The sequence below is a fragment of the Talpa occidentalis genome, unplaced genomic scaffold, assembly GCF_014898055.3.
Source record: "Talpa occidentalis isolate TD23 unplaced genomic scaffold, MPIMG_talOcc4v2.1 talOcc4.10, whole genome shotgun sequence".
NCBI classification, from domain to species: Eukaryota; Metazoa; Chordata; class Mammalia; order Eulipotyphla; family Talpidae; genus Talpa; species Talpa occidentalis.
In genome coordinates this window covers 9,129,504-9,367,138 of record NW_023600993.1, presented here as the reverse complement: position 1 = coordinate 9,367,138, position 237,635 = coordinate 9,129,504, and the positions used below count along the sequence as shown (strand labels likewise).

At 52.8% G+C, this 237,635-nt stretch overlaps 1 protein-coding gene across 1 annotated transcript; it reads left to right on the top strand.

Moving 5' to 3' along the window:
- Positions 1–8,414: 8,414 nt before the first annotated feature.
- EEFSEC (eukaryotic elongation factor, selenocysteine-tRNA specific) lies at positions 8,415–205,026 on the top strand. Its single transcript, XM_037524095.2, has 7 exons — positions 8,415–8,751; positions 84,915–85,122; positions 98,901–98,997; positions 100,778–100,942; positions 158,312–158,968; positions 170,003–170,159; positions 204,453–205,026. Exons 1-7 carry the CDS (start codon positions 8,442–8,444, stop codon positions 204,641–204,643), a joined length of 1,785 nt encoding a protein of 594 aa, XP_037379992.1. The 5' UTR covers positions 8,415–8,441; the 3' UTR covers positions 204,644–205,026.
- Positions 205,027–237,635: the final 32,609 nt, after the last annotated feature.

Below are 237,635 nucleotides of genomic sequence, written 5' to 3'. Positions count from 1 at the left end.
AGCTTCTCCTCTTCCTGCTCAGCTCCACCCTCCCTTGGGTGGGGCAGGGAACCTCCCCCTTTCCTGGGGACCACCCTGTTACATAACTACTAAATATCATGACTAGCAGAGACTCTTCTAAGGAACTTTCTGGAACCCCAACTGGTGGTGCCCATTGAGATGTCTCTGTACAGAACTGGGTGACATAGCCCCTCATTGCAAAGGAGGTTGGGAGTGTGAAAATGCCTTTACCTGAGCATAGCTTTCCCCATAATTAAATCAGATCTCTGTTAGAAAGGAAGAAGGAAGAGTGGTGAATGACACCACTAGGCAACTTGCAGAATCCACCGTGCTGGCTTCTGTGATTTTACCCACCCTGGTCCCATTTTTCTCCCTCTTTTTCACTGTCCTCTCCTGGGGCTCATGCTTTATGCATCAACATTCTCCAAGGCTCTGTCTTTAGCTCACTTCCCTTTCCATTCTAGGTCCCTTAACTGAGGTCATCCCACCAAACTCCTGCTTTTAGCTACTATCCCTGCATTATGAATCCCAAGTATATATCTTTAGCCTGGACCCAGTTCCTAAGCACAGAAACATTCATACATTCATCCAAAAGCATTTATTTACTCAGTACTTACTATGAGCTGGACATGCTTGAAAGTACAAACAACAACCCTTATGGAGATTGCATTCTAATGAAGGAGAAAGGCCATAATGATATAAGCAACAAATCAGATCATTCCAACTGGTGATTGGTGCAGGAGGTGCATGGGGGCGGGAGGCTACTTCCCATGGGATCACCTTTCTGAAGAGGTAATAAGGACTGTCAGTGCTAGCAAGGAGTGATCTTTTAATTCCCACCTAATGGTGCTCTATGCTTTGACAGAAATAAGACCAATTTACATCTTGGAACTGTATATTGAGTAAGGTAGAAACCTGAGTTAAGTGGTACCATATTGTCACTTGAATTAGGGGTGCTTTGGAACCCCATGGGCCAATGCCCCAGTGACTTTGCTGCTCTGTGCCCTGATCAGACTTCAGCCTTTCCCCTGGATTGATTATAACCCCCATCCTTTTCCGGATTCTCTCTAGGGGGCGCTCTTTCCTAGTTCCCTTATTTTTGCTTGCAACCTCCCCATTAATTAAACCAGCTATACCCATTCCCTACCCTGCCTCAGTTTCCCCATAGTATTCATGACCATGTGACATATATACTATATACATTTGTTGCTTGTTTATTTGTGGGTATGGTTGCACCATAATGGTGCCTCCACCAGGTCTGGGATACTTGTCGATTCTTCTTACTGCTGAATCAAGACCGAATCCAGTGTCCAGCCTGTACAATATGCTTGGTAAGTATCTATTCAATAAAGGAATGCTTGGTTTGCCTGGAGCCTCTGTCAGTCACCTCCGATCCTTCCTCCATCAGAGGGATCATCTCATTCACTCCCCTGCTTAGCAACTTTTGACAAGCCCACATTTCTTTCAAAATCAAGTGTAAATTCCTAAGCCTAGTATACTGAGGATGGCCTGGCCCTTCTATCCCTCCGGCTTCTTCTCTTATCACTCATTCCTTTAGCCTCTTACACTGCAGGCACATCACACCACTTGTAGATCCTTGAATATGTCTGTTCTTTTGTTTTCTTTTTGGGTTTCAGTTTTAGAAAATTGAGTCCATTGCTCCCTCCAGTTTCATTAGTCACATATATTTTGAGTAAGTATAAAGTCAGTGCTGGGCTCTCTTGATTTATTTTACTTTTTAAACATTTCCTCTCTCCATCCCTAATGCCCTCTCTAACTTCATTTCCCCATGTAGATGCCCACTGCGATATATTTGGCCCAGGTCCTGGATGACTTTTTTATTTTTTTTAATATTTTATTTTACTTTATATAATTCTTACATCATTTTTCATTTTTGCAAAGTGTATGCATTCTCATCTTGGTTATATTCCTCATACAATTCCCACCCCCCCTTATTTTGGCCCGATCCTTCCTCTTCTTCCACCCCCCCCCCATTAGTGTGTCTCTGGTTTATAGTTGCTTGTTGTTTTTGATTTTTCTGGATGGCTTTAGATCTTTGGTAAACAAATAGGATTCGTTTATATAGGCAAGGGCTTTTGCTGCAGCTCTCATTGTGCTCCTTACCTTCTCCACCCAACACTAAAGAGAGAGAGAGAGAGTGTGTGTGTGTGTGTGTGTGTTTGTTAAAGGTCTCTCCATTTCTCCTAAGTCCTTTCTAGATTGTTGATCTTACTGTTGCCCACCTCCTACCACAAGCACCCATTTCAGTCCTTCTTCTCATGCCAAATCCCTCTAGTACACTGCCACTGACTCTTGCAACAGAGCTGCCGTGAACAGTCTTGCCTTGTCCACACCTGGGCCTAGGACTGAATCTTACCCAAGATTGAAACTGCTGGCTGCTAGATTATTTGCATGTTGCCTGGGAATTATCCACCTTTCGGATTATCACCAGCCTAAAAAGCATGCTTGTTATTTTAGCTCTAAGTTGATTTCTGGAGGCAGAGATGATTTTGCTAGCACCTAAGAAGTGGTACAAAGACATAAAATTAAATAATTCGATAGCGGAGGCCCACCTACTGAGGACATTGTTGTCTTTTTAATTTTCTTTCAGTAAGTCTCAGCGTGGTAGAACAGTGACCTGAACTCCCAACACTTGCTAATCTCTGTTTTGATTAAGGACTCTGAAATGGAGGTATTTGTGGCCCCTGGGCATTTATGGCAAGAGATTATGTATATGAAAATGCCTTTCCTTAAGTCAAAAAGCAAATGGCTTTAAACTATTAGGCCCTAGTGAAACCTGGATAGTGTGTAAATCATCAGTGTTGTTTTTTATTGCCGAGGGTGAGGAAACATGAGCTAAAATGAGGATCTGCTGTAGGAAACAGAGGGGCCCTGGGCTCCCGGGTGCAGGGGAGCCCTGTCTCCTGCATTCAAATCCAGCTCCGCTTCCCTCCGCTATCGAAGAGCAGTAGCAACATCCACTGAGAGGATTGTTTAAGATCTTCTGCAAGGGGGTCTGACACGGGGCGGGGTGCTGAAAGTGCTCTCAGACCCTGGAGTATAGACTGGGCTCTCCTTCCCCTGGATATTTGTCTTCCTCGTGTGTGGCCTTCCCAGTGCAGTTAACTTTGTCAAGTTTCTGAAACTGAAACAGAACCCCAGGGCACTCACAGGAACTGCTTTGGAGCCTGGAGCAGGAAGTCAGGGTGGGGACAGTGGTCAGGTGAGCAAGGGCCGTCTCTGCCGGGGGAAAGGGCAGTGTTTCCACGTCAGCAGGCACGGCACACCGCCGTGCGGACACCCGGAAACATCCGCTCACTCCGACCTCAGCCTGACTCTTGCCTGACTCATCCCGTGGGCTCTGAGTGTCGTCCCACTGGTGTTCCATGGCAGAAGGTCAGAGGTCAGGGGAGCTTGGATGAAAGCAGCAGGTGCAGCCACAGGACAGGCATTGAGGTTGCTTCCGGTGGAGGTCTTAGTTGTTAGACTGTGATCCCGGGACCTGGGGCGGGGTAAGCCTTGTGAAGACCCTCCATACCTGTGATTGGGTGGGAGGGAATTAGACACCATTCATTCATTCAACAAATATGAAAAGAGACTTATACTCCAATTGAATGTTTGTATTCATTTCTTCTTGCTGCTGTAACAAATTTGCCACAACTTGGTGGCTTAAAACAACACTTTTACCTGTTTACAGTTCTGGAGGTCAGAGTCCAAAATGGATATTACTGGGCTAAAATCGGCAGGCTTTGTTCCTTTCTGGGAGCTGGAGGGGAGGCTCTGCCATCTTGCCTTTTCCAGTCTCTGCAGGCTGCCCACAGGCCTGGGCTCATGCCCTTCTTCCATCTTCAAGGCCAGGAGGCCCAGTAGAGTCTTTTTTGGGATGTCATTTCTGGTCCTCACCTTCGTCTCCCTCTTAGGAAGAACCTTGTGACAGCATCGCGTCCTCAAGCTAGTCCAGCATAATCTCCCCCTCTCAAGATCCTTGACTTTATCACACTTGCAAGGCCCTTCTTGCCATGTAAGAAACATAGTCACAGGCATCTTTGGGGAACCATTATTCTGGCATGGCCAGTCTCCTCTTCTAGGGCCCCGCATCACAGCCCAGGCTGCATTCCCCAGGCTTCCGTCCAGTGGCAAAGAGCATGCTTTGTATTGTTGCCCTGGAAAAAAAAAAAATTCCTGAGTTTGCTCTGACTGAGCTAATGTGGGTCGCAGGCTCATGGCCAAACCCATCACTGAGGCCTATGAGATGGACTCTACTGATTGATTGGACCAGGGTGTCAGGCTCTACCTGAAGCTAGAGGGGAGTCAGCTCCCTGAGAAACCTGAAAGAGGAGGTATGAGGCCTCCAAAGAGAATGGAAGGTCTCACAAAAGAGGGAGGAAGGGGGTGCTGACTTTAGTGGGCCATAATGACCTTGGGAAACGTTATGTCCATTTGCAGGCAGAAGGCGCGGTGAATCACACGGCCAGTATGAGGTAGGGCCATCACTTGAAACCTCATGGGGCCCTTTTGGCCAGGACCTCAACTTCCCCCTCCTGCGGCTAATGTGGCAACAACAGATCTGTTTAGTTCTGGGAATGCCATTGAGCTCTGCTGGTGGCCCGGGTGACAACCTCTGCCAAGGTTACTGTGGGACATACTGAGGAAGGTACACGGTTAACACAATCATGGGTGAGGTAGATTCCCTCAGAGAAAAGGGAAATTTCCATTTCACTCCTAAAAGAATCTTTCAAGCCAAAACTCAAATCAAAGAGCAAAGTATAATAACTTCCTCTGGGCAAATTTATAATTAATCCTGGATTAATTGGCCTTAATGAAGTTGAATTAATTACTAGCTGTTTGTAAAGAACTTTGAACTACCTCAGTACAAAATGGCATTAAAGAAACAGAAAGGAACCAGCTTCGCATTAACATTAAGAACAAATCCCAAATAATCGCAATTCTGCAGGCCGTTTCCTGCCAATCATTTTCCCAGGAAGCGTGCCCAGCCTGTGGAACTGCGTGGGCCCCAGGAGCCTGTTGCAGTGGAGAATGTCTCCCGGCCTAGAGGTTTGGGGTGAGTCCACCCAGGGGACAGTAACGGAGCCCTGCATGTGCCAGGCCCCAAGTAAGCCAAGATGTGTGAGGGATCCTCAGTCCAGGGGTTGGGGAAGAGCACCGAGCACCAGCCTGGTCTACAGCTCACTCAGCCAGGACAGAGACAGCGCACGTGTCCCGCTTTGCTGGCAACAGCTCTCCGGTTTCAATCGGAAGGTCCCACCACCTACTTCACTTCCAGCTCTTGGGCAAGTTTATGACCCTCACTTGGCTGGGCAGCCTTTTGTATTTCTCTGCTTGGTGCAGGGGAACCTGACTTCATCAGGGACAATGAGACTCCATGTTAGGAAGCCACAGGCCCACAGAGGCTGTCAGATTGCACACGCTGGCAGCCATCTTGTCACCACGAGAGCAGAGTGGGCCTGCGATGGAAGCAACCAGGAAGAACGAGGGATGGAGACAAAGTCAGTGCCTTCATGTCATCGTCTGAGCCGCTGGATGAGGCTACGGCAGAAGCAAGCTCTTCCTCTATATTTTTTAGTTTAGTCACTTAATTTATTAGGTTTAGTTGTTTAACTTAACAAACACTGATAGGTCTCTTACTACACTTCAAAGGGTCACGCAAATACCAATGCATTTAATTCTTACAAACTCGTGAGTTAGGAACTATGACGCCCTCCTACTTTATACATGAAAAAAAAAAAAAATGAGGCACAACAAGGTTTTGTAACTTGCTCAAGGCTTTGTACCAAAAGCAGTTATCACTCCCCTCCCACTCTTAAAGAAATGAAAGAATCTTAATCCTGCAGGTGACTTTGGAACATTAGTTTAAATTAAAAATAATTATTTATTGAGTAGATAATACTTTCACGTGATTGAACATTCCCAAAATGCCAATGTGTTTCAAATAAAATGTCTTCCTCTGTTCCTATCAGCCCACCAGCTCGCTGATGGAGCACTACCTGTAGGCACTATGTGTGCGATGCACACTAGTATCCCAAGTTCAAACACCCGAGAGGGAAAAAGATAGTAAATCATAAACATAAAAAGGGAATACATAGAATGTTAAAGGATGAGAGGTGCAAGAGAAAAACCTAAACAGATGAGGGAGATGATACGGTAAGTGTTTTAAATAAGCTGCTCAGGGCAGGTCTCATGGAGGAAGTGGCAGCTGAACTTGAAGGAGATGAGAGACGTCAGCCATGTAGAAGTTTGGGAGAAGAAAGTTCCAGGCCACACAGGTCCATGCTTCACGTGCCTGAGTAACAGCAAGGCACCAGAAGACAGTAGGTGAGTCCAGAGAGATAAAATGGGGTGGGGGCTGTAGGACCCTGGAGGCTACTATGGCCCAGACTGGGCTCTGCCTCTGAACAAGGTGGGGAGACACTGAAAGATTTTGAGAAGAGTGATGTGATCTGACTTATGGGTGAGACATACCACTCTGGCTTTGTACAGAGGTGAGGCAGTAGGAGAGCTGCAAGAAGATCTGTTAGAAAAGTGACTGCAGTGAGTCAAAATCACAATGAGCTACATTTATTAGAAAATAGAACCAGGGGCCTCGCTGGTGGCTCAAGGGGTTAAGCACAGCACTGTGAAGCTGTCCGCAGCCTCTGCAAGACATGTTCGATCTCAGGCCAGGGAGCTATCCACATGGTGCAGCAGACCTCTCCTGTCTCACCCACTGCTCCCCTCAGCAGTGTATTTCAGTAGATCTGCCTATTCTGCTTCCCACTCTGTTGCTGGTGAATCACCCCCTATGCCTCTGGTCTACACACCCAGCTCTTATATGCATTAAAAAGTAAATCTTAAAAAAAAAAATTTCCAAGGCCTCCCTGGTGGCACAAGGGGTTAAGCCCAGCGCTGTGAAGCTATCCGCAGCCACTGCAGCACGAGTTCGATCCCCGGCCAGGGAGCAACCCACATGGCACAGCAGACATCTCCTGTCTCTCCCGCTGCTCCCCTCAGCAGTGTATTTCAGTCAATCCATCTGTTCTGCTCCCCACTCTGTCTCTGGTGAATCCTCTCACCCCTCACAACTCTGGCCTGTACCCCAGTTCTTCTACACATAAATAAATAAATCTTTAAAAAAAAATTCCATCCTTGACTTTAAGTTTGAGCTGTTAGTCATAAAAGTTGTATATATGAGTCTGCTCTTAGGAGTGAGGTCTGGGTAGTGATATACATCCAGGAGTTGATGGTTCTTAAAGTCATGAGACAGATCACCAGGGAGTGATGCAGAGAGAAGATATAAGAAGGCTTAGTGCTGGGGCCTTCCCAGGCCCACTGCTATGTCTCTCTGTACCTGCCGCCCCGTCACTCAACCATGGTGCACTGCCTTGCTTTATTTTGTCCAAAGTGCTTCATCATTACTTGTTTCATCCACTGTTGCATCCCCAACAAGAACAGCGTCTGGCACAGAACAGGTGCTCTGTCACCATTGCTTGGCAAATTGAGGAAATGAAGGGATAAAGGCCTAAAACTGTTAAAGGGCAATCCGGATATTGAGCGGGTTGCCTGGCTGTGGGTCCTCACCCGCGCGCTTAAAAGGGACTTATGAATACTCCACTGCAGGCACACACAAAAGGTTAATAAAAGGTTTATTGACAAGGGAAAAGGAAATAAGGAAAATGGACAACTCAGGGAGAAAATAGGGAAATAAAGTCTTTAATGCGTCCTACCCGATCCGCCGACCTGGAAACCCAAAGGCACTCTCAGAGCTGGCAGGACGCTGCGAGCTGGTGGAGAGCCAAAATGGGGGACCCCCCCCAAAGCCCACGTGTCTGTCTTTATACTCACTTGGCTGCTTACCCCCACCCTCCGGTCCCAGCCACCTTCCCTTGGGTGGGGATGGGATGTGGAGTTCCCAGTGTCTTTGGCTTTGGCCTGGGGTGGGGGTGGAGTCCACAAAGCCTGTATGGGATTAGCTTTAGGACAGCCTTTTCCCCCTAACAGAACTAGAAACTTGGGGCCCCTCCTTCTCCCTCACGGCGTGTGCATGAGTACGGAGGCTTGCGGGTACTCTCTGAAGGGGTCAGCTTCAGCCATCAGCTCCCCTGCCTCCCGGCTGACCACCGTCATCACTGCATGTCAACAGAGCAGGCGTCCCCCGTCGTGAATGGGAGCGTCTAGGTACCGAATGAATGAACGGACGGAGGGATGGGCCCCCCTCCCCGGGCTCCTCAGGCCTCAGGGGGGCGTAGCCAGGTGGGGGAGCGGCGCCGCGGTCGGCGGTCTCGGGCAGGCCCGGCGCTTGGGCACCCCCCGGCGCGGAGCAGGCCGGGCCGCCGGGCGCAGGGAGGGCGGAAGCTTCGGGGCCGGAACGGGCGTGCCGGGCGCGTCGGTTGCGGGGGGGCCGCTTAACGGGCCGGACCGCGGTGGGGCCGCGGCGGGCGGGCGGCATGGCCGGGCGGCGGGTGAACGTGAACGTGGGCGTGCTGGGCCACATCGACAGCGGCAAGACGGCGCTGGCCCGGGCGCTGAGCACCACGGCCTCCACCGCCGCCTTCGACAAGCAGCCGCAGAGCCGCGAGCGCGGCATCACGCTCGACCTGGGCTTCTCGTGCTTCTCGGTGCCGCTGCCCGCGCGCCTGCGGTCGGCGCTGCCGGCTGCGCCCGCGGGGTCGGGGCCCGCGCCCGGCGAGCCGCGGCTGCAGGTCACGCTGGTCGACTGCCCCGGGCACGCCTCCCTCATCCGGACCATCATCGGCGGTGAGCGGGGCCGGGGCGGGAGCCGGGCTCGGGGACGCTGGGCGGAGCGGCCGGGGACGGGCGAGCACCCCGCTTCGCCGCGGGGCCTCCCCGAGGCCCCGAGCCGCGGGCGAGCCCCGCAGCGAGCGAGCGGAGGTGTCGGGACTCGAACTCGCGGCCGCTGACGTGGACCAAGCAAATACAAAGCGCAACCAAGCAAAAACAAAGTTGATTTTTACACTCTCCTCCGCCAACACCCCCTCCATGTGTTTGTTATACACGAACAAGTTATGAAAACGCCAAGACTGCAAAAACAAAGGTTTACGTGAAAAGTGTCCCCAAAAAGTCTTCACTCACCTGACATTGAGTTCCTGGTTTGCATCCCCAGAGCCGGACTCTATCCCCAGTTTCTCACGTTCTTGTGTGTCATTTCAGAAAACTCCATGTAAAGACAAGCATGTTCGTGCATATATCACCCCTTTCTCCTTTATTTTTTTTCATGTGGTAACACCATGGCCAGTATTTTACCCACTGTGTCTGGAGAGGTCTGAACATCCACCTGTAAAGCTACATCATTCCCTTTAAAGGTCACCTTAAAATTCCATTGTGCAGTCGTACCAACATTTTCTGAACTAGTCAGTTAAAGAAGGGATATTTTTGTTGTTTGAGTTTTTGCTACCCATGCTGCCGTGGATATTCTAGAACAGAAGCCTTGGGTGGGTGTGTAAGAACCTCTGTGGGACGAACTCCTACAGCCAGACTGACTGGGGCTGAGGACATGTGCATTTTCAGTCATGGTGGGCACAGCCAAAATGCCCTTCTGAGACACTGTGCCGGTTAAGTACTTTTTCACCACCTAGGGGATACATGAATACTTTCTATTTGTGAAGAAAGAGAACATTACAAATCAGGTACAAGTCCCCTAATGGCCCCTCCTGTCTCTCCAGAGGGAGACACTACTCTTTGTGAATTGCTTTCCCAGGCTTGTTTCACGTCACTTAAATCTACAGTCAGGGCCTTAAAAGTTGGTATTAGAGAAACGTGATAAAATAACACAAGCATGTGGCACAAGAGTATTTAGTTAAAAGGAGTCTCCTCACTGTTGACCACACACCTGATTTCCTCCCTGTTTTCCATTTCCTTGTTTCCTTCCAGTGATATTCCAGACCCCTACAAACACATCTGGGGGCTGTACTACCTCTGCCCCTCCCGGCAGAAGCATTCACAGAGAAGCAGATGATTTTATTGGGCTGCTGGTGGATGGCCCCCTTGGGCACTGGCTGTATGGGCCCCCTGCTATAGTGACGAGTTTGTTAAGTACTTTCATCTTGGTTAACTCCCAACTGTTCCATGTTGCAGGCAGTCTGAGGTCATTTCCCCATTTTACAGCAGGAAAGGGAGGCTCAGAGAGGGAAAGGGGCCTGCCCAAGGTCACCTGTCTGAAGTCTACTCCAGCCATGCTTCCATCACCAGGTGAACATTGCAGGGTATCCTTCCTCTACCCTTTCTTACTCTTCTGATAACTGAAGTGTTTGCTCACATTTCAGTACACTTTGGGACATTGCTCTGAGCTAATCTAGCTTGGAGGTGAAAGAGACAGGCTAAGAGAGAGAACGTGGATTTCTCTATAGTAAGCAAAGGACATTTTTGCAATCAGCCAGAAGTGGACTTGAAGCCTGACTTTCTCTCTTACTAGCTGTGTGACCTTTGGACCTAATTCTGGACCTTCACACACTGGCAGATCATGGTAGCTACACAGCAATTTATGCACAGCTTTTCATGCACATTTGCCACTTCTCAGGCAATCCCTGCTAGGAGCCGAGTGGTTTACCATCTAGTTGAGCAAAATGGAATGTAGGGAGACTGCTGTAAGTGAGGACTCCCGAGGTAGAGCTCTTCCTGCTTCCTCAGGTCACCTTATACTCCTCCAGCCTGTTCCAACAGGTACATCCACAGAGAAGCTCTTTATTGGACAAAAAGTCTTCAAGTGCCAGCCTGATCTTCTATAACCAAATCGTAACACCCCAGAGAATTTGGCAAGTCTTTGGTTTAGACTATAAAATTGTAGAAGGAAAGAAGAGGAATTTTTCCATTCTTGTACATTGTTGCTCTTACCTTTCCTCTGGCTTCCTCAGTGAGGAGACTTTTCTTAGTAACCATTGAAATGTGGCCTGGGCACAATGGAAAGATAAGACCAAGATTGCTGCTATTCTTCCTTAAATAGATCTGATTCCCACCTTCCTTGTAGGGAAAAGGAAAAAAAGTGGATTTTCTTCCTTGTGAGAGCAGACTGCCCACCTGTGTGCCCGCTCTGCCCTGTTAGGAGCTTGCATCTGTCCAACAACCTGTGTGGTGGGAGTGGCAGCCCTGTTTTTCACATGAAGGAACTAAAGCATGAAAAGTAGAATTCCCTGGGCTGGTGTTGCCATCTCAATGCTGCCCCTAGCCTGTTGCAGTTGATGCCTTTGGTAATAGACTCTCATGATCCATAATCCCTCAGCCCCCTTTGCCTTGAAATAACCATGGAGGTCAAGTCCTAGCTTATGGCAGCCAGACCCCTATGATTCTGGCTTGTTCTTCCTCTCCTGACCACTTACCTTTGCCTCTTCTCACTTATTCCCCTCCCAGCTGTAGTGGACTCCTTATACAGATGTACAGTAGATCATGTATGCCCTCAGCTCCGAGGCTTTCCAGTGGCTTCTCACTGTGCTTCGAGTAAAATCCATCCTCCTCTATGGCCCACAGGATCCAGGGTCTGGCCTCTGCCTCCCTCTGGCCCCACCTCTTGTCCCTGACTTTTAGTCAATGGCTTCGTTTCTGTTATTGAATGGGCCCACTTCGCACCTGCTGTACCCTCTGGTACACCTGGCCCCTCCTCATTTAAGTCTCAACTCGAATGTCACCTCTTGAGAGAGGCCTGTTCTGATCTGTTTTACTCACCAGTGTGTTCTAGCTGTCTGGGCCATGGCCTGATGTGGGCCTTCATTCAGGTCCAGATGATTGAAGCAGTGTCCCAGCTCCCAGGCTAGCTGGTTACAGTGAACTGAGAATTGTCTTCACAGGTTAGTGGACAGAAGCAGAGGGCCTGACTGGCAGCAGGTTCAGAGAGCTTGCATGCTGCTTCTTTCTCTCCTGCTAGGAGCTGTTGGCAGTGCTGGGTGAGGGCCACTGTCAGGTGGCAGAGTGACTCTTAGGGCTCTTTGCATATGGGACAAAGTAAGAAAAACTCACTTTGCTAGGGCCTTGGGAGTACCAGGCATGATGGGGAAAGGAGAGCTTTCCTGTAGCGGCACTGCCTGGGCAAGGCTCTGAGGCTTCAACCTGCCGTCAAGTCTGTTTCGAACCAGAGATAACCCAGCATGCAGTGAGGGGGCTTCAGCATGGTATGGAGGGAGCTGTGCTGTAGGGGGAGGAAGGGCGCTTGGCAGATCCTATAGAGTGTAAGTGTCCGGTGTAAGTTAGGCCCTTGGTGTAGATTTCTCCTAAGGTCCTCGGAGCGCCCAGGTTTGTAACCTGATTAGGCTGCACTTTAAAAGGATACATGCTGGCTGGGCAGGCAGTGCCCCTGGGATTACTAGGAGATTGAGCTCCTTTTAGGTCTCTGGCTCTCTGAGAAGGATTCACACCCCTGGCTGAATATGCTCACCTAGGAAGAGGAAATTACAATAGCTGCCTGAGTTCCACAAAAGTTCATTATATCTTAAAACTGACTCTTTAATTCCAGTGCTCCCACTCAGAATACTTCCACACACAAGGGTGGGGGGCGATTAATCGTACTTGGTGGCAATACACCTAGCGTCTATTAGCGCTGGCCTTCTGCTGGCTTTCTTGTGTTTCCCTGCTCCCCCCTGAATCCTCACAGAATCCTGTAAAGTAGGAGGAGATTATTCCCACTTCACAGGTGAAGCAGCAGAGGCTCGGAGAGGTCAAGGAGCGCAGTTCCTAGGTGTCAGGCTAGGCCTGAGCCCCCTGGACTACCAGCCGGCAAGCAGGCGTCCTCACAGGCACGAGACACGCTCTTCCCCTCCGCCCCGGAGTCGTGTTTCAGGGCGGCCTTTTTCCTCTAATCCATTTTAGAGGATAAATCTTTCAGGGTTAGAACTTCAAAAAGATTCAGTAATGTATGTTTTAAAGACTTGGGTGGGGGTGAGGGACTTGGACCCATCCTCAATCTAACTCTGGCAGGAAGGAGGAGAGCTGAAAAATGCTGGTGTCCCGGCTCAGCCATTTATAGTCCTCTGGTGGCTGTGAGGATTAACAGCGCATTGTCTCCCGGTCTTTTGTTCCAGTGGTTAATGAACAGCAGCTCTTCTGCAGCGACAAGTCGCCCTGATCTCTTGCCTCCCTGCCCATCTCCGCAGCAGGGCATCCTGCATGGCTCGCAACCTCTCCGGCCCTCCCTGCCCGCTGCCTGGCCTTCAGGGTGACTCAGGTTTACTCCTGTTCGAGGTGCAAACAACCAGAGAACAACCTTAGTAAAACTTGTTACTTCTGTGTTTCTGACATACGTGCTCTTGGTGCTGCTGCAGAGAAAGCCCCGGCCGCCCTGGGCGCTTTTATCTGGAGCGAGCCCTGTTGTCTGTCCGAGATGCTTGCTCCGGACCCAGGAAACAGGTGTTAGTGTGTGGATGATCGTGTTTCGGCCAGATTTTCTACCTTACCCTCTAGTGGGCATCCTCACGGAGAGCAGCATGGGCCAAGCAGAGAGGACAAACTGAGGCTGGGCTGCATGAGGAGTTGGGGGGCTATTCTAATGCAAAACCAACCAACCAACCCCAAATAGCCCACTTTTGGTTTTCTTTGCCTCTAGAATTTGTGAGAAATACATTATGGTATTCCTATATGTTTGTCCTAAAATAATGAGGCCGATTTAAAGGAGTTGGTGTAAGCGGGTCTGCTTCCTTCACCAGAGCTGCTTCAGCTGCTGGACTGCATCAGGCCTTGGTTCCCTGTCCCTCCCTGTGCACCCAGGGAGAGCTGTCTTTTATTTCTTCTTCCTGTTAAGGGGTGTGTGCTTCACCTGGAGGTGCTCCTCTCCTGCCTCCCCTACAGTGGCCTCTGCCGTCTCCTGCAGCTGAGGCCAGTGCTGCCATCTCTTGTGTTAACCTGCTTAAAGCCCCTTTATGTCCCGTTGGAAGTCAGCCTCAGTCAGGGCCAAGAGCGCCCCACTCAGATGGCAGTTACTGTGTTTTGCCTGCTGCCGGATCACTCTCTGACCCCACCTGCTCCTCCAAGTTGGAGCTCCTTTCGCTGGCTCCAGGAGACTCTCAAGTGGAGCTCTGTCTGCGGCTCTTTCTTCTGATGCTGGTCAGCGGGTGACTTTGCTTCGGTTGGGGTGACAGTGTGGGAGTAGCACATCAGAGATGCAGCCTTGAGTTTAAATTCATGCAGAATATTTGAGCAGGAACCAACAGGAAAGAAAAATGGAAGCAGGTAGTCATATTTCATTCTGTTGGGGTACATTTTTCTTCTCATGGGGCTTGCCCTTGAGAACAAAACATATCAAATGTTAAATCAAAGAATATTTTTGTAGTCATGCTAGGAATAGAAAATAACGCAAAGACTTTGCCTTCTTGAGGCAAATATTTTGCTGGAAGGTTATAATCAAAGTCAGAAGGGAATCGTGGCCACAGCTTTTGGTAAAGCTGTAATCATTTAAAATTAATTGCTTTTAAACTTTTCACTTAGCATCTCCTTTGTTTTCTATCAGCATGTCTCTTGGGTTTTTCTTCAAAATCGCTCCATCCAGGTTGGAATACGATTTGGGCAGGCATCCCAGGAAACAAGCCGTCAATTAAGCCCTGATACATGTTCCCTGCTCTGTCATTTTTTTGTTGGCTGGAGCCTCGGCCAGGTGGGGAGAGGCGCCCTTGCCTTGGTGCTCAAGGCCGTCCCCTTGGGTCAGCAGGGCTCGGTGACCATGCTCAGATGCTGACATTGTGGCGCTGGTGCTCTGGGTAACCCGGGAGGTAGGGTCTGGCATTTCTGCAGGGGCCTCAGGGATGACAGGGAACGGGAATGAGCCCTCCGAGGGTCCAGGCTTCACTGTACCTCCTGCTTCCACTGCCCTGCAGTGCCAGCTGCCTTCCGCCTGTTGGTTCCCTTAGAGGCTTCACAGGAACAGAGAAAAGATCTCAGGCATCTCTGCAGCTCTAGGACCAGTCCAGCACCTTGCACCTCGGAGGTGTTTAGTAATTCTTAAAAGCATTTTTATTGGGATATACTTAATACACCTTAAAATTCACCCATTTCAAGTGTACATTCAGTGATTTTCGGTGTGTATGCAGCATGTGTAGTCATCGCCATAATCTAAGTCAAGAATATTTTCTTCACTGCAGAAAGCAAGCCCATACCTATTAGCAGTCATTCTCCAGTCTCCCCTCCCCTCGGCCAGGGCATCCATTAATCTACTTCATGTCTTTATAGATTTGCTTTTCCTGGACATTTTATATGAATGGAATCATACAATATGTGCCCTTGGTCTGGCTTCTTTCACTTAGTATAAGCTTTCAAGTTTCATCCATGTTGTAGCATGAACAATGTACACTTCATTCTTTAAAAAAAAAATCTATTTTTAATTGTGGTGAAGTACATATTAAAGTTTATCGTCTTACGCATTTTTAAGTTTATGGTTCAGTGTAATTATTTTCATCTTATAAAATGGAAATTCTATGCATTGAACAATAATTCCTCATTCTCCCTCCCCAGCAGTACTTTTATGACTGAGTAGTATTCCATTGCATGCATATATTGCTTTCCTGTTTTTTATCCATTCATCAGTTGAAGGACTTCTGGATTGCTTCCACTTTTTTTTTTTTTTTTTTTTGGTTGTTAGAAATTATCTTGCAATGAACATCTTTGTGTGGATAGGTTTTCATTGTCTTGGATATCTACCTTGGGTTGGGATTGCTGGATCATTTGGTAATTCTGTGTCTATCTTTTGAGGGGTGGCCAGGCTGCTTTCTACAGCAGCTGTACCATTTTACTTTCCCCACCAGCAGTGTGTGAGGGTTCCAATTTCTTACCAACATTTGTCTGTCATTTTGAATTATAACCATCTTGGTGTGAGGTGGTATCTCATTGTGGCTTTAATTTACATTTCCCTGATGACTAGTGATGTCGAACATCCTTTCCTGTGCTTGCTGGCCATTTTTATATCTTCCTTGGAGAACTCTATTCAGATCCTCCATCCATTTTTTAAGTTGAGTGATCTGGCTTTTTGTTATTGAGTTATAAGTGCTCTTTATGTGTTTTGAATACCATTCCCTTGTTAGATATATGATATGCAAATATTTTCTCCCATCCTGTGGGTGATCTTTCCTCAATGGTATTTGAACTGTATGCAAATAAACGAATAAACATATGTTGAGAGGATTAAATGCACCCAGCCTACTACCCTGACTGTGGCAGATGTGGAATAAGTACCATTTGCTTGTTTCTGGAAGGCCTGTTAGGGTCCGTTCTGCCCCTTCCCTGCATCTGCCTGATCTTGTGCTTAGTGCCTAGCAGAAGCTGGGTCATCCCACCTGTTCATCCTCTACTAGATTCTTACCCCCATTAGGGTCATGTTCAGGGTCTGGCCTGTAGGTATGTTTTGATGGCTGTATAATCTTTAAAACTTAAAAAAAAAAAGTCATTGCCAGCATTGAAAAGTTGGGAGGTCTCACAGAACAACCTAGAGTCCTGGCTTCTCCAGGAAAACAGCAGATTTCCACGTCCTGTGAGCTGGGCTTCGGCACAGCAGCACTGCCTGAAGCAGAGCCGCGCGTGAAGCTGAGTCCTGTTGCTTCTTCCTCTGTTAGCTGCCTGGATCCTGCAAACTCTGGGCCTGTGGCCCCCATCTTGAGCGCATTTGGCCACCTGCCTGATAGGGAGGATAGATGGCACTATCACTGGTGTTTTCATCCATTTATTCAGCGATCACAAACATAGTGTGTGCTGTGTTTTGGATGTGAGGGCAGAGGCATGGGGGAGCCTGCCTTCCAGAGTGCACAGTCCTGGGGACAGTGGATGGGGGAGAAAGCAGTGGGCAGCCCCCGCAGCCTGCTCAGGTGCAGAGTTGTCAGGGTTTCCATGAGGAGCATGGGATGTGAATGGCTCCCTCTGTCTGGAACAGGCAGGAAGGGTGTCCCACAACAGGGGGACCCTGGGCTGGGCCTGGAGGGATGATTTAGAGGTTTCCAGATAGAGAAAAAGGAAGGGCTGAGCAGTTTGAGGGAAGAGTGAGAGGCATGAGGGAGGTGTGAGGCCTGGGAGTCTTCTGGGAGGAGGCACTGACTTACGGGAACTCTGGAGGATGGTTGAGATTTTCCTGTGGGGCAGATGGCAGGAACCCTCACAGAGGACTGGGTGTGGGCAGGGACAGCCACAAGGAAAGGCTGGAGTGTGGAGTCCCCAGAGGAGCCAGCAGTGCAAGGCTGAGCTGCAGAGACCTGTGGGGCCCAGGGCTCAGGGCCCTGGAGAGCCTCTGGGATGGGGTTTGGGGGAGGGTCGTTTGGGCCAAGAGACCCTGCTGATGCCTGGGAGAGAGTCTAAGGAAAGGGCCTATGGTGTGGGGCCAAGTCTGCCTCTCCCCGGTGATGGCAGCTTTCTGATCCTGCTGGAAGCGTGAACGTGAGGGCCACACCCCTGGCAGGATGAGCACTGTCAGGAAGGACAGTGTGGCTCTGGGGTGCAGATGTGCAAGTGCTTCAAAGAGGCAAGCGGTCTTCCTTTCAGAACAAAGGGGGGAATGGGCATTTGGGGAACTCCTGTCTGCTGGGCCAGTCCTAGACCTTTGGTTGTCTCCCCCACCCCCCATCACAGCCAGGCCCCGTATAGGTGCTTCTCTCTACACTGTAATTCCACTAAAACCCCTCCAGACTCCAGAGGTGAGTAGCTGGCTCCTGCTGGCGGCTTAGGGAGCACTGGTGGGGGCGGGGGTTAACCCAGTCTGACAGCCACACCTGCTTTGGAAGAAACTGTGGCTCCAGAGGGTGGCTTTATGTATAAGTCACTTTGTTAAAAAGAGAGCTTTCTGCTTCCATTCTCCCTGGATTATTTGAGTTCTGTTTTCTGCTAATTGGGCCTTTTATTTTCTTGTGCTGTGCAATAGGTTCCTGCCGCTTTGAAGTGGCGGAGGTGGGCTGGGAGGAGGGGAGGACTTAGCGTGGCGATCCTCTCTTGGCAGGAGAAGAAACAGGTTTTGCTGTTAAGAGAGAAGTTGACTTTCCCTCCTTCCCTATCTCTTGTGTTGTGATGATGCCTCTCTTGTCTTGGGGCCTTCAGGAAGGCTAAAATAATTTCCTTTGTCTCTAACCTACTTCCTGAGGATATTTATTTGGTGGCATGCACAGGTGCTACCTAAAGATAAACTTGACTTTTTTCTTTTAAAATTAGCACTTGGAATCTGCTGGCATTGACCTGTTTGGCCTCAGGAGACTTCCCTGTCAGGCCTTGGGGCTCCTCACTTCACCACAATTTTGGGGGGTGCTTAAAGTTCCATGAGGGTCAGTGGCTTGTCCTTTGTCATCTGACATTGAGGCCAGAACTCAGCCTGCCCAGTTAGGTTGTAGGGTGGCTCTGCGTGGGGCCATTTCTAGGCATTGTGCCATAAACACCAAAGACCCTCGCGTGCGTGTGTGTGTGTGTGTGTGTGTGTGTGTGTTTGTGTATACACTCAGTATTCCCTATTCTTCAGAACGATGATCCAGGACATGTGCAGAAACAGTCTTCAGAACTTATGCTGTAGAGAAGAAGACTTCCCTTGAGAAGGGCTGCATTTCCTGAGCAGTTGCCTTCTGACCTCGCAGGCAGGTGTGCTGGAACGCCTGGGAAGGGAGCGGTGCTCACCCAGGCTTCAGCGGGGCTGCGAGGAGGCCGATGCTCCCTTTGCTGCAACAACAGTGGTTGAAACATCTTCTGCGTGGGCTTGGTCAACACTGTCCAACAAGATATTCTGTAACGATGGGCCTGAGCTAGAGCTGCTTTGTCCAGCAGGGCAGCCGTGAGTCAGGTGTGGCTGTTGGGATTGCACTGTGGCTAATGCATCTGAGAAACTGAAGTTTTAATTTTATTTAATTAAATTTCAGCAGTTAGTTCTAAACCTGCATATCCAATTCCTGAGCACCACAGGCCCTCAGCCTCCACCTGCAAGACCACCCTCTGCTGCCCACCTTCCGGGGAGTGATACCACCGTCCTCCCTGGCAGGACCTCTGGGGTGATCCTCGGCATGCCCCTTCTTCCACTTTCACATGAATCGGCACCAAGTTGTGCCCTTCCTGCATGTTCTCTGACACATTGGGTTCTCCCTACCGGTCCAGCTGCTCCCTTGGACAGGCCTCCATCCGCTCCACACTGGACGAACTCCTTCACACGGTCTCCTGGTCCCAAGCCCTCTCTTGAAGCTCTCCTCCCCTCAGAAGCCAAGAATGCTTTTTAAATTGCTAATGTCATGATTTTACTTTCCTGTTTAGAAGTCTTCATTTGCTCTCCATTGGTACAAGAGCCAGACTTCTCAGCATGGCTAACAAAACCCCTGCTCGTAGGTCTGTGTCTCTCAGAACTGCAGGCTGAAGGAACTGCGTGCAGGTTTTTGGGCAGACAGACCTGCTCTCGTGGTGCATCTTCTGGCCACATGCTGTTTTCTGGGACACTTCACTAGTGGCCCTCCCCAGGCTGGAGTCGGTGACCCTCGTTTGAGGACTTCTGACATCCCGTGGGCCTGCCCTAGCTCTCATTTCCTCCTTACCCGTTGTCACTTTCTGTTTACTGGATTATGTTTTCTATTGGACTTGATGCCTTTGAGGGGGTGCCCTGTGATGATTCAGCTCTTTCCCAGGTCACAGGATAAGGCCTGGCAGAGAGTAAATACCTAATGCATGCATACACGAATGAATGAATGAATGAATGAATGAATGAGTGAATGAAGAGGTCATTTCCTACTGCCTGCAACAATTACCCACCCTCCTGTGGTGCCTTAAACCACTGGCCAAGCAGAGTTCACAGTGGAGGAAACCCGCCTGGAAGGTTAGACAAGTTAATCTTTCAATGGAAATTCAATCCTCATATTTCATTTTCAGGCCACTTTGCGTAGCAAAGTAGTTTAACTCGGAGCAGATTTCTGCCGTGCTGATGGTTAATTTCATGGCCCACAGAGGGTCAGCACACTAATGCCGGGAACACGGCGACCTCAGTGCAGCTCACCGCACACGGTGAGGGTGGCAGCCCTGTTGTTTTAGAGAAGCAGTTTTCAAACATCCTTCAACGGGCTGATTTTGAGTTAACAGGGGTGACCTTTTCAAGAACATTTTTAAAAGCTATAACATAGATCCCTCCCCAACCGTATATTTTCCTTTCTCCACGCAGTTCAAAGGGGCTGAGTTGTCTCCTAGGTTCTTGCCGGCAATCTTCAGCTTGACCCTGGTTGTTTAAATCTGCTGGAGGAAATTTGAACAAACTTGTACTTTGGTAATTCTTCTGCCTCTGTGAACCTTTAACCTTAAGGTTTCTTGCAGAGCCGGGGGCTGCATTGTCACCAGTCGTCCCTGCTGGGGCTTTCAAAGGGCATTGTCTAGTGCGTCTGTTTTCACTTTGCTACTGGAGTTCTTTTGAGGAAGGGTATTAATTCAGACCTGATTCTGAGACAGGACGAGGACTTTTAAACTTGCCCCAGAGCTTGGGGATGGGGAAATGAGCATAATGCAAGCCTGTGGCCAGTGCCAGTGATTGTTCTGCAAATACTCTGTGAAGGAGAAGGCAGAGGAGGCCCTCAGAGGTCGACTGGGCACATCAGCTGTGCAGTGGCGGACCCCAGCTCTACCTAGGTTTCAAATGTACTTGTTTGACTGACAAAAGAGGTCTCTGTCTCCAACGGTCAGGTGATGGGCCACAGCCCCTCCCGAATGTGCTTCCTACAATGCCTACCTCTTAGGAAACTGGGAGCCAGACATGAACTTGGAATCCACGTATGTTACAAAAATGCTTGCGTGATATGACGCTTCCTGGGGAGAGGCGCAGGCTCGTAGAGGTGAGGGGTAGGGATTTGATGCTGCTCCTGTCCTGTCCTGAATTCTGAGTCACTGCTGTCAGCTAGCTGGCTTCATTCAGTCCTTTATGTGTTTTCTCAAAGGAAAGTCCAAAGAAGCAAGAAAAGGTGTGACATCTTGGTCAGAGGCTCCCTTCGGGGCTGGTTTCTTGGGTGAGGCAGTGTTGAGACTTGACTCTGCCTGCCCCTCCCCAGCCAGCTCCTTGCTTCCCTGTCACCTACTCTTTGCAATAGGTTGGAGGCTGAGCACCTGGCTGGGTTCTTGGGCTTTACTACATTTCTTTTTCCAGATTTCTTAGTGTCCTGAAGATTTGGCTAGGTGACTTCGTCCTTTAAGATTAAACACTGCAGACGGAAAAGTGTGTCGTGACTAATTATTTCATCCTTCAAAAGGCAAGCAGTTGACTGCAACTAGGCATCAGGCCCCACTGGCAAGCATGCAGGTGGCTCCTGCTTCCATGTAGCTCAGGGCCTAGTGAGAGAAACAGACAGAAATGTGTAGAATCCTGTATTTTGATAGTGCTCTAAGGGGCAGTACAGCATGCCTGGGGGACTGATGGAAGCAGGGAGCCTAGTTTGGAGGCTGGGGAAGGCCTTTCTGAGGAAATGAAGTTTAAGGTGAAATCAGAAGGTTGACCAGGAGTGGCCACTGGGAGGAAGTGGCACATGGGAGGCTGTGAGGCCTCAGCTCCATGCTGAGGAGGTCAGTCTGTTGGACCGTGTCAGTTGGTTTCCACAAAAGACGTGGTATCAGGTGAGGACCGTTGAACCCAGGAACCTCAGACTACAGGGCAGTCTCAGTTTTGCTGGAGGGCAAAGTGGTGGCATCTTTTGTCATTCTGACGTGAGACAGAGAGAGAGGGAAGGAGGCAACTGTCCTCGGGAGTGTCTGGTCTCGGCATGGCTGCCTCATTGGCTTTTATCCATCCGTACTCCGGTCTCTCTCTAGTCCTGAGCCTTCATTTTCTTCCTGTGGTAGAGAGATGGGCTGAAGTGGAAACCAGCTGGGAGGTAGTCCTGGCCTGAGGTGTTCACTGCTCCGTGACTGAATTTGGCCTTAACATTGGCCTGCTGACCACTTGGGATTTGCAGGCCAGGTGAAGGTGCGCGAAACATTCCTGAGCTGTGCACCACACTTTGGGCATTGGAGATGGTAATGTGAGAGCTGAAGCCGAGCACCCAACCCACCTTCTGACTCCTGGTCACCGTCCCCAGAGCAGACACCCCTAGGTCCTCCACCCCCTCTCTGGGGTTCCCGCTGGGTTGAAGGTAAGCCTTGGAGGCAAACTTTGCCTGTTCTTTCTTCCCTAGAAGTGAGTTTGGCATGATTGGCCGGTCCTGGATTGTACCCAGCAGGGTGGAGGGTGGATGCAACATTTGGATGACTCGTGGTTTAGAACCGGGACTGGAGACTCACAGAAGATAGGCCTTGGCCTGGAGGTTCCTGCCAAGCAGGGCTGGCCTGGCCTGAGACTTGAGTGGATATAATCTGCCTTTGATTTTCTCAAATTCTTTAATAAAGGAACAGTAGTTTACATCCTTTAAGGCTCTCTTGAGATGCCAATTTGGCCTTTTGGGAACAGAGCTCTGGTGTCCAATTGTAGGAAGGAACATTTGCAGGCAGCCCCATGAGGTCGGGGCTCTTCAGAAAGAAGAGAAACATATGACTGAGCTTTTGGGGGTTCCTCTGAGAGAGACCAACCCAGCTACCTTTTTTTTCCCTTCTCTAGTAGCTAATGAAATTTCTTTCCTAGCAGATAATTCCTAGGTATAAAGAGTACTGCATACTCCTTATACTCATTTCTAAAAGTCTTTAAATAATCAGAGAACGTGCTATGGCAAACAGGAAAGATTTCCTGTTGAGGCATGACTCTTCTAGGAACCACGGACAGGTCTGTGGTACTTGGTTTCCTTCTTCAGCTGAATCTCCCCTCCTCCCCTTATCTGGAAATCCGCCCTCGGGAGGCGATCAGGGGCCATTTCAGCCGTCGCCCTGCTCACAGACCGCGTCCCCCTTCTGTGGACACATCTCCAGGCCCAGGTGATGCTGCCAGGCTGGCGAACCCAGCTGTCCGCAGGGCGCCTGCTTCGGGACTGCTCAGTGCACCAGAGGGCAGTGTTCGCTTACAGTCCCCGATGGAGACAGCAATGTGGGGGTTAACGGGGCAGCGCAGTTAGAATGACCTCGGACTTTTTCAAGACAAAATAAACCGTAGGCCCCAGCCGTGATGGCTTCACATCCATGCCTCTAAGTGCCTGGATGTGCTGCTTGCTATCTTTTTTTTTTTCCTTAAAAAGAAAAATATTGTTTCTTTCAGCGTTTATGTTTTATTATTTTTAATCAATGAAAATATGGTTTGCTGCCGGTACCTACAGTGGCAGAGGGTAAAAAGTGTTGTGAAAGCAAAGCAACTACTTCCTAATTAAAAACCATATGGAAAGACTTTTGTTTGAAGCTAGGGGTCACATGTATCTTCTCCCTCTTTCACATCAGAGCAAAGATGATCTGACTAACTCGACGTGGGCTTTAGGCATCAATCCTTCTACACTGTTTTCCTTTCCTGCAAGTTCATGATATTAACCAAAGCAAGGAATTTCCAGGGGACAGACAGATGACCTCCCTGCTCCCGGAGCCACACCGTTGCATCTGAAGTAGGCCATGTCTGTGTTGGGCAAGGATCTGCCTATTTTCTGCTCTCCCGTCCTGTTTTACTTTTCTTTAAAAAAAAAAGATTTATTTATATATGCATACAAGAACTGGGGTATAGACCAGATGTACGGAGGGTGAGAGACAGAGCGGGGAGCAGAACAGGCAGACGGACTGAAATACACTGCTGAGGGGAGCAGCAGGAGACGGGAGAGGTCTGCTGCACCATATGGGTAGCTCCCTGGCTGGCCCGGGGATCGAATTTGTGCTGCAGAGGCTGCAGATTGCTTCATAATGCGGTGCTTAACCCTTGCGCCACCAGGGAGGCCCTCCTGTCCTGTTTTTCCATAGCAACTTTCAAGCCAGAAAAACCCACTTTGACGTTCGGCTCTGTCCCAACAGGTAGCAGCCTATGCCAGGATTGGGGTCTCACGTCTTTTTTTGTTTCCTCCCACCAGCACTTCTAACTTCAGGTGCTTCTGGGACATTAACACCCAGAGGAGCGTAATGTGCAACAGCAGCAGTGGCAGGCCCCACGCCCTGAGGAATGGTATCAAGGAGGGAGGTAGGGAGGGACAGAAGGTGGAAGGAGCCAGTGCCCAGGAGTAGCCCGCACCTGGCCCTGGACATCCTGGTGGCAATGCCACTGCACCTCCGTGAGCCTGTTTGTACACCCGAAATGAGATGCTCATCTTCTGCAGAGCGGCCGTGGCACATAGTGGAGAGGCACAATTGTGAGGTGTGTCCCTCTGGCCCTGCCCAGTTATAAGCATCTGGGGTGTGCGTTGTCAGACAGGAGGCTGGAGACATGCACGACCTGGTTGGTTTATTTGATTCACTAAGTGTGTCTGTCGCTCGGCCCCTCTGAGTACCTGCAGCAAAGCAAAATGAAATCTCGGTGGGGCTGCCACGCTGCTGGCCCCTCCTCTGATAGCCATCGAGGAGGAAAGCTGGGCTCCCAGACTTAGCCCTGTATGAAATCAGATGTCTTCTTCTCATCTCTTCTAATCGCAACATAAATCTTCCCAAGTGAGCGTGTCTGTGAGCTAGAGGCTGCCTACGCCGTGGAATATATTGGTATGTGTGACATCCTCACGGTCCCTAATTGATCAGTGGCGTTTAATCCAAAATCTGAACTTGACAGCGCTGAGAGAGCGAACCCTGGGTGGCCTTCTCATTTGCTTCCCCATGAAGCTCCTGTCCTGGCTTTTATTAGAAGGGTCTGTGTAGGAAAGGAAGGGTTGGAGCTGCAGGCTTTCAGAAGAGACTCACGCCATGTTTTTCCAGGAACATAATTTCTGAAAAATGCCGGAACCCTCAATTTCCAGAGGAGCCTAGTTTGTGCGCGGAATGAAAAGTTGTTTCTGCGTGTGGATTCTGGGTTGTTTTCCATCTTCACTCCCTCAGGCAGCGTTGGCAGGCGGGGAGCGGGACAGATGTTCCTTGCTAGTCATTTCCAGGCAGATTCTTGAATGCCTTGTATACGCTGGGTCACCGTCAGCTCATAATGGAGCAAAATTGAGTGAGAATTCCTGCAATGAAAGACGTGAACGGCACACCGGAGAGATATGATGGTGGAGATAGAGTGCATTCTGTGAGAAAATATTTCCAGTGCTATCTGTAAAATTCAGATTGAATAACCATTCTGAAGTGTTCCCTTTTAAAAGAGTTTCCTTCCACAAGCATTGCAGGCTGAGTAAATACCAATAATTTTTATTTCCCTTCTCCTTATCGGTCCTCCTACTGAAATGTTCCTACTGCACAGCCTATCTGGTCTTTTCAAGTGAACATCAAATGATTAGTGTCAGCTTCCAATTTGAATTATGATCCGCGTTTCAAAACACAAACTTCTTCGTTGCGTTTGCATTTGCAGGTAATTATCAATATTTACCAATCCTGGGGGAAGTTGGAAATGGAGGCAGAGCCGCTGAAAATGGTGTCCCCTGTCGAATAGAGCGGGGAGGGGTGTGTGCCCATGTGCTGTAATGGCAGAGGGCCTCTGGGCCTGGCTGGCCCCTGGATAGCCCGGGGCTGTGGCTCCAGCCTCACCTGCAGTCTCTCGAAGATGGATGGAGGGGACTGTGGACCCAGCTGCGCAGCTCTTTTGGGGATGGCCCCTCCCAAGAGGTTGGCAGGGCTGTGGCTGCCGCCTGTAGGAAGTTGCTCCCTTCTCTGCTGTCAGTCTGCTTTGAGAGGCCCTGTGCTGCTTCCTGGCGTCACCCCTGGTCGAGTGGGAGTGTCCTTTTGGTGAGGAGAGAAACTGAGGGCTGCTTTTAAGTCTCTGGTGGGCCTGAGGCCCCACCCCACAGGCTCGGAGAACAGACAGAAAGAAATTGCTGTTGCTGCGCGTGGAGACAGTTAGATGCTTAGATCCCGGGTGAACCCCAGGTGTCCAGGTGGCCTGTCTTCTGGCAGATTAGTAGGCACTGAACTCATCTTTGAATGATTCCGGTTTTCTTTCTGTGTTTGGGAGCCAGTAAAAAATGTTAAGTCTGCAAACACTTGGGTACTTGCTTGTCGTGCCGAAGCAATGGCTGCCTGCGGGAAGTCAGAGGAGGCTTCAGGCTTTGCCTCGCAGGGTTTCCTGGAGAGCTGGGGTGCTGTAGTGCGTGGGCCTGGGCTCTGCAGTGAGCATTATTTCAATGGGAATTCTGGCTCTTCTACGAACGGGTAGTGTGACTGTGGACTTTTCACTTTTCTGTTCCTTCGTTTTTTTCACCTGCTTAAAAACAGAATAAGACCTCCCTCCAGTAATACCCACCTCCAGGGCTGGATATTGGGACCAGCAACTGTGACGGTGCTGTTAGCAGCGCTCTGGGTGTCTCCTGGGTGTGAGGTGAGGTCCGGTGTAGGGAGCTGCACCCTGCGCCGTGGTCCCTGGGGGTCCCTACCAACCAGCACTTTGAGGCCCGGCAAAGGCGCCGACCACCTCTGAGGTCCCCCAGGAGAGTCAGACGCCCTCTTCCCTTGGCGCTGCAGACAGCAGGAAGGAGCATTGAAATTATGCAAGAACTATGTTTCAAAGGAGGACATGAAATTCTTGAATTTTTTAAGGCAGAGAAGAGGAGGGAAAAAAATAGATTCATTGTTTTACTTGGCTGTTCAACAGGATGCAGGACAAAGCTGGCCCCTCTCCTGTCTAATGTCATCATTGGCATTCTTTCTTTTTCTTTTTCTTCTTTTTCTTTTCCTCCTCCTCCTCCCTCTCCCCCTCCCCCCTCCCCTTGCTTTCTCCTCCCCCTCCCCTTCCTACTTGTACTGCAACAAAAACCCCTTTTCTCCAGGTCTTTCCCAAGTTCTGAGTCTGGGATTAACCCTCGTGGTCTGGAGGTCCTAGTGCAAGGGGGATTCCTCTTTGTTGGTCTTTGGTCCCTTCGATGTTTCCAGTTGCTTGTGAAGGGACGTGCCAGGTGCTAGCCGTATGGCTAGTTTGGGGGCTTTTGAAAAGCTCTTGGGGGTGGGCTCTTGTAGTTATTGTTGTGCAGCCAGGCAGCGGGGTGGCCACATTGTGGATGGCTATGGAAGGAAAATTGCGGACTGACTTCTAGGTAAAGCTGGCCTGGGGTCTCAGGGCAGGTGGAAGCTGGCCGACGCCGGGGGACGTTCCCCGGGAGGGCTCATGGAATTCAGCACCACCTCACCTTTGGATGAGTTTCAGAACACGGCTCTGCCAGTCCAGTGCAGAGCAGATTTTGGAAAGCCACACAGAAAAAGACATGGTCACTGCTTCTGGGGTACAGCGCTGGGAGAAGCCTGCAGCTTCTCCTGGAGAATGAGAGTTCAGTTGCCAGCCCCGTTCTTAGGCTCCCCTTACTCTTTGGGCACCTGTGATGTGCTCTCAGCCCCACAGGTGCCCTATTCTTTCTTCCCTAACAGTGGCTTGTGACACCTGTTGCTGTGCTTATTCAGGAGGAGCAGAGGGAGGTGCTAGGCTCAGCATGCCAGCTGTACCTCAGCTCTGCAGTGAGCTTGTGAGGAGGTGCTGCTCTGCTCCTCAGTTTTCTCACCTTTAAAGTGGGGAGAATCATCTTACAGATTTTTTTTTTTTTTTTTTTTTTTGGTGAGAATCCAGTGACATAAGGCATGGATAGAGCTTACCTCAATGACTGAGTGTATAAAGTATTCAATCAATGGCACTAGTTGTCGTGAGCATAACCTAGTATGATTTGCTTTTTTAATTTTTAAAAGACTGTTCTGATCAAAATAAATTGTCAGAGTCTCATGTCAGAAGTCTCATTTATGCTTGGTTGGGAAGGCAGGCTGGATGGACAGTATGCTATCGTTTGTAAAAAGAGGACTTTCATATTTGATCTTAAGTTGGTAAAGTCGTTGGGGAGAGAAGCTAAGTGAATGTACTGGAAGTGACCAGAGCATCAGCACTTAATTATGTTGATCTGGCTGTAAGACCCTGAGCGGGGCTGGAGTTGAGGGAAGGAAGGCCCACGATGGGGCGAGACAGGACGTAAACCAGAAGAGAAATGTGCTGGCTTCTTAGAAAGCGGCGTGCTGGGTCGTCTGTCAGGAAAGATCAGTGCAGGAAAGCTCGGCTTGCTTTGCGTGTGGAAGCTGATAGGTGCCGGTCACTGCTGGACGCAGATACCTAAAAATACATGATAAAAGGAGCTTGGCTTGTCTTGCACTAGTTTATCCAACAGCATTAATGAAAAACCAGACAAAACAAAGCAAGAAAACAACCAGCCATAAATGCGTAAAATGACGCAGCCATAAATGCAAGCCTGGTAGAATTTTGAAAGCTGGAGGTTTAGAGTCCGAGACACTGAATTTGAACCCTGGCTTCAGCATTCGTGAACTATATAATCTTGGGCAGATAACTTGACTTCTCTGGACCTCGATTTCTTGATCTGCAAAGTTGTCAGAACAATTTTAAGAATTAGAAGAACTAGCTCGGGTACATGATAAACTTTTCGCAGACACGCTTATTATCGCCATTAGTAGCAATGCACCCGGCTGTCGTGCTGCTACAGTGTCAGCTCTGAGGGGGGTTCCCAAAGTCTACAGGGTAAGTGTGGCTGTTCCTGGACTCAGGTGGTGAGGAGGTTCTAAAAGGCTATAAGTGAATTGTATGACAGTTTTGGAAAACTCCTTTCTGTTAGCTTGTTTTAAAACCAGGACCAAAAAGCTAAACCTGTAATAAATTATTTTTAGAGTGTACTCCTGGGGAAAAATTCAGAAGACTTGTTTTCCTAAATACGGGTCAGGGGTGTCCTTCTTTCAAGCGGGGAACCAGTTTTTCCCCCTGAACTTAACTTTATTTTGGGGGCATGCACAGTTCCAAATTTATCAATTATAAATGATATTTTTTAAAGTTTTTAAACTAACAATAAAACAGGGATTTTACAAAGGTCTTGGTGACTTTCAGTTTCCCCCAGATTTGCACAACTGAAATTTCTGGAAGCTTCCCATTCTAACTGAGCCAGAAAACACCTCTGTTTCGGGATGGTAAAGAACTCCAAATCAAGCCAAATCTTATTACATCAAAGTCTGCAGGACCTCCCACATTCTTTTCATTTTGCTGTTACACAGATTGCTTAAACTAAGTGGGAAATTGGCTGTGAATCTTTTACAAAATAGAAATACTTATTTTTGTCACATTTGTCTTAGAAGAACAGACTCAAATTTGTTTTTACATGTGAAAGAATATACTTGCAAAGAGATGGGTGATGAGCAGTAGTCAGGAGATGACTTATGGCAAATTTAGAATTTTATTGGAGAAATCACAGCCATGAAAAATGGGTTGACATTCTTTATGTAAATGGATAGGCCAGCTGGTTCTCGAAAAAACCCTCTTTGACACAACCACTGGCCTTCAAGGTGAATTTCAGGCTATTGGATTAGTATATATGTAGAAATTCATGGAAAATGGTGCACCGTAATAAAGGCATGGACAGCAAAGAAAACAGTCCCGACTCATAAGTTGTGATGTAAAAATGAGTGGACAGACTAAGCAGTTTTCAGTGAAGGTTTTATTATTTGAAAGTAGCCTGTCTCACAGGAATGTCTCTTTTGGGCAAATTTGAAATAATGAAGCCATCTTATTTTCCTATAAGCAAGACCCCCCACCCCTACCCCCAGGAGAATTTCCAGCATATAAAATGAAACTGGAAGTAGTTGTGATAAGTAACTTGTATTTTGGGAGCTGAGAAGCACTTAGCTTCCAGAGATCATTCTCTGAGAAGTCAGCAGCAGCCAGACAAATTATCACGTGAACATTTTCTAAGCCATAACCAAATTTTGCTGCCGTTGTATTTAGACTCAAACTAAGTGTAAAAGTGAAATTTCTAAATGAAACTTTTGAAAGGTAGGTTCATTTGGGGGGAGGTGAATCGGTGGATTGTAGTACATACAATCCAAGGACAAAATAGCCCTGTTTTTTCCTGTTAAATTTGTTTACTATTTGACGTTTCAGAATTCCTATCGAATCTTTACAATGGAACATTTGTGATACCAGAAGCCCAGAACCCTAAATGAATTCAGATGGACTCACTGTTCTTTTCCTGTACCGTCTAGCAGAACCTTGTTCGCTTTCCCGCAGACCAAAAACTGCTTCTCTCGGTGCTATCTACCTTATTTGTGAAATCTCCAAATCCCCGTTATTGTTATTTTATTGTTGTTACTGTATTCAACAAGCTTTGCTTGTTTGGTTTGAAAAGATTCGGGGGGGGGGCATTCTGATCACGGCGGTCAGTGGGAGTGTGAGCTGAGCAGTGACCACTGCAGGGACTTCAGACGTGTCCTCGGGCGTTTCACTGTGATACGGGAGGAAGGTTTTTGCTTTTATAAGTTTGAAAAGTTGCTGTGAATTCTAACGCTCGAAGGTCACAACTTTAATTCTGACTTGTTCCAGTAAAACAAAAACTAACCCTCGATCCTGCTTTAATCTCTGGAATGAATGGGACCTATTTCTGATTCCGATTTTACTGAAGCGAGTCTCTCCCAGTACCACTTCCCAAGGTGGACAAAACATGCTCTGTGCGCCAGAAACGTGAGCTGCAGGCTGCGTGGGGGAGGAGGGGGAGAGGAAGCTGTTTGCAAAACTACTTAAAATAAATTTGAGGGGTCAAACATGGAACACAGTTGCAAAAGAGAAAGAAAAAAAACTGCCTTAGGTCAGTTCAGCTGCAATAGCGTAGGCATTCACATTGGCCAGCGGGTCGTGTATTTCTTGCTAATCAGATACAATCAGTGCAGATAATATTTGAGTATCTGAGTCTCGATCTCATTGCCTCTATATCAGGGAAATTAACCTAAAGGGGCATGTTTTAAAGGGTTGTTTTGGGGGAGCAGATACCACTTGGAAGAGACGCTAGCTGTGCTTACCTCGCTGGTTGGGCCCCAGCGAGGCTCTTGAGCTCGCAGCCTGTCTGTCAGAGGCACGGCCTGGCTTGGGCCACGGCAGACAGGCTTGCGTTAGCACTTCATTTAAAAGCGATCGGTACTTTTAAATTAAACATGCAAAGTTATCTTGGTGAAGCATTGAATGGGAGGTTGCTGGATTATTGAATTTGGCCCACAATTTAGCCAGTTCAGCAGGGATTTTGGGGTCTGAAGCAATTAATATGCAAGTACATTTGAGTCAGCAAGGTAGGAGATTACTGTCTTATCAGGGCAAGAAAAATTTCTTTCCCCAAGATCCATACTTTTTAGGAGGTAGATAAAACCTATTGTTTGAGGTTCATGTTTGAGAGTGACCACCTCCAATTGCCAGATTTTAACCACTAAAATACACAAGGAATAATTGCACTAGGAAAAAAACCCCTGATCTATTACTTCGCATTTTTGCTTAGTGTAGAGGAGACCCTGTGTTCCTTCTTCCCATTTGTTTTTTTTCTATCTTTTTTGCTCATGTAGCTTGGGGGAAAACTCAGTTTTCTTTATTGAAAAAAGATCACTCATTGAACTGATCAAAGCACATGAGGTTGTTTTGGTCCTGTCAAGTTAAGTACTTAGACAAAACTGAAAAGGATTTCAGTATGGGACTAAATGCTCGCGCATCCTATGTCCAGACATGCTCTGTCCACATGACAGTGAGGTTTCCTGACCACGGTTACCTCGCTGGGGTGACAGCTGTTTCTCTGATAGCCCCTGGCCTCTCCTGCCCAGCCAGGCCCTCACACCTGCTTTTGTCTACTGGCAGGCACCCTTTGGGCCGAGTGTGTATTTCGACTGCATGACCGTCAGCTTTGCATGTGGTGACTGTGCAGTCTTGGAGTGTGGCGGGCTGGAGTGCTTAATAAATACTACTTCCTTGGCTTGAAAATGGGGAAAGTGAGACCTGAGAGGGTTGTAAGGATTGTGTGAAATGATGTGTGAAGAGCTGATGCAGTGAGGAGAGGCATGCAGCGCCAGCTCTGGAGACCCTCTTCCTCGCCCCCTAAACTTCATGGCAGACCCTCAGCCCTGCACTAAGGGGACCTAGCAGACTTGGTAGAAGCAGACTTGGTACAAGCAAGCACACTGGGAGCTCTCGGGTAATTGATGCTTGGAAATGGCTTTATTCTGGAAGACAGGGGCGCCAAGGTTTACCAGGAAAGTTTATGTTTTGAAAGAATCTCGTGAATTAAAAATAGAAAACCAAACTGTGGCTCGCGGAGTGGCAGGACCTTTATTTCTGTGTCTTTTCTGGAACCTGTTCCTTCTGGAAGCTTTGATTTGACTGTATAATTTTAGGCGTTTGGGCACCTCAATAACTTGGGAGAAGACCGTTCCTGGGCAGCAGGCTGCCCTGTTGCCAGGGCGTGCGCTCCCCTTGAGATCCAGCAGCCAGGGCTGCTTGCAGGCGCTTCGGGATGCAGCCCCGGCAGGTGTGAGCAACGGCCCTTTGGGCGGGTGACATGGGGACCGGCCTGCGTGTGAGTGGGTGTGTGACCTGCTCCTTGCTAAAGGCCCGGGGTTTTCTCTGGGGCCTTGCCTTTTCCATCCAGTGTAACTGTCTTTCTACTTCAGATGAAGGATAAAATATTTTGGAGACTGACTCTCATTGTTCCCATCTCCAGATCCTTTCTGTATGTGGTGAGCATGCCGAGTTTGTCTGTTTGCTCACTGTCCCCCCATCATGACCCGTAGCCCGTGCCGACATTCCTTGGGGCAGGTCACGTGAGCTTGGCAAGCGGGTGGGCCCTTTGAGCACTGTTCTGTGTTTGCAGCCATGGTCTTCTGTCCTGATTCCAGATCTAGAGAGAAAAAATAAAAGATGCAAAACAAAACAAGAAAGAAGCCTTGCTATAAAATGGGGAAGAACTTGGCAGTGACTAGTGAAGTTGTGATAAGGAGTTTTGAAGAATATCCCCTTTGAATGTCTTTGTTGGTGGAGAAGCCCTTCTCTCCCGGCTGACCCCCCCGGATCCCCCCCTGGGCCAAGAGGGCTGGGCTCCACGTCATTCTAAGGCTGGGTTTCTTGAACTTCAGAAATGTCCTGAGGAATAAGAAATCAGACATGGGTAATGCAGGGTTCATGCTATTAAATCATTTTTTTTTCTTGATAGGTAGAGGGCTCGGATTAATATTTTGGACAGCAGTAATAGAAATAGGCTCTGGCGTCGAGTACCTGTTACTCTCCACGATCTCACTTAGCGCCCCCCAAGTATTCTAGGAGAAAATTTTTTGTTTGCTTTTACATGAATGAAGAAAAGTTGAAGTAACTACCCAGCATTATAGAGTAGGAAAAGTGACTGATGCAGAATTAAAAAAAAAAAAAAGTACTTTGTTTTTCATTAGGTGATACATGTGCCTGGGAAAAAAACCAAATACTTAAAGATAGACAGTGAAAAGTGCTTCCTCCCACCTCTGTGCCCGGCCTCATGCTTGTCTTCCTGCGCAGCATTTTGTTTTCACTGACAAATATATTTTGGAGATGGATCCACAGCAAGTGTGCTGGCTCTGCCTCACTCACTTGAGTGGCAGCAGCCTGCCCCGCCCCTCAGCCCCACCTGGGCTGTTGGGCTCCTGGGTGCTGCCTTCGGCCTTTTTTGTGCCTGGAGTATAAGATGGTTCCGGGGACACCCTGCCTGACACCCAGGGCTCCCGGCTCCCCGGCCTGCGCGGATGCCCTTGAGGGCTCTCTTCTCCCCAGGGCCTGTGTCCTGGGCCAGACTGGCCGGGGCGCCCACCAGCCTGCAGGAACCCAGTTCCAGCTTCTGCTTTGGGCTCTTGGCTGGCCGCCAACCAGCCAGTGAGGGGGCAGTGGTCTCTGGCAGGAGGGGTTGCTGGAGAGAAGGAACGGTTTTATGCTCTGTAATCTTATCCCTCTTTGGAATCCCACTGGCCCAGGCTTGAGTTTTAGCTGTTCTGTTTGACCGGCTGGGTGACCTTACACGACTTATTTAACCTTTCTGAACTTAGGATAATCATAAGTGAAAATGGTGCACTAGCTACCTACTATGAGATCTGTTGTGAGAAGATGCAGTGAATGCTCCCCCTGCTACTACCTGTAGTTCACATTATTGAGCTTTGACGGTGTCAGGCGCTGTTGTAAATCCTTTAACCTTGTTATCTCATCTAATCCTGATAACCCCCAAAGAGATAGAAACAGTTCCTGTCCTTCTCTTGGAAGTGACATTAGTTCGTGTCCATGCTGAGGGCAGTTCAGCTAATGGTGGAGGAGACATTTGATGCCAAGTTGCCCCAAAGTCTATGATCTTAACCACTTGGCTATGCGGGCCTCCCATACACGTGGCTGGAGATGAGTGTGCATGCAATATGATCCTCCACTCGTTGAATTCTGCTGCTCGTTAAACTCAAGCTCATTTCTTACACTTTTCTGCCAGAGATGCTGATTTCTTACCAAGGAAAGCTCTTGGACTTTTGTTTCTTACCATGTTTATTAGGAACTTGATCTGAAACAAATTACTCATTTCTTTGCTCCTCAGTTTCCCTGTCTGTAAAATGGGGGTAGCAGAGCTTTTCTTCGGTCCTTGTGAGGATTGATGTCTGCAGAGTGCCTTGCCCAGTGCCGGGCCTAGAGGTGGCCCACAGCTAAAATGTACATAACATAAAATTTACTTTTTAAACCATTTTTAGAGTTTGGTTCTATGGCACTAAGTACATTCTCATAGTGAGCAGCCATCGGCACCCTCTGTCTCAGGAATGTGGACAACTAAAACCATGTCCCCCAAATCCCTCACTCCCCTCCACCCTCTGGCCACCACCAGTCTGTCTTTCTCTAGGACTTTGACTGCTCTAGACACCGCATCTCAGTACCATATCATATCTGTCCTTGTGTGACTGACCTTTCACTGAGGGTGATGTCTTCAATGCTCACGTAGCAGATGTCAGAATTTCCTTTCGGAGCTAAATAATAAATATTCCAACATATGTATGTATATTCTTCCAGGTTTTAAAAGTGTAGGTTAAATACATAAACACACAAATATACTTGCCAGTGTGTTTATATAGCCATCTCTATAGTTTTGTGTTTCGTTTTGACTTAAAACATCTTCCATGTTATTACTTGATCTTTGTGAATATTATTCTTAGTAATGACATACTGTTTTGATCTGTTCAAAATGAAGGACATGTATTTCTTTTCTTTATCTCTTATAGAATTAGCTATATTGAACTCTGAATATTTCTAAAACATTTCTCAGGGGACACTGAGAAGTTTGGACTCTGTGCTCTCATTTTTCTTTTGAGATTCCCAGTAACTGTAAAACCTTTGGGATGGATTAGCAGCAGTGACTGGATTTTGCACCTTACCTAGACACGGTATGATAAACAGATTTATCATATCTTATACATAATTCCCAATTCAAAAACTGGGAGTATTTTTTTTTTTAGTTTGGATGCAAACCTGGGTTAAATTGAGGCTATTTATAGCTTTTGTTTTTCCCATTTATGTGAATATTTAAATATTTAATTACAGGGAATGACCCCATCCCTGCTAGGATATTATATGGTCTCACATGTACTAATTTGCCATTTTTAGGGGTGATATATTTAAGTTTATTCATAATTTTGTATTTTAATATTATAAAGTAATTATACATAGCTTTTTTCATTTAATGATAAAATATGAACATCTTTCTCTCATGTTAACTTGTAATAGAACATTCACATTTTTACAGTAACCAAATTATATTAAAAAGCATTTTTCTTTATTAGCTTTATTGAGATGTAATTCACATATCATACAAGTCAGCCTTTGAAAGTATCAATTCAGTGGCTTTTAGTATTCACAGAGTTGTATAACCATCAGCACAATTTCAGAAAATTTTCATCACCCCCAAAAGAAACCCCATACTCCTGCGAGTGACCCCAGTCACACCCCATGTACCCCTTCACTCTAATTAGGAAGCCACTAGTCTACTTAATGAATCCATAGATTTCCCTATTCTGAACATTTTGTATAAATGGAGTCATATATAACATGTGACATTTTATATTTCACTTTCACATCTCATGTTCTTAAAGATCTCTGATGTTGCAGGGGCTATACTTCATTTCCTTTTATAGTTGAATAATATTCTATTGTATTTTGTTTATTCATCAACTGACAGATTTGGGTTGTTTTCATTTTTCCCCATTATGAATAATGCCGCCATGAACATTCGTGCACAAGTCTCTGTGGACATATGTTTCCAGTTCTGTGGGGTACATACCTGGGAGTGAATTGCCAGGTTACTTTCTGGGCAACTGCCAAGTTGTTTTCAGCAGCAGCTGCACCAATTTACCTTCCCACCAGCAATATTCTGGCGTTCTAATTTCTCCACAGTCTCACCAGCACTTGTTATTGTCTGTCTTTTTTTAACTATACCTGCTAGGGTGTGTGATACAATGTTGCATTACAGTGGTACATTGTGGCTTTGACTTGCAACTCCCTGCCTGCTGCTGACAAGGAGCAATCTTTTCTATGGTGGTTTATAATCTTCTTTGGAGAAATGTCTTTGGTTCTTTGCTGATTTTTAAATTGGGTTGTCTCTTTATCATTGAGTTGTCCTAGTTTTTAATGTATTCTAGGTAATCCTTTATCGGATATGCTTTACAAATATTAGCTTACATTTTGGGGGCTGTCTTTTAATTTTCTTGATAGTGTCCTTTGAAGCACAGAGGTTTTCATTTTGATGAAGTCAACTTTATTTATTTTTTCTTTTGTTGCTTATACTAAGAAATCATAAGGTCCCAAAGACATATGTTTTCTTCTAAGAAAACAGTATAAAAGTTAGGTCTTCAATCTCTTTGAAGTTAATTTTTATGTATGGTGTGAGGTGGAGATCCAGACGAACTCTTTTGCATGAGGCTGTTCAGTTGTCTCAGTACCATTTGTTGAAAAGATTATTCTTGTTGAAAATCAGTTGACTGTAAATGTGAGACTCTGTTTCTGGACTCTCAATTTTATTCCATTGGTCTATATGTCTATCCTTATTCAAAATTTCTTTCTTAAAACTTCTGAAACACATTGCCCTGAGAGTTCTAGAAACTAGATAATAATAATAGATTGCTATTGACCTGTGGGGAGAACATTTTTCTCCCTGTCCATTCCATCCCCCATCTTATCATGTGACCTCCATGGCCCACCTTTGGAAAGTCCGTGCACAGAGGTGACATCACAGGTTTTCTGACATCCGTGCCATCACTGTATTTCAGTATAATGGTGCCATTACTTTTACAATCCGAACTTTGAACATAAACAAGAGTCATAGGCACCAACTGGAAAGTTGACCACTCTCAACACATCCCCTATCTCTGAACACCTGCTATGGAGGGATAGCCACTCAGGGACCACATGTGAGCTGACCACTCCCAGCCTCATCCATATTCAATTGGCCCAGGGATAGGCACCTGGCCCATGAGGAAATAAAAAGATGTTCTCCCCTGGGAATTTGAAATGTGGGAAGAGGAGGTAGAGAAACTTGGAGGCCTGGAATTGGGCATTTTGATGGAATTGGTGGGCTAGACCAGTGAGCAAAGCTACTGAGATCCCCAGAGTTGCTATGAGACACCTAGGATTCTTCTTGTAAATCTACCTGCGGAAAAAAAATTCTTCCTTGGCACCTTATTGAATGGGCCCATGCAGTGAAGGGTGAATATGCTTTTTCTTTCTTTTTCAGCCTTTAAAACAGTTGTGAATTTAACACCTTGCAAGTAGAGGGCGTTCTAGGTACTTAGGCACCAAGAGTACCCTTGCAGAAAAATGTGGCCCTGCCTTGTAGTTGCTGAGTATGGGGTAGTTGTGCCACAGTCGAGGACCAAGAAAAGTGCTATAGGATTTCAGAAGTAGGAGAGTCAGAGAAGGCTTCCCTGTGGAGGTGACATTGTGTGGGGTCCCGATGGGTGAGTTGGAGTCTGCCTGGTGGCAAGTGAGAGATTTTGAGTTCCAGGAAAAGGGCGCTGTCTGCAGTGGCTCAGGAATGTGCAGCGTTTGGTGGATTTGGATATTTGTGTGATAAAGACACAGGTGGGAGTACCCAGTGGTGACCTGCTGACAGGTGGGAAGCAGATTCTGAAGGACCAAGGCATATAGACTTTGTTCTGAAACAGCAGGCACTTGTGGGGTTTTACTAAGCAGAGAAGTGAAGGTCTATGGTTTAAAAGCTTACCCTGGCATCGGTGGGGTAGAGGGGAGAGAGGCCAAGAGCCTTTTTTGGAGGGGGCTGTGGCTCGGGATGGGAGGACAGAGAGGGACAGGAAGGGAGGAGGAAGCCCTAGCCAGGAAGCTGACTGGCCAGAGCTGGGGTCACTGCTGGTTGCAGGGATGGTGCAGCTTAGAGGAGCGGGAAGGAGAGAGGGTGCTGAGGACAGAACGGGTGTGAGGTGAGGTGTGGGTATGGGGAGAGGGGTGAGAACTCCTCTCAAGATCAAGATGAGGCCTGGCAGCAGGCGGGGCTCCAGGCAGCGGGCAGCCTCAGGGCCCCTCTTTGGTGGGGTAGATGAAAGGGGCTCCATTCCATTTTGTTTTATGCCAATCAGGTGCAGCTTTTGGATTCCTGGCTAGCTGCCATGTTGCCCCCAGGCAAAAGTTTGGCGGCCTTGGTATTGTTGACCCTTTGTACTGGATGGTGAAAGTATCTGCCTCGCAGACCAGGCCCTGGAATCAGGTATTTGGAATGCATAGCTAATGCGTTCCACTCCGGACCTTTGGTATTATTATTCCACAGTATCACATCTAATTGACTATTTCCAAACGTCCTTGTACATTTTGACTGTACAAGCAAGATAGTTGCCAGCGGCCCCTCCTTGCTCAGGCTGTGTCAGCACCCTTCCCTCCATTCCCAGACTCCTGGTTCCTCTGTGCCCAGGAGCCCTGACCTGTCACCCAGCCTCACCCACCTGTGGTGCTTCTGATCTCCTCACCTGATTAGTTGAGAGGCTGTTAGGTTTAAAGAGTAGCCACAGCCCTAGGACTGTACCGGTCCCCATGTGTGGGTCTGTGGGGAGCTGGATGGGTGCGGTGAGACTCGCAGGCACTGAGGACCCCATGCCTGTGCCTTGGCATGGGGGTGTAGGGTAGCCCTGCTCCAATGGACAGGCTACTGTGTGAGGGGCTGTCCTAGTCAGGTGACACTGAATCACCTGGCGGGCTCTTCCTGCCCTGTCAGTCCTCTTAACCAGCCCTCTGGCCGTGTCTAGGCGGGAGGCCCATAGTGCTGGCTCACTGGCCACTGCTGACCTCCTTCCCTGACAGGAGTCAAAGCCTCACAGAAGGCAAAAGCACAGCCGTGTGCTTTAATGATTACTATTCTTTAATGGTTGGTTGCTTCTAATTGTGCCTTGCCATTGTTCCCATTTATGGCGGCCCTATTGTTTCCTTTTCGGGCTTAGTTTTTATTTGCTAAAATATACAGAGCATAAAGTTTACCATTTGAACCATTTTTAAGTGTATAAGTGCCATTGAGCATATCACCTCAAGTGGAAACTGTACAGTTAGGCAGTAAGCCCCCATTCCCTGGCCCTCAACCCCCAGCAACCACCCTTCCCCCTTCTGTCTCTATGACTTTGCCTATTCTAGGTGCTTCATAGGAGTGGAATCATACAGTAGTTTTGTTCCTGGCTTAGATCACTTAGCATAAAGTTTCCAAGGTTTACATGGTAGCATGTACCAAGTAGCAAGAATTTGCTTCCTTTTAAAGGCTACATAATATTCCACTGCATGGAATTTATCAATTGGTAGACTCTTGGGTTGTTTCTGCCTTCTGTGTGTGGTGAGTACTGCTGCTGTGAACATTAGCATGCATGTATCTGAGTTTCTACTTCTAATTTCGTTGGGTTTATTCCTAAGAGTGAAATTGTTGGGTAAGGTGATAAAATGTTCCTTTAGGGGAAAATAACAGGTTAAAAAAAAAAGCCAAATTAGTTCTCTAAAGAAAAATGTTAACTAGTAGGTGGATGTTAACTAGTAGGTGGATGGCCTATGATCTAGCTTTCGGACACGCCGGAGCTGGCCCTGGAGTGGTGCTGTGTCTGACCGCCTGGGCAGGATGCATCTGTGTAGCCCGGGGCCATTTCTTCAGCTCCCAGCCTCAGTCTGTCCTGTGAGATGGGATGACTCCTCATTTACTCCAGGTCTCTCTGATGCAGACCCATGTGTGTGTGAGAAGCCTGGAGCTTTGTATTTGTCTGGGGCCAGCACCTGAGATTCAGAAGCTGTCCTCCCCCAGTACCCTTCATCTGCTTGGAGGGGGCTGTTGAGAGCTTAGATCACAGAGGTCGTGTATCTCGGGCCCTGACGGACATATCTCTTTCTTCTAGAGTCTGTCCCTCTCACACCCAAGCCCTGGGCAGGGGTGCTAACTTGTTGTACTGGAAGAGCTATATGGGGTAGTGGAAAAGAAGAGGGTCTTCAAAGGTGAGGTTGGGGTTTTGGCAGTGCCTGTCAACTGCTCCCCAATCTCACAGGGGCCTGGGGTGCAGTCCCCCTCCAAGGGCGGAGGTGCAGGTCGCACCCTGGCTCACAGCTTCTTCTTCTTTGTGCCTCTGTGTCACTGAAGTTACCCTCTCAGAACTTGGGGGGGATTATTGGATGCTGTAATGCCAGTCACCCTCTGCCCCCAGGTGCTCTTTAGTGGACAGGCAGCTGCTGGAAAGTGCTCTCCAGAGCTGCCTCTGAAAGAAGCAGGAGCTTCCAGGGATGTGGTTACCTTTCTAGCAGGGCCCATCTGATGGGGTGATGGTCTCCCACAGACTTGAGGGGGAGTGCTGGGACTGTGGCAGAGCCAGCCGGCTGCACCTGTGAGAGGGGCTCTCTCTCCACCCAGTAGCCTGGGTTTGGCATTTCTTTCTTTCTTCAGTTATTTTTTTCCCTCTCATAACTATTTGCCTGGTGATTTGGGTGGTACACTACTGAATTTAAACCTTTGAAAAATATTACTAAAAAATGGAGGAACTTCTTTGCTTTGTCCCAGCCACCAAACTTCGGTGTTCACACGTCACCTTATATGACCCTCCCAGCAAGGAGCAGTCACTCACCTGAGGTCACTGGAATCGGCAGGCCGGGATTCCAGCGTAGCTTGTCCGGCCCCAGAGGAAGTAGAGATCCACTGTCAGCAGACAGGCTTTCCTCTGGAGCGGGAGGGCCGAGGGGAGGGACACGGCACATTCGCCCGATGCAACGAGCCCGCGCGGCATCTCTCCAGTGCTCCGTGCACGTGTGGCTGCCCTTTGAGGGGGCGCCGAGGGCCTTTGATTCCTGCAGGGGCTACACGTGAAACCAGGCCCCCAAAGGCCCCACTCACCCCGTCTTCCTGGGGCTGCAGCTCATGTTTCGCGTCCCCCCTTTTCTCTCTCTTCCTTCTTGGGACATGAAATCCTTCCAGTTCACAAAACACACAGGCACCCGTGTAGGTGTGCGACACGGAAACAGCAAGGCCGGAGGTCGTCCGGGCCTGCTCCTGTCTGGTCAGCTCTGTCCTGTCCTGTGGCCCCGTCCCTTTCCTGGCGAGGACAGGAAAGGCCTTCTGAGGAGGCATGTGTGGTTCAGGTGCCTCTGGGCCGGCAGGGGCCAGCAGTGTGGGCAGCAATGTGATGTCGGTTTACCAGCGAGGTACTAGAAAGCTTTGACTTGGCCCAGCGTTTCTGGGGACTAATGGTAGAAAATCTGTCTAGAGCCTTAAATAAATTCTACTTTGTGATTTTGTACTTCATCTTCTAGGAAATAACCCACGTTGAGCCAGGGCTTCATGCACAAAGATACTCTTCACAGCATCACTTACAGCAGCGAAAAGTTGGACGCCTCCCAAATGAAGCAAATTAAGGCACTTTGTGCCGCCCTTCCTTGAAATGATATTTATGAAGAAATTTAAAAACCGTGAAAAGTCACATGAAATATAATGTTAAGTGAGAAATCAGGGCAAGGAAATCTGTTTCAGCAGAATTCAGTAATGTGCAGAAGGCACTGGCGCAGGGAGAAACCTGGACAGAAAGACCCCTGGGGTGAACCGTGGCTTTCTGGAGGGGAGGGCAGCACTGGCCACTTCCACTTTCCTTTTATGATGAAGGTTTTTTTTTTTCCCAAGATTTTTTCCTTAACCAATGTTATTTTCCAAAATGTCTGTAATGAATATTATTAGCACCCCCTCCACTCCCACAGTTACACACAAACCAAGACACAGCCCTGCCTGGGGGGCTGGGGGGTTCGCTCCGCTCTTTCGGGCGCTGCAGCTCCTGTGGCCAGCCCGGTGCTCGCCCACGCCGGTGAGCAAGGGCAGGGGTTGGCCGCCAGGAGCAGCCTTATGAGGGTATTTCACCCAATCTTTGCCTTAAGTCAGTTGGCAGTTTGGAATTCTTCCTTTAATCTGGACTAATTTTCAAGTTTAGGGGCCTGGCTGTTCTGTGGCATTTGGAGTTGAGGAAGCATGAAAGAAATCTGCCCTCCTTCTATTTGTTTAAATATTAAAGCATCTAAAATATTTTTTCCCTTCAGATCACTGAGACACAGCTGACTCTGCATCGCTGTGCCGTTGCTGGAGCAGCTCCCAGGGAGGACGTTTGGCTCCATGGTGCTGGAGAGGGCAGATTTTAAAGAAATAAGAAAATAACTCTTAGGAAGTTGTTGTTCCTTTTTTGAGTGTGCATGTGAGTGAAATTGTTGTTCCTTTGTCCTGTAATAGAAAACCAAGTCTGCATCTTGTTGCTGAGCACAGCGTTTGGTGACCAGGCCAAAAAAGGACATTTCAAAATCAAACTGAGCTCTGCTGTTACCTTAGTAGTCTCTCTGTGGGGGGTCCCGGCTGGGTGACCTTCTCCTGAGCCTCAGTCTCCTCATCTCCATGATGGGCATGCAAGTACCTCCCGTTCACGTGCAGCTTCGCGGGGATGGGGGTGGGGGTGTCTCCTCTGTCAGGTTCTGGAGATGACTAAAATCCTTCTATCCGTGGGAGCCGGGTTGGGGATTGGGCTGGAGTCCAGGTAGCAAAGCCAAGGAATTTGCCATGAAAACTTGCTGTGAAGTCTGAGCCTGGCATGTCTAGATTAGTGGTTGGGGAGCCCTGGAGAGACGGAGAAGTCTCTGACCCTTCTTTCCAGCAGAATGTGCGTCACTGTTTCAGGAGGTGTTTGGAGCCCAAGTCAAGAACTTCTCTTCAGGAAGCAACTGTGACTTGGCTGGGCTGGGGAGGTGGGCTGCCCTGTGCCGGGATTGCCCTGCTTTCCTTTTTGGGGGGGGCCTGGAACAGGGGGCCCGGTGTTCACACAGGGAGGTCTGTGCTGTCGCCGGGAGGCCTGCCTGTGCCTTTCTGCTTTGTGTGAGTCTGTATCCAAAGAGAAAAATAAAAAGCAAAGTAAACTCATTTATAGTAATGGTTTTTTTTGACGTAGAGCACCAAATGACTTGTAAAGATAAAATTCTAAGCAAAATGATGAACGGAATGATGGACTTGAGCGCAGGGTTTTCCTTTGCTCAGGTCTCAACATGTAGATTTTCTGATTCTACTACATAAGTAGCATTTTTATGTAAAACAAAAGTGAGTTGATATCCCTATGGGTGGGATGTGTTTTGTGATACAAGAACATGATGTCCAAAAAAGAGAACAAAGTCTTATTTTTTCTGATTATAAAACTAATTCAGACCTATTTTGGAAAATTTAGATAATAGGCAAAACTATAAGCAAGAGAATAATCATCTGCTTTACATGGGGGAGATGTACAATTTTATGTAACTGAAAATTTTATCATTCTATCTTTAAACATTTTTCTTACACCATTAATCATTTTCTGTAAACATCATTTTTTCATGCCTGCAGAAGTTCCATTGTATGAATATGCAATTTCTTTAAGCACATAGACTTTGACTGAGAGAAAGCCCACCATCAGAACCTGTGTGTGTCATTTCCTGGCTCTGGGTGACCCTGGAGCCTCGGTTTCCCTAGCTGTATAAGGAGACAGGACAGGTTCCCTAGGGGGGTTGCTGGGGGCCCACAGTGAGCGTGTATGCAGGATCTGGGTCATGCGGCGCCTGGTGCCCGGTGCTTATGCAGGTTCGACTCTGCAGGTAGCTGCTCCTGCGGGTGGATGGGGAGGTGGTGCCGAGGTGATCTGATGGGCCCCCCTAGAAGATTGTGTGTGCTAATAAGCCACCCAGTTCTGGCCTCCTTTTTTAAACAAGCTCTTTTTCCATGGCTCTGATTCTTTCCCTAGCATTTCCCCCTTTTGTGCCGTGTATTTTTGTAAGCTGCTTTACATCCTTTTTGCAGTAGGGCAGATATAAATAAATAAACACTTAACTTTTCCCTCTAGTGTTGGATGTTTAGGTTGTTTCCAACTTCTTGCTATTGTAAATAATGCTGCACAGAATATCTTTGTGCATCAAGGTCTGTCCCAGGTTGGATGGATTCCCGGGGCTAGAATCCTAGAAGTGGAATTATGGGGCCAGAGGGCATGTACACTTTTACACCTCTGATCCAAACTGCCCTGTTGCTTCTCAGAGGTTGTACCCCTCAGCACTCGCAAGAGAGCCCATGGAAGAGTAGACCCGTGTCACCTTGAAGTCCACGTAAGTGATACCTTTCTTTTCAGGTCCCTTCCCCCACAGCCAGGGCGGCAGGAGCTGATGCTCACCTGGCTGCTGTGCTCTGTGTCATCATCAGTGAATGGAGCTCTGGGCTGAGGTCTCCTCCAGCCTCCCCCGCCCCCCTTTTGGTAAATCTTATTTCTGATGGGAAGGCAGTCCTGTCGCCAGCCAGTCCTGCCTGCATAGACTGCCCCCTCTGCTAAACAATGAGCACATTCAGACCCAACTCGTGTTTTCAGTTATTAAAAAACGGAGCCGTCTGTCTCTGCCTGTGACTTTAATCTTTAAGCCTTTATTCCCTCTACCCCATCCCCCTTCCCCTAACCTTTTGTTTGTGCAGTTCCGAGCTCCGGGATATGTGGGTCCGAGGGTTTCTGAATGTATTGTGCCTTCCCCTGGCAGCTACAGATGGTTGTAGCCCAGAGCGATGTTATTTCAGGGTAGGCAAGGGGGGGTAGAAGCCTGCGGATGAGAGGGAAGGAGAAATCGAGAGGCCGGCCCTCCTCGCCTCCAGTGGTCACTTGGACTTTGTGAAAACGATTTATTTTTATGTAGCATTGTTGTTCTCCCAACTCCATTCTCCCGCTTCCAAATTCGGTAAAGATAGTTCTGTCTCCGAGTTGCTTGGTTTTAAAATTTGCGTCTTAGCATTTCCTCTTGGGAAATGTGCATGGGATTGAAATATATGTATATTTATATTTAAATAAAAGCAAATATCCCAAGGCAGGATCTTCGGTAGTAACCCCCGGTCCCCTAAAATGGCCAGACAGCGCAGAGCAGACATGGCCACATTCCGGAAACGTGCTCTCCTGGCAGCAGCGCAGCGTGCCCTGGCCCAGGGCGGCCCGAGGGTGCATGGGAGTCCAGTCTGGCCGTTGGACACGGTGTCTCTCTTTTGCGGGTGCTGGGGTAGGCTGGGCCGCGAGCAGTTCCTGTTGGAAGCCCCCGTCCTGCAAATGCAGTGCTCTTCATTCTCCGAGAGCTGTGTGCCTCCTCCCTCGAGGGGCTGCCCGAGGTGAGTGTGCAGGGGGGCTGCAGCCAGACCCAAAGGAAGGAGAAAGTTTTGCAAAGAATTAAAAAAAAAAAAGTGTATCTTTTTACACTCAAACTCACCTTTGTTTTTGAACTCCTTTTCTGAGTGCAAAGTTTCTGTAACATTCCAGAATTTTGTAAGTGCTTTCAGACCTAGTAAGAGCCCCCACGCCCGGTCATGGTGTTTGCAGATGGGCCGCAGTCTTACAGATAGATATTGATGTAGTTTGTGTTGCCATTTTTCATTTTATTTTAAAACTTGCCACGGGGCTGCCCCACCTGCTCTTTGCTTCCCCCCCACTTCCAGTGTCTTGGAGAGCTTCCCACCCACATTAAGGTATTTCAGATTCACTGTGCTATAGCGACTGCTGATGTCCCCAGGGGCCATGTGCCATGCAGCCACTCTTTAGTCGTGGTCTGTTAGGGCGTCATGTCTTTTGTAGGTGAACATAGCTTTCTGCACCTTTTGTGGGAGTGTTTCTGAGAAGTGGGAATTGCTGAGGCAGTTTCATTTTATTTTATTTTTTAAGGATTTATTTATACAAGAACTGGGGTACAGGTCAGAGGCGCTGAAGGGTGAGAGAATTCACCAGAGACAGAGTGGGGAGCAGAAGAGGCAGATGGACCAAAGGCGTATCTCCCTGGCCGGCTGGGAATCGAACCCGCGCTGCAGAGGCTGCAGACAGCCTCACAGCACTGCGCTCAACCCACTGCGCCACCTGGGAGACCCTGAGGCATTTACATTTTAATAAATATTGCCAAATTCCTTTTCTGTCCCTACAGGCCATACTCTCTGTTTGTCTTATAAAAACAATACCTTAAGTATGTTACCAACAGAGAAAATGAAGGCTTTGTCTAAAATCTCAGGACTATATATTTTTTTTTTATAAATTTTTTTTAATTTTTTTTTAAGATTTATTTATTTATACAAGCACTGGGTACAGTCAGAAGTGCCGGAGGGTGAGAGAATTCACCAGAGCCAGAGCGGGGAGCAGAGCAGGCAGAAGGACCGAAGTACACTGCTGAGGGGAGCAGCGGGCGGCAGGAGAGGTCTGCGCACCATGTGGGACCCTCCTCCAGTGGCCGGGGAGCAGCCGGGGATTGAACCGGCGCTGCAGAGTGTGCAGGCAGCTTCGCAACCCAGCGCTCAACCGCTGCGCCACCAGGGAGGCCCAGGACTATATTTATTTTGACTTTCTGTGTGCCCTACAACACCATTATAAACACTGGGGCTTGCAAACTTGGATTTGAAAATCCCAGCCTCAAAGATTAGTCATTGTCCCTTAGTCACCCCGTATTTATTATGTGCCCACCTGTGCCTGACTCCCCATCTGTGGTGAGAGACAGAAGAAGACACTCTCTCTGGGCTCCAGTATGAATCTTTGTGGTCACATTTCTGCAGCTTGCTAGACATCTAGACATGTCTTGTGCAGATAGGGAAAGACTTGCTTGAAGCCATAGGGACAATTAAGTCTGGCAGCATGAAATTGTGCAAAAATGAATATGATGCAGGTTTTGTGCATAACAACCACCACGAAACTATTGAGGAACAAACCTTTGTTCTGTGTGGTCAAAGTTTTGGTCTTTGTCCTACCAGCGCTGTTCCATCAGGATGTCTGTGGCACTTGGGTGAACTTGGTGCCCTGGGGCGCTATGAAAGGGCTTAGTGGTGAAAGATGTTTCGGGTTTCTCACAGCCCTGGGATGGGGCAGTTTGCTGGAGATTATTTTGTTAGCTGCTGGGGGCTTGTGGTGCTGGTGAGCCCAAACCTGGGTGGTTACAATCCACCCTTGTCATTATTGTCTTAGACACATCCCACCTTCACTATTATTATTATTTATTATTATTATTTTTACTTTAAATTGACTCATTTCTTTAACCTTCTTCTAAGTGATACTTACAAGTTTTAAGTGGGTTAGAGCATTGGCTTGGGACTTCATGTAAGTGGAATCATCGGACTGTAGGCTTTGGGGGAAGGCAGAAGATTCAGCCACATTGTCACACGTCATTGGCTCCTCTTTGATGCCAGTCTGTTTCGTGACTGACCCGTGCCTTGCTGCCCCTCCTACTGTTGGTGAACACCTGGACCGAGTCCCACTTTGTGCTGTTGTGGATAGAGCTGCTGTGAATGTTCTTGCACATGTCTTTTTGTAGACATGTGTTTTCATTTCTCCTGGGTAAATTCCTGGGAGTGGAATTGTTGCATCACAAGGTGGGTCTATGTTCAATTTTAAAATAAAGTGCCAGAGTTTTCCCCCAAAGAGTACCATTTTACCTGCTTCTCAGGAGTGTGTTCCTGTTGCTCTGTGTCCTCTGTAGTATGTGGGGTTCTAGTTTTCTGATTTTAAGTTCTGGTGGGTATGAGGTGGTATTTCATTGTGCTTTTATTTTAATTTTTTTTTACTATGCACTTGCATCGTCTTTTTAAATTAATATTTTATTTTATATAGTTCTTACATCATTTTTCATTTTTGCACAATGTATGCATTATCATTTTGGTTATATTCCCCATCCAGTTGCACACCCCCCCCCTTATTTTGACCCTAGTCGTTCCTCTCCCCTTCCTCATTGTGCTTTTAATTTGTGTTTCCTGGATGACTAGTAATTTGAGTACTTTTTAGTGAGTTTATTGGCTACCTGTATAGCTTTTAATGAAGGATCTTTCAAGTCTTTTGCCCATTCCTCATTGGTTTAAAATAATTTTTTTTTAATTATCGAGTGATACAAGTGCTTTATGTAACCTGTATACTACTCCTTTGTTAGGTATGTTTTGTAAGTATTCTCTTACAATCTCTGAGTTGTCTGTTCGTTTTCTCAATGATGTCTTTTTGTAAGCAAAAATTTTGAATTTTGATGCAGACTAATTGATACTTTTTCCTTTTATGGCTACTGCATTTTGTGTGCTAAGAATTCTTTGTCTACTGCTAAGACATGAAGGTATTCTACACTGTTTCCGTCTAAAAGTTTTGACGTTAGCTGTATATGATGCATCCGAAATTAATATTTGTGTATGATGTGAGATGGGGGTCCAAGTTGATCTTTTTACCTGATGGCTACCCATTCTTCCAGCTCATTATTTGTTGAAAATCATTCGTTTCTTTGGATTGTTTCAATCAAATTGATTTTGATTTTTACATGTTGAAAATCATGTAACCATTCACTTCTGGATCTGTGTGCTGATCTGTTTTTCTTTACTCCAGTGCCACATTGTTTCTACTAAGTAGCTCCATGAAGTTTGTTTTAAAGTCAAGTCCTCCAACTTTATTGTTCTTTTTTAAGAGTGCTTTGAATATACTAGGTCTTTTTCATTTCCATGTAAATTTCAGAAGCACCCTTTCACATAGAAAAAAGTTGGGAGTTTACCATTGAGATTACACTGAATCTGTAGTTTAATGTGGGGAGATTTGACACCTTATTAAATTTGCCAACCTATCATCTTGGCATTTCTCTTTATTTGTTTAGGTCTTTTTTAAGATGCTTTGTAGTTTTTAGTATAGAGGTCTTATACACGTTTTGTTAAATTTATTGTGAAGTACTTTGTTGTTGATGCTATTATAAATGATATTTTTAATTTGTTGTTAATATCTCAACATAAAGAAGGGAAGTTGATCTTGTGTCTTGAAATGTAACTAATGTTGCTCAGTAGAAACAATGTTACACTGGAGTAAGGATAAACAAACAGATCAATAAACAGACCCACCCCTGAATGGTTATGTGAATTTCTACAAGGGCAACTCCAGCAATTAGTTGAAGTGGTTACTTTGTAGAGGATTATCTACATAAATAATCATATCATTTGGGCCTCCCCGGTGGCGCAGCGGTTGAGTGCTGGGTTGCGAAGCTGCCCGCGGCCTCTGCAGTGCCGGTTCGATCCCCGGCTGCTCCCCGGCCACTGGAGGAGGGTCCCGCATGGCGCGCAGACCTCTCCTGCCGCCCGCTGCTCCCCTCAGCAGTGTACTTCGGTCCTTCTGCCTGCTCTGCTCCCCGCTCTGGCTCTGGTGAATTCTCTCACCCTCCCGCACTTCTGACTGTACCCAGTGCATGTATAAACAAACAAAAAAAAACAAAAACAAACAAATAAATAAATAAGCATGCCTCAAAAAAAAAATAATCATATCATTCACCTGTGAATGAAGATAGTTTACTTCTATTTTTTTTTTTTTAAAGATTTGTTTATTTATTTATACAAGCACTGGGTACAGTCAGAAGCGCGGGAGGGTGAGAGAATTCACCAGAGCCAGAGCGGGGAGCAGAGCAGGCAGAAGGACCGAAGTACACTGCTGAGGGGAGCAGCGGGCGGCATGAGAGGGCTGCGCGCCATGTGGGACCCTCGCCCGGCGGCCAGGGATTGGACTGGCGCTGCAGAGGCTGCGGGTAGCTTTGCAACCCAGCGCTCCACCGCTGCGCCACCGGGGAGGCCCTACTTCTATTATTTATACATTTTAGTAGTTTTTCTGGCCTTATTACACTGGCTAGAACTTATGGAAACGTGGACTGAAACTTGTAAGCGTAGACAGCCTTGCCTCATTCTGATCATGCAGGAAAAGTACGATTTTAGGTGTAGATTTTTCCTTGATGTCCTACTTTTCTTAGTTTGCTGAACAATGTTATCATGAGTGGTTGTTGAATTCTATCAGGTGCTCTTTTTTTTTTTTTTTTTTTTTTTAAAGATTTATTTATTTATTTATACAAGATTGATTGATTGATTTATACAAGCACTGGGTACAGTCAGAAGCGCGGGAGGGTGAGAGAATTCACCAGAGCCAGAGCGGGGAGCAGAGCAGGCAGAAGGACCGAAGTACACTGCTGAGGGGAGCAGCGGGCGGCAGGAGAGGTCTGCGCGCCATGCGGGACCCTCCTCCGGTGGCCGGGGATCAGCCAGGGATCGAACCGGCACTGCAGAGGCAGCGGGCAGCTTCGCAACCCAGCGCTCAACCACTGCGCCACCAGGGAGGCCCTATCAGGTGCTCTTTCTGCATCGTTTTGAAATGATCATAGCATTTGCTTATTCTGTTAATATAGATATTGGACATAAAACTGATTTTTGGGGGATATTGAATACATAAAAAGTTACACATTTTCCTTGAAGCATTGTTTTTTTAAACATGGCTTTAGTAGATTAATGTAGATTTTTATTCTTTAGGAGTGGATTATTTTGCTCACGTATTATAAGCCATTAGGTGGAAAACAGATTGTAGATGGTATGAATGGATGGTTATGCCCCAAAGGTAGAAATTTGAAATGGGGAAATAATGGGAGTGGACAGGCCTTCATTTTACCTCTGACATTCTAATGGAATTTGTTGGAAATATGACTTGATTTTTAGCCCCTTAGTCATGCCTGTCTTATAAAGAAGGCCTGCCATCCACGTTTCTCCAGGTATGCCCTGGCTCTCGATAGCTCATTTACTTAGGGTGATGTCATTGTTTCCACTTGGCTGTTGGCAGATGGCATAGAAGGAGGTGGACACAAGTCCCAGGACAAAGGGAAGCGAGTGCCAGCCTGTGTTATCACCGCCGCTTTCATGCACCAGGCATGACTAGATGCCCCGTGTGTGTGACCTCACTTAATTCTCTCAACAGCCCATGAGTCAGGCACTGCGGAGGAACCATAGACCCGTGCGAATTGTCTGTCGCAGGTAACATAGTGACAGAAGTGGGTCTGGAGCCCAGGATTGCTGCCCTGTGAAGCTGTTGGTCTTTTCCCAGGTAGTACCTGCCTTTTTGTACAGTGAAATACGAGAATAGCTGGGTTTTTAGTGAATCTTTGAACTTTACAGATAAAGTGGTAACAGAAGTTTCCAGGCTGACCTATTGTTGATGGCACTTAGTTTAGCAATGCAATCATTGAGCCTGTTGCATGGCAAGCTTGGTGCTCCATGAGATAGGAAAATCTAGCTTTTAGAAAATATGAGAAATCCCATATTCCTTAGCATGAAACATGGTTGCCAAATGTAAATGAACCCCCAGAACTATATTTGTGGGGATGTTGCATTAGAGATACGGTTCTCCCAGCAGCCTTCAAAGCTTGTCTGTGCCGTGAGTCATGTGTTTTCAGTGACTTCTGTGTTATAAATCCGGTGAAGTCTCCCTAGAAGCAAGTCCTTCAGATTGTGGGTGACTGATAGGAAGGAGTGGACTGGAACAGGAGTCTTAAGAATGTGCCCCGCTGCCTGCCTCTGAACCCTGGCTCCCGCCTTGCTTGCTCTGTCCTCTTGGCCTGGCGACTTACCTGCTTTGTACCTTACTTTTTCCATCTATAAAATTGGGATAATGACAGTGTACCTACTTTCAATGGTCATTGTGAGTGTTGATGAATTAAGATGGAAAATTTTTAAAAGAAAGCCTGGTGCATGGTCCACGCTTAGTAAGTATTACCGCTATTGTTCCGCTCGCTACTATTAGTGCACTTGCTTCTTAGTCTGGGGTAGTACTTCCTGGCCTGCCTTAGCTTGTGCAGCTAATCAAACATTGCCTCAGCTTGGGTCTTCCCTTGTTTTCCTTGCACGAGGCAGGAGGACTCTGAGTTTTTCCAGTTTGTAGCAGCGCCTAGCAGAGCTGAGCCTCGTGGCCTCCCTGCAGTTGCTCCGGAGAATCAGTATCTGTTGTTAAAAAATAAATTGCTCCCCATCACCCCTCCCCTGTAAGCGTCTACATAGTGGTGCACACAGGGGTTGCCCAGCTCCCTGACCGCCTGAGGGCTAGTGGCTGCCCCCACCCCAAATGCTCTTAAGCTCGCTGAGCAGTCTGTGCTCCTACTGAGACCCTCCAGGCTCAGTGAGAAGCGCCCCCACCCCAGCCAGGTTTGCCTGATCAGGTTACTGATCCCAACTTAATGTAAAGATAAAATAGATAGTTATTTATACAGCAGTGAAAAAGGAGCCCCTTGAGGTTCTGTGTTTGCTTCATCATACACTTTCCCTGACAGATTGTTTCAGCTTGGAGCTGTAGGTTGCCAGGCAGACTGGGTTCGTTGCTTACCAATTCTGTATTACTTGATATAAATTCGGTGCTCAAGCATTGTTAGTTGAAGGGATGAGTTAAATTTAATTAAAATGAGGAGTTGGGAACCTTTTCTCCCTTCATCTCTCCTTCGGTTTAGTAATTTATTGATTTGCACATACATCTGTCCACACAGAATTTATTGGGCCCCTCCCCTGGGCCAGGCAGGCCAGGATGTTCCTGGCGAGACCCCCGCCCCATGGCTGCAGTCCAGTGGGCAGCAGACCCCAGCACCCGGCTCAGGCCGCGTTTGTCCATAAGGACGCTTGGCCCGTAAATATTTTATTAGACTGTTGCGTTGCCTTTAGTCTCTCCCACATCCACTAATGCCTAAGAAGGTCGCACATACGCATCCATTTTACGAAACTCTTGCTTTTCCAGAGGCTTATTCTTTGACCTAATTTACTCTGAATCCTCATCCCACAGATTTGGCTTCATTTGTGTGACTGGAATAACTGTCTGCAAGGGAGGGTTTTCCTGGAGCTGGGAGATGAGCTAGATAAGTCCAGGAGGCCCCTGCCTGCTGAGGAATTCTGTGGTGCATTCCAATTATATGCCTTTTAAAAACTGTTCTTCTTGCAACAATTTACTGACAGCGCAACCTCTGGAGGGTGGTCCCAGGTCTCCCAGTCCTTTGGGAACAGGTTTTGGGCCTCTGAACAATTTATAAGGCGATAGAGCGTTGCTTCCAGAACCCCTGTGGAAGATGTGGGGCTCCGTGGAGACCATCAGTCATTCCGGCACTTTGTTCCGTGTCCTGTGTTCTCATGAGGAGAACGGAGCAGTGAGTGGCAGGGAGGACGGTGCCAGGTGTCTGCATCCCTCTCTAGGAGGGGCTCCCTGCAGAGCGTAGGTTCCTGGGGTGCAGGCCAGCACCTTGCTGGCCCCGGGGTGTGTGGTAAATCCTGTATTGAGTTCTCCTAGGTCTCCAGGAGGAAGCAGAAGTTCCTCAGGGTGGTTGGCTTGTTTGGAGGCATCTGACCAGCCACTGACCTCCAGAAATTACCTTGTCTTTATCAGACTTGGAGGTAAGGGTGGTGGGAACTGCTTGGTCTCTGCTGTGGGGATGAACTTGGCCTGGAGTGCTGTCGTCACTTCTGTCTGCACACACACAAAAGCGAAGCCGTTGTGGAAACTGGACCTGCCTGATAAAAAGCTGATGAGGTGTGACATATACACAGTTGTATAAATTGGGCTTCTCGTGGGTAGCTTCTCTTAGTGGAGAGAAGAGAACCTCTAAGGTGAGGGACAAAGGTAGAAACAGTTGGTTGGTCAGCTTGTATCATTTCTGATCTTCAAAGTAACCCATAAGGTATTGTCTCTGCAGCAGATGAGGAAACTGAGGCATAGATTGTGTAGAGCTGGGAGCTGGGAGCAGGGAAGCCACATTCCTTCCTGCTCTATCTGTCACGGCTGGTCAGGAGATGGTGATCTAGAGAGGGCTGTTTCTTGCGCCCTCACAGGCCTACCCATGGGAGGCAGCAGTGGGGTGGTAGGAAGAATGGGGTGTGGGCAGCCAAGGAACCTGGACCCAACACAGGCTTGGGGTCTACACTTGGAGTGCCCCACATTTGAAACCCCCCCCCCCAGAGATCTAGTTCAAGAAGACTGTCTTTGAACATCAGAATGAGAAATTCAGGACTTCTTGTGTAACTTAAAAACAGCAAACTTTGGGCCTCCCTGGTGGTGCAGCGGTTGAGCGCTGGGTTGCGAAGCTGCCCGCAGCCTCTGCAGCACCGGTTCGATCCCCGGCTGCTCCCTGGCCACCGGAGGAGGGTCCCACATGGCGCGCAGACCTCTCCTGCAGCACCCGCTGCTCCCCTTAGCAGTGTATTTCATCAGTCTGCCTGTTCTGTTCCCTGCTGTGGCTCTGGTGAATTCTCTCACCCTCCTGCGCTTCTGACTATACCCAGTGCTTGTACAAATAAATAAATAAATAATAAAAATAAATCTTAAAAAACAACAACAACAACAACAACAAAAACCAGCAAACTTTGTTCAACTTGCAGAAAGCCTTAAAAACAGTATGTAAAAGTGGGGGGGGGGCTCTTTTCTTCCTTCCTTCCCTTTATCTTTCTCCTTCCATCTCTCCCGCAAACATCCCTCCCCTCCCCCCAAGTTTAAGCAAAATAAGGAGGAGGCAAATTTGGCTTTTCTTTGACCTCGTGTACCCTGGGATGTTGGCATTTGCAGTTAGCACGCAGGGCGCTACTGGAGGACTTTTTCTTTGTTGTTAAAAATTAATATTGGGCATTTTCTCAGTCAGAACTGATAGTGGATGGACAGCTTGGTAAAATTCTAGTAACATTGAGAAGCTATCTGTACATAATCATTAACCCCCCCACCTGCCACCGAGTATTTCTGAATGATGCAAAAGAGAGTTTCTGTGTTGATCTGGCTGCCAAATAGACTTATGGTCTCGTTGGGGGGCTTATTACTCCTGGCACCCCCAGACTTTGGTTCCGACAAGGATGCCAGGCTGGTGGGAGCATCAGGTCACCTGGAATGTTTGTCCATCTGTCTCTCTCTTTTGGTAAATCATAGATTTCCTAATCTCACTCTTAGGAGTTTTCTGTCTCACAAGCCTTAATTAGAACCTCTGGGGAAACTGGGGCCAGTGGGTTCTGGCTCAGCAGAAGGAAGTTGTTGCCAACAGGGCAGCTCAGGCCAGTGGGGTGGCCTTGCTGGTTCCCCCATTACCCAGGTGTTCCAGCCTAGTCTCACCTCACCTCTTTGAGGCTTGACTGTGGGGGCTAAGGAGGGGTGTGGGTAGCCATCGTGGTCCCTTCAGCACCTGAAGAGTCCATTCTTGCATATTTACTGGAACGCTCCACGCTGCTCACCCTTTCCACTCCCCTCCCTCTGCCCAGCTTCCGTGTGCTGGATGTCACTACCAGCCAGGTACAGGAAGGGCGTCTAAGATGCTCCTGCTTTCAAGGGACTGCCACTCCAGGGGGAGAGAGATTTGCAGAAAGATAAGCTGTCTCTCCTGCGCTTGTCAGGGAGTCACACCTTCAGCTGAAGTGTGTCAGCGCTAGTGTCGGCCCAGGCCGCTGTCGTCACAGGTACCTGTGAAAACCCCTTAGGAAGGAGCCCCTTGAAGGTGAATGTCTTAGCTCAGTTCAGCGTGGGGTCAGCTCTCCCCCCAGCACTGGGATGGACTGCTGTGTCTCTAAGCACAGACGAAGTAGTTGGCTGATGTTTAGGAGCCACGTTGTGTGAAGAATATCTTTTAAATGTTGGAACCACAGCTCTGGTAGGGGGTTATCTGGAAAAGGCCTATGAGAACGGAAACTAGTCAGGGCCTCTTCAGGCATCAGCTTGTTAAGTGGGGTTGCGGGCAAGAGTACCTGTGCTGTTTAACTGATTTTTCTCCCCTAGTTCCTCTGAATGCTCACAGTGGAATTTCTGTTCGTTAAATACTTGTAAAGCTAAAGACTTTAAAAGGCACTAGCGGAGAAGAGGTCAGAGAAAGCTGGTTCTACGTTAGAAGGCCCCTAAGAAGTGATTCCCAGAGAAATGGTGTTTGAGTAAGTACTTGAAGCATGAGTCAGGAGTGGAATTTGGTTGGATGGGGGAGGTGGGGAGAGACATTCTAGGCCCTTGTTTCCCTTAGTGCACAGTGTGGGACACTCCCTCCAGGGCCTGGTGATGTTTGCCATAGGAAAAGGATCACTTTGTTTGGACATGCTGGTTAAACAGAGGTCAGCAGGCTCCTGGCCACTGCATGGCTTCTCAGAGCTTCCTCTTTAGCACACTGTGGTGTGTTCTGGAGCTTAAAGAGCAGGATATAGTATTTGGCATTCCTCAGACTGATCTCGGCGATGAGGCTTATGCCGGGTGGACAGCACGTGCAGTCGCAAAGGTTTGAAAGGCATGGCTGACTCAGGAAGTCGTGCGTTTGTGTGTCTGAGCAGAGGAAGTGAGTGTTTGCAAGGAGACAGGGAAGAAATCTGCAGAACTTGGCGAGAAGGGGCCAGTTTGTGAGAGAACTTCTTGTGATACTGGGTCAGGCCAGGAGGCCAGTCTCCTGCAAATGATGGTCCTCTTAGAACCGTGTCTACTGTCTCCCTCAGGGGCTCAATGCTTTGCAGGTTTTGATTTAATATTTTTCTTTGAATCAATTAATTTTAAATAACCATGTGGAAGGTTTGTATCACTGCGGGAAGCAGAAACCAGAATCTTTCCCTATAGCTAGAATAAACATACCTGTGGGTGCACATGCGCATAGAGAAAACCAGAGTCGTTAAATTCTAGCCAGTTGCAGCCTATGAAGTTGAGCCATGATTTGCTTTTGTGAAAAAGGGCATTATAGAGAGGCTGTAAGTAGATTATACCCCTAATTGAGGCTCGCTCCTGTTCAATCAGAGATCAAAAGAGGACCAGAAAGTCGGTTTTCTGCAACAGAATGCCAGTTCATTGTGTCACCCAAAACATCTCCCACCTTGGGAGACACTGATCTGGCCAGTGGGCAACTCCTGAAAATTTGTGAATGTGGCTGGCGTGGGTCAGAGAGGAGGCAGGAAGGCTGTCATTAAAGCAAGAAAGAAGCCAGAAGAGAAAGCCGGGGTCTGAGCTTTGTGGCTCTGACCATAACAGGGGAGGAAGGCCCCTTTCATGCGGCAGCAGAGAGGACAAACAGCTCAGGAAAAGCGGTGGTCCGGGGTTGATGCGTCCTGGGCTCCTGAGTAGGCCACAGCAGCCAGACTGAGGCTGGGGAGTACTGGAGAGTCAGGTTTGTGGGGGCAAAGGGGCCGGGTGATTTTGAGGCTTCTGCAGGAAGTCTGTGGAGAAGTCCAGTGAAACCCACCTATGGTCCTGCACACAGCTCGAGGCCTCTGGTGGTAGTCAGAAGAGCAGACTTCAGAGCTGGATAAATATGGATTTGATGTGGGTCTTTACTCCTCACCTCCTGGGACCTTGTTTTCCTCTTGGGACAGTGAAAATGCAGCCCCAACTCTAAGGTCTACCGGAGGGTCACGGTGGGGCCAGTGCCTGGGATAGCCTGTGGCGCAGAGCAGAGGGCCTGGAATAATGGTGACTATTTCGGGTTCCCTCTAGCCTCACAATCACATCTCTGAGGTTTTGGGAGGAAGTTAGCTTTAAAACCAGCAGGTTGCTGCATATTTCCCCTGGAGCGAAAGCAGCATTGCTGCCACCTGTGCTGCGGCGCTGGCGTCCTTGCGTTTGGTGGGTGTCTCCGTGTGGCAGGAGCTGATTGCTGATCTTCATCTTGTGGGGAGGAGCCCATTGCTGCTGCTGAGGTCCAGAGGTTCCAGCATCAGGCCCGCTGGGCAGCTCTGGCATTCTTTTCATTTCTGTCAGCTTTTTATATTCGCAGAATGAAGGGCCTTGCCAGTCTGCTTGGCTGACTTCACCAGCTGCCCATGGCTGAGAAAGAGCATTCAGACTGCCTCTGTCACATCAGGGCTGTGTGAGCCCAGGCACTACCTCAAGTCTCTGTTTTCATTGGCAAAACAGGATTAGTAACACACATTTAGTAACACACACTTTGCAGAGTGATTGGAAGAATTAGAGAGAACATAGGTGGGGAGGTGGCTTAGCCCTGCTACAAGTGTATAGTTTGTACTTAAAATAGGGTATCAGTGTTCTTGGGGGTCTGCAGCTGGGAGGCAAGGAAAGTGCCTGGATGCAGCTGGTGTGGTGGACAGTGCCTTGCAGGTTAGCCGATCTGGGTAGGTCTTGCAATCTCTGTGACCTCATCTGTACACAGACAATGTGACACTTGGAGTGGACGTCTGGCCCAGTGCCTTTCAGGACCTGGCAGAAGTCATGGGTGGGGAGGGCTTGACTTGTGCTGAGGAGAGTGGAGCGCTGGCCCCACACAGGTGCTCCTTGCTCTCAATACACTGAACCTGTGGAGGAGGGGGCCAGGCTGGATGGAGGGACCTTCTCGGGGTGACTTCAGGGAGTTCTGTCTGATAAGCACTTCAGCTCTAATGTAACTGTCTGAGAGAGGGTCATTGAGCCTGCTGCCTTGAATGCTGCCCGTCCCCAAGTCACAAGGTCCACATGTAACTTCTTCACTGCACTGGTCACCCTCCGAAATGTTCTTGTAATTAATTATGTGTTACTGTTGATCTTTCCTTTTGTCAGCATGTAAGCTCCATAAGCACTCAGTCCTTAGGGAAGATAACTAGACCAGGAAGTACTCAGGGGACAGAGCAGAGTTCGTGACTGTGGCGGCAGAAGGACTCATATTTGCTATAGGACTTTCTTTCAAGTCCCTTTGAAGTCCTTGCTGGCTTTTCATTTCTGGAACGTGTCTTTAATATTATATTAGAATTTGATAAGAAAGTACCTTGACCTAAGAAGAATGATTCAGCCACGCATCCCTAATGTAATATTGGTTGGCTAGAAAATAGGATGTGAGATTTAAAAAATTCCCTTTTCTTGGTTTCATTAAAATGGGATGGCTAAATTAAAAACATTGTCTCAATCAGTCGGATGGAGTTCATTCAGTAGCTATTTGCAGCCACCTGTTAAGATACTCAGTAGAAAATGACCCACAGACCCAGAGGCACCAGCATATAGGTCAGTTGATGTCAGAACATAGGTGTCAGCTGTGACGTAGGATTATAGAATTCCCTGAGGTCTCTACTTCCAGGGGGGACTGGAAATCATCAGATTGTGTGTCACTGAAAGTTATAATTAAGAAGTGCATTTGAAGAAGGTGATGGGCAGCTGTTAATGGCTGTGTTCCATATTACTCTTATTGATTTGAGGGAAAGTTTTGGCAGCCTGGGGAGGTAGGTAAAAACAATCATTTAATGGAGGTAACATCAGTGGAAGATGGGTATGGAGGAGTTGAGGTGCCTGGTGAAGAACTGAATCGAAGATGCAGTGTTTCATTCTTGAGGTTGTAGTGCTGGTGAGATTCTGTACCATTATCCAACCTGAAATGTCATTGCTCTGCCACCTGACCTTCCTGCCAGGTGAATGGTACCCATACCACACTCTTGGACTCTGAATTTTATTATGGCTTTTAACTTCTCTACTAGGCTTCTGGACTTCTGTCTGGTTTCCAAGCTCTTGGATGTCAGGGGGAAAGGCATGCTCTCCTTTGGGGTGTCTCCTGCATTTAGGGTGAGATTGCACACACACACAGGGCCTTCCCTGGGAAGGAACTGGTTTTTGGATTCAGAAGGACTGGTCTGGATCCGTACGCCAATACCTAATGTCTTTGTGGCTGATAACAGAAGTTAATTGTCTGGGAGGTAAGGGCAACCATAGGGCACACTGTACAGTATTGCTGGGTTGTGGGATAATGTGTGTAAGTAGTTCAGTGGTGTAGAAAATGCCATTTATTAAATTTATTGAAGTCGTATCAAGTTGAATCAAGTTGTTCAAGCATGGGCTGATGCATTGCATGGGGGTGGGGTGAGAGGATTCACTGTGTTTGTCTGTTATCTTTGGTTGTAAATGTTAAACATTCAAACCAAACCGATTATTGAAAACCAGCAGGGCTGTGGTGGGGAGGACCTGATGCATACGTGGATCCAGGACTTCAGATGATGTGCCCCAGACCCTCTTCTGTCTCCCGATACAGGTCGGGTCACTTCTCAGACTGCTGGCTCCCATCACATGGCAGAGCTGCCCAGGACTCTTCCATTCGACTTTCTTTCTGCCAAGTTAGACTTGCCAGCAGAGGAGAGATCTCTTTCCCAGGAGTTCTGTCTGGGTGTCATGCCTATGCCTGGAACTGGGACTATAGTTCCTGCCACCCACATAGTAGGGAATGAGGAGGGGGAAGAAGTGGTCCCCAAAGAGTCCCTGGGTGCTGCGTCTGCATCCATCAGGAGATGTGTGGTTCTGCATGGGCTTCTGGCCCTCTTGTCGTAGGAGCTTTCCTCATGTGTTGTACCATCTAGCAAATGCACCAGCCTGTATTACGCACCAAACATTTTGCTGTTATTGCTCTGGAACTTGTTGATAAAAACTGTCCTGTTGAGTTGAAAACATTGCAAAAGTTATACAGGAAATATAAACAAGCCTGAGGTCCCATCCATTGTGGAGCGGAGGAACATTAAAGATTGGCCAATCACCAGCCTCAGCTTGCGCTGGGGAATTGTTAGGGGAATTCATGTCCCCTAACAGGTCAGCAGACCTGGGTGCATGCTTTAGGATTGACTGGCTGTGGGAAGCAGGAATTAACCCACAGTGGTTCTAGAAAGGGGACTGCTCGGGAGAGGCAGAGCCGGGCTTCATCTGGGCATGCTCAGCCCCGGTTGGACAGTTGGTCCATATCCATGACATGTCCCTGTTTGTCCTTCCACCTGCCCATCCACTCACCTGCCTCTCTGCCCCTCAGCTGTCCACTCAGGCCTGCATCTGACCTCTGATGGCTGCCTATACGTGGGATGTACCTCTCACCCCTCACCTCAGTGCCAGCTCACTGCTCTTCTCCCAGTGAATTACTAGCTGGATCCTAGGGGTCAGAGGGGAGGGGCAAGCCTTGCTCACAGAAGTTACGGGTCACTGACTAGTTTCTAACTAGGTCAGGGCCCAAGGTGACCCCATTTGTTGAGACTGATTTAGGGCCATGGGGACCACAGGTAGGTTAGAATCCTTTGGCATGGTGGGGGCAATCTTTGCCCCACTGGCTTTGGCAGTGGTCCTAACGGTAGTAGCTGGAGACTTCTGGACCACGGCATGGTCTCATGTCACATTCAAACCCAAGCATTTTCACTCTAGCATTTTAATAGGTAATCATTTTTATTATCAAATATTTATATTTATTGTGAAGTAAAATATCTCTTCCCAATTTTGGAAAATAGCATTGGAAGAAGAAAATAAAAATCACCCATAATCCTGGCTCCGTGGACATTAGTAATGATAACAGCTAACACTTTTTTAATTTTTGCCTGTGTCAGCCACCGTGCTTAAAATGCTACAGCAACAATCTGAGGTAAGCTGGAGATGTAATTACCCTACACTATCCTAGTTCTGGAACAGAGTCAGGTCTGTGGTGGGGTGGTGGTGACAAGAACACCTGGATTCAGAAGGACTGGTCTGGATCCGTATGCCAATACCTAATGTCTTTGTGGCTGATAACAGAAGTTAATTGTCTGGGAGGTAAGGGTACAGGGTGCTGATGCGAGTGCTACCCGGAGGATGAATGAGTGCTAACTGGATATTTGTGTAGGTGTCATCCCAGGTGGAGTAGGGTTGGGTTAGAAGTGGTGGCTGTCTCGGCACAACCAAAGAGGCTAAGGTTCACTTGCTGGAGACGATTAGACATATGCTTGGCCCTTCAGATGGGCTCTTAAGCCCCTGTGTGTGCTAGACCCTCTGAGCCTCTCACCTGCCCCCAGGACCTGCCTGGGTGTCTTTGAATTGAGCAGATGCCCGAGTGTCTGGAAGAGAGTGGCCCAGAGCCAGCCCCCTCTCCCGCCTCGTGTGTGTAACTTGTGTCAGCTGTGGTCTCCTTTTCTGCTCCCTTGTGATGATTGTCCTAGGGACAGGCCTCGGGAAACCTTAGCGTCTTAGGGAGGGGGTCGTGTGAGTGATGAGAAGGGCTCAAATATTTGTTATCACCTGTTTATGGAACACCTTCTATCTTTCAGCAGAAGCACTTCTGCTTTGCCTCACCTCCCCCCCACCTCAGGTTTCATAGATGAGAAAACTGGGGCAGGGGCAGGGGCAGGGGGCGGTGGTCACTGATGGCCGCACAGCGGAGTGGATAGGTGGAGAGCTGGCTTGGGAATCCAGATCCAAGGAAGAGGGCAGAGGCTAAGAGTCAAGACCACGGTGCACACGTGCTCTTGTAATTCCAGTCCATTCTAAGGGGCTTTCCCAAATAGCAGTGAGAACCCAGGCAGCGGCTCTCCGAGGGCTTGTATTTTGTGTGAGCCTTGGAACTGACGTGCAGGAAGGAAAAATGAAAGACATAAGAAGACCAGTCCCACAGGCTTCACGCATAGGCCTCTGCCGCTGTCTCCGGCTCGACACAGACGTGGCTTGTGAGGGCCGCTCAGGAAACAGCTGGTAACAGGACACCCTACTTTCAGCCTTTCTTTTTTCGTTTTTGCCAGAAAAAAAATAATCAGCTCTATATCTTAAGTGCTTGATAAAGTGGCTCAGACACCAGCTGTAACTTAAAACAATTTTTGTTTTAGTTGCTTTTAACAAACAGATGCGTCTGGCTTTCTGGGCCAAGCTCTGTGTCCGTTGTTAGAGTGGCCTCCTTGAGCCTCTTGATTTGTGTGTGAGTCTTTCTTTAGATGTATTCATTCAGTCATTCCTTTGGTATGTTTCCAGAGACTTGGTTTGGGGTTTAAAAGAGTGATTCTGGACTAGATATTCATCGTCACAGCCTTTACTGAATGTGCCCTGTGGGGGGGGGGGGGGCACTGGGCTGGTGCCATGGATGGCGCATGGGGCTCAGCCTCCCAGAGCTTACAGTCTGGTGGAGAAGGCAGATACGCAAGAATGAGCCTCTCCCCTTTCCAAGCAGCCAGTTTCAGCTCTTCCCATTGATTATTCTGGTATAACCTTTAGAGCATGTTCATTCAGACATTATGTTTCAATTTCAGACATTATGTGTAGGCGTCCTCCTAAGGAAGACAAGAGTTCTTCCTCTCCACATCTGTCCTTGGTAGTTGTGGACAGGTATTCCTTCACACCTTCAGAAGACCAGAGGGCCCTGCTCTGGGCGGACTAGCAGCTGAATAGAGCCCGTGCTCACTGTCAGGGGCGCACGGCCCGTGGGGAGACGCCCTGGGAACAACCAGTGAGAGGAGAGGCAAGGCCCGGGCCACCATGCACTTCTGTGTTAGGGCCGAGGAGGGCGTGGGGCTGAATTCCCTGTGGCGTTCCGTGGCCACTTCCCTTGGGCCGGGCGCCCTAGCCAGAGCAGCGCTGTGCCCCCCAGCATGTCCAGCCCCTCGTCCTCTCCTGTGCTGGCAGCTTCGCCACTCGCCTCCCTCTGGCTCCTTTTGCCTTCAGTCACCCTTTGTCCACATGGGGACCACAGCAAACTTTAAAAAGCTTATCACTTTCCTACTTTCAAAGCTGCCTCTGATCTTCTGTTACGAATAAAATAAAGCCCAAATTCTGACAGTAGCTGTCTGGGTTGTGCGTGGCCCAGCCCTTTGCCTGGTCACCTCCCCTGGACTGCTTGTGTCCAGCCACTTGGATTTATTCTCTCACTAGCACCTTCAATTGAGGACACTCCCTTCCGAGAGAACCTTTTGGGCTGCTCTTTTTGGAGATCACCCAACTGAACCCCACCCCTATGTACCATAATCCTGTTTAGCTTCTATTTCTGTATAAACGTCTGTGTCTCTCTAGAGTGTAAACTCCATGAGGACAGGGACTGTTTGTTTTGTTAGACATCTGCCTCCCCTGAGAGCAGAGCTGGGCAAATAGCAGACTATAAGCAAAATGTGCCGATTAAGAAATGGATCTTGAAGTCATGCTCTTCTAGTGTGCCCCTGGGACCTCGCTTCCAGCTGCTGTCTGAGGTCATCAGTGAAAACATCGCCTGGTTGTACCTACAATTGCGTCGGGGTGTACAGACTTGTTGCTGAGTAGCAGGTATGAACAGAAGAAATGAGTTGGAACAGTGGCGAAGTCTTGCCATGTGCTGGGCTTAGTTCTGAGCACTTCGTTATAGCAACAGTAGTGTTGTGTGTTGGGGTGTATTTCTCACTCCACCCCCTTGGGTAAGTACCATTACCATCCCCATCTTGCATGAAAAAACTGAGGACAGAAAATAACTTTACAAAGCCATGAGCTTTATGAGCAGGTGGAGCTGAGATTTGAACCCAGACATTTCGGCTCCAGAGTCTGCTCTTATCCAAAGGTGTCCTAGTTCCCTGCAGGGAGTGTCTTTGGAGTTGGTGGATTAGACACATTCCATCCCTGGTGGTGGAACTGGCGTTGTAGTCACTATTCCCCTTGCTGAATCCTCCTTATGGTGTTTTTCGTGGTGGTTGAAGTATGCACAGTGATGTCACTGGTACAAAAGTGCTGCAGACATTGGGGACACAAATGTCTCAGTGTCAGACGATAGGAGTGTTTCCAGAGACGATTGTAGGAAGCAGGAGGCAGCATGTCACGCTCTCATTTAGAGGTGGGCCTGGCTGGGCTCTCCCAAGTTCCCACAGGGATCTAGGCTGGCTGCTACTATAACTACCCAGAGTGAGGGTTCATGCAAGTGCCAAAAATGCCCTTTGCCATTCTCACAGGAGGCATTTTTATGACCTCCTGATCCTTGTTCTAACTCACTGCTGAAGCTCCGACTCTGCCTGCTCGAAGTAGCTGGTATACCACAGTCCCCACCTGGCCCTGAGTGTGCATCGGGAGACCAGGCAGGGCAAAGGTCCACTTCCCGGGAACATCCCGCAGGCCAGCTGGCTTCAGGCCCGGATTGCCTCTGCGGCGCTTACGTGTGTCGCTGCCAGTTCTCAGCTACCCCTGTGACTGGGTGGTGGGACTGGTGAGCAGCCCCGACCAGTCTTTGTGACTGAGACTACAACTCCAGCTATAGTTCTGTGTTCACCAGGATAACTGCTAGTTACTCCTAGTAAATGTATTTCCATCAGCATTTTTGGGTGGTGAGAATGCCCTGATGTCAGGTGCCCCTCACAGGTGTGCCACACGTGGCCCTTGATAACTGACCGCATTCTTTCTGACTTGTCGTCAGGGGGCGCCAGGCTGTCCTTGGTAGCAGCGTGTCCCAAGCATGCTGACATGCTGGGTAAGGTGAACCACTAAGATGAGGAGAGCCAAGCAGGAGGCTCAGAAGCAAGAAGGGAGCATCTTCAAGGACTGACAATGAAAGGAAATGAGGGGCCTTCCCGGTGGTGCAGCGGTTGAGCGCTGGGTTGCGATGCTGCCCGGAGCCTCTGCAGCACCGGTTCAATCCCCAGCTGCTCCCCGGCCACCAGAGGAGGGTCCCGCATGGCGCGCAGACCTCTCCTGCCGCCCGCTGCTCCCCTCAGCAGTGTACTTCGGTCCTTCTGCCTGCTCTGCTCCCCACTCTGGCTCTGGTGAATTCTCTCACCCTCCCGTGCTTCTGACTGTACCCAGTGCTTGTATAAACAAACAAACAAATAAATAAATAATAAATCTTTAAAAAAAAAAAAAAGAGGAAATGAGGCTCACAGCAGTGAATAGGACTGAAAGTCTTGCTTCATTGGGGTGTCTAGACTGTGAAGGGTCACCCCTTAAGTTAAGAAAGGGAACTTAGGAGAGTTCTTTCACAGGTTGAGATTCATCTTTGCCCGCATCGGGAGGTGCGTGCGGAGAGAGCGCCTCTGCTTTAGGAGCAGACAGCATTCCTGAGCCCGCTTGCCCCCAGTGCAGGGCCCATCGCTGCTCCTTGCTGCTAATGGAAAGCTGGGGCCAGGAAGTTACTGTAAACACAGGGATGCTGCATGGCTCTGGCCTGCAGGGGCTGTCCTATCACACATGGTGGGCCTCCCACAGAAAACAGCTCTTGCTGAGATGACTTTACAGACAACAGGGGATAAGGAAAATTACCACCCTTCAAAAGACGCTCTAGAGACATGTCCTGAATAAACCACAAAACGAATCTGTAAGGGGCTTTAAAATAATGTTAGAAATGTAAATGAAGAGTACAACCCATAATGAGGCAATGATAAAAGAACAGGTAGATTTGAAAAAGAATCAAAGAAATTCTGGATGTTGAAAATGTAGCCATTGCCCTGCACTTCAGATTAATTCACTCATCGCTCATGGCTACCTTCTTGGGAGGTAGCAAGGGTGCTTTTATTTTTCAGGTGTTATTTAAAAAATAGAAATTCCCCCCCAAAAAAATATTTAAGTGATTCTTGTATATTGAAAACCTGGAAAATAGAGAAAAAAATAATGATCACATAAGAATCCAGTTTCCTAGAATAATTCCTGCTAATATATATATATTTTTAAAGATTCATTTTATTTATTTATACAAGAACTGGGGTACAGGCCAGATGCATGGGAGGATGAGAGGACCCACCAGAGACAGAGCGGGGAACAAAACAGGCAGACTGACTGAAATACACTGCTGAGGGGAGCAGCGGGTGAGACAGGAGAGGTCCGCTGCGTCATGCAGGGCCCTCACCAGCTGGCTGGGATCGAACTGGTGCTGCAGAGGCTGAGGACAGCTTTGCAGCGCGGCACTCAACCGCCTGCGCCACCGGGGAGGCCTCTTGCTAATATTTTGATATATACCTTTTACTAGTGGGGTCCTATTGAATGTAAGATTTGAGATCCTGACTTAAAGTGGTCCTTTTTTTAAAAAAAAGATTTATTTATTTTATTTATTTATACAAGCACTGGAAGCGCAGTCAGAAGCGAAGGAGGGTGAGAGAATTCACCAGAGCCAGAGCGGGGAACAGAACAGGCAGACTGATGAAGTACACTGCTGAGGGGAGCAGCGGGTGGCAGGAGAGGTCTGTGCGCCATGTGGGACCCTCGCAGAGGGCCGGGGATCGAACCGGCACTGCAGAGGCTGCGGGCAGCTTCTCAATCCAGCGCTCAACCTGCGCCACCGGGGAGGCCTTTAAAGTGCCGCTTTTGAACCTTTAGCTTTATTTTATCTGGTGAAATATTCTTGGAAAAAATATTTAATGGCTCCATAGCACTCCATTGTATTGTTCTACCACACTTTGTCCACTGCTCTTTAAGGAATTATATATCTCGTGTGTGTTTCCTCCTCTGATAACTCTGTGATGAATGCTGTTTGCTTTTCAGATTATTCTTGAAAGCAGATTACTGGAAATAAGACAAGACTGTCAATTGGTGGGACTTTTCTTTTTTGCATTGTGGGGAGGGGTGAAGTAAGACAGAGATAAGAACATGTTTTGGGGTCTCCCCTGGTAGCTCAGGTGGTTGAGCACTGCGCTGCGAAGCTGTCCGCAGCCTCTGCAGTGCTGGTTCGATCTCCGGCTGCCGGCAAGGGTCCCCACATGGCGCGCAGACCTCTCCTGCCATGCCCGCTGCTCCCCTGCAGTGTATTTCGTCAGTCTGCCTGTTCTGTTCCCTGTTCTGTCTCTGATGAATCCTCTCACCCTCCTGCGCATCTGGTCTGTACGCCGGTTCTTGTATAAATAAGTAAATAAATATTAAAAAAAAAGAAGAACATGTTTTGGCCTTTTTGTTGTATACTAAGGACTTTTTTTGTCTTTGTTTTCAATTCCTGTAATGGAGCTTCTAAAACTTTTCTAAACTCCTATCCCTAGCGATAGGAGTATCTGTTGTTCATGGTAGACCCTTTGAATAAACCTGAGTTTATGCTAAAGCACTGACCCAGGATTGGCTGGACATGCCTGAAAGACTGACCATGTGATTAGAGGGTTGGGGTTTAGGCCATCCATTAACCTGACCTCTTGACCTCCTGGGAGGGAAGAATGGCTGGAGATTGTTTTCAGTGTCATGGCCAGTGAAAAATGGCCAATCAATCATGCCAACTTAATGAAATCCCAATAGAAGCTCTGGACATTGTCTAGTTTTCCCAGCACCATTTATTAAAGAAAATTTCCTTTCTCTATTGTATGTTCCTGTCTCCTTTGTCATAAATTAGTTCTTCATATACATGTAGGTTTATTTCTGGACTCTCAATTCTATTCCACTCATCTATGTGGTAATTCTAGTACCATACAATTTTGATTACTGTAGCTTTGTAGTATAATTTGAAGTCAGACTGTGTATTACCTCTGTTTTCTCTTTTCTCAGGATTGTTTTGGCTATGTGAGGTCTTTATGGTTCTATGTAAATTTTAGGATTTTTGGTTTTATTTCTGTGAAGAATACCATTGGGATTTTGATAGGGGTTGCATTGAATCTGTATTTTGCTGCAGGTAAAATCACCATCTTAACAATAGTCTTACAATCCATGAGAATGGAATGTCTTTCCGTTTCTTTTACTTCTTCATTTTCTTTCAGTAGTGTCTTCCAGTTTTCAGTGTATAGGTCTTTCACTTCTTTAGTTAAATTTATTCCTAGGTATTTAATTCTTTTTGATGTCATCTTACATGTTATTGTTTTCTTAATTTCTCCTTCTGCTATTTTGTTGTTTCTGTATAGAAACACAATTGATTTTTATAGCCTGCAACTTTACCATATTTGTTTATTATTTATTTTTTTGGTTGAGTCTCTTAAGGTTTTCTATGTATAATATGTCATCCATAAACAGTAACAGTTTTACTTCTTCCTTTCCAGTTAGATCTCTTTTATATCTTTTCCTTGCCTGATTAATCAGGATTTCCAACACTGTTAGATAGTAGTGGGGAGAGTGGACATCCTTGTTTTGTTCCTGATGTTATAGGAAAAGTATTGAGTATGATGCTAACTTGTCAATATATGACCTTGATGATATTTAACTATGTTCCCTCTGTACCCACTTTTACTGATGATTTTTGCCATAAATGGATGCTGACCTGGCTCTATTCTTTGGTTTCTATTATTTTCTATGTGATCTTCTCTCTCTCTTTAAGTCTTTTAAATTTTGTCTGTCAATCTATGCTTTTTTTGCTTTAGTGCTAATATGGTCTAATCAATGGACCGTATTAAACCTCTGGTAAACTTAAACGGTCTGAGGGCACTTCCTGTTCTTGGTTGATCTCTTCCATGGTTTGGCTCATTTCAGATTTGGTGACGTCGTTTATAGTATGCATCTCTTCTTTCAAGAGTTAGGATAGACACATGGTATAGAATAGACACATGATTTTAATGAGAGACTGTCACAGTTCTTTAGACTTGGTTTTTATATTTAAGTGGTTTCACGGCCACCTTTTGAGGTCATTCCCAAAGTTCTTATCTGGATCATCTTTTTTGGTGCTAGAATCTTCCTACAAGGAGCTTTTGTTTGCTTATCAGTTTTAATGAAAAATTTCAAACCATACCCAAGATTGAATCCTGTATACCCATCATGCAGACTTAACAGTTACTGATTTAGCCCTGCTATTTCAACTATCCTCTCCCTCTTTTTTCCTGATATATTTTAAAACAAATCCACAAGACCCCAAGTCATTTTACCCCCCCACACTTCTGTACTTATCTCTAAAACATAAGGACAGTCTCAGAGTTAAAATATTAACAGGTCCTTGGTCTCATCAAATATCCCTTTCATATTCAATTTTCTTCAAAAATGCTTTTCAGTTATGGTTGTTGGAATTTCAGTGCTTACCTTACAGGATTCTCTTGACGGTTACATGAGTGTGGGTGTGAGCGTCCCTAGGACGGTGCCAGGTAGAGTGGTCGCTTATAGATGGAAGCATCATGCCATTTCTCTCTATCAAGGGGTGATTGGGCACTGGTCAGCACCCACTTCCTTCCTCTCCCAGATGAAACTCACACACCCTTTTCCCCTTTCCCTTGTGGTTGAAGAGGTTGGCCCTGTGGCCAGGTGACCAGCCTTTACTGGGCTTTGGAGAGAGGGGAAAGATGGCGTGGAGGCCTCACCTGGGTCCTCTCACTCCTCACTTGGTCTGGTGTGAGGCCACTTTGCAGGGTGCTGGGCACAGAGGCGGGCTACCTCATTCTCTTCTCAGTGTTGCAGGTTATTTCTAGTTTTAAATCAAGAGACTCTATTCATCGACTCAGAGGTTGGCAGAGGGTGGTTCTGCCTCTGGGCATAGGTAGGAGGGTGAGACCCCGCTCAGCGTCTGGCAGGAGCTCAGCGGCTGTGGAAATGCCCTTTGTCAGCGAGAGCGCTAAGAACACAAAGGGAATGTCTGGGGTCCCATCAGAGTGTTGGGCTGAACCTTTATTTCACCTTGAAGAAAACAGGGCCCAGGGAGCTTGGCAAAACCAGGCAGCCTGCGCAGTGAGCAATCAAGGCGGACATCAGGACCGATGGGGCTGGAGAGGGCCTAATAAATTGCGTCCCTCACCAGACCAGTGCTTTCTGTTCCCTGGGTGGGCCACATGTGCTGCGCTCTCCAGCAGATTGGGAACAGCTGTCCCGAGTTGTTGCCGTTGAGTCATAGCTGGTCCACGGGCCAGCGGTCGGCGCCTCTGGTCATTCCGTCCCTTTTCACGAAGCTCGAGGTGATTTGGCCCTCTCCCCAAAGATCCTGGGGAACTGCATGCTCAGCATCCTCTGCAAGGCGCTGGCAGTCTGGGCTTCCGTAGTCTCCTGCTGTGTCCTCTGCCCGGAACGGCCTCTTCCCTCAGCTTTCCGCCCCCCCCCCCCCCACCACCACCACCCTCCGCCGCCCCAATGCTAAATTCCCCTCTCTGTGCTTGTGCAGGAACGTCTCACCTCACTTTGATGTGCCTGCTGTGTTGCTGTCGCGGGTTTACATACCTTCCCTGCCGGACTGTGAGCTCCTTGAGGGCAGGGACCGGGTTGGATTCTTCTCTGAAGCCTGGGGCCCATGCAGTGACAACTGCAGACATGCGGAGGGGACAGAACTTTTATTTAAGTGCCTGAGGCCAGGCTGGTGCCTGTGTAGTGGGTTGGCCGGTGCTGTATGAGGCATCTTGGGGACTTACTGGTGGGGGAGTAGAGCCCCTGCAGTGGGCATGCTTGCTGCGGATGCCAGCCTGGCCAGCCAGCGGCCTCTGCCTGTGCCCCTGGGCCTGGGCCCTCCAGCCGCTTACCCAGTGCTCTCGGCATGGAGGACTCTGCAGGCTGCTCCACAGTGACATGTGTTCCTGCCGCTCCGAATGAAATGTGACCTGCCTTGCCTTCTTCAGTCCCCTCTGTCTCCGTCCAGAAAAATGTCTAATTGTATCTTGAACTCATTTACATTGCTTGCTTCAGTGGCCTCACTTGGCAGCTGAGGCCATATGCTAATTCCACCCTTTTCATGAAGGAATTCTGCTGATTTTACTTACTTTTTATGGTAGATTCTCCCCCATCCCAGTTCTTTTTTTCTCTTGCTCCCCCAGTAAACAGTTTCCTATGTCCACCCTCAGGCTCTTTGACTCTGCGAGCTCTGTGGCCCTCCAGATGCCCCCGACCCTCCCAGCACCTTCAATTTGGGGTTAGTCCCCAATGCCTCTGGTCTCCTTGCTTCAGAGGACTGGTTCTCTGTGCCCTGGGGATCCACTTCTACAAGGGCATGTTTGCGTCTGAGGCCATAGGGACGACACTGCTTCCCAGAACAGTCAGATTTCAGAGTGGCTCTGGCCCTCCTGCCTTACGTGCTTGTCTGGGCTGGACCCTCCTCCATGGCAGCAGAAGGCGGGAGTTGGGGCCAGTCACGTGAAGGTCTGTGTCTGAGGCCGGATCAGCCTGTGCTGCCAGTGTGACTTGGGATGAGTTTCGTTACTGCCCTGAGTCTCAGTTTCTTCATCTGTAAAATGGACCAGTGAGGACTGGTCCTTTCCCTCTGGGGGTTTGTTCTGGTCTTCTCCCAATGGACGCAGCCCTCGCTGGCCCCTGGGCCCTCTCTCTGCAGCCCCCAGGCCACCTGCGCTTCCTGGCACACAGTCCTGTCCTAGACCCATTCGCCTCAGTCCTTCGACTCCCTTGCTTCCCTTTCTGTCCTCAGCAAGCACACACCGACCTTTCTGGCATGTGCCACCAAGGACTCGAGAAGAATTAGTTAATTGCTAATGAAGGGGACATTCTAGGTAATTTAAAATACTTAGTTCTCTCTGGCCTCCCCGTTGTTTTTATTCTTCCCATAAATATTTGTTCGGCACCTTCACTAGGCTGCCAGGAAGGACAGCCAGGCCCCTATCCCAGCAGGTGAGCTGCAGGGGGGCCAGTGAGTCACAGAACAGGGGTGTCCCGGGCAGTGTAGAGACTGTGGGACACCCAGGGAGGGCCACATCATCCAGACCAAGAACATTCGCGAAAATACCTGGGCAGGGGCAGCTAAGCTGACATTTGCAAGCTGAGGTGCTAGGAGAAGGGACAGGATGGGAAGAATGCTTCCGACATGTCTCTGCCGAGGCCCTGGGGTGATAGGGAGCTTGGCTGATGGAGCAGCTGAGCCGGTCAGTGCTGCTGAGCCTGGGGCCTGAGGAATGGATTTGGGGAGATGGGGCAGCTGGATAAGATGGTGGAGGTAGGGGCCCGCCCCACCCCCCTTCCGATTCCTTGATGTGAACTCTGGTTTCCCCTCCTGATGGCTGCTCTCTTCACGCAGGTGACATAGGGCTTTTGGAAACCAGGGCTCTGACCAGCTCCGTGATCTTATGCATGTGATTGATGTGTTCCCTGCACAGTAGGGGTGTCAATTAAAGCTCCTCCACCCCAGGTATACACCCTTGCATGCTACACTCAGGACATGCTTCACTCATAGGAACATCAGGGCTGCCTTAATCTCTAGCTGTGAGGACAGCAGAACGGGCGCTCCTTCCTAGTGAAAAGGCCGTGTGCCCCTGACTTGGTGAGGATAGCTTCTGCCCTAGGAAATGCCAGTCTGGTGTTTCTGAGGGTTTCCTGCACTGTTCATCCAGAAAAATCGTTATCTCAGACTTTCTACCTACTGGGAGTATTGAGACTCAGTATGGAAATCTGTGCTTGAACGTGTAGGGAGCAGCCTCGGCAGAGGGGAACCCCTGTCAGGCACGCTTTGGCGCTTTCACGTGCGTTAGCTCCAGTCCTGCACAGCCCGTGAAGTAAGCGCTGTTCAGCCACCTCCCATTTCACATGGTGCTGCTGTGCCCTGCTTGTCATCTGAGGTGAGGGCCTCAGTCCAGGAAGCTGGGGTGTGGAAAGCTGGTCACTGTGGACCGTCCAGCACTGAAGCGGCCAAGGCCGGGGAGGGAACTTGCTCGTGGCCCAGCGAGGGACAAGGTCTGAGCTGAGGTGGTCTGACGCCAAGTCTGCACTACCCCCTCTGGGGCCTGGGTACCCCAGACAGCCCAGTGTCCTTTTCCTCTGGGACAGCCCCTTTCTGGCAGCCCCCTCCCTCCTTACTTCCATCGAGAGCAGGATGGGGGCCAGGAGCAGGCGGGCTCAGGCTGTCAGATGCACATGCTCCACAGGCCGGTCCTGGCGTGCCTCTGGCTCAGGTAGGTGGTAGCCACAGAGCTGGTGTTTACTGTTTCTTCTGTCTTTCCTTTCTAGAGGAAACTCCCTCTAGAAATCTCACACTGGGGTGCTGTTGGGCCAGTTTTGGCCCCTGGACATGTTTTGTTTAGACCATGCTGTTTAAACATTTTTTTTGAACTGGTTGTCAACATTTAAAAATTGGCAGATTTCATATCATAGTGCAGATTTTTGGCTTCTCTTGAAAAATTGAAAGATCTGGCAACTCCAGGCCCAAATTTCTGTCCGGCCATGTGGCCTGGACCCGACGACTGTCCCCCTCCAGCTGGGACGCTGGAGTGTCCTGTAGTCTCATATCTCAGCTTGCACCTTGTCCACATCACTTACTTGAGGTCCTCACAGGCCCTGCGGATTTTTATGTTTGGGAGCACTGCACCGCACTTTATCCATTCGGGACAGACCCTTGTCCAGCAGAATCTTTTGGTGAGCATGACTGTCCCGAGAACACTGGGAACAATCACTTCCATGATAAAGCACCTACTCTGTGCCCCAGGTTGAGGTTTGCATGCCTTGTCTGCAAGCCCCACGCTGCAAAATGATACCCATTTTGCAGAGTGAGCCGACATTGAGACTGGACCCTCCCTAAGCTCATGCTCTGGCCCTGCTCTGTGGAGCCTGGCCATAACCTCTGCCCTGGAAGCCAGATGGGCCTAGGTTTCCAGTGAACATGTAGCACAATATTTAGGAATTCTGTGTCTGCTGGAAAGTTCTGCTGTGTAGCTTGGTCAGCATATCCGAATGTTTTTATCCATGTCACCATAAGCTTCTAAGCTGCCCCCCCCACCCCTATGCCCACCCCTGGCCGAGGCACCCGTGGGCCGTGGATGACCCCCGGGATAGGGGCCTTTCTGGGTGAGTTTGTGTCGGGTCGCAGAGATCACTGACTGCGAAGTCAGCTCGGGCCTCCCTAGACAGTGCCTCTATAATTTACACCCCCATGTCCACCTCTTACTGTTTTGTCCAGAAGAAGCCCTTGTCTCCATATTTGGTGATTTGTCTGTTCCCCTCCTCCCTCCCCACCAAGGTGTCTGCCAAAATCCTGTATAATTCGTATCATCTCCCAAACTGTTATAGTATATGAGGGCAGAGGATAATTTAGTTATTTTTGAAAAAAGATTCTTAGCAAAAGTAAAAAAGGAGGGGGGAGTTTTCATACTCGCTGCATGAAATAGACAATATTTCCTGAAACAGGAGATACGAACCTCAAAGAATTTAAAATAAAACATTCATTTTATTATTTTTTTAAAGAAGGAAAACGAAGGGAAAAAAGTAGAATAGTCAGTCTTTTTATCCTAAGTACAGATGAAATTGATTAAACCTTAAAGACTGGCCTCCGCACACCCGGTTTATTAATTGAAGAATTTCCTCTTACCCAGAATGGGAAGTTCACATTAAAATCGAGCTTGCCCCTGAGTGGCAGTGACACTTGAGAACTGAACATTTTCCACAATCCTATTTTCTCTTCGGTGCTAGAGGAAATCCTAAAATGGTTAAAGGGGGGGAGGGGGCCTGCGCGGGGGAGAGAGAGCAGAAACCGTACATTTTAAGGAAGCCTTCTTTCATTTCCTCGTAAAGCATGAAATCAAATTATAGCTCATGGCCCACAATTATTTTATTTCTACATTTCAAATTCCATTTTCTGCTCCTTTTCACTGCTCTTGAACAGGAGTCGTTCTGTTGTGCAAAGTCAGCTAAAAAGATTACCCCAGATAGACTGCGACACAGTAGCTTAAAGAAGCAAAAAGGCTCGGCTCCCCGTTGGGGTGGAAGCCCGTGGCCCTGCAGGGCCCGCCCCTGCCACCGTCTGGAAGAGGCAGCCCTTTGGCCCCTGACCCGAGGAAGCGTGGACACCTCTGCGACTCCTGGGACGCCTGACCCGCCGCTGCTCCTCTGCCGAGGGGGTGGATGCCGTGATGCCGACCCCAGGGCGGCCCGCGCTGGCGGCAAGGAGGTGGCGGGCGGGTGCCACCGCGCCTGCCCCGCCGGCTGGACGGTCATCCAGTTCTCAGCCAGTCCTTCCCGTTTGGTCGGGGGAGACTGGATGCAGAGGCGGTGTGTCTTCTCCTGGCTCCTCCTAGGCCCTCAGCAGGCAGCAAGCGTTCTCCGGTTCTCATGTAGTGACATTCACCTCATCCGGGTTTTGCAATTTATCTTCATGTTAACTTTGACTTATGGCATGTTTGATGCATTTATTGTCGTATAAAGCTCTTCTTAATATAAATGCATTTGAGTTCCACAAAGTGACTGGAGTCAAACACACGTAAGTAATAGAGGAGGGAGTAACCACGGGGCTGCAGAATCACAAAGATGGAGCACAGATGGGGACCCTGACTTAATTCACGCTCCCTCTTGGAGCCGGACACAAATGTACCTAGATCCTCCAGCCAAGCGCTCTCCAGTCACGTGCCCAGGGGCACACTGGCCTCTTCACCAGCCTGCCTCTCAGGGGGTCCTGTGGATCTTCCTGCGCCCTGACCTTCCTTTGTATGTCCATCCAACTGGCACATCAGGCCCCAGCCTCTGAGCAGGGCAGCCCCTCGACTTCTGTGTCCCTGGGCCTCATAGGGGTACAGGCTCTGGCACTCCTGGGGTGCCATGGGCTCTGCCGACACTCGGGGCTGGGGCAGTTCAGACCTCCAGTTGGCTGGGGCCGCGACAAATGGTAACTACCTCCTTCCTGCACTTTTAGAGGGTGAATTGAAATAATGTGCATGGTACCTTCTTAGATGCTCAGTAAATGTTAACGCGCGTCTCCCCCACCCAACTTCCTGACTCTACAGTCAGCTTATTTTTTTTCATTTAAAATGTCTGAAGTGATTTCAAACTCACAGAAAAGCCGTGGGTAGTACAGAAATTGCCCGTATGCTCTCCCTCTTTGGTTATCTTGGCCATCTTCGTGTGGGCCTGGCCCCTGCCAGCTACAGGTATGTGGTCACTACAGGGGCATTGGCGAGCAGAAGGACAAAGTGTCATCCACACTTTGTACAACATTCTCTCTGTGCTTTTTACTAGCTGTGTAATAGTCTACCACAAGGATAGCCCAACGAGCTTCCCTGCTGATGGGCACTTAGGATGGCCCCAGATTTCTGCTATTGCAAATATGTTTCAAGTGCTTTTTGTATGGGATGTTGCCAGGTCACAGGGTGTGTGCATTTGCTCTTGAAGTTGGCCAGAGGCTTTCCATGGAGGCTTTGCCAGCATTTCCCCACACCTGCAGTGATAGGGTGTTTTCAAATGTTATGAGGGACAGTGTGACCTTCTGGGTAAGAGCTTGGACTCTGGAGCCTCATAGGTTGACAGGGAATGCTGGTTCCCCTTTTCTGGTTCTGTGCCCCAGTTTCCTCACCTTAAGTGAGAAAGTGACCGGGGCTTGCAAGCAGAGCTCCAGGAGTGCGCCTCTGTCGTGGGCAGTGCCCGGCAGGGCGAGAACTTACATGTGTCGACTCATTTAATTTTGGTACGTATTATTTTGTCAGCCCACCAGGTGAAAACTGGGAGCTCAGTGTAGTTTCATTTTTCTTTTTCTTTTCTTTTAGTTCTGTTTTTGTTATAGGAAGGGTATCTATTATGTGCCTGAGCTGCTTCTACTTCTTTTCTTTGCCCCTGATTCCTTCCTGACATCCCTCCGGCCGCCCCAGTCGTTGGACACCCAGACTCACTGTGGGGCCTTTGCCCTGGCCCGTCGCGCTGCCTGGAATGCTCTTCCTCAGATTAAGTGCCAGGCGCTCCTCTCCGAATGCTGGCTCAGCTTTCTCCTTTTCACGGAGACCCGTCCTGACAGCCCGGTTCAGATTGCAGCCCACCTGACTCCCTTTTGTCCTGAACCATCTTTTTCTGCCTGTTCGTTCCCTCTGGATACTTATCTTCCCCCCTTCTGTGAAATTCATGTATTAGAATGTCTGTGGGTTGCTTCTGGCCTTCCCTCACTGGCCGGTGAGCCCTGCCCGTCCTCTCTCAGAGAGAGGGATAGTCCTCCGTCTGGCCCGGCCGGGCCAGGAGGCCTGGTGAGTAGGTGTGCAGTGCAGGATGGGGTGTGCGCCGAGGCTGCTTCCATTGTGGTGACGCTGCGGTTCTCTTCATGGGCGCTTTGATGAAGGAGCTAGTCCTGGGTGGGTGCTGTGCGGTTTCAGCGTCTCTCCCCAATCTTTGGCCTCTGTCATATTTTTTTCAGGCAGAAATGTTTAGTTTCTGTGCTGTGGGGTTTGTCACTCTTCCCTTTTTTTCTTTTATGAATTTCTGGGTTTTATGTCTTTTTTTTTTTTTTTTTATAGAGGCATGCTTTATTTATTTGTTTGCTGGTTTGTTTGTTTGTTTTGTTTATACAAGCACTGGGTACAGTCAGAAGCGCGGGAGGGTGAGAGAATTCACCAGAGCGGGGAGCAGAGCAGGCAGAAGGACCGAAGTACACTGCTGAGGGGAGCAGCGGGCGGCAGGAGGGGTCTGCGCGCCATGTGGGACCCTCCTCCGGTGGCCGGGGAGCAGCCGGGGATCGAACCGGCGCCGCAGAGGCCGCGGGCAGCTTCGCAACCCAGCGCTCAACCGCTGCGCCACCGGGGAGGCCCTGGGTTTTATGTCTTACCTAAGTGTTTCTTACTTTTCAGATTCTAAAAATTGTTTTTCAACTGCAATTTCTTGCAAGTTCTTTTACCAAAAGTTTTATATTTTTATCTTTAAAACTTTGAGCCCTTTTGGTGGAATATGCAAGCTAGAGATTCAGTTTTGACGTGAGCTAGACAGCCGCCGCTGCGTCCCCGCGGAGTGGGCCCCGTTCACGGGTGTGGACCGGGAGGCCCAGACGGGCGGCGGCCTTACCCGCTTCGCAGCCAGCACGTCTCCTCACCCCACCCCCCGCCACACTCCGCGCTGCGGGTGTTTTGCACAAGCCTCCAGCATTTATCGGTTTTTGGCTTTTCTTCCTTTTGGCGGGGGTCCAGCCCCTCTGTTTGTCTGCTATCTTGTCCGCGGCTGTTTATTTTTTCCCTCGGTCTCTTACATGGGCTCCCTTTGTTGCTTCCCTGTTCCTCCACTGCTAACATCGCCCTCATTGTTCTTCGCCTGGGCCGCTCTCGTGGGTGATGAATGTCTCGTGGCGCTCTCTCCTGAAGGGCTGTGCCTCAGGTTTGGATGTGTCCGCACAGACCCTGGCAGTTCGCCTTTGCACCTTGTCTGCTCTCCTTCCTCTTTCCGTCCTCGGGGCCTTTCCCACCTGTTCTTTGGGATGCCGTAGGGTTCCCAGGAGACTCAGGAATGCAGTGCTCTGGCCAAGAGGCAGCTGGCAATAGAAAAAGCAGAAATGTTGAAGTCAGACAGCCCCGGGTTTTAGCTCTGCCCCTCCTGTTTACTGTGTGTGACCAGACCTCAGATTTCTCTTTATTAAAGTGGGAGTGTCTCCTTTTCAACTTGGGGAGGGTGAGAGCTAATGCCTGTCAAGCAGAAGTCCTGTTAGGAACCAGGTTGGTAGCATAAACACCGGGATATGAGGCAATAGGGAGTCGTGGGGACCAGGGTAAAATTGTGACTGTACAGCTGTTCTTTGCTGCTCAGCCATATTGGGTGCAGGCCTGGTGTTGCCATAGCTGCCGATTTGTAAAGATTTGTATGTGATGTCTTTTGAACTGTAGGTGCTGGCAGTGCATTCATATTCTCAGGGCACCGTGCAACTAAACAGTGCTCTCTCTAGAGCCTGCTGCATCTTTACTTGTTAGTTTGCAACCAGTGGTGTGAAGTTTGGAGCCAGGAGTTGGCACCAATCCTGCTGCAGTTCCGTGATTATGGTCACTACTTTTGCGTTTCTTGTCTGTTGAGCAGCATTCTCGTTCTGTGGGACGCTAGGTCAGCTCCACTCCTGTTTGTTTCCTGCAGTATTTGGAATGCCTGAAAATTCTGCTCTTCCATCTGGTGTAGTGCATCATTGACCCAGAGAGCAGGAAGCTGAGGTTTTGTTGTTAATATGTTGGGGGCCATGACAACTTCGGTAAGATGTCCCGCCCTCCTTGCCAGGGTCTCCTACCAGGGTTTGTCCCAGCTGGCCTGGTGGAATTCAGTAGGATCTTATGGGGGAGCCGGCCTTTGCAGTCTGGGTTAGAACGATAAGGGTTTCTTGCCCATTGGCAGACACAGTGCTCCAGACTGTTGACTGGCCCCTTCCACCAAGTCCTGTGTGGGGCTCATGGGTGCTGCTGGATTTGGGGAGGTGTTGTTAGTGCTTGTTACCCACTGCTGTTTAAACCCTTCCCCCTTCTCCTGCTTTTCTAAAGGGCATGGATCTTCTATGTAGTCGAGAGTCATAGGGAAGGCGATAGTTACTTTCCGGGCTCTTACTGTGTTGGACTTCCAAACATTAACACTGAAAGCTCGCAGTTATGGAGCTCTTAGCATCTGCCAAGTGCTGCACCTTAAGGTGTTATCTCTGGCACTAACATGAACAGAGGATTTCAGACTCTGGGAGATCCAGAGGTGCATGTGCCTGAGGCTACACAGCTGCCAGGGGTGGAGCGGGGCCTCGGCTTGCGCCTGGCTGCTTCCTCTGCTTCCCTGGGCCCTGGCACTGGAATGTGCCTCCTGACCGGCTGCCACAGTCTTCCTGCTGTGTGGCGTTTCCCTTCTCCGTGGATTTCCTTGCTCACGTGCCCCAGATCAGAATATACCAGCCCTCTGGCCTCTCTCTCGTGTATCCACGCCTGCGACTTCAGCTGGGTCAGTGGAAGCTGACATGGAGTTATTGTCCCTGTTTTTCAGATGAGGCGCGGAGTGGGAGCACGGGGAGGGCAGGCAGCTTAGGAAACGTTCCACCATCTGAGGCTGCTCATGAAAACCACTGTCTGATCAGGACCAGGGTTAGTGTCCCTGGATCCTCCTCCCGGCCCCATTGGAGGGTGTGGGCCTGGCCAGGGCCTCTAGCCTGTGGGACTCAGAGCACCTCCTGCGGACTTGAAGTGACGGTGGGTGGTGGTGGCGCAGCGGCCAGGGGGTGTGTTGTTCTCCAGGCGCAGGGGCAGGACCTGAAGAGGGTCAGGAGAGGGCTGGCCGGGTGCCTGGGCCGGGGGTGTTGTGTGCTGGGCCCAGGTTACCATTGGCCTCCTCTCACCTCCCGCTGCCCTCACTTGGTCAGTGACCTTAGTTCTTTGTGCGCTTGTGTCTTCCCGGGGCTACCTGGACCAGGGAGAGCAGCAGGCTGAGCACTTAAAATGTAGAAGTGCAGTTCCCGCTTACTAAGGGCCAGGGGGCCATGCGCCCTGATTCCCCCAACTTTTTGTTGTGGGCATCTTGGTTTAGATTCTGATTTACAGGGGAGGACATCTGGGAGCTCTGTGATTTGAATGCCTGGCCACGTGCCCCTCCGCGCTGTTCTTCTTCCCACTTGTGGCCCTTGGTTCCTGACTGTAAAATGGCCCTCTTTCCTAAGCCCCTTCTGTTTCCAGATGCTCAGTTGTGTGTTGCCAGGGCAGGACAGACTGGTGCACAGCCCCGCACTTTTCTAGACCAGGAGGAATTTGAGAGGGAAACACCAGGTTTACCTGACTTCAGGAACAGTATGCAGAGAGAGGAAAACCAAAATGCCCAAAGCTGATGCACACACAAATGAACTCTCCTTTGGTGTGGAATGGCCTGGTATGATCCAAGTCCTGACCCTTCCTGGCAGAGTCAGGGCTGAGCCTGCATCAGAGTCAGACTGGGGCTCAGTTCATGCTCTGGCTGCATGGCTTGGGATAAGTCATTTAACCTGCCTTAGTTCTTTTTGCCCATAAAATTGGGAGGCAGCAAATCCTTGGAATAAAGGAGCACACATAGCAGCAGTCATGATGGCGACTTGGGACTGCTGGGCTGCTTGCCCTGACCCCAGAGAACTGCACTCCGAGGGAGGCCTCTGACACCCACCCCACTGTCCTGCAGCACTCACAAGGGGCTGGCGTGTAAGCCCACACACATGTGCACAGTAGGCATTTTATTGGACATTAGCTCTTGCTGCTCGGGGATGCAGGGTGCTGTCGTGGAGAAGTTGATGGGCCCGAGTTTGCATCTCTCCAACTGAGTGCTTGCTCCTTGCCTTGACTTGGTTACCTCTGCTTTCCGAGCCCTTGCTTTCTCATCCACGATACCCACATTGCAGAGCCGCGTTGCAGTAAAATGAGATGAAGATAGGCAGACCACTGCTGTGCGTGCCCCAGTGGGAGCCGGTGAAGGAAGCAGTCACGCCAGCCCAGTGGCTGAGGAGTTCTGCATCTGGGGCTCTGCTCTGAGTTCTCTGCTGATGTTAGTCCCTGAGTCTGCCCTGCAGTCCAGCAGTTAGGCCCAGGGTGGTGCCCATGAAGATAGGGACCGAGGCAAGAGATGGGACCCAGGCAAGCAGAGACTCATGTATTTCCAAATGATCGTAATGGTAACAGGGTATAAATTGCTTCTGCACATTCATGTTGTTGATAACAATGTATTCACATTGTGTGGTGGACATTTAATAAATCACCAGCTAAAAATAATTTTTCTTTATTTGAAATCTAATATTTTTTCTTTTTTTACAATGTCCATAGCTTTTGATTAAGAATCAAATGTTGAATAAACATCTGATTTTGTGGTTCCTAAAATATGTTTAAATTTTTATGTTTGGTTTATTCAGCTGAAACTTTTTTTCTGAATACACATTTTCCCCTTCAATTTGAGAAGGAACATAAATTAAACTTTATTTATAAATTACTTATACTTTGTTAAATGCTGACCTTTATAAATTTTTCTTTTTTCTTGTTGACATGATTAAGATAAATAATCTACAGAATTGGCAGTTGTGATATTTAAAGGTACTAAGAAACTGTAACCCTCTTATAATTATTCTGCAAACCTTTAAAGGATTCTGTAGTCAGTACAACTAGATGAAAAGCTCTGATAGACTGAAAAATATAGAGGGTCGTTTGTAAGCAGCCAGTTTTTGACTTGTGTTTCCCACCCACTCTCTCGCTCTGTCCCTCTAGTTTCAGAATGATTTCCTACGGGGGGTTCGTGGGAATTGGGAAGGACACTGTTTGATTCATTCTGTGGAAATACTGGGGATTTTGAAAAAGACAAGACGGGCCAGCATGTCACTTCCTGTCGCCTGATCAAAAGTTTGATGAAGAATCGAGAGTCACTGGGAGCTGCTGCCAGTCAGCGGGCAGTTGCCTGACGCTGACCCCGGGCTGCCAGCAGTGCCCTCCTTGTACACGGGGCCAGCCAAGTCGCTGTGACCTCCGGTTTCCTTAGAAGTGCCTGGTGTTGGCTGCATTGCAGTGGGCCTGCGCGGGAACCCAGCCCTTTTGGAGCAGAGCCGTGTGCTCCCTGCAACAAAGCCTGCTTGTAGATGCTGGGGTAAGGCCGCAGAGGAAATCCCCACGGGCTCTGTTTGGGTCCGGTCTGCACTTAGGTTCCTGGGTCTGTCAGTGCAGTGTCACGTCCATGCCGGGATCTCAGCGGGCATTAGAAGTGAATGGGCTGAATATGTGGACTCCACAAGTCCTTCCCCTGCAGCCACGGGGCCGAGACAGGGCACCCCTGGGGAGTTTTATACGCCAATGGGAAATTGAATCTCAGAGAAAAGGAATAGATTCTTGGTTAATAAAGCAGACGAGGTGGGGGAGCTATTGTTTGCTCTGTTCACTCCAACAAAGAATGATTAAGCTGTGCCCGAGCTGGGTCTTGTGCTGGTTGCTGAATGCAGATTGAAGACCCAGGCCTTGTGTGTGGGCTCTCAGCGTGGCAGGCTTTGGGGGGTGGTGATTGGGCAGGGAGACAGAAAGCGAGGGAGGTCTGAGCAGGGGTTCCGGGCTGAGAGGACATGGAACCAGGGCAAGGCAGTGACGGGTTAACAATTAGCCTGGGTGTCTTGACCCTCATGCATGGTGGGTAGGGGGTTGTGGGAGAGGGGAGGCTGGAGAGGGGCTGGGTCCACATTGGGAAGGGCAGGCCAAGTGGCATATGGGTCAGAACAGGCACCAGCTTCCAGATACCCTCTCTGCACATATTTGCTGTGTGCCCAAGGACTATCACCTGGCTTCCCTGGGCCACCATCTGCGAAGGTGGGTCACTAATACTTAGGGAATGATGTTGAAGATCTAGAGAAGGTCAGGTGGATGGAATTGCTCTCGAAAGTCTTAAGTAACCAGCGGGGAGAATAACCTTGACTCAGTGGGCCCAGTTTTGTTCACCAGAGTGGGGGGCCCACTGGGCCTGGTGCCAGAACTCAGTCTTTGAGGGAAAACAACAGGTCAGGGATTCCCCGGGGCTTCTCCTTCAGGCTTCATCCCAGCCTGACTGCAGAGCAGGCTGCCTGGCCTGTGACCAGCGGCAGGTTTGCTTGTGGCTGGGAGGAGTGGGGGAGAAGGTGAGTGACATCTTCTGTTTCTCCTGGAGGTGGTCAGCATGGCTAGGACACCTCCCGGGAGAGCAGGCAGAAGCCCACAGAGGTGGTGGCCTGTGTGCCAGCTGGCTGCGTGATCTAGAGCAGGTGACCCCGTGACTCTGAGTCTTACCTTCGTCGTCGGGAGCACTGGGTGGTGGAGATGAAGTGGCACAACGAGTGTGCCAGCGAGAAAACCCTTCCACTTGCCTTCCCACCTCCCCCACAGGAGGGGCAGCTCAGGAGCATCACCCACAAACAGTCCTCCTCTGTCTCTCTGTGACTGTGATTTGGTCCTGAAAACCCCTCGTGGGGCAAGGGAGAAAACATTTGCATATTCTTGTGTCCTCAATATCATATCTTTTTTGGAGTGAAACGACTTTAAAACCCATGAAAAGGACAGTCACTTCGCTGACATTCGTCTTCGGAGCGTGACTTACCTCAGTTTACCTTCACCAAATTCTCTAACTTGCCCACCTGCTGTTCAACCCAGGTGTGGCTGTGCATTCAGGCCGCTGTCACAAGCAGGTGCCCGTGTGCACACACGTCCGTACACATCCACACATGCATACTCATGCACACACATGCATGGTGCTCAGCATTGATGTAGCTGAACATTGGGTTCCCTTAATCCTAGAAAGAACAGGAGCCCCCCAGTCTGAGCAGACTGGACAAAAGAAGTGAGCGACACCATCCAGTGAAGTGAGAGGGCTAGGACGAAGCACATGTGCTGTGAGGAGACCCCAGGATCCATGTCTTTATCGCCTCTTTCTTAACAAGGGCAACTCTCTCAGCCTTTGCCAGCTTTATCCCACTTGGGCATTTTCTTCCCACATAGGTGGAATGAAAACCTCAGGACTGGAGTGATAGAAAGGCTGGGGTTTGCAGTTACCCATTCCTGCTGCCATGAGCCAGTGCTCTGTCTTTTGTAGACCTCAGTTTCCTCATTTCCAATGTGGCAACAAGCCTGTCTCTTATGGTGGTTAGGAGGCTTCAGTGCTATCACTTATGTTGAAGCACCTAGACTGTGGCCTGGTGCGAGGAGGTGTGTTTACTGCCCGCTCTGCCCACTTTCATCTGAGTATTTTAATATGGCCAGTTTTGTTCCCCTGGGTCATCAGGCAATTTTTTGCAGAGTTCATCTTTCCCCTTTTTAATTCTTCTTCTCTCCCCTCAGGGGCCCAGATCATTGATCTGATGATGCTGGTTATTGATGTGACCAAAGGAATGCAGACGCAGTCAGCGGAGTGCCTTGTGATTGGGCAGATCGCCTGCCAGAAGCTGGTCGTGGTGCTGAACAAAACAGACCTCTTAGCCGAAGGGAAGAGACAGGCAGCGATTGATAAAATGACCAAGAAAATGCTGAAGACCCTTGAAAACACCAAGTAGGTATCTAAGAGAGGAACATTCGTGACAGGCATGGGGGGCACACTCCAATTCACGAGCTTGAGTCAGGCAGGCAGGTGTCAGCCTCCGTCCTAGGAGGTGGGATCTTGGTGCTGATGCCAGAGGCCAAAGAGTACAGAAACGTAAAGAAGGCTTTTCAGGAAGTTTCCTAACATGAGCAGTGGGGTCATCTGCATGTTGTTCAGAAACCCAGGCTGCCACCATCTTGTTGCCCCTGCATTGTAGGGTGTGTCTTATCTGGGTAGTCAAAGAGGGGCATGGGCCTAGCCCTGGAAGGAGCACACCCTCTTCCCATTCATCCTGTGGGTGAGGACTCAGTCCTATCTGTTAATCTTGGCCATGGCTCAGTGCAAGAGAGTCTGGAAGTGTGTCCCTGTAGCTTCTACTTAGCTCAACTCAATCATTGAAAGGGGGAAATGAGTTTTGGTGGGAGACTGGATCTTTCTGTCACAGAAGCTTGTAACACTGAATGGTTGGGTGGATGGGAGGATGGGTAAATGGGTGGGTAGTGGGGTGAATGGATGGGTAGGTGGGTGGGTAGTGGATAGGGGTGGGTGGGTCATGGATGGATGGATGGGTGGGTGGGTAGATGGACAGGTGGGTGGGTAGTGGATTGCTGGATGGATGGGTGACTGGGTGAGTGGATGGATGGATGACTGGGTCAGTGGGTGGGTGGGTGGATATTGCTGTTGGAGGGAAGACTGGGGAAGGCCAGATCATGAAGGACCTTTGTAGTATCTCAAGCTGAGGAGATGAAGTTTCATTTTTTGTAAAGTAGGGATTTATTAAAGAGTTTTGCGCAGGGGATTGACTGAAAGAAGCTTTCCCATCCAGAGGTGGCTGACTGTGGATAGAAGGATATCTTGGAGATGAAGATCCAGAAGGGAGCGGAGACAGGAAGAGGCGCAAGGCTCTGAGTTGAGGCAGTGGAGGGTGACCCAGGGAGATCCTGAACTGGAGAATCAACAGGCCTCGTCAAGCCATTGGCTCGGCTGTAATCAGCATACCTGCGAGGTGTCATCCCCGGGGCCAGAAAAGGGGCAGTGCCACTGGACAGGGAGGGGCGTGGGGACCGTGGCACAGAGAGCCACCTGGCTGCTCAGGCGGCCTCGGGAATGACTTATTCTGTCATGGTCTAGAAAATGAGAAAATGTCCTTGTTGAGCATACAGTGTTGGCAAACCTCATTGTTTCATCAATTCCTCGCTTCCTGTCTGGGCCAGTGCCTTTTGATCAATACTAAATAGCGGTCACTGGGAGACAGCGATGCTTCCTCTTTGCTATGCAGCCCCAGACAATATCCTGCTACTTCCACCTCTCCTTCTCCTGCCTGTGGAGGGCAAGCAAGTAGAGAGTGTTTTTGTTTCCCTGTCATAAAGATTGATATGCCTTCCCATTTATGATTTTTTTTTCAGATCCAACACCTGCAGCTCTCCCTCAGAATTCTCAAGTTGGTTAAATTAAAGCTCCAGCCCTGTGAATGGGCCAAATATGTCATAAAAGATTTCCTAGCGCTGCCTTTTGTTAGCAAAATTCATCAATCCGATAAAATCGACACATTTAGATAAGTGTTGCATAAGAATTCAGACTTTGTTATTCCCAACGGAAGTGGATATGAGACTGTAAAAAGGAAGATAAAAAATTATATCTTCTTTTTAGTGAGTTATTTGATCTCCCTGCCGTTTTATTTACTTGTCAGAAAGGGGAGAACAGGTCCTTTGGACGCCTGCATAAAACCCGGTACAATGTCACTGTCTATATAAAGGGGACCTTCTGGGAAAGCTTTAGGTGCTTCTAATGGTATCTTGATATTAACTATTTAGGTTAGTTAGATTTAAGGAACAGTCTCACTTGTATGTTTGAATTACTATTCCTCTTTTAAGTTGTTGGTTGAAGGACAAATTATGGGCTTTAATCATCATACTTCCAGAGGAAATTGCCCTTCTGGGGGGCTTTGGGGCGCCTCTCCTCCCCTCACTCGGTGCCCAGGGACTGGGAGAGAAGCAGATAAAGAAAGGGCCGGTCCCTGGACTGGAGGTAGGCGTCCCGTGGGCCCGAGGCCAGCCAAGTGGGGTGGCCTGGCAAGAGAACATTATACCTCCGTGCAGCGAAGGACTTCTTTAAATCATTTTAGGGGACTGTTTTCTTAAGGTCCTTTTTGGAGTAAGTCCTTTGTAAATGCTCTTTCCTCTAGAAAGAAAGAATTTGAACCAGTGAACTCTGTACCTATCAAAACCTATAAAGTGTTAAATACATAAAATAATTTTTTTTCTATCCAAAGAGTAATTGAAAGAAAATTTGGAATATAGAGAGAGGAGGTTGAAGAAAGACAAGAGGAGACCACCCAAAGATTTCTTTTCTCAAAATAGCAGCTGCTGACATTTTGGTTTGTTTCATTCCTTTTTATTATGTTCCTATTGCCCCCCCATTTCCTCCACATTAAAAAATTATAATAAAATAATATTTAGTATTTTAGCCATTTGTAATTGTACAATTCAATGGCATCAAGTACACACACAGAGCTGGGACCGTTGTCTGTACCTAGTGTTTTATGATCTCCCGTTACACAGCAGCTCTCCTTACGTCACCCCTCCCTCAGCCCTGCCACCTCTGTTCTGCTTCCTCTCGAGCAATTGCCTATTCTAGGTGCCTTCTATAAATGGATTCGGACTATATTCAGCCTTCAGAATCTGGCCTGTTCCAGATTCTTTCAAGGTCCATCCGTGCTGAGCATGTGCCAGAGTCTTGCTCCTTTTTATAGCTGAATAGTATCCTATGGTGTATATAGACACATGTAAAAAATGCATTCATCTGTTGATGGTACTTGGGGTGTTTCCTTTTAGTTACTGTGAATAATAGATATTTGGTCGACAAACACCTATTCAGATCCCTGCTGTCGTTTCCTGGGGTGTATTCCTAGAAGTAGAATTACGGGGTCACGTGGTAAATGAGTCTGTGTTTAACTTTTCAAGGAACCACCAAACAGTTTCCTGCACCATTTTACATTCCCATCAACAATGTGTCAGGGCTTTTCCACATCATCACCAACTACTCTTACATATATATATAAAAATATATATCTCTATATATTTTAATAGTTATTCTAGTTAATACGTATGAAGTGGTATCTTCATTTTTGCTTATTTTTCTTATTTTTTAAAGTTACTCGAATACATATGAAGTACTATTTTATTGTGGATTTGACTTGCATTTCCCTAATGACTAGTGATGGTGAGCATCTTTTCATGTGTTTATTGGCCATCTGTATAGCTTTTTTTTTTTTTTTAAAGATTTATTTATTTATTTGTACAAGCACTGGGTACAGTCAGAAGCGCAGGAGGGTGAGAGGATTCACCAGAGCCAGAGCGGGGAACAGAACAGGCAGACTGAAGAAATACACTGCTGAGGGGAGCAGTGGGTACGGCAGGAGGGGTCTGCGTGCCATGTGGGACCCTTGCCAGTGGCCGGGGATCGAACCTGTGCTGCAAAGGCTGCGGGCAGCTTCGCAGCCCAGCACTCAACCGCTGCGCCACCAGGGGAGGTCCTATATAGCATTTTTTTAAGGACTGCCTGGTCAAGTCCTTTGTCCATTTTTAAAATTTGGTTGTTTTTGTTGCTGAGTTGTAGGAGTTCTTTATATACTCTGTACTTTAATCCCATGTCAGATCTATGAGTCACAAATGTTTTCTCCTGTTCTGTGGGTCGTCATTTCACTTAATTGATAGTGTCCTTTGATGCCTGAGTCTTTAATCTTGAGAAATTCAATTTATATTTTTTCTTTTGTTGGCTATGCTTTAGTGTCATATCCATGAAATTTGTTGCCAAATCCAATGTCATAAAGGGTTTCCTTGATGTTGTTTTTTCCCTAAGAATTTTATAGTGCTAGATTTTAAGTTTCAGTCTGGGTCTATTTTGAATTAATTTTTACATCATATGGTACAAGTTAAGGGTCCATTGTCTTTTTTTTTTGTATATGGAGATCCAGTTTTCCAGCATTGTCTGTTGAAAAGACTGTCCCTTCCCCCTGTACCTTTGTCAAAAATCAGTTGACTGTAGATGTGATGGTTTATTTCTGGACTCTCCTGTCCCATTGGTCTATGTGCCTGTCCTTATGTTGGTACCATACTGCTTTGTTTACTGTGCCTTTGTAGTAACTTTCAAAGTCATGAGATAGGAATGCTCCCATCTTTATGTTTCATTTTCAACATTATTTTGGCTAATTGGGTCTCCTTGCAAATCCATATGAATTTGAGCACCTGTTTTTCTGTTTCCGCAAATACAGTTGTTGGAATTTTGTTTGAGATTACATTGAATCAGTAGATTGATTTGGGAGTATGGACATCTTAACAGTATTAAGTCTTCTGATCCACAAACAGGTATTTCTATTTATTTAGCTCTTTAATTTCTTTCATTAGTGTTTTGTAGTTTTAAGTAGATAAGTCTTTGACTTCACTGGTTTGCTTTATTCCTGAATAGTTCATTCTTTTAGATTATATTATAAATATTAGATGTAATGTATATACTCTCAGAATATATAACAAATGGAATTGATTTTTTAATTTTCTTTTCAGATTTGGTTGCTAGTGTATAGAAACACAACTGAATTTTGTGTGTTCTTCTTGTACCCTGCAACTTCTCTACATTCACTACCCCCCTTTTAAATATATATAGTTGACCTTTAACAATATAGGGGTTTCAACCACTTGTGCAGTTGAAAATCAATATATAATTTTGGCTTCCCAAGCCTTTACTAATCACCCACTGTTGGTCAGAAGCCCTACCTATAACACAGTCAATTCACAAATATTTTGTGTGTTGTATATGTTATATGCTGTATCCTTATAGTAAAGTGAGCTAGAGAAAAGGTTGTTAAGATAATGATAAGGAAGGGAAAATATATTTACAGTATGTCTTTATCCATACTGTAAGCTTATGTCATCTGTTTGCAAGATGAATCATCTATCAGTACCTGCATGAATATTGTCTTATAGGATACAAAACACTGTCGATGTTATACAGTGTCACTCATACAGGGCCTCAAGAATGAAAGATAATGTGAAAGAGAAATTCATATTTATTTACAGGCATTAACAATTAATGCTTTAATATTTATTGAAAACTGTCCACATACAAGTAGACCTGCATACTTCAAGCCCCTGTTGTTGGCAGGTCAGCTATAATTGTAATCATGAGATATGTACATTTTTGATTTGTGCTTTTATTGCTTAACATTTTATGTCGCTGTTCTTTATGTAACCATCACTCCATTGTTGACCGTTTGACTAGTTTGCATTTTCCTTCTTATAAACAAATAACCCTGGGTGAACACCTTTGTCATTAAACTTTGTATTTTCAGCTTTTCCTCATGAGAGACTCCCAGATGTGGCATTACTGGATTAAAGGGCACATATACTTTCTAACCCCTTGTATGTTGCCATGTTCTTTTCCAAAAATGTTGGTATGCTTTTACACAGATGTCAGCAGCTAGCACTGCAAACATATTTAACACAGCAAATGATTTGAAAATATATTTGAAATTTGGAAAATTAGAATGGTATTTTACTCTTCTTTTAAAAAGATGATCTTAAAATTAATCTTTTTCGTTTATATACTAGACATTTGTGCTCTAATGTGTGTGAATTATGCCCATCTGGTTTGTATGTTTACCTCTTGTGATTTTAATGTTTTGTTTTTGATTTTTAGGAGTGTTTCTTATTAATAAGAGCATTGCTATTAAGTAACCCTTTGCCCATCATATTTGCTACAAATGAGTCTTCAGCCTTTTGTCTTCCCATGTTGGTTGCTTTTTTTGTGACATGCAGAAGTTTCTAATTTTTATGTAGTCAAACTCTGATTGTTTTTCTTTGTGATTTCTTTATCTGTGAAAGCATTTAAAATTACTCTTGCATACGCATTTATCAATGTTAACAGAAATCAAAATAGAAGATAAAAATGTACCCACAATCTTTCCAGTGCATCAAATTAAAGTTTTTTTCACCTCTAGGATCTCTGTCAGTCTTTCCCACCTGTACATAATTTGAGGTAGTTGTTATCAAAGCGTTGACACTGTTCTATGTTCTAGGCTTTTCTGTTTATTTTTCTACTAAATGTTATCATCTGACAGTGTCCTTGATGTATCATTCTCCCAGACTCCTACTTTTTAAACATTTTCTACTTTCAGTTTTAGCCCCAAGGGCCCCCTTGGCCCAGCCTTCCTCCTGGGCTTGGGTGGGATGCCAGATCTCAAGTGATTTGGCTGCTTTGTGATTGACTAGCTGTGTGGTCTGGGGCAACTCACGTTACCTCTGTGTTGCTCTTTCTCCCTCTGTAAAATGGGAGCTGATAAATTCAGCCTTGGAGTGTTTGCAATGAGGGAGCACTGTGGAAGCCAGGCGCAGAGTAAGTGCTTGGTAATAACAGCTGTGATGTGTGGAGCGCCCAGGGAGCGCTTGGCACTCTGCTAGGGATTTCCCACATACAATTAGTCCCATCCTCACTGTTACCCCAGGGGTAGGTCCTGCATTACTTGACTGGAGAAAAATAAGGTATAATAAACATTGGCTATTTTGAATTCTATTCCAAACCTAAAACTCTATTTGTTTATGTCTTTTACATGAGTTATATTATGTGTGTATCTATCTGTATATACACTTTTGTGCCTTTTTCTTTTTAAACATATCTGAGATGTGTGTTAACCAAGATCAGCCTCCATTCACATTCAGCAGGTCAGAGCCTGGCTGGCGCAGGACGCACAGTCTGGAGGAGGTGGTGGGTGACGGGAGCGGGAGAAGCGCTTGCGAGTCTCCAGATCTGTGCCTGCCCACCCTGCCTTGCTGTGGGGCTGGGCTCAGGGCTCTTCCTGACATCTGATTTTCCTTAAGGGCCCTAGATTTTCCTTGTGCTCCTAGAACCCAGACACCAGTCCCGATCTGAAATCTGAGGCAGGAGGGGCCTTTTGCACCCCCCCCACCCTCCACCCCCCGCCCCAGGGCTGCTGAGCTCTGCTGTTGCTGCTGCCAGGAGCCAGGATACCCCAGTGTGTGGCATGTTCAGGAAATCAGCAAGACCAGCTTCTCTTGTGCCTGGGAAAGGGCCAGACACCCAACCCAACGCGCCTTTATGTTTTGTTACAATACAATGCCCAAAAGGGTTTGGATAAAAAATAATTGAATTTCCGAAAGCTTTATGGTTAATCGCTGGAATTCTCAGTGTACATTTCTAGCCCTCTCTGTCCCTCTGGGCCCTCAGGCTCACGGGGCGTAAGCAGAGACGACGCACAAGTCCTGGGCCCGTCGCACTGGGCCCCCCGGCTGGCTGACTTCCTTCAGTGGCCGGGGCCCTCCCTCAGGCTGGAGTGGGCGCTTCCTCTCACCCTCCGCCCTGCCACGGGAGCGCCCGGACTCCGGATCCTCCAGACCAGCCACTTGCTCCCTGGGTCCCCTGGCCCCCAGCAGCCACTTCGCTGCTCTGAACATCAGGGTCAGAGCCCCTGCTTGTGGGAGGAGAGATCACAGCACGCAGCACAGTGCCGACACCAAGGGCTAAGCGCAGGTCTCTCTCCTTTCTTTTTCTCTTGTGCTTCTTGTCTTCTCTGTCTCTTTCCTTGGTGTTTTCATGTCTTCCCTCTCCTCTCCTCACTATTCATCTACCCCCGCCCCCTTCCCTCTCCAGATTCCCTCCTCTCCCTCTGGGTATTGTGTGTCCCCGGGCAAACATTGAAGTCGTGCCATGTCTGTCTGGGCCGCTCTGGTGTTGACTGGTGAGCGGGTCGATCTCAGGCCCTGTTTGGAATCTCCCCCGTGAACTTACATTGTCTTGTCACACCGGGCAGCCAGTGGATCCTGAGATTGTTAAACTCCAGCTTCTCAGAGTTACTTCATCTCACCTTAAAAAAAAAAAATTCCTTAAGGGCCTGTCCCCCAAAGACCAACTGACCACCCCCCAGGGGTGTGCTGGGCACTGTGCAGGAAGCCCAGCTCACTGAGGAGCTCGAGTGGCCTCCTCAGGGCAGCATAGGGCTTCTGAGGAAGGAGAATTTGCTTCTGGCCGGGGAATTGGTTTAAGAAGCAAGTGATAACTAGGCAGGGGGTGAGGTGCTGTGTCTGTGACTAAGGTCCAGGTCAGAGCACCAAGCACTCAGTGGAATGCTGGCAGCTGCCCTGCTTCTAAGGCCGTTCCCAGCTCCTCATGGCATTTCACAATGAACTCATTTGACGTGGGAGCCAACCCTGCAGTGTACTTGGCTGTGCTTTATCCTGTTGGTCAGGAGTAAAGGCTGCATCAGCTTTGGCAGTTAGTCCTAGGTCCTTTGTGCCTTGCCTCAGGTTCCCTGTCCTACAGGTTAGGTTTGCAGAAGCAGAGAGGAAGGAAGTGAGGGCGGGGGTGGGAATACAGCTGCAACAAGGCAAGGCTTGAGTGTTCTACTCATATTTCTAGGGGGATAGGTGAGGTGGGCTAGTGTGGGAGGCTGGGGCAGACTGTACAGGACCTTCTGGACCAGGCTGGATGCCCAGCTTCATCCTGAGCTGGTCATGGAGCCCCTGAAAGTGTGGAGAGGAGAAGGTATTGATGATTCAAAGCAGTGTTGCTGGAAGGGCATCACAGCTGCAGCACAGCGCCGTCCTGGCAGAGGGCCCTGCACATACTGGAGAGCAGTTGGGTGGCTTAGGGTGATGAGTCTGACCCAGGGTGGAACTTGCTGAGAATAAAAATCAGGGGATGGATCGGAGCCAGACCAGTGAAGAAACACTGACCAGATGCAGTGACTAATGAAGACGCCGTGACCAGGCAGCCTGTGATAACCCAGAGACCTGAAGAATGTCATCCCCTCACTAGGGGAGAAGCAAGGGTTGGGAAGCCACTTACTAGCACATGATAGGAGGGGATGATGGTGCTGGAATGGGGTCTTGACTAAAGACAGAGATTTGGGAATGGTCTACAGAGGACCTTGGCAAAGCTGTCAGAGTGTAAGGCGCTTCTGGAGCTCAGCAGTCTGGGAAGGGAAGAGCTGCATGCGCAGGGCACTCTGGGAGCGGCTGATAGTGGACAGCAAGAAAGTGCCTCACAAGGAGGTGAAGGACAGTTGAGAGTCATGGAATAAAGATATGGGGTTGACTGGTGAACGGTCATCTGGGTCGGATGTCACGAAGGGAGAGAATCCGAGGGAAGAACATGAACGCAACCACTGGAGAGTTGCTGTTAACCTTCAGGAATGTTCTCTGTCCCTCCTCTGTTCCTCACAGTGTGGCAGCATTGCTGCCATCCATCTCTTCCCCAGCTCCTCATTGCTCTGCAGCCCTTGGCAGTGCAACCTCGGTGGAGTCTACGTGGAAGAGATGCTTAGTAAATATCCCTTGAAAGGGAAGGAGGCAAAAGTGATTTAAGGAAGTCAGACCTAAGCTGGTCAGTCAACAAAAAATGGTTTTGTTTTGAAATATAAGTGGAAAGAGAAGTTGAGTGTTGATTGAAAGTGGTGGTGAGGAGTCAAGCTAAAGGGTCTTTCCCCCAAGAGAAGAAAAATCTGTAGCAAAGCAGCCAGGCTTCTCTCACTTAATATTCATGGACATTGGACTATTTTTACTTCTTCGTTGCCTTGAATATTGCTGCTATGAAATACATGCACATGTATTTATTTGAGTACCTGATTTCGGTTATTTTTTGTATATATTTAGGAGAGGAAATGCTAAATATGGCAATATTGGGGTAATACGGCAATATTGGGTAATACGGCAATTCTGTGGTCTCCATTTTTTTTAAAGAGATTTATCCATTTATGCGCACAAGAGCTGGGGTACAGGCCAGAGATGCGGGGGGGTGAGAGGATTCACCAGAGACAGAGCGGGGAACAGAACAGACAGATTGACTGAAATACACTGCTGAGGGGAACAGCGGGCAAGACAGGAGAGGTCTGCCGCGCCATGTGGGTTTCTCCCTGGTGGGCCGGGGATCGAACACGTGCTGCATGAGGCTGTGGATTGCTTCATAGTGCGGTGTTTAACCCCTTGCGCCACCAGGGAGGCCCTGTGGTCTCCATTTTTGAAGCGTGTTTTTTATTGGTTATAGAATTCTTGGTTGACTTTTTACTTTCAGCACTTTGAATACATAATTGCATTCCCTTCTGGCTGCCTTGGTTCTGGTGAGAAGTCAGCTGCTAATCTTGTTGAAGGTGCCTTGTCCATGGGCGTCACTGTTCTGCTCCTTTCAAGATTCTCTCTTTGTCTTTGGCCTTGTGCAGTTAGATTCAGTGGTGTGTGGGTGTGGATTTCTTTGGGTTTATCTTTCTTAGAGTTTGTTGAGCTCCTTAGATATACAGATTAATACTTTTCATCAAATTGAGGAAGTCTTTGAAATTCGTTCAGATATTCTTTCTCCTTTTTTCTTTTAGGAATTTTCATTACATGTATGTTAAGCTGGATGGTGTCTCACATGTCTTTGAGGTTGTGTTTATTTTTCTTTGATTTCCTCAGACTGAATAATCTCAGTTGACCCATCTTCAAGTTTGTTGATTTTTCTGTCTGCTCAAATTGCTATCAAACTCCTGTAGTAGATTTTTCATTTCAGTTATTATATTTTCAACTTCATTTCTATTCTGTTCTTTTAAAAAATAATTTCTAACTCTTGATTTTCTCTACTTAGTGAGATATTATCTTCATTCTTTTCTTTGGTTTAAAAATGGTTCCTTTATTTCTTTGAACATTTGTAATATAACTGACCTAGAGTTTTTTGCCTAAGAGGACTTCTTCAGGAATAGTTTATTAACTCCTTTTCCCCCCCTTGTGTGTGGGTCATACTCTTAGTTCTCTGCATGTATTGTGAATTTTTGCTAAAAGCTGGACATATTCAGTAATATAATGTGGCAGTTCTGGAAATCAGATTATCCTCTTCCCCCACACTCCCATAGTTTGTTGTTATTGTTTGTTAAGTGACTTTTGTGAACTAGTTCTGTAAAGTCATGTGTGACCACTGAAGTCAGTTAGCTTGCTAGTCAGCTGATGATTAGACAGAGATTTCCTTAAGTAAATGCCTGGAACTAATAAGTCTCTTACTCTTTGCCAAGAGTTTGTATGTGTGTGTTGGGCAAACTTTCAATGCTCAGGCATGCTGTTGACAACTCTGCCTGAGCCTTCACTTCCTATTTGCATTGAACCTCAAGGTCAGCCAGAGGTGAGTGCTTGGGCCTTCTCTTGTCTTTCTTGACCATGTACAGTGTCTTGAGCATGCCCAAGCGTCCTGTGCCTGCATGTAATGCCTTTTAGATTCCCAGGAATATATCAGAACTTTCCCAAGCCTCCCATGGAAGTTTTTCCTTCTATGTTTTTTGGTCAGCCTGTTGTTTGCCAAAACCATTATCCTCTGCCTCAGGCAACCATGATGTTAAACAATTGCCTGTCATTATTTTTGACAAATGCCCCTGAGGAAGACTGTTTGCACTGGACAAGATCCAAAGCGGGTCAAATAAAGACGACCTCGCAAGGGGGTCTTCCAGGGAGCGACCAGATAGGAAAAATAATGACAATTCTCTGGGAAAGGGCCTCTGGCTGTCAGGCTGCTGGGTTCCACTGTGCAGATGCTGGCTTTTAAGGCTACTGCAGAGTTGCAGAAGGGTGGATGAAAATAGGGCAAGTTAAAGCACCACAAAGCTCTATTATTCCTACCAGGATTTTTTGTGAATAAGAATTTCATAGATTGTTCCAAGTTTTCAATTTCTAAATTTCTAAAAAGTTGATTCTGATCACTTTTGCAGTGTTCTAATTGCTTTTATGGAAGAGAGACTTTTTTTTTTTTCCAAAAGAGACCGACTTGCCTGAGCTCCTTTTTTGTTTTTTTTTTTTTTAGATTTATTTATTTATTTATACAAGCACTGGGTACAGTCAGAAGCACGGGAGGGTGAGAGAACTCACCAGAGCCAGAGCGGGGAACAGAATAGGCAGACTGATGAAATACACTGCTGAGGGGAGCAGCGGGCGGCAGGAGAGGTCTGCGCACCATGTGGAACCCTTGCCCCGTGGTTGGGGATCGAACCGGCGCTGCAGAGGCTGCGGGCAGCTTCACAGCCCAGCACTCAACCACTGCGCCACCAGGGGAGGCCCTGGAAGAGACTTTTTGAATGTGTTTACTCTGCTATTCTATTGAATTCTCAATGGATGTAGTCTTAGATTTTATACCCTGTGTATTTATTCCAAAGCCAAGGCAAAAAATAAAAAAGTGATGTCCACCAATGTGTTTATTATAGTGTAATTTATAATTGAAATTTTTGAAATACTCTAGACAAGTATCATTGGGGGTAAGAACATGTAAATTTGGGGTTATACAATTATGCAGATGTTAAAAATAAATGAGGAGGTCTGAGGAGGTGGGAGTATAATATATTGATTGCCAGTCTTGGCCAGAGGGGCTAGATTCGAATTTGGCTCTGGGATTTATCAGCAATGACTTGGAGCAAATGAATTAGCAGCTCTAAGCCTCATGTCCTAACTGAATAGTGATGACTCCACCACAGTGTGAGGGCTCAAGGAGTGTGTCTGGATTGTAAGCTTGATGCAGCCAAGTGAGTTATTGTAGCTGTTGCTGTCAGCCAGCACAATATTCTTTTTGATATAATGGTAAATAGACTAGAGAGATCTGAAATTGTATGTGTATTGTTGTCAAAATATGAAGGAAAGGGCCTCCCTGGTGGTGCAGGCGGTTGAGCGCAGCGCTGTGAAGCTTTCCGCAGCCTCTGCAGTGCCGGTTCGATCCCTGCCGGCCTTGGAGCAACCCACATGGCAAGCAGACCACTCCTGTCTCGCCCGCTGCTCCCCTCAGCAGTGTATTTCGTCAGTCTGCCTGTTCTGTTCCCCACTCTGTCTCTGGTGAATCTTCTCACCCTCCTGTGCATCTGGCCTGTACCCCAGTTCTTGTATAAATAAAATAAATCTTAAAAAAAAAAGAAGAAGAAAAAATACCAATCCTTTGACAATGCCTGGGAAAACCAAGGCTGGAAGAAAGTACCCCACAATGATGGAATAATGAGTTATTCAGTTTTCTCTTGTCCATTCTTTTTACTTTTATTTTATTTTTTTTGCCAGACAATAATCTTTATTTTTTTATAATAAATTTTATTTTTATATTCCCCATACAATTGCAACCCCCTTATTTTGACCCCAATCCCTCCCCTCCCACCCTCTACCCCCCCATAGAGTGTCTCTGGTTCATAGATTTTTGTTGATTTTGATTTTCACTTTCTTATAGTTATTCATTTTCCTAGTCCCTTATTTAAGTTTTCTAGATCTTTTTAATGGAGAACATAAATGTATGCTTATGGTGAGAATCTCTTCCTAGAGAGACAGGCTCCTGGGAGGGTGTGAGCAGGGTGCGGGAGACGTGGTGGCAATTCCTGCTGGTGCATCTTCAGGCACATTGGTCACCTGTGTTTCCTGCATCTCCAGGAGGCCAGTGTGTCTTTATTGGTCGTCTTTAAGAGACTCTTTTATTCAGAGGCTGGTACTCAAGGTTCACTGCTGCCTCCTCAGGATGGATTCTAAAAGTGGAGGTGAAGGCCCAGAAGCCCCCTTCTGAATTCTGCTGTTCAATACAAGGCGTTTCCCTTTGGAGCCTCCTCTTCCTCCTCTGCCAGGTGGAGAGCAGTGGCTCTCTGCTAGGTGCTTTGCAAAGGGTGAGAGCCAGCTGCGTGCTGGGGCTGCCAGGTGCTCCACAGACATGCTCTGTCCTTGCTGACAAGTTCTGTGACTGTGATGGAACTTGTTTTTTCCTTCCAGGTTCCGAGGTGCACCCATTATACCTGTGGCAGCCAAGCCTGGGGGACCAGAGGCCCCGGAAACAGAAGCTCCCCAGGGCATCTCAGAGCTTATTGAGGTACTGCTAACATGACTCTAGGTTGGCCTCTGGCTCCATCCCTGCCAGGTCAGGTCCCTTGGTGTCTTGCTAGTCCCGAGAGAAAGGAGGAGATGCAGCCCCAGGAAAAGGACTTTAAGGGGTTCCCTTTACCCTTATCCCCCCATGCTCCTTAGTACAACCTCCTCACCACCCTGCGAAAAAGTTAAGCCAAATAAAGCCTTCGCTATCCAGCCCATGCCTCTGCAGAGCTGTCCATGTCCCTTAAGTCTTTCTTCTTCCTTTCTCTTGTCGAACACTTACCTGGTGGTGTTGGTGTGCAGGTTAAACGGGTTAGTAAATACAGTGTGCTTGGGATAGTGCCAGACCACTGTGCCACCACCATGACATTTGCTGGTGCATGCCAGGTGCTGCCAAGTTCTTTGCTATATGGCCACCATCTGTCACAGGGACCTTGTGAGGCTTAAAGGTGTTCATCCTCATTTTACCAAGGAAGATTCTGAGATCAAAGAGGTTAAGCAACTTGCCCAAGGTCTCACAGTAAGTACGTGGTGGAGCCAAGGTGCAGACCCAGGTTGATTGTTAGAGTTGGCTTTGGGGTCCACCTGCACCTGGATCTGAAGAGCCAGGATAAGGTGGGACCATGCCAGCCACTGTTTCTATGATTGTGCAGCACTGGTCTTGCTAACTTAGCAGGACAAACATTTTCTGTGTGAAACCTGTTACTTTTTCATCAGCTCCAGGGAGCACTGGCCTGGGAGCCTGAGGCAATTGTTTTTGCTAAATCAAAACCCACAAAAATGCTGCTATGAAAGATGTTTGTATGTTCCTTTAAGAAGCCAAGCCTGTTTAAATCTCTAGTCTTTTTCCAAAAGAATTGTTATCACAAGAGTTTGGAACATTCACCATCGAATACTTTTTTGACAGCCTATTCCCTGACAAAATCAGAAAGTAGCAAAAGGAAAGGAACCCTACAGCCTTTGTTTTCATTTGTTTATTGGTAATCAGTTCCGACAGCCTCTCTGAGCACAGAGGTGGCTTGCGGAGATGGGCTGGTTGAGGCCACGTCCCGGAAAGAATCAGCCGAGAGAAAAGCAGAAGCACTAACTGAGGGGCAGCACAGCCCTTTGGCAGGCGGTCTCCGGCTCTGCCCGGGGCTTAGGGAAGTGGTCCTCAGCCTGCCCACCCCACCCAGAAGAGACAGCTGCTCAGAACCAGCCCTGCCCTCCAACGCGCTTCCAACATACTTTCTTTCCCCCCATCCACTGGTCTTTCTCTCAGGCACAAGGCAGCTGGGGGCACTGGGTAGTACTCCCAGCCGGAGGAGGGGATAACAGACCATCACCATAATGTGCTAGTTGTGGCGGTGGGCGGGCATGACAGCCGCACAAAAGGGCAGAAAAGCCTTTCCAGAGGCCTGTCGCCTGGGGAGGAGGGTGAGGCGAAGCTGGCTGGTGAGATGCCAGGGCCTGCCAGTGGCTGTGCCTGGTTTGCAAGGCCTGCCCTGTACCAAGGGGCTGGAGATGACAGCACCCAACCCTGCGGGCCCCGGGAGGATGTGGCCAAGGGTGTGGGCGTCCTGTAGCAGGCTGCCTCTGCCAGGGGAGGGGGCAAGCTCCTTTCAGAGAAGAGCTCCGTGATCCCATCACACTGAGAGAAGGAGCTTTTCCATCACACTGAGAGAAGGAGCTGAGAGCATAGCCATCTTGCTGGGCACCTGTCATCCCCTCCACCTACTCTCCTCTCCACCCTGCCCTCAGCATCTTCCCTGACAGGTGTGGCACCAGCATCTCTTTTCCAGCTCCTGACATCCCAGATCGACATCCCAGCAAGAGACCCCTCGGGGCCGTTCCTCATGTCCGTGGACCACTGTTTCTCCATCAGAGGTCAAGGCACTGTGATGACGGGCACCATCCTCTCGGGCTCTGTCAGCCTCGGCGACAGTGTGGAGATCCCTGCCCTCAAGGTCAGTCTCACCTTGTCCTTGCCTTCGTTCCTCTTTAATGGCAAGGGAGAGGGATGGTGGCTTTGCCTCGGGGGCTGCCAGTTGCCTCTGCTGCCTGCCCTGTTCCATTCTGGGTTCCAGAACCACCACTCGTCCTCATGCCAACTCGGTTTATTGGGGGCACACAGTGTGCTTCAGTGAGCCCTGATGGGTGCCGTTCTAGATAAAACAGGAGGCAGGGGCTTAGGGCCACATGGTCAGCAAGTGCGGCTGCTGGGTATGAAGCGCCTTTCTGCAAGCTCCGGTACTGGGTGGCAGGCACACGTGGAATTGTTTCAGCTACCTTTGCTTAGCCACATTAAGCAAAGCATTTCACATTAAAGACAATTAGAGCCTGGTCTCCTGAGAGTCATGTAATCTGGAAGATGTCCCCATGAGTCTCACACTCCTAGCGACCCCTGGAAGGTTCCATGTTAACTCCTGGTGACTGGCGAGAAGAGGGGCAATGGATGTCTCCACATCATCCCCACCTCTGGTTGCTGCTGGCCGGGCTCTGATTGAAAAGCTATCTAGTGGCCTTGATAATTCCCTTCTTTAGCTGACTTTTCTTACAGTTTTAAATTACTGTACAAGAAAACATAGAATGTTTCTGCCTACCTTCCCCTTCAGGGGAACGAAGGGTGAGGAACAAGGGCGGTTTGAACTAGGAAGACCTTACCAGGAATTCCAGAGTCTGGGATAGCTCTCCTGGCCTGAGAAGACCTGGAGTCAGGGCAGCAGACACATGCTCGGTCTGCACACTGAGTGGGGGACCAGCTGCGGGGCACAAGGGCAGTGTGCAGCAGGTGTGCTCCAGCAGGGCTGTGTAGGGTCAGCCTCTGAGAATGTCTCGCTCGCTGGGTGCGTCAGCCAGGGTCCTCCAAAGAAACAGGCTAAAGGGGGTGTGTGTGTGTATATGTGCATGTGCGTGTGTGTGTGTGTGTATGTGTGTGTGTGTGTGTGTGTGTACACATACGGAGAGACCTAGGGACTTTAAAAAACCTGCTGAGATGGTTGTGAGGTTTTGCAAAGCCCAAATCTGCAGGCAAGATGATGACCCAGAAAAGCTACAGCTCAAGTCTGAAGAGGACAGAATTCCTTCCCTCTTCAGGGATCTCAGTCTTTTTCTATTCAGGCCTTCATCTGATCGCACAAGTCCCCCCACATTATGGAGGGTCACCTGCTTTGCTCCAAGTCCATCCACTTAGATGTTAATCCCATCCCCAAACCCCTTCACAGAAACCTCCAGAATGATATTTGACCAAAGAGCTGGGTGCCATGGCCCAGACAGGTGGGCACATAAAATTCACCACCATACAGGGGGCAGGGGCTATGATGGCAGTGTCTGCCCTGAGCCAGGGGAAGGTGAGGGGTCACTGCTGGCACCTGTCCCTTCTGTCAGCCATGCTGGTCTAGGCCATTCCTGGCATGGTCAGATAGAGGGCATTTCAGGTAGAGGATGACTGGATCTCTCCAGGTAAAGGAAACCTCAGGTTTAAGTCTCTGCACACTCATTTTATGGTGGAGTGGCTGCTGCTTCCTCCTGTGGGGCGGGCGTCTAGGGAAGCATCTCCTGACCAGGGAGGACCAGCCAAAGGCTTCTGTTATAGACCCAAGGCTGACCGTGTAGGGTCAGCAGTTGGGGGGCAAGGTGCTGCCCTTCTTAGTCTTAGGGCCTCCCCTGGACACTGGACTGGGTGCCCCTCCTTCCCTGACTGTTGTAGGGCCTCCTCTGAAGGCCATCTGGAAGACTACTTAAATTCATGTTGTGCCAAGGACTGAAAGTCCAAATCTTAAAAAAATAAAGTACAAAATTATGAAAATAAACTAAACTTATATTTAACAAAATTAAGATTATAGCAGCGACTGCATGCTAATTGTTAGCTGAACAGAGAATGAATCAAATGCGAAACTTCTTTCCATTCCCTCTGCTGCCTCAGGCAGACCCCTAGGGACCACCCTGATCCAGCATTCCTTTGGCCCTGGGAAAGACATGCTTGCAGCCTGGGAGAGCAGCTGGGAGTAGGAAGGGGGTATCAGAAGAGGACTGTGTAGGATATGGGCTGAATGGGGGCTACCTGAGGCTCCAGAGGTGTTTGCTGACAGGATTCCGTGGCTGCGATGCTAGAACAGGGATTTGGGGAGGGGAGCAGAGAGAGCACGGTGAGCGGGCGGGAGTGTTTGAGCAGCAACGTGCTCTGCGGTCTTGGTTGCTCTTTCTATCTTTCTAAAGGTGGACCTTGCTGATCAGGACCCCGGTGACTGGTCTGTGGCTCTTGGACTCAGGCAGGTGCTCAGTACATACAGATGCAGTGCTCCCCCTGCTTCCCTGCACCGTGTTTCCCCACCCTGCTGCTCAACCCGCCTGGTATGGCTTTCTAACTTCCACCGGGGAGGGCAACACTTGTAAGTCGTGAGCTCAGATATTGGACTGAGGAGTGTGCCAAGCAAAGTAGAGGGCGCGGCTTGTAGTAAAATGTAAGAGGAAAGGAATGAATGGAGGAGTTGTGAGCAAGAGGGAGCTGGCGCCTGATGTTGGCAGCTTTCTTGGCCTTTCCTGACTCCAAAGGATGCCCAAGTTAGGAAATTCACTTGGAGAAAACATGCTCTGTAGAGAAGGAGGCCAAGTGTGAGGCCACACAGCGTTCTGCTGAAGAAATGGGGGCTCGACTCGTGGACGCCATCCTACATCCCACAGGGCCGGGGAGAGGCGGGCTTGTCCAAAAAGGACCCGCAGAGAAGGCTCTTGTCTGATGACACAGATCCCCGTGCCATACCTGAGAGACCCACTGGTGTTTGAGACTGTTCTATCGGCAGAACAACTGTCAGCCTGCACTGTAAAGGACAGAGACCTGGCGAGATGAGGGGGAAACCCCAGCTTCTGAGAGGCTTACAGGAGGTGGGCTGGGGGTACTACTCACCGCCAGCATGCATTGTCCTTTAAGAAAAGGGGAAAGGGGTCTCCCTGGTGGCACAGGCGCAGCGCTGTGAAGCTGTTCGCAGCCTCTGCAGCGTGGGTTCAATTCCCAGCCGGCCAGGGAGATACCCACATGGCACAGCAGACCTCTCCTGTCTCTGCCGCTGCTCCCCTCAGCAGTGTCTTCGGTCCGTCTGCCTGTTCTGCTCCCTGCTCTGTCTCTGGTGAATCCTCTCACCCTCCCATGCATCTGACCTGTACCCCTGTTCTTGTATAAATAAATAAATCTTAAAAAATAATAAATCTTGTATAAATAAATAAATCTTAAAAAAAAAAAAGAAAAGGGAAAAGGTTTCCAATCACAGAGCTGGACACAAAGGCTGAGGCCAGAGCCAGCCTGGAGGTGGGGGCTGGTGGAAGCTCTGGGGCACAGAGTGGTTTCACTGCCAAGCCACAGGGGTCATTCTTGAGCCCAGACACCCAGTGGACTTGGCTCTGCTGGGATTCAAGCTTGCTTGGGAGCAGGGCCCCCCGATGTTCCTTCCAATTTCTCCCTTTGGGAATGGGAATGCGTGTGCAGGTTCCATATTTGGAAAGCAGATGGCTTGTTTTCTAGTCTCACGGGAGGTGGACTGAGGCTCAGGATGGGTCAGGCTCAGGATGGGTCTGCCTCAGAGCAGCATCAGCCTAATCAGGTGATGCTGATGATGAGATCTGGGGCTTTCTGAGCTAGTGAGATTTAGATGCGACTCGGCACTGTTATTAATGCTGTGAGGGCTGAAAGCACTTTGTGTATGGGAGTCAGAGGGATCGTTGTGGGATGAATTGGTGACAAAAGTTGTGTCATCCAGAACCTCAAACATGGCCTTCATTGGCACAAGAATCTTTGCAGATGTAAAGCACAGATGAGACCATCTTGGATCAGGGTGAGCTCTGTATCCAATGACAAGTGTCCAGGGACACAGAGAGTCACAGAGAGGTAAAGGGCACTTGAAGATGGAAGTGCAGCCCTACACCAAGGAACACCGTGGTCACCCATCGCCAGCAGGAGCGAGATCTGGAAGGAGTTCTCTCTCAGACACACCGGAGAGAACCAACCCCACTGATATGTTGATTTTGGATTTCTAGCCACAGACTGTGCGAGAACAAGTAACTGTTGTTCTAAGCTACTGAGTTTGTGGTAATTAGTCATGGCAGCCTCAGGAAACTAAGACAGATTTTAGATGGAAAGGACTGAGTCCTTTAGGTCCTTTGCAATCTCAGGCCGGTCCCTGAACTCCTCTGAGTTTTCTTGTGAGAATTTACAGCCCCACGTCACCCTCTGGGGTTACTGGTGCCTGTGAACACTGAAAGGCCTCACAGGTTAGTGGTGGACTCAGGACTGTCATCTACGATGGCCAGGCTGCTCATTCCTCTCTTTCCTGTAATTCCCACCTGAAGGTAAGGAACCGCAGCTCAGGTAAGGCACTGGACAGCAGAGCCAGAGTTTGAACTTGTTCGGCGGCTCCAAAGACCAGGCTCTGTCCACGGTACCTGCCGTTCCTGGAGCCCCCAAGGAAGTCTTAGGAATTTGGCATTTCCTCTCTTTTGGGGCAGGACCCGCCAACCTCTCGAGCAGCTTTGTAGATGAGCCGATGTGTTTGCTGAGGTCTCTCTCAGGCCACGGAGCATATGAAAGCACATTCCAGAAACTCCTGACCTCCTCTCACCTCAGCCCTCCACTAAACCATAATTGGGGGCTGGTGCCTATTGGGCACTGGGGACATTGCAAACAGGGGCTTTAAACTAGATGGTTCTCTCCCCAAACCCAGCGACACCCTGTCAGAATTCTCTAATGGACTTGGACACATCTGACCGCTTGAACTCCCTCAGAGGCGGGGCACAGCCACTCCAAATAAACAGTCACATTCCCCTCCTGGCCGGGGCTGCCAGACCCTGGCCCCTATTTCTGCTGCCCACGTCCGTTCCCAGCTGGGGCCCATTAGCTGCGCAAGGCTATGTTGGGGTACAGAGGGTGAAGGGGAAAGCCAGATTCCATTTAGACCCCAGGGTGGTTTCAACGCCAGCCTTCTCCTGGGCCTCTTGGCTCTCTCATCCTCAGCCTGGAAAATCCCTCTGGTAAGATTGGCTCTGGGATTTCAGCTGGTGCCCTTTCCCGTGTTCAGCGGTCAGGTTTTAACCTCAGAAACTGCCAGAGCCGCAGACCGTGGAACGAGCCAAGTGGGCCGGGAGTACCAAGGGCCTTGCCCAGCCCTGGGGCCACAGGCAGGTTACCCCGCTCTCTCTTTCCCTAGTTCAGCCCACTGTGGGCCGGGCTGTGTCCAGGGCCTCTGGACGACATGAGATGGTGCAGTCCGGGGACCATGGAGTGAGGAACCTCGGAGGAGCGCAGGCTGTGGCTGCCGCCCTTGTCACCAGGAGCGCTGCCTCTGCTGTGAGCCCCAAAGGCATACCAGGGGTTGGGGGGGCGAGGGACGACGTCCCTGGAGTAGGGCGCAGTGCTTTTCAGGGCTGCTAGAGAGTCTCAGAGGCAGAAATACACTTCTCAGCCTGAATGGCTGCCTGTGAGGAGAAGCGTTGGTAGGTAGGCGTGGAGGCCTATTTAGTTACTAAAACATTTATGAAGAGAAAAGTTCTGATTTTGTTAGCATATGGTTGAGATTTATTTTCCTCCTAATAAAACCTCCACAAAGGACAAAGGTCTTGAATGTTACTGGACATCGTCACTTTTCCCGCTGCCTCAGCCCTTGGAAGCTAATCACAAGGTTGGATGAGACTGTGGCACCTGGGAAAGGTCCATTTTCTTGCCCCAGCAAGCCCGCAGCCAGGGCTCTTTGAGTGGGATGCCCAGGCCTGAGGGGTAAGCAGCCTTCCTGTTCCCAGCCTGAGGGGGGAGGCAAGCAGAGACCCCAGACAAAGGGAGCTCGGCTTGGAAGCAGAGCGAGCCCCGATGACCAGGGTGGCAGCCTGTCTGCCTCAGGACTCAGTGCAGAGAGGCTGGTCTCCGTGCTGTGTGGTCAGGCTCCTCTGCTCCTCAGGACAAAGGGGAAAGACGTCTTGCTCCTGGACTCTTGCTCCTGGACTCCTGAGCATAGTCACGAGAGGCATTTCCTTGGCCGGACCAGGCACTCATCCCCGTGGCCAGGATGAGTGCAGGTCTCTGATTGAGTCACCTGGAGCTGGGGTGGGCTGGGAGCAATGGTTTCCTGAGAAAGTTGGGGTACTAGCTGTGGAAAATGCAGAACAGGGCAGACCACCCTGAGAGGCGTCCTCTGGTGCAGTGCTCCTATGTCCTTGCTGGGAGGCCAGCCCTGCGCCCGGAGGGGCTGAGCTTGGCCACTCCTGCCCCTTGCTGGGGTGGTTGCTTCCCTGCCTGGAGCCTGTTTGCTCTCGGTTAGTCCTGAGGACTCCAGGACATTCACATGATGTGCTGGCAATAGGGCCTGCATGGGGGACCGTGTCTTCATCATCATCCTGCTCACGAGCCACACTGAGTCCTTCCTCTCCTCATTCACTGTGCCCCCTGCTCGGCCCTATGTGCAGTGACTCCTGGGGTGGCCAGAGCTTGGGTGCCCCATACTCTGTCCCTCTCACTGCAGCTCTGCAACCTTGGCCTCTGCTTCACCTTCTGCCTTGGGGACTTGAATCACATCTAAAGCCAAGTTGTAGTATCCTGTTGTCTCCCTCATGAGGCCTGGCAGAGGAAGGACTGGCAGCAGGTGAGGACAGGGGCTGATCTCGGAGCAGGCAGGGTTTCTCTCTATAGGTGCCGTGGTCACAGATGTGTGTTCAGCATCCTGAAGACCTGCAGGCCGCAGGATGCTGCTGCAGACAGACTCTTTTCCCATGGAATTCCTCCAGCTTCTCACCCCTCAATCCAAAATGAATAGCAGCCCTTTTATTTTACATGGGACCCCCCAGGGTCTGCAACACCTCTCGAAGACCCGTTTCCCTTTTGTTCTCTGGTATGTGTGCATCTCCCTTTATTTCTGGGAGTGACTTTTGCCATTCCAGGGGATGATGGGATCTCTCCACCGTATAGGCCCCTGGCTGCTCAATGCAGGAGGCTGTCAGGCCTGGCCAGGTGGCTTCAGCCCCAGACGGCTTTTACAGGTATGAGTTCTGAAATGAGGTGTGCGGAGCATACTGGACTCAGACATCCCCGTGGAAACATGGGCCTGGCCCAGGTAGTTTCACGAGACCTGCAGTGAAGCCTTGGCACCCCGTAGTCACACCAGGTGTGGAAACCCCTCTAATGAATTAAAACTTCTGAATGACATTCGTTTATTGTTTCTGGGAAGTGATAGTGATTTGATTGACAAGCAGGCTTATAGGTGCTGTGGCCCAGCCTGGCACTATGCCAGGGAGTTGTCGACCGTGCCTTGCAGGAACCAGGGTCTGGGTCCCGCAGTGGATGTGGCTGCTCAGCTGTGTGGCCTTGGGCAGGTCACTCCTCGCTTTGCTGCCTTTGCAGAGGAGCAAGGACAGTCTTCCCAGCAGCTGGGCAGCTCCAGGCTGTTCACCCCATGGTGGTCAGGTGGACTCCCCAGGAGGCACTCGGCCCATGGCCCTGGCGCAGGCCCTGGCGCAGGCCCTGGCGCAGTGGGACGCAGATGAAGGCCGGCTTTCTAAGATGTCTGTGCCCACAGCCCTCTGGGGTGTGGCAGCCGGTCAGATGTGCGTGTCTTGGCGGGAAATGGAAAATGTGTGCTGGCAGGACCTAGAAGATCGGGGGCTTGGGGGGGGGCTCCTCTGCCCGGAAGTGGGAGCCTAGCCAGGGTCAGAGCACCATCTGGAAGCAGCCTTGCTGCAGAAAATGCTTGGTCAGCTGCATTGGATGGTGCCTGGCTGTGCCCGTTGCGGCCTGGGTGCCACCTGGCCCACAGACAGGGCTTTGGTCTTTAGCCAAGGCCCTGCCGACAGCCAGTGCATCTCATGGGGCGGGGGGGTTAGGCACTGAAATGGGAGAGCCCAGGTGCCCCGGGGAGCTTGTGGGAGCCGGGTGTATAGGGGTGGTGGGCAGGCTCCTTGCGTGGGGAAGGTGCTAGGTGAGAATAGCTTCCAGACAGTGTGTGCCAGCATCTTCCCACCCTGCTCCCCAGACCAGGTGTTGAAGAAAAAGGACAGGGGGCCTTGCCCAGGTGCCCAGGTAGAAGGAAGAGCGTGTGGCGATGCCAGTGGGCATGCTGCCTGGCCTGGCAGGTGGTTTCAGTGACAGATCACCAGAAAGACCTGGCTTTGGGTTGTAGGGAGGATGTTCTGAAGGCCAGTGTAGAAGAGGCGGCCTCAGCTGGAGTCTCCTCCTGTGGGTACCTCTGTGTGGCGTGCAGAGGACGTTCCCGTCCTGTCAGTGACGGATGCTGCCACCCAGCCCCTCAGGGTTCCTGTGGTTGACCACTGAATCCACCTTTGCCCCCTCTTGCCCGGCCAACTGTGAGTGTTGGTGCCCTGCTCCTCTGCTCTTATCCCAGGTTCCTCTGTGGCCCTCCACACCCCACTGAGCTCAGTGCCAGGCTTGGTCCCTGCCCCTTGCCCACGAGCTGGAATAAACCCCTCTTACCACTTCTCCTGCCTTCGCTCCCGTCAGTGGAATTTGGGGCCTGGAGGAGTCCAACCCATTGTTGCTCACACTCAGTTGGGGGTGAAGGTGGCTTGGTCAGAATTAAGAATTCTTGGGCCCACGCCAGGTCCCTGATCTCAGCAGGAGCCAGGGAACAAGTGTTTGCACTGATCACCCAAGGGCGTTCAAACCATCAGGCAGTTTGGGTTTGGGCTCTGGGCTTGGACAGATGGGATTCAGGGCCTTGATTTGCTGTGTGGCTTTGGTCTTGTCTCCCTGAGCCTCAGCTGAGGGGGTGTGAATGATGGCACTTCACAGTCACTGTGGGAAGTAGGGGGAGTCAGGACTTCTCAGGTGGTGGGTGCACTCATTCAGCACCTTCCATGGAGCACCCACTGCATGCTTGGTGCCAGGTCAGGCCAGAGGATGAGCAAGGCAGGTCATGTTTCTGTTCTGGCAGAACTTACTTCTAGCATCAAGGATAGCAGTGGAGAAGTGACCTGACTTGGTTTATCTTCCAGTGAAGTGATCAGGAATAATAAGCTGGGGGCTACTTTGGGTCAGGGAAGCTGAGGAACTGGTGCAGGTGGGATCTGGTGGCATAGAGGGTTTGGCCACTGTGGGGACCCGCATGGGAGTGAGCTGGGTGCAGGCCCTGTACGGGGAGAGGCGGAGGGCCGGGTGGGAGCTGCGGGGCCTTGAGGGCCTTGGTGAGGGTCTGGGTTCGACTCTGAACATGTGCGCGCTCCGCAGGCCAGCCTGCAGCCCGTGGGGAGCATCTGTGGTCAGTCCCCTGTCTGCCGGGCACCCTTCTGGGGCTCCATGTGACCCCTTTGTTTTTATTTTTCTTGTTAAAGGAAAGTTGAGCATTCTCTGAGTGCACATAAAGCCGATGCACCACTCAACCAGAATATTTATAATTCTTTCTTTTAAGAAATAAAACAATAATAAAAATACCATAAACTGCTTTAATTATTCGCAGGCTTCACCTTGCAGTAATCCCGGGGAAAGGGCAAGTGAGATGTCTTATTAAAATAAAGGCACTTGCCTGTTTTTGTTTGAAGTTTTGCTAAAATGCCTTTTTATAACATGTTCTTATTTAAAAATAAATTCCAGGCATTCAAAGGTTTTTTTCTTCTCAAAAGTATTTAAATGAGATGATTCAGGGCAAGGGCGATGCAGTACTGAGCCAGCCCGGGTGAGCCGGCCCTGTCTGTGGCACAGCTGCAGGCCTGCCCTGCCCTGCCGACCGCACGGCCGCCTCCTTGGCTGGCTGCTGTGACCCGCGAGTGAAGACGTAAACAGGAGGGGCCGGCTGGGATGAGCCCGATGTGTAGGACTGTGTCTGCCTGCCTGCCAGCCTTGCTACCGGGCACACCCCTCCCCTGCACTCTTGCACAGGGATAATGATGCCTGAGGATGGGCCATTTGGGGACAGGGCAGCTTTCTCTGGCAGCAGATGGCAGACGTCTGAGGTTCAGAGCCGGCTTCTGGAATCTGAAGGAGGAGGTCTTATCTAGGAGAAGAGGAGCTGAGGTGCAAGTGTGCAGGGTTCCAAACAGGGAACAGCAAATGCAAAGGCCCTGTGGTGGCACACAGCATAGTGAATTTGGAGCTGAAAGAAGGGCGTTTTGGTTGGAGCCCTGAAAATCGAGGTGCTGTGGAGATAGGTGTGAGCTGACCACATAAGGGCCAAAGGTGTTGATCTGTTAGAGATGTTCATTATCGAATAATGCAGGCGGCTCTGAAGGGCGGGGCGGAATGAGATGTGTGTTGTGTGTGCACCTGTATTTGAGTGTTGAAGAGGCAGATGGTATGGAGAATGGATTTGAAGGGGACCAATGTACCTTTCTGGGACACAGTCAGTAGGTTGTAGTAACCCAGACAGGTTGAAGTGGCAATCCAGGGGGCTTGCGGATACTTAGGTGGTGGAGGGTAGATATGGGGAGACTGGAGAGGAAGGTGTGCCCAGGTGACTCACAGCTATCTGGCTGAGTAGCAGGCTGAGTGGTGGAGCCATTACTGAAGGGGCCCCAAAGATCTGGCGTAGGGTAGAAGCAGAGTTGGGTGCATGGGTTGGGTTTTAATAAGTTTGAGGGGCTTGGGACATGCAGTGGGAGAAGAGGTCTAGGAGGCCCACTGATACGAGGGTGAAGCTTGGGGAAGTTTGGGGTAAAGGTGGGTTTGTGAGCTGTTGGTGTATCCAACCTTTGTAGCCGGGGCCTCTGGCGAGGAAAGATAAGGAGGTTAAAAAGCAAGCTTCGGCTTTTTCTTCTAAGGTTTTATTTCTGATGCTTGAAGGCTCCAGACCCTCCTCCTGTTCTGGGCTCCGGCGCCTTCCCAGTTCTGAGAGATGAGGGTCTGTGGAGCACTGCTTTGACATTTTGAGATAGAAGGGAGGCTGTTTCTGGGGGCTTTTGCCGTCTTCAAACTCTCAGACGCCCCAGACCAGCCTGGGGAGGAGCTGCCCCGGCGGCAGGCCCCGGTGCCAGTGCTGGTCTGCGACTCCTCCGGCTGGGGAGGGCAGCGCCGTGCCCCCAGCCTCTGTGCCGCAGCGAAACAAACGGGGTGACTGGGCGGAAGGTCAGGAGTTTAAGAGCTTGTTTTATTCAGGACGGGGTAAGAGACAGGAGGGGAGTGCGCGGGTTTTATATGTGGATCCTGGTATTTTCTTTTGAGTTGGGGCGGAGAGTGGTTGGGGCAGGGAGGGAAGGCAGCCCGCCAGAGGGAATGTTGCCAAGCAGAGCGCCGCTAATGCGAACCATACGGCAGGGCCCATCTCCTGGCCCGGCTTAATGCAGTCCTTGCTTAATGCAGTCCTTGCCGGCAGGCGGGCGGGCAGGAAGGCGGCCTGGGCAGTGGGCCTCTTAACCCTTCGGTTGCTGGGCCGCCAGGAGGTCTCCGCCTCCCCCAGTCCCCTCTGTGTTCATGTTTGGACCCCATGAGTCTCTGTTCGGAGCGTGGTAAGATCTTAGGAGCGTCCCTGGCCGTTCCAAACTAGGTGACAGCAACGCACCCTCCCAGCTGTGCCCAAAAGCTTCTCTGGACATTCTGAATGTCCCTGACTGAGAACTGGGTGGCCCCACTGAGCTGCCCAGCCCTGACCTGGACTCTGACTGGCCTGTGCCCTTTGGGGGGCCTTCCCTGTACCCACCACTCCTTCTGTGGGGCTCTGACTTGGCCGAGAGTGTGTGCGGGGCGACTTCTCAGGAAGGAGGTAGCCCTGAGGTCAGAGGGGAGCTGTGGCTTGCCCAGGTTGCATGGTTGGTGGGGGTCAGCAGGGATGTGCCTTCTGCTGGGGGTCCACTGCCTGCCTCGGCGACTCTGGTTGTCAGTGGGGGTCTGGACGCCTGTCCTGCCTTGCTGCCTGGAAGCACCGGTTGTGGAGTGTGCAGCGGCGCATAGAGACGTGTGTCTGCCGGGGAGGTGGTTGTGCCGTGAGCAGCCAGAGACAAGCTCAACGTGCAGCCGCGGGCAGATGCTGGGACCAAAGGCTGGTTGCAGGAGGAAGATCCACCGCAGATTCCAGTCCAGTCGGTCCTGGTCCTGGTCCCTTAATAGATATTTTGTTAAAAAAAAAAAAAAAAAGAATGCATGTATTGTTAAATGCAAAAGCGCATCTCTGAACAATACGTATGATTTGGTCCCATTTATACAGGAAAACTGTGTACATATGTACATGATGTTTGTATATAAATGCACCCAAAGAGATCTGAAAGGAGACACAGCAAACTGTGAATAGTGGTTACATCTTGGTGGAATGAGGGAAAGTGGAGTTGAGGGGCCTGAAAGAGAGCTTTCATGTTTTAGTCTATGTAACTGGTGTTCAAATCTTTTACAACGAGCTTGTATTCGTCTGTTTCTTGTGTGGCTTTTATGCAAGAAAAAATACAAAGAACCAGAGAAAGAGCAACTTTTGTTCTGCTCTTCCTGCTTCTCTCACCTCCCTTGTGCCCTCACTCTACTTGGGCCCTGGGAAGCCTCTCTGCTGGGGAGGCCTCGTGTAGAGCCTGGCACGGCCTCTCACGGCTGTGCGGGGGGCCACCTCCTCCTCAGAAGGCTGCAGCCGTCTCTCTCCCGCCCTGTCACCCCTGGCCCCTCTGTGTGGAGGCCCGGCCTGCTGGGGGTCCCGGCGCAGCTCCTGGCAGCCCCGTCCCTGGCCTTGGTGTCCTGCAGCCCGTCCCTCTGGCCGGCTGAGACCCGGTTCAGCAGGTGGCAGACCCCCTCCGCTCCTCCCTTTTCCAGCTGTTTTCACTCCTTTCTCTCAGGCTTCTAGACACTTTTTCCTCCTCCTCGTTCTTCTTCTCTTTCCAGACTCCCCTCTCAGAGATACGCAAAAGGTCTTGTTGTTAGTGATCTTTTAGTTTGCTGTTCAGGGGCCACCTTCCCTTTGGCATGTGCAATTCTACTGTCCCTTTCGCAGAAGCGGCCACCTTTCCTGAAGACAGGCCCACTGCCTGCTTCCCCCCCTTCCTCAGCCCGGCACAGATAAGCTTCTGCTCATCAAGCCTGCCCTCTCACAGGAACCACAGCAGGTGCTGTTCTTGCTTCCCCACCACCCTGAGATGCCTTTGCTCCCCGATTTAGCAGGTGAGGAGAAACCAAGGCCAGAGAAGCCCAGTCACTTGTCCAGGCTCAAATATTTGAGGCAGAGGGCTGGCTCCCAGAGTGTGTGCCCTCCACTGGCCTTGGGCCCCTTCTGTGAGCCTGCAGTTTATAATATCCTGGAGCCAACCCCCACTCAAGTCCTAGAGTCCCAGATTTCTGCTGTGGCTGTGGGGGTTCTTGGGAGTGACCCTGCCCTGCCGGCCTACAGCTCTGCAGACCTCCTGCATCATCCTCCATCTTAGCTGAAATTGTGGGGCCTTGAGGGAGGGTTTGAGGCAAGGTGGCCAACACCAGCTCAGTTCTGGTCAGAGTGGTGCTGTAGCAATGATGTCAGCTGTGTATGGTGGGGCCAGGGGGTGGGGCAGTGGAGAGACTGTCCCCTTTGAGTTTCTAGCACCTCAGGAAGCCGGGCGGTGGAGGCGTTTGGACCTGACAGGAAGTTTTGTGAGCCTTTTGCCGTGGAAACGCCATGGTGGAGAGCAGTGTGTGGTTGGATCTGTCTTCCTAACAGGACTGGGAAGAGCAGAGCTGGAGGCTCAGAAGCCTAGGCCCTGCCCCCTGAAGCCCTTTGCCCCTGCAACTCGTGGTGGGCTGGCTCGTGAGCCTGCATTTATGGGAAGGTAGGGAGGCCTGCAAGAGGCCTTGGTGTTCCCCCTTGGGCCCAGTTCCTGGGCTGTGTGCCCTATTGCTTGCTATGGGCCAGTGCCAGAGCCTCAGCCTGTGAGCCTCAGCATCTTGCAGCTCGTGGTGGGGTGGGAAGCAGTCCGTTGGATTGAATTGGTGGTGGTGGGGTCCAGAGCAGGCATTTGCAGACCTGGTTCTGTCTTGGCTCTTGGGCCTAAATGGATTTCTGACAGGAAATGCCGTGGGAATTTGGCCATCTCACTGAGTCGGGATGCTGAGACTCTCTCACAACACTGCCCACTTGCCCCTGTGCAGGGCCCATCTGAGGGGAGGTGGCCTGGAGCAGGGGACTGGCTAGAAGGCAGGGAGGGGGCAGTGTGCCCTTCTGCTGTGAGCAGAGCTCTGGCCTCCTGGCCCCTCTTGTGGTTTGATCCTGTGGCCCACGCGAAATGCCAGCAACCAGGGCTAGGAAGTGGGTGGCCTGTCCGGGTCGAGGCCAGGAGTGCATCAGCTCCAGCCTCCTTCCCGCGCCGGCCTTGGTTCACAGGGAGCCCTTTGAGGGGCTTTTTGATGTGCACCATGGATGTTTGGCCTGACCAAGTTTGTTTGCTTAAGCATTACTCCTGCCAGTTCATTCGGACCTTCTCTTTCTTTTAAAAATATGCTGCTTGCCAAAGGTTATTTTGGATCTGTTTTTGTTTATCAGGTAGAATTGTTCCAGCGCAATTGAAAGCAGACCCACATGTTGACACGCGCTTGCACTGCTTGCCAGGGCACGCGCACACTTGCACACGCAGAATTTGTGGAGAGCAGTCCAGAGCCCTAGAGTGCACACGGCTTGTGAGTGGTGCCTGTGGGAGCCGCCTCTTTCCCCAGGGGCTTTGTAGCCTGAATCTTTCATCCTCTGGGTGCTAGCTAGCAGTGGCCAACTTCAAGGGGGGAGGAAGCAGGGGTGTCACCTCTCAGGAGAGAGAGCCTGGCGGTTGTGATGGAGCCTAGGGATCAGTTGGCTTGAGTGGGGTCTTGACTCCGCCTGGGTGTCTGTGGACCTGGGTTTCTTGCTGACTCCCCCACCTCACAGGCTCCTGTGCGGACTCCCTGCTAGATGTGGGGACTGGCTTTGGGAAGCAAGGCAGGGCTGTCTGCAGTCAGCAAAGGGTGAGGGGCCAGAATGCAGGCCTCCTATGCCTGGTTCCGGCCTGAGCAACCTCTTTTTGAGGATGCAATTGGTGCTTCCTGCCAGAAGACCTGCAGTGAATTTCTTCTGAAAATGCATCTCTCTCCACTGGGCCTGCTATGTGTGGAGGGCTGCTCAGAAAGTTCTGGCCCCTCCCTTGGGGCCTCTTTGGACCTGGGGAGCACACAGAGGGATGGTGGTTAAAGTCACCCTCTTTTCTATGCCAGGTTGGCAGCTTGGGGCCTCCCAGCAAGAGGGCACTCTACCCAGAGGGCTGGACATGCCCATTAGCTCATCAGTGTGGTTGCTGGTGACTGAGCCCACTCAGGAGCAGAAGCTGTGAAAGGCACTTGCCTCCATGACTGCAAGTCAGGTGCTCCTGCTTGTAGTGCCGCTGAGCTGGGCGTGGGGCTGTGGGCACGTCTCCCTGAATCTCCAGGCTCAGCTCTGCTCCGCACTTTGCCCTAAGGCAGGCTCTCTAATGGGAGCCCTGGGTGGTGGCTCCTGGGTGTGTTCCCTGAGCTGATGTTAGCCCCTCGGGCCCCACCGCACTAGCGCATGGGTGCCACCGTCAGAGGCCAGGTTCCGTGGCCCCTTGTCAGAGCTGGGTGCCCTGAGCTGGTGACAGTTAAGTGGCGCCGCCTGCAAGATCTTCTGTCTTAGATCGAGGACGGTGCCCACAACGCGCAGGTGGAGAGAGCCTCACCCACCACCCACTCCAAGCATCCCTGGGGCAGGGATGGGGGATGCTCAGTTCTTAGCATTGACTTCAGATGTTCAAAAAGTGCTTATTAAAAATTCAGCATGACTGAGAAGGATATAGACATGCACTTCGGTCTGCTGAGAGAAGCACAGACGCCATTTGTCAGCACTGACCCAATAGCTCTGGTGAGCTCAGGACATACACAGCGTGGCCGCATCGCTGGAGTCTCGTGGTCTGTGCTGCTGTGTCGCCTGTCCCCGTGTCTCCCACCCCCCCTCCCACACACCCCCCCCCCCGCCTGGCCGCCACTCCTGCTCAATCAGTAGAGATCACACAGTCGTGAAGCTGCCTGTCAAGCTAGAGGTAATTATGTTTTATCTGAGTTTGGGAATCTTTCTAAAATGTGTTTTATACTCCCCTCTTTCCTCGAACTCCTCAATTCTTCCTAGAATGCTGCTTATAATTTCATCTTTTCTTGATGACTCAGCTCGTTTTGATGAACTGGTTGATACTAGAGGATTGGAGTTGTGGGAGCGTGGGGTCTGTTTGCTCCTCCATGAAATCACTATCAAACAGGCCTGTGCAGGGAGGGCTCCCGGCCCTGTGCAGCTGCCGGCACCCCGTCTCGCAGCTCTAAGAGCCTCCCAGAGGCAGGCTGTGAGCAGAGGGTCTGAGTGGGCTCCTGGGCACTTTAGGTGGGAGACAGGGCCTACTGAAGGGGAGCCCCTCCTCCCATTGCAGTACCCCGACAGCCAGGGGCACACTGAAGGTTTGAAGTGGGGGCCGGGGCAGGGGCACCCACCCTGACTGGATGGAAGCCTACTTGGAGGAGCCCAGGTAGTGTGGGCGCCAGCTGGGTCTGGGTGAGAGGGCATAATGGTTTGGTGTAGGGAGGTGCTGGGGGAGAGAACAGGCAGGTCTGAGAGGGCCGCCTGAGTAAATCCTGACGTGATGGATGCAGCGGAAGAGGAAGACCGAGGGCTGATGGGTGGCTCCCGGATATCGAGCTTGTACAGCCAGATGGGTGTTGGCACTGAGGATGCAGGGAGACCGATAGTGGGGCATGAGGGTGCCCTGGTGTGGGGCTCAGTGCTGCGAAACCTGCGGGTGGGGAGCTTGGTGCTCAGGAGCCATCGGCCAGTGCAGGTGGCATCCTGGATGGCTGCCCACTGGGGTCATCTGCTGGAGAGTTTGAACTGTGACCTGTGAGGCTGGGCAGAGGCTCAGTCTGGTGACAGAGAAGAACTGGCCAGTGAGGCAGGAGGGGAGTGGCAAGCAAGGCCTTGAACACTGTCTTTCCCTCCTCTACCGCCTGTAACCCGTGTCCTCGCCCGTGTGTGGCCTTTGGGATCATCTGCATTTGCTTCCACTCTCTCTCCACCCATGAGCTTACCCACGCCCCCACTGCAGCCAGCTTTGCTTCCTCGAGCAGCCGTCGTGGGCACCAGCCCAGTGCCCCTGGTATCCCCAGCAGTCGGTCTAGCCGCAGGCATGGCAGTCCCCATCTGTGGGGCCTGGGGTGTGTTTTCTGTGCTGCGTGGACTTCATGCTGTTCCCTTCCAGCCAACTCACTTTAACATTTAAAAAATTTATTTAAAAAGGGAACTTGATAATATCCGTGAACCCATGAGTTTGCTAATTTTATTTTTTTTCCTCTCTGGAATTTGATATAAATACTTCTTCCACATCTGTTTGCATTCACAGGGAACATGTAACATTGTTTTATATGTTTTAAAGCTGTGTGTAAGCAGTGCCGTCCTGTATCCTTCCTACTCCAAGGCGCTCTTTTCACTCATCTTGGTGCCCTGGGTCTGTCTTTGCTGAGGTGCGCCTTTGGGTTGTGACTTGTTTTTGTGTCTGGAGTTTGTCACGTGACTTGACCACAGGTCTGGGATCCGTTCTTTTCCTGAGGGACATTGGTGTCTCCTTCTCTTCCCCGAAGCCTCCTGCACACACACTGGTTGTGTGTTTGGAGTCATACGCCTTGAGCGCAGAGCTGTGTCTTGATTTGGGGCACTGGGTTAAGCTTCCCCTCCTGGGGAGAGGAGAACTATGTATATTGTTTGGAGATCTTTATGAGAGATTCGTCTCTTCCCCCATTTATTTATTCAGTCTTTTATCTCAGTGGGCCGGTGTGCATTTTAGGCTTTGGCTGTGCTCCTGTGCTGCGTTGTCTCACTGCACTCTTGGCCCAGCCTTGGCTGCTCTTTTAGGCTAGCTCCTGCATCCTCTTGATGTGTCCCCGTCCTCTGGATTTGGAGCACGTCTTTACTTCGTGACAGCTCAAGGTGTTCCAAGGTCGCCTTATTGTTGCCCTCTGCCAGTCCTGGTGTTATAGGGCAAACCCCGATTGCCTGACTATGGGTCCTCACCCACGCGCTTAAAGGGGACTTATTAATGCTAAACTGCAGACGCACACACAAGGTTGATAAAAGATTTACTTACAAGGGAAGGGGAAATGAATAACTCCGGGAGAAAAAGAGGGAGGTAAGTTGGTAAAAGCATCCTACCTGTTCTGCTGACCTGGGATCCCAATGACCCACCAAGCTGGCACAAAAACCGAGTGCATAGCGTGGCCAAGAGAGCCACCCCTGGCCACATGGCCAGTTAAATACTCAAACAAAGAACATAGTTGCTTAACTCCACCCTCAGGTCCTTGCAGTCTTCCCTTTGGGGCTCCTGGGATTTGTAGTTCCCAATGTCTTTTTTTCCCCAAAGATTTATTTATTTATGCATACAAGAGCTGGGGTGCAGGCCATAGATGCAGGGGGTGACAGGATTCACCAGAGACAGAGTGGGGAACAGAACAGGCAGACTGACTGAAATGCACTGCTGAGGGGAGCAGCGGGCGAGACAGGAGAGGTCTGCTACGCCATATAGGTTGCTGCCTGGCTGGCTGAGGATCAGACTCGTGCTGCAAAGGCTGTGGATTGCTTCATAGTGCGATGCTTAACCCCTTGCACCACCAGGGAGGCCCAGTTCCCAGTGTCTTGATGGAGTGGAGGTGGAGTCCACAAAGGGGGGGACATCCTTTCCCCCTAACACCGGCGTCAGCCATTTCCCCTAGGAAGCAGTTCTTTTTATTGAGAAGTAAAAGTACCAGCACCTGGGGAGCGTGTGCCTTGCTCCTGGGTGCCTTGTCTAGGCCTGCTCATGTGTGTGCACAGTGGCCTGTACACACATGTCTGTAACTACAGACGCGGCAGCTCTGTCTGTCTGTGGCCACGTGCCGCCTCCAGCCCTAGCAGAACACATGGCTCCTCCTGCCTCCCTGGCACTTCTCTGTGACCTCCTCCTGCAATAGTGACAAGCCAGCTGTCCCCCCACCCATTGTTCAGCCTCTGCACACCTGTGCAACTGACTAGACTGTGGTCCCATTCCCCAGGGGTGGTTTGGACTGTGGTCACCCATAGATTCCTGAGCCCCTGATCTGCACCAGCAGGAAGGTTGCTGTTCACACAGACACTTTGAGAGCTAATCTGGCAGATGAAATGGTGGGATGCCCCCCTCCACCCTGCCATGGGTTGGTGACCCTTCATGCCTGCAGGCTAAGGGGGGGATGAGGTCGTAGAGCAGCATTCCTGAGGGCACTGTGGCAGGTACCCGCACTGCTGGTGGCTGCCTGGAAAGGTTGCACAGAGGCCCTGCTCAGTGTGAGGAAGGAGGGATGGAGTGAAGGCTGGGAGCCTTGGGAAGCCTGGGACTCGGGACAAATGGCATTAATTAGGATGAAGCTGGGGCAGGCAAAACCTCTGACAGCTGCCCTCTCTTCCTATAGCGGGCCTCTTTAAGGCCTTGCCTCGCTCACCATTGGTTTTTGCTTTGGGGAGAAGCTGGAGAAGAAGGGGTGTCCATTGGAGCAGACCCAGAGGCCACTCTCCTGGAGTTAGGCTGAGTTGGGGCTCTCTGGGAAAGTCAGTCCACAGGCTAGAGGCACCTGGGGGGCTCACGGACACAGGTCCCTCTGGGGTCATAGCCAGATGGAGATTCAGTAACTACAGCATATAACTTAATCTTTAAATTGCCAAAAGAAAAAAAAAGTATAACATTCTCATGATAGGAAAAATCCCCAAACTATACAAAAGGTGTAAAGTGTGTTTCTTTCCAGAAAGAGTCTGTGCACATTGGAGCATGTCTGTGTGATCGCCACTTTTTTTACTTTATGTTCATGATACCATAAATACTCATCAATTTGTACCTTCTTTTCTTTTTCTTCCCACAAACACCCTCTTGGAAGAGACTTCATGTGACTTGATAGAGAGGCCTGAATTTTCCTCTCCCGCTGCCATGGTCCTAGCATTGATGCGCCCCATTCCCCCACAAATCCTCAAGAAATGGCCGCTGCTGCTGCTGCTGCTTTCATCTCTACTGGACTTTTCCTTTTCCTGAAAGTGTGAATGTTTGGTGCTGGTACATTTTCAGTTACCTTGGAGATGTGGTTTTCGGTTTATTAGACGTTTTCACAGGCTCCCTAGGAGGTGGTTGGTGGACTTTGCAAAGAAAAATTGAGGTTCTGATGAAAGATGTTTTGTTTCAGGTCACAGAAGTGCTAACTGGGGCCCTGACTCTGGGTCTCCTCACTTCCATGTCCCATGCCCCCTTCACTGTCTCCTCACAGAGGGCCTGCCTTTAGTTAATAACGTCTCTCATACCAGTGGGTGGAAACTTTTTATTTTAAACTTTTTATACTTAGGTCTGTGTTCCATCCCAAATTAACTTTTCGGTATGGTGTGAAAAAAGGGTTAAAGTTTTTTTTCCCTCCCCATAGATTTAGTTGTTTCAGCATCATTTATTGAAAAGATTGCCTTTCCCATTGGCTTGCCTTGACATTTTTTGTAGAAAATATAATCAAGGGATGCATGTGTGAGGGCCCACCTCTGGGCGACGTGGTTCTGTGCCATGCAAGTGTCTGCTTTTATTTCAGTCTTGTTCTCTCTTGATTGCTGTAGCTTTACAGTGAATTTTGAAATCAGGTGGCTTCAATCTTTTGACTTTGTTCTTCTTAAATATTGTTTTGGTTCCTCTAGGTCCTTTGCATCCATATAAATCCTCAAATTAATTTAATTTCTTTTTAATTAAAAGTGTGTTGGGACTTTGATTGATTTTGTGTGCAGTCTGTAGAACACATTGGGGATAACTGACATCCTATAAATAGAATGTTCCAATCTGTGAACATGGTGTATCTCTCTTTTCGTTGATTTAAATCTCTAGTTTCTCTCAGCAATGTTTTACGTGCAAAATTGTGCACCTTTTGTTAGATTCATTACATACTTTCTTATTTGATGCTATTGAAAATGTATTTTTTCCCTTTCCAGGCAATTATTTGCTGCTAGTATATAGAAACGAGACTAGTTTATGTATTTTGGTCACGTATCCTGCAACCTTGCTGAAATCCCTCTCAAGATTCAATGCTTGTTTTATGAAATCCTTTAAATTTTCTTTCTAAACTATCATGTCATCTGGAAATATAGTCCTTTTTACTCTTTTTGCCTTTTTTCTCTTTGCCTTAATTTACTTATTGAGAACTCAGTGCTACATCAGTAGAAGTGGAGAGAGCAGCTATCTTTTGTCTTGTTCCTGAGGTGAGAGGGAAAGTATTTATTATCCACCAGTGGATATTATGGTAACTGTGAGGTTTTTTTAAATGCATTTTCTTAATCAGATTGAAGAAGTTCCTTTCTGTTTCCTGCTTGCTGAAAGTTTGGTTTGTTTTTTTTTTAAATAAAAAATGAGTGTTGAATTTTGTAAAATTCTTTTCTGCTTCTGTTGAGATTATCACATTTTCCCCCTATTCCTGTTACTGTGGTGGCTTCTGCTTATTGACTTTTCAATGTCAAGCCTTCCTTGCATTCCTAAAATGAATCCCATTTGATTGTGAATGTTATCCTCGTAATAGCTTCCTCAATTTGATTCCCTCACATTTAATTTTTTGTATTCAAGAGACATATTGCTCCATAACTGTTCTGTTATCTAATGTCCGTGGTATATTTTAATATCAACATTATTTTGGTTTCATAAAAAAAGTTGCGGTCTCTACATTAAAATTTTTTTCTGGAAGAATTTTTGTAAAGTTGTTATTTTTTGCTTAAAAGTTGGAAATAATTTGCCAGTGAAGCTCTTAGGGCATGTAGTTTTCTTTATGCGATGACTTTTAGTTATGAATTTAATTGTGAATATAGAATATATATAGCCATTCAGATTTTTATTTATTATGCTTTTACAAGGAGTTAACCTATTTATTGGCATAAAATTAATCATAATATCTTATTATCCTTTATTTTAAAATCTATACTGATGTCCCCATTATATTTCTGATATTGGCAATTTGTTTTTTTTTTTTTTAAATAAACCCTTTTATTTTCTTACATCGTTCATTTTTGTACATTATTTGATTGCTAATTTGTGGTTTTTTTCCATTCTTTTTTCTTTATTAATTTTGGTAGGTGCTTATGAATTCTAATAATCTTTTAAACAACCCAGTTTTGGTTTCTTGATTTTCTGTATTCTTCATTTGCTTCTATTTTATTGACTTCTCCTCTTTATTATTTACTGTTCTACTTTTTTCAGGTTTCTTCTGCTGTCCCTTAACTAGTGTTTTGAGATAAAATCTCAGGTCCTCAGTTATCAACCTTTTTTTCTTTCTCTAATATATAATTTGGCAGTATAAATTTTCCTGTAAGTACTACTTTAATTTCATCCCAATGATAATGTCAACTTTTTGGTGATCATTTGGTTAAGTCTATTCCGAAAAATTTTTTATAGTTCCTTATTTAACTCATGAATCATTTATAAATGTGTTGCTTCATTTGCAAACATTTGGGGATTTTTTAGTTAACATTTTGTTGTTGACTTATGCTTTCATTCCATTGTGGTCAGAGAACAAACTTTTTATAGCTTCACTTCTCTGAAGTTTGTTGATATTGCTTTAGGGCCCATACGAGGACTCCGGGAATGTGGGGGGCAGGCGATGGCAGAGGTTGTGGCCTAGACCAGGGCGCTGTCGGCACCTAGAGGACCAGTCAGAGCAGAGGGGTCCCCTGAGGACATCTCCTTCCTTCTTTGGTTCTGTGTGTGTGCTTCTCGTGGGCAGCTGTGTTTGCTGCCGCCTGTTCAGACTTCCTCACAGGAACACCGCCTGTTCATACTCTGGGTCAGAACGCCGGAGAAGGCACCTCCGTGCGGCTTCTGGCTTGTGACCTTGGGCAGAGAGAGGGCTTCACCCTTCTGAGCCTCAGTTAACTTTCTAAAGTGGTGGTTGAAATACCTTCCCTGTGGACTTACTGGATTAAATGAGGTGTGTGTAAATGCCTTTTGCTTGGTAAGTGGTGGGTATTCTGGCGAGTAGTGGTGCTCAGAGAACTTAGGGGAGTCAGCAGGCTCAGCGTGGGCAGTTCTGTGGCTGACAAGCTGATCTCTGCTGTGGTCCTGCCCTTACCCAGGACCCAGGGGAGAGGCCACCACAGAGCCAAGACTCCTGCAGACTGCTCTGGTGCTCGCAGCGGTGCCAGGGTGGAGAGGCTCCCGTGCTCCCTGCGTCCCTGGATGTTAAGTGCACTGACACGCCTTCTTCCCAGGGGAGGGCGTTCTCTCCCTCCCACCCTGAGCATGGCCAGGAAGAGTTTGCTGAGGCCTGGCGCTTGCCCTGCATCCTCCTGAAAGCTTGTTCTCTAGAAAGGGGAACTGAGAGGGCAAAAGCGGTTTCAGCCTGGTCACGTGTGAACATTACAGAATGTTTCGTCAGCTCTCCGCTAGGCCCTGACCGCATCTTCCATGGCTGTGCTGAGTGTGGACCCTGTGCCCAGTGACAGGGACCAGATGCTATCAGACGTGGGCTCCGATGTCGCGCTCACAATCTGGCAGAGATGCAGCACCTGCATGTGGGGAACACGCTGGGAGAGGGCCCCCGCGGAAGGGCTGTTGGCTTTCTTGGAGATGTGGAGGCTCCTGAGAGGTGACTAGGAGTTTACTAAGTGGAAAGTGAGGAAAGGCAAATGCCAGAAGAATGGAACAGCAGAAACTGCTCTCAGATATTTGACCTTTTTGTTTGAATCAAAATTGTTATAAAATAAAACCAGAAACAGACATCCCTCCAATGTGTGTTGCTACCATTTGGACCAAGAATCAGCCTCTCTCATGTGCCTCCAGGCCCGAGTTGTGCCAGGCAGGGCAGGCCGTCCCCAAATGCCTGGGCAGAGGGCGGTGGCGGGGCCAGCTGCGGGCGCAGGGCGTTTGCTGTCTGCGGCACGTGTGCTGTTGGTCCAGCCCTGGAATGCGCTCACGTGGGGGCTTGTTTCACTGGTTTGTCCAGACTCAAGTGAAACAGAAGGGGGCTGTTCAAAAACTCACCACTGGACCCAGGCGCCCCAAGATGCTGGTGCTGGCAGTACTGGCAGGAGTGAGGTGACCACCTTTGGCAATGATGAGGTGCTTGCCAACTACAGGAGCTGGGGTGGCCTCCCAGGCTGCCTCCTGGGCTCTGGGCAGCAAAGGAAGCAAGTTCAATTCTGTCACCTGTTTGTAGTTTTCGTAATTTTTGATTTGGCATTTTGATCAGTCTGTTTTTGGTCAAGGAAATGCATCCGTATCTCATAACAGGAAACCCCTTTTGTGATCTTTACTTCAAGGCATTTTTCTTTCTCTCTACTTCCCCCTACCTTTTTTTTTTTTTTTTTTTGGCACACATACAGACCTAATATGATGTGCATCTTATTAAAAGTTCAACATAATTTATTGCCATTGGTTTGTTTACAAAATAAACAATTCCAAACTGCATAACATGGCCTTCCTACAGTCACTGCTCTCTTTTTCTAATCTTCCCTGGGGCTGGGATTGGGGTGGGAAGGTGGAGAAGGACCCAAGCTTGGGAGCAGTCCCATGTTCCAGCCTGCTTCCTCTCCAAGTCATGGCCTGGACCAGTGGAGTGCTTGCCACCGATCCAGGCACCCCCCACACCATGTGCCCAACACCCCCAATGTGATGTGTCAGGAACCGGCTTTGCCTGTGGATGTCAGGGTCTCCGTGAGGTGGTGGGAACAAAGGCATTCTCCCCACTCCCTCAGCCCAGCCCTTCTCCTGCCCAGTGTCCCCACAAGGAGTGTGGGGGCGCAAAGGGATGGCCCAAGGAGAGTTGCCAAGCTGGGAACTTGGTTTTCCTTCTCTCCCCAAGTACGTGCCTCTCAACTCCTAGAAGTGCCTTCACCCCGTCATCCAGAAGAGGAGGGAGGACAGACAGTACGTGGTTGGCTCTGGTCTGAGCTAGCCTGGGACTGAGCTAGCCTGGCTGCTCTGGGGGGACAAGGTCCTGGCAGAGCACTTGGTGGCCACAGCTCCTGGGGGAGTCAGTTCATACCTCATTGCTCTAAGACCTGGTGAGGCATTCTGGATGCACTGACTCTGGAAACCCCTCAAAGCTCCAGCCTTAGCAAATGTAGTCCACCCGGAGCTTGGACTATAACCAAGGTGGGACAGAGGCTCGGAAGGAAGGAGGCTGAGCTGACTGTGCTGGGCAGCCCACACCAGAAAGTGCCCTTCACCTTGTCCTGCTGGCAGTCAACCTTCCTGTCTCCTCTTTCCCTCAGCAAGGTCCAGCATTCAAGGGCTTCCTCCACTACCAGAGTGGCAAGAGTTCTCTGTTTCCTCACCCATTGTTGCCTCTGGTGAATGGCAGGACATGTGCTCCTCAAGGGAGAGGGAGAAGCAGGAAACAAGGCTGGCACTACAGGAAGAGCCTCCTTCACTTTCCTGCCCACTCATCTGCCTCTCTGTGTGTCTCAGGCACCAGACACTGCTGTTACCGGACTGTGGCATCTCCTGGTCTCTGTGGCCCCATGAAGGCCTCCCTAGCAGCAGCACTCTGGAAGCGTGTGTTGGCTGAAAGGGCCCCTGGCATAGAGGGGTAGTGCCTCCCATCTCCAGAGCTGCACCCCATGCTCTACACCACCCAGGTGAGGTGCTCTCCCTGAAGCCCAAAGATTTGGCAAAGCTGCTGTAGCCTTTTCCGTTGAAAAGCACGCAAGCAAGTGTGGTGCCCCAGGTGATGGTGATCCTTGGTGAGTTAGCAGCTTGGTGCTGGCCTCTGCGCTCGGTGAGCAACGTGGAGGAATAGGACATCCGCCTTGGAGAGGGCCCGGGAGATGTGCTGGGGGAATACACAGTGAGCCCTTGGCCCCGAGGGAGGGCTCACTGAGATGGTAAGTTGGAAGGCCGCACATAGGTCTGCAGGGATAGCTGCTATCCCTTCTCTTAATTATCTTTAGGCTTGATAATAACTTTCTGGAGAAAGATTCTAGGGTACATGTAATTCTCATGGAGCTACTTTCTAGCTACCAGTGTCCTCATTGTTGTCTTTGCGTGAAGCTCGGCTTTGCTCATGGAAGGAGAGATTAAAGAGCCCTCGAAGTTCAGGTGGATGAGGCTGCCTTAGGGAGGAAAGTAGCTCTTGCTGGGAAATTGGATGTGATCGTGGCTCTGACCCCGTGGTGATCACATGTCCCAGAGCTCCCTGCCTCATTCTGATCCTTGAGAGGCCTGAGAGAATTTGGATCATTTGACAGCCCAGATCCTGGCTCAGGTTGAGAGCCTCTTTCCTGATGAGTCTCCAGTGCTAATAACAAATGTTTGAAAAATTAGATACACTAACGTGTAAACATATAATCTATAAAGTTATGAAATGAGATGCTTTCTAGCCAGCTCCGTGAAGCTACTCCCACCACATTCCCAGATACTGGCTTCAAATTTGGTGCTTGTTTCAACTTCGCTCAACACCTGAGTCCATCAGCTCCTGGCCGCCCTGCTGACTTCTCAGGTACATTCTTGATGCTGGTTGGACACGCTTACTACAGAGGCCAGAGGGCTCAGGCTGGGGGATGTGGGGTGCATCACAAATGCCGTCGTGCAGGGAGTGGAAACCCTCCAGTTTAGAGTGGTGTTGCCACAAGTGCTTGCAAAGGTTTCTAGAAATCACTCTCTACCCTTGGGTCAGAGGAGGCATGTGCCTGGCTCAGCAGCTCTTGCTCCCTCGTGCCCATCTGGCACGTCGTGTGTGCTCGGTGAGTGCATGTTGAGTGCACTGAGACGTGTCCACGAACACTCAGCACACCGGGTGGACTTGGAGCAGGGCTTTGGGAAGCCAAGGGCACAGACCTGGCTTAGATCCAGGCCTGGCTGTGGGCTCACTGTGTGCTCGCGGTGCTTCATTTCCATGCGCTTTCCTTTCTTCATCTTCCAGAGGGACAGAGATTACCATGCCCTCCCTTCCTTTACCTAGATTTAATGTGAGGATTAAATCAAAAAAGAAAGTACCAGGGCCCCTTCTGTGCTCTGGAGATGTGATTCGCGCCACTGTGGTTCCTGTGCCTCTGTGACCTTGGAGCCAGACTGTGGCTCTGTGCCCTTCCACAGCCCTGGAGCCCACGGCTTCAGGGGTGATCTTCCCCAGGTGACGTTCCCCTAAAGATCAGACCCCAGCTCAGGGTTGTCTCCCCAAGTCTGGGTGTGCTCAAGCTGGTGGTCAGCGCTTCTGGCCACTCTCCTGGTGCCTCTCTCCCTGCCCGGAACTTCCCCACCTAACTTTTCTTCTTTTCGTTTATATTTGACTCGAACGCTGCTTGAGGGAAGTTCAGGCCTGGATCTTGATAGCCTGGAATCCTGGTAAAACCTAATGAAATGACCGATATTATTAATGGCAGTTACACTCGTTTCCTATTGCTGCTGTAACAAATTACCACTAAGTTTGTGGTACCACTAATTTAGTAGCTTCAAACAACACCAATTTATTCTCTTACAGTTCTTGAGGTCAGAACCCTGAGCTAAAATTAAGATGTCTGCAGGGCTGGATCCCTCTGGGGCACTGGTTGGGGATCCATTTCTGTGCCTTTCTTAGCTGCCCTCGATCCTAGACACCAGCAGTGCTGATCCTCAGGGTGCTGTCTCTCTGGTTCTGCCTTTCCTGCCTCCTTTTCCCTAGGTAAGGGCCCCTTTGGTCCCTGAGCCCACCCAGATAACCCAAGATGACCTCCCTACTTGAAAGTCAACTGATAAGCACCTTCAATGCCATCTTTAACCTTAACTCCCCTTTGCCGTGTGCCATGACCTACCAGTTTCCAGGGAGTGGGCCCCGCACCTCTGAAGGGCTGTTATTCTGCCTGTCACAGCAATGGTATTAACAGTCACAGGAACAGTTGTCATTTCTGGAGAGCCAGCTGTGTGCTGGGTGATGTATATATATTGACTCCAATCCACACAGTCCCCTGGGAGGAACTGATGGTGTCCTATTTTACGGGAAAGGAAATAGAACGATGTAAGGGCTGGTCCAAAAGTTTCAGCCAGCAAATAAATGGTAGGACCTGGGAGTGAAAGCAGTGTGCCCTGCAGCCTCCAAGCAGTGCATGTGTATGCATGTGCAGCCTGCCTGTGTGTGTGGCTCGTGCATTAAGGAAATAATCCCAATGCTATATGAAAAGCAAAAGCCCCATTCAATACCTTTTCCCAAGAAGTGTGATCACTCGAAAATTCTATGCTTCGATGTTTTTTTCCATGTTAACACATGGTGAGACCCCTCACCCTACCTAAGAGCTGGAAAGCATTGCACAGACCATAAAATATTTTCTTATTTCATATTTAAGCTGATTTTTGCATTTGATCATTATGATTAAATAGGGATAATGTAAATTCTGTGCTTTGTTCTTCCAAACCAGCTCCATGAAGTTGAGAAACTCTGCTTTCTGTAGGTGCAGGTGGTGTTGGGATCGTGTGCCCCCGAGAAGGGGTTGTTGCAGGTGTGGCAGAGCAGCCTCTCCTCCATCTTCAAGCTGGTGTGATGTTGCGGTGGCCCATCCTGGGGCCGTGCTTTGAAAGGGACTTCGAAGCAGCCAGCAGAGGTGGAAAATTACTAGCTGTGGGGAGCAGACATGTACCCTGCATCGTGTGCATGGGGTAGATCCTCAGGTGTGCACGCCAGGAGAGCTCTCGGGCACAGGAGGGCCTGGGGTGCTTCCTCGGTGATGCTGCCCACTGTGGCTTGGGCTGCTCTAGGCCTGTGCTCAATGTGGGCGGGACTCTGGGTTGGCCCCTGAACTGAAGTGTGAGGTGGTAGACTGGGGGGACTGAGGCCTGCCTCTGACCCTTACAGGGGGGTCCCAAGAGGTCAAAGGGGGCAGGGGTTGGATTTCAGGTCTGCGAACTGGGACTCCCTCCTCTCCTTCCTCCCTCCTGTTCACCCTTCTGGCCCAGTGTCCTCTTCGGGCCCCTTCCCTTCGCTCCCTGCCCTGATGTTCCCTTTCAGCAGATGTTTCTCTCCTTCAGCTGTGGCGCCACTCCTGACAGGCAGGCGGGGAGAGGAACTCGCTGAGGTTGGGGGTGCAGCAGGAGGAGGGCCTGGTGCCCAGAGGGATCACAGATGCTTGGTTGTTTCATGGGGAGTGGGCGGACAGAGAGCTCCCAGGTGGCAGCAATGGAGCTTGGCGTAGGACCCCCTTGGGGAGGCGGGCCCAGGGGCCTGTCCAGCAGCAGCCACGACAGTGGCCTGCGTGGCTGCTAACACTTACGTAACAGAGTGAAGATGAATTTTTTTCATTGAAGTGGAAAACTGCCTGATTTTTATCAGGGCAAGTTGGTTAAGAGTGTTAGTTAAGTCATTTGTCAAAGCTCATTTAGTTGTCAAAATTAAATCATTTCCCTCCATTTCCTAGTGGATTGGTTATAATGATAACTCTCTTGGCACCACATTTATCATCCTGGTCCAAAGGCAGTGGGGGTGGGGGGGGTAGCCACAAAGGTATACACAGGACCGTGTGACTCTCTTCGCTTTGTGGCACAAAGGTGTTATTTTCGTAACATCTAACTTGTGTTATCACTTGCAATGTTAGTGTTCAGTTAGCAGTAACTGGGTGCCTGGTCTAAAGGAATAAAACCAGCAGCCAGTCATGCAGGAGGGAGAAGGGACAAGGTGGGTTGTGCCCACCCCCATTTGACCACTGAGAGCAGTCATATAATTAAAAGAATAAGAAGTCCTAAAACATTGATGACAGTAAGGGTTGGCTTATAGGTAAAATATCTAAAAAGCGTTTATTAGTTTTTAAAATAAAAGAGAAGAGAACGTCGCCCAGTATTTTATTCCTCATTGATCCTTGATTTTTCTTAGAAATTTCAAGCAGCACAGAAATTACTAGATGAAAGTTAAAAACCTCTCCGCCTCCACTCTAGACCCACTCCTATAACTAGCGTTAGCAATTTTTCTAAGTTCTTCCCGGAAAAACAATTGTGTACGTGTGCAAGTGTCCACCTAGCTGTGATATAGACATACATGCAAATATATGTCAAATTCTGAGACTTTCTGCGCAGAAGAATGCGTCAGAGGTATTTACCACCATGGATACTTACATTAGTTTCACTTTTAGATGCTCCATACTTACTCTGGTGTATGGATGTACCATATTTTATTTAACCAGCCCTGTTGACGGCCTTTTGAAAAAATTGCAAACGATGTATGCCACAGAAACATTCTATTTTGAATATCTTAATGAAGCTGTGTGAGTATATCTGTAGGTGAACCCTTAGCAGGGTGAGTACTGGGGCAGATGGTGGGTCGGTGGCTCCGCATTTGTAGTTTTAATGAATATTTTGTGACTTCCCTTCGGAAAGGTGGTGTCAAGTTACATTCCTTCTGGTAAGTGTGCGACTTCTGCCCAAATGAAGTGTTATCAGCCATTTTCACCTGACCTGACAAGGTGTTTCCTTGCTTCTCAATTTGCCTTTCTTTAATTTATGAATGAGGTTATCTTTACACATGTTTATTGGCCATTTGTGTTTCTCTGTCTATAAATTACTTGTTTATAGTCGTTGCCTGCTCTTGCACTGGGCTTTTCTCGTCAATTAATGTATATGCTGTAAAATGAGGGAATTAGGCCTATGTTGGTAAGTAATGACTGTCCCCCTCCCTTTAATCTTTTGACCTGGCTTATTTATTTGTTTCCCATATTTATGTGGTCTGATTTGTCCGTTTTTCCTGACTTCTGTGTTTTCTGTCCTGCTTAGCGTGGCCTCCACAATTACAAATTCACCCATGCTTTCTTCTGGAAATTTTTTTCTTTTGTTTATTTGCATTTAATCTTTGATTTCATTCTGATACAGGGAGAAAGGCAGCGTCTGACTTTATCTCTCCCCATCAGTTAGGCAGCAGGACTGGTGCCATTGTTGGTAACCTCTCTCCTTTACCCCTGATTTGAAATAGCACCTTTGTTATCAATCATTGAAATGCATCTCTAAGTCTTTTTGGGGGGGGTGGTTGTTTCATTGATCTGTTGCCTTTTTTCCTCCAGTGCCAAGGGTTTCTCTCCTTTTCCAGCTGATTATTATAGCTCCATGGCAATAAGTGTTCAGCTGGTTAAGCTAGTCCCTACCTCCCCCGCACCTCTTCCTCCTTTTGTTTTTCTTAGTTTCTTTGTAGCAATTGCTGCATGTTTATTTTTTCAGGTGAACTTTTTAATATCACTTTTTTCAATTGTCAAAAAACAATTTTTGATATTATAATTGGAATTGAATTGAATACAGATTAATACAATGAGAGTTCACATCTTTATAATCTCGTCTTCCTATCTGAGAACACCGTGTGTCTCCATTGACTTAGTTTTTGAGTTTTCTTCAATTAGATCCTACATATTTCTTCAGTTTTTACCAAGGCATTTCATCTTTTTTCCTTGCTGTTATCAGTGGGATCTTTTCTATCCCTGTAATTTTTAATTTGTCTTTGTGTAGAAAAGCTGTTGATTTTTTAATATTAATGCTGTAACCCACCACTTTGCCGAAACAGACTTCAGTGTTGTTTGTCTTATTTTTTCCCCATTGATATTCTTGAGTTTTCTGGATATATAATTATATCCTTTGTAAGTACTGATAATTCCCGCTCTTCCTTGTCAATATTTAGACCTTCAATTTCCTCCTCTTGTCTTATTACATTGCTTAATTGTTCGAGGGTGGTGCTGAATGGCAGGCGTCCTTTTGTTTGTGATTTTGAAGAGAATGAGGCAAATGTTTCATCCTTAAGCAAGAGGCTAGCTTTTGGTTTCATATCTGTTTTTCTCTTACTATCCGTTATTCTGGGTTTTTTTAAGTCAAGAATTGTTGAATTTTGTCAAAACGCTTTATGGTGTATTTTGGAATGATTTATGATTTTTGCCTTTTGACCTGTTACTATGCTGTTTTATATTAATAAATTTTCTAGGATTGCATTCCTATGTGTATCCTCCTTAATGAGCATATATTGTTCTTTTAATATACTACTGAATTACATTGGCAGATACTTTAGTTAAGATATTGACATTAATATTTGTAATTGAAGTGTCTGGTTGACTATTTTTAACATGTCAAGTTTGGGTTATCCGTATGCAGGCTTCACAGAAAGAATTTGCAAGCTTTCCTTCTTCATTCTTTGTGAACAGTTTAAGAAGTTGTCTGTTTCTCAGATGATTGAAGGAATTTGTCTCTGAAATCATCTGAATTTGACACTTTTGGGAGGATGGCGCTTTGATGACTAATTTTTCCCTTTGTATTAATCTTTTTGATTTTCATATCTCCTAGGGGCAATTTTGGTAACATTTTCCTAGAAAATTATCTATGTAAGTTACATTTTCAAATTTGTTTGCATGGAGTTTTACAGAATAAACCTCTTTTCATTTTTCAAATGTACGGTCACTTCCTATTTTTGTTTCTGATGTTGTATATTTGTGCTCTGCCAATTTTTAAGAACTCAATTTTGCATTTATCTGTCGGCTGTTATTTTCTCTAATTGAATCATTTGTCCTTTTATCTTTGCTGTGTATTTCTTTCATCGGGTTAATTTTGTGCTTTTTCTAGCTTTCTGACTTAGGAGCTGAATGTATTGATCTTTTGCAGCTCTGGGTGTGTAGAGTTGGGAATGTCCTTTGCATCATTTTAGTTGGGTTCCACTATATATTTTATTGTGACTTTCTAGATATCCTGTAACTTCCGTTTTATGTTCTCTTGAGTTGTTTAATGAGAAAATCTTCATTTCCAACTTGGGTTTTTTCCTATTAGTTTTGTTATGCATTTAGAGTTTTTATTGCCCCATGGGGGGAGAATGTGGCCTGGATCATGTCAACTCTTTGGAGTTTATTGAATTTTGCTTCATGGCCTAATATATGATTTTGTAAGTGTTCCAGGGGCTCTTAGAAAGACTCGCTCTGTTATGAGGATATAAAGTTTGAGACACACACACGCATCCCTACATATCGCATAACTGTGGGCCTTAGTGCAAGCTGATCACATGTTTTGTTGAGACCCTGTAATATTCGCGCTCATTCTTCTACTTGTTCTGTCAGAAGCCCACAGGGGTGAATTGGTTGGTTTTTATTTTTGTTTCCTTTACTGTAAATTATGCTTTATGTACTTGGTTACTCCGCTTTTTGGTATGTGAATATTTATGACTCATATCCTTGTTGTGAATTAAGACTTCATTAATCATTAGTGGCCTCTTTGACTCATTCAACCTTTTCTGCCTAGAGTTTAGGCTTGTTAGATTTAAATTTGGCAATCTGGCTTTCTTTCCGTGAGTGTAGTCATCTTTATCTTTCTTTACTTTTAACCTTTCTGAGTCATTTTGTTTTAAATGTGATGCTTATTTATAATACATAGTGGCCTTTTAAAAACCAAAACGAAAGTTTAGAGTCCTGCAAAGCTTTTTTTTTTTTTTTTAAGAATTTGTATTTTTTTTTAAAGATTTATTTATTTATATAAGAACTGGGGTACAGTTGGAGGCATGGGAGGGTGAGAGAATTCACCAGAGACAGAGCAGGGAGCAGAACAGTCAGACTGACTGAAGACACTGCTGAGGGAAGCAGTGGGTGAGGCAGGAGAGGTCTGCCGCGCCATGTGGGTATCTCCCTGGCTGGCCGGGAATTGAACCCGCACTGCAGAGGCTGCGGACAGCTTCACAGCACTGCGCTCAGCTGCCTACACCACCAGGGAGGCCCCCGCAAAGCTTTCTAAACCTCAGTTTCCCCACCTATAAAATGTGTAGTTTTATATTTTACCACAGAGGGTTTTAATAGAAGGCTTCTGCTATTCTCTCTACTACTTTACCTCACTTACTTTACATAATACTATTACTTTCGAGGTGCTTCTTATTGTCCCCTTTGACAGGTGAAAAAAATAAGTCGAGGAAGGTGACTTTTCCCAGGCTACACAGTTGCCCAGGGTTTGAGCTATGATTCATCCCCAACCCAGAGCCTTCTAATTCCCAAATCTGTGTTCTTTCCACTTAGTGCATACAGTCGCTCCAGTGCTATGGATGAAAACCCAGGTCACCTTGTGTGAAATGATTTCTGGTTTTTAAGACGAGTTGTGGCAAGTAGGGTAACCTAGTAACTAGGCTCATTTTTGTACTTAATTGAAGCCAGACTGCAGTGGGCTCAAGGGTCAAGCAAACAGTCTTCTCGCCAGCGGCCTCCTCCCCGCCCCATCCTCTGAGCACGAGGGCTGCTTTGCTGCTGGGGGCCCGGCCACACGCAGGGCCTTTCTTGCCCCTGCCCCAGCCCTCCCCAGCCCTCCCCAGCCCTCCCCAGCCTCTCCTGAGGCTCCCAGGCACCCTCTGGACACTATTTCCAGCCTCAGTCCTGTGACACTCAGAGACAGCAGATGGAGCCAGAGACTTGGAGAAAAATGACACCTAGTTCAGAGTCCACGTTTCCTGGGGCCAAGGCCACGGTGCTGAACGTGAAGGGGGTGGGTGGGGGCATTGGTAGGGTTGATGGAGGAGCGGGGGCTTTCCTTAGATCCTCTCTTGATGGTGGATTATGTCTTAGACTGTCAATGAAGAGGGACTCAGGGGGTCCAGCTAGAGTGAGAAGCTCCTGGAACTTAAGTCCTGGCTCCCACAGCTGGTGTGGAACCTGAGAGGCCTCTTGAAAGCATTGTGAGGCATAGCCTGCATCTGCTTTATCTCTCTAGCTCCAGGGCCTGAGTTCAGTCAGCACTGGCAGATGCTGCTGGGTGAACTGCTTCATTTGCAAGAAGGACAGACGGAGGTGAATTTAGACAGAACCACAAGCCTCTGGCACTGGGCTTCCTGGCCAGCCGAGGCCTGTCCTCACAACAAGCAGGCGAGTGGTCCAGCCTCACACTTTGATCTGACGGACGTGGCCATCGCTGAGTCTTCTCTGTAAGCAGAGAGGATGCTTGCAGACTTGCACCTGCCCTCGTCCATTTTGGGGGACGATGAAGATGGTTTCAGTTGTGCTGTCTTTGTGGCAGGGACTTTCTCTTATTGCTTGTCACTTTCTCTTCAGTCCCTGAATTGCGCGGCCCAGACATTGTGTCGTCTCAGCTTACCAGTGGTCTGTCTTGCTGGATGAGCCACGTGGCTGTGGGTGAATTGGCTAAGGAGTTTGAACTTATAGCAATTGGGATCACATGCTGCACACACAGATGATTACATTGGGAAAAGGACACTCTCAACAGTGAGCTCAGGTCTCGGCCATTCAGACTCCTGAGCTGCTATCAGGAGGAGGCGGGTGGGAGCTCTGCCTGTGACGCTGCCTGGGAGGGCAAGCTCCCACCTGGGAAGAGCCAGGACTCTGCCCAGCCCCCACCCCAGGGCCAGGTTTGCTCTGGGCTTAGTTGCCTGTGGGGACGAGGCACGAATTGGGAGAAGACAGCTTTTATTGAGTGCCTTTTATATGCCGTGTGCTGAACTAGACTTCCTACATATTCTTTTTCAAAAGAATTTTCCAGACCTGCTATTCTTAGCCGTTCATTGCAGACAAAAAGATGAAGGCATTGCTCTAAAATTGCTCAACACTTGGGTATCAGGGTTGGTAGAACCAGCTTCCTGAGTCCTAGCTTGCCCTTATGCCAGTGCTTCTGTTCTTTTGAGCTGGAAGTTTCTGTGTTTCAGCTCACATTAGAGCTCCTGTGTGCCAGATGGCCCCCTAGATGCCAGCACACATTATCTCACTCAGGTGGCCTGCCTGTCAGAGTGTGAAAATGCACATTTACGTGTTTGCTCATTTCTGCACAAACATCCTCTGAGGATGGAGTGTGGCCTGGTCGTGGGAGGACACTGAGCAGCTTTTTACCTACATTTAGGTGGTCGTGACACATAGCTTGAAAAGACTTGGGTTCTGGGGCTGTGCAGGGCTGTCTGAGAAGCTGTCAGGAGCTGGGGAGCAAGGAGCTGAGATGAAAGGGCAGTGGGGGGAGGGCCAAAGATGGAGTTTGGTGGAACAGCCATTAATGGTAATGGTGAGGCTTTGAGGGCGGAGGAATGTATTTGGGAGGGAGTTTGTTCAAGGATCAGGGCCATCCAGGAGCAGACGCTCTGTGACGTGGGCACGGGGGGAGACCAGCCTGGAGAGGTAGACTTACACAGGTCTACATACAGACGCCGTGGCCAGGCAGGAAAGGGAGCCTTGAGCCCTGAGACCTTATAGGAAAGAGAACCCAGAGGCAGACCTTGGGGGTATGGGTGGAGGCAGCTCCTAAGGCAGAGTCAGTGAGAGGAATGGTGGGGAGCAGGGTGATAGAGACAGCCTCGTGGTCAAAGTCCACGCCTTTCTAGAGGACGGGTCAACACTCAGGTGGGGAGAGCTTGCTGGGTCCACCAGGAGACAGACACACATGCTCTGGCGTATGTAGGCACCTTCCCAGGTAGGCAAAGAGAGGCTCAAAGTAGCAGCTTGCCCATGATCATACAACTAGTAAATGCCAAGAGACCATTGGTTCTGGCCACAAATCTTTGTGATTTTAGATGTGAAGATTCAAGTCAGATATTGAAAGATCTATGGCTGAGGTTGGAAAACATGGAGAAAGACCAATTACCTAAGGATGGGGTATTGATCAGCCAGCATCACCTGAGAGCCAGGTGAGCGCCAAGGCAGAGCACTTCCCGCAGGCACGGACCTGCTGAAGCCCCCTCTTTCTAGACCAGGAGAGCAGAGAGGCTTTACAGGGACACCTGGCCATTTTGCACCCCCTCTGGCCCTCGTTCACCTGTCTAGCTCTCCTGGCCTAGCCTGACCTGGCCTGAGAGATGCTCAGTGCCACATTCTGGGATTTTATTCAAATGCCACCTTTCCCTAGCTTTCACATCTGCTGACCCATTTAAAACAGACACATTTAGAGAAGGAAGCTGAAAAAGCAACACAGAGGAGCAGTTGTTGTCTCAACACAGACACCTCCTGCAGCTTAATGAAGTGAAACCAAAGGCGGCATGGTATCTGCGCTTTCCAGGAAGAAAGCAGGCGTCTCCCTGCTATCTGGATCCCCTTTGGCACCAGTGTTTCAGGCCATCAGAGGCACCCTTGAGAACATTCCTGTGGCTGGTATACGATGAGCCTGTTGGCAAGGTTAGGAAATTAGGACTCACCAGCGTTGTGTATTTAATTAAAGCTGGGGAGAAAGTCACAGGATTACCTGTGTGTTTTTTTCCCCTTGTAAGGAAGGGCCATGTGGAACCATGTCCTGCCATCTCTCAGCTCTGATGCCTCCTGCCTGCATGGGGGGTGGGGGGTGCCGGGCTGACCTGGGAGCTGCTGGCGGGATGTGGTGCCATGTGCTTTGACTCCATTGGACCTTCTAGTTTGACTCCTTGAGAGCTCCTGAAAGGACCCGGCTCGGCACTGCTGGGCCGCCTCTTAGCACACTCGTGCCATGGCCTCGCCTGCACCACCTGGCCCGGCGCCCGGCGGCAGGGTGCTGCTGCCTTCTCTGCCAGCACAGAAGTGCCGAGTTTCCCCTTGTCATCCCACAACCCCAGTGGAGATCGTTCGCCTCACGACCCTGGACACGCAGAGGGAGAAGAGGGAAGGCCGCACGCAGCAGCACTTCCCCTCCTGCTGTTCTCTGTGGGCCCTTCTGCTCGCCTCTTCCTTTCCTTTTCACTAGAACAAGCACAGTTGCTTTGGGCCCTCTGAATTGTCCACTCAGTCTGAAAACATGCTTGGTGTGCGCCCCCCAGGAGGCCAGGCGAGCGCCCGCAGGTGCTGGAGCGGGGCCTGGGCTCTGGGGTCGGGTTAGGCATAGAGTTAGGGCCGCGCTTGACTTGGCGGTCAGTGGGTCACAGCCTGGCTTTGGAGGGGAGGGCCTGCTGTTAAAGCCACCCTTTGTGGGGAAAGCCACTCGGTAAAGCTTTTTAATTTTTTTTAAAGGAGTCTAGGAAAGGAAACGAACGACACAGCAATGTGGGCAAATTAGAAAGTAAGTTGCAGAGATTATTCAGAATGAGAAGACAGCCCTCTCAGGGAATCTGAAACATTAAATGTGGCTTCAGACCAAAGTCCCGTGAGAGGATGAAAATGCATTTTAAAAAAGGATTAGCTATGAGATTCCCTCTAATTGCATGGGCCCTTCATTGAAAATGTAGTTATTTTTACAGAAATTTGATCTTTCTGCAATTTTCAAAAGTGGGCCCATGGGCAGTGTTTAGCACATGGAAAATGTAATGAACTCTCCTTCCACAGCTTTCAGGGTTACCTCTTTGGTAACCCCGAGCAACACTCCAGGTCTGTATGTAACTGCACTGTGGGGTTGACAGAAGAGGAATGAACATTGTTGCAGGGGTGGGAGCATTTGTGTTCCCACTCTTGCAGTGCCCTCGGTGATCCAGGACCTTCAGGCCTCGGCTGGCTGCCCAGCCCACCCCTAGTGTGACAGTCCAGGCCCAAGAGCTGGTTTGGTTCCTGGGCCCAGCAGCACCCATCCCTCCAGGCTCTGGCAGGACAGCACTGCTGTCTTTGTTATCTTGGACCAGGGATGTCACCTTTCTGCACCTCCATCTCCTTTAGAGTGATTCTGAGAAGACCCTGGTCGTGTGATAGACTTGAAGGAGGCATTTGGGGTGTTGCTTGTTGCTTAGCATAGGATACCCTTTCCAACCCTGACTGTTTGAAACTCAATTAGTAATCCTTCCAATCCGGTTCGAGCATTTTCTCCTCTTGGGCTATGTGTGTACTAAGCTGGAGTTGGGCCGGGGTCCACATCAGAGCCCTGTTTGCCCCTGCTTGACTCTGATTCTAAAGTGAAGGCCCCAACTCTCCATCATGGATCCCCAGCACCTAGCATAGCATGTGGCACAACATTAGCACCCCTCACTGCCCATCTGCCTTCCAGGAATTCACAGGAGGGGTGCAAAAGTAGATTGGTTGTGGCGGGCAAGAGATCTGGGTCTAGAAGATTCTGAGACAGAATTTTAGAAAGAGAAGAACCCCACTGCGTGACAGATACGGGGCTAATTGGCATTTTCTGCTTCTGCTTTCTGATTTGACCCTGGACAAACCTTTGAAGTAAGTGCTATTACAGTCACATCACCCATGGGCTCACACAGGCAGGGGCCCTCCAAGCTGCCCCTGAGTTTGTGGACCTCTTTCAGGTCCTCAAGCCTGGCGCTCCTTCTCTGGTCAGGCCCTCTCCTCTGGAGTTTTGGCCCCATCCACCTGCTGGCCAACTCCATACACCAAGCCTGCCCAGAGGGACCTGCTGCCTCTGTGTCGCCAGCCGGCCCTAGGATAGGGGAGCCTTTGTTTGGTGAGCACCCACCAGGAAAAATACCAGTGTTCAGAAGGGTCCGCCCTCGCCCTCCAGGGAAGGACAGAGGCATCCTTGGATGTTGAAAAGTGGAATGTTCCAGCTAATGAGGAGCAGTTGAGAGACGGGCGGGCCACCATCCTTGCAGCAGGCTACTCGCTCACCTTGGATCCCGACCTGCTCCTCAAAGTGCAGAGCACAGGTGGGGCTGCAGCTGGGTGAGGCTTCGTCTCCCAGCACCTCTGGTGACCATGTGGCTGGGGGTGCCAGGCCTACAGGGTGGGGGGATGCTCTTAAATTGTTCTCTGCCTTCCTCCTAGCCATTTAGCTGTATCTTTTTGTAAAAGGACTGTTTTCCTTGTGCCGCCGTGTATGCATAGAGACTTCTAGCCCCTCTGCAAGAGAGAGCTCCCCTGGAAGATGGCCTGGTGTGGGGCGAGCATAAGCTTTGGACTCAGCCAGCTCTTGGGTGAGATCTCGGGGCTACCATTTCTTGGCTGTGTGGGTTCGGTCAAATCAAGGAACGCCCCCATAGATGTTGTCCCTTTGTCTGTACCTTGCTTTCTTACCCCAGCTTTGCTGCGAGGGTGACCACATGAGGCACCAGGCCTCTGGAGATTCCAGATAAAATGCCACCCCTTCTGGGTACTGTGATGTGGGGTGGGATGCTTACCGGCTGAGACTCACTCTCTTCTACCGCAGAAAGGGGCTCATGGGCCTCATTGGTGTGGGGACTGATGGGTTAGTCCTTGAGAGTGCTTGGCACAATGCCAGGTGTGTGGCACAGCTGCATGTATGTCAGCTGCATCACGATTACTAGCTACAGAAGAGCAAGATGGCTGCTTAGCTTCATGCATGTGCCAGGATCTTTGAGTTGATTGCTGTTAAATCTGCTTACAGTTGTGGGAAGTAGGGAATCTTCATCCTGGTCCTTGAAAATGGAAGTCCTTGCTCAGGGTTGCACAGCTGATAAATAGTAGGTGGCAGAGCACACAGCCCAGGGCACACCAGGCTGCCTCACCCTCTGTCTTGGCACACCCCAAAGGCAGGTGTGCCTCCCGGTGAGGGAGGAGAGCTGAAGTCTGCTGTTGGCTTCGTGCATGGTGGCCAACTTACATTTGTCAGAAGTCCTTCTTGGTCCGAGGTGCCTGCACCCTGTCAGGGGTGTGAAAGATGAGGCTCTGTTTCTAGAAGTCTGCACGCTTGCTGGGGACCTGCAGGGTCTCCCCAAACCAGCCAGAGCCTCACCCTCCTGCCTGCAGGCCCAGCCTCTCCTCCACTGCCAGGGTGGCTGGAGTTGGAGGATTGGACTTGGACATACTTTTTAGCCTTTTCCTATTCTTAGTTGACACCTTTAAAAAAAATTATAAAAGCAACACATACCTAGTGGTGAAAATACAGGAAAGTGTAAGGGGAAAAAATCGACCGTAATTCTAGTCATCACTTTTTCATGCGTTTCTTGTAACTCACTTTCCTGTGATTATCTGCTACCTATTTGCATAGATTTACATTTAATTTTTACTTAATACCGTGTCATTATTTTTAATGTATTTTAGCACTATTATTTCACAGTTAAATCTTATTTGTAAGCTTTGGTTAATTGTCATGGCTATATAATATTTTTATGTTAAATATTTTCTTAACCTTTTCTAAATTAATTTTAATTGTGCAAGTAATACACGAAATTCTCTTCATCATGACTCTTCATGCATCGCCTTGGCAGCTCCCTCTTCACTCTGGTCTCTGGCACATGGATATTTTTACTGGTTTGTAGATTCATTTTTTTGAAGAATGATATTTATTGCTTTATTCACTGGCAATAGAAATGCATGCTTGCTGTGAAAAATGAATACACTGTCACCTAAAGTTGAAAGTTGAAGTTCCCTAAAAGTCTTCCTCCCAGAAAGAATCAATTTCAGGAGCATGCTATGCATCCTTTCAGTCTTTTCTATGCACCTGTGTCCCTTTGCACAAGCACACACATGCACGGGTGCACACTCTCATTTACACAGTTAAAAATGAAAAACAGCAGGTGTTTCTTTGTGGCACTGTGTGTTATGCTAACAGTTTCACTGAACGTGTAGTGGAATCTACACCAGCTCCCTGTCTCTGCACACTGCCTTCTGGAAGGTAGGCTCCACGCTTCCTTGTGATGGGCCCGGCGGCTGCAGGCTCTCTGCCTGTGGGAAAGTGTGCTGGTGGCGTCTCTGCGCGGCAGCGTTTGCCTCTCCGGGCGGACTCTCAGCCTGTGTGCTGTGTCACGTGGGCCTGGAGGTCAGGGGACTGAGGGGGCGTGGCCGGGTAGGGGGAGAGGAGCGAGCACTGAGCCAGCCCAGAGCTGGGTGCAGAGGAGCTGGGGCTGGGAGCCAGGAGCCAGGGGCCCTCCACCCACCGCCCGGCTCGGTGCCGCCAACGTCCGTGAACCGGGGCACGGCCCTCCCTCAGCGCTGCTCGGTGCCATCATTTTCCCTCCCATGACATACGACAGCGGGGAGTTGAGTGGTTTGTTTCATCTCTTCTTAAGAAAAAGTTAAATTTATAATCCCAGCCCCGACCTTCCTTGTAACTCATGTGCTCATCCTGTTAGCTGGTTTAATATATGGCACCACTATTTCATTAAGCAACATACAGGAATAATTAGTTCAGCAACGATGCCTCAGAACAAAAGCCCTTGATTTAGTTTAACTTTATAAGTTGCTCTCTTTTGATGTGCAAGAACACATCTGGGGTCTTAAAGAAAGCAGAAAGAAAAATAGAAGACGTTTAGTCAGGCTGGGGGTTAGCGTTTTCCGAGCACAGCGAGTAACCCTTTGGTCTCAGAACTTGCAGCTCAGTGAGCCCTGCAGCCCCGGTGTGCACTGCTGGCAGAGGGCACGTGACGTGGCTGGGCCTGCCCAGGGGTGCGCAGCTGCCAGTGGCCGAGCCCGAGAAGTTGGGGCTCTTTCTCCTCCACACACCCCGTGGGCCAAGTGTACTTGCAATCCTCAGGCTTGCAGCCCTTGCTCTTTCTCATCCAGGCTTCCAAGTCTTCTTTCAGTCACTTAAACATTTATTTGTGACTGTTGTGTGTCAGGCACAATTGCAGACTCTGGATACAATCAGTGAACAAGGCAGAGGCACCGCCTCCGGAGCCAGCATCGTGCCTGCTTGTCACAGCCTCCCATCCACTCAGCTTCCCTTGGTCTTTTTTCCCATCAGCCCTTCTCCCAGTGGGCCACCATGGGTCATTCTGACTTAGACTTCATTACACCTCGCCCCTGCATGACCACGTGTTGTGACCTTGTCCTGCCAGCTGTGGAAAACTCCAGCTCCCTGGCCTGCCCATGGAGCTTTGCACTCCACTCCAGCCTGAGCTGCAGCTTTTGTCCTCTCTGCTCTCACCACCTGCAGACCCATGAGTGTCCTCCCTAAGTCCTGGGCCTCTGCCCCTCTCCTGCATTCCTGCATGAGTGGTCCCTCTCCCCATCCTCAGGGCTCAGCACAGGTGCCCCCTCCCCCCCGGATGTCCTCCCCAGTTTCCTCCCCAGCTGGCAACTGTGGCTCCTTCCGTGAGCCTCCCTGGGACAGCCTGTGCCACGAGGGCACAGGAGTCTGTTGTCCTGTGCCTGGCAACCCCGGGCAAGGGTTCCATCTGCTTCACCTTTGTCTCTGTGGACAGGAGGCCGCCTGACCTCCTGCAGTTGTCCTGGCACGGCATCTCTGGCCATGGCAGTCCCCAGAGTCCCTCCCCCTTGGCCTGTAGGGGGTCAAGGGCAGGCTTAGGAATGGCCTCGTCTGATAACCGAAACATAATAGGTGCTCATGAAGCGGTAGTGCAGTCCTTTGAAAGGTTTGTTGGACTGGATTTCACACAGATTTGGTTCCAGTTTTTGTGTGTTTTTTTTTTTTTTTTTTGGAGCCCCGAGGTTAGCTGAGGCAGATTAAGTGGCTCTTTCTCTCTGGCTTTTGGTTTCTAGGGAACCAGGCCTTGCGGTGGGCAGACAGATGTCCAGAGTTTGTGGCAGCCAGCAGCTTCCCTGAACTTGGAGTCACAGCACCTGCCCCACTCGGCCCTTGATCCCCTTGCTTCCTCACCCAGGACTGCAAAAGGCACAGCATGCTTTGTTCTGCTACCTTGGGACATGCTGGGGTTCTTGGGGGGTCTTTGGCCTCGCCCCAGGCATTTAGTAGGTCCAAGTAGACAGCTGCCCTGGGGGAGTGTAGCTCCTGTTCTATAAGTCAGCTTCGCCACAATGATGCCATCACCGCCCCGCCAAGCCACTTTGGTCCTTTCCCGAGGGTTTGCAGCGAGGTCCCATGTCCATTTCCTCTTGGCATGCGTGCCAGCTGGCCCCAGGTGCGTGAGAGGTGGGCAACTTGTTGCTCCTGCTGAGTCTGAGCTCTGGGCCCAGCCTTAAGTGTACATCTCCCTGATTCTCACGTTGGCCATGAAGACAGGCAATTTCTGTCCCTACTTTATAGGTGGAGCTGAGGCCCAGAGAAGTGACATGACATGCCCTGTGTTCAAGTCCTGGACAGGGTTTGATCCCAGGTCTGATTGTCAAGTTCCTGCTCTTTTGGCCGCTCGCACCCCCCCTCAGCCGTCAGAAACACCTGGGGCCTTTTCACACCTGGCCCACCTGGGACTTTCTGTGGTAAATGCCATCCTTATACCTACCCTGCAGGTTGTCCATGGGCCTTTCACTCCCACCCTCACCTCACTCCCGTTTTCTGATGCTCCTGACCCTCCATGCAGAAGCGCTAGGCTGGCGGCAGGAGCCGGCTTACCCTGCCCGGCTCCCTCGCGGGGACAGCAGGCTTCAGGAGCTCTCCTGTAATCTCTCTATCCACACAGCCCTCATTTTAATTTGCAAAATTGAACCCAGATCGAGAGCAGTAAAGCCAGAGGACGGTAAATATTCATGCCTCAGTGAGCGAGGGTGGCTCCATTACCGGGTGAGATTGGGAGAATTACCTTGGGGATTATGTATATTCATAGGCCGATTTTGATTTGCGATATAACATGACTCACATTGGCCTGTGTGTTACCCGTTCTACCCCAAACAGATTTTGCACAAAGCTTATGCCCTTCAGCTTCTGAAAGTCATCTCAAGTGGATTGCCCCCTCCTCCCGCTTCCTAGGAGATGGTAAGAATAATAATCACTCTGCCACCCCACCGGGGGCTTCCCGTGCAGTTTCCTCTTCCTGCTCTGCAACATGTGGTGTTATTCTTAGGCCTGGGTTACAGATGAGGAGACTGGACTTGCACGTCATAGGTGTTCTGTTGACATGACTATCTCCCACACTGTGCCGTTCACCCCTTGTCTGCGAGGACCATTGTCTTATGGGCCCAGAACATAGCAGGTGCTCAGGAGATGGTTGCCAAGTGCATGTCTGCCTTGCGGGTCTGCTCACAGGCGAGTTGCTCTGCAGATGCACCTGTGCTGTGCCCAGGCACATGGGTACCACAGTGTGTCTGGCTGCTCAGCTCCGGAGCCTGCTGACCATGGCAGGTTCAGCAACGACTACCACCTGTTTGTGTAAACGAGGCTTTTTTGTCTATGGCTGCAGTGCAGCGTTGAATAGTTGTGATGGAGACAGTTCGGCCTGGAGACCCTAAAATATTTACCATTTTCCTTTTCACTGAAAAGCGTGTGAGTCCAGTTCTGTCGGCTTCAAGGAAGCTGGACAAGTACTGCCCCTGCAGGCCCTTCTCTGTGCCAGGCCCTGTGCTGGGCACACCACACCCCCCACCTCTTCACTGGCTGCCGTTCCACTAATGATGCGATATTAATGGTAATAGTGCTAATCACTAATTTGGGGGAACAATTTCTGTTTTTTACTACGCCAACCTAGTTGTTTCACATGGATTGTCCCAGTGTACTGCTCAGTGCTGCCCAGTGAGGTACTTGTGTTACCCTTGTGAGGAAACATGGCGGTGAAATCATGTGCCCTCGGTTGCATGGTTAATATGCAGGATTTGAACCCAAGAAGTCTGACTCCAAATCCTGCTTTATTATCACTGTGCTACGAAGATCACGGTGTTACGAAGAATCTTAAAGTCTAAAACTTGGGACTTCAAAGAATTTCCATATTTCCTGCATTTATTCTCTGTCATCAGGAGAAGCAGGAGCACACCCAGTTGTCTCCAGGGTTTCTGAGCTCTCAGTGTGAGGCCCCAGGGCCAGGGGATACGGGCTTCTCGTGGGCCAGCTGCTCCTTGCTCCATGGTGGAACTAAGTGCCTTCCCTGAGAATTCCCTGGGGAGGGATGTCCAGAGGGGAAAAGTGCTTTTACTCACTGGTACCCATTGCGTCCTGCACGACCATAGGCTGAGTGCCCTGTGTGGCCCGGCACCTCAGACGCCCCATTATTGTTGTGGAGTAAGTTTCAGGTGACATGCTTGAGTTTCAAGTGGAAACATTTGAGATTTGCTTTCAAGCTTGTTTTTCTTTATCCTAATACTAAGGACTACAGGTATATTTGGAAAATGCAGAGTGATATACAGGAAAATAGAAAGGAGGAGGAAGAAGAACTCTTTGGCACAGAGAGCCCTGACTGTTAGGTTTCCAGACTCCCAGACTTCCTGAACAGACCTTGCTTTGATTTTTCTTTAACATCAAAAGGCAACTTCATGACAAAAAGAGAGGGAGGCCAGTCAGATGCAGACTTCATCACAGGCGAGGTCCCCTTGGGGCGGGCTTCCTTGGTCCTGCTGGTGGACCTGGGCTGCTGCTGCTGCTTGCCTGGCCGGGGCTGTCTCCCTAGGGCTTTCCTTTCTGGAGAAGCCAGAGGCAAAAGTGCTGAGCGCTGCTGGTGACACCCAGGCTGTCTCTGCACCACTTTCTCCCTTTCCTCAGATTTGGGGCCAGGCCTGGGTGCTGTCATGGCTGGTGCTGGAGGCACCTCAGAGCTCAGAGCCCAGACATGGGTGTGGGCCCAGTGCTGCCATTTTCCAGCGGAGTGGCTGGGCTGACTGTTTCCTCACCTGTCAAACAGTGGTGAGGATGATGAGGTGGGGAGAGCATGTGCCTGCCCCACTTAAGGCGCAGGCTTGGGGGGTGTTGAGGGTGTCTACGCCAACCACATCGCCTCCGCTGGTGGGATGGCCTTTGTTTTCTTTTAATTGGGGTTTTTCCCAAACCTTTCCTCTGTAAATTAAAAATACACTCAAAAGAAGTAACAGTTAAAGCGCATGATTACTTTAGAAATTTGTATGAAATATAAAGAAACACTCTAAAAATCCCATGGCCTGGAGGCATACTTTATATACTTAAGTTTATATTTAAAATACATTTCCACGCCTTGATTATTTGTTCAATATTATAGAGAGAGCACTTTTCCATGCTGATAAAATTGCCTCATATATTTGATTACTTGTGCCGTCTCATTCACTGTTTTATGTCGTCATTCCTCTGGTGGTGGCGGCCAGGCTGTCACCGGCTTGCCGATCATAAAGAATGGCGCTGTGAGTATTTTAGCAACCATCTTTGCCTTTTGGAGCATTTCCTCAAGGTGGGATTCTTAAACAAAACTATGGAAAGGGTTAGCTTTTTCAGAAAGATTGGACAAGTCTGATCCCAGGGCTTTGTGGGTGGCTGCCATGGGGGGCTTGTCATTGTCTCCGGGCAACTGCGGGAACTCCAGGGACTTAGTGGAGGTAGGCTGGGCCTGCTCAACTTTGGGCTGAACATTTTGTGTCATCAGAGGACCCGGCTCTTGGCCTGCCCCTGGCTGCAACTGCCATGGGGCTGGCTGTGCGAGGGTGGACTTGTTCTGGGAGGTTGCATCCTGTCCCCTTTATGGCTCACAGCCTTGTGCCATCTCTTTTTGGCCTCCCTGTCCTGGCAGGTGGTGGGGCTGTTCTGTAGGTTTTGGGGTAAAAGAGCCTCCCATCCTGTCTCAGCCAGTGTCCCTTGGCTTCACCACATGGAGAATGTCGGCTGGACCTGCATTTAGGGGGCGGGGGAGGCAGGGGGGTCTTTCCTGCTCCCTGCCCTGCCCTGGGGTAATAGCTTCAGGGCATTGCTAGGGAGGCCACGCTCAAGGCTGGGGGTAGGGTGTGCAGAAATTGCTGCCCTTCTCCCTGCTGCTGCCCACCTGCCCCCGCCGATTTCCATCTCCTGGCCCAGCACCCTCAAGGAGTCAGGTTCAGAGTAGACTGCCAGTCCTCCTTGAGTGAACTGAGCAGAACCTGATTAAACAACTACAATACCAATCTTTAAAGAACTAGTGTTAAATGACACAATCGACTCCTGAATGCCTTCTTGGAACACAGTGAAACTTTTCAGTTAAGGGAAAGGGGCCTGTGGCATCACACCCCATCCTGGCCACCCCTCTGTAGGGCCCCTATTATTTCTTGTGAGTGTGTCCTTCTAGCCCCTTTTCTCTATGCATTACCTGCGCATGTGACCACTTGGTTAATATATGTCATCATATGGCTTTTGTGCTTTCTGCTTTTACCCCAGCTTGGACTTAGAGATGGCCCCGCGTTGCTAGGTACAGAGCCACTGCACAGGCCAGTCGGTGTGGGCATTTCCTGCTGCACCTCGCCATTCCCCACTGGTGGACTCACACTGCTGCCCGTCTCTGTGGTTATTGCCAGTGCCATGGTGACCATCCTGTCTTGGGCATACATCCCAGCCTTATTTTTCCTGGAATTCAGGAAAATTTCCTGGAATTCCAAAAGCTATTTCTGAATCTCTTCTGTGTTGGCAGGCCCAGCCTCATCAGGATGAGATTCACAGATGAACAAGGTGGGGACCCCCCTCAGAGCCCTGCCCCCGTCTCAGCTGCCTCTTGTTCTGAGTTCCACCCCACAGATCTCTGCCCAGACCAGCCTTCACCCCTGCACATTGCCTGTGTCTCCCACGCCACGTCCTCTCTCCTGATCCCATTTGCTCGGCATTGTTCTCTGAAACCCTATTCAGGTATCACCTCCTCTCTGCTGCCCCCTCTCATGGCATTCAGCACACATGGGGTGCTGCCCCCCACCCCAAGAAGCAGAGAGCCATGGAGAGCAGGACCATGCCTCCCCCATGTCCCTGGGCCGCTCGGGAGCCTGCCTTATAGCAGGTGCTGTGGAATGTGTGCTAAGTCAGGTTGGAGGGACATGGGCAGTGGCATTGTAGGTGGACCTTGAGGAAGGCCCACCATGAGTGGTGAGCGAGAGCCACTCAGCATGCATAGAAAAGCAGGAGCAGAGATCTGGAGCATGTCGCGGGACCCAGCTAAGGGCTCTGGAGAGCCCCGCATAGATGCAGAGGGGGCAAGGCTGGAGAGAACAGTCCAGCTGAGTACTGCAGGGAGTGCACACTGAGCACCTGGAGCCTTACACGCTTAAGCAGGGGTGTTGTATGACCTGGGCGCTGTGCTGGGCAGGTGGCCTGCCAGAAACATGGGGGGCGGGGGCTTTTCCTAGGGGTGACCAGGAAAAGGCTGGATGCAGGGCAGACAGACTCCAGAATTTGCCAGCCAATGGACTATGGGATGCAAAGGATGAGGAAGAAGCCAAGGTTTGGCCTGTGAAAGGGGGCTGGGGACCACCATATCCAGGGAGTGCCTGATACTTGCCAAGGCTTCTCTTAGATGCCAGGAACATCGTCACAGAATCTCTGTATTCTACGATCCATTAATCCTACTTTACTGGTGAGGAAACTCAGGCTGGGAATATTACAAAATTTACCCCAAACTCAGAGCTAGAGCAAAAGGCCAGGTGTGCCTGTGGGGGAGCAAGGAGCACCGGGAGGTGGGGGGCATTCTTGAAGGGAGCCATTTTACTTCGATGAGCCTGACTGAAGAAAAAGGGAGCCTCAAAACGGTGAGATTTTTTCTGTGCATTCAGACCTACCCCTTTGACACCCCAGACCCTGTGGTTCTCTGCGCAGGCCCAGAGCATAGGTAGGGTGCGCTGCTCCACACCAGTACTTTCCTGACCCCCAAGGCGGGGCTGCCTCCCAAAAGTTCCTTACCCCACAAAAGCCCAGGGATGTCGTTAAAAACAAGTAAAGCCTCAGTTGTATGGAAAACAGAAGAATCAAACATTGGCGTAATTCAATTTAAAGTTTTATGGGATGACAAATGCGCGGAGGGTGGCTGGGGGAGGAGCATAAAGCTTCCTGGCAGGCCGCTTGTCACTTTTACGGCTTTCATTGCTGCAGTGACTAGGAGGTTAATAACCCGAGTTTGTCTGCGAGGTCACTGTGGAGGGGCAGGGGACCTTCCCTTCCTCCACGGTGCCCACTATGTGGCAGGGACCAGCGGTGATCAAGATCAACCCCAGCTGCCCACGGTCGCGTCCACCTGGCCCAGGAGCCTCACAGAATGTCAAATGCGTGGGCATGTGTTAGAGATGTGGCACATGACAAGGCACTGTGAGTGCAGTGGGGCCATGAAAGCTGCTCTGGGGCAAAAGGCCAAGAGACGATGGGAGAGGCCTGTAGAAGGTAAGGTACGGTGGGCCCTGGGCAACTGACCATGCTGAGTGGGAGCCTAGCCTGGGTGCTTGAAGCCAGAGGGTGAGGGGCCAGGAGCAGACAGGCAAAGCCCTGCCCCGTCTCTGACCTTGGAATTGGGACTTGGGGAGTCAGTGGTTCCGCAGACCCACTTTTGTTTTTCATAGGGGGCATTTCTCAATGCTCAGCAGTTGTCCCTGAGAGGAAGGTCTCCCTGGCTCCCTTCCCTCCCTCTCCAGGGGACAATTGGTCTTTTGTGGAGGCCCCAGTGGAATTTTTGCACAGAACAGATCCCACCACTGGTCAGCCAGCACAACTCCCCAAGACAGGCCCAGGTGGGAGGAGAAGCGTCTCAAGTGCTGCCAGGCCCGCATTTCCTGGCACTGGTGCCCAGAGGGCAGGGAGCCCAGGAGGCGAGCCAGGGTCGGGAGGAGGGGCTGTGCAGATTCCTCTACCTCCCCCCCCCCACTCCTCTGTGCTTCACCCCTTCCAAAAGAGCTGTGGGCTCAGGAGCAGGCCCAGGAATCCCGGGGGGCCAGCAGTGTGCGGTAGAGGGGGAGCTTTCACCACTTTGTCTTGAAGCAGCAGAGACTCAGGGGCTGTCCTGTCCCCGAGGAAGCATGAAGAGGCAGTGGGGCACCATGCCTGCTTAGCTGGCCAGTGACCATGAATGACCGTAGCCAAGTGAGAAGCAGCGTTGCCTTGCAGTGCTAATGGGGGTCAGCTGGCCTCACCAGAGACCTAGTGAAACTGAAAGTGCGCCCCCCACACCAGTTTCTCATCCAGATTCCTACCCTAGGGAAGCCCTACATTGCATTGAGGCACACGGGACACACAGAGCAGTCACCGCAGCATCATTTATAACAGAAGGGCAGCCACGCACGCGTCCATCCATCAGGATGCGCACAAAGGGAAGGTAGAGTCTCACATCAGGAAGGAGTCACCCAGACGGTCACACGTGATGAGTACACGTGCTGAGAAATGCACCTTCAGGGCATTTCAGTGTGCAGATGTGGCAGAGAGGGATTGCGCAGGCCTGGACGGAGCGGCCCACCACTACCTGGGCACGGGTGTGGCACAGTGGAGACCCCATCTTGCCTGGTTCATCCATTGTTGACCAGAATGTCCTTGAGCAGCACGCGGTCCCTGTGTGAATAGATGCCACAAAGCTGGTAAATAAGGAAGGAGGCGCGAGTGGTAGAGTGGGACAGTGACGTGGTGCGAGTATGTACACCGACTGGCCTGTCATGGTGCATGGGTGTGCACGTCTGAAAGAGACAGGCAGGTAAAGAACTCATAGGAGTGATTGCTATGGGGGAGTCGAGGGAGGGCCAAGGACTCGGTGTCTTCAACAGGATGTAAAGACTCGGGTGAAGCAGGAATGACATCTCCGTGGTGGTTCGGGTGTGGGACGTCGGTGGTGTGTGCCTTTCTGAGTGGTTTCGTTTCTCTGAAATGAGTGGGTGGGGCCAATGTGATGCTCCTGCTGGCGGCCCCCAAGGGCCCCCGCGACTCTCCCTGCCTGCAGAGTCCCAGTTGGGCTTTCTGCGTGAGGTGCAGTTGATGCTTTAGGCTGGGGACGTGGGGGTTGGGGGGTGTCTTATCTGTCCCTGGCCTAGCTTGAAGAAGAGGGAGAAATGAGAGCAGCCAAATTGAAACCTTATTAAACAAAATTGGTTAGGTCTGATGGAGCCAAACCTAGACTGATCTTTAAAAGCTTATTTCATTTTTTTGCCCTCCGGTCTGAATCTCTTTGAATTGAAGTAACTGATCCTGTTGTAAGCTTATTAGTGTCAAACCTTGTGTGTTTCTTTTCCTCTCCGATTTACATTTTATTAAGTAATGATGAAGTTGCAAGGCCCTGACCCTCGCCTTTGGCACAGCCAGGAGCGTCCAGGCTCATTAATGGAACAAAAATGGATAAAGGAAGTCCAGTCTCATTATGGCCAGTGCCGTGATCACAAACATCTCTGCACACACAGGGCTGCTCGGCACAGGGCGTTGCCCCTCTCAAGTGTCCGTGGCTTCTGGAGAATGCCACTAGGACCCCAGACACTGCTGTTGCGTGTTGTTGGGCCCGTGCACACCTTACCCTGCATGCGAGGGAGAATCACTGCAGGGGTGTGTCTCACCCAGCTTCCATGGTGCAGTAGATCTGTTTATGTGACATGATCTTAAGGGAAGAATGTGGGCTTGTGATGAGCAGATTCCAGAAGGTGCTGGGAGTGCAGAGGGGAGAGTCTGATTCTACCTCAAGTCGTTTCCACGTGAGATTTCCTGTCTTCTCGGAAGGAGAGCAGCTCACCTGGCACAGGTTCGGCAGGATGGTCAGATGTGGGGAAGCGTTGTGCAGGCCTCGGAAGACAGGGGAAATATCTGAGTGTCCGTTTGTCTCTCTGGTCAGTTGGCAAACACCTGCTGAGCGTCTGTCCCATGCTGGAGGCACCATAGCACCACACCCAGAGACCCAGGGTGGCTTGGCGGGACCAGGGCCACCCCCAAGGCAGGTGGGAACCACTGTGGGCCTGGTGGCAGGTGGCGGTTGCTGACCTCAGCGACCTGGAGCTGGGGGGACTGGGCTGCTGCCGGACTCTCCTGGCTTCTGTCCACTCCCAAGAAGGCTCCTCTCACAGGTATCTTCCCTCTGCTGCGTCCCTGGAGCCACCTTCTGGGTCCACGCCTTGTGTACACCCACATTATCATTTCCACGCCCCACAGCCCCTGCCTTTCTGACCCCAAGAAGCCTGGCCGGGCAGGGCCCCTTGGCCCCCAGCCCTCACCAGCCCACAGTTCTGCTCAGCTGGTCAGGAGACCAGGCCGTGGAATGTCGGACCTGCCTGCCGTCCCCGCAGTGATTGTCCCAAGTCTCAGCCTATTTGCTTTGTGACCTTGCAGACATCAAAAACCTCTGTTTCTTCATCCATAAAATTGAATACAAAAATACTGACCTGCCTTGTAGGATTTTTATGAAGAATAACTGTCCCAGATGGTGGTAAACCTTCTTTGTTAATCAGAAAGGACCAAACTGCTTAGCAAGCACGAACTTGAGTTTTAAAAATTGTTTGCTGGCTTGATGTACTCCTTCCTCCTCCCGCCCCGGGTCCCTGCCTCCCTTCTGAAGGACATGGTGCAGAGAGCTGGGCCGACAGGAGGAAGACACGCTGCAGCAGCCAGCCCTCCCCACCCCGGGACTGAACCCAGGGACAGCCTCCCTGGTGGTCCCAAGCATAGGGCCTTCCTGTCCCACCCATTTGGTGCCCAGCAGCAGCACCCACCTGCTCTGCCACCCAGTCTTCTCTGCCGCCATTCTAACTGCACCCTCCGAGGACCTGCGGCCCTCGGCCCTGCTTACCCTGGGGATTGTTCAGAACCTCTAACTGCCCAGCTGGCCTGGGGCCAGTCCTGCTCCCACAGCCTGTGTAGGGGTGTATCTCCACGGGCCTTTGTGGATCTGTAGGCCCCAGGGCCAGACTGGAGCCCCAGAGGCAGGGGCAGTGTCACGCCGCCGTGGCTCCACCTGTCATTCCACACGTGCGTGTTGAGGTTTCCTCAGTGTCAGGACCGTGCTAGGCACAAAAATAAGAGCAGACCGCAGACCCCTTGTTTCTGTGGAGGTTACACTCCAGTGTGTGGGTGGGGGGGGGAGGGCACGGTTATCGCTGTGCAAGAAGGGGAAGAAGACAGAAGGATGGGGCGTGGGGGTGGGGAGGGGTGGTAAAGAGCTGTTTGGGCAGAAACATGAAGGGAGTGAGGAAAACAGGTCTGCGTATCTGGGGGGTATCCTAGTCATGGCAAATGCAAAGCCCTGAGGTAGGAGCGTGTTTCGGGAGCGAGAAGCCAGTGGCTCGTGTGGCTGAAGAGGTGGGGGGGCGGGGTGGAAATCATAGCAGAGAAGTCAGAGAAATACTAGGGTCCAGGCTTGGGGTCCTTGTGGTAGGAGTTGGGGCGTTCACTTTCATGGAGCGAGGTGGGAAGCCGTTCGGAGACGAAACTAATATCCTGTAAAAAAGCCGGTGGGCCTGGAGCCAGGGCCGGCAGTGGAGGCAGGGGATGGCCTGGGTCTGGACCCGTCTTGAAGGTAAAGCCTCTAGACCTCCTGAGGCGCGGCGTGGGTGTGAGAGAACCCGGGGTCTCCACCGAGCGCCTGGAACTGTGGACTTGCCGTTTCCCACAGTGACGAGACTAAAGGGGACAGGTTTGGGATGTCGTCAGCCAGGGCTGCCCAGCGGACATCCAGGATGGGAGCACAGCGCAAAGAGGTCCGGCTCCCAGATACCCCTGGCAGACGCCTGTGCCCAGAGCTCCCAGCTGCCCCTTTGCCGTCTTAGCCCCACGCGGCCCTCACCCAGGAAACCTGGGGGTTCTCCTGTAGGTGCTGGCTCCCCTCACCCCACGTCCAGTCTCTCCATTTCCCACCACCCTCCCCCCCAATCTCCCCTCTCCCCGCCCCCATCCCGTCTCCATGCTGTGAACCCAAAGATCTTCTAGACGCACGCATGAGAGGGTGTCCTTCCTCTGCTCAGCCCGACCACCTCTTCTTCGGGGGCTTTCTGTTGTCCCTCACATGGTGGAGGCGACCGCCCAGTGTCTCCAGGCCAAAGCCACTCCTCTGGCCGGCCAGCCTGCCCTGCCAGCCCCTCAGGCCCTCTTGTGTCTCCGGCGGGGCCGCGGGCCTCCTCTGCTCTCCCCTCTGCCTGGAGCCCGTGGGTGGTCCCGTCTCATCCAGCTGGTCTCAGCCTTGGCGCCCCCTCCTCAGCAGAGCCCTCCCTAGCTGCCCAGGATGAATTTGGTGTCCCGGTCATTCTGTCTCTCAGCGCCACCCCCTAGTTTTGTGATTCTGCGGTTCTAAGTTGATACATCAGTCAGGGTCTCCCCTGACTAAGCCAACACGGGCCTGGGCCTGGAATGGGAGAAACTTGATCTGTCCATGTTGAGAGGATGCGAATCCGGCGTCTCAGCCCCTCAGATGGCCGTCAGCACAGGCGAGCGAGCTGTCGAGTACCTGGACGGTCTCCCAAAGCTGGCTGGAAAATAAAATGAGTGCAAGGAAACCCCATTTCCCCATCTCACGTTGGTAAAGTTATCTGCGTCGGCACGTTTTGGAGCTCTGCATTCCTGCAGCGTATCTCCGTAGAGTGTGGGCGGCCTCCGCCCTCGGTGGCGACGCTGTCGGCGAGCACTCCGAGGGCCCGCGGCAGTGCCTTGCCGCCCTGTCCCCATCTTTATCTGTTTCACAATTTCCTGTCTGGGCCCCTAAAATCTTGATTTGCACAGTTATTTGTCTTTCTGCTCTTCACGGTGCCCTCTTAAGGCATTCTTTATTATTTCTGTCCTGAGAACATGAGCCCCGTTGAAAAGGGAACATGCCTTGAATAAAGCCTGCGTGGGTCGGGCTTGATGGAAAGGAGTGGGGGCTGTCGGGGAGCACGGCCGGGCCGCCCTCCTCCCAGGGAGGCTGTTGTCTCCCGGCTGTCTCTCGCTCCGGCGCGAGAGCCGAGCCCAGAGAGCGGCCACCTCCGGCCGGGGGTGGGGGCGCAGGAGCCGGGCGTGGAGGAGCGGGAGGAGGACGGTTGTTGGTGCCATTTCAGTTCTCGGGGGGGTGAGTGGCCGTGGGTGCTTATTCTGTTGTGGCTGGAGTCAGCAAATGCAGAGTAACCCAAGGGGAGGAACCAGGCCTGTGGCGAGTGGGCAGGGAGGCCCTTCCAGGAGGTGCCATGGAGCCAGGGCTTGGGGCCGATGGGGAACTTTGCAGGGGAAGGCGTCCCGAGGAGAAGGAGCCCCACGGGCAAAGTCAGAGACACACAGAACCACAGTCTGTGAGGAATTGTTCATGTTCCACTGGCTGTGCTTTAAGGACTGGGACGTGGGGCACAAGGAGTAGTGTGCGGGGGCTCCTGCGGGAGGCCCTGGCCAGGGTCTCCAGGAGCCAGGCAAGCAGAGGGGCCACTCCCCCACCAGCAGCTTTTTTTTTTTTGTCCAGAGGGATTGATTCTCATAGAATTGTAATTGACCATAGACTCTTCCTGTCCTCGACAGCCATGACCAAAGGCTTGAAAGTCGTGGTGTGGAAGACAGGCGCCCGCGCGGTGGCTGCATGGGATGTGTGTTAGAACGCTGGCCCGAGGGGAGACGGGCGGCGGGGCCGGGGTCTGGGGAGCAGAGCACAGTGTGGGTCTTGCCTCACCGGGACACATGAGGGTAAGGGATATTCTGTTACTCTAAGAGGCATTCCTGGACATCTTAGTTTCCTGTTACCTTACAGACCGTTGCAGAATGTTTTATGTTTCTTTTTGATTGATCTTGGCTGTGGCTTTTGACACTGTGCTTCTCACTTTCTCTGCCCCCTGACCTCTCGGTTAGGTAGTTAATGATCTTTAAACAAACACTCAAGTATTATGACTCTCCAGGAAGGGCCCTGGGCCCTGCGCCCAATGCCAGCGCTCTCTTCATCCAGGGAGGAGGCGAGTGCCCTGCACCCCCACTCTGCAGGCAGGGATGCTCGAGGCCTAAAGGTGAAATTATCTTTAGTTCAACCATTTTTGATGGCGAGATTTCTGAACACGCCAATGAGCATGACTTCATCTCTTCTGCCTGACGGTGGATCTTGGGAATGCTTGTTCATTTCACAAATGCTTCTTAGAGCCCTTTCTATGTTCTTGATATATAAACTGTGGGTGAAGAAATCTGCCCATGTAGTAGCTGGTATGATCCTTTAGAAGGAGATTAGATCAGGTCCCTCCTTTGCCTAAATTCCTGGATGACTTTCTGCTTCTTTCTTTCTTTCCCAGACTCATCAAGCCTCTTTCGGGGTGGGCCTTCACTCATCACTTCCCTCCCTGGTTTACCATCTTTCTCAGGACCTTTACACAACTTTTTATGACCAGGTCTTAGCTCAGACATGGTCTGTGTAGAGGCTCCCTGAGCACGGCCCTACAAAGCCAGGCCTTCTCCCACCCCAGCTTCTCTGCCATGTCATCCTGTGTGTTTTCTCTGTATCATGGTATACATAATATACGTGTTACATAACTAGAGTAGTTACATATATCTTCATAATACATAAAAATTTATATATTATTTTATATATTAATTTATTTTATATATTTTACTATGTATTTTATATATTTATAATTTTGTTGTTGTTTCTGGATATTAACTCCTTGAGAACAGAGCTTTTTCTACTACTCCTTGAACCGTGCTGGCGGACAGCAGGCCACGGGCACTGTGTGGGATGGGTGGCCAGTCCGAGAGGCGACCGCAAGCAGGTGGCTTGGAATGGGCAGGGAGTGGCGAGACCGCAGGCTGTGAGATTCCGAGCGGCTGGCGGAGCAACCAGGAGAGAGGACAGTCTTGCCCTCTGGGTGCTGGACACACTTCCCAGAGCAGTCGTGTTTAGCCTGGGCTCTCAGGGGCAGTCAGGCATGGAGCTTGGCAGGATAAGGAACTAGGGAGGCCTTTCTGCCTGGGAAGCAAGCTGAAACTGAGGGCTCAAGGCAAGAAAGTGCTAGAATTGCTAGAATGGAGCCTGGGGTGAAATCAAGACTGGAAGGATGGGGGGAACTAGGTGGTGCAGTATTTGGCTGCTGTGATCACCACCTGCATCCTGGGTGAGAGTGCCCTGGGGCATTTGCAGGGCCATGCCTGCTAGGTCTCAGGGGAATGTGGCCCCAGGGCCCCCTTGCTGGCATGCTCTGTGCACCAGGCAGCCCTGGGACAAGGATTTCTCCAACTGGCATCCCTGCCCCCAACCTCAAGACTGGTTGGTCTCATGGGCTCTCTCTCTTGCTCCTGCCCAGGTGGTGAAGAAGGTGAAATCTATCCAGATGTTCCACATGCCCGTCACTTCAGCCACGCAGGGAGACCGACTAGGCATCTGTGTCACCCAGTTCGACCCCAAGCTGCTGGAGCGCGGTCTGGTGTGTACCCCTGAGTCCCTGCACACTATCCATGCAGCCCTCATCTCCGTGGAGAAGATCTCATATTTCCGGGGGCCCCTACTGACCAAGGCCAAGTTCCACATCACTGTGGGCCATGAGACCGTTATGGGCCGGCTGATGTTTTTCAGCCCCGCCCCTGACAGCTTTGACCGGGAGCCTGTGCTGGACTCCTTCGACTTCTCCCGAGAATACCTCTTCCAGGAGCAGTACCTCTCCAGAGAGGAGGCACCAGCAGCGGCAGAGAGTGGCGAGGCTGACAAGAAGGAGGGCCAGGCCACAGAAGGCCGCTGCCCCCGGCAGCAGTGGGCCCTAGTGGAGTTTGAGAAGCCGGTCACCTGCCCTCGGCTGTGCCTGGTGATCGGCTCCAGGCTTGATGCAGACATTCATGCCAACTCATGCCGGCTGGCCTTCCACGGCGTCCTGCTGCACGGGCTGGAGGATAAGAGCTACACCGAGAGCTTCCTGCCCAGGCTGAAGGTGTATAAGCTGAAGCACAAGCACGGCCTCGTGGAGCGGGTAAGTAGCCCATCCCCACCCTCGCCCTTCGGGCCTGTGATGGGAGCAGGAGCCCCTCTGGATTCTCAACTGGAAGAGCTCAGACCTCACCCTCAGCTGGGTCCCCTGCCTGGCTGCCTCCGCTGACCCCAGCGCTGGGTCCCACCCACCCCTGCAGTTTGCTGGGCGGAGCACAGTCCCTCTGGGAACTTCAGTGCTCTCATCTGCATAATAGTGACCATGCCTGAGCTCCCTGACCTGGAAGGCATTGAGGGCCAGCTGGGGGGGCTGCTCAGGGGCAGGTGTTAAGGTCCTGATTGTAGATGAAGGTTGATTGTAGATGATTAGGTTCTGGTCACTGGTTTTTCTAGCTTGATTTATTAGAAGTATCATGGTGTACAATGATTCTGTGGTGATGTCTGTCATGGAGTATCGCCCCGCTTGTGTGTTTGTGGTTCCAGTTGCCCCCACACTGGCAGGTCAGTGGGGCAGCAGTCACCTCCTTTGAGGATGGGGAGCTCAGCTTTGTGAGCAGCCAGTACACGTGCTGCCAGGGTGACCCATGACCATGTCGGGGTCTCCAAGCCACCGGCTCCCCTTGGGAGGATCAGGAAGGAGCCTGCCTCCTGCTACCTGCACCCCGCCCCCCGTCTGTTCAGACCTGCTATGTGCCCTCACTAGCTCACACCTACAACCCAAGGGGGAGAGAGTTAATTTTCCTGTGTACTTAATTTTTTTTTTTAAATATATCACTTTCTCCTGAACGTATTTTTTTGGTAAAATACATATTATATAACAATATAGTTTGTAAAATTAATAAACAGTTAATAAAAAGTAAAATTAATAAACAATGGCAGTTACAAAGTGAAAACCCGTTTTCTTCCTGCTGTGAACCCAGGCCACGGGGGCCCTCCCCGACGGCAGCCCACGGGAAGCCAGTTCAGGAGATGAGAGGGGCTTGCCCCCAGGGTCACAGGCTGGTCAAGGCGGATTTGAACACGGAACTGACTGACCTTTGCACACTCATCTGTCCCCCAGGTCAGGCAAATTCTTTCTCACCAACCCTTTTAATATACATAGTTTTTGTGACACAGTCACAGTTCCTATTTAGACCTGAATTTTATGATTAAGGGTGTCTAAGATTCCTTTTGGTTTTAAGATTTTAGTTTCAAAATCTGTGCATTCATATGTATCTATAGCTAGTTAGCTGTGTATCTATGTGTAATAAGATTTTTTAATCTTTAAGGTACTTTAAATGTTGAGGGTGGATTCTTACCCAGTGAGATCAGAGTGACATCTTTTCAGAAGCCGGGGTCTCCTTGGTGGGACTTACCTTCCGCTGAGGTTGATGAGACATTGAACTTGGGGATCAGATGGATGAGGCTCAATCCTTGCCTGGGCCCTGGAGCAGCTGTATGCTGTGGATGGCCGTTTTAGCTCAGTATCCTCAGTCATTAAAAGGGCACAGAGTCTTGACCTCTAGGGTGGTGTTGAAAGAGCCCCAGTAACATATGACTTCCTTTGTAAGTGCTGACTCTGGCCTCTGGCGCCACAGGGAGGAGAGTTCCCAGAGCCACTCCGAGTAGTAGGGTGGGCTCGCCCCCAGAGATGTCCTGTTTGCTTTGAGCAGCACGAGGGTGCCCAGAGACATTCAGCTCAGTTTGGTTGGCCTCCCCAGACCACGTGGCAGACGGGGCAAGTGCCCAGCCTCACCACCTCCTCGTTCATATATGTGGGCGGCACGTAAGACTGCTGTCCGGGGGAATTTAACAGGACTGCTCCACAGGGGCCATAAATCAAGCTGGGTGAGTGCCTGTGAGGCTCTGCCATCAGGGCTTGGCTCCTACTCTTGCTGAATGATAATTTATTATTAATTTTCAAGCCCTTTGTGTCTATTCTGATACTAAGAAATCCTCGAGCTTGGGGCCAGCATAGTATCCTACTCTTCCCCCCGGGATTTCATCCTCTCTTTCTGAAGCGCAGGGACCAGTCTCCCTTGGCCCCTGCCAGGAAAACCCCACCCCCAAGATTGGTGGATGTGCCATGTTTGGGGAGGAGGCTAAGGGTCAGGCTGGCCCACAGTTGTGCTTGTCCAGGACAGGGACTGCCCAGTGCTGATCTTTCCTGTTTTGGCCGCCTCCAAAAATTCCTGGACACATCACAGCTGCCTCCCAGCTTCCTGGGCAGGCCTCCAGTCAAACAAGTTTCCAGGAAAAAATCCAGTCTCCTGGGTAGGGTTTTTACCACCTTGGTAAACAGGCATTTGGTTCCCCATTTTTCTTTACTTCCTGACTCTGCTTCATTCGCCTGCACCACAGAATACCGCTGGGCGGTCAGCTCCCTCGCAGATGTGATGACCCACCAGTGTCAAGAGCGACTGTTTTTCCCCTAAGCTGGGACATTGTAACGTCAGTGTATGCCCGGTCCAATGACAAACACAACATTTTGCCTTGTAATTTGATAAAATAACCCCCTACGCCTTAAAAGCACAACATTTGAAGACCACACTTTTACTTTCATTTATGTAATGGGTGTGCACTGACATTTAAAAAAATAAAGAAGGAAAATACGTGGTTGGGTGAGAGGCTGGGGAGCTCTGCATGCGCAGATGCTCCCTTGGGAGCTGCTCACCTCTGCCGCTGTGGGGCTGAAGCAGCCACAGACACAACAGAGATGAATGGGTGTGGCCATGTACCAATAAAACTTTATTCATGGACACACAAATGTGATTCACTTATAGTTTTCATGTATCATGAGATAACATCTTCTTTGAAGTTTTTAAATTTATTGGAAAGTGTATAAACTATTCTTTGATTGCAGGCCATACAGAAACAGGCAATGGGTAGAATTTGGCCCACTAGCTAGGGTTTGTCCACTCAGATCTAAGTGGGAAATAGGACTCTTGAAATTGAATGAGCATCTTTCAGGGAAGAGTCTAATCGTCATTTACAGCTAAAAAGACTCAACCCAGTGTACTGCACAGGTTCAGGTCCTGGGGAGGGAGCTCTGACAGGTAGAGCCATTAGAGGCTTCATCTGGGAGGGGGTAGGGGAGATGTCCTACAGGGCTGATCTTTCCAGGGAAAGGGTTTGGTAAGAGAATGCGAGCATATGGTGGTGAGGGAAGTCATTAGGGGTTTTTAAGTAAAAATACAGAGATCTGTATAAGATTGTGAACACAGAGAAAGGGAATGAAACTAAATGGAGTGGGAAAATGTAGTAGAACTTTCACATTTATAAAGGAAAAGCTGGCATTGAATCAACCAACAAAAATAAGAAAAATGACATTGTTAGGGGTTGGGGGATGGGTGAGATGGGTAAAGAGGGTCAAGTTTATGATGATGGAAGGAAACGACTTTAGGTGGGAGCATGAGGTAGCATATCCAGATGTTGAGTTACAAAACTGTGCTCCTAAAATTTATAACCAATTTACCTAAATAAAAATATATTAATCCAAAAAATTGTCCTTCCATAATGCAAACAGAAGGAACAAAATTAAGTAGTAGTTATTACACTAAATGTGAACGGTCAAATTCTCCTGTTTAAATGAGATAGATAGATTGGAGTAAAACACAAAATCTCACTATATGCTGTTTCAAAGAAACACACTTAAAATGATAAGCAAAGGTCAAGAGTAAAAAGATGGACAAACAAATGTCACGTATCTGTGAACAAAAAGAAAGCAGTAATAACTTCAGCCAAGGCAAAATTTAAGTTTAAAAAACAAAGATAAAGAGGGACATTGTGGAATGGTGAAAAGCATGGCTGCAAAGTTGTAATCACCAAACATAAAAACAAAACCTTTTAGAAATGCAAGGAGAACTTGAGAAAAAACAGAATGATAATTATATTGGGGCACTTTAAAATGCTTCATTCAGAATCAAACAGGTCACTACACGACAGATAAGGACAGAGAGGCTTGATATGATCACCATGCTTGTTTTCTAACTCAACTCACAGAAGCCCTTATATTCCTTGAATAGAGAGTACACACTTTTTTCTGTGTCTGGAGAACATTTGTACAAACTGAACGTTCAACAATAGTCATTTGAAAAATAGTTGTAGAACACCTACTATGCACTGTTTTCGGGGCTGGGGATCTAATAGTGATGCAAAAGCCCAAACCCCTCTCTCTGCTTGTGGAGTCTATATTCTGTGACCACAGAGTAAAACCCTAAAAGATTTTGGAATGTAAAAATCATGAACCACTGAAATTGGAAATAAAGAATTTACATAGAGATGGACATGGATGGAAATAGAGTGTGTATGTTCACTCATTCATTCTTTGATATATTTTCTGCTTGGAAATTGGTAAGCAGTAAATTGGCATGCATTTTGGGTAAGGCCATTTCTTGCTGGAAAAATGGGACCCACACCCCTTTGCCATGCCCTGAGGTGACGAAGGAGGGGAGTGTGTGTAAAATGCCAAGTGCTGCAGCTGGCACAGAGTATGCCCCTGCTAAGCAGTGGCTCTCCTCACCTTTGCCTGGACTTTCCCAGTGCAGATGCCTGGGATCCCAGTGGGGTGACGACAAAGAGCTGGCACCCATTTCTCCCCTGTGGTGGGGTCAGGCCAGGCGTGCCAGCCTTCCTGGAGCTGGCACCCACTGGCGCCGGACAGGGAAGGCCGCGGGGCTGGGCACAAGGAGCCTGCGGCATCAGCCCAACCAAGTGTAAACACGCAGACGCCACCAGGAGTGGTGGCCAGCTTTGAAGTCTCAAGCGGCACCGCCTTCTGGCTCCTGGCTTGTCCGCTCCACTGCTGATGGCTTGTTAAATGGGCCCAGGGCACCAGGGAGCATGCTGTCCAGGGGTATAGGCCGGCCACATGGGGCTGTCCGGCCTCAGCACCCCAGCCCAGAGGAAGCTGTGCTGCGGTGCAGCCAGTGCTCTGCCGGCTCTCCGCCCCTTGCTCCCCTCGTCCAGCAGGTTGAAGGCCATGCCAGTCTCTTGAGAAAACAGACTCCCCCTTCTCTTTAGGAAAACGATCAGATAGCTGCCCTGGAGTTCAGGTCCCCGGCACACCCTTGGCCTCTCTCCTCCTAAATGCCAGCGTCTGATAGCAGAGAGTCTCACTCCGCTGCTAACCTCCCATGAAAAGTGTGTTAACCTCCCATGAAAATTGTGCTTTTGTCCACAGATGGACACACAGTCAGGGCAATTTGATGTAGGAGAATTCACTCTGGACATGAATGCATTGAGCAGACACAGGTTCGACTTGGTCCTGAACAAGTTACCAAACCGCCGCCCCCCCCCCCCAAAAAAAAAAACCTGTTTCTCCTTTCAAGGAGCTGTGGTGGGGGGTGGTGAGAGCACATGTGGGGCCCGTCGTGTAGAACATGTCCGACCAAATGTCTGCCTCCTTTTCTCTCCATGAAGAGGCAGCCTTTTCCGGAGCCAGACCTTGTACCCACATCAGCCACTGACAGGACCCCGCCCTGCGTGTGTGCAGAAGCAGGAATAGGAAGAGACCATGGGGAAGATGTCGATTCTGGAACTGGGGGGCAGACTCACCACCAGTGGGCATAGTGCCTGCTTGGGGCGTGGTGGGTTTGAGGAAGACAGGCCTGACCAGCCTGAAAGCGGTTGTGGGCATAGCGGGCTGCGTCCACCCTGGGTGGGCACCCTCTGTGCTGCCAGAGCCTGACCCGCCCTCGGCCTTGGGCCTCACTCAGCCAAATGTGAACCCAAGGCTAATTCCTTTCCTGGGTTTCCTCCAGGGGATGATCGTGGCTCATGGCGTCCTTCCCTTCAGAAAGCCTTCTCCTCCCCGTGACAACCCTGGGGCGGGTACGTGCACCCTGTTATCATAGGAGAGAACACAGGGCCTCAGGAAAGGACCAACCTGCCCAGGGACCCCCTCGGCACCGGAGAGGAGGAAAAGGCGCCGTCCTGTTCCACGTGCCAAGCAAGGCTGGGTGATGCCGAATGCCATCTTCCCCACCACCTTGGGGAAGATGTCGCTTCTGGCAGCTTTCAAGTGCCTGGAAGAAGCTACGCCCCATCTGCAGGGCCTCCTCCATGATCCAGGCAGCGTCTGAGCTCGCCCCTAGTGGGTCCTGGCCCGGCCGCGTCCTCAGGGCAGGCCTTGCTGGGGCTGGAGGCTGAAGGGAGCAGCCCCAGTACCTGGGCTCTGTGGGTCCGGGTTGGTGTCCTTGCTTTTTGCCAGTGGGCTGGGGAGGTCTCTGTGTGGCTCCTGGGCATGGGAGAAGGTTCCCTGTCCCGCCTGGCACGTCATTCTCCACCCGAGCTGCTCCCCTCGTTTCACTTTCCACTGACGGAGGCGCTTTCCTCTGGTGCTCGTCCTCCTCTTGAGTCTTGGGTGTTCTTGCCAACACAACACCCTCCTCCTCACAGCAGCCTTTTTCAGAGGAGAAGCGGCGCTTGGAAGACGTCTCCTGAGCAGCCACGGCCATCCCGCTGGAAGGGCAGAGTCAGGCCCAGCCTTCCCGCCTCCTCGCCCGCATGCCGTGGAGGAGCTGGCGCGGGCTCCCTCTCCCAGCCGCTGCCCCCTTTCCTGGTGCCGCTTCTCCAATTTGAATGAGAATAGTCGCTTCAGAACTTGGGCAGTTCCCAAGGCTCATCACGGAGCCGGCCCCGAGAGACACACACACGTGTAACGACATAATTACGCGCGCCGGCAGCCAAGTCCCCGCGCAGAGGCCGGGACAGCGGGGACGCGCCTGGCGTGCGAGCAGGAACCCGGACTTGCGTGTGCAGCAGCCACTGCTCTCTGGGAACCGGCCTCCCGCGCCGAAGGCTACCGAACGAAGCCAATGATCAGGCTGTGACAGTCCCCACTTGGCGCTACCGTGGCCGTGCTGGCCCCCGTGCAGCATTGTCCCCGAGCCGCAAGGCCCGCTGGGCAGGTCCCCGAGCTCTGCCTTTGGCTTGACGTCACAGTGATTGATTTCAACATGAAGTGCCTCCAGCTGTCCTTGGTTTTCCTTGCTGCCTCTGCTGGTGTCTGATCTTGGTGCTTGCTCCTCCAGCTGGGAGAGTCTGTTGTTTGGAGGAGAGCCCGCCCGCATGGCCCAGAGATGGCTGAGACTTGCTACTGTGACTTTGAGTAAGTCACTCAACTTTGCCGAGCACCAGAGCCCGCTGGACTTCCCTGGAGGTTGACAATGGTGTGCAGGCGCCTTGCCCAGCAGGTGGCAGAGGACAAGCTGCAACTTCCATCCGCCCCAGGCGGGAGGGGCAGTAGGTGCAGAGGCTGGCGAGGCAGAGGGAGGAGGGATTTGCTGCAACCTCCCACACCGCCCAGCAGCCCATGTCCGCAGTTCACGGCTGCACCTCATCCAGTTTCTAGAAGGATCCGCTCAGGCTGTGGACCCTCAGTGGGCAGGGGGACATGAGTGTGCCCATGTGCCCAGGACCGCACTGGCTTCCCGGCAGTGTGCTCCAGGCCCCCTGCCCACCCTCGCTGCCTCAATGTACGAATGGATGGAGGCAGAAGTTGGTGTCCACTCAGTGTCGCCGTGCCCCCTGGTCAGGCCTTCAGACAAGAGGACGGGAGTGACCCAGACACTCCCTGTGAACAAAACCCTTTCTAAACTGCCACTCCAGCTCCAGAGAGACCTCCAGGCCAGCAGGCAAGAGGGAGCCCCTGGGGCCCCTCCTCAGAGGGTCAAGAAAAGCCCATTCGCTCTTCACTTTATCCCGGATGCTTAAAAAAATATTGTGGTAATGTAGGTCAGTGAACTGCCCGGCACCACACGGCAGCAGGATTACAGGGCCCCGCCGCCCGCACGCTGACACCGGTCAGATGAGAACATAAACAAGAAGTGCCAGCGCCCTTGGCCTCCCCGCCCTGGGCCCATGTTTATGTAGCACTTAAACCAGCTCCGGGGTCGTTGCTGTCTGCCACGAGAGCCCCGAAGCTTTTTGAAGTTCCCTTGAGTTAATAAAATTAGTCTGCCCTCCTTGCAAGACCCTGGCTTGTGGAAAGATGTATCCTCGGCTGTCTCTGTGGCATTTAGCTTTATAAGTTAATATTTTATAAAAAGGAGGGGGCAGGAGAAGAGCTGCAGTGAGTCTCATGAAAGGTCTTCTGGCTCATCGGCAGCACGCCTGCACCCCAGAATCTCCTTGCCGTGGGTGACGGGCCAGCTGCGTCCCTGCCACCCACCCCGGTATGGGGGGCCAGGCCCAGGCTGGGGTGGGTCTCACTCTTAGATGAAGTATGTCCCCACGTCCTATGGAGGGATCTACCGCCACGAACCTCCTCCTCTCACCAGTCTCTTCTCCCCGCTCCATGTCATGTTTGTGTTTATGGGCACCCGCTGTGGGTTAGGGCTGTGGGGACAGAACTTCTGGGATGGTGAGGGGCCAGGTGAGCTGTCAGCAAGGAGCAGAGTGGCCAGGCTGCCGGTACAGGAGGACCTGCAATGTGGGGAGGCCTCCTGGTGACAGGAGAGCCCCAGCTGAGCCTAGGAGGACCGTGGGGTCCTAAGGATTTCAGGTGGGGGACAGAAGTGGGAAGCACATGGGAGGGAAGGAAGCATGACAAAGAGGTATGAGGAAATATGGGGGTGATGGATATGTGCGTTAGCCTGATTGTGGGGATGGTTTCATGGGTACCTGTGTGTACGTAAACTTACCAGCGTATGTAAGTTACGTGCCTGCAAGATCTTGTCTGTCAGTTACATCTCAGCCTAGCTGTTCAAAAGCCACAGGCACAAGTGAGCATTGCACACGTACCGGAAATTACCCGTTAGGTGTGCATTCAACACCTACTCAGGCTTTCTTGGAACATATCGCCTGCATCCGCTCGTGTTCTGGAAAGGCAGCAGTGGAGGAGGTGGGCATGTTTCTCCCTTCAAAGACTAGTGTCCCGGTTATGGGCAGCCGACAAGCACCAGATTAAGCTGTGCTGTAACATCAGGCAGTGATCTGTGCTCTGAAGACAGGGCGAGGGGCCGCAGAGGACTGCCAGCACGAGGCCCTTGCCGGGCACCAGGGGCCCGCACCCCGTCTCTGCCAAGGCACAGTCCAAATGCAGTGGGGTACAGGGAGTCTATCGCTGGTCCTGCCGCCAGGATCTGGGTGAGCCCCTGAGACAGGAGCTTTGATTTGTTCACAGTTGCAGGCCTAACACGTGCCAGGCTCTGTTTGAGAGAGCACCTCAGGGTGGTGGTGGCAGAGCGCCTTCAGGCACAGGCAGTGTGGAATGGCCCGTCCAGAGCCATGGGGTCAGGTCAGCTGGCCGTCCTGGCACTTCCTGTACCAGGCTCAGCTGCAGAATGTGCCTCCGTGGGCCTCGTGCTCCCAGGCTCCTGCCTGGCCAGGACTGGTATGCCACATGCAGTCCATTCTGCTGGGTGTGGGCGTGGGGCCTAGGAGGGGAGCAGCGAGGGTTGCCCTGGGCCTTTGGGGCTGGTGCCATCCGCTGGCCCTGACTCACCCCCTCCTTCAGGTAGAGGCGCTCCTCCCATTCGGCTCACCCAGCAACTGTTTTGGCCGCCAGTGCGTGGGAGCAGGGCACCCACAGAAGGGGCATGGCCCAGGGGGGAGGTCCAGCCTGCAAGGGGAGCTCTGCTGGAGCCGAGTCCTGAAGGACGAGGAGGAGTTCACGTGTGGGAATGAGATTTGTGAATTATAAAGGGCTGCGCAAGTGGGAATGATTATTCTTATCATTATTTGCATCCCATTCATCCATCACCGGGGAGGAAGGAATGCGAGCACCTTTTATCTGGCGCTATGAATCAAATCGAATAGGGTATGTTTTTCCAAAAGGTTTTTAGGGTAAATGGGACAGTTTCTGCTTTTCAAAACAATCCATCTGGAGCCCTGGCCCTGTCTGGGTGTCTTGGGCAGGAGTGAGATGTTTCTGAGACTGAGGACGGCCCCGCCCACAGGGGTCGCGGTCTGGGGAAGGGAGCCCCGGGGACGAGGCCGTCCCCATGCGGGCAGCACCCTGGGGCTGGGGACGCGCTGCTGCCATGTGTCCGCGCCCGCTCAGGTTTGACCTTGCCGGGGCCTAGAGCAGGGGTAAGTCTCCCCAGTCTCCCCTGTATCCCGTGCAGCATGCAGGGTGCCGATGCCAGCTGAGACTCAGTACTCTGCTCTGCAGTAGCAGCGAGTCTCCAGAAGAGTCTCTTGTGTGTCTCTCACATGCAGGCCCTGCACCATCACATGACATGGGGGGTCCCCAGGAGGTGAGAGGAGGGTCCCCTGCTGGGAGTCCTAGCCATGCCGTCCTCCAGAGAGGGCCCCTGAGTTACCAGGGGCCTGAGGAGGGGAGACTCACAGTCTTTCCCTGCTCAAGCCTTTAGGGAGAAAGTCCAAGGTGAACACGTCTGTGGGGACCTCAGGGCAGTGCCAAGCCTGCTTTTTCACTCACACCCTTGTCCCTCCTCAGCCTGCCTCCAGAGACAGAGGCGGGCAGGGGCAGGAGCTCACAGCTGAGGGCTGCAGGTGGGCTGTAGGAGGCTGATGGAAATGGGGATTTGCCTGGTAGAGGCTGGAGGGCACTTTGGAGGAGGCGGCAGGGGCTGTGGAGTGAGCAGGCCCAGGCCCAGGAGGGGCCTCCGTGTAGAGGGACGCGTGGGGCTGAAGTGCGTGCCCGGAGAGGCGGTTGGGACCAGGAAAGGAGGGAAGAGACGCCAGGGAGGGTGAGGTGGGTTCTGAAATGGCTCAGGTGTAAGCACTGTGCTCTCGTCGGGGGTGCCCCAAAGGGGCACGGGCGGGACACACTCAGTGGCCCTGTAGAGGGGGCCACTAGCTGGGAACAGCAGCCGTGGTTGCCACAGGGCAGCAGCTGCTGCTTACTGTGCCCAGGGGGCCTGTGGCCTGGCTCTGTTGTGCTTCCACCCCCACATCGTAGCAGAGAATTGCCTCCCTCAGTGGCTGGCGTGGGCTGCATGTGTAGGTCCACAACAGCACTCACAGCAAGTCTGGCATGCAGCACGTTGGGGGAAACCATGTGGCCAGCCGGCCATGTCAGTGCCCCGGTGTGTTCGGTGATGGAAGAGAAGGGCCAACCGCCTGGGGGTGAGCAGGCCGTGCCTCTCTGGCGCACTGACAGTCTCTCTCTGGCTGGGCATCCAAACAGGCAATGGACGACTGCAGCGTGATCGGCCGTTCTCTGTTCAAGAAGGAGACCAACATCCAGCTGTTCGTGGGGCTCAAGGTGCAGCTATCCACGGGGGAGCAGGGGGTCATCGACAGTGCCTTCGGTCAGAGTGGCAAGTTCAAGATCCACATCCCTGGTGAGTGGCCGTTTCTTCCTGCCCTGGCACGCTGGGCCAGGCATGGAGTGAGTGTGCTGGTGCCCCAAGTCTCGGGTGTCTGGGCCGCCTGTGCTGACACAGGCAGCTGACCCAGGGGCCTCATTGCCAGCCTCTGGTTCTGACCCCTTGTGGCTGCAAAGCCAGTGTGGGTGCTGGAAGGCCCTGGTGTGAAGCCAGCACCTGTTTTGAGCCAGGGTCAAGGTCTGAGTATGAGTGTCCACTCTGCCATTACCAGCGGGAAGACCCGCCTGTGACTTACCCGTGAGGTGGGCCTACTAGCTCTGACCTGACGGGTGGTTTGGAGGAAGAGAGTTGGTGAGGCAGACTGGCACCAGCCCTGACAGCACTTCCCAGAATGTGGGTTGCCTCCTTCTTGCCCAGCAGAGACCGGCCACAGGCATAGAGCCTCCCAGTCTGATTTAGACTTGGCTATATGGGGTCAAGGTCAAGGCCTCTGGAAACAGAGGCCTTGGGTTTCTGTCATTCTGCCACCCCTTCCACCCCACCCCTGCTCCTCAGCAGGCACAGCACTGCACTGGCGGGAGGGGTCGCGCGGGACACACTCAGTAAGCATGGGCCATGCTATGCAGAACGAAGCAGGGAGGGCAGGCAATACCTGAAGAGGTACCAGCTGCAGAGGCCTGGCTGGAGGGACCTAAGGCAAGAACATTCCGCAGAGAGAGAAGCAAGTGCAAAGGCCCTGAGGTGACCATGAGCTTGGTGTTTGAGGATGGGACACTTAGCAGGAGTGTTGTGAGCAGAGAGGAGTGTGGAATGCTGATCTGGGGTTCTACTCAAGCACCTGGCCGCGGGGTACAGACTGGGCGGTGTTTCCATGTTAGAAAATTTATGTAATGCGCCGCCAGCCACTGTCTTACCCTCTCCCCACCCCGGCATTGTTAGGACAGTTTCCAAACATGCAGCAAAGTTGAAGAATTTTTGTGAATTCTGTACCCCAGCCTTGACTCACAACAGCTCTTGGGGTGTAACTTCTTAAGTAAAACCCCCAGAGAGGAGAAAGCCCCAGCCCCAGCTAGGAAGTAGGAATCCCAGCATCCTGCCACTTAACCAGGCAAAGCAGCACTTCCTGCTCTTGAGGGCCTGTTGGGGGCCTGCCCCCCAAGCCCCCTGAAGCCCTCTCCTGAGAGAGAGCAGTGGTCACCAGGGACCTGCTTCCCCATGGCACTGGGTTCCATTGTTTGACTGTACCCCAAGACTTCTGTCAAGGTCTGGCTGAGCCCCATCACAGGTGGGCAGTCTGGGGCTCAGGACAGGCAAGGTGGTCCACCCACAGGAGGCTCCAGCCATGACACTGGACTTTAAATTTTTGTCCTGTCCTCCACCTGCTCCTTAGCTGCCCCCGAGTCCTCGTGTCAACCTAACTGGGGTCCCGAGTGTCCTGCTCTGGGTTCCAGGGAGCATGTGCAGGGCCTGGGCCTGCATCTGTGGGTCCTTTCCAGGAGGGAGGGCCCAGGGCTCTGGGAGAGCAGGATGGAGCACTCACCCCTTCCAGGGTGCTGGGCCTGCTGGTCCAGACAGAGCAGGAGGGCAGCCCCTTTCCTTCTTGGGGGTGGGCAGGATCTCCCTGACCTTCCTGCCAGCTCTCCTGCCTCAGAGTTGGGGTCTTCCCAGAGTGCCCAGATGCAGGAGGAGGCCCGTTTGGGGATCCTGGGTGCCGGGGTGGGAGCGAGGAGGGAGACTAGTGACACCGCCTTAGTCAGCTCGAGTTCACATTCCTCTGTTAGGTCAGTGTTGCCTTTTTAATAGGTCTGCTTCCTGTTTGTGGCTTTTAAACTTTTTATTAAATATAGCTGATCAGATTCCTCATCCCACCCACCCCCACCGCCTGCTTGTCTTTTCCTGCCGATTCCTCCATAAAGGATTACTTTTAACCTTTTTGAAGTGCCTTAATTGAGAAAGAATCCTCCGTAAACCCGAGACACCCAGTGCCAGGTGGAGGAGGGCGCCTCGCTGGCTGCAAGTTGGAAGCTTTGGGGATGCACAGTGTGAGGCTCCTGGAGCAGGGCTCTGGGGGGCCTGCCCCAGGCCCCCCGCCACCACCTGGAGCTGAACCTTCAGCCCTGGGTCCCACAGGTATGAGCACAGCCTTGCCCTCATGGGGGACCATACGGCCCAGCACACGGCCCAGCACGCCCTGGGAAGCCAGAGCAGTGGCAGCAGCACGGTGGGACGGGCCTGTCATCTTGGGCCCAGCTCCCTGTGTGCCCGATGCGGGCAGCCAGATCCTTGTTCTAAACTGGAGCAGAGCGCATGCGTCCTCCTCATTTTCACTTAGGATCCTCAGGCTTTGTGATCCTTAATAACCTTTAGTTATTACCAATCACAAATCGATGCCTCCAGGCAGAGGAGAAAAGAGAAATCTGTAGATTTGTACTTCCAGGAAGAACCCAGAGGAACTTCCATTGGCTGCTCTTCCAGAGGAGCCAGCACCCGGGAGCGTTGTCAGAAAGGTTGGCTTTTACTTACACCCTAAGCCTGGAAATAGCCCCACTTCACAGAGGGGCACCTAAGGATCCATGGTAGTGAAAGTCAGTTGCAGGCTCGAAGAACCCCGCCCTGCTCCCTTGGGCTGGTGGAAAAAGAACTTTGTGCCCTTCTTTTGATTATGTGGAAGGGGCTGCCATGCGGCCCCCGGCTGGGTGTGGGGGAGCCACTGCCAGCGCATCCAGGCTTCTGTGTACTGTCCTGGTCATGTTTGCCAACCCCCAGGTACGACGTTTACTGAATGAGGAAACATCACTTGCAAAATAAATAAATAAATAAATAAATACGTTCAGTGGAATAGACTGGACTGGGGTGAATAAAAGGGTGAGCCCAGGCCTTTGGGGACCAAGGAGCCTGGCCTGGCATGCTGAAACCTCCCTGTATCTCCTCTGACCCAGCAGGCCCAACATTGTCACCTGCAGCTGGCTCCTGGGGACATGCTAAGGGCTCCAGATTTTTTTTTTATAAGATTTATTTATTTATGCACACAAGAACTGGGGTACAGGCCAGAGGTGTGGGGAGTGAGAAGATTCACCAGAGACAGAGTGGGGAGCAGAACAGGCAGATTGACTGCAATACACTGTTGAGTGGAGCAGCAGGCGAGACAGGAGAGACCTGCTGCTCCACGTGGGTAGCTCCCTGGCCGAGGATCGAACTTCTGTTGCAGAGGCTGCGGATAGCTTCGCAGTGCTGTGCTTAACCCCTTGCGCCACTCAGCAAACCTCAGTTGTTCCAACTCCGTCTTGTCCCAAGGCGTGTCCCTGTGGGAAAGATGGACACATGGGCCAGCCATTCGTCATCAGTGTGGTGGGGTCCATAGGGCCTGTGGCTGTCCGAGGCGGACAGCCAGGGCAGATTCCCAGAGGAGGTGCTGTCCCAGCAGGGGCTGGGAAGACGGGCGGAGGTGTGTGGAATCAAGTGTGTGACATCCCATAGCCAGAGGCCAGTCAGCAGTGCCAGGGAAGGGACGGGAGAGTGGGCAGTGCAGGCCCCACCTGTACCTACTTGAGCTCCGTTCTCCATTCACTTGGGAATTCTCACCTTGCCTGTTCCCATGACCTCATTCCTCCTGCTGCTGGTACCATCTTCAACCCCAGCCTAGATGTTCTCCTCTGTGGGGGCACACCTGCCTCCAGGGCCACTGCGAGTGCTTCTCGCGGGCCCTGCAGCACTGCCAAGTGAAGGAGGCCAGGCTGGATGGCAGGGAGCGCCTTTCATCCTCCTCATCCTCGTGCCACAGGAGAGAAAACTGAGGTTCCTTGCTCAGAGCTGCATACCTTGTAAGAATCTAGAGTCTCTGCCTCTGTGGTTCTCAGGGGATGGCACAGTGGCCACCGGGAGTGAGGGGCACAAAGCCCTGCCAGCTGGCATCTCTTGGCCCTCCCAGCCACTTTCCCAGGACTCTGGGGTTCAGGCAGACCACCCCAGACCCCGTGTGCTGAAACAGGGTAGTGGCTTCACTCATGTCCAGGGCTCCGGGTGGCAGCTCAGCACCGCTGTTCATCTGTCCATCTGCTGCTTCTTGGGCCCTGGTGGTACCAGGTCGTGTCCAAGTGCAGCATTGGCATCGGTGGAGAAGCAGTCTCAGAGGGGGAGGGAGGTCCCCAACATTGACTGTGGAAATAGAGTCCTGGGGCTCCCAGGATGAGGCACTGCCCCTCCTGCGTCTCCTGTCGGGAGATGTGGGGAATTATCCCCACTGCAGTACCTGACCCATGACAGGGTACTCCATAAATGGTGGCATGTGGTGTTGTTTGTATCCACCAGGCACCTGCCCTCGCCGGTAGCTCCTGTCCCACGAGGCCCTGCCCCACCGTAGAGCTGGAGAGCTCTGTGGGCCCGGCCTGGCCTCACACTAGGCTGCTCATCAGGAGAGGACCTGCCACCTTCCAAGCGGAGCTTGGCTCTTTCACCAAGTCCTTCCATTTATTGACCTTGAAAGGCACTTTGCATTTGGTCAAAAGCAAGGATTATACATTTCCTCCTAACTGAAAGCAGCTATATCATAAACTTACCCTCCAGGTGCCCCACCTACTCAAACAGATGATGAGCCAGCCCATGGAGGGCCTGGAGCAGACCAGCTCTCTGCCCACCCCCCTCCATTTTATCAGGTGGCACATTTGTCAGGACTAAACCCCAGCAGCTCCGGGTGCTAAAGCACGGGCTTTTTTGTGCAGACCAGGCCTACGGAATCAGGGACATACATCCAGTTTACCCCTGCATTAGTTGAAGCCCCCACAGTCAGTGAAACCAGTGCCAGACACCCAGATTCTATGAGACAGCCAGGAACATTGTCTGGAGTCATGTGGACCAGTGATCAGAGGGAGTGGGCTCAGCCTGGCATGCCCACACTGGGGATCGCCGGCTGGGCCTGAAGTGGCAACACAGATTGCTGTTCCGGAGTCTGTGCCCTGTGCCAGGCAGCCCAGGATGGGGCGGGCTTGGCAGTGCCTGCATGGAAGGGAGCCAGGCTAGCATCAGGCAGCTTGCTGGTGGCCACTGGTCATCAGCAGGAGGGCAGCGCTGAGCCCAGGGTGGCAGGGCCCCATGCTTAACCATGCACGCCCCACTTTTCATGGTCAGAGACCTGCTCATGCTCACTCAGCCTTCCTCCAGCCAGCTTTCCCCACCCACCTGTCCTGGGTGCCGGCATGGTTCTGGGTGCACAGGTTCTTCTTAGAAGGACACCATCAGATTGGATTGGAGCCCACCCTCCTGACCCCCTGACCTTGAGTACCTTTTTAACACCCTGTCTCCAGATTGCCTCACTTCTGAGATAGTAAGGGCATGGAGGGCCAGTAGGGCGTCAACATATGAATTTGGGGGGCTGCAGTTCAGCCCATGCGGGGGGACAGATGGCCAGTATGCCGATCCTCTTGCAGTCATTTGTATTTTGACAAACTGAGTCAAGCCGTGCAGGAAAGGTGAGGTGCTGTGAGAGTGTACTATGGGTCCCCAACCTAGTGGGTTCAGGAAGGGGCTTCTGAGGTGGTGGCATTGCCCCCAGCCCTAAAGGATGCTGGGGACAGAGTCCCATCAAAGAAGAGTCCTGAGCAGAACTCTGAGGCAGGAAAGGTGGCACCATCAGGGACACTGGGCCTGAGGAGCCAGGCAGTAGTGGGACCTCGGGCTGGCAGCGGCCACTGCCTGGGGCCTGGTGAGCAGAGGGAGGAGGTTTGTCTTTATCCTAAACGCAGGTGTCAAAGTGTCTCTAGCAGGACGTGACACTGTCCATTGCCAATCACTTGATATGCTGCCTGGAATGGTCATCCTGTTGCCAATCCTGGAGGGAGTGTTACTCCCCCCAACTCTGTGCCCACCCCACCCTGGGCTCCTCCTGAGACCTCAGGCTGTGCTCACAGACAAGCCTTAGAAGTACAGGCAGTGAACTAGGCATGACCCTCTGGGGTGCCTCCAAGTGCCTCCTAGAGGGGCTGGCCTGGGACATGGAACCCCCCCGGAGGGCACTAGCAGTCTTGCAGAGAACACAGAGAACGGAATGGCACCACACGTGGCCCCTGCCAGGCATTTGGGAGTGACCCAATCCATCTGCATTTTTTAAAGGAGCCCTCTGGTTACCCCTGGAGAAGGGTGAGGGCCAGTGGGAAAGCAGGGAGGCAGCTACAAGGCTCAGTTTGGGGAGTGCGGGAAGCAGCAGAGGGAAGAGCTCCCAGCTGGGACAGGGACCAGGCGGGCTAGCCCTGATCCACACCTGCAGGAGAGGCCTGTGACTGGGAACCAGCGTGGTCCTGGGGCTCATTCCAGACAGAAGCGGGAACGGCTGCTGGGGTGCGGCTGGAGGCCAGAGCCCAGTGAGAAGTGTTGCTGCGACCTGGGGCAGGAGGGAAAAGTCAGGGTGCCCAGCAGGGTGTGCTCAGCTTACCCAGGACTCATGCCTTTTGGTGCCCCCAGTCAGGGAACATGCCCCACCTCCCCATGTCCCTGAGGACATCACAGGCTGTACAGCAGTGCAGCTCGGGTTGTTCCTGCTGACCAGTGTCAGCACAGGCCCACACCCTACCCACCGCAGTGCATCTTACACCCTCAGGCAGAACCCTGTCCTCTGCATGGACCCAATCAGAGATGCCCCAGGCGGCAGCACCCTTGTACCAGTCTCAGCCGTGAACCCAGACTTGGGAGAGGTGCTGGCTTGTGTCCCAGAGCATGTTACAGGCCTGGAGTCCAGCTCAGCCCCACCCCATGGCAGAGCCACACCCACCATCTACAGACCCATCTCTGGCTTCATAAGGCTCCTGATAAACCCAGTTCTGTGGGAAGACACCCTCATCCTGTCATCTCACCCCATCGGGGAATGCAAGGCAGCCCTGCCCTGGCTCCCCCACAGGCCTGCACTGACCAGAGCCAGAGCCGTCCAGCAGCTCCAGGCGAGTTCTGGAAATAGATGGGCATTTGCATGCCTGAGGGTTCCGCCTCCCACCACCAGCTGGGAGAGCTCAGCCTCCAGCACTTTCCAGGGAGCAAATTCCATGCCAATTAAAATGCTCACATGTGGCCCTGTGCCAGGCCCTTTGGGCCAGACCAGGATGGTGCCGCCTGGCTAAGGCCTGGTACCACCTCCAGCTCCCCAGCCGCTGCAGGTGGTGGCAGAAGGCATGGGAAACATGGCCCACACACCGGGACCCATGAGAGTTCCCCAGTATTTTGTTCTTGAGAAAAGGGAGTTGAAGAAATAGCACATGAACCACACAGCCGTGGGGCAGCAACCACCCTCAACTCCCTATAGGTGCCTTCGGGCTCCAGTTTCTCAAGAGAGGCGGGGAATCTGGATTTTGCATGATGTCTCCCTGTCTGGATCTGTGGGTGCCAGGTGCTCAAGGTGCTCCTCTCCCTCCTGCCACAGCCCCCAGCCCTGGTTCCAGATGGCCCCAGAACCCTGAGTCCCAGTGGAAGGGGTGTGTCTCCCTGGCACCATGCAGCTGAGAGACTGCAGTAAAAAAGTGAAAACTGGCCTAGGCGCCAAAGGGAGGGGCTCGGGAGCCCTGAGGTTGTGGGTATTGTTCCCCTAAATAGCCCCTGGACAATGGGCCATTAGACAGCCCATCCCTCTGGGGCTTGAAATGAAACTGGTTTTCTTTTCCTTTAAAAAGTGCTCTCCACACCCAGCCAGCCAGCCAGCCAGTTGCAATTAGAGACTCTTCTTTGGAGCAGATTCTTGAGCAGCCCCAGTGACCTGTCCTTGGGATTTCATCACCGTCCTCAGCTGCTGGGAGAGCCACCCCTGCCAGGGCCTAATTGACTCCCACTGAAAGCCGCTGGCAGGGCCAGGATCTTCGCGCTGGCGTTTCTGCCCGCTCTGAAGCGCTGGAAGCGAGGTGCCTTCCAAGAGCGAGTGTTGGAGTCAGCCAGACCTGAATTGGCATCTGGCTAGAATTTGAGCCTTCCTGAGCCTCAGTTTTCTCATCTGTAAAATGAGTTATTTTGAGGTTTTCTCTTCCCAATTTTTTAAATAATTTCAAACATACAGAAAAGAGGAAAGAACAGTTACACTAAGCATGCAGATTCCCTCCGGCAGTTGTTGGCCTTGTCACTTTTGCTGCCTGTGTGTGCCGAGCCTCTCCATGCCAGCCCTAAAGCCCCGCTTTCTCCTGGTGCTCCAACCTGCACCCTAAGAACAGGCACCTCCTTGACCACAGTGCGCTGGTCACTCAAGAAATCCAGCATTATGCGATATTATCCAAGATACAGCCCATTTTTGAGATTTCCCCAGGTGGGGGGGGGGGCGGGGTGGGCACACGCCTGCCTTTAGGGTTCCTGGTTGATGGCATCGCTGTTTGCAAGAGTCCGGGTGGTTGTCTTCCAGACACACGCCTTGGGTCTGGCTGGTGTTTCCCTAGGATGAGGTTCAGACTGTGCGCTTTGGGAAGGAGCCCCTCTCATCCCTCCGAGTGAATCATGTTGGGGTGCGGGCAGTGTCGGCTGGCCCCTCGGGGATGATGGAGGTTTGATCCCTGGTTAGGGGGTCGTTAGGAGGTTCAATGAGGAGATGAAGACGGCCCATGGCCCAGAGATAGCTAGTGTACAGGGGTTCAGTGGCCCTATAGCGTGGGGGCCAGAAGGTGGAGTCACTGCTCCCTCTCAGAACGGGGTGGGAGCTCACAGACACAGTGAGGCTTGAACTGGCAGTGGAGACAAGAAAGGGAGGACGGGCATTCAGGACAGAAGGAACAGAGTGTGCTTGTGCACAGAGGCTATTAATAGTGTGGCATATTCACTGCTTTTTATAATGTGCATTGTTCTAGATGTTTTATGTTACTAACTCATTTAGCTTGGTGTGTTTGAATGGTGCTTTAGAGCAGTTTTTTAAAGCAATGAAACTTTGCTTTTCCAAAGTCTTATATGGAGTCAATCACAGATGAGGTCCTGGGGGGCCTCCCCACTGCTGACCCTCAATTGCTGGCCTGAGACCCTGGCCTCCGTGCTTGGCACCTGGCCTTTGTCTAGACAGGGTTTCTCAGTCTCAGCTATTGACATGGGGCTGGTCATTCTTGTGGTGTGGACAGCACTCCTACCCCCTTCTCACTGGGAGCCACTAGCAGTGCAGGGGAGCAGGTAGATGGGCAGTGGTGACTCAGTGCCTGTTGGGTGCAGAATTAGGAGGGGGTGTCCCACATAGCTGCCTGTGGGAGGCTTTTCCCAGCCTATTGTGTGCCAGGAACACAGCATTTTCACCTGGAGTCTTGAGGTGAGCAGAAATTCTTCGGAAACTATTTCTCTTCGTTTAGGAATCTGTAAAACTTTCCCATTTTTAACAGCTTGGGCTTTTAGGGAAAATTTGTATTTTTCCATATGAATTTAACAGAGGAAGCTACTTGTTTGTTTCAACATTTCAGACAGTGGTAAGAGGAACTTTTGTGAGTGGCTAAGTGCTGTCTCTCCAGAAAGCCTGGTTGTAGCAAACAACCAGCCGTCTGAAATTCCTGAAAGTTTCAGAAGCCAGAAGTGGGCCCCACATCCTATGGTGAAATGAGCTTGGCTTAGGCACTTCTGCTGGGTCCTGTCGTGTCCCCAGTGCCCTGGACTGCAGGGCAGCAGGCCTTGTGTCCCCAAAGCCTGGCATACACATTCAGCACATTAACAGAAACACTTCACTTGTCTTCAGAGAGCCCACATGATTGTAATGATTAGAGGGCGTGGCTGGCCAAGGAAAACCCCTTCCCAGCCAAAGGCTGAGCACAAAAAGCCTGAGGCCAGAGGGCCAGGCAGAGCTTGGCTGGCGTGGCCTCTGGCCTGGTCTCTTCTGCCCTGGGGCAGCAGCTGGGTCCCAGGGCTTGGCAGGCAGGACCCCAGTTAGTCCTTGCAGCAGTCCCGATTCACTCACGTGGCCAGTCTTTCACTTGCACAGGCTGTGACTTTGAAGGCCGCACTCCACAGAGCCTCTTGGAGAGACCACGGGGGAGCCAGGCCAGTGCACTCGTGTTATCCACACACTCAGCCAGGCTGCTGCTGCCAGGCCGCTCCGCCAGGCCTCCTGGTGCTCCAAGAGCTCCTTCCTGTCGGCGGTGCCCCCAGAGGAAGAGGGCCCTGGCAGGCAGCGGTGACACTGGTCCCTGCACCATAGGCGGCCTTCTGGAGCATCCAGAGATCATGACCAGAGCCTCACTGGTCTCCACCCCTCACCCGTCTCCATAGGACCTTGCTCTCCCCTCAGCTGTCATGTCTGTCCGTCTGTTCCGCCTGCCTGAGCTGAGGGCCCAGCGTGAGCTGTTAGAAGTTGCCCTTTGGGCTTGACCCCACCTCTGGAGTGGTGAAAGCAACCCTAGCCCTCAGGTTTCCTGTGAAAGAGGGGGTGTGCTCTACCTCCAGGGCTGAGATGGCTAAGTGAGCACGTGTGCGCGAAGCGTCCGATTGTCAGTGCTCCATGAACTGGCACCGCTTGGCCTCCCCCTGCTCCGGGCGTGGACAACTGCCTGGGAAGCAGGGGCAGGACCTGAAGTTTGCTGTTTTCCTGGGGACTGGTAAATACCCTCCCTTCTCAAGCGACCCTTTCCTGCGCCTGCTGTTTGGGCTGCCCTGACTGGCTTCTGCCACTGGCCCCTCGTCCACGGGCCCCTCAGGGTGGGCACAGACCCTGGGTGGGCACATGCCTGCACTAGGCTTGGGAGGCTGCCTGACCCCTCTGTCTGGGGGAGGAACAGCTCGTTTGCGTGACCTCAGGCTCCTTCCTCCGGGCCTCTCAGCAGCCTTCTCTGCCTCTCCGGCCCTCTGTCCCTCTTAGCCGCCTGTCCCCTTCAGCCCTCTGTCAGCCCACAGGGGCTCACCTGTGCTCTGCGCTTGCATACAGTCCCCGGGGCCCAGCCAGATGTCACTCCGGCCCTCCACCCACCCACCTCCTCGGCGCCAGCTCAGCTCTCCCCTACCGCACATGCTCCCCACTCCCGGGGGCAGGCTCTGTCTCTACTGGCTGTGGCCCCCACACAAAGCCTGCTGGTGAGCAGGTGAGTGAGTGTGCCCAGGAGCGGGTGTGCCGCGATGCTCCGACAGCCTCCCCACCCTGCACAGGCGGGACTGAGAAATGACTGAGAAATGAAGACGGACCATGGCCTTTCAGCCGTTTCGAGCCTCCCCTTCCCCCATCACAGCGACTGCGGTTGCAAGGGGGGTGTCTTGCAGCAGGATCTGAGTGCCTCTGGGTTCTTGGGGCTTCAGACCCCGTGACGCTCACTGTTCTCTCCAGAGCCCCAGTGTGCACGCGAGAGGCCCCCGCGCCCACCACAGCTCTCTATTTCTCTGGTCTAAAGGCACCGAGACTCCCTTGCCTCTACCCAGTGCAAATCCTCTGTGCCAGGGCCCATGCCGAGTCCAGACCTGGGGCCTGAGCTAGGCTGCCCAGTCTCCCCCTCTGGCCAGAGGGAGTCCATCTGAGACAGTGCAGGGGGAGCCACAGATTGGGAGGTGCTTCTCGGCCTCTTAAAAGATGTGTCCTCCTACGCAGGCAGACTGCACTGGTTCTGTGCATGCTGGTCCCGGCACCGTCCACGGAGGGCAGGCAGAATGGACACCCAGCCAGCGGGCCCCACGGAGGGAGGCCAGGGGGCTCGGTGTAGACTTGGGAATGGGCTGGCCAGGGCCCAGCTCCAGGCACTGGGGCGGTGTTTGGGCAGAGGGGGCCAGTATCTGAGGTGGGTTTGAAGGCAGTGATGACGTGGGAGGGGGGAGGGCTGGCGGATTATCCATGGGAGCCCCTGATTTTCCACAGTGAGCACAGGAAAGCAGGCTCTGGACAGGAGTCTCGGGCGGTCTGCTCTGTGTTCCCACAAGCCCCAGCTGCTGGGGCAGGCTGGCCAGACTCAGAGAGATGACCCAGTTCAGCCCCCTGGCAGGCACCAAGCCAGCTTTGTTGGGGGCCACTGCGGATGGCCCCCGGTGGCCCCGACATGAAGACACTGGACCCTCCCCAGCCAGTCAAGGGCATCCTCCTGGGCTCGGGCCCACATAGCAGGCCAGCCAGCCAAGGAGACTCTGGAAAGCAGCTTGGTTGAGGGAAAAGAGAGTTGAAGAGAGGTGAGGGGTGAAAGTTGAAGCTTCAGAAAATCCCTATAAAAATGAAAACAAACCATCACTCTTTCTCTCTGGCGTCTTACCCCGACGGTGGCCTTTGTGGATCTTGCCCTGATGTCTATGGGGAAGGCGACTGTGAAACCTAATCCAGCAGCCAGCGAGCTGCTGCCAGTCCCCCACCCGGCAAGCTGCCCTCGACTTTCTGGGAGGGCCGCCCCCGAGCGGCCAGCCAGCCGCTCCTGGAGGCCATCCCCACGGAGGAGTACCTTTCCCCGGGGGCGGGAGCACCCTCAAGTATCTTTTTTCCCCAGCGAATGACCAGCCTCCTCCCGCTGGCCATTGAAGCATTTCAAAGCAATTGTAAAAATTATATGAACCCCATCGAAGAACTGTTACAACAATGTTTATACCCAGTGTTTGAAACAAAGACAATGATATTATAAATAATTGTAGATGGTGAAGATAGGCAAGAAAAAACAACATCATTAAAAGAATTTTACAAGACGGACCGTTCACAAAGATGGATGGAGTAACACAATACGTTAAAAATATCTGCAATTAACATAAGCATAGTGCAGTGGACAGAAACCATCTGCCGCCGGCCTCACCCTGGGCATAGTCAGTGTCACCCCGAGGGGCAGTACCAGGGCCTCCTCAGGTGGCCAGCGTGAGAGTGGGGCCTCAGGAAGGAAAGTGCCCTGACGGCACTGGAGTCCGTGACAGGGACCTAGCCCGAAGGACATCCTCCAACAAAAGGGGGCCTGAGGACTGAGAAAGCATCTTCACTGAGCTTCCTCCAGGAAGCCTTTCCTGGCCCCAGCGGAGCTCGGGCCCTCTGGGCTGTCGTCACAGCCCTTTGACATGCGCTGTCTCCCTGCAGCCGGGGCAGACGTCGTCTGAGCCCAGCATCGTTACCCCCGGGCGTGGTAGGAGCATGCAGGTGCTTAAACCGGAGCCGCCCAAGCATGGTGGTGACCCTACACCTTGCGTAGTCAGGTCCCAGGAAGCACACTTGTCCAGTCCCAGGATGTGTGCATCCTGGGGGGACGAGAGCCTGCCAGCCTCTCCTGTGCCCCTACCCTGCAGCCTGTGCCTCCTCCCAGCCCCACTTCCTGCTACTGAAGGATGTACTGGGAGAGCAGTTTTCCCCAGGAGGCTTGGCCTGCCCTGTCCCCCTTCTGCTGGAGGCCACTTCTCGACCATAATAATTTGTAGTCAAACAGCTATGGGTTTGACCTGATCCTTCCTGAGACCCTGGGAGGTCACCCCCAGATCTGGAGCCTGTGGAGTCCCTGCAGGAAGGGGTGATGATGAAGTGCCAAGGACCCAAACATGCCTGGTGGGCCTGGGCTGTCGTTGGCCCCACCACCGCCGTCACCATTGGGGTGCTCCTGGCTGTTGAAAAGGGACTCGTGGCTGCTGCAAATGCCTTTGGGGCCCCAGCTCTTTTGGGGCTCCTGCTCCAGCAGTGTCTGGCTTCTCCGAGACCAAGGTGGGCTTAGGGGTATGCAAGGCTGTTACAGTTGGCTTGAACAGTGTCAGGCTTGCCCTTAGCAGCCAGTGCAGACCTTGGAGGAGCCACCTACACCCCGACTCAGGACCCAGACTTTGCTCATTCCTTAATCACCCACCGCCCTGTGCTCCATACACCCTTATTCAGGCTGGAGACTCGGTGGGCAAAGAAAAAGCTCCTGGGCCTGCCCCCTGGGGTTTCAAAAGAGGGGTAGTCAGACAGCCCACAGTCAGGCCTGCTTCTGGACAGATGGGCACTGCGGGTCTGCGGGCGTGGGGGCATCTGGGTGAAACCTGGAGCACTCTTGAGGGAGCAGCATTGCAGCAAGGCCTGGCCCATGCTTCAAAGTTCACCAGGGGGGCAGGAAGAACATTCTGGGAATAGTCTGAGCAAAGGCCCTGAAGTAGGAAAGGCACCAAACAGAAGGGCAAGAAGGCCCTGTAGTTGGGCCCACCAGCAGGGGGAGCCATGGGAGATGCAGTGGGAGAGGTCATTGGGGTGAACTTGTGCAAAGAGGATACAGAACCTTTGTCTACACCCTCCAGACAGGAGGTCACCGTGGACAGGCCAGAGCATGTGTCTCTGTGAGGTCATTTCATGGGTGATCTTGGTCAGCGCCCTTAGTTCTTAGTTTCTTTCTAAAGTGGGGGTCCTAGTACCCTAACCTGCTGGTTGTCATGGCGAATGAAGCCTTTGGAAGTCTCTGGCCTCCTAGTAAAGCTTTCTGGCTGCTCCAGGAAGGAAACTCAAGGCTTTAAATCAGAAAGCTCCCTTTCAACCTCTCGGACCTTGGGGTGCCTCTTCTGGGAAAATGGGGAGCCGATTGGCCTTCCACAAACCCAGAGAGAGCAGGAGGACCTGGGACCAGGAGCCTGCCGAGGACAGTCCCTGTGGTGAGAGCCAGAACATGCGGCGGGGAGCGGGCAGCGTGCCCAGAGCCAGGACGCCAGCTGCCTTGCCTCAGCTCAGCATGGGGCGCTGGGCCCCGGGGCCTGTCGGGCCCCCTCCCCAGCAGCCCCATGCCGGCCCAGAATGCGGTACCTGCAGGAGCTTGTGCAGGCTGTGCGTCTGTGCAGGTGTGTCTGAGTGTGTGTCCACGTGTGTGCGTGTGTGCGCGCAAGTATGTTGTTTTTTTCACAGGAGGGAGGTGAGTGAGAGGCCAGCTTCCTGACAGGGCAGTTGTAAAACATTCATAAAACTTTTATTGGACTTGCCACCCTTCCAGATAAATATTTTTCGATTTTATGGGCTTGTTTTAGGGCCCTGAGCTTAATCATGGCTTTGTAGCTGCCTTTAAAAAAAAAAATTAAATATTGTTTTGGCAAAAGGACCCCCCTACCCCCACCCCCACCCAAGACAGGCTGCACTCCGAGCTCATAAATTCCAGCCACGCTCAACTCTTGCCCTCTCCCTCCAGCGCCTCATAGCCGTAATAGGATGAACCTGAAAAAAGAAAAAGAGAGAGCGAGAGAAGGGGAAAATAACCTCCTCCTCTTCTCCGTCCTGTCTCCCCCCGCCCTGCCCAGCCTGCGCAGCGGGAACCTGGACCAGCTCAGAGTCACCCACAAAAGCTGCCAGAGGGGTCCGGATGGGGGCGCCTCCTGCTGCCTCCGAGGGACAGGCCACCTCAGCTTTGCACAGCCCCCTGGGCCCTGACCTCTGCTCCCCCACCAGACTCTGACCCTGAGGAGGTCCTCTTGTCTTTGAGACTTCCGTCCAGCCTCCCGACCCCCTCCCGAGAGCGGCACCTCGCCCTGCTCCCCACCCCCAACCCATTGCCATCGTCCTGTCGCCTTGTGGGTCCTTTATGGCACTTAGCACTCGGAGAAGTTGTCTCCTTTCATGCACTGGTTATGAGTCCGGCCCCCTTGCACACATGACCCACAGGCGCTGTAGCCCCACACCCAACACAGGGCCCGGGGCGTCGCGAGCCCTCAGTCGGCACGGGAACCCCAGCGTCCACACCCGGCTGGTGGCGACTGTGGTGTAATAATCACAGCCGTTGCTTGTTCAGACCTTGCTTTGAGCTGGACGCTGTTCTCAGAGCTGCGTGCCGTAGTCACGAACCAGCCAGTAAGGTAGGCTCTGTTGCTGCCCCCACTTTTCAGATGGGGAGACTGCGGCACAGAGAGGTCAGATGTCTCGCGGGAATCCACACAGCTGGCCCGGGCGCCGCTGGGGTTCGCATCCTGGCTGCCTGCGTCACAGCATGAGCCCATGGACGACAGGAGACGGCGAGAGCCCTTCCGGGCCGCCACAGCCTGGACGGAGCCCTGCCCAGCGGGCATCAGCCGGAGCTGGGCAGGCCCCCGCCCCTCCTGACCTCATGCCAGGCCCTGGCTGGGGGGCGGGTCTCAGACTCTGATACTTAAACCTCCAGGTCACCCACTCAGGTGCCGTCGGGAACGGTGCCAGTCTCCGGTAAAGGTGATGGAGGTGGGCGGGGCCTGACAGTGACAGCAGCAGGGCCTCTCCGCCCGCTGGGGCGGGGGAATGTGGAGATAGGTCCTCTGGCCTGTCAAGACAAGCTAGAAACTCAGAATTATGCCACGTGCCCTGATTTTGAAGGCAAATGAGTAATTCAAATAGCTCAGGAGTGCCGAGGGGTCTGGTCCTGCCCCAGGGCAGTGTTTTTCTCTTGTGTCCCTGGCGAAAGCCGTGAGCCTGGAGAGCCCAGCACCTCTGTCCCCGGCGCAGGGAGAAGCAGCGGCCAGGCCTGCCGGGAGGGCTCGGAGGAGGAGGTGGCGCCAAGGTCAGCGGCCGGGGAGGGTATCTGGCAAAAGGAGCTGTGACTCTGCTTGGCTGGGGGTGGGGGGGCGGGGCACTGGATGGCGGAGTCAGATACTCTAATACCTGAAGGGGTCGAGGCCCCCCCAGAGGGGTGGTGGGTCCATCAGGCTCAACTGAGAAGAGCTCTCGGGCTGCTCTGTGAGAGGCAGGGTCAGAGGTGATTGGGGCACTCTGGCTCCAGAAGGATGGACTGGCCCAGGAGGGAAGGGCCGAAGCAGACCAGACCAGAAAAGTGACTGAGTAGACGCCGGGGCGAGGGAGACATTCAGGACCCAGCCTGGGTGCCATTGCTGATGAATGTGGCCTCACAGCAGTGCTGTCAGGCAGTGGCCCCAGCCCACATCCCCCCAGCACTGTGTGGACATTACCAGTTGCTGGGACAGAGGGGAGGGTGCAGGGCCTGAGGCAGCTGTGGTGCCCCCACTCCCACCCCCAGAGGCTGGAGCAGGGGAACCAGCCAAATCAGAGAGCATGTGCGGCTCACACTTGGGCCCTGAGGCTGCCCTCAAGCCCAGCACCCTGCTCCGTGCCCTGCCTGGGGAGATGGTCCTGACAGGCCAGGAAGGCGTGGCCAGAGACGCTTTGGGCAGGGCTCCCCGAGCTGCTGCTCACACCCTCCAGGGCATCCAAGAGGATCCCAGGGGGTGCACAGTCCTCCCCTAACTAGAGAGACCCTCCCTGGTGACATATCGGGTGACTGTACACTGAGTTTGCACATGGCGGGGGAGGGGCATATCAGGTTTTCTTTTTTTTTTTTTAAGATTTATTTATTTTTTTACAAGAACCGGGGCACAGGCCAGATGCGCGGGGGGGCGGTGAGAGAACTCACCAGAGACAGAGTGGGGAACAGAACAGGCAGATTGACGAAACGCACTGCTGAGGGGAGCAGCGAGCAAGACAGGAGAGGTCTGCCGCGCCATGTGGGATTCTCGCCGGCCGGCCGGGATCAAACCCGCACTGCAGAGGCTGCGGACAGCTCCACAGCGCTGCGCTCAACCACCTGCACTGCCAGGGAGGCCCACATATCACGTTTTCTAACTGAAGTGATGCGCTGATTGAAAGACATGTTTAGTGCGTGATAGAATCCCTGAGGAGGCATTTGGGAAATCCTGAGTGGGTCACCCAAGGGTTTTGACGGATGAAGAGGAACTTGGGGCCTTCAGTGGCAGGCAAAGACGAGACCAGGGAAAGGAGGGGGTACGGAGGAGTCCGATTGCCTGTTCTTGTGAAAAGCAGGTATTCTGTCCACACTGCGCACATCCCCACTGATGACTGCGCCCCCGGCCCGCTGCCCTCCTCAGGTTCCCCCTGCAAGCAACTAGCTGCCCCCTGAGTGGGGGAGGAGAGACTTTGCCATGACAGGTGGCCCCATACTGATTCAGTGAGCATGAGCTTTGCAGGGCTGTGAGCAGTGAAAAGCCGGCTGGCACCCGGCCCAGCGAGAGCTCCTTCGAGGTCTGGACCCCCCCCCCCCAGCTGTGGCACAGCCCACGCTGGAGCGTCAGCCACTCTGTCTCCGTGAACGTCACAGCGAGGGTGAGGGAGTCAGGCCTGAGGAACAAGGTCTGGCCCGGGATGCCCTGTCTTCTTCCCGACAGTGGGCCTAGCGAGGGCCCGGGGCCACTGGGCTGGCTCAGGGTCTGGTTCCCCTTAGGAGAGAGGCAGTGGCTCGACCCCCTCCCCCACCACGCATACACACACGCACACACGCACGCCTGTGTGTCCTGGGATAAAGATGCCCGGTGTCCTGGCGGTTCCCACTGCCCCAGCTATTCCTTACCAAAAAACTTGTCTTCAAAGTGACTGGAGTGAAGGTGCTGTGTGGCAGGACGTGTGGCTGCGTCTCTCCGAGCTGGGGAAACCAGGTGCCAGCCCGAGTTCGAGACGGCGCTGGCTTCTCCCCAGCTCACCTCCAGAATGGGACAGTAGCGCGGCTCTGAGTCTCTCTGTCTGACGTCAGGCTGTGGTCAGGGCCTGAGGGGCCGGCAGCACCACCCATGTCCTTGACAGCGGCCTCCCATGGCTGAGAGGAGGGGCGTGAGCCTGTGGCCCGGCACTCCCGGCCCCTTTACCCTCCCTGCTGCCCACACGGTGGGGACCGCCGACCCCACTTCTCGGGTGTGGCTGTGGAGCCTCTGGCGTCATGAAGAGCTGGCACAGGGTCCAGCTGCAAGTGACTTCCCAGTGGACTCTTGGGCACTCTCCTCTTCTGCTCTTGGCTCATCAGGCCCCGCCTGGCATGCCTTTCCCCGCTCCCCAATAGCACAGAGGACTGCCTAGAAGGGGTGGTCTCTACTGGCCTTTCCTGGTGAAGTTTGGGGAGCAGCCATCTGGGCATGAGGAGGTTGCACGTAAACCCCTGGAGGCTCGAGTCAGTGTGAGGCCTGGCGTCTTGAGAGGGCAGCGGGTGTGAGGTGGGCCTGGGAGGCAGGAGGCTCTGTGGTATGTGGACAGGAGCCCACCCCGGCCATTTCCCAGGTCTGGGCTCCACCGGGCGTGGAGAAATCAGCACCTACAGTCCCACCCCTCAAGGAACCCACGCCCTAGGGAGGAAGCGGAAATGCAGACTGGTACCCAGAAGAGCAGTCATCGCGGCCAAGCAGGGGATACCGGGGGACACGTGGGCTTGCGGTGGGCGCCAGGAGCTGAACGCAGCTAGCAGTAGGCCCCTGGGGCCCTCTGGTCCTGGAGCCCGGAACTGATCCCAAGGAGAGGGCCAGGAAGGCGGGCTTAGCCCGGGGGTGTGCAGTGGATCGAGAGAGGAGACCAGGGAGGAGCAGCAGGCCAGGAACCCTGAGGCCCGGCACTGGCTGCCTGCCGATGCCCCTCCAGCCTCCAGCCCGTGCTGTGCAGGGCCCACCATGGCCCTGCCTGCCCACCAAGTCCTCCTGCTAAACCATCAGGTGCTGTGGCTCTGGAGTCCTCTCAAGCCCACTTTCAGAAAGGAAATCCTTTCTCTGAATGATGTTTTCTTCCCAGGCTCCCAACCACAGCTTCTGTGTCGTTTTTCTATCTGATCGGGTCACTGTCCTTGGCCAGAGAGCCACACAGAGGCTGGCCCTCCACCACCTTGCTCGCGTTCCCCAACCCTCAATACCTCCTCCCCTGCCGTCAGCCGGTCCTCCAGGGCCTGCCCTGACGCCCTCCTGGAACCGCCTTCCCTCCATCTCCTTTGCCTGCAAGCTTCCGGAAGCCACTTGTGACCGGATGGTCACTGGCCCTCGGCAGTCCGCAGAGGACCTGGCCTGTGGTCAGCGCTCTGAAACTGCCCTTTTGATGGCTTCTGTGTTCTCACCCAACGCGGTCTCTCAGTGACCCTTCAGCTGTTCCCAGGTGCCCTTGCGCTTCGGCACGTGGTCTTAAAGAAACCCATTCTAGAAGGTGTCCAGGGAGAGAGTTTACTCTTCTGATTCAATACTGAGGTTTCTCCAGGCTGCTGCTGTGCTGTGCCACTGTCCCTGCCCACCTGTCGCCTCCTCTCTGGAGTCCTGCATTGGAGCTTAGCAGGGCTGACCGCACCCTCTCTTCCACGTGGGGTGCCAGGAGCCTAGAGCCTGTCCCACAGCAGGACTCATCCCAGCCCAGGGGACCAGAAGAGGGACATCCGCTGGACAGAGGCTGGACAGGCCTCCCAGGCAGGGGGAGCCAGCAGGAATTGGAGTGCTGAGCTCGCCTGTGTCTACTGACCAGTCAGAGGCCCCGGGGGAGAGGCCGGAGAGGCGGCCGAGGAAGAGGAGCTGTGGTTGAGGGCTGTTGGCAGCCCCTCTACAGGAGCACAGGGCCTGGAGCGGCCAGGGGCCTGGTGCCACCTGAGGTGTGACTCCCACCTGAGGCCTTGCGTCCACTCGGACAGGCGCTCTGATGGGGTAGGCAGGGGCTCGGCAGGGCCACAGACCCCCATGCGCTAGTCACCATCTGGTCTCCCCCACACCTTTCCAGCTGTTTGGGACACAGATATTCTGTTCAGCCTCAGTTGCCAGAGGAGGCCTCCGCCCAGCTCTCATGGCTGTCCGGAGCCACGGCGGTCATTGGCAAAGCATCCTCCCAGGGAGGACTGCCCTGGGCACGGGAACCCACCCGCTGCTAGAAGGGGTTGGCCGCCTGGGCGCAGGAGGCCCTGCTTTTAAATACAGTCTAGTTACAGGAAGATGAGGACGGCTTTGGTTTTCATTCGACACAGTGATTTCACGGGCCCGCCCTGAGAGGGAGCGTGGCATGCTTGACCTCAGGAGAGGGGCGCGCTGGATGAACCCCAGAGCCCCACCTCCTGCTGACTGTGTGACGTGGTACAACCTGAGCCTTGGCTCCAGGCCACAGCCCCCAGACGTGGGGGAGGCAGGCCCCAAATGCCACCCTGGAGCCTGGAGTGCATCTGGGCTACATCACACCTCAGAATCCGCAGCCGCTTGCCCTGGGCCTGCAGGCAGCACCCTGAGCTGTGAGCTGGAGAGCCCCAGCAGGAGCCGCTGCCCACCTGGGCAGCAGTGACAGCCGCTGGTGTCTTGGCGGCTCGCCGCATGGCAGGTGGGGGTGGGTCACTGCAATGTGCTCTACAGGGTCCTGAGTGGGGAGCCCCGCCGGGGAGCTGACCCCAGAGACGGGAAGAGGCCAGCACTGGGCGGCACCTACATGCCGTGCCCCTCTACGCATGAATCTTCCCGTCGACCATTGGAGATGGGGGCCGTTTGGGATGGGGATCGTGCCCATTTCACAGATGAGAGAGTGGAGGTGACCTGCCCGTCTGGGGTCATCACTCTTGGCCGCGTGCCTCCAGCCCGACTCTCCCATGCTGACAGGCCGCGCGCAAGCAGCCAGGCTGGGCGTCGACGGGTGGGGGTGGAGGGCGGTGCTGGGTTGGTGGGCACAGCAAGGTGCTGGCGTTCGGGTTTTGGTCCTAGAGGCAGGGAAGCTGTTTGGAAGGGGTCTGTGCCAACTTCCTCCCCCACATTTCCTCGTGTCATCATAGTCACCCACATCTCGCGCTTCCTGTCTCCATCGTTCACTCTCTTGACAATTCAGGGTCGTGACCAAGACAAAAGTGTGGGACTAAGAAGGGTCTGAACTGATGCCCCGCAAGAGAGCTGAGTGGCCTCTCTGGCTTCAAGGGTGTGGCTGTGCTGCTTCTAAGTCTGGACTGTTCCTCCACCTGCTTCGTTCAGCAAACATCTGTTCTGGAGGGCGGGTGGCAGTGCCCAGGTATTGTAGGAGAGAGGGGTGTGGGAAGGGGCCCAAGAACAGCCCCAGTGAAGGCCAGGCCGCTGGGGGGAGGGCGAGGCACATGTGGAAAACTGCCCCTGCCTTGGGGTCCTACAGCCTCTGTGTGAGCCCAACGGTTTTGACTTGACCCCTGGGTTGAGGGGGGGGCATCTATAGATGATCGGGGGCAGGAGGGCGCAGGGTAACAGTTGTAGTGCAGACTACAACTGGTCACTCAAATCTTTTCCTTGCTACTGCTGTATTTGGGGAGGTAGGGGGTTTAGCTTTGAGAAGAAAGAGTAACCTTGGACAACTGTCCAGTTAAGACCCTAGTGAGAACATTACCTCATTGAGGCTCAGAATTTGCGGGGCGGTCCTGGTTTATGACTTCTGGAAGACGGCAGGCACCCAGGGGTGGACTGAAAACCTGTGCACCCTTCTCTCACCTTCCTTGCCCCCGCACCTTCCCTGGTGCCTCTCAGCTGCCAGAGGGGCTCTGCCAACAGGTGCAGGCCCACCCCCGCTCTGCATCTTCCAGGAGCCCACGTGCTCCATCCTGCAGGCGTGCAATGAGCACGTAGGCACGCACACATGGAATCTTCCTCCCCCCATGCCATCCTGCCCCTCTGTGCAGGTGCCATCTTACCAGCGGGGCCTTCCCTGGCCACATCTGCAGAGCAGCAAAGCTCCCTGCCTGCTGTGTGCCCCTGCCACTATCAGTAGCACCAGTGTCTTCATGAGCTAGAGTGCCCATCTCCCTGCATGTGAGCCCTTCCAGGGCTGAGTCTGCACCTCAGCATCCAGGGCAGGGCCTGGCACAAAGTGGACACTCAGTAAATACCCTTGATCAATGAACGGACTGCATGACTTGGGCAAGCTCTGAGAGCCCGTGATCTCCAAAAATCCTGGCTGCTGCTGGGCTCATGAAATGGAATCGTTTTCTGCCCCAAGTTATGAACCCGGACGACCCCCAGAGTGCCTACCTGGAGATGCTGGATCTGGGCCTGCTGGCAGGAGGGAACCAGCCTGGGGTTGGTGGGGAGGATGTCACCATAATTGGTGCCGGTGCCCTCTGGCTGGCCGGGGTCAGGTGTCGTGGGAAAACGGGCTTGGAAGGAGTCCGTTAAGAGAGCAGACATTCTTTGAAAGCCTCCCCCGCCCAAGCTCTCAGTTCTCTGCAGTCCCTGGAACCCCTCATTGCACATCCTAAAATTTGGTTCTGGTTCTCAGCCCTGTCAGGAACACTCTGGTTCATTTGCGCATATGACTTGTGTGGCTCGGGTTTCCAAACCATGCTGGCTGCTCCCTGGACAGGAGAGCTGGCCCAGCAGGGGTGCCTGGGTCAGCCTGTGCCCAGCACCCGAGCTGGTGGTGAACGGATGAACCAACAGGCAGCAAGGGAGCAGGGGCTCTGCGTGCTCCCTGCAGTGCCCAAGGCAGTGCCATTCCCAGCAGGAGCCCCCGGAGAGGTCACTTTGGCCTGGGCAGGGGGAGTCAGGGAGGCTTCGAGGGGAAGAGTCGAGCTGGCCTAGAGGCGCTCATGCTGAGGCCTGCCCACACTATGGGCTCGATGCCCTGCCGAAGTGAAGGGCAGTGTGACCACAGCTGTGGGCTGCTAAGACAGTGGACCACCCTCGCTGCCCAGTGCCCGGCCTGCAGAGCAGCCTCTGTCAGCTCTGAGCTAGGTTGCCCTGGAGGACCCCAGGCCTGGACTTGAGAAGACCCTAATGGTTTCTGTGCTGGCATGGAGGGAGTTGGGAAGAGGAAATCTGTGTAGGCAGTGAGCGAGCAAATGGCTGCAGATGGATATTCTGGAGCCCAGCTCCCTGGTTCAAAGCCCAACTGCCATGTCCTAGCCGTGGGGACCTAGGCAGGTCACTCTCCCTCTCAGCCGCTGACTTGCCTTCTACAGGCACAGAGCAGGCCTCCTGGGCATGTGCTCTGGGATGAGGGCGGGGCTGTCATCTCCCAGGGGCCTGCCCCAGGAGACAGGGCTTCCCGCTGCCACAGTGGGGAAGCCTGGGGCCTTGGCTCATCCTGCCAGAACCCACAGTTCTGGGGATTGGCCGGGCAGTGGCTGTTAGGGCAAGCTGGACATCCCCCAAGTGCCCAGCAGAGCCTGGAACTCCTGACCCAATGACCTCCCTGTGACTGGCCTTGGTGCGGGGCCAGGCCTGGGAAAGGGGTGTGATGACAGCTGTGCTTTGGTGTTCTGGCTGCAGTTCCCAGATAGAAGCCCCCCTTGTTCTCCCTGGCACAGAGACACCTTGCACACCAGCCCCCTCCCAACTGGACTAGCCCTCCCGGACCCCCTAGAGCCCAGGCTCCTGCGGGCAGAGGGACCTTTGGGTGGAGATGCTCTGGCCTGAGGCCTGCATTCTCCCCAGAAAGGAGGAAAGAGGAAAAAGGGCCTGCACCAGTGGGCGAGGGTGTACCCCAGCCCATCAGAGCTGTGCAGGGCAGCACTGACCCGGAGGGAGCACCATCCCTGCTCTGCCTGCCAGAGCTGGTAGCTGGTGCAAAGTGCAGGGGAGAAGGGCCAGGGTGTGAGACTGAGAAGGTGATGCCACTTAGGGGCGCCTGTGAATCGGGGACCAAATTCCCGGGGCATGAGGGCCAAGGGGTGGGAGCCAGCCCAGGACTGGTGCCCGACACACATGGCAGACGCTGGAGGAGCACGCGCCAGGGCAGCCCATCGCGGAGCATGCTGGGGTGGGGTGAGGGGTGCGGGCACACAGTCTGGGTGGGCCAGCCCCATGGGCGTGCGAACCTGCCCCCACGCCTGGTCCTGCCTCTGCTGGGCTGAGCGGGTGTGGAAGGGTGGACAGCGCTGCGCCCGCCTGGCCGCAGCCTTCACAGGGAGGGGATCGGCCACCGGAGCCTGCGGCTGTCAAGTCAAGAGCGAGGACGGGGACCACCGGAGCTCGCCACCCGCCCGCGCTGTGGGCCGCGAGGACAGCCGGCAGCGGCGCCCGCCTCCCGCGCCCCGGCGGCGGGACTGATACAGTAATCAGGAGGCCACATATGGACCCCGGGAGATGACTGCTCCCAGGCCTTTGTTCGCCTTCATTATTCTGGATGAGGTGTTTTTTTTTTCCCAAGTCATAAAAATGACATTTTTAATATGTGGAATTTTTTTTAAAGAAAAGCAATATGAAGGAGACTTTTATTGTCAATAAGCTCTACCTTTTAAACCAGTTATCTTAGTTTCTGCTCTAGGTATTTTAATTGAAGATTAACTGCTGTTAAAGAGTGTACATATTTAGGGAGTGAGTGTTTGGAGTATTAAAATTCAGCTCCCTCAGTGGTGGGGACAGTCTCCCTGGGGCCACGGTGCCCCTCCCCCCGGGGGCTGTCCACGCTGGAGGGCACCTGCAGGAGGGGGAGCGTAGCTTTCTGAGGAGGGGCCAGGCGGGGAGAGTTCAGGAACTGTGTGGCCTCCTGGAGGCAGAGCCCCACATGCCTTTCTCCCCACAGAGGACAGCGCGGCAGCGCGGCAGGCACACGCAGCTCCCGCTCGGCTCAGAGCTCAGCCGCTGGCACCACACACCTGCCCCTGCCTGCTGGGCTCTCTCTGTGGTACCTTCTGAAGGGTGGAGGCCTGTGCAGGGGTGAGGGGTGGGCTCTGAGCAGGGATGAGTGATACGTGTGAAAAAGCCCAGGGGCTGCGGGAAACAGTTGGTGAGGGGCTGATAGAGGAATTTGGGTCCCTGTCCGGGGACTGGCTGAAGTTTTCTGAGCTGGGAGAAAAGGTCAAGTTTTGTTCTAGAAGGATCTTTAGCAACAGATCCAAGGTCAAATCAGAAGAGGGAATTGGCGGGAGAGCAACCTGACAGCTCACGCCAGGAGGCCAGTACATGCAGCCCCAGTGCCAGGAACTGCAGGAACCCACCATGCGAGGGCCGGGGAGTGCCAGGCACCATCCAGCTCCGGCGTGTACCCTCGGGCAGGGGCTGCTCACTGGGATGGCCCTGGGCAGGTGCTGCACACCCCTCCCTTTCCCACCACCCACCTCCGTGACTCCTCTCCACAGCCACCTGTGTGTGGGGGGGAGGCCCACACCCCAGGGGGTGTCATACCTGCCCTAGGCCGCCCCCAGGAGGAGAGGACAGAGTCCTCGCCAGCTGTGCCAGCTGCCCCTCCAGGAGGCAGCAAGTGCCCAAAACACCCGAGAACTATATGCCCACAAACTTTCTTCCTCATAATAATTGAGTCTCCGTCTGATTCTCGAGGCCAAGTCATTTCCTAACTATTTCAGAATGGTTTTGTTTTTTGTCTTAAAACCCTCCCTTCCAATTAATGCAGTTTTTCCCTCCCTATGCACCCCAATCTCCAAAGCCTTGGCTACATTATAATTTCAATTTACATGGTGTGGGAAAGATTTCTGCAAAGGGCCCTTTTTTGTTTTTGAAGAATTCATCATTGCTGCTAAGAAGCTTAATATAAATTAAAAGAGGAATTAAGCAACATTAAGACATCAAAATGGGGGTGCAGGCGCCGCTTGCCTCCACCCCCACCCAATCAAAGGGGCTGCGCGGAGCGTGGAGTGTGCGCTCGAGAACCTCAGAAAGAGCGCCGGTCCCTTAAAGGCCCCGCTCTGCCACCGCCTCCCCCTAATTCCCTTTGTGGCAGGGACAGCGGAGTACACGTCTGATAAAAACTTAATCACCTTATCTTTTTAAAGCAAATTGCATCTTTGTTTACATCCGGGATCCATAGCAGGCGAGAAAGGAGGGAAACAGTCAGCCTCTCGCCCCCTGGAAACAGCCACCCCTGCTAGAGGCTCCACTCCCAGGATGAACGGAAAACCAGGGCGCACAAAGACATGTTGGGAGGACTCCCAAGTGTCTGTCCCCCTCAAAGATGAGTTCAGAGGCCTCAGCGGGAAGGGAGCCGACTGATGTCCCGGCTGCTCTTGACCAAGCGACCTCACTCTCCCTGACCCACTAGGCCGTCCCGGTACCTCTCTGGCCTCTGGGCATCTCAAGCTAAGCTCATACGGGCCCACCCTGCAAGCCTGCTACTGCAGGGTAGACCGGGCCCCGCCCGTTAGGGCCATCTCCAGCCTGGCCACATCTTCCTGCACAGGCTGCCATGTTGGCCAGGCACAGGTCTCCTTGGGCACCGCCCTGCACACCCCTCCTGGGACCCTGGTGACTTATATGGGCTGGCGGTGACATCTGATACTGAAGCCCACCCCGTAGCCATGAGCCATTCTGTGTGAGAGGCTCAACCCCTAAGCTCCAGGCCAAGGAAGGACCGCTCCTCTGGGCAGCCCCTCCTGCTCACTGACCAAGCATCCGGTACAGACTGGGCCTGGCTGCATTCAAGGGCCTCGCTCGCCAGCCAGCCCCAGCCACCCCTGCAGGGCCTGGCCCAGCTGCCAGGCTTGTCCCTCTGAGCTCCCCAGCCCATCCGTCTTCACCAGGATGCTGACCCCAAAAGGGACCCACGCCCCTTGCCCAGGATCTTGTTCTGCCCTGTCAGTTTGACTCTCCGGAGCCGCTTGTTCCAGGAGGGGGAAGTGCTGGAGGGGCTGCAGTTGACTCCAGCCCCGTGGGGCCACCAAGGGGGCCAATGACCCCAAGCTGTTTGCAAGGGTTCAGTTCCCACTGGGGGGGTTCCAGCCGCCCACCAGCGTGGAGGCCCCTCTTCCAGTCTGGCCCCCAACATGAAAGCGACGCCAGCAATTGGAGGCAATTTGCCGGCCTTTGATGACCATGTCAGGGCGGCACCCGCGGCCAGGGCTTGGGAAACAGTTGTGTTTCCCGCATTCTTCCCTGATTACCCGAGCCGAGCCAAGACCCAGCGGCCTCCAGCCCATTGTGCCTTTGTGTGGAGCTGGCGCTCAGTGAGAAAGGCCAGCCCGGCCCTGGGAGAGTGTCCCCAAGGAACACCACGGGTAGCAGCGTCACCCCCAGGGTCATGGTGCTCACCCCCACTGCATCCCGGGCCTGGACACCAAGAATCCTGAGGTGTGGGGAGGAGCAGGGTTTGTCTGCTGAGGCCTGGAGTAGTGGCCACCATGTGAACTTCACACATGCAGCCCTCACACCCGCCCTGCCAGGGAGCTAGACTGCTCTGGGCCAGGGTGGCTGGCCTGCTTCTGGGCGGGGGCCCTCCCCGGGCCACCAGTGCAGTCAGGTGTTCCCTAGTCCTAGAGGCATATCCAGTGGGGCCTATTTTCTTCTCCTGCTGCCTGCACAACCTACTCGTTCTGTTCCATCCAGCATCCCATCCTGTGCCCTGCACGAGGCCCTGCACCCCATGCCAGAGCCTGTGCCAGCACTGCAGAGGCCAGCCGCTCTCACTCAGGGGACAGACACATAATGCAATGATAACAAAACTCAGGCTAATCTAAGTTGGGTTCCAGTTGGAATTCCACTGGGCCTGGACAGGGGAGGGGAAGCCGTCCCGCAGGGATGGCAGCTGAGCAGGAGTTAGCAGAAAGGACGGGAAGAGCCATGCTGACAAAGGGAGGCCCTTTTGGAGGGATGGTTGGAGCTGGCTTGATCTGGTTCCATCTGGTTAGAGCAGGTTATAGCGGGCTAGGGAGAGCAGGATCGAGCCTACTAGAGTAGGTGAGAACACACTAGAGCATGTTGTGCACAGTGTGTGATACAGGTGGGGGTGAGCAGAGGTGAGGCACAAGCTGGATGAGGCAGGGCCTCATGCCACACAGGAGGACAGAATATGCTGTTGGTGGTACCAGGGGGAGGCCAGCACTGCAGACCTCAGGGGAGCTTCCAGAGGCTTCAGTGCCAGGGCAGGGTGGCAAGATGGTGCACAGGGGCTGGGCCCGTGGAAGGTTGCAAGGACGAATTCCTAACCCTATACTCCCATTTGCTGCTCTGGATGCAACGTCGTCGTCAGAAACCATGGACTTGCAGCATATGGAGCAGCCATGGGCACCGGCGGCTCCCAACATTCTGCTAAGCCCTCCTCACGGTCAGAGCCAGAGAGTGAAAGAGATGGTACCATTAACCTGGAGACCGTAGTGAGCTTCCTGGCCCATGGCACCACTGAGGGCCTTGACCAGGTTGTGGAGGCAGGACTTGGTGACAGGGATCTCCCCTCCCCACCCTTGTGCCCATGCATTCAGTCAGGCTGCATGGAAAGGGCAGTGTAGCGCCTTGTCTGGGCTCCAGCCTGGGTACAGGGGAGTTCGATCAAGTCCAGCTGGCTCAAGCCATATCCAACAGGTTCCAAGGGGTTCTAACTGGCTCCAACTGACTTGAGACAGATCCAACCAGCTCCAACCGGCTCAAACCAGAACAAAATGGCTCCAACACACTTGAACCAGATCCAGCCAGCTTGAATTGACTCAAACTGGCTACAACCAGATCCATCCAGCTCCAAGCTCCTTGAACCAGCTGTAACGGGATCCAACCAGTTTGAACCAAATCCAACCAAATCCGATCCAAGCAGCCCTAGCCAACTCCAACATGCTCTAGTGCATTCTCACCTACTCTAGTAGGCTCGATCCTGCTCTGTCCTAGCCTGCTATAACCTGCTCTAATCAGATGGAACCAGATCAAGCCAGTTCCAACCATCTCAAACTGGATCCATGTGACTCCAACCAGCTCGAGCCAGATCCAGCCAGCTTCAGGTGACTCCAGCCAGTTCCAGCCGACTCCAACCAGCAATAGCCAACTTGAGGCAGATCCAACCAGCTCCAATAGTATCCAAATAGCTTGAGACAGCTGGAACTGGATCAAGTCAGATCTAGATGGTTCCAGTATGCTCTAGTCTGCTCTAACTAGATTGAACTGGGTCCAACAGGATCCAACTGACTTGAACTGGATCCAACAAGATCCAACCAGCTCTAACCTAACCTAATCCTCTCTAACCTGCTCTTATTGGCTCTAACCTGCTCTATCTGGCTCCAGAAGGCTTGAACCAGATCCAGCTGGCTCATACTGGCTCCAGACCCATCTGGCTCCAAGTGACTTTACTGGATTCCTCAGATCTAACCAGACCTAACCAGGTCTAAACAGATGCAAACAACTCCAACCAGCGCTAACCTAACTTAGTACTCTCCAGCCTGCTCTAACTGGATCAAATCAGATCAAACTGGCTTTAACCAGCTCTAAACATCTCTAACCTGCTCTATCTGGCTCCAGCTGGATCCAAGCAGATCCAGCTAGCTCCAACCAGCTTCAAGAGGCCAGCTCCAGCCAGCTCCAACAGCTTCAAGAGGCCATGCCAGTGGGCCTGTGGTAGACTCTTGTGAGTAACTTGGGGTCACAGGAGAAACCTTGGGAAATTCAGAAAAGCAGAAGGGAGGAGAAAGTATGCTTGTAACCATACTCCAGACCCCTGATGCCTCACAGCCAGCCCTGACACCTCACAGCTGGCCTTCCAGTCTTTTCATTCAGAAAATGTTGACTCCTGTCAACAAAATCTGTCTCTGTGTCATTTTAAACTCTTCTTGGTATCACTTTCTGTCTCCTAGAACGTTGCGCCACAACAGGCACGTGCCTGTGCTGGTCTGTCCCGATGGCCCCGCCTGGTCTCAGAGCCACATGACTGTCCCCAGTGCACCTCTTCTTTGTGCCCAGAGCTGTGTGACCTTGGGCCAGTTACTCTCCTGGGCCTCTGCCTTCTACACGGCCTTGTGAGCAGTAAGCACCTCCACGGGGCGGGGGGCAACATCTTTGTGCCCAAGTCTCAGGTTGCTTGTTCAGACTGAATTTTTCTGGAAGAGGGCTGCTCTGTCCACCTGTACCCACGCGGGAAGCTGACCAGCCAGTGCTTACCCAGCAAGGCCTCGTGCAGCACTATTCCTTCAGCAGTGTTCTTCGAGCACCCGCTGCGAGCCGGGGACTCTTCTAGGCGGTGAGCTTATAGCAGTGACTAGACTGGGATTCCTGCGTGGTGGCACATGTACTTTAGCAGGGACAGACGAAACATCCAACGAGGAAACACCAGGTATATTAGAAGGTGATCAAGGTTATTGTGAAAAATAGAGTGGGGTTGGAGGAGATGGGGTGCAGGGAGTGACAGTGATCAGGAAACCTCACTGGGGTGACGTTTGCACAGTGATTCAAGGGGTTGAAGCTGGGAGCCTTCGGAACTGCTGGTGTTATAGGGCAGCCCCGATATTGAACGGGTTCCTGGCTGTGGGTCCTCACCCCCGCGCTTACAAGGGACTTATGAATACTCCACTACAGGCACACACAAAAGGTTCATAAAAGGTTTATTGACAAGGGAAAAGGAAATAAGGAAATGTACAACTCAGGGAGAAAATAGGGAAATAAAGTCTTTAATGCGTCCTACCCGATCCGCCGACCTGGAAACCCAAAGTCACTCTCAGAGCTGGCCGGATGCTGCAAGCTGGCGGAGAGCCAAAAATGGGGGACCCCCCTCCAAAGCCCACGTGTCTGGCTTTATACCAACCTGGCTGCTTAACCCCACCCTCAGGTCCCAGCTACCTTCCCTTGGGTGGGGATGGGATGTGGAGTTCCCAGTGTCTTTGGCTTTGGCCTGGGGTGGGGGTGGAGTCCACAAAGCCTGTATGGAATTAGCTTTAGGACATCCTGTTCCCCCTAACACTGGGACAGACCTTCCAAGAAAGGGGAAGGTAGAGGCTAACATTGGAGCGGTGGAGTCATGGGGAGAGTGTAGAGGCGTGGGGGGCGGGGAGCTTCTGTCATGCCTCAGTGACCCCAGCACCTGCAGGAAATGCTCAGGAGCCCCTGGTGGCCAGTGGCCCTCAGTTTGGCACCTGCCTTCCAAAGGTCTCTGGGACCCTCCCTGGTTTGGTCTCCTGCAGAGTTGGGTACACGAGGTGCCCGGTCCTGTAGCCCACAGGATTTGCCCACACCCCTCCCCCCGTCCTCAGGCATCATGCTCAGCCCACCCAGGACTTGGCACGCAGGCTCCCTTTCTGCAGGCCCTTGCTTGGGATCTCGGCCGGGCGGGCAAGGCCTTCTGCCTCATTCCCAAGCTCTTCCCCAGGAAGCCTGCCCTCGCACCCCTCCCCGTGACACGCTGTCTGCTTCGTCTTGTTGCTTGTTTACTGTCTCCCCCATTCAGACTAGAAAACTGTGGGGCTGGACCCCAGTGTGTGTTCGCCACCATTTGTCTCCCAGCCCTGGAGCTTCTGTGAGTGTTTTCAAGTGATAGAGCAGGGCAGGCGGGGAGACACTCGGTGTGGCCAGCCCTGTGCCCTAGTCTGGCTGGGCTGGGGGGCAGCTGCGACACCCTTACCTGCCCTTCACTTCCCTCCATTTGCCTTTTGGCCACTGCGAAACAAAGTGATTCCCGGTGACATGTGCCACGAATGCTAACGGCCCAGCAGCCCCTGGGGCTGGGTCTCCATAGGTCAGCTTCCTGGGTGTCGTGTCCAGGCCACCCCATAGTGGGGCAGAGGAAGGCGAGCCTGACCCTCGCAGGAGAGCGTCGGGTGGCTGCGTCTTCGCCCATGCCAGATAGATTTTCCAGCTCTGCTGCCTTGGGCGGTGTCAGGCATGCACGCAGTGTAACGAGAGCCATCGCGGCCGAGATGGGCCGCCGATTGGGCCACGCCTGTCTCCCCCGGCTGGCGCAGACGCTGGGGAGCCCCAGGCCTCTTTAGCCATCAGACCTCCTGGCACCAGAGGGAGACAGGCTGCCCGTGCCATTTGTCAGGGTCTGGTGCCAGCCACCTTCTCTGTTTGCAGAAGGAAGGCCGGGACTCCGATTCGGGGAGTCAGATACCTGCAGACCTGGCACTTGCTTGCGGGGGCTGGCCCAGGGCCAGTCGCACGCCCGCACCCCATCCCAGAGGCGTGCAGACCCACTTGGTGTGGATCCTGTGATCAGACAGTGTGACCCGACAGGAGGGCCGCTCCCCTAGTACAGATCCCCCAGCCCGCAGCCTCCTGGCCGCGTTTCCATCAGCTGCATCCCAGCCTTCCCAGGGGATGCAGACTTGGGGCTGAAGGGCAGTCTCACCTGGGAGGCCATGCCCGCCCCAGTCCTTCCTGGAGCGGGCAGGGCTGCCCCTTGAGCCGGCCTTCCTCAGGAGGCTGCAGGGCCGCATGGGAGGCTCTTAGAGCCTATACTCTTCAGAAGCATTTTCCCGGCGTCTTCTTAAGGTGACCCCTCTCTGCCAGAGCGGTGGGCTGGGGCCAGGAACCTGCCTCTGCCATTGGATGTGCACCCAGAGTTGGACCTGAGGGCTGAACCAGAGTTCAAATCCTGCCTCTGCCACACTCCCTGCGGGCCTCAAGCGAGTCGCTGCCCTCCGTGGGGCTATTGTCCCAACTGTAAAATAGCAGGATTCAGGCAGCACACACCGAGTGCCTGGTCTGGCAGGACCCGCACACGTGTCCCTGCCGCCCAGCCCGCCTGCCTGGTCGACACGCGCAGCCAGGGGGCCCAGCAGCAAAGCTTCACGGCAGCTTCTTTTCTCAGAGAGAACGTGAGCACCCAGCAGGACGGGCCAGGGAGAAAACCCTGCACATGCAGAATGGGGTGCACCAGTATGTGCAGGGGGTTCCCTTTGCCTCCCCCCAACTTCCCACCAACTCTGGAACCCAGCCTCTGGGTCCTCTGGCCTCTGCCGCACCTCTGAAAAATGCCCTCTCTGGGGTACTCAGAGGTCTGCCAGACCCCTCATTTGGCAAGACTGTACCCCATTTGCCCCTCAGCAGGATATCCAAAGGTGCATACTTAGATTTACTAGGAGCTGCTGCCATGAAGCTTGCCAGTCTCAGGGTGCCCCTTCGCTCAGCCTCCCCGCAGCCCTGCTAGCTTGCTCCAAGAGGATGCCCCGCACAGTGACAGCCCCCTGAGTGAGGGGCTCATTCCAAGGTACTCTGCTCAGAGCTGATCTGGGGCCTGGGCCATCCACTCCCGCAGCCTTAGGGGGGCCTAGAGCCTCAGCTTCTGCGCTAAGGGTTGGGAGGTGCAGGGCAGCTGAGCGTCTCGCCCGGCCAGCAGCCCACACCAAGGCTGCACTGCCGCCAGGCAGACTCCTGGTGAAGATGAGCCTGGGAGAAAGGGGTGTTGTAGCCTCAGGTTTAAGGGGAGCTGGAAGTCTGTTGGCAGAGGGGGAGGGTTTCCAGGCAAAGGGAACTGCGGAGCCCCTGAGGTGTGACGGGGAGCCCAGCGCGTCACGTGTTCAGCAGGGCTGCGGGGAGAGCGCGGCAGCACCCCTGGGCTGGAAGAGTAATCAGGCCAGGTGTGCGGGGCGTCCCTGGAAACAGCCTGCTCAGCCGTTCGCTGGAGGGAGAGGACGAGGGTCTGTGTCGAGCTGAGGGCTCCTCCCTTCCCTGGCTGCCGGGGCCAAGCAACACCCCAACCGCCTCTTCTCCCATCTTCTGACCCACCAGGGGTCCCACTGGTTGACCAGAGCCCAGAGGCGAGCGCCTGCCAGTGCGCTGCAGAGGTCAGCTTCCCCCCAGGGCCCAGAAGGGTGGAGAGCGGCTCTCCAGGGCCTCTTGGAGAACACCTAGCCCAGGGAGCCTCGAATGCCAAGTTTGGGGGTGTACGTCTTAGGGTGACCGCTCTGGGCAGCAGTGGGGCTGCTTGGAGCAGAGGAAGGGCGCACCTGCCAGGGCTCAGCGGGAGCAGTGGTTCGGAGGTGATGTGGGGAGGCGGGAGCCCGGGGTCAGGCGGCAGAGTGTATCCGGCCCTTTGACGGAGAGCAGAGCGAGCGCTGCAGGGAGGCCCAGCCCAGGGTGGCCTGAGCCAGGAGGCGGGGGTTGGACTCTACCAGGGCAGTCTGGGGAGAGACTGACAGACTCCTCTGTGCCTTGCAGGGGGCCTCAGCCCTGAGTCCAAGAAGATCCTGACACCCTCGCTCAAGAAGCGGGGCCGGGCCGGCCGAGGGGAGGCGGCCAAGCAGGAAGACGGCGCCGAGCGGCCGGAGCCCACGCAGCATGTAGCGCTCAGCCTGTCTTTCAAGCGCTACGTCTTCGACACCCACAAGCGCATGGTCCAGTTTCCCTGAACACCCAGTGACCTTCCCCGGGGCCACCTTGCCCGGCCTCAGTGCCAAATGCCCGACCACATGTGCCTCGACCTCCCCGGGCCCAGCTCAGCCCCAGTGAGAACCCAGGGTATTGGGGACAGTGTCACCAGTGCTGGGACCAGGAAGGTCTGTGCCCCAACCCTTGTACCCTCCCCCCAGGGGACAGCCCTCAGGTCCAATGAGGGGTGGGCCTCCACTGGAGAGCTGGTGACCAGTGTGTCCCAGGCTGCCCGCCTAGTGGCCATCTGAGAGTCAATCCCCCCCCACTATCAAGCAGCTGGACACTCGCCAGCTGCAATAAATGTCCCATGGCCCCCACCGTGCTGCTGGTCTCTTTGATTTCACCAGGATCCCCTCAGCTCTATTCCTAGAGCAGGGCTGGGGGGGAGGGGTGCAAACCCAAAGCTCGGTGGGCTGAGGGTGTCCACGGGATGTGGGGCTCCTGGATCAGGTTGGGAGAACCCTGGGGTTTCCTGGGCCCTGGGGCAGAGGGGAGGCCTGTGGGCAGCCAAGTCCAGGGAGGGTACTGCTAGGAAGGGTTCTGTGGCCTGAGACTGGTGCCCTCAGGGGTTGGGGAGCAGCAGGGCTCCAGGGAGAGGCAGTCTGAAGGGGCTGTTCCTGCATCCCTACACCAGGAGTCTCTGGGCCTTGCCCTCGAGTTTGGGGCCCACATTCTTCCCAAAGCCTGGAGATGAGGATGGATGACTGAGGCAGACAAGGGTGGGGGTGGCCTTGCTCCCTCCAAAGCCCTGGAAACAACCCCCGGGCTCCTCTGCCAGCCCTGCAGCCACAGGCCACGCCACCCCGAGGCCCAAGCTGCGGGAACTCAGAAAAGGGTGAAACAGCAGAACCAACTGATTGAGGCGAAATCAAAGCTTTTAAAGACATTTGCAGGGTGAACAGATGTTCTAGCGTTCCTCTATTTGGCCTCCAGACGGACACAGAGGCCTCCCTTTTATCCTGGTAATCGGTGCATTATGCTTTAATTTGCAAAAATGGCATTAAAAATATTAACAGGGGCAGGTTGCGATCAAATGACTTTGGTTGTTAAGGCCTAGAGCTGGGGACAGAGAGGGACAGGGAGCGGCTCTCGGAACACGCTGTCCCCGTGATTAAGCCAGGCTCAGCCAGAGCCCCTCATGCCCAGCGCGGCCATGTGCCCAGCGCGGCCAGATAACGGGCTGCATTTGAGTCGGGTTGACAGCTAAGAGCTGTCCAGGGCAGCCCCCCGCTTCCCAAGCTGGGGGGCTGAGAATGAGCCAGCAGGAGAGTACAGGCAGTGTGGGTGCCCTGGGGGTGTCCTCCTACCATAGGGACGCTCGCCCGAGGTGTCCCCAGCAACTGGGAGCCCCGCTGCCACTGCCTGAGGGGACACCTGCAGTCACTGCCTGAGGGGACACCTGCAGTCACAGCAGTAGTGTGTCATCCCCACGGCGGGCCAGGCTCTGCGCCCGTCCCTCCTTCAGCCCCCAGCCCTGCCCGATGGACCCTCTGACCAGGCAGGCAGTGCCACCTAGCTGAGGCCGCTAGAGCCCAGGGCGACAACCGGCGAGCACTCCCGGTGAGGCCCCCAGGACAAAGATCCCCCAGCCACTGGCCCATTCAGTCCCCAGGGGAGGAGGAAACCCCTTCTTGAGTGTCTACGATGCCAGGCCCAGGCCCATGACTACTGACACCATGGGGTGGGAGACCGTGGGAGGGTTGCAGAGCTGGTCCACTGTCGGTCTCATTGGGGCAGGTGCCTGGCATCGGTGCAAACCTGAGTGCCATTAGCCAGGCCAGGCTAAGGCACAGCCCTGAGGGGGATGCACAACCGGTAAAATGGGCAGGAGCTGGGGTAGTGCCCAGTGTCCTGGGTCAGCCCATGTTTTATGGAGGACAGGCCTCTGTGTGCCAAGCCCTCCGCAGCCACCACCACAGGCTATGTCAGCTCATCCCCCTGTCGGGGAGACTCAGGTAATGGGCTCCAGCTTTCTAGGGGGCGGGGGCTGGGGCGCATGCTGGGATGAGAACCAGGTTCTGGATGACTCATGCCTTGAGGGTGTGCCCTCTGGACCCCTGCCTTGGGTGGCGGGGGGCACGGGCAGCAGTGTCCTGCACCCCCTCCGCCTGCCCGCTTCACGGGATGAAGTCATGGGCAGGCGTCCCGCCTCGGCCAGGGCAGGAGGGGCAGCGCTGATTGGCAGGCCCCCGACCAGCGGGGCTAATGCACCAGCAGCGAGATAAGGCTTATCTAGAAATGTCCCTGGAATCGAGACTCGGATGGAAACAGGCTTCTGGGTTAATATATTTTTGATAGATAAAGTCTCGTAAACGGGAAGCCCTGGGGGCCCGGGGCAGGAGAAGGGGCAGCTTCTGTTCTCCCAGGCCTCCTGCCCTGGCTGTGTGTGTGTGTGTGTGTGTGTGTGTGTGTGTGCGCGCGCGCACGCGCCCCAGACGTCTGTGTCGGGTGGGAGTGTGCACGAATCTTGGTGTCTCTGGGTGAACGTCTATCTCTGTTCTGGGAGGTTTTATCTCTCGGCCTGTGTGTCTCTTGTCTGTCTGTGAGAATGGGGTGAGGAAGGGGGTGTGGGGTCCCGTCTGCACAGGGCAGTCGTGTGTATCTAGTGCCACAGGCGCTCACAGATTGGTGGGCCCTGCTCCCCAGGACTGGGTGACATGGGGGAGGCTTACCCACAGACCCGGAATCCCCCTCCAGGACCTCTCCATGCCAGCTCACCCCTGGGCTGATGAGTCCTCAGACCTCTTCTGTCCACGTGGGGTTCGGTATTTCCTGGCTCCTTTTGGAGACCAAGGCCAGCTGGGGTCGTGGCCTCACCCCCTGGTTCAGCCATGGCTTCTGTGCCCATGATGGGCGAGGACCACCTGGGCCAGATCTTGAAGAGAGGGCAGGCGTTGGCAGGGGAAGCGTGACGCTCCGGGCAGCAGGGAGGCTCCAAGGAGAGTGGGTCTGCGTGAAGAGGGATGAGGTCATGGCTCCCCAGTCTTGCCCCAGCCCCTGCTGGTCCTCCAGGAGCCTCCACACCGGGCAGCCCTGATTAAAAAGAGTAATTAGCGCTTGACTGATAACAGAGTTCAGCCATTAATTAGCCCAGCTCAGCCGGCACCAGGGCTCGACTGCAGAGGCAGCAGAAGCAGCAGGGCATGCTGGGTGGGGAGGGTGCTCCCTGGTGGGCGGCGTGCTGTTGACCCCAAGTCTGGGCTTTCAGGGATCCACCGCAGGGAGCCCCATTTCCTCTGCTGAGTGCCAGGGCCGAGGGCAGGGGAGGAGCTTTGGAGGCAGACTGGGCCCCCGGGCCTGGAGGGTGTCGACAGGGTATCAAGAGACACCCCTGTAAGCCCCACTTCCCACAGCTGTAGACACCAGATCCCCACACTGAGTCTCCAGGGCCTGCGGATCAGGGCCCTGGTGGGGGAGGAAGCCCCCCCAGGGTTGGTTGGGACTGGCTGGAGGGAGCTCAGGAGAGGGGCCGGCAAGCAGGAGCCTGGACTTGGCGGAGGAGGTGTGGGAAGGTTTGTGGACTGAGCGGAAGGGGTGAAACTTGGGGGCAGGGCCGGATTCAGAGGACCCAAGCTTGGCCTTCCACACTTACTGAGCACCATCGTGTTCGAGCCCAGGGGTCCTGCCCCTAAGGAGCCATAGCCCAGGGCTCCCCGAACCCCGCTTCCTGCTTCCCTTCCCTGGCCCACGCCCTGTGCCTCGGCCACCCCCACCCAGACCAACGGGATAGAGCTCCGGAGTCGCCTGTGTGCCCCACTCGAGGGTTGCTCAGCCCTCCCACGCCACCCCCGCCCCATGTTATCACGGGGTCTGGTAGGGAGACGGGCCGAGAGAAACAGCCACTTTCTGCGGCCACAGCTGGGGCTCCAGATAAAGACCAGCAGAACCTAGGCCCAGCTGAGGGGCTGGGGTCAGGGACCAGATTCAGCCACAAGCCCGGCCCCTCAAGGGACGCCCCCGCAGACCTAGCCCTGAGCCTCCAGGCTTCACGTGGTCACCCCAGGCAGGGCAGCGTCACGCTGCTGACCGCTGTCACGTTCCAGGCGCCACTCCCTGACCTGCACCCCGACTCCTTCCCAGGACAGGCCTGTCAGCTCACCTGAGCCCCTGAGCCCACCTAGCGGAGGTGGGTGGCTAGCGGGTGCCCGAGACCGGCACGGTCAGTGTGCGGGCCTCAGCAAACACGCCGCCTGCCCTCCTCCACCACCCCATTGCGTCCTCTCCCTCCACCCTCCCGGCCCCCAGCAGCATCCCGTGGGGACCCAGCCGGGACGCCAGCTGAGGTGGCGGCGGGTTGAAGGGTCCGGCTGGGGAGCGTGGGGTCTGGGCCACTGTTAGCCTGTCCGCCCACACTCCTGGCGGTGCCATCCTGGCATCTGCCCCCCAGTCACCGTCACACCCTCTCAGCCCCACCCTGAAGCCTGCCAGCCCCTCCTTACCCCTTCTCTTAAGTGCCCTCTAGGGAGTGAGAGGGAATAGAAGGGCTTCTGGGGGGGACAGAGGAAGGCGGCAGACAGGGCCAGGCCCCCAGGGAGAGGTCTTGGGGGCCCGAATTTCCCAAGGGTTCCAGGCCAGGGGCCCAGACCAGATCACAAAGCCAGATTCCTGCTCCATCTGATGCTCCCCCCTTGGTTACCGAGCAGGATCCCCAGGCCGGTTCCTTCCCTGTCCCCCAGACTGTCACTCCCCCCACTAACTTCACCCCCTGCACCGCCACCTCCCTTTTTTCAGAGGGACCTTCTCAGGTCTGTGTGGGGTGACCAGTTGGTGGGAAGGAAGGGACGTGACCAAGGCCAGGTGAGGGACGAGGTGTGAGTCAGTCGAGAGGGCAGGAGGCAATGAAGGATCAGGAGGTCAGAGCCACTGGCCGGCCCTGATGGGGCCCAAGGCGCGGGAGGGAGCGTCCCGCATGTCTGGTAAACGTTCCCGGGTCACTGCAGGGGAGCCGAGATGAGAGCTGGCTGCAAGGGTGAGTCTGGACAAGTCCCCTGATGAGCCGAGTCCACAACTCTGCAGCCTTTGGGAAACCTGGGTTTGGAGATCAGGGGAGCGAAAGCGGAGCAGGGTTGTTGGCACATAGGGACACGGGGCATTGGCACATGGGCGAGGGCGGTGGGTGAGACTGAGGAGCCGCACAGGCCCCCAGAGCGTGGACAGAAAGGCCCAGGAGCCGGAGAGGAAGGCCAGGCGTGCTCTGCAGAGCCAGCGCAAAGGGCCATGGGCCGTGTCTGTGGACATTGCTGGAGACAGCCTGTGGGACCCCAGAAAGGCAGGGCCCCAGGCAGGTTCCCAGCGCCGCGATCAGGGCACCCCTGGGTAGCAAGTGGGCATGGGAGGGCGCCAGGTAGTGCTGTGCCGCACGTGTGGTGTGAGGTGAGGCAACAAGCTGCTTGGTCAGAGGCAGCTGGACGCTGGGGACTGGAGCCCCCCATCAGCAGCAGCTTGCGGGTTCTCCATTCTCAGTATTCAGGGGCTGGGGGAGAAGCACCAGCCCTCCATCCGGGCCCTCACTCAGCCGGCCGCAGAGCCTCCCCTGCGTGAGTTCAGGCTGATTGAGCCCCACAGCTCTCTCTGCGCTCTCTCCCCAGAGAGACCCCACATTCCCCAGCTCCCGGCCCCCATTCCATCTGCCGACGATGGGACCCAGGTTCAGGGGTGCTCATTCTGCTAATACCCCGTGGGGCATTAGACAAGCCCCTCCTCTGTGCCTCAGAGCTCCCCTCACAAAGGCTTCCAGGGGCCAGTGGAGAAGAGACCCCAACGGTGCTGCTCAGACAGAGCCCAGGGCTCCAGGGACATCCCTCCTGGCAGCTCTGCTGTCCCTGACTGTGGATGGACCAGAAGAAGAGGCGCTGCTTCAGGAGCCCCTGTTCCCTGGGCTTCCTCACAGAGGGGAAACTGAGGCAGTTTGTTCCCTGCCCTGGCTTCCCCAGCACAGGGAATCCCATGGGAACATGACCACTGGCAGCTCATGCCCATGGGGCACAGGGTGCCTGCCTGACCCGGGCCCGCACAGAGCTGGGCCTGGGAACCGGGGCCTGGGAGCCCATGTGGACAGGCCGGCCAGCCGGGACCACCTCCACCCCGAGGACAGCTGGGTGGGCTGCTGATAAGGAGAGTCGGTTGTCAGAGTCACGGGTGCCACTGATAAAACAGACAAGCATCTCCCGGTGGCCGGAAGGTGGTGGGAGGAGGCCCAGCCCCGGGGGTGCCCACATCTCGGGTGGAAACACTGAGGCCACCGCTTCCAGGCAGGCCTCACCCCCGTCCGCTCGGTGGAAACCCTCACCGAGGCTACAGCAGCTGTCCACACTGTGGCCGGCGGCCCAGGCCTGGAAAGGGACGCCCAGCCTGGGGTCCCCCACAGGACCTCCCACCAGGCCTGTCCTCGGCCTCCCCTGCCACCCCTGCCACCCACCAGTCCCCAAGACAGCTCCAAACAGGGCTTTTAGGGCTCCTTGACACCGGGACAAAGCACATGTTCTCCGCTTGTTATACACACTTGGGGTGCCGGGGACACCCACGCTTCCCCCTGCCCTGTCTCCCTGCTGACTGTCCCTGGCAGAGCGCCAGGCCAGAACAGCCATGACCACACAGGCTCTGCTTACAGGCCCCAGCTTGTCCCCCCTCGCAGCCCCCCAGCCAGACCTCAGCACTGTCCCAAAACTCACAGCCCGTCTCACCAGCCCCACCCAGCCCCCTGGGGCTCTTCCTCCTCTCTCCCCTGTTCACCCCAAAGGAGCAGTCCCAGCCCCCGAGCCTGACGCTGAAGCCACCTGCAATCCCGAGGTGCCCACCGCCTCGGTCACGTGGGGCGTCTGGCTGGATCTGCCCTTTTCTTTGCCGGGGCCGCCCCCGCCCCAGGGACCCTGCTCCGCCACCTCCCGCCCGACGGTCTGCCCACCCCAGTCCTCACCCTGCTCCCAGCCGCTCCAGGAGACACGGTGCCCTGCCCGCGCCTCCCAGCCCCCCGCAATCCCGGCTCCATGTCTTTGCTAAAGATTCAACCCAGCCAGATGTCTCCCCAGAATTTCATGTACTCCAACCCCCTGTCCACACCAGCCGCTGCCGGGGGTCTTCCCCAAAGCAGCTAGATCTGCCCACTCCTGCCCATTCTGCAGCCACCAGCCTGTCTGCCCCGCATAGCCAGGGCGAGCCTGTCGGGAGGACCCAGCGGCTAGCGGGTCCTCAGCTCCGGCCTGCTCCCGCCTCGCTCCAGAAAGCCACACTGTTCACGGAAGCTTCTCAGCGTGGACCCCTCATAACAGTCCACGTCACCGCCCCAGAGCAGGTGGGTCACCTGGGGATGGCCCTAGGAAGGGGGGAGGGAGAGAGAGAAGGGCAGGACCTGGCAAAGGGGCTTTGTCTCAAGTCACCCCTCAGGCAGCTGGGGCTCTGAATGTGGGAGCAGAGACCAGCCCTGCCTGTGCCTCCCGGAGCTGCTCCGCCAGGCAGGGGAGCTGCTGAGCCCTTGCTGCTCCCCCCATGGCCGCCTGTGTGAGCCGCAGCAGGCCCAGTTCCCCTGGGCTGGCAGTGGGCCGTGCAGGGAGGATGGCAGGAGATGGGGCTGCCATGCCCACCCCCTCCCCACCCGCCTGCCTCAGCACCAGCCCTTCTTAGGACCGGGACCCCTTCGGCCTGGCCTCACCAGCCGGCCTCTTCTCTCCCAGTCTCAGAGCAGACGGCCTGCCCTCTTGGGGAAGGCCCACCCCTCAGCCTGCATGCACGTGTGCGCATGGGATGTGTGAGCCTGCTCAGGGGAAACTTCTGGACCAGGCCGTGCGCACACGTGTGCAAGTGACAGTCTGTGCACACACGTGCACCCACCTTTGGTGCCACTAATGACTATGGAGAGCTCATAGGTGTCTGGTGTCTTGTGACTGTCTGGGAAGCTAGGGACACAGGTGTGCCCGTGTGTGGTGGACGTGTGTGAGCTGTGGACGTGTGTGTGTGCATGAGACTGCACACGTATGTCCTTCATGCCCAGGTCTGATCAAGGCCCAAAAGGCTTTAAGGTCAGGCTGCCCAACATCATGGGCCTCACCTCCGCTTCCAAAAAGTGGGGAGCCAGCGTCCCGGCTGGGCATCGCGGCAAGGGTCAGGCACGACATGGGTGTAGTCACCGTGTCCAGTGCCAGTGGCAATCTCCTCAGCGGCTCTGGTGCCATTCCTCCCCCAGGCTCTGGGCTCTGGTCCCCTCCCCAAGACCAGGGGATCCCCGCATACCCCCTTCCACATCTCAGGCAGCCCCAGGCTTCATCCCCACGCCAGTGCAAGCAACCAGAAAATGCCACTTGCATTGTCAATCTGGTAAAGGTGTAAAGTTTGGTCATATCAAGTGTCGGCCAGGAGGTGGGGCCGTGGGAGTTCCCCTGGCTATGAAGGTGGCATCCACGCCGCTGCCCTGCGGCATGAGCTGCGCGTCTCGCAAGTTATACGTGCTAGTGCCACCGCACGCTCACAGGTGTGCACCCAGAGGGAAACAAACTCTTTTTCAGAATGAAGTGGACACCCGAATGGTGGCCAGCGACCCTGGGGTGGAATACTCTGCAGCAGGAGTGACGTTTCTGTGGCTAGAGCTCAAAAGCAGTGAAGCGGCGCGAGGGTAAATACAGAATGACACTTTTTACGCTTAAAAAGTTCCATAAGCAATACCAGGTGTAGTTTTTGACTGCAGGTCTATGCGTTAAACTGCACAGAAAGAGACATGTAAGGATGCACTCCAGAGCAACCATGGGGTGGCTGCTGGAAAAGGGGGCGCTGGAAAAGACAGTGGTGCAGGGCCTCCCCGGTGGCGCAGCGGTAGAGCGCAGGGTTGGAAAGCTGCCCGCGGCCTCTGTGGCGCCGGTTCAATCCCCGGCTGCTCCCTGGCCACCGGAGGAGGGTCCCACATGGCGCGCAGACCTCTCCTGCCGCCCGCTGCTCCCCTCAGCAGTGTGTTTCTGTCCTTCTGCCTGCTCTGCTCCCCGCTCTGGCTCTGGTGAATTCTCTCACCCTCTCTCGCTTCTGACTGTACCCAGTGCTTGTATAAATAAATAAATAAGTAAATAAATAAAATTAAAAAAAAAGAAAAAGAAAAAGAAAAGATAGTGGTGCAAAGGGCACTCTAGCCTTGCCTTTCATGTTTTACCTTTGCTCAGCTTTGTACCGGTGGATTCGCCATGAATAAAAAGCAAACAGCCAAAGCACATGCTTGCCATGAAGCACAGGGGTATGGGCGATAATAGGGGTCCCATGGACACCCTTTGGCTAACTGTCACTTGATCCTCCTCATTTCCTGAAGACCAGGTTTCTGGTCAGTCCTGAGTCTGTCAACAAAAAGCTGCCCTGAGAGGTCCCGACACCCCGCTGGCTGCCCTAGGTCTCCTCCTGGATGCCACTACCAGGCTAACCCAGATCAGCTCCTGCCCAGAAGGCCCTGGTCTCTCCTGGACTGCAGATCCTTTGGGCCTCACCGCCCTCACCCCATTCATGGCCCCCACTCAAACCTCCAGACACCCTCAGCCTTGACTCCAACCTGATAGGGTCACTGAGAGAGGCTACTGGGGGATTGAAGGGTTGGGCCAGCCCCTAGAGGATTTGTCAGAGCTGGAGTTCACGCCTGAGTTGTGTGCTGATGGGGTGCGGCCCAGACCCAGAGACGCCATGACAGAGGCAGAGGCATCCAGAGAGAAGGAGACAGACACCAAGAGACAAAGTAGAGGAAGAGAGACAAAGAGAGAACGGAGAGTCCCCAAAAGCACACGCGTCTGGAGAGGGGGTGACAGGGACAGACAGAGACAGGAGAAGAGGGAGAGAGAGGTGCCGTGCTGGGGCCCTGTGGGCCTGCCCTGCTCTGATTGGCCAGGACTGACTGCAATTAAAGCCCATAATTGATTCCCTGGGATGACGAGGATCATTTCAATGCAGAGAATTAAGGTTTTCTTCCAAGATGGAAATAAAGATTAATTTGCAATTTCCTTCCTCACTGCACACATGAGAACAGCCCCTGCTGGGAAGAGAGTTCAACCCTGGCAGGTGGGCTGGGGGTGGGGCGGCCTCCAGGGCCTGGGCCTGCAGCCTCCCTGGGAGACCAGCCCCCCATCAGCCCTGCCCCGGGGTGGGGTGGGGAACAGCCTGGGGAGGACTTGAGGACCACCCGTGCCCCCATCACCAACACAGAAGGGGCCCAGCTCCTGCCCTTCTTGGAAGCAGGGCTTCTCTGAGTCTGAGGCTCCTGGCTGTTTGGTGGCGTGAGAGCCAGAGGATAATATGCTGGCCTTGGAGTAGAGCCCCCTCCACTGCCCTGTCCAGAGCAGGGAGGGTGAGGCCCCCGCCTGGTTTCTGGGGTAACCACAGTGGGTGATGCCGGCGGGCGAGGCCCTGAGAGAAGTAGGAAAGCCCCAGACCTCCCTCCTCCCTTGCGGGTCCTTCCTCCAGGCCCAGCCTCCTCTTCACCCCAGGCGCCAGCGCCACCTGAGCCCACCCGGAACTCACTCATGCTAGATATTCCTGGAGGGGAAGTGCATGCCAGGCCCCAGGGAGTGCTCCCTTCCTCCTCAGCCTGGGCCCCACAGACCTCCCTCTTGGCACCCTTCTCTGGGGGCACCCCAAACAGCCACACATGCAGGCTCCAGGAAGCAGCAGTGCTGGTGCCCACCTGGCCCCAGCCCCCGAAGGACTCCAGCTCAGACAGGCCCTGGGAGGCTCGGAAGGCTGGGACCGAGGGGGCAGTGAGCCCAGCCACTCCTGTGCCCCAGGGAGCAGCATGGCACCCTCAGGCGTTGTTCCTGGCAGGTACTGCGAGTCCCTGTCACTGGCTCTCTCCTCTCCAGGCCCAGACCCAGGGAGGGTAACTCCGTTAAGTTTCGAGATGGGGCCTGGACAACGTCTAAACAAGCACAGCCCTCTCCCCCTGCTTCCCCCTCTGCCCAGGCAAGTTCCCACGGGATCACCCTATGGCTGGGGCAGCTCCCAGGGGCCTGGTGCAAGCAATCAGACTCCGGGAGCCAGTGGAGGCCTCTTCTCTGCCTGTGTCTTCTCAAGCCCCGGCTGTGCTCTGGGCAACCTCCAATTTGGACTTGTGCCCTCAGCCAGCTATAGGCTCTGAGACCCACCACGCTGGGCTGTGAGTCTCACCCCGAGAGCCAGGGGGAGCACTGCCCCTGCCCCTTACCCCAGTTTGCCAAGCACAGCCAAGGGCTGGTCACAGCCTGGCGGTTATGATGGACGCTCAGGTGACCATGTGCCTCTTGGGCCACCTCGTCCTGAGAGTGACCTCTGCATGACCTCCCCAAGCCCCAGGGAGGGGAAGAGCAGGTTTACTAGCAGAGGGGCCAGCGCATTCCTCCTGGGCTGCCTGGCAGCCTTGGCCTATCTCTCCACCCCCACGGGATCGAGGGGCCCAGCTCCCTCCAGAGCCTCAGACCACCCCCCTGCCCACTTGCAGACACCATGGTGGGGACCAGGGATTCCATCCAACCTATGAGCCTGGGTCCGCTGGAGCTGGACTGGGCCCCCTGCCATTGCCTCTCCTGGGTCAGCCTCCCCTTACACACCTCCAGGCACGGGGGAGCTCCCCACGCTCTCCCTGCTGGCTGACAGCTGAGGGGAAACAGCCACTCTGGAGAAGTCAAGGCCCTGACGCCCAGCAGACCCAGGTGCCAGGTGCCTGAGGCCGCAGCTGTCTCCCAGGGACACCCCGTGGATGCCGGCTCTGCCCTCCGGACCTGCAGCTCCACCTGTGTGCAGGGCCCAGGACAACTGCAAAGACATGGGGGCAGTGCCAGGCCTCTCCTCCCAGGCCAACCTCTTAGCCTCGCTCATTGATGACCCCCCCAGACTCGAAGCAGAGCCATGCTCAACAGCCACCTCCAAAAAGCTGGGCCCAGAACCTAGAGTCCCTTATTCTTACTCTGCTCCCTGAAATGCCCCTGGCTGCTGGCTCTTGCTCATTCATTCATTGCTTCTTTTGACCAATAATTGGATTGTAGTTTTCTAAACGCTTGCTGGGCCTGCGGCAACTTGGTAAGGCCTGTCCCCTGATGAGGGGCATCCGGGAAAACTGGCTGGTCTGCCAGCCTAGCCAGAGGCCCAGATGTCCCCACCCACCCTCTATACCACCGTATCTTGGAGTCCCAGGCCCATCTCCATGGAGAGTGTGCCCAGGGCTTACCCAGGATAGATGCCCGGGGTCCAGATCTTTCCTGCAGGTGCCACTTCTGTGTCCACCAGACCTGCTGGGGCCCTTTCTGCAGGCCACCACCACCCCGTGGTCAGCACCCGAGTGTCGGGTTCCCAGACCCCACACCGACACAGCAGTTCAGCTTTTAGCAGAACCCGCACATCTGGAATGCAGTGAGGCCTGAGCAAGTGTCTCACCCTCTCTCTGCCACAGCAAACGAAGCAAATACTCCGCCTTGCCTGGCCGGAGCAGTGAGCGCCTGGGGCAGGGACACACTCACCGCCCGGCGCAGCCCGTGGGAAAGCAGCGGCGTGTTTCTTGGAAAGTTAAACACAGAGCAGAGCATGCCAGGCGTTTCTCAGCTGGTGAACGGGACCCCTACAGAGCACCTGGCGCACTCCCTGGGGTAACAGTCACATATTTACTAGTCATGAGAGCAGCGGCAACACGCGGCCTGCAGGATGAGCCCGAAAACTGTGCTGAGTGGACACAGAGGTCACAGACTGGGCGAGCCCGCGGATGTGCACAGTCCAGACGGGAAGCAGGTGAGGGGTTTCCTAGGGCTGGGAGACTGGGTCGGGGTCAGGGGGTTACTGATGGCTGAGAGGCCCACTGCGGTTTCTTTGGGGGGCCAAGATGTGGTGAAATGGACAGTGGTGATGGAGCTGCCGCTCTGCTCATCTAAAAGCCGCAAATAAGTATGTGAATGACACCTCAGTAAAGCTGTGAAAACCACAGAACCAAACAATGATGTCACCGCAGGACCTGGCCAGTCCCCTCCTAGCGCTGTGCCCAAGAACTGAGAGCATGTGCCCCCCCAAAAAAACCCGCCAGGTGTGGGTGTTCCCAGCAGCGGGATACCCAGGTGCCAAGCAGCAGAAGCCGCCCAGCTGTCCCCCAGCAAGTGGAGGCAGCATGACACTGCCCGGTCCCCTGTGGGCATCGTGCGCCGTGCCAGGACGGCAGGGCTGCCCTAGGGTGGGGTGAGCCGCAGGACAGGGAGCCGAGCGAGGGCCGCGCCGGGCCCGCCACAGCCGTGCAGCGTCCGGCATGGGCCCGTCCACAGAGGCGGGCAGATCTGGGTCGCCCGGCTGGTGGGCTAGTGCACACGGAGTCCCTTTTCTCAGGGACGAGCTGTTCCAGGCTTGAACGGTGGGGAAGGTTGCACAATTCCGTCAACACGCTGAAACCGCTGGCGTGTGCTCCTCCAGGGAGCGGGCTTGATGGCATATAAATTATATCTCAATAAAACCCCTTGAAACATGAATCAGTGCTCCGTGACCATCCTCACTGGCTCCAGGCCAAGCCGCCCTGGCAGGTTCTGAGCCAGGGCTCGGCTGGGGGCGGGGGGTGGGGGGGAGCGGCCAGTGCCCTTTCCTCGTGGGGGGGGGGGAAGCGCAGAGCTCTCCAGGAACGGCCCCCACCAGGGGACAGGGCAGAAAGTGAACTGGAATGACGGCAGGGAGAGGAGGGACACCCAACGACAGCCTCCCCGTCCCGTGGGAGGAAGGCAGCCCCGGTCCCCTCGGGCAGGCCCCCGCTTCTGCTCTGGGCTGCTCCCCGGCCACCACGCTGGTGACTCGTGAAGCCTCAGGCTGCCCTCCTGTTCAGTGGGCAAAGATACCCGCCTCCCAGAGGGATTCTCCAGGGAGTCACTTGGCTCTTGTCCGTAAATTATTATGCATCATATCTATGAAATAGTTCAAATGTGCAAAAAGTACAGAGGGGGCACTGCATCCACTCCCACACGCCAACCCAGCCCAAGACAGAAGAGGTGGGGGGCCTGGAATTCGGTCTGCATCGTGGTTTCAGGAAGGTCACCATGGAAGCGGCCCTCCCTGCTTGGGGAGGTGGGAGACGTTTCCCTCTGTTGATTTCCAGGTCTGGGGAGATGACACCTGGGCTGGCCAGAACTTCTCACCTGCCCCTCTCTCCATGACTCTGAAAGTCTGCAGCTGTGGCTTTGAAAAATTGTTGCTTGTCTGTTCCATACAGTCAAAGTCACTGTTTACATGCACTGTGTGGGGCATTTCGTAAAACACATGTGGCTGTATAATCTGCACTGTAGTCAAAATACAGTACGGATGCCCCCCTTCTGGCCCCCTGTAGCACCCCGGGCCGCTCCTAGGAGTCACAGGACTGCTCCCTGTGCCTGGCCTTGCTTGGCCTAGAACATCCTGTCAATGGAGTCACGTGTGTGTAGCCTTTTGCATGAGGCTCTTTCTCTCGAAGTGGAGTCCAGCCACATCCTCATGTCTGCGTCCGTTGCTGGTTCTTTTTGTGGCTGTGTAGTACTCCACGGCATGAATGTCCCACAGTTTATTCGCCAGCTGACAGATATTTGGGCTCTTTCCAGTTTGGGATAATCATAAAGAAAGCTGCTGCAAACATTCATTTATGGATTTTTGTGTGAGCATAAGTCTTTACTTCTCTTGAGTGAAAACCTAGTTGTGGCTTATGATAGTATTTGCTTTTACAAGGAGCTGCCAAGCTGGCTCGCAATGGGTCAGAACCATTTCACAGTCCCACCTGAGTTGGCATTTTTATTCTTTCAAAGTGTTCCTATCAGGTGCCCGCTTAGGGTCAGGCACTGTGCTCGGACACGTTGGAAGAGGAGTCATCCAAGCCAATACCAGGGCAAAGGGTTCTAAGCAGGGGACTGGGCAGGTGCAAAGGCCCTGAGGTAGGCATGCCGTGTTATGATGCTGTGACTTGGTGACAGATTTACTGGATCCTTCCCCAACAAGCACAAACCAGGAAGATGCCGAAAACCTGGAGACAAGGTCCTTTTCAATCTTCACAAAAACCCGAAACAGAGGAATCGCTGTCACCAGAACGGTGAGCGCCAGCAGGGGGTCGCCCGTCTCAGGGCACACGGCCAGGAAGGCAGGGCCAGGGTTTGAGCCCAGGGGTCTCAGAAGTGTGCTCAACACCCGGGTCCCAATCTCAGCTCAGCCCTGCCCTGGGGTTCCGCTGCGTGAACCTGGGCAGGCCACTGGCCCTCTGTGAAGCTCGGCCACCCCGCCTGTAAAACGGGGTGAGGCTGTCAGTCTTGCGCCCCTGTGGGCAGTGCCTTGGCACCAGGTGGCGGGCAGGGACTCCGGCGGCCAGGACCCTGGGGTGAGCGCGCGCTGCGCTGCCGCCGGCCGCCGACAGAGGGCAGGAGCGGCCCGCGCCTCCGCCCCGGCCCTGCGCGCGGGAGGACGGGGTGGGCGCCGCGCAGGGCAGCGCGCGGGCAGTGGGCGTGCGCGTGCGTGTGCATGTGTGTGTGTGTGTGTGCATGCGTGTGTGTGCGCGCGCGCGCACGTGTGTGTCTCTAACAGTCTTCAGAGGGAGGAACGGAACCCAATTAAGGGTGTGGGGGCAGGACAGGAAGACGTTTGCAGGTGTCTGGCTCCCTGGCCTGAGAGTCTAGTCTTGGGGCCCACCCAGCTCTGCCACCCCCACTTCCGCTGATGACTGGGGGGAAGCCTCACAGCAGGCCCCCCTTCCACTTGGGGCAACTGTGAGTCTTCCTTCAACCAAGTCACCTGCAGACGCTGGGAGCCTGCAGGTGTGTGTGTTTCCAGAACCCGCCCGGCTTCAGGGCCTTTCCAGGTGCAGAGCCAGGGAAGTCCACTTGAAATGTGGCCAGTCCGAACGGGGATGTTCCGAGTGTCCCTTGGACGCCTCTGTGAAGAATAGAATCTAAACTCTCACACCGGTGATCTCTCATATTGATCACAGGTCGGAGAGATCACGTGTTGGATACTGCAGGTTAAAATAATAAATATTAATTTCCTTTTTCTTTTTATCTTTTAAGAGGTGGCTGCTTAAAATGTAAGACTATGGGCCTCCCCGGTGGCGCAGTGGTTGAGCGCTGGGCTGCGAGGCTGCCCGCAGCCTCTGCAGCGCAGGTTCAATCCCCGGCCTCCGGAGGAGGGTCCCACATGGCGCGCAGACCTCTCCTGCCGCCCGCTGCTCCCCTCAGCAGTGTCCTTCGGTCCTTCTGCCTGCTCTGCTCCCCGCTCTGGCTCTGGTGAATTCTCTCACCCTCCCGCGCTTCTGACTGTACCCAGTGCTTGTATAAATAAAATAAAAATAAATCTTTAAAAAAAAAAATGTAAGACTACACACAAGGCTAACCTTTGTGGCTGGGGTCCTGTGTGTCCACCCCTGGGCAAATACATCCTGTCCCTGAGCCCACACCCTCATCTCTGCCTCCCTGTAAGGCCCCAGCTGCTCTGGCCCCCACTTCACAAGGGCGGAAACGGAGGCACCCAGAAGTGACCGTTGCCAGGCCCGGGTGTGGGTGCCCAGGTACACACCTGCTGACCACTCACTCAGGTTGAGTGCCCAAATGTGTGTCAAGTGCAAGGATACGTGTGTCACAGACGGTCATATCAGCACAGGCGCAGACACCAACAACCCCCCCCCCCCCGTGCCCCGCATGTGCATCCAGTCTGGTGACAGCCTCACAAGCAGAAACGGTGCAGGCCTGCTGACACGCACACACGCACACTCCCCTGCAGGTGTACCAGCCTGCGAGGCATGGGAGCGCAGCCAGAGTGCCCTGCGGGTCCCAAGTGCCATCTGGAAGACTTTTTGGGGTCCTGCACTGGCTGGCGGGTGGTTCCAGCACGGGCCCCGTGGCCTCCCTGCTCCCCGGGCCTGGACGGCGGCTCCATCTGTGTCTACAAGAGCCAGACCTGAGGTGAGTGGGCTGCCCGAGCCCTGCCCACCCTCCGGCTCGCTGCCCACCCTCCGGTCACCGGCCATGGCCGCTGCAGGCCCTTCCTCCTGGCTGCGGAGCATTTGCATAAAGCTCCCCAAGCCCGTGGATCGCATTACATGGAGACCCGATGATAATCTTTGTTGAAATAATATTTAACACATGCTGCACTTTTAATTAACTATCTGAATAATCTCAAATTAATACCAGAGCTTTAAAAATAAGTTTTCATTTTCGCATTTGGTAACATAATAGCCGCCCGGCTGGCCTGTTTCCCCCTCCTTTGATTTAATTAAAAGCCCTTTTGTGTGTCTCTTGTCACTTCAGAAACGGACAAAAGCACCCGGGTGGGCAGGCCAGAGCGCCCGACGCAGGGTCCAGGGCCGAGGCCGGCGCCGGAACGTGGCTGCTCAGGGGATCTGGGGCTCAGTCCTGGCTGGAGCGGGTCTGGCAACGCTGCCCCGGGAGGCCGTGGCGTGGCCATCACTCACATTTGCACAGGGCACTCGGGCACAGTCCCAGATGCCCCACCGCCCCCCACACGCCAGAGGCAGGCAGCGCCTCGCCCACACCCCGCCACGTCTGTCCACGCACAGCCCGGCCCACACGGATGGCCCAGACCTCCCTGCGCGTGTCCTGTCCCCTCTTAGACAGGAGGCCTGGGTGTCGACACTGAAGCCAGGCTGGACTTGGGGTTCACAGTTTGCCTTCCCCCAAGCCCAGACCTGAGGCCACGCCTGCCTGACCCGCGCCCCCGGGTGGCAGCTGCCTGCTGTGAGGCGTGCTCTGGCGTCTCCCTCTCCGCGCCTCCAGCCCCAGCTTGATGCTTCCAGAAACGCCAGGCAGGCAGCGTCCTGGGGCCGGCTTGCTTCCCTGGCTGACCATGTCTCTGGACCAGGGGCCCAGTCCTCCCAACCAGGCCTTGCCCAGGCTCCTGAGGAGCAGGGAGGAGAGCTTCTCCTGGGGTCTTTGCCCCCACCCCCGGCTCACGCGCCGAGTCCTCCAGACAGAGGCGGCTGGAGGAAGCCCTTCCTCAGCGAGCAGCCCCAGCCCGCGGGGAGTGAGTTCCCTGTGGGTCTTGGTTTTCTCTGACAGGTCCAGGCTGGCGGGATCTTCTTGCTCCAGGAGCCTGAGGCCCTCAGGAGCCGTGCAGGGGAGCGGTGGGGGGGGTGAGGGGGGCAGGGGCTGCAGCCCCACCCTGGGCCTGCATTCTCGGGAACTGGAAAGAGACATTCACGTGGTTCTGAGGCCAGAGGTCAGAGATGGCTGTGAGCGGTGAGAGCAGTGACCGGCCGGATGGAGGGCTGGGCGTCCCCCGAATCCCCTGAAAGCTGGGGTTGGACCCTTGCCTCACCTGGGGCCCTGGGCGGAAGTGGCACATGGTCAGTTTCCTCGGCATCCAGTTTGCCCATCTGGTCAGCAAACACCGAGGCGTGGAGGCAGAGTGCACGGACAACTGGGGCCCGTGGCCATGAGGCGGTGACCGTGCCAGGGTCCCTGCCCTCACCCGCGCCCCTGGGGACACAGCGGGTGGGCGCAGGACATGGTGCTGATGTGTGCGGGTTGGGACGGGGACATGGGAGCTGATCTTCGGCCGTCACGGAGGAGGATGCACGAATCTGGGGCGTGAGCTTGCAGGTCTGGGTCCCCGAGGGGCCTCCTGGTGCCAGGCTCAGAGGAGAGGCCCTCCAGGTTGCAACAACCGGTGACTGACGCCAGGTCCTGCCTCCCGCCCCTGCCCTGACCTGGAACCCAGAGCATGACCAGCAGGGCCAGGTCCTGGGAACCCGGCCTGAGGGCACCGTCCCCTCTCCGACACCCGCCAGTCTCTTCTGGCTCAGGCTGACCAGGGGACTCCTGCCCGGAGGAGTGGGCGAGCCTGTTCCCACCACCCCACCCTGACCAGTGGAGGCTGGCAGGGCCCAGTATGGACGCCTCAACCCCACAGTCCCGCAACAGTGCTCAGAGCCACACTCATACACACTCACACATGTTGCCTCACACTTGTCACTCACATGGTCACACACGTGTGCCTTCTTCACACACCCACTTTCGCACACATGAGACTCGTGCTCACACTGCTGCCCAAGACCACACACACTCATGAGCACCCAGGGCCCCAGACTGACCCCCTGGGAGGAACGACAGACACGGCATGGGCTCCCTAAGTCCAACCCACAGCTCCTCCACCTGACAGCCCTTGGGGAGGCCACACGTGGGTGGGAGCAGCTGAGCACCCACTATGTGCTGCGGGCCTTGCACATGCTCCAGGAGTCCTCCCATTTTGCAGAGGGGAAATGAGCTCAGAGAGGCGAGTTAAGCCGCTCAAGGTCACACAGGGAGATGTGTGGGGAGACCCCAGGGAGCCGGGAGATGAGGACCAGAGGGAGGACAGTGTTCCCCCAGCCTCTCAGGGTTATCACAGAGCCAGAAATCTCTGTGGCCTGTCCCTGCAGCAAGGGACCTGCTCATGGCCTTCCCTCGCTGACCGGCGAGCTCCTGCAGCAGGCTGCTGTGCACAAAGGGGTGCTTAGGCCAGGGGCTGCTTCAGGTGAGCTCTTCGCTCACTCAGTCAACAGGTATGCACCAGTGCCTAAAGATGGCGAGACTGGCCCAGACCCTGGCATCCTGGAGCTGTGGTTCCACTGGGGGAGATGGACAGTGATTCAGATCACGATCATTTATCAGCCAGAGTAACAGGGAGGGCTTCTCTGAGGAGGTGGCATTTGGGCTCAGATCTAAGTGACAAGGAGGCAACTAGGCAAAGAATTATAGGAGAAGGACTGTGGTGATGGTGCACGGGTGCATCGGTGGTAGGAATTCTATGGGACCACACCCGAGAGGAAAAAGCAAACATTGTACATACATTGGACATTGAAAAAGGAAGAATGATGTAAAGTATACATAAAAATAAAATAAAATAGAAGATTCCAGGGAGGGGGAATAGCCAGGGCTGGGGCCCAAACCAGTGACAGCCACCAGAGGGGAGGCCCAGGTAGGTTCGGGGCAGCCCACACCCGCTCTGAGGGGTGACAGCTGCTCAGCGCCAGCCCACGGTTGCCTGTGGGATTGAGGACCTGGTGTGGCCAGGGGTTCTGATTTTGCAAGAAAAGCAAACCCTAGTTTTTGTATAAAACCTCCTGATTTTTAAAATGGCCACAACAGATCTGACTGTTCCTGAAACTGTTCAAGTCATACACAATCTGTCCGGGAGCCCAGACCAGCCTGTGGGTCTCTAGTGTGAGACCTCACCAGGAAGCAGAGCCTGGATTCAAATCCTGCCTCTCCGGTTTTTCTGCTTACTCTCTGCTTCAGCACTTTCCTCTGTAAAACGGAGCTAACAGTACCTGCCTTACAGGTGGCTGCGGAGGACCACATGCTTTCATTTAGTCAGCAAACACTTACTGAAATCTCCTGTGTCCCAGGCACCTTGCTAGGTTGGGATGGGGCCACAGTGGTGAGCATAAAAGAAAAAGTATCTGTCCTGGTGCATCTTGCAGGCCATGGGGACAGGAAAGGTGCCAGAAACAGGAGAGAGGGAGGCAAGAAGCATTGAGGGGGGTCTGACATTTTGGACCGTGTGGCCCAGGACCTCCTCACTGAGGCGGGAAGGCCTGAAGGAATCCAGGGAGACGGGAGGCAGAGGGACAGCAGCGCAAAGGCCCCCAGGCTAAAGGAGAGGAGAGGCTGGGAGACCAGGGGGCCTTGAGGCTGGGGTGAAGCCTTCGGCTTTTTCCCAGTGCAGTGAGAGCCAGGGAGGGTGTGGAGCAAAGGAGGGGTGAGCTGACTTGGGTCTTGACAGGCTCCTTCTGGTTGCTGCCTGGGCAGGAGCAGGAAGAACATGCAGGAGGCACTGGAAGGCCTCAGACAAGGAGTGTGGGGCCGGAGCAAGGGCAGCAAGGCCCTGGGAGAAGTTGGTTAGATTCCGGGCAGATGGTGCAGGTGCGCACAGCCGAGGGGGAGAAAGAGGAGTCAGGGACGGGCCCAGGTTGGGTCCAGGCACCAAAGCACCAAGCAGCATTTTGGGTGGGGAAGGGCGAGAAACAGGTGTGGGGCGGACTAAGGGCTGGGCATGCGGAGAAAGCAGCGGGGGAGAGGAGACTGGGGGCTGAGGGGCAGAATGTGGGCACCCCATCCTGGGACTGGGAGTCCGTGGAGCTGGAAGAGAGGGCACCTGGGTTCCAGTGCCCCAGGACGCGGCAGGCCAGGCGGGCTGCGCTGATGCCATCCTCACTTGGGCTGGGCTGGAAGCAGCCCCGGAGGACATGCCCAGAGGTGGGGGGCGGGGAAGGTGCCAGCCTAAGGGGGTCTCGGGTCCTGGGGACTCGGCCCCTCGCCCCGACGCCGCCGCGGGCCTCCCCTCCCCCCGGCACACCCCCGACGCCCCCTCCCCCCACCCCCTCGCCACCTGCGGGGTCGGGCGGATCCGGGCCTTTGTCCCGCGCCCCAGCCCCGCCGCCCCGCGTGGCGCCCCCCGAGCAAACACAGCTGAGCGCCGGGGCTCGCGTGCCGCCCCCGCCCCCCAAATCTTCGGGCCGCGGGGCGGAGGCTTAGCCGGGCAGCTGCGGGCCTGCGGGCGGGGCGCCCCCCACCCCCCACCCGCCGCGGGCCGCGCCTTTGTCATGCAGATGACCCGCTGGCGGCCCGCGCGGCGCCCGCAGCTGACCCGGGGGGCGCGGGGGGGGGGCGGGGCGGGGGCGGGGGCGGGAGTCTCTGCACCCAAACCAGGCCGGGCGGTGCGGAACCCCTTCTCCTGCGCGGGGCTCCCCTGAGCAGGCGCCTTCCCGGCTTTTAGGCAGAAGAACTTGCTTGTTCGGAGTTCGGGGCGCGGGGAGCGGAGGCCAGGGCACATGTGGAGGGGGACAGCCCATCCCTCCCCCTAGTGCCCCCGCAGCCGGGCCCGCGGAGCAGGACCCGCAAACATCAGCCCGGAGCGGGGACCTGTGGCACCACAGATGTTGGGGCCCCATCCCCGCCCCGTGGGCCCCCATCTTACACCCCGTTTTGTATCGGGGCTGCCCTGTAACATTTTGAGGGCTGATCCCAAAAGGCAAGAAGAATGACAGGGGGAACTAAGGGGGCCAGGGACAAGGGAGCAGGTTGGTAACCCCCACTTTGTACCACCCCAGCTTCGGGCCTCTGTGCTGCCTGCGGGGAGGCTGGGAGGCGCAGGTGAGCGCCCGGCTCAGCGGGCACGCCTTGTAATAGCACAGATGCTCGGGATGCCAGGATTCCCTCCTGCCTCTCCACCCACCCAGCCCTCCAAGGGGAGCCCAGGTGGGGCCCTCACCGGGGCTACACCCACTTTCCCCAGAGCAAATGATTCACCAAACCCAGGCGATCAGATGGAAAGTTATTTACTACCTGGAGTCGGGCGTCAGGCCTGGGGCAGGACCTGGGAGGAGCGACATTCCTGCTGCTGGACTCAGACCTGGAGGAGCCAGGGTCCCTCGCCAGGGTCACCTGTGAACTCCCAGGGAGCACCCTCTCTCCCCATTTTACAGATGAAGAGCCCGAGGCCAGGGAGCTGTGGGGGCCGTGGCCTCCGGCCCTTGTTTTTGCCTGCAAAGAATGGAGGGCTGGAATTCATGCCAAAGATCCAGAAGTCAGCAACACACCTAGATAAGATGCGTGGCTCCAGGATATGATCTCGCTTCCCGCCACACTGCAGGTAATACAGGGCGCTGGGCACGTTCGGCCGGCAGTACTTTCTGGCCCGTGCCGGGTGCTGTGGGCGCCATGGCTGGCATGTTGGCCAATGTGAATCATGCTCAAAATTCTGTGGGAGCTTTGGTTCAGTGATTTTGCTTCCAAGAACTTCTCTTTAAAAGCCACGACTAGGACAAATGGGTAAGTGTGTTATTGCACTATAACTCAAGACCCCCACCCGCCCCCCCGGAGCAGGGCTTTGCAGGCAGATGCAGTTCCGGTCCATGGCCATGGCCGAGCCGCACGACCTTGGGCAGTGGACCTGACCTCTCTGAATCTCAGTTTCCTCGTCTGGAGGGTGGGAATAGTAGCCACACCTGCCCCCCCCCCCCCGTAGGCAGAGGGCCCGCCCAGGACACAGCCCCCGTGCACAGGAGGGTTCCGTGAAGGAAAAGCAGAGCTGAGGTGATGAGTGGTTAGCAGACCTCACAAATGGACTGAGAACTTCCCTGGGCCTCAGTTTCCCCTTGGAGCAAAGGAAAACTGGTCTTGTGAGCTTCCTGGAAGGCTGTTAAGCTCTCTCTTCTGGGAACTTAACTGTGACCTCACCCCAGTTTTGACTAGCTAAGCCAGGCTGTCCCCAGCGCAGGCTGAGGAGGTCAGTGGGGAAAGAGACAGTCTGTCTGTCTGCTGTTCCCTGTGTCCAGCTCAGTGTTGAATCAATAGTGCCTGTTTTAGGAGAGGGGGGTGGAGAGAGAAGCTACCTACTACTTCCCCCCTGGACCCTGGTCCCCTAACACCCCCACAAGCAGGAGAGGCCAGTGGAAGTTGGGGGGGTGGTTATCTCACCACCTTCAGGGAGGGGCCTTTATGGCCAGATCCAGTTTCTGGCAGGACTGGTTAGTCCAGGTGGCCCTTGATGGACGTTGAGATAAGGTCTGTGCAGATTGACCGGGCTGGGCAGGAGACCCAAGCTGGGCAAAGACTGGGGGTGGCCCAGGCCCAGCCTGACTCAGAGGTGGTGTGAGGTCTGTGCCTTTCTTGTCCTTGCAACTGTCACCAACTTTGGGGGACCACCTGGGTGCTCTCTTGAACCTGCCTTCCCTGCCTGCAGTGAGGAGTGGCACAAAAAGAGGTGACCCTAGGGAGGAGCCTCCTTATGCAAAACACGAAGACCCCCAAAGTCCAGCCTTCCCTTTTGGGAGCCTGAGGTTGCCCCAGGCCGGAGATGCTACACGTCAGAGTTTGTGCGGACCTGTGATGGGGTTCTAAAGTCAAGAGGCAGATGGCCTCTGCAGAGGCACAGCGGGTTGAGCGCAGCGCTGTGAAGCTGTCCGCAGCCTCTGCAGTGCCGGTTCGATTCCTGGCTGGCCAGGGAGATTCCCACATGGTGCGGCAGACCTCTCCTCTCTCGCTTGCTGCTCCCCGCTCCGTCTCTGGTGAATCCTCTCACCCTCCCGCCCATCTGGCCTGTACCCCAGTTCTTGTATAAAAATAAATAAATCTTAAAAAAAAAAAAGAAAAGAAAACAGATTGAGAAGTCATCTCTTCCTCGGTCGTGGAAATATGGCCATCAGCCCTCGGATGGTGATACCCTGCTGCAGGGAGGCAAATCAGAGAGGTCGGGCCCGGGGTCCATCTGCCACCACTGCCGCCCTATACACAAGCCCACGAGACCACTGATGTGCCCCGGGTTGTGGCACCACTCCACTGTGACGGCGCACACTTGCTGTGCCCACCCTGGAACTTAATCCGGGCTTCCTTGTCTTGGGTCTTCAGTTCTTGCTCCTCCCAGGCCACAACTGGGCATAGGGGTGCATGCGGCTCCTAAGTCTGCTTTTCTTTCCCTGCACAGCGAGCAGTCGGGGGTCCTGTTTTAGGGATGCCCTAAATTTAGGGATGCCCCCAAGGGGGCGGAATTCGGTATCTTACTGCAGATCCACCCATCTGTAAGCTAAGCCTCAGTTTTTCCCTTCTCCCCCAGTTGACTTAGGGAGTCTTTCCACGCAGCCGCGATGGAGAGAGGAAGCAGTGTCAGTACAGAGATTGGAGAGGAAGATGCTGGGCCACCTCTTTAGGGACCTACCCCAGACCCAATGCCAAGCGTTCCCTGCCATTACAGCAGGTAGTCCCTGGGCCGGGAGCTGTCTGAGTCAGTGGATCTGATGATAACTAGCTCCAGGCACAGGGTCACTTGATGTCCTTCCCGTGACTGGATACGCAGGCCCCGCAGGGTCCCTGTAGCATTCCAGAAGCTGCTCCTAGCATAGCCTGGCCTTGCTGCGGTATCAGGACTAGCCAGCGGCTCCGCCCTAGCGGCTCCACCACCATCAGATAGATCTGTCCTGTGACCTGGGGGCAGCTTGACCTCAGCCTGAGCCTTCTGCTGAAACTTCTCTTGCTCGGGGCCTGCTCGGGGTCTGCAGCCACCTGATGAGACTGTGGGGCAGTTTTCTAAAGTGCAACGTTCTCGGTGTCTCGGATCCCCAGGGCCTTCGGAATGCTGGCCCCGGGCACAAGGGGCGGGAGCCTGACCTTTCCCCTAAGTGTGCAGTGACACAGCGCGTGCCTGACTAGGGTGGCTTGGGCCCTGGTACACCCTGTCCAGGTCCCACGAGCCTGGCACCGTCCATAGAGGGACCAGATGACCTTTGGAGGCTCACAGAGACCCGGCAGTTCCGTCAGTGACCCGCAAGTTTTGTCTCTGATCAAATTCAAATAAAGTCGAGCGCAGGCCTCTCCTGTGGCTCAGTTGCCAGCAGCCCGTGAGCCCTTTTCGCCCCAATGATGCGGCGCCATGTTTCCTCGCCTCTCTCTCCCCTGGGGTGCGCGTGGGGGTGTCTGGAACTGCTCCCTCTGGGGTTGATGACCATCATTTTGGTGGTGGGACTTTTATTATTTCATTTTGCTCTTCAGTTTTTCTGTTGTTTAAATTTTTTAAATAAGTACATTCAATTTTTTAAAATAAATTTTATTTTTATATTCCCCATACAATTGCAACCCCCTTATTTTGACCCCAATCCCTCCCCGCCCCCCCATAGAGTGTCTCTGGTTCATAGTTTTTGTTGATTTTGATGAATAACTATAAGAAAGTGAAAATCAAAATCAAGTACATTCAATTTTTGTTTAACGTTTTAACGTTTTAAAAATTCAGCGGCCCCTCCTCCCGGCACGTGGACGCCGTGCAGCTGTGGAGGTGCGCGGAGGTGGGGCCAGCTGAGCGTGGGGAGGTCCCCCCAGAGGGGGTTAGAAAGTGAACTCTGCCGTGCTTTGGGCCCAAGTGCGCGTGAAGGAGGCTACCCGGGTGGCTCTGACCCCGGTCCCACGGCTACGGTCGAGGTGTTGACTCTTGGCACCTGGAAATGCCTGGGGAGGGGGTTCGGCTGCCGAGGTGGTGCGCGCACGGGGCTGCGAGCGCTGGCTGCTGAGAGGTGCTTGCTTCCTGGCCCGTGGGCTTCCTGGCCCGTGGCCAGCTCCTGGAGCTCAGTGTCCTCACGCTGCGGCTGCTGGATTCCCCCAAAGCAGGTGGCCCCGCACAGCAGACGGTTAGGTCCTTTATGACTGAACCTCGGAAATCACTCTGTCATTTCTGAAGTACCCTCCCGGCCGCATGCGTGAGCCCTGCCAGTATGGGAGGGAAACAGCGGCGGCAACGCTAGGAGGCCGTCTTGATGCCGCCTCCCACACCTATCCACAGCCTTGCTGGCTCCAGGGCAACCGAGCCCAGAAAGACACGCCGGGGGAGACTGGGTTCAGCGTGGGTACGTGCTCGCCAGCTCCGAAGGCTCTCCACACTGCCCGGCCTCTGCCAGGCCAGCCCGCCCTCCTGTTCTCCAAACAGCTGCTGCGAAACCTCACCCTCTCCACACTCACCCTCTCCTCTGCGCTGCTCGCACTTTATTCTTGGAGAATGACCTCACCTCCAATTCCACAGAAAAAATAGAAGCTACAGGAAGTCCCTCATCTTCCTGTGACCAAACTCCCAGCACGCATCCCTCCATCTCCCCTCCCTGCCGCAGTGGTAGCGTAAGTGGGCCTTCCACCCCAGGCTAACCCACCCGCCTGTGCCTCAGACCCGGCCTCTCCTTCCCAAACCCCTCGCGTTATCAACCAACCTTCGCTCCACCCCTGCCTCCCGCTCGCTCGCTCTTAAACGCCTCTTCCATGCCATCGCACTCTTGCCAATGACGCGGAAGCATCCTGGGCCCCGCTCGTCTGTCGTTGCTCCTGAGCAGGGAGATTGGTATTATTCAAATGCCCCCTTTTCTCCTCGTGTGCCAGGAATCCTCACAGTTCGCCATCCCCTGGTCTCTCCATACTGGATCCTGCTCTGCTGGAGTCAGTCTGGTTCCCGGTCTGGAGCAGAAAATGTGCACCTGGCCTACCTTCTCATGCAGAATGCAAGGGGTGTGGCCAAAGGCTGCAGGGTCGTGACAACAGGACCCAGGAGCCAACTTGCAGGGCCCCCCACACTGGCCAGAGGGGGATGCTGTGAACATCAGAAACCTCTGCGGTAGACTGAAATGTGAGGGTGTGAAAAGCCCACGTGCACCTCAGCTGAAAAAAAGACTGTGGGTCATATTGGGTCTAGTAGGAACCAACTTATTATTGCAAACATTTTTAAAGAAAAGGAAGAACAACCATTTAGTCTCCATTCCCCAGATGAACTGCAGAGGGACAGGCAGAGTATTACCCCTTTGCAACCCTCTAACGGTGGAATCAGGTGTCAGCATCAGCGGCCGGAGAATCAAAAGCTGACGGGACACTTGAGAGCGAGTGGACCAGACGGGGAACTTCCGAGCTCCTTGTCCATCGCAGTCTCGTGGCGGGGAAGGATCAGACAGCGGGTGCTCCCCAGAGCGGTGCCAGGGCAGGCTCACAGCCCCCTCTTTGCAGGGCCCTTGCCAGAAACTCCTTCCAGAGTCCAATCAAGCCTCTAGACCGACAAGAAATCCCAGCCTCTGGGGAACATGTTAAATGACGCCACAGGGACGCCATCGGCAAGCTGCGAGATGCCGAATTTCTTCAAGTGAAAGGAAAAGCAGAGGCAAGCGGATCTTATAAACTCAACGCCTTAAAAGACAGCTCCACCAAAGGCAATGTGCGTTCTTATTTGAAGCCTGTTTAGAACGAACCAGAACTAATCAGGGCCATTTGGGTTTTTTTGACTGTATGTTTTTTTAAATTAGTATTTTATTTAATATAATTCTTACATCATTTTTCATTTTCGCACAATGTATGCATTTTCATTATGGTTCTATTCCCCATCCAATTGCACCTCCCCCCTTATTTTGACTCTAGTCCTTCCTCTGCCCTTCCCTTCCCCCACCCCACCCCTCCATGGTATGTCTCTGGTTTATAGTTGCTTGTTGATTTTGATTTTTATTTTGTATTAATTAGTCATTTTCCTGGTCCCTTATTTAAGTTTTCTAGATTCCTGCTATGAGTGAGACCATCCGGTATTTTTCTTTTTCTTTCTGGCTTATTTCGCTGAGCATGACCCCTTCCAGCGCCATCCATGTTGCTGCAAATTGCATGTGTTTATCTTTTTTGAATGCTGAGTAATATTCCATGGTGTATATGTACCACATCTTCTTGATCCAGTCATCTACTTTTGGGCATTTGGGTTGTTTCCAAAGCTTAGCTATTGTAAACAGTGCTGCTATAAACATAGGGGTGCAGGTGCTCTTTGGAATGGATGTTTCTGTGTCCTTTGGGTAAATACCTAGGAGTGGAATTGCTGGATCCTATGGAAGCTCTATGTTTAGTAGGTCCAGAAATCTCCACACAGCTCTCCATAGTGGTTGGACCAGTTTGCACTCCCACCAACAGTGCAGGAGAGTTCCTTTTTCTCCACATCCTCGCCAACATTTGTTGTTGCCAGTTTTTTTAATATGTGCCATTCTCACTGGTGTGAGATGGTATCTCATGGTAGTTTTGATTTGCATTTCCCTTAATCAGGGCCACCTGAACAATGACTAGATGTGTGGGAAGATGCCTCCACGTGTGGTGACTTGGGGACAGTGAGGTGTGGGGGAGGTGTGGTGATTATGTCTCTTAAGTCTTTATGGTATCTTTAGGGATGAGATAACACGATTTGGGGCTTCATCTCCATCCCCTCCAAGCTTAAACTATTTGGAAGCAAGCCCCTGCCATCCACTTTTTCCCTATAAAATAATTCAGAATGTCAAACATGTAAAATTGGAGAGAGCGCGCACGCCCGCGTCTCTCCCATCTCCTCCCCAGCTCACTCCAGACCCGCTGCCGCCTCCTGCCCAGAAGGCTCCTGGCCGGCCCTGCTTCCTGGCCCCGTCACCTTTCCACGCCCTTGGCAGACGATCTTTTCCCAGCACAGACCCGACAGCCACCTTCCTGCTTCAGCCCCTTCCGTGACCGCCACTCTCTCCAGACCAGGTGACGAAGGTCACGCCAAACCTGCACACCACCGTCCCTGCTCGCGGCTCTCCGCCCTGCCCCCTGGCCTTCTCCTGGCCCCGGGCTCCGCGTCCCGCCCGCCACAGACGCTGCACGCGCGCGGGTCCCTCTGCCTGATGCGCCTGCCCTGATGAGCCCCACTGGCCTTCCCGAGGGGGCAGCTGCTCTCACTTTGGGTCAAGTTCCCGTCAACTCAGTCCCAGCATCTTCTGTGTCCGCTGCAGCCCTTCGCGGAGTTCTGGCCTCGCTGCTCCCAGCATGACTTGTGACCAAGCGTGCGGGGGGGAGCGGCTCGTGCCGATCTCCGCAGGCACCATGGCCCGGCCTGCCGCGCAGCCACCACACGCTTCCCGGGGTGGCGAGTAAGTGAAGGGTGCTGAGCCTCTGGGGCGGGCCCTGGGTGCTGGCGGCAGAGGCGGCGGTGATGGCAATGGGGGTGGGTCTGTCGTGTGTGGTGACGTGGACGTGCAGGCGAAGGTGGTGGTGGGCGTGATTGGGAAGTGGTAGTGCTGGGGACGAGATGAGGTGGGGGCAACGTGGAAGTGGGGGTGTAGGTGGCCACATGGAGGTGGGGGCACAATATGGCTGGCGGTGGTGGTAGGTGGTCTGGAAGGGATGATGGTGTGGTGGTGGCCACGGCACAGGTGATGGCTGGGGGTGGCAGTGATGGCGCCCACGCTGCTCCCTGCACCGATGCAGATTCACGCAGGAAGGAGCAAGTTGCCGCTGAGCTGCCCCGGGGGCGTCGACCTGCAGAGACTGACCAGCAGTGTTGAGATCTCCTGTTCTCTTGTGCCAGCCTGGGCCGTTCACCGGTGCCCTCTGCTTTGTAGCCGCCCTCAGCCGGGACGGGTCTGCGCGGACGCCAGAGGACGCCAGCTGGGTGCAGGGGTGGGGGCGGGCGCCTGCCCGCTGTCCGCCTCTGGCCGTGATGTCCCGGGGCCTTCCCCATCTCTGCTCCCTCTCCCGAGCCTGTCGATGCGCGTGGAGCTCCGTTTCGTGCCTTCCCCTGAGCCGACACCTCCGGGCGGGTGTTTGACTGCCCCTCGCGCGCGGCCCGGACTGAGCCCTTCACTTCCCTCCCCGGATCTGCCTGTCGGCGGCCCGCGGGCCTCCGCGTCTCCGAGCCTCTCCGTTCATCACACTGGAAACCTGGACTCCTTTCTCTGCCCCCAGCGCCCAAGCCAGGGGGAGGCTGGTCGGTTCTAACGTCCACGCACCCTCTGCCAAGCCCCCCATGACTGTCCGTGACCCAGGCCTCGTCGGTCCCCTGGGGGCTGCAGCCGCCTTTTCTCCAGGCTCCTCGCCCGCGGTGCTTCACCTCGCCGTGGCCTTCCCCCACGCAGCCGGGTGACCCTGGAAACCTAAGCCAGCCCTGCGCTGCCCCCTCCCAGCAGCGCCCCGTCCTCCGGCAGGGACCCCAGCCCTCGGAAGGGCCCCTGTCTCTCTGTGATTTAGCCCCAGCTACCTGCTGCCCTCGGCCTGTGCCTGTGCTGTGCTCCCTGCGGGGAAGCTCTCCCCCGCCCCTCACCTGGCTGGCCCCTCGCCTCCTCCTGCAGGTGGGGTCCTGGGGGCTCAGACGGGAGCAGCGGCCAAGGGCAGAGAGAGAAGTTCCCGCGGGACACAGCGGCCGAGAGGACGGCATTCGGGCCGGGTCCCAGGTCCTGGGGTGGGGGGCGTAACTGCGTGGCCAAGGGGACCCCCACCCAGGAGAGACAGAGACTAGATCTCGGCTCTGGGGAGGAAGAGGCGGAAGCCACGTCCAGCAGGGGAGGGAGCCCCGCGGGGGCAGCCTGACAGACTCGCGGCCGGAGCCCGAGGCAGAAACGCTGTCAGAGCAGCCTGCCGGGCTGGCCAGGACTGCCGAGGGGCCCGAGACCCGCCACCCCAGGGACAGCCCCGGCTGGGGGCAGCACCAGCGCCCCGGATCAGCCCCGGCCTGCCGGAAGCAGCTGGGCAGCGAAACCTGAAGGGCCGGGCCCGCTGGGCCGCGCGGTGAGAGGCAGGAGGCGCGTGCGGGTGCGGGGGTGCTTCGCCCGCCTTCCCCGGCCGCGGCGGGCAGGCCGTCGATAAGCCCAATTAATAATTAACTTTTTAATTAAATATCATTTCAGCCAAGTGTGGGGGGCAGTCTCCTGCGGTCAGCACCCTCGCCATCCTGCCCCGCGAGAGGCCCGTGCGCAAGTCCATCCCTGGGACCCTGCGGGAGGGCCCCCAGCAACTCAGAGGAGGGCACTCGGAGGGCAGCCCAGCCCCCCACACCAGGCCACGGGGGAACGTTGCCTCCCCCGGGCCGGGGACGGAGCAGACGCTGCCTCTCGCGGAGCTGGAGCTGGACCGAGGGGGACGCTCTCGGGGACGCTGCCAGTGGGGAGACCAACCCCGCCGTCCCAGAGGGGACGGAAGCCGGGTGGGCGGCGATGGCCGTAAGAACTCGGCTCGGGTGGGCACGAGCCGGGAGGATGAGGATGCTGCCGGGAGGTGGGGTGCGGGACAGGGGCGGCGAGTTGGGGGAGCAGGGCTGGGGGGCCGCGGAGGCCGGCCTGAGCGTCTGGAGGAGAAGAGGGCTTGCACATACCCTTGCTGCCACCCCAGAACCCCACGACCCCAGGGGTTTCCTGATCGGCTGCTTGGGTGACCGCAGGCGTAACCACGGCGCCTGGGGGCTCAAGTGGCTGGCGGTGCCAGGTTCCTGCTTTGGGGGTGTTACAGCGCAGTGTGGTCGGCGGGCGGGCGGCCCTGCCCCGGCGCTGTCTGGTCCCACGCCTCCTGCCCGTGGGAGAGAGGCTTGTTCCACTGGCCAGGCCCCACCCCGCCCAACACGCAGCCACCAGGGGTGCAGGGCCAGGCAGCCGGGGCGCAGGAACATCATCTGAGATCTCATGCGAACTTGGAGGGACCCCAGGCCCCTGAGATGCCAGTGGGTCCTGTGATCAAATCTTTCCTTAAAACACAACCAAACTGCCCAGTGGACGTCCCTTTCTGCCTGTCCCTCTCCTGGACACCCCCCGGCGGGCTCCGAGCTGTGATCTGGGCCTTCTCAGAGACCTGTGTCCATTCGCGGGGTTCAGTGGACGTGGAGACGAGCACCTTGGGACGGGTGAGGTGTCATGGGGTTCTGGGCAAGCAGCATGGCCGTGGAGGGAGACCCACTGGGGTGCCCCGGGACCAGGGGAGCGGAAGGACTTTGGCAGTCCAGGGAAGCACAGGCCAGAGGCCTCTAGCTCAGAGGTGCTGAGCAGGTCCTACCCCCCCCCAGCTGCCTGCAAGCCCCCCGCGCACGCAGGGACAGCTTCCTCATCTCTTCTCCCGGCTCTGAACCCAGACCAAACCCACCCTCCCCACCCATCCTTTCAGGGGTGGGCACTGGGATCAGGCCCTGCCCCAGGGTCCATTCAAATGCCCCTCACTGGCAAGAGTTACCGGAATAGGTGACCCTGAGGGGCCTCTTAGCAGTCCCTGCCCCCAGCCTGGAGAGCAGAGGAGCACCTACCTCTTCTCTTCGCAGGGGCTGTGGGGGGTTGAAGATTGGACCCCAAACATGTCTGTGTCCTAAGCCCGAGAGCCTGTGTGTTGCCTTAGATGGCAAAAGGCACTTTGCAGATGGCATCACGTTAAGGACCTTGATGTGGGAAGATCATTCTGGATTATCTGGGCCATCCCAGTGTCAGCAGGAGTGTCAGAGTTGAAGAGATGGGGAGAGGCTGCGTTGCCGGCTCTGAAGACAGGATGGGACCATGATCCTGGGGACACAGGAGCCTCCAGAGGCACGAAGCAGGTCCTCCCCAGCCCCCCTAGAAGGAACGCGGCCCTGCCTGCACCTGGATTGTAGCCCCTGGGACACCAGTGTCAGACTTCTGGGACGGTGACGGAGTAAATGTGTGTCGTTCGAAGCCACTAAGTTTGTGGTCCTGTCACAGTGCAATTAGAAGTGGATGCAGGCTCCTGCCCTGAGAAATCCCAAGGGGGGTGAAGGCCCTGGCTATGAAGGGAAAGACATTAGCAGTGAGGG

Bases quoted from the DNA above. Each gene is read 5' to 3' on its own strand.
- EEFSEC (XM_037524095.2), top strand. From the start codon at position 8,442: ATGGCCGGGCGGCGGGTGAACGTGAACGTGGGCGTGCTGGGCCACATC. The intron at 100,943-158,311 runs GTCAGTCTCACC...GCTCCTGCCCAG, and splicing joins TGGAGATCCCTGCCCTCAAG to GTGGTGAAGAAGGTGAAATC. The intron at 158,969-170,002 runs GTAAGTAGCCCA...GCATCCAAACAG, and splicing joins AGCACGGCCTCGTGGAGCGG to GCAATGGACGACTGCAGCGT.